Source organism: Gopherus evgoodei, chromosome 5, assembly GCF_007399415.2.
Source record: "Gopherus evgoodei ecotype Sinaloan lineage chromosome 5, rGopEvg1_v1.p, whole genome shotgun sequence".
NCBI lineage: Eukaryota > Metazoa > Chordata > Testudines > Testudinidae > Gopherus > Gopherus evgoodei.
This window is the reverse complement of record NC_044326.1, coordinates 126,987,883-127,276,240: the sequence shown is the minus strand read 5'-3', so window position 1 is coordinate 127,276,240 and position 288,358 is coordinate 126,987,883. Positions and strand designations below refer to the sequence as shown.

Below are 288,358 nucleotides of genomic sequence, written 5' to 3'. Positions count from 1 at the left end.
CGTTTCCTCAGCTCTCGTCCACTCACGCCCCTTCTCTACCTACGCTACATTGATGACATCTTCATCATCTGGACCCATGGGAAGGAGTCTCTGGAAAAATTCCACCATGATTTCAACAGCTTCCACCCCACCATCAACCTCAGCCTGGACCAATCTACACGGGAGGTCCACTTCCTAGACACCATGGTGCAAATAAGTGATGGTCACATTACCACTACCCTATACCGAAAACCTACCGACCGCTATGCCTACCTTCATGCCTCCAGCTTCCATCCCGGGCACATCACACGATCCATTGTCTACAGCCACGCACTGAGGTACAACCACATCTGCTCTAACCCCTCAGACAGAGACCAACACCTACAAAATTTCCACCAAGCATTCTCAAAACTACAATACCTGCATGAGGAAATAAGGAAACAGATCAACAGAGCCAGACGAGTACCCAGAAGCCTCCTACTGCAAGACAAACCCAAGAAAGAAACCAAAAGGACTCCACTGGCCGTCACTTACAGTCCCCAGCTAAAACCTCTCCAACGCATCATCAGGGATCTACAACCCATCCTGGACAATGATCCCACACTTTCATAGGCCTTGGGTGGCAGTCCAGTCCTCGCCCACAGGCAATCTGCCAACCTGAAACATATTCTCACCAGTAACTGCACACCGCACCATAACAACTCTAGCTCAGGAACCAATCCATGCAACAAACCTCGATGCCAACTCTGCCCACATATCTACCCCAGTGACACCATCACAGGACCTAACCGGATCAGCCACACCATCACCGGTTCATTCACCTGCATGTCCACCAATGTAATATACGCCATCATATGCCAGCAATGCCCCTCTGCTATGTACATCGGCCAAACTGGACAGTCACTACGGAAAAGGATAAACGGACACAAATCAGATATTAGGAATGGCAATATACAAAAACCTGTAGGAAAACACTTCAACCTCCCTGGCCACACTATAGCAGACCTTAAGGTGGCCATCCTGCATAAAAAAACTCCAGGACCAGACTTCAAAGAGAAACTGCTGAGCTTCAGTTCATCTGCAAATCTGACACCATCAGCTCAGGATTAGACAAAGACTGTGAATGGCTTGCCAATTACAGAACCAGTTTCTCCTCCCTTGGTTTTCACACCTCAACTGCTAGAACAGGGCCTCATCCTCTCTGATTGAACTAGCTCATTATCTCTAGCTTGCCTGCATATATATATACCTGCCCTTGGAAATTTCCACTACATGCATCTGACGAAGTGGGTATTCATCCACGAAAGCTCATGCTCCAAAACCTCTGTTAGTCTATAAGGTGCCACAGGACCCTTTGCTGCTTTTACAGATCCAGACTAACACGGCTACCCCTCTGATACTTGACACATGTAGGCAGTTAAGCACATTTTGTCTAATCAGGGCTGTCATAAACAGATAGCTAAGGGTTAAGGTTCTTTTACCTGTAAAGGGTTAACACAGGGAACCTGAAACACCTGACCAGAGGACCAATCAGGAAACAAGACTTTTTCAAATCTGGGTGGAGGGAAGTTTTGGGTGAGAGTTCTTTGTCTTGTGTCTGTGCCCTCTCGGCTATGAGAGTGATTTTTCTATCTCCTGGCTTTCTAATCTTCTGTTTCCAAGTTGTAAGTACAAAGATAGTAAGACAATAGGTTTATATTGTTTTCTTTTGTATTTACATGTGTGTAGTTGCTGGAGTGTTTTGAATTGTATTCTTTTTGGATAAGGCTGTTTATTCATTTTTTCCCTTTAAGCAATTGACCCTGTATATTGCCACCTTGATACAGAGACTATATATTATGTCCTTTTTCACTCTTTTTATATAAAGCTTTCTTTTTAAGACCTGTTGGAGTTTTTCTTTAGTGAGGACTCCAGGGAATTGGTGGGAGGAAGAAGTCAAGGGGAAAATCTCTTTGTGTTAGATTTACTAAGCCTGACTTTGCATACCCTCTGGGTGAGGAGGAGAGATTAATCTCTCGGTACTTGTGTTTCCAGGACTGGAAGCAGGGAATCTCCTAGGGTCGTCCAGGGAGGGGAGCCTGGGAGGAAGTACCAAGGAAACAAGGGGAAGGGGTTATTTCCCTTTGTTGTAAGACTCAAGGCATCTGAGTCTGGGGGTCCCCCAGGGAATTTTGGGGGGACCAGAGGGTATCAGGCCCTAAAAATTCCTGATTGGTGGCAGCGCTATCAGATCTAAGCTGGTAATTAAGCTTAGGGGAATTCATGCTAACACCCATATTTTGGACGCTAAGGTCCAGATCTGGGAAGAAATGTTATGACAAGGGCCTATAGGAGAACACAGCCCACTTTACCAGCTGACCAACAAAAATGTACTTGTGAACTAACTGCACTGATAGAAGAAACAATATTCACTGAGTCTGACCAGTCATCAAACATGTCACTAGATTATTTACATGTTCTCCATCCAAGCAAATGGGAACATGAGAGGCCGTGTGCAACAGGGGCACTTCCATCTTGCTGAAAGGGATGTGACAACATGGATCACGAGTGTGCGAACGAGGACCCATGTTGTCACTTGCCCACGATCAGCCTGACTACATATACTATAATCAAAGCCACAAGAGAGAAAATGAGACCAAAAGGCACTGGGTTTTCCAGGTCTGCTTCCATTTAAGTCTGGGGGCTCTTTGCCAGAATCGGGCCCTCAGTTTGTAACTATACGCTCAATCAAAAGCAAATGTAAGTTGGTTTCTCTCTCTGAGCAGAGCAGTAGGGCATGATCTAATTAAAATGCACCTTGATTGCCCATTCCTACCTGCCCTGTACAACACAATGTCCCTTTGGAATAGCGATGCAGTCATTGTATACCCCACAATGAATAGCAGTGTTCTCGTGCAGCACAAGCGACATTGCTCTGGAAGATGCAGAGTCTCTTCCCAACTGAATAAATTGGGCAAAACAACTCCGTGTGAGGTGGGTAAACACTTTGTTTTTAATGTTCAAATGTTAGCTCAACAGTGCTTGAAAAGAGCAATTTTATGAGTTGTACTGGGGCAAAGCACAATAGCCTAGTGTGCTAATTAATTACCAACTAGAACTCTGGAGGCAACTGAGTCAGCAGAGAATATATAATTAAGCCCAAGACTTTTATAGATGTATTTTAAATGTTCTTCTAGAATTCTCTCTCTGGAAAAATGCAGAGAAGCAGCAAGTACCTGTTAAAGAGAATGCAGGAAGGTTGCAGTACCCAGCCATCATGAAATCTCAGCACAGAACTGTAAAAAAAAGTTTCAAAAGTGAATTATATTGATTTTTCTTTTTTTTAAAATGTAGCAGTTGTGATCCCAGCAAGTGATCTTAAAATATTGTTCAAAGACCTAGGAGCTCATCGAGTGACAGAGAAAAGAATAGAGACAAGCAAAGACCCTGATCTAGCAAAGCACTTAAGCATGTGATTAACTTTAAGCACGTGAATAGTCTCCTTTACTTCAAATGTGTTAATGGAACCGTTTGTGTGCTTTCACCTTAAGCACACACTCAAGTGTTCTGCTGGATTGGGGTCTAAATTCCCCTTTGATGCACTGCATATTATGTATAAGATGACTTTAAAATGTTTAAAATGAATATTTTCCTTTGTTGGGAGGTTGAGTACAACTTCCATTCTGACTCCTCTGTGTCTGTTGCTCATAACATTTTCAAGCAAATAAGTTTGGAATTGAAATTTGCTCAGAAAAAATTGTTTTTTTTGTGAAAAGTCTGAGAGGAATTGATTTAGAGATTTTTGAATTATGATTGCATGGAAAAAAGTATCTGTTCTGATCAGTAATTCTGTGAAGAGATAACAGAATTGGCTGAACAGAAAAAACAAACAGCTTGCTTTGTAGCATTCACTAAGATCTAACAAAATTAGTAAGTGGGAAATTTTGTGCATGAATATTGGAATTATGCTCTCTGTTTTTCTTAATAACCTGGGCTTAGAGTATCTCAAAGATGAGAATGGCAGAGTTAAAAAGACACCCTGTCAAATACCTAATGTTCAGAGATATCACAAGCTCTAACAACAATTTTTATTGGATCAGGTCAGTGGTCGATCTAGCCAGTATCCTCTTTTTACCAGTGGCCAGAACAAATGTTTCAGAGAAAATTAAGATGTTTCTTGCACCTAACATTAATTAATTAACAATATTAACTACGGGATAACCAGTACTCAGTTTGTCCCTAACTCAAATAGTCAGAGTATGGCGTATGCCCTGAAGGTTCAGGGTTTATCCCGCTATCAAACTCTCTCTTTTATTAAAATGTTTACTATTCCAAAACTGGACAATCTTTTTATCTATATAAATGTCCAATTTTTTTAAAAAAACCCATCAAAAATCTGATAAGCTTTTGGCCTTAATGATATATTGTGGCAATGAGTTCCAGAGGGTAACTGAAAGAGAAATTAGAAAAAGCTAAAAGAGCATAGAACCTTAGAACTACCTAAAAAAGAGTGGACGATGAGTTAAGGTTGGAATCTCAACCTTAATATCTTGCGCTCACATATAGAATGTTACATGTTAAAACTGTTCTTTGTATCAATATATTATTTTCACAAATAATACAACATATAATGAAAAGCAACTTCACTTTAGTTCAATTCTAGGGCTTAGGCCTGCCCTAAAAGCCTAGGCCAGTCTGAAAGCTTGTCTTTTTCACTAAACACAAATGGTCCAATAAACAATATTACTTCACCAATCTTGTCTCTCTAATATCCTGGGACTGATAAAGCTACAACACTGCACAGTCTTGCACCAGTAAAGTTTTGTCACTGACTTCAGTGGAAGCAGAATCTCACTGCTATGGAGGGAAAGCAAGAGAGATGCAGTAATCATCCTATTTTAGCATTTAGGCTTGAATACGGTTTGCCCTTGCCTAACCTCTCTCTCTAATCGATGCTTAATGTGGTTTTGAATTGCTAATCTACATTAAATTTCTTTTATGCAGAGTCATCCAGGACCAACATATGGTTGAGGAGCAGGGAGGGGGAAAATAACTGATGGAGGAGGAACTGTTTTCCTGCTAAGTTCTAGCACAATGTCAACCAGACTAATCAAATGGAATCACCTTACCGCTTGGGTCATCTGAAGTGAGGCTCAAAGCCCTCAAGGGAGTGGAGACTTGCTAGACACATTTTTTTGACACATCCAAGGACTTTAGCAATCATCCAACTACCAGGAGCCCCTGAGCTGAGAAGGAAAGAAACTTGACTGCTCCACATTCTAGAACAGGATCAGGAGTACGCCACCACCAGGATTAAATGGTTCCTCTCCCCTTTTTTCTTCCAGTGGTCCAGGTTAGAATCTGTTCTTCTGACAGCAGGACCATTGTTACTAAGCAGCATGTAACAAAACCCACATTCCCAGTATGTACGTCAGGCTCTGTTATCCCAAAAGCACTGAATTTAATATCTTATATAAATAGTGCACAGGACGGAAAAGCCATCGTGATTAAAAGATGACCCAAAACATTCCTTTGTAGGCTAGTCTTAGAAATTCCCCAGGTAAAACATGGTAAACCCATGACAAGGATTTACAAGCAATAAATGTTTTTTGCTGAAGTATCCATTATTTCTATAGAACTGAAAAAGACTCGGAAGTAACCTCCACCTTGCAACTCTATCTGCTGCAAGGTGGTACTAGAAAATTCTTTTAAAACTGCACGTGCCATTGAATGTTTCCCTCCATATGTATATAAAGATTTCCCACTGGCTAGAGAACTCTCTTTTCTCCAGGATGGGCTCCTCTTCTTACAAGAGGCATCCAGCTATCATAGGACAAGACTCCTCTTGCCAAAGTTTAAATGTTTTATTATTTTTTTCCCACAGCCTCTGGGAATTATTCTGATCTGACCAGGCTGGTGTAAATCAGAAGTAACTCCAGTGATATCAGTGAGGTTCCACTGAAATCTGGTTTCAGTAAGAAACAGGCAGTGCATTATTGAATTCCTTACACAAAAATGGTCCTTAGTGTTTATAATGTCAGAGAGTGGTTTACTTGCTTGACATTCTTTGAAGATGTAACCAGAAGGTAACTGATCTATCACTATTTTGTTCCCAACTCTTCTCATTGATAAAGTAGCACATTTTCTCATTAAGTACATTTCTGTTCTATTTTTAGAAAGCTTGGGTCTCAGCTTTGAGATCTTGAGGACAGCCTAAGTAGAGGCAGGCTACTGACAAAACCAGGATAGCTGTGCTGCCGCTATGACGACAGGCTAGCAGTGTGATTTCACAACACCCACAACCACAACTACAGCCTAAGAAACAGAGCCTGTAAAATGGGCTAGCCAGACCGGATCTGTGAGACTGTTCCTCACAAGAGGAAATGCCACATGATGCTGACCAGGGACACATCTAATCAGTCCATTTACAGAGCCGATGGGAAATACTTACTAGACCATATGGTCCAAGAATCCATGAGTGCACTGCTGACAAGCTTATTTTTCTCACTGGGACATGAAGAAGGATTCCTCAACCTCATTACTCAGTTCTGGCAGTGCTGCCGTATTTCACCTTTCTGCCACTATTTAGCCAACATAATAGCCCACTACAGAAGAATAGGAGGATTATTTAGGTGCCTAGTTATGGATTTAGGAACCTAACTTTTATTGTCTATATTTAAAAAAGTCTCAGCATCTGGTGGAGTGAAACTGTTCTCACTACAGCGCCTCAAGAACAGTTTTGATAGCTCCTATGGGTCTATAGTCTCACAAACACAGGCTGTTGCAGGCAATATCTTTTAATGAGAGATTCCAATAATTATGGAATTGTCCTTACCACACTTATTTGACACTCATGACATGTTTTTCAAATTTTAAAAACTCAAGCACAACTTTAAACAAAGCAGAAAATGGCATCGGTAAATAACAAACACACAAGAAACGTACCTGACTCGGTATGGGGCCAGTGGCATGGTAGTGGTTATGTCATAGCATAGTGCACATTGGAGCACTACAAATATGAAAATGGCCACCTATAACTTCTATCTTCAGGGGAATGCAAGAAAAGGTTTGCCTTTGTTTATGTGCTGAATGCTCACCTCTCTCTACTGGTTGCCATAGCAACTTGTAATGATTTCAGATCTTTCAATGCTATGCTAAGCCCTTCCTTGACATGTGAACACCCTGATGTAAACTTGGAATAGAACTGTCTTAATCCCTATGTACCAGGACCTCCGCAGTGCGCTCAGCACTGAGAAAACACGTCCACGTCTCCCCAGAGTGATGGATAGCTCTCTCCCTGGCTCCATTTCAAATCTTCAAAGCTTCATGTCATACAGACACATTTTAATACATTAACCTTTATGGAAAAGATCACCTCAGCCTTTATTTTTCTTATTTGGCCCAGTGCAAAATTAAACTATTTAACATCTAATTGGAATAAACTGAAATGCAGGTAGCTTTAAAAATGAATGACAAAATACAATTAAAAAGAGGATCAGACACTTTAATCTGGTGGATATGGAGGAATGGGAGGGGAAGTGGAAAGACTGTTATAAGGTCTGTCTGATACACAACCTACCATCAGCTTTTCCCACACACTTCTGTATTAAAAACCACTCTTTCGTGTACAACATGCACTTAAAATTGACAACACGAGGTGTAATCCATTAAATATACTGTCTGTAGACAGGAATCATTAGGGATGATAAAAGATTAAAATAAAAAAGCACCAGGGCTCAAAGGCCATTCTAAGATGATGTATATCTGTAGGGATAGTGTCATGCCATTGATCAGAGATCTACTGCAACATGCTATAAGGTCTGGTATTTGGTCCCCTTCTTGCACACATTCTGCTGAATGTACTACTTTGGAAAAGTGACATCACAAGCTCTGGATGGGCGAGGGAGAGGGGTAACATCAGACCCCCAGCTTATTGGCTTGGGTGAGGACGACTTTCAGCACTGGCATGAAGGCAGACGTCTCGCTGAAGTTGCTGGTGCTGACTATGTGGGTGTGGATGTTCAGTCCCTCTGTGTAGTTGCGTGTTTCGATGCTTTTCGCAATGCTGTGCAAGCCGTTGATGATTGCTGGGGAGAGCTGAAATGAAGCCGAGGACACAGAAGGAAGTTCAGCAGAAGGAAATACATCCAGTATGCCAAAGCCAGAAGACTGAATAGCCCAGGTCAAGTATCAAACCACAGTGCTGCTGTGGCACCTGGGTCATCTCTTGAAAAGAGCTAAAGCATTTTGGACCTAAAATGTAGCCTAATGAACTCAGTGGCAGTCTCCTCATTGACATCAACTGACTTTGGTCAGGCCCTTTTATACCAGTGTTTACAGGCTGTTCAGAGGGGAATAATATTAACTGAATCATCAAAATACGAGAAGAAGAAAAAATGCCTGCAGAGCTCTTCTGGGATGGGATAGGGGCTCAAGGCAAGCCTGTATTCTGGGACATACAGACAATTGCACACATGACTTTACACCATTATTACACCAGCATCTCCCTGAGTTCAGAGCACCTGTTTTAGTGATGACTATGAACAAGACACATTAATGGTTTTATTGTTATTTATTTACTGACTTTAAGGTCTGTCTCCTCTTCTGTAAGCATGCCACGAGCAAGTGTCAACAATAAAAAGATTTACCACTAAGGAAAGAGGGTCTTGTGGTTATGCCACTGTGGATGGTACCAGGGGTGGCTCTAGCTTTTTTTGCCACCCCAAGCACTGGTGGCACGCCTGCGGGAGGTCCCCAATCCCGCGGATTCGGTGGCTTCCCTGCGGGAGGTCCCTGGTCCTGCAGATTCGGCGTACCCACCACCGAATTGCAGCCGAATCCGAGTGACCGGGGACCTCCCGCAGACAAGCTGCTGAAGGCTGCCTGACTGCCACCCTCACAGGGACTGCTTGGAGCGCTGATGCCTGGCGCCGCCGCTGGCTGGTCCTCAGCAGAGCTGAGTTCAGTAGTTGGCTATGCCACAAAACTTTCTGTGTGACCTTTGACCACTCACTTAGTTCCCCATTTGTAAAATGGGGATGATACTTCCTCTGTCTGATTTGTCTGTTTAGATGGTAAGCTCTTTGGACCAGGGACTCCTATTGTTTGCTTTTAGCACAATGGGACCCTGATCTCAGTCAGGGCCTCGAGGCACTACCACAATACAAATGCCATAACTCCACCACATGCATGAGAAGTCTGCACACGCTCACAGTGCCAATCGTTCTAGGTAATGCTTAATATGTGAGCATTAAACCTGGATCAATGCCATCTTTTCAAGAAAGTCTCAGAAATGCCTACAGCATAGGAACAAACCTGCGAAATGGTATTCTACTGAAATGTCATGCGTCTAACCAATGATATAATATATATAAATGCAACATCATATGGAAAAAATATTTAAAGACAAAGTAATAAAAGAATAAAACCACTTACTGTCTGTTCCCTAAGTTTGTCATACAGAAACTCCAGGCGTTTGTTGGCATCATCTAATTTCCTCTTCGTTTGCTGCAGGGGAAAAAAGGAAGTGGAGTGGTATTAAGAACACAGTTCTGATCTGATAGTGATACTATGATTTAGTCACAAAGGGAACCATATAACAAATGAACAGGAGCAACTGAGATTCCATGATTAGCACTGGACTCTAAGCTGTTTGCTGAGTACCTTTTACCACTGATTTTACTACGAAAGATGAAGACTAGATGATAGTAGAGAGTAGCCAACCCCCACACCTAAGGTTCTGTCCACCTACTGCACTGCAGTAGCACAGCACACGTGTAGTTTGTGAAACATCCTGCGATGTTTTTGGGATTTAAAAATGTGTGACAAACATATAGTTTACATTTTGTTTTGCAGCTAACTGGAAAAACATGAGTTCTGTTGAATAAAAATAACACTAAGATCAAAACAGCCAGCTGCTGAAGGAATTATTTTGTCCTGAGAATTCAAGGACTGACAGTAATAAAAGACAAAAACAAGAAATGAAATTCACTAGTTTAAAACCTATTCTGATTCTGTTTTAATGGCAAGGCTATTAAGAGTAAAAACAGGAACATGTAAATAAATTCTTACTGCAAGCAGGAAAAAAACAAAAACCCAGGCTACAAAACATCTTTTGTGCCCATTGAGGGTTCTGATTTTGCAGAGACAGAGTTTTATGGATGCAGTGCGATCTTTTCTGCCACAAAAATGATATTTCTCTTAGAATAGCAAGTTTTCAACTGTGATAGATTCATGATTCCTGCCCAGGGTGTGGGGTGGAATTTCACCATATTCCACCAAAAGTGCCACATTCATTAGTGACATGGTGAATTTTCATCCCATGTCATGTTTGTGAACCGCTGTGAACAGTAACTTTTGCACATGACTAATCAAAGTAAAAACAGAGTCCTCCAGCTGTAAATGGGACAGTGAAACATAGACTCATAGACTCTAGGACTGGAAGGGACCTCCAGAGGTCATCAAGTCCAGTCCTCTGCCCTCATGGCAGGACCAATTACTGTCTAGACCATCCTGGATAGACATTTATCTAACCTACTCTTAAATATCTCCAGAGATGGAGATTCCACAACCTCTCTAGGCAATTTATTCCAGTGCTTAACCACCCTGACAGTTAGGAACTTTTTCCTAATGTCCAACCTAAACCTCCCTCGCTGCAGTTTAAGCCCATTGCTTCTTGTTCTATCCTTAGAGGCTAAGATAAACAAGTTTTCTCCCTCCTTCTTATGACACCCTTTTAGATACCTGAAAACTGCTATCATGTCCCCTCTCAGTCTTCTCTTTTCCAAACTAAACAAACCCAATTCTTTCAGCCTTCCTTCATAGGTCATGTTCTCAAGACCTTTAATAATTCTTGCTGCTCTTCTCTGGATCTTCTCCAATTTCTCCACATCTTTCTTGAAATGTGGTACCCAGAACTGGACACAATACTCCAGCTGAGCCCTGACCAACGCAGGATACAGCGGAAGAATGACTTCTCGTGTCTTGCTTACAACACACCTGTTAATGCATCCCAGAATCATGTTTGCTTTTTTTGCAACAGTATCACACTGTTGACTCATATTTAGCTTGTGGTCCACTATAAACCCTAGATCCCTTTATGCCATACTCCTTCCTAGACAGTCTCTTCCCATTCTGTATGTGTGAAACTGATTGTTCCTTCCTAAGTGGAGCACTTTGCATTTGTCTTTAACAACTTCATCCTGTTTACCTCAGACCATTTCTCCAGATCATTTTGAATTATGACCCTATTTTCCAAAGCAGTTGCAATCCCTCCCAGTTTGGTATGACCTGCAAACTTAATAAGCGTACTTTCTATGCCAATATCTAAGTCATTGATGAAGATATTGAACAGAGCCGGTTCCAAAACAGACCCCTGCGGAACCCCACTTGTTATACCTTTCCAGCAGGATTGGGAGCCATTAATAACTACTGAGTACCGTTATCCAGCCAGTTATGCACCCACCTTATAGTAGCCCCATTTAAGTTGTATTTGCCTAGTTTGTTTATGAGAATATCATGCAAGACCATATCAAATTCCTTACTGAAGTCTAGGTATACCACATCCACTGCTTCTCCCTTATCCACAAGGCTCGTTATCCTATCAAAGAAAGCTATCAGATTGGTTTGACATGATTTATTCTTTACAAATCCATGCTGGCTATTCCCTATCACCTTACCAGCTTCCAAGTGTTCACAGATGATTTCCTTAATTACTTGCTCCATTATCTTCCTTGGCAGAGAAGTTAAACTAACTGGTCTGTAGTTTCCTGGGTTGTTTTTATTTTGCTCCCATCCCACTACAGAGAAAAGCACTGGGCAATCAACTGCTACTGACTAGTCACGGGATTCTTTCCCACCTCCCACAAAGACAACATGTACAAGAAATTGTTGGGATGAGAAACAAGGGGAGAAGGAAACAGCCTATGATACAAGTAGGTATCAAACCAAAACTACATCTCTAGTTTAAATGTTAGATAGCAGTGCAGTAAATATGACACAATGCCAATTTGTGAACAGTCCACTGAATGCTTACTGCATTGACAAAGCCATTATTGTATTCCAGCACCAACATGTCAGCTTACATTAATAATGGAAACCTGTGTCTCTGTCACTGGTTAAAAATATTCAGCATATAGGAGTCCAATAGCCAGTCAATCTCCCTTTCATAACCTACTTACTGTTAGCACAAGCTGAGGAGTAAAAATTATTCTTTACAGCTGCAGTGTTATTGACTCAATGTAAATCTCTCAGAGTCCCTCCGATATTTCCATTGTTTACTTAGAAATGTTTGATTTCTCTAGAACTGGAGTGACAACTCAGGAAATGCACTGAAGCAGATAAAAAGATAATGGACTTGCACTTACAGGAAATGAGCCAGGCACAGCTGTTGTACTTTACCAGTGATAACCCACAATAAAATGCTTCTGCAATAGTAGTAAGACTCTAGTCTAGTCTCTGTACGTTGCCACTAAAGGGCAGCATGATTAAACACTTGAGCAGATCTGAAATCCCATCCTTTAGAACAGGAGTTTTTTTTTTGCTGGGCCTCCCTTTGAAAATATTTCAGGCTGTGATGACTACCCCCATACCATGCCACCCTTACTTCTGCGCTGCTGCTGGCAGCGGCACTGCTTCAGAGCTGGGTGTCCAGACAGCAGCTGCTGCTCTCCAGCTGGCCAGCTCTGATGGTAGTGCAGAAGGTGGCAAATCGCAACCCCCTCCTTCAATAGGCTTGCAACCCCCTTTTGGGTCAGGACCCCCAGTTTGAGAAACACTGCTTTAGACAGCAGTGGTCACATGGTGTGGGAGGACGCAGGCACTACTACAGAGACAAGAGGCACTGAATAAACCCAGTTATTAAAAACTGGTTACCTAACCACTTAATACTTTCCCCCCTTCCCCTCCTTGTGAAGCCTGTTTGCTATCATGAAGCACATGTCACCTTGTGACACAGAGCCCATTGGTGCCAAAAGATAAAGGGTTCTCTACACTGGGTCAGGAACTCCTGACAAACTGACTACACCTAACACATTGCTGCTATATAGAATACCATATGAGATCTTAAATGAAAGCCAGGATCATGCTGGGCAAAAATATCATTGTGAAATGTGTGTACTCATTATATTTAAGAAGTGATGTCAATATACTGAAAATTTCTCCTTACAAGTTTGTGTCCAGATGTTACTCCCCAGCAAAGGTGAAAAACTGGTTTAGCCAGACAAAGGGATGTATATTTGCATGACTGCTTAGGTTCATCTATAGATTAAGCATGGTAAGCCAAACACAATGGGAGCTACGCCTGCATTTCAAGTCAACATATGGCTGTGAAACAAACAGGTGTATGGGAAGACACCTTGGAGCCAGTTCCGCAGGAAGGGAATCACTGGGGTCTCCCCATCTTTGGGAACAAAATCTTGAGTTTTTGGAAATATAAACAACAAAAAGACTTTGTCATCTATCGACCGAGGAAACCGCTTAAAGGACAGGGGTATTCATGAAAACAAGTATCTTAGCTATGACTAAAACAGCTCTGTTAAAGCCTGAATCCTTAGGAGAGAGCATATTATTTCAAACAGGAAAAGGTGACCATCCATAAGTGTAGACCTGGGATGGCATTTTATGTTTTGTTTTATTTGAAATTTACTCTTCTAATTATTCTTACTCACTAGCTCTTAAAATCTTAACTTTTGTTTTTAAGTTTGTATTTGTTTTCGCTATAAAGAGATTGCAGTGCTGTCTTGCTATAAAGGATCTGATCTCGAGTTGCTCCAGTCAAGCTGTCCCCTTCAGGGACAGCTTAGCTGGTAATGCCTGTGAGTGCCCAGTGACAAGGGCTGGATATTCCAGAGGAAGACGCTGGCAGATGGGACTCGGGGGCTGGGTGTGTGACTGTCACTAGCCCGCAGAGAGAGGGTGGGGTTGTGGACATCTGGAAGTCAGGGCTTGTCTGGGGCCACAGGCTGTTGCTTTCAGGGAGCTGAGTTACAGCAGGCATCAGAAAAAGCTGCTTCATGCTGTGGGCAGGTGGTGATGAGGCACCTTGCACCCTGAATCCCACTGGGGAGTGTCACACATCTATCAAAAATGGAGGCGTACAATGATCCGTCTGCCCTGTCTCTCAGCTCGGATGCACAATAGCCTCAGCTAATACTCAACTTGGCATATGAGATTTCTTACTCCAGTTAAAGGAATGGGCTAAACAGACAAACAATGACATGCCAAATCAGCTTAGCGTAGCTCCTACCTTAAGGGGGTGGGTTTGGTGTGAAGAGAGGCAGAGGAATCCCTTTTCTTCTAAACAGAAACACAGTGGAGATCCCATTGCTCTCCACTTCCCAACCCAGACCAGAGCTCCAGTTCTTCCAGCTGGAAGAGAGCCAGAAGGGAGCCCAACGATGCCACTAATACAATGGATGGACTTTGCCCTTGCGGACAGAAGGAATTCCTCCTGCCTTTCTCCCAGTGGCAGGGCTCTACCTAGGCCTACTTATCCAGAGACAAAGTGACCCAGACCTGGAGCCATGTCTCCCGCGTGGTGGGGCAGTTCATTAGCACTAGGCCACAGCACTAGTAAAGATCTGAGGTGGAATCCTGCTCCCACCGAAGTCAATGGGAGTTCTGCCATTAACATCAGTGCAGCCAGGATTTCACCACCCTTGATTCTTTGTTTCCCATTTGAAATGCCTGTGGTTCTTTGCTGCGCTGCTGCTGAATGGCTGCCATGTTCTGTCCCCAACGTGGCTGCCTCTCAGTGGTGAGTGGGTTTCCATCTACAGTCTGTGTCTGATTTATGTTTGTAAAGTGCTAGGGATCCTTTGGGCCAGAAAGAGTTAAAACGAATGAGATTTATATCACTGGTTAATGCAGTCACCACGGTGTATGTCTAATTAAAATACTTCTGCATCATAGAGTGCCGCTCCACTAATAATCACCCAATGCAAAGACCTACTGGATCTGTGGCAGATGACAGGCATCTCTGGATGAGAGCTTCAAATGTGGTCTTCAGAATAAGGTGCTCATCAGGAATAGGCTTCTTTGTAATCTTCTCCGCTGGCAACGACTGCACATGCTAAAGAAGAGAAGATGGGGTATTAAAGTCACTTTGGAAACTCCTCCGGAATTGTAGGTACTCTATCATTGTTTCTTAAACTCGTCCCAAGTTACTAACAATCTGAGCATGTTCACTTGCTCCTCCCCTCCATGTCTGTGGAGCTGAGATCACTGAAGAGGCAACATTAGCAGTGTCTCAGCTGGGGAGTGCATCCGATGTCTCCTCTTCAGCAGCAGCTGTGAAAAGCAGGGTAGTCGCAGGGAAAAGCTACTCGATTAGCCTGACTGCCTGGCTCAGGGTAGTAGCAAGTGCAAAGCAGCAGCGACTCGGTGGTTATGGTTATAAAGGGACAACTCTGAATGAAGATGGTGGATACAAACCCCACTGATGCTCTTTCAGCTGTGTAAGATCCTGCAACTCATAGTGGGATGAACACCTCCTGGTATTAGTCTTGTTCTGGTTGGGGGGGAAGGGGATGCATGCTCTGAGGTTGAGGTTGGTCGATATAAACAAAGGATGGGTGGGAGAAGGACACAGGAGATGCCTGTAATAACTGATATATAATCTATGTCCAATGGTTGCCATTACATTGTTTGTTATGATTATCGGGGTTAATTCCAGCAGGATTTCCTGGCATTTCTGCAGGAAAGGGGATGATAGCTTCAGGTTGCTCCATTCACAGATACCTAACGGGACAGGCATCGCTACCTATGACCAGGCTGAGACCAACCATCAGGAGGGGACCCAATATGGGAGGTACTAATCTGTAAGCCCATGGAGGGTCTGTCAGGCAGGAAGCTGGGGGGGGAGGAGGTATAGCTCAGGGGTTTGAGCATGGGCCTGCTAAACCCAGGGTTGAGAGTTCAATCCTTGAGGGGGCCACTTAGGGATCTGGGGCAAAAATTGGTCCTGCTAGTGAAGGCAGGGGGCTGGACTCAATGACCTTTCAAGGTCCCTTCCAGGTCTAGGAGACTGGTATATCTCAAATTATTATTATTATTTTTTTTATTAAGCTGGAAACACAGAACCTTGGGACTGACAAACAGAGAGAGTCTAAAGCGGTGGGAGGAGGGGGAGGGAAGACGGGGGGCACAGGGACCATGGAAAGCAAAGTAAACTCCGGCCCCCAGAAGTGGGGGTGCCCGGGAGAATCTAGGTCAGACAGATATGCCTGTAGATTGTTGTGTTAACCCTCCCGTTTCCTTGTTATGCTTGGTCATACTGTTAAAGTCACAAAGTACTTTGGTTTGTCAAAGCTGTACTGGGTCTCTACATTCACACTGGTCACAGCTGTGAAAGAAAGGCTGCTGGCAGTCAAATTTAGTCAGGCTGCTCAGCCATCACGGTTGGTGTACAGGAGGCTGCAGCCCACCCTCTTGGCTGAGAGTGGGAGAATCATGAGATTCTACCCTGGAGACGTAAAGCCTTGAGGCCTGAAGTCTGAACGGGGTGCATTCAGAGAGATCTCTGAAGGGGGCAGAGATGCTTTGAACCATGAGACGGTTTATTCGATTTTGCCTTTTCTCTCAGCCTCTCTCTGGATTTCTCTACATGAAAAAATTGTACTGGTTCACCTTAAATTGATTTTTATACCCATTTCAACTGTGCAAACTCCCACGTGGACATTCTTACCTCAGCTTAAGAGTGGCTTATTTCAATTTAACGGAAACCAATTCCCAATCGACTCATGCTAAACCAAAATAAGAGTGTGCACACAGACTTTTGAATCAGTTTAATTAAACTGGTGCCACTTTCTCAAGTAGTTGAGGCCTAAGATGAACAGAGAACGTTCTCATTCTGTGTCTGTTCTGTGACTAACACAATCAGTCCCCAATCCTGGATGGGGTGGTTAGGTACTACCAGAATACAAAACAACATCTTAATTACCGTTACCTGTATGGTATTGCCAATTGGAGCTCCTGGTGCCCCCTCTGTACTAGTTTTTGAGATAGCCGGAGGCATGACTGACTGCCCCAGGGGCTGCTGAATAGGCTGGAAAGGGTTTTGTAAAATGGGCTGCCCTGATGGAAGATGCGAGGGCTGAAATGTAGCCTGGGCTGCAGGTGGCAGTGAAGTTGGCGGCTGCTGCATCTGGGATTGTGGATCCAGGAGAGGATTCATTATTGGGGATGTGATGGGAGCAGGAGGCATGAAGTTATCAGGTATCTAAAGAAAATCAAACAAAAAGTTTACAATGCCCTCTCTGTTCATTATTTCCACAAAAAGGGCTGAATTGTACTAACCCTGTCTTTCAAACACGATGCACCTGTAATACAGAAATGTAGAAAACAATCCCTCTCTGCGAGCTCCTTGTACATTTTTACTTATGACATATAAATTGGCACTGTTGTACAAGTGATAGATAACCAGTACATAAAAGGTCTCTGTTCCAAAAATCTTGTAATCTAAAATCCCAGTCCAGCAAACACATACACACATGCTTAACTTCAAGCCAAAAGGCTAGTCACCAATTTAAAAAGCATGTGATTAAGCATTTATAGGATTGGGATCTACAGGCAGTAGTGGGTACAACGTAGTAGAATACACTATGAAACTCACAGAGTGGCACACAGTCATTAGAACACGGCATTTTTCTTTCAAGAAAATGAAAGTGTAAATGAGAATGAATCTCAGTTAATAACAGAAAATTAAGTCCCAAATATCCAGATTACTTAATGATAGCATTACTCAGATGGGAGATAGTCTACGAATACTTCATTTCTTATTGTTTTTTAATCTGTATTGATATTTTAAGATCTTCTTTGCAAGAACAGTTTTTTATTCTCATCTGTAAAGTGCCTAGCCCACAGCTGACACTATACAAACAATAGACTTTTCAAATGAGAGTCAAGCCTCTGGCAAACAGATTTCTATTAAGTCCAATTATTAGTGCCTTTCAGAACTAGTGCCTAAATGTTTGTATGTACATACTCACAAAAGGCCACAAAGGTGAGTGTGTTTTGGAGAGGAAAGAATCAATGACTAAATGGGATGCTGGTTTCTGTTACAACTACAGTAATGTGAAAAACAAACCCCAATTAGACTTTCCACACTTTTTAAGGGTATTAAAGGAAACAGCAAGAAAGTCCAAGATGCTAAGTATAGTTCTGGTTGAATGAAGCTGTAATTATGCCTGGTTGCTTGTCACGGCATGTTTTGGTCACGCAAAAACAGCAAAACTCGCAGCTTTAGCTATAAAAAAGAAAAATCATGGCCCTCAATGTTTTCAATAATAAATATTAAGTCATTAGTCATGGGAAATTGTTTTTAAAAAAGCCTTGTTGGGGGGAGGGGAGAAATGCAAAATATTCTTTATTTTACAATAAAAAAGTTTTAAAACTATTTTATAATATTTAATTGTTTAAAAACCATTATGAAACCCACACTCTATTATACTGAAAATACACAGTAAATAAATCAGTGCATAAATATTCATGATGGAAGCTTGGATGGTACCAATTAGGGCGAGGTGACAAAGATCATGACTTTTTATTGAAATAACTCCCCAAATCTAAAGATCAGGTTGTGTTATAGAAGCCATGGCTATATCCAAAACATTCCGCAACAACTAATCCAATTACAAAGTATTTTCTAACCATTTTTTAATTAATTTATTATCAAGGCATTATCCATACTAGTATGCTTCCTCCTCCTCTTTGAGAGTATTAACCCCTCTAAAGTTTCCCCAGACTGGCAGCTTTGGAGACCAAAGCCCTGAATTAGTCATGTATAGGAACAGTGCAAGCTTCCCCAACTCCATGCTGCCAGTGATGTATGGTAATCCTGACCTGGACAGACAGACAAACTCCACGGGTTACTAGTTACTGTTGTTTTGTCTCCGTGCACATTCACAATCTTATTGTGTGCGCTCAGGCTGCCATGAAGAAATGGACAGATCACCACTTTCTCATTTCACAAGGCCCAGTATGACAGCTGGCAGATGCAAGAATTTTGATCACTGCAAGATGTTCCACAATGAACCCAGACACTAGAACTGAAAGGCTCATTCTACCCTAACAGAAGTGTCATGAGCGCCTCACTCCCGCTATCTACGCTGGCCATGCTGCATTTTCCCACCCAGACTCTTTGATAAAGGTAAAGTTTTATATCATGATCTCTCATCGTGACACCTCTCACACCATTAGTAAATACCAGGGACCAGATCCTCACCTTGTGGACATTGCTGTAGCTGAGAGAAGTCAATGGAGCTATGACAACATACACTAACTCAGGATCTGGCCCTAGGCAAACACATTCACGATTCACCTGCTTTTCTGCAAATAACAATGGTCCACAGTATTTTTGCCCCAAAATGTGACCATATTGATTATTAACAACAATTTCCCCAAGAACTCAGTCTCCTTTGAATGCATATTTCAGGGTGTTTATGAATGTATTTCAGAATATATGCTGAAAATTTATATTTCTTCCTTCCCTTTAAATGCAACTTTTATTCATGATGCTATTAAATTGCTGTTTGATAACAACACTTCATTTTTCTTCTTCCAGCAATTGTTTTCATACCATTTAGTTAAGAGACTGCTTTTTAAAATGCATCATACAGTACCTTCTTCTTCTTCGTCATTCTGTTCAATGCAGGAGGATCGTTCCAACCATTTTGAGGTCCTATAACAAAAAAAGGCAACGTTAATCATGTGTTAGAATCCTAGAAGAGGGGAACAGACCTATTTGCCCCACTACACCTCCAAATTACTGCTCTACTAACATCTAAAACTCTTAAGCAAGGCTGGCTCTGCCAAAGTTGTAAAACTGGTGATTACGTGACCTGCTCACCAAAGTCTGGGTTCTCAAATCTGCTACTGCACCACTAATTGTGCTAAGCAGCAGGCCCTGCAGTTCATCACACCGAAAGCCTTTGTGTTCTATCTGCCTTAGAGAGGTTACTTTCTTTATAGCTAAGCTGGAGTTTTGACCTATTCATCTTGAGCTTCCCCTCCTGTACATCATACAAATCCCCTGAATGCACTAAATTAAACTCCTAGTGGTCAAAATAAAAAGCAAACTACCAACCTCCGATCTCCCAAGAGAGCAATGTTGCACTGCCAAACCCTCTAAATTTTGGCAGTGTTGCTGGCAGAAACACAGTTAGGACCGCACAGCCAAAATATGTTAACATAGTCTCTCAGTTATCAGTTTTGCTACATCTGTTTGTAACAAAACAAATCAGACCATTTGCTGGGCAATTTCGTTTGCACAACCACGTTAACGTTATGATAAAAGTTAATCAATAGTCGATACCTCAAAGAAGTTCGGAAAAAAGCACCAAATTCTGCTTAAGATATTTTCTGAATGTTGCTGCTTTGTGCTTTTGTGAAGCATGTTTACATAGCAACAAGATGTGTTCTCCAACAACAACAAAAGGAAAACAGAGAGGATACTCCAAGTGAAGAATAAACATCAGAAGGGCTCCTAAAATCCTAGGTCACACTCACCTGTGCACTCTAGAGAGAGAAGGCAGCTATAAACCAGGTTTACAGCTGTGTTGGGTCACAAAAGCAGAGTAGGGCTGTCTGAGCAGACTGGTGATTCTGACCCCTTGGCATTCAGGCCAATGTCAGTAGTAATGAGGACAGAGAAATACAGAATACAGGCTAACTGTTGCTAAATCATTTTTTCAGTGGTTTTCATGAGAAATCAGGTCATTAAAAGAAAGCGTTTTTTGGGTACTTGCAAAATTTGCAGTACAAAACTTAGATTAGTGAATTAAAAATTGTTCCAGTATTTCATTATGCATGTTTAATGGGGACCACTGTATTAAAACTCAACATTAATGCTGCTTAAACTGGGGTAATGAGGATTTATTGTACAAAGCCACAAAAAGCCAAAAGAAAAAAAATCAATGGACTTTTTTCACCACAGGGTTTTTCTGTTAATAAACTACGAATTTATGTTCACACAGTGCTCTGTGTTACTTCAGTACAGACTTAACTGGACTCTAAACTTAACAAGCATTTGAGAGTTTTGTTAAACAAGTTCCATAGCCATCATGCCCATAAGACCTTAAAGAGGCCTATTAAACAATTAATTGAAAATTTTTTATCTGACTTCTTGTTAACCAAAACTCAAGGTCACATCCCCTGACCAACAAGATCATCAGGTATTATTTCCTCTACCTATCTGACACATCAGTTTTCATAAGATTTCAGATATGGAGAGTCTGCCTTTTGTAGCACAGACTATGACATCAAATTTTTTTAGCATAACTAATACTGCTAATAATTGTATAGAATTCAGTTAAAATGCATCAACTCATTTCTGTGGTTAAAAATTCCAGTTCTGGTATTATTTATGTTCATTGGGGTATTATAAAATTGGATTCAATTAAAAATGTATTGACAAAGAGCATTGAATTTAGTGTACTATGAGGGTCACATGCATTCCATTAATTTCACATTGTGGCTTAATGATTTCCATTTTATTCTGTAGCTAGTTCACCTTGCAGGGTAGAGGCCTGGTCTTGAGAAGACTGATTTTCTGTAGATAAAATGCAAAAATAACTAAGGCGTTTTAAAAAAAGTAAACATAGCTTAACCTGTAATTATTTTTCTCATAAGCTATTTCATTTCAGCAAGTGTGCAAAGCTTGAATTTTTAATCACCTGACAAAAATATCTAATCTAATTAAATTGCCAGTTTAATGATAACATGAATTAGTGCTATATACTGCCCCGTCAACCCTGCAGAATGACTTTCCTCTGCCCTCCCAAAACATGAGTCTGACTCCTTTCCCATTTAGACTGTCATCATTTCAAGTGGCTCCTAATAATTGCTGCAGAATCCTGACTCGCTTTGTTATCAGGCCAACTGAACCAAGAGACTACTCAGAGACAAAATTCCCTCAACACAATGGCTTCCGCTCAGTAAAGCATTTAAGTATGTGCTCAAAGTGCTAGACTTCAGTAGGACTTAAGCACATGCTTAAGTGCTTTCGTGAATCAAGACCTATATGATTATTTTGTATTTATACTGTGTGTCAATATCATGTTTGTTATGATACGAGGTTCACACAGAAATATAAAACAAGTTCCCTGCCCTAACTGCGCTGACAATCCAAATAACATGACACAGCAAGACACTTTGCATCATCTAGAAGGGAAAAGGGGAGCACTAGACAGCTATTCTATTTGCTAGGCATATCTGTCATTAACCCTGGTTTTTAGAGATTTATAATCCTTGCACAAACTTCTCACCGGACTGAGACGTGCACTGTCATAACCCCAAAAAAGAAGGAATACTGTGCAACAACAAAAAAACCCCGACTTCATGCTTAAGATGGATGCCACAGATATGTTCCTTAAAAATCTGCCGTTGTAAAAGTCCAGATGGTTTAAAATGAAATTTGAAAGCACTTAGTTTCTAATATGATCTTATTCATATTGCTTAGCCTACTAATTTTTATATTTTTGTGTAAAAAAACCACAAACGGAAAAAACTGCCCACAGAGTTCTAGCTTTTACACCTCCATCTTTGAAGGATGCTGGTTTACTGCATATATCCTTTAATCCTAAAGCATTTGATTTTTATTTTTGAATGAATAAAGTTTAAAAAGAAAAACAAGCCACATCAAAATTGAATTAAGATCCTGCATTACAACATATGAACGCACAGAAATTCAAAGTCAAGGATCAGACCTCCATTACTAGGCATAACCATCCTGTTTGCCTAAATTCATAAACTGTGGTAGACACTAAACATCCTGGATTGAATACAGACACTGGATTAATGGTTTATTACAACAATCTATAATCCACTAACAACCCTCCACCTCACCTCTCTCCTCCTTTCCTCCCTATGACTGGAGGGGTGTTAACAGGCCACTTCGTCTTGAAATGTGTGTTAATTCCTTATGCTAAATGATCTGTTCCACCTTGTATTTAGCTGTGACACTGATAAAGGGCAGGTCTCCATACACATAAAATGCTGCATCGGTGCAGCTGCGCTGCTAAAATAAAGATGCTCTTTACTAGGCCAACGGGAGAGCTTTTCATGCAGTGCTGTATACAGGGAGTGGGGAGAGGGCTTAGGTCGGTGTAACTACGTCGCTCAGGACTGAAGAGCTCTGTGTAAACTTGTCTCTCTCACCAACATAATTTGGCCCCATAACAGATGTTACCCCATGCACCTCATCTCTCTGTTTGCACCTAGACATTTGGAGGTACAGCTATGAGCTTAACATTGGCTTTATGTTTTCATTTATTTAATATAATGGTCTCTTACTGAGTGGCCTTTTTCACTATGTAGCACATCTTCTGTGAATAAGGCACGGTAAGCAGAGTCTATTTATCAAGAGTACTCTGAGGGGATGGAGTTTGAAGAGAATATATATTGTACTTTCAGCATTAAAAACATTTTAAAAAGCAAGTTTCCCCTCTCTGGTTGGTACAGTTTTCTGAGAGAAATGATCTAACAACCTGAACAGAACCGTCTGCTGAAGGTTCCCTGAAACATCTTTTTTACAAAGTTCTCTCAATTGCAGCCACATGGTTCCAACTCGGCGGCCCAACCCTGTGCAAATGAGAAATTCAGCCCTGAAGATGCAGTGAGACTAAGCACGTGACTAAAGTTAAGCATGTGCTCAAACGCTCTGGTGAACAGGGATGGACTTAAACACATACTTAAAGGCTTTGCGGCACTGCGGTCTCAGTGCTGAAATCTGCTGATAATCAGTTAAAAGAATTTTCAATACCCAAGTTTAAACGTTTTAAACTTTACACCAGATCTCCCCCCCGGACCAATTCAGCCCATATTGCTCATGTTGACAGAACTTGATAAAAAATAGTGTAGGTCACCTTTGAGCAAAAAGTGGAAGTTGAAAGTGGCCTATATTACAGTGCTTGTTACTATGGTTGGGAGCTTCTACAGTGAGAGCTGTACCCTACTGCGAAAGAGCCATATGGACTATATTGTTTACACTTTTAACACAAGAAACTTAACAGGTGACAGATCTCTCAACTGCATTCTAGTGACCTATATCTAATAGTAAAATGAATTAGAGAGAAAACTGTTAAAGCGGTTTCCTGCTACCTGCATTTTTTGGAAGGTACAGGAGCAATGCTGTCTGCATTACAGTGTGCAGCTTTGCTTCTGCAAAGCTAGGAAACTTGGAAGCAACTCCCACTCCACCCGTTTTACTAATACCTCCTCCTCGTGGTGTACACAACCCTCACACAAAGATGGGGAAGGGTATCCAACTGCCTCATCATGAAGAGGAAAGGAGAAGGTATTCTGTCCATTTGTAGAACAGATAGGATATTAACAGTCTCAGTAAGATGCACCCTTTGGGAAGACACATCCCTACAATGTTAAACAATGCTGCCCAGGCTGACAGCCCTCCAAAACTGAGCCAACTCTTCCCTGGACAGAGTGGACACTTTCCTCCTCACGTGTGTGTGTAAATGTAATACCCATGTAAGGAACTGGCGCCAAAGCCTGGGAGACAGCAGTCCTGTTTATCCAGAGAACAGACACAGTCAGGGTAGGGGCAGAACCAGCTTCAGATAAATGCAAGTAACATCAGTGTGCCCCGAGCCATTCTTTGGAGCTCCTCCTGGTCAAGGGTGCCTCATTCCTGACCCAGATTGATTGCTCAGGTTGGTCAGAGAACACATCAGCTTCCACTCCCATTCAAGCCATGATATCTCTGATGAGAAGGACAATAATGTTGCCAATTAGTACCAAGTGGGTCTGGGCTTTTTGTGTTGGGGACGCTTGTTCATTGGGAATGGACCAACACCAAATACATTTCACATCGACCAACAAACAACATTAGCCTTTCAGTCACTACCAACCTGGGCCGGCTTCCAGCTGGCAACCTAGAAGCTCTATATCCCATTAGCAACGCCTTGAGCAAACCATTTCCCCACCAGAAAGGACATTTAAAAGAAAGTTCAATGGTTTGATCTCAGAGCCCATTAACAGGAAGCTGTCCCTTTAAACAATGGAATCCTTGCCCAAACACAGCCCTGTTTTCAGTCTGCTGCATTACTCTCTTATCCCCTTTGAGTTAACAGAGCAGATCTAAAACAATGTTTACATCAGAATTGCTCATGTATACATCAGGACTGGAAACGCTGTTTAAAAGTTAGCTGAGAAATAAGCGACATTAATAAAGAGATAGGTCAGTCATCATGCAAAGGTCACTAAAGCAGCTCAAACCGAAAACAACAGTGAAGGATGCTTGGGTCACTCTCCTATCAGACTCAAACATGCTCTTGTGCTCTAGCAACAGACACATGCTATTTTTGTTTTATTTGTTTATCTTACAGAAAAAACATGCCATTGAAGTGTTTCTAAATAATTTGTGACCCGCTTTCAGGGCATCATAAGCACAGTAATCCCATCACAGTTGATGATTAGGAAAACAGAGCTAATGACTGCATCTCTGTGAGGCTATTCAGTAGAAAGAGCTTCTTAAATTAAATTTGATCCAACACTGGGCTTGACCCTCCTTTCATTTATAGATGTTGAGACTTGGGGATGACACTACCGAGAAAGTATGCTAGTAAAAATGGTGTGAGTAAGAAGAGAACAAGGCTCACTGCATCCACAATGGTTTCATATTTGCTCATTTTTAGGTACGGGTTCACCAATCACGTAGCAATTTTGGCTCCGTCCGCACAATGGTTAAAAGTGTGCCAGCATCAATTGCATATGAACACTGTTCTAGCATGGTTCCTCTGACCAGGGCAGAGAGAGCTTCTTTTTCTATAGCACAGCGTGACTCTCAGAAGATCTCTGTACACACTGATCAGGGAATCAGAGCTATTATGCTAGCATGGTTTCAGCTGTGGTAGACAAGGTGTTAACAGCTATACTATGCACAGAGAGGATAATGCCATTTTTAGAAACACTGTGCATGAACCCTAAAACGCAGCCACGTTTTATATTAATAATTCACCAGAACACACAAACTACAACAACAAAAATCCACATAAGCAAAATAACTCCTTTCAAGCACAGACCTGTTCTTTGGGATGCAGGAAGCTCATTGGTTGCAGGCAGAGTACCTGTTGGTCCAGTAGACAGTGCATAAGCCACAGAAGTTGCTGGAGCTCCTGGTCTGCCATGCTGGAAGGATGCACCAGAAGGAGGGGCAGGGAAAGAAGAGCCAGGATTCAAGCTTGTTGGAGAGGGTTGAGGTTGTCCTGGGTATAACTGAGAGGGCGCAGAATGGGGAGAAGCAGAAGGCATATAGGGAGGGTTAGCGTAGGAGGCTGAAGTAGGAGGAGCAATAGGTTGTTGAGGCTGATAGAGTGCGGATCCCCCCGTTCCAAAAGAATACTGCTGTGGTGGCTGATAAGCTAGATAGGGGGAGAAAAGGGAGAGGTTTTGTTAGTAACATTATTAGACTAAGAGAAAGCTACTATCCTCTCCAATTTTGATGCCCCATTCCCTCTTCCTAGCTACCAAGGATCACAACTTTCCTCCTGGTTTCAGCTGAGCAGAACACTTACATTTTAGACTAGTTCGATGGCTTAATAAGTAGAAAAATGCACCGTCATGTAGGACACCTAACTTGAATAGCAAGCTCAGGTCTCAGACGTTGTGGGCCTTTCTCCAAAAGCCAGCTATGGGGGAGAGTCTTGCTACTGATTGGTAATGAGCTAATATCCTGCTAGCACAGGTTAAAGGTGCCAGCTTGTCCCTCTCTGTAGTGGAGGGTCAGATTTCACATCAGCTTCCCTTAGTGGCAATGCCCACCTCCTCCCTTCCTACCCACTTGAAATGGCTTCCTGGCTACCCAGTTCCCACTCCCACAATGTGGTGCCTGGACTCAGAGGGCCATGTCACCTCACCCTGTTGCTGGAGCCTGAGAGGGAGGCAATAGGAATTATGTCCTTTTTCACAAAGACCTTGATTATCGGCAGCTCTCTGCTTCTCTCCCAAAACTCATAAGTGTCAGGCTGTTACACAACCTATACACTCAAAATTAACAGGTGAGGAAAATTAGCAGGTTTTAGAAAGACTGGTGGCTACTTCTGTGGGAGCCTTCTAGATTTGGAAAGTTAGGAGCAACATCATCCACATGATAGCCCGGTCACGTAGGAAAGTAAGGTCCCCACTTGACAGACGGGGAAACCCATACAGAGGAGATAAATGACATGCACACAGTCACAGTTAGTAGCAGAACCAAGGCCAGGACTCAGGTCTCCTCACTGCAAGGCCCCGATCTCATCACTAGATGACAGAACTCAAACACTGTGCCTGGTCTAATTTTGGTGTTTGTCATTTTTCCTCAGCTCCCATAGGATCCTTTCTCCATATTCTCTCTCCCTCCCTCCCCCTAGTTACTCTTACACATCCCGTGTTTCTTTTGTTGTTATTTGTTTTAAACGGGTTACTGCAGCTTCCCCTTCCTCGTTAATCTCCATCTTTGCCCTTATCATGGTCTCTTCCCTGTCCCCTTTTTCTCTGTCTCTCTTTCACTTTGAGCTGACTCTGCAATAGTTGAATTAGGTTAAAATTCCTCCTCAACAAGTAGGCATGCTGCTTGAGAAATACCTGGCTCTGGAGTACTCGTAGGGATCTTTGGCTCTCTGACCTTTTAGGAAGGGCCAGTCTAGGCTTCAATCTAAGATTTGTTGGTAGCCACCCGCTTAATTATAATTTAGCTGTTCAATAGGCAGTGCCACATCATCCCTGACAAAATACCCCTTGGTATGGTGAGTGAACGGGAACAGTAGCAGGAGTTTTCTGTAGATTGTTCCCTCACCTAAAGAGTGGCACTGGTTTCCCCATTGGTCTGAACCTCCCAAACAAACTCACTCCTGCAAATGCTGTGTAAATAAGCCATTGCTACTTACTCTGCGGGTACGGCTGTCGTGCCCCCGCCGGTGAGTACATGTTGTAGCTGGGAGAGGCGGCCTGATGTGGCAACACATTCGGATGAGCAGCCCCTGGTGGCATAATAAAACCTGGGGGTGGAGGATTGTCTCCCTGGGAAACAAGAATGCAGTAAAGAGAGAAGAGATTACATGTAGTCAGTGCTGCTAACAAGTCGACAGCGGAGGAGTTGAATGGGATTTCACAATTTCATATTTAAAGGCCTTGAATTGACATGAACAGAAAATAGCCATTGCCACTGACATAACTGTGCTGATCATTTCATCACCTTCGTGAGCCAGGCTTTTTGAACAATATAAAGGTGAACTACAGCCACATTTACACAGGAAATGAAGAAGCAGACATCCTTAGAACACAAACCCTTCGATATAATGAAGAGATGATGTGTAGCAAGTCACAAAAAATTGCCATCTAGATATTTTAAGACACTTTTTAAAGGTTAAACCTGATATTTCCAACATTAGGCAGAAAGAGAGGGGGGGGAAAAAAAAGACTACTCTTGCAACACTTGCATGATTCCACCGCCAAAAGGAAGCTGTGGAAGTTCTCACTTAAACTTAAATTTTGATTAAAACACCAGCTAATGCTTTTTCAGGGCTAGCCGTCCGGGTAATATCTGGAAATGTAACAAGAGCTGAATGGAAACAAAAAAATCACATTGACCTGAACACCTGTTGCTGTCTCCCAAATGCACTGGAAAGCATCAAGCATACAAACTGTATACGGGGGTATTTATTTATAAGGAGCAGGATCTGCTCAAAGAGGAATAATGAATGTTATACCTGTGTGTCAGAGGGAGAGGCTGCAGGAGGATGGCTGGGAAGGGCAGTAGGAGTTTTGTTACTCCAGGTAGTGACAGTAGGGGCAATTCTAACCTGAATTGAACAAAGAAATACCAATCACAGAAAATAAAATTAAAAAAAACATAAAACAAAAACACCCTAAAGAGTATCACATTACCAGATGCAACGCAGGTTATAGGAACTTTGAACACACAAAATCAGGCATCCCAGTGCTTCAAAGCAGCCATGAAATCAAGATAATAAAATAAAAATAAAGACAGAGCCTAAATCATTGCACATTCAAAAGCAAACAGAGAAGACAAGTGGTCAAGAGTTTTGTTATCTAAAGGGAACTACAGCAGGAAGATGGACCATAGAGAAGGTACTAACAGTTAGAAAGCGGACTGGTGTTTGAACGACATTAAACATGCCCCTAAAGCCAGCTCTGTCAGAGTGTCATTATTACAAAGCTCCCTTTTGTCACATTTTTGTAACTGCTGCAAAAATTCACCCCATGCTGAGGGCTCACACCAAGCAGCACTTACACAATAGCCTGTAAGTGACAAGGCTTCAATGAAATGGAAGTTGACTGCCTTCACGTAAGTGGAGTTTGTTTAACTTGGGTTCAGATGACCCTCTCAGGTGTCTTATTTTAAAAAGACAAATTTGAAATCCAGCTGTAGCACATGCACAATAAGCTTCTTCCTCAGTGTTAGTCTCTTCCCATAACTGGGTCCTCAGAGTGCCCCCGGGATACCAGATATCGCCTATGCCCATGTTTTCCGTACTTTCCCAAGGCCTTAGCCCTACATTGTAATCACTATCTTCCTGACCAAGGATGAATGAGCAGGACTCTGTTGGCTTATCTATATCACATCTTTAACTGGCAAGAAATGGCGCTGTTGAGGAATGGAAGATACTGCCGTACACTGAATTCATAGCGCCTACGTTGCATGTCAGAGGAAGAAGACAGGAGGTGAGCCTTAAATCCAGGTCTTTGCATAGTTAGAGTAAAAGCAACAACATAGAGCCCACGTCCAGACTAACCCGCGGCATCGGCGGGTTAAAATCGATTGCTCGGGGATCGATATATCGCGTCTAGTCTGGACGCGATGTATCGATCCCCGAGCGCGCTTACATCGATTCCGGAACTCCATCAACCCGAACGGAGTTCCGGAATCGACATGGAGAGCCGTGGACATCGATGCCGCGCCGTCTGGATGGGTGAGTACCTCGATTTTAGAAATTCGACTTCAGCTACGTTATTCACGTAGCTGAAGTTGCGTATCTAAAATCGATTTTAATACCCTTGTCTGGATGCGGCCTAAGTTACCATCCCACTCAAGAATGACTTTAAAATACCTACTTCTAATAACAGTAGTGGTTTGTTTAGTCTGGAGAAGAGAAGACCGAGAGGGGAAATGATAACAGTTTTCAAGTACATAAAAGGTTGTTACAAGGAGGAGGGAGAAAAATTGTTCTTCTTAACCTCTCAGGACAGGACAAGAAGCAATGGGCTTACATTGCAGCAAGGGCGGTTTAGGTTGGACATTAAGAAAAACTTCCTAACTATCAGGGTGGCTAAGCACTGGAATAAATTGCCTTGGGAGGTTGTGGAATCTCCATCATTGGGGATTTTTAAAAGCAGGTTAGACAAACACCTGTCAGGGATGGTCTGGATAATACTTAGTCCTGCCACGAGTGCAGGGCACTGGACTAGACGACCTCTCGAGGTCCCTTCCAGTTCTATGTACTTTTTTATATAATGAGCCATTACAACAACAAATATGAACATTTTAATAACTTCCCAAATATGTATGTGCATGATTTGATCAAAAATCAGTTTGCACTTTTAAAAAGTTAATTAGATGCTTTTCGCCTACTGAAAAAAAGAGTATTATAATGAAACACAGATGGAGGCCCATAATTAAGCATATGCTTAAAGTTAATCACATGCTTAAGTGCTGGCCTGAACAGGAATGATGGACTTACACATGTGTTTAAGTGCTCTTCTAAGTTGGGGCCAATGGCAAGTAAACGAAAAGTGAAGGCTCAAATACTACGTTTTACTTTGCTCTGTCCAATCTACATACTGGTGCATGTCTGTTTGTAACACCCCATTCATAACAAATCCCTGCAGTACCTAAATGTAGAATTGTGTTTTTAACGCAAGGAACCTGCAAGTCAAAAATTTCTTTGCACAGTTCACTTGGAATGTACTTGTTGGTTTGTGTTTAAACCATAATTTTACCTGTATATAAGTTTTGTTGTTTTTTATTAAATAAGCACAGGCAGTTTTCCCATCCCCTTCCTAGTATTTAACCCTAACGGGTAGAAAACGTGAAACTTCAGTTTGTAGCATTACCAAGACCATCTCGGATCTAGGAAAGCTAACATTTTCCAAAACATAACATGAAAGTTATTGTGACTGCAGTATCACCTTTAAATACAATTCATTGGCTACAGGAAGGAAGGCGAGAGAGAAACAGAAAGGAAAAACTGGTTTAATTATTTGTAATAATGTATCTGAAAACAAGCACAGTGATATTGCATAAATCTAATGAAGTCTTTTGCCCACTCTGAAAGTTACTTTTTGTAAGTTCTATATCCAGGATATCATCTGGGGTTAACTCTGCAGTAAGGCATTCAAAGCCACCGATATACAAAGGAAGACAACAATGCAAAACATCCTGACCCTTCAGCCTTTCCTCTTCATTCTGCCCTCAAAAAGGCAAATAATTTTGTTTCCCTGACACGATGAGATGCAGCATAACCCCCTCCAGAATCCAAAAAAGCTGGGAGATGCAACTACTTGATTTACTTGAAGCATTAGATGCCTCAATGCCAGAAAGTGTGAACATTCTAGTAAATCCACATCATCAGCACCCAGGATGTGAAGGGAAACCCAAAGCGCAGACCTAGTTTCTCGTTTCCATTTTCTCCACTTAAAAACAGTTCCTATACCACTAATACATGCCTTCTGTTCTCAAGGAATTAGCTGAAAGCAGCTAGTGGCAAAAGGGCCAGCCAATCAACAATGGCTTGCTAAGGGATTGGCGATCACACTTAAACTAGGAGAACAGCTGAGATGGCGTGTCTCACACCGTTCCATGGCAGTAATGGCAAGTCTGTTTCCCCCCATTCTACTATGTAGTCTGGTTTGGTACAGCCTTGAGTCCAATCTAGCACAAAGGTCCCCACCTCCTTTATATCTCATTTGCCTTCCCACCTAATGCCCCCCAAAACAACTTCCTCTTCTACCCCAGATTCACTCACTCATTCTTCCAGCACATCTCACGCTCTGGTCTTCCAGGCCTCCCACACCAGCACTTCAACCCTGTCCAGGGTGCAGATGTTCTCCATACACAGCTCCTACTCCACCTGCCTCTTCCCCACACCCCAGGGAAGAGATTTTAAGCATGAGGCTGTACTGGCCACCCAATCTGTCCATCACTGGACTCATAGCATGGACCAGCAGAATCGGCATCACCTGCCATGAGTTTGCTATTGCAGCTGTGCAGCAATTTCTCTGGATGATTACACAGCAACGGGCTGCAGAGCGAATAGCCAGCCCGACCTTAGCTGAAGAGATGGTAACTGCATGACACGACTGCATCTAAAAAGCTGCATGTGGGAGGGGAAAATAAAAATTTAAAAAAAAAAAAAAATCCCTGAAGCTATAGTGCTTTGCGCTGAAATACATTTGAAATTAAGGAAAAAAGTATCTCCAACCCCAGGCTGCTTGATAAGATATGTGAGAGGTGTCTTCAAAAGCAGAGTAAAGGAAGCATCTACAGAGATGGCAAGAAAGCACAATGGAATTGTTGTCCAAAGGGCTTGTAGGCACATCACACACACTTTGGATTCATGAAAGAAAAAGTGCACAAGCCATCATCTTCAAACACCACGTAGTGCAAGCACTGCTTCAGCTTGACAGCTGTAAATCATTTACCTGCTGATAATACTGCTGGACCGGGCCTTGGGTCATCTGCATTTGTCCAGCCACAGGTCCAGCTCTTCCCTTAGGTACGGGTTCTCTCTCATACGGGGACTTTGGTGTCTCCTGTCCCACTGGAAGTTCTCCCTGAGCTCTGCAAAGTCTGTCCCGCAACAGCACGATCTTTGGCTACAAATAGTAAACCAAAGCAAACACATAATTACACCAAGTGGAATCTGTGGCCTTAAATCAGCAGATGGACGGCCACTTACTGATCAGTTAAACTTCAAAGGACTGTTCAGAAGAGGACAGGATACTCCACTGAACAGTGTTCTGGTTGGCTGAAGCAAATCTGTTTGTCAGCCAGAAAACAGGCATTCCAGCTGGATCTGGTGCAGGTGACTCTACTGGAAGTGTGGGTTGAATCCCAAGTTTGGTATTCTCATTCCCAGGCCGGCAGTGGTGGGAATGACAAAGAAATGTGGAGAGGGGAAAAATGGGGCATGGGGGGGGTGACTGCAGCTATGACCACTGGTGACTGGCTCTAGAGAGCTCTTCTCAAATCCGCACTGGCCAGGAGAATGGCATGCCATGAGCCAAGAAAGGAGAAGAATGAAATGCAATTCTCACAGCTCAGAGTGACAAGAAGAAGAACTTCAGTATATATACAGGAATTAACTGATAGTCCAATAGCCACCCTGCAAAACCTATGAAATTCACAGGAAGTGGTTAGCAGGAGAGGAATTAAAACATTCATTGTAAGAAAGCATTGTCACCTGGGGACCACAAAGCGAAGTCTTAGCTTCACCTTGATTTATTTTCCAGCCCCCTCCCCTCTTTAATTTCTGAGGCACCAGGAGACGATTATACTGAGACCATGTTCCATTCCAGTGACTTTTCCCACCTACGCACAATACTAATCCCTGTCATTGCCGTTCTGAGTGGGAAGCAGAACCCCAAACCACATTGGAACATGTCTTCAAGTGACAGTTTTATACACTGTTATGTGCCACGCAAAAGTCTTCAATTAAAGCTTGTTCATCTAGAAGGGGGCAGAAGGAAAGTTAAGGCCACTTACCTGGTTGGTGTCTGCAGGAAGGAAAGCCAATGCAGTAGCAATGCTCCCCTGTGCAGCCAACAGATTGGCATACTGACTCATCTTCTCAGCCAGAAGAGCCCCGACAGCATCAGCGTCCATAGATCGTGTAAACTGCACAGCCTTACGCAGGATTATTACTTTCTCAATGAGGTCCTGAAGGATTATGACAGCGGAAAAAACAGCAAGTTCATGGGATCAAGTGAGACAAAACAGCCACTAACTACAGCATGTCAGTAATAGACTGGAGATCAACCTTGCATACCACACAGTTCTCATTACATTATTTTAAACAGAGTGAAAATAAAGGTTTTCCCAACCATTATTAGTTCATTTTCTGTGTAACATTCAGAGAGAGCAAGATAATAGAACAGTAATCAGTGATCATCAATTTCAGTGCATTTTAAAATGTACTGACATTAAATAAACCAGTAGTAATCTGGTTACTCCATAAAGAAAAGCTTTTAAAAAATTTTATTTTATGAGATCTAAGGCACCTGTATATTATCTGCAGCCATTTTTTCTAGTATTAGTCAACAAAAGAATGTTATTTACTGTGGTTACAAATTTTTTCTAGAAACATAAAGCAGAGATGGGAAAGACCAGTTAGGTCATCTAATCCATTTTCTTGCAAATGCAGGATTGTTCCCTAACGTGCCATTAATAGTGTTTTGGCAACTCTAGTTTTAATCGTCTTAAGCAAAGAGGATTCAACTACTCCCTCTGGGAGACTATTCCACAGTCTAATAGTTCTTACTGACAAGAAATTGTTCTTGATATTCATCATAAATTTTCCCTTTCTTGATTCCATTCCATGACTCCTACTTAAACCCATGTACCATTCAAAATAATTCTCCTCGTCGCTTGCACCACCCTTTAACAACTGTGCCTCTGTATACGTAGCCCAAAACTACATTGGCCCTTTTTTTCAAAATTTTTAACTACCAAACAGCACTGCAAACTCCATGTTCAATGAAATGTCTACTATCGACCACTGCTCTCTTTCTGAAACCTATTCCCCAGTTTCCTCCTTCCCACAGAACTGCTGTGTTTTGGATTATTTTTCTCCTAGATGTCACTAGTACTTTTTTTCCCAGTTGCCTCTCACCTAGGATGACCAGATGTCTCTATTTTATAGGGACAGTCCCAATATTCAGGGCTTTGTCTTCTACAGTATAGGTGCCTATTATCCCCCACTACCCAGCCCCTGTCCCGATTTTTCATACTTGCTATCTGGTCATCCTAATCTCATCGTGTTATTTTCTGTTCACATTTCTTATTGTTCTCTTATTCCTCCACCTTCACTGGTGTTTGCAATAGCTCCCAGTTTAGTATAATTTGTTAATTTCATTCATGTACCGTTTACTCCCTCTTCTAGACCATTAATGAAGGCACAGTGTTTAAAAAATCCAGACCCACACATGAATCGCAATAGTAAACCACTAGTATTGTGTGTTTATTGGACCGTACTCTAGTTCAGTCATGTTTTTCCTCAGTAAGTGAATATCTTAATAAATAAGTAAGCTTTTATCCTCCCAGGATTAAAATAATAGTTTCTTGGATTTCCAGCTCTCCCATATCACAGTTCGCTTTCAAATCCAAAGCGATTTCATAGGACATCATAAAAAGAAAAAATGCAGGAATTCCCTTGTAGTGGGGAAATAGATATTGACTTTGCCTTAAAAGGAGCAAAACACACATATGTAAGTCCAAAAAATAAATATATCCATGTCCACCTTCAAAAACACCTGTGACTAACTATTCTAGGTTTTAATTTTAGGTACTTCGTCCCCAAAGTTTCTAAACCATCTATTCCAAAAGCAAGAATTACAAAACAAATCAAGGTCTCTAATGAACTTAAATGATGTATCAACCCTTGCAAAGAAAGTATATAAATTCAAAAATGCAACAGCCTTATTTTTATAAGCTGAGATAAAAATTGAACATGTTTTGCAATATAGTGTCAGCACAGGCCATTTATAAATAATCTTATTTTACTCTTAAAGTAACACATCACTTTCATGCTCAAGAATATGCAAGTATCAGACGGTCTGTCAAAATCCTTGTATAAAAATAAACTTATTTAAAAGTCAAACTCACATACTTACCAAAAATATACACCAAATTATTACAGCATGTCACTCAACACCTTTCTTCACAAAGACACTAACCTGAAGGGACAAGGGGCTGTTTCCATCTTGAGCTTTAGTCCAACACGCAACTAGTTTCTCTACATTCCCAGCACAAATATAACACAGACAAGCCTGTGTCTGCAGGAGATTGTCCCCTTCGTTTTCAAGTCTAGTACCCAACAGATCTAAGAATTATGAACAAAAAGCTTTTGAGTTATCTCATAAAATACTTGATAATTAAAACAAAAGTACCATTCAGGACGCTTGGACTAGCTCTGGGTAAGACAATGAAAATCCCAGTGATACTCAAATATATGCCCAAACTCTAAATTTAGCAAAACGTAGAAGAGAAACATTAAAATTGTCATTGTTTTGTGTGCACTCACTCGGTCACTTAGGGTGCTGTTGAAAATGTTACTCCCCCTTGCACAGAGGGAATGCAGACATTGTGACACATTCCTGATGCTGCTTGGCCAATGTGGCTCAGTGTTTATGTGCAAAATCATAGGAACCCAAAGTGTGGGAACCCTCTAAACAGACTAATTGTGCAACATGTTCACGTGTCCAAAGGGGACAAATGACGGGGGCTAGTCTGAGCTTGTCTCACATTTTGCTGTTATTTGCATATACCTGGCAATCTGATTTGCTAGCACAATATATTTTGTTTGTAGCTGTGACAGTATCCATCATGTGAGTAATGTTAATAAGGTTTAGAACATAAGGCTGGTGAAACCATGGTTAGCCATTGGTTTATTATGCTAATAAGTCGAGGTGAGACAGCGTGGTATGCAGGAGTGAACACATGGTATGGGTGACTGGATTTCCTCCACATTCATCCTGGATTTCCTACTGACTTGCTGTGTGGTCTTTGCTGAGTCTCAAGGATCTGTTCCTTCATCCACTGACTTCAATAGAAGCAAGAGCAAGCCTTTAACTCCTCTCTGCCTCGGTGTGGGCCACTGTGGAAAGGAGACACCACTTCCCTTCTCCGAGCCGTGATGGGAGAATTAATTTTTCCAAGGTGCTTTTACAACTTAAAGTGCTAACACGGTTGTACACAAAAACAGCTACACTCAGTCAGACCAATGTTCCATCAAGCCAGTATCCCGTCTTTTCACACTGACCACTGCCACATGTTTCAAAGGAAATGAACAGAATGGGGCAATTATCTAGTGATCAATCCCGTCATCCAGGCCCAGCCTCTGGCAGTCAGAGGTTTAGGGACACCCAGAGCATGGGGTTGCATACCTGGCCATCTTGGCTAACAGCAGTTGATGGACCTGTCCTTCAGGAATTTATCTGAGGGTATGGCTACACTTGCAGCCATACACTTGGAGCGTACCTGCGGCAGTGCTTTGAAGTGTGAGTGTGGTCACGGCGCCAGCACTGGGAGAGAGCTCTCCCAGCACTGCAGGTACTCCACCAACCTGTGGGCATTAGCTTATAGCGCTAGGAGCCGCGCTCCCAGTGCTGGACACTGTTTACACTGGTGCTTTACAGCTCTGTAACTTGCTGCACTCGGGGGGTGTTTTTTTACACCCTTGAGTGAGAAAGTTGCAGCGCTGTAAAGCACCAGTGTAGCCAAGGCCTGACTCTTTTTTGAACCTTGTTATAGTTTTGGCCTTCACAACATCCTCTGGCACCAAGTTCCACAGGCTGACTGTGCGTTCTGTGAAGAAGTACTTCCTTTTGTTTGTTTTAAACCTGTTGCCTATTAATTTCATTGGATGACCCTGGTTCTTCTGTAATGTGAAGGGGTAAATAACACTTCCATAACCCCCTTTAGTCATCTCTTTTCCAAGATGAACAGTCCCATACTTTTTAATCTCTCCTCAAATGGAAGCTGTTCCACACTCCTAAACATGTGTGTTGCCCTTCCCTGCACCTTTTCCAATTCTCATGCATCTTTTTTAAGATGGGGCAACCTGAACTGCATGCAGTATTCAAGATGTGGGGGCGTTCCATGGATTTATATGGAGACATTATATTAGTTTTTGTCTTATTATCTAACTCTTTCCTAATGGTTCTGAACAGTGTTAGATGTTTTGACTGCTGCTGCACATTAAGTAGATGTTTTCAGAGAACTGTTTTCATGATGACTCCAAGAACACTTTAAGTAGTAACAGTAACCTTAACATTCTGTATGTACAGTTGGGATTACATTTTCCAAAGTGCATTACTCAGATGAATTTCAATGTTGAAAAATGCAGTCATCTCAGTTTTGAGATCCCTTTGTAATCCTTCAAAGGCAGCTTTGGACTTAACTATCTTGAGTAATGTTGGATCATCAGCAAGCTTTGCCACCTCACTTTTTATCCCTTTTTCCAGATCATTTATTAATATGTTGAACTGCACTGGTCCCAGTACAGATCCTTGGGGGACCCTTTTATTTACCTCTCCACTGTGAAAACTGACCATTTATTCCTACCCCTTGTTTCCTCTTTTAACCAATTACTGATCCATAAAAAAAACTTTCCCCCTCTTGTCCCATGACTGCTTACTATGCTTAAGAGCCTTTGCTGAGGGACCCTGGCAAAGACTTTCTGAAAGCCCAACTACACTATGTACACTGGATCACCCTTGTCTACATGTTTGTTGATGCCCTCAAAGAATTCTAATAGCATGATTTCCCTTTACAAAAGCTATGTTGACTCTTCCCCAACAAATCCTGTTAATCTATCTAGTCATGTTTCTGAAACATTTGAATTGGCATCTCATAAGAAAAGAATATTATATACTGTTTTCTTAGCAGAGGCAGCTCTCATATTAAACAGTCATCACTGCTGGCTTATAGGAAAAGATAACAGTGGTTGCGGTTTGCTTTGGCCGTGAAGAGGCATACCTGTTCTTCCCAAGTACAAACACCCTTGAATTGTACAATGATTTAGGAATGGATCACCTTGAGGGGTATGTTTCTTTTATCACAAAAAATTAAAACAATGAATTTAATGCCTTCTGAAAAAAAGAACTGGATTGACATCCCTGGAGACTGAAGAGCTGTCTGTTCACAGAACAAATACAGTAGAGGGAGCTGCATGTTGAACCAGGAACAGACACAGATTTGGTTGGGTAGGAGATGAAAGACAATAGCGTATTGATTTCAAGTTGACTGCATTCCTTTAAAATTCCAATGAGTTCCCATAATCCAAAATAAAGGAATTATCCAATGAACGAACAAATTATGAATAAATTAATTAATTTGAAGGAAAATAACTTTGGAGTATTTAGAAGCATAGTTTCACTAAAGTTGAGTAAAATAAATTACATCCATTCTTAAGTTTTCTTACCACAGAGAGCTGCAAATTCATCTGGCCTAGCATAAGTCAACACAGCAGCCAGCGCCTCTCTCCAGTTCTGCAAATCACATGACTGAACTATCTCCTTCCAGTTCTTTGTCACAACGGCAGTGATGAGCTGGGAAGCAAAGAGAAAGACTGAATGATATCTTTATAGAATCCCCATTCCTGACACCACATCATTTATATCTATGCTGTGTGCCCAGCCCCAGGGTATTTGGGACAGACACTTCACCATGACTCAACTAATCTGAAAGATTATGTAAATTCATGTTTAGATGGATCCAATGAAACTTAGAAACCAGGGCAAAGGCAACAGAGGACAGCAAGTATCCTTATTATAAAATTCACACCACATAATGTGACAATCAGGGCAAGGATGCCAGGGTGGGGGGGAGTGGCAGCCCCGCAGGGGCCCCCACGAGAATATAGTATTCTATAGTATTGCAACTTCTTTTTAAATGGAAGGGGCCCCTGAAATTGCTTTGCCCCAGGCCCCCTGAATCCTCTGGGTGGCCCTGGATCAGGGTGCAGATGTCCCAGGGGGAAAAAAAGAGAGTCTGAACCACAAAGAACAAACAATTGAATCAACTTATTGAATACAATATTATTATACTATAAACATGTATTGAATAAGATGTTTTCTGAAAGTTGGTAACACAGTGGTGATTTGCGTTACTGAGTGAGATACGCATGGGTAGCATGAAAAGTGTTACGTGTGTGCTGGAAATACGTTCCTAAAATGTGTTCAGACAAAGCAATCTGAGTAGAGCAGATAAACAGGTTTGTCCTAGACAAAGGAGTGTGGATTCACCAGTCTGCCAGGGTCAAGCTTTGCAAGCAAAGTACAACAGAAGTACATTTGCATCGAAGGTAAATAAAGTGATCAAACTAATTAAAAAAGCAAATTGACCAGGGGGTGAAAAAAGGGGCTTGGCGCCTTCAGCCTGAAGAACAAGCAGCAGGGGAGAGGAACTTCTTCTGTGCTTACTCTTCAAATAATACGTTTCAGAGGTTATTGTCTATAACAAGAAAGGGAGAGAACTCCTTAGGTGCCCATCACTGAGAGGACACAGGTACAGCACGCTTTGAGCCCGTAAAAGTTGGATCCCCTAGTCTGAAACGCTATGAATGCTGGTAATTTGATGTACATACAAAAACTGCTTAGGCAAAGAAAGATTCAGTTTTAGTCACTTTTCTTTTATAGTATGTTTTCTTTTGTTTTATTTGTAACCATACCTGTCCTCTTTCTCTTGGTTAGTATCACTTCAGTGTCTGTTCTTTGTTCATAAACTTATTCTTGTTTTATTACAAAGTCATCTCAGTGCTGTTGTATGGAAGTGTGAGCCTTAGCTAACCTAACATGCTGGTGTGTGTATTGTCTCTCTGGAGGCAGGGAACTTAATTTCTGTGAGTGTCCAGTGAGAGGGACTGGACACTGCAGGGAGATCTCTCTGGGGAACTCGAAAACTGGGGTTCACTGATTGTCACCTACAAGGCAAAGTTTAGGCTGGCGGAGTCCTGAAGAATTTGCTGGCAAGGGAGACAGGCTGATGTGTCAGAAAGCTGACACATACCTTATCAGCAGCAACACACTTACTCTTGCTAAGGCAGAGTGGGAACATGGTGGCTCACAGCTCTGGGTATTCTGAGTGCAACATCACATGGGTACAGTAATCAGCAAATTAGGGACACTGCAGGTGCTTTACAAATTTATTTTACAGTACAAGGTTAGCTTTATTTGGTTAAGAATTTAGTTATAAAACTTATGCACAACACAGGGTAAAGTGAGGGGCATCACTGATTTTGTTCCTAAACTGCATGCCAGTCAAACCTTTTAATTCCATTGTATTAAACTCTACGCCCCTGGTAGCCTACTTCATTGCAGTTAAAAGAGATTGCCCTAAGCAGCGGCAACCCAGATTTGCATCAACAATACTCTGTCCACTAACTGAACAACCCCACCCTTTGTCCTGTGAGCCAAACTGCCAGGATCTTGATAGTATTCAGTTTTTTCTTCCTTGCCTGGCTCTGCCCTCCAGTTACTCATCCACTTCAGATGGAATACTGATTTACTCTGCAGCTGTGTTGATATTTAGTGAACAAGGGCCTTGTAAGTAACACAATTGGGCATAGCAAACAGTTTGTATGACTTTAGAAGAAAAACAAAGGCAAGTAACTAATAAAAAAAACATGCAATGACAAATGTATCACTTATTTGCTAACAGAATGCATAGGTAAGGGATTGGTGTTCCACCGAATTGTCTTTCCCCAACGGATGGATTGCCAAAAGGAGTATTAGAAATACCAGAATGTCTGTTCTTTAAGCCTACTAAAGATATCTAGAAAAGGTCTCGGAGAGATGGACAGGTTTTCCCTCTTTACTCTTTCCCCAGACAAAAGAAATTGGAACTGCCCTTGCCCCAATCGGATCATAGGGAATGGCCAGTAAAGGCCCACTTAGAGACTTCAGATGGTGTGTTAGTGCTGGTCATGCTTTTCAGCCTTACACCCTGAGCCAGAAAAACACTGAGCAACCTGCTCAACTTTAAGCACAGGAGCAGTCCCATTTGAAGCCACTGCTCCCTGTTAAGCATGTGATTAAGTGCTTTGCTAATTCATGACCTTAGCATGAAGATAAAAAACCTGCTCTTTTCAATTTTCCCTCCTCCTACCACACCGTTAAATGCCTTTCCCTGTCAAAGGAACAGTGAGAAGCAAGAACTGAAATCCACTGTCAGTTTCAAAATGCCAACTTTGGTAACAGTGTGTCTTGATGGCTGCTCCTCTCACCTTCTGCTGACACTCTGACACAAGTGAGCAGCAGGAGGCAAAGAACTGAAGGAGCATTGCCAGCAAGGCAGAAGCTGCAGAGCACAAATAGCCAGATGTCCATATCACACTGTCTCACAGACGTTATGTGATTAGATCTGCTATTCTTAGATAACCTTTGTACACAGTAAAGCAAAACATCAGCAAAAATCTCTCCTCCAACTGACTGGACAGAAATTAACATAGTAAGTGTTGCAGCTGGAGTAACTACAGTACTTGCTAAAGATGGACAGATAAGAGACTGCACATACACTAAACACTGTTCAAACTAAATATTTATCCTTGTTCATCAGCAAGGATTCTTTTTACTCAGTGTGATCAACAAATTTTAAAAGGATGAGGAGAGAGAGTAGAAATAGGAGTAAAAGCTGCTCTTCGTCCTAGCTAATAAGCCCGTTCTCTGCTTAACAATACACAAAACAGAAAAACACCCCTTCATTCACAGATCCAATGAATGAATTTACTCTACATTCAATTCTCCTAGAAACAAATGTATATAGATAGCAAGAACCTTAACCATTTCAGGACTCTGCTGAAAGCCTGTACGCACAGATTTTGTTTTAGTTTTCAGTTGTAAAGCTACATACCCTGGTAATTTTGCTTTGCATCTTAGCAAAGTACTTTTTCTGCGTCCTCGACAGCAGCTCTTGTCCACCTGCTATGGCCAATATGATGGCATCAGCCATGCGATTATCATGTAAGCAGAGATCAACCGCACTTTCGAAGCTACCAGTCAGCAAAGCCTGGGTAATCAAACCATCAACATCTGCAACAGGAGGAATAATTTAGTTTTAAAAATTTCACTGCTTCAAAATAAAATAAGCGTTAAACATACAGTTATATAGGTGAGTCAAGTAGCAGCTTCTCTCTCACTCTGTGATGCTGGGCTGTTTTCTTCTCAAAGACCTTGATTCAGGAAAAAAATTAAAATTAAAGCACATGTTTAAGCTCATTGCTATTCAAGACAACACTTTCGTGTATGCTTATGTACTGTCCTCAATAGGGTGGATTTCCTGAATCAAGGCCAAAGAGCCTGCAGCCTTATCACTTTGCGCTATGATCCCAAGAGATCTCAAACGCACTTGGCCAGGCCATACCAGTACTAGGATAAGAGATCTCCAAGAATCACGTACTTCAGTGTCATAGGAAGTCCTGCTAGTATTTCACTAAACAGCACTCTTTCTTCTGAGTCAGTACTGAAACTATGACCCAGTGTATTTTGTCAGGGCTTCTTGAAGTGTTATCTTGTGGATGAGACGTACAAGAAAGGCCTTGAACTTCAGTGGTCACTAAAGATCCCCTGGGAGTGTTGGTAAAAATGAGGTGTTAACACCCATCTCCTGACCAAATCTGAACTCTGCTAACAACAGTTTCTCTACTAAACCCTTCTTCTAGTTTCAGTGACAACTGGTACAGGATCCTTCCTAAAAATCTGTCTAAAAGTAGAGTTGCTATATACAGTTAAAAAGGTGTCAAACTACCCAGAGGTGGATGCATTTCAGTGATGGGGGACACAATCCCTGTGTAATTCCTTGCTTTTCCTAACACAGGTGTTGCAGTACTTTGAGATTGTTGAGTGAAAGCTAACACAGATGTGCAAATAATTGAAATGCGGGTAAACAACAGACTCTCTGACATTCCCTAGGCAGAAGGCTCCATATAAAGAGAATTTAGGTAATACTACAGTTGTATCTCAATAATTAAAAATATTTGCAATATAAACATCAATATAACATCAATATCAATATAAACATGTTTTTACCTCCACTGACAGAGATGTTAAATGTTTCTTTTCCAGATGTCAGATCTTCAGTCTCCTCTTTTGTTTTCTAACAGAGAGGAAAAGTGCAGTTTTTCAGTCTATGCAAAGAATTTGGCTACATAAATCCATGTTTGAAGACATACACCTTACATTGGAGGGCATAGCATGCTTTCTTCAAGCCGTTCCGCAAGGGGCCACTAACTTAGAGCAAAAGAGCATTGTTATGCTCAGTGTTTCTACTCAGTGTCATTAACTTCCCCTGGCACCTGTACAAAGCAAATCTCTGAGCACTGCGGAAAAGCCCTGAACATATCCAGGGGTCTACCAAACTATGGACATGTACAAACATAAAAGCACATTGCTGACAGATCACTGGTGAGCATTATTAAAATTAGATGCAATTAGGGAAAAACACTTCAAAAACGTCAGGGTTCACTTCACTGGGAAGACGTTCATTTAAATATGTGTGCGAGTATTTAGACATTGTGAGCAATTACTTGGACAACAAGGTACAGCCTTGGGATTTCCACGCATGAATGCACAGAATAATAGTAATAAAAAAACCCTCCAGAAAGTTTAGCTAATTAATCTTCACAGCCTGTGAGGAGTGCAGATGATAACATCCTCATTTTACAAAGGGGAACCAAAAAGTTAAGTCACCTGCTCAAGGTGTCAGGGTGAGTCAATGTCCAAGCATCTAATTGCTCCAGCAGGATGCATCAGATTGGTATGTACCGCTTTTTAAATAAGCATAGCCTTTTTGCGGGGAAAAATATATCTGTATGTTAATGCTACCCACCTAACACTTAACTTCACTGCACAGAGATCTGGGGCTTGATCCTGCAAGGTCCTGGGCACCCTGGCTCAATCCAGCAAAGCATTTAAGCATATGCTTAGCTTTGGACACTGAAATGAGACCACTCACATGCTGAAAATTAAGCACATGCTTAAAAATGCTTTACTGGATAAGTGCCAGAGCATTCAGCAGCCTCTACAATAGAACTGTGTATGATCTTTTAGTTAAAAAAAAACAAAACCCAAAAAACAACAACTATCTCAAATCCGATGTTAAAATCTACGCACAACATGTTAATTTTGGAATTTAAAATGAAATTCATATCGAAATGCATACTACCCAGTGGAAGCCTCCTTCACACATTAGTTTGCAACCTTTTCATAGCGTGGACCAAACCTGAACAGAGAAACTGCTTATTGACTGCGTCCCCTCTCATTTGCCATTGTGCAAATATGCACAGGTACAATACTCACAGAGAGAGAACATTAGAAAGACCCACTAGAAAGGAAATGAGCTGTTAAGGCAGTGGGTAAGCGCGTGATAACCAACATAGTTAATACAGAAGCCAACACTTACCTCTCCCAAGAATGGCTCTTCAGTAGATTGGCTATCTTCACCATTACTTTGTACTGATTGGTCAGATTCTTTAAGAGCCTTTTGCAGAAAAGGGAAGATGGCATTTGGAAAAAGTTTGCAGGGGAAAGTGAAAGAGAGAAAGATACTCAGCACTGAAGAACACAGATTAAAAGGAACATGAGCCAACAATATACAGAGCGAGTCTGTCAAGAGCAGAACTCCATTTGCAGAAATGTAAATGTCTTCACTTCCTCCGTTTTCCCCACTAACAAAAGCCATACTTAGGCCACATCTACGCTACAACAGCACAGCTACAGCACTGCAGGTTTGCCATTGTAGCTGCTGTAGTGTAGATGCTTCCTACGTCTACAGAAGCGATTTTTCCACCGATGTAGACAATCCACCTCTCTGAGAGATGGTAGCTATGCTGATGGAAGAACTGTGTCGATCAAATTACACTGCACAGGGCATGGAGTTTTTCACAGCCCTGAGCAATGTAGCTAGGTCAATATAATTTTTAGGTGCAGACCAGGCCACAGTTTTCCAATTAGCCATCTGAACACATGTAGCCACTTTTTTAAAATTTGACATTTATTGATGGTAGCCAAAAGAGCATGTGCACGATAATGATATGAAGGGTGTCTGTAACAGACTGACAAAGAAGAGAGTGTGAAGCAGAGAACGTATGGAGAGGGCATATTTCATTACCACTTTGGATCACTAAGAAAAAAAAGATGCATATTCAGTGCAAGCCATTCTTACAAGAAAGCTGCGGGAATCTCAGATTCAGTCCCACATGCTGAAAATTAAACCATTAGACCAAATCCTTCTCTGTAATGCAAACAGGTATCCTAGGGGAGAAAAGTGTGGCCAGGCACTGCAGGGAAAGCCCTAATTAGTTCCTGCCACCCCAGCCCCAATCAGAGGAAATGGGTTGGGGCTGGATCACTAGCTAGGCCTGTCCCGGAAAATGGCCACACCTGCCCACCTCATTAACAGGGGCTAAAAGCTTGCAGGGGAGGAGTACACTCAGAAGGAGCCTGTTGCCACTGAGGCCTGTGCTAGGCCAAACCTGTAAATAAGCTATTTACAGATAGTTGGGGCGGGGGGGGGGGGGGAAGAGGGGAGAGAATGGACATAGGAATAAAGAGCATGGATGTTGCACCAGCTTGAAGTGGTCCTGACTGGGAAGAGGGGCCAGGAGGCTGAACCCAGCGGGGCGCACTGAGCACCCCGTTACAAGAAGGGCCTAGCTTCAGGCCTGCTAATGCATCATATTCACTCTGGGAAGAGTAGGCAGCCAGGGCCGGTGCAACCATTTAGGCGATCTAGGCGGTCGCCTAGGGCACTGGCATTTGGGGGACGTCATTTTCTTCAGCAGCGACCACAGCAGCCAGATCTTCAGCCACCCCAGCCGTTGCCGGCATTTAGGCGGAGGGAGCTGGGGCAGGGGGGTGCGGGGAGGGCCACCTGCAGCAAGGGGAGGGAGTGGGGTGCAGCACGCAGGGGAACTCCCCGCCCCAGCTCACTGCTGCCCCACCTCCTCCCCGAGCACGCTATGGCCGCTTCACTTCTCCTGCTTCCCAGGATTGCAGCGCTTAAACTGATTGGCTTAGCGCCGCAAGCCTGGGAGGCGGGAGAAGTGAAGCAGCAACGGCGTGCTTGGGGTGCTCGTGCGTGGAGCAGGGGTGAGCTGGGGTGGGAGGGGGTGCCTCAAGGCAGAGGGTGGGGAGTTGCTGCGGGGGGGGGCACCTCAGGGCGGAGGGGGAGCTGCCGCAGCGGGGGGAGGGGGCGGCGCACCTCAGGGCGGAGGCGCAAGGAGAATGTTTCGCACTCTAGGCGAAACTTCCATGCACCAGCCCTGTAGGCAGCCCCCTCTATCAGTATCCTGCAATGTACAGCACACACTAGCCAGGGCCACAAACTGCTCTTCTTGACAGGAGCAAAGCACGCTGCCTAGCAGTGCATTCCCTGTCTTCTCCCACCCCTACAATCCTGGACCTGGACGGTCCCTAGATCATTGTTGTGGCGAGAGCTCCCTTCCCCAGCTCCCTCATTCCATATGATAAGGGCAGGATTCCCCCTACTGTCTGTCTCCAAAGTGATGAGCACTTAGATGCCACAGATTATATTTCCCTCTGCAACTCCTGTTAAGAGTTCACAACACTTGGTTTTAGCAGATGTTTAAGGGAAGATAGAAATTGCAATATAAGTAGTGATTGCCTACAACAACCATGACTTGCTGAGAATGTGGGTCTGCAGAGTGAAAGAGAGAAGAGGAGCTGTTTATTTCTGAGCTAGCTACTAAGGTTGTTATTTACTACTTGCTTTCCAGGGTGGTTCTTCCCCCAACACCTTGCAATTCTTTTTGTTAATGATCCGGAGGCTGCAGAGATTGCCTGACAACAGGAAGGATACGACACCTTTCTACACCCACAGACAACAAACATTGTAATGGACACTACAAAAGCATTAAAAAAGCAACCAATATGGAGGAGCAAAGAAACCCCACAAAACTCATGTCAAGATTAATTTCTCTCCCTGCAGACAGAGATCCTAAAACAAAAACGCACCAGTAACTGTTAACTGGGTGATAAGAAATAAAACTAACTAATGATATTCACACAGTTCTAGTGCCAGAGATTTCAGGGACTTTTTAAAATATGAACTTTCATATTTTATGTGGAAATTGTAAATTTACAACATGCTCATAATCTCAGTCATTCATATGTTCTGGTATAACTATTGAGTCAAAAGAGAAATGATTCTTACCTAGCACATTTTTGTTATATTAATGTGACAAAAAAGATTTTTGTTGTTTTTGTTTGCTTACCTCCTCTAGTTTGCCATCTACAAGATTCTCTTTATTCAGAGCTGAAGTAATCTACAAAACAAATAAGATTTATTAGAGAAGTAGTTTTCTCTCTTACTTTAGGGTATGTAGCAAGTGTTAACATTTCACAGGTCACCATAAATTGGAGATGAGATAAGGCCCTGATTGCATGAGAGTTGAAACCATGCTAGAACGTTTCCCTGATCATTGTGCAGAGGAATTTACTTTGAGACCCATGCTAACCAAACCGTGATGGAACTGACCGCTTCTAAAGGTTAAAATCTTCTTGGATTTTAGCTATCTGGGGCAGAGACTGTGTCTTCCCTTGTGCTGCACAATAGGGCCCCAATCCTGATTGGGACTTCTGAGTTCTACTGTAGTAATAAAATAATAAAAACAATATTATTACAGCTCTCAGGGGGAAAAAGATCCCTATCCTTAGTGATTAGGGAAACTGGATTTTGTTAGGATTATTTGAACCACCACACGACAATGCGTCAGGGTAGGATTTTCAAACAGGCGGAAGAGTTCAGACACCTACCTCTCATTGACTTTCAATGTGAAGTGGGTGTCTGACTCCTTTAGATCTCTTTGAAAATCCCAACCTAATGTATAAATAAAGAGTTAAAATACAGATTGGAAAAGCATTAGTCTAGCAGCTGGACAGGATGGCTTTTCTAATACCACTAATCTCATCTGATTACTTCTAGTTCTACAGGTTGAACAGTATCCATAGAGGCTGTGCTAGTCCGTAAATTTAGCTTAATGCACAAGTTTTTTTCTAGACTCATTTTTATTTACATTACTGTAAATACAGCAATGAAAAGTGATATTCCAGAAGTTCCCTTGGTTTGGCCAGAGTGCCAGACCAAAAAATAATAAAATAAAGCCACATGCTACTAGAAGTTCATTCTGGCAAACTGACACCAACTGCTCTTTTTATATTAGTGATAAAGTAAGGAACCTAAAAATATTAAAGAATAAGTTATTTTTTGTTGTCAAGACTAAGACTAGTCAGTCACTCTGTATTGTTTCAACTCACTAGATAACATGAATTCAGTTTACAGTGCAATTCTTGCTGAAAACTGGCTCTCTTTCAGACACACTTTTAAGTTTGGAGGTGCTACAGATTGCAAAATTGAGTCAAGTGTTTGTACCAACTTAGTTAAAATTAAAGAAAAGACAAACTGGAGATTTCAAGGAGGCAACACTGTTCTACTGCAAAAGGTGAAGAATGAAGCATTGAGAAATAAAGGTGATGGCTTGAAAAGCAGGCTCAGAAAAGCATGCCAGAAAACCGGAAACCTGATTGAAAAGTGAACCTGGTGGTTCCGGTCAGGACTGCTGCCTGAGCTGTTGACTGGTTGGTTGGTGGCGCCAGGGCTGGCAGGCTCCCTCTTAGCCTCCATGCCATCTGGTTCTCAGGAAGCAGCCAGCATGTCCCCCTTCCGGCTCCTACATGTAGGGGTCTCTCTCTGCACGCTGCTCCTGCCTGCAAGCACTGCTCCTGCAGCTCCCATTGGCCAGAAGAGCTGCGGGGGCGGTGCTTGCAGAGAGGGGCAAAGCGCGAAGCCACATGCCCACCCTCCCCCTGGGGCGCGTTGGCCTCTTCCGGGAGTGGTGTGGGGCCACGGTAGGCAGGGAAACTACCTTAGCCTCGCTGCACCGGCCACCAACCGGGAGCTGCCGGAGGTAAGTGCTGCCCAGCACGATGCCACACCCCAACCCCATCCCAGAGCCAGCGCCTCACACCCCCTCCTGCACCCCAAACCCCTGCCCCTCTTCCCAGAGCCAGCACCCTGTACTCCCTCCTGCCCCAGCCTGGAGCTCCCTCCTGTATCCAAACTCCCTCCTAAAGCTTGCACCCCCACCCCTCCTGCACCCCAACCCCTTGCCCCAGGCTCAGCCCAGAGCCCCCTCCCACATGGCCCCAGCTCAGAGCACGTACTCCCTCCCCAACCCCCTCCCCCAGTCCAGTGACAGTGAGTGACAGGGAGGAGGGTGTAGAGGGAGGGGGAGCGGAGCCTCGGGGAAGGGGCAGGGTAGATCCTGGATGGCCCTTAGATTAAAAAAAGTGATCCTGGGCGTAAAATGATTGGAGACCACTAGTTTATAGGATAGTAATTGTAATATAGTAGTTATCACAGGGTCATAACTGCATCCTGTGATAATACCGGTTTAACTGAATTATCAGGAAGCATACTACAGAAAAATGTTATGTCCTCTTACGTGCTCTGTTTTGTTACTGCCATTCCAACTTTCAATCCACATGCCAAATAATATAAGCACCTCAACTTCTGACCCTGTCTCTAATATTTTATATTTCAATATATTCCTCAGTATACATACTTAATACATACACAACTTTCAAGCAGATTTACCTTTTGCCCTAAGTCATCTTTCCTGTACCCCAAAAGTTCAAGGTATTTGCCACGAGAATCTTCTTCAAAATTCACCTTTAAAAAACCAAAAAACTATTAGTCAAAAGAAGCATGTTTTCATTTTCCCCATTGTAATTTCGACTGATGTGTAACCATGTATTGGAAATCAATGATTAAGCAAAATGTGTTAAAAAGAAAGAACTTAATTGTGGACTCTGAGGACCAGGCCTCTGAAGATAGCTATGTCTAGTAACTGGACCTCTTCAACTTCCATTCAGTTCTTATTCTGAAAACACAAAAAGTCATAACTAATAACAGGGAGTGTATTTTACCTTACCAAATACTAAACCTGAAATCTCTCATTACCTGACCTAGTATAAAGATGTACCAATACTAGGCTAGTGGTTAAATTATGTCAAACCGTCCCCAGAATCTGTAGCTCTTTGTTTCTGCTAGAGCATCTTTTAAAGAGCAGACCCGAAAGCATACCTATTTCAAATATTTCTTGTCCTGCCACCAGTCATCTCTTTTGATCAAGTATATGGATTATTTGATGCCATTTTCAGAATCTAATCTCATTCTACTGTACAAACTAGAAATTGCCTCATTATCTTTACACAGTGTTTTCTGTTTAAAATGTTTTACCATGCACTGAGAACCACTTTTAGTATTGGTTTTAAGAGGCTGGGGAATCCTTTAATATTCAGACACATCTGAAAAACATTACCTTTAAGAAAGACCACACATTCTTCTCAAAATCAGTCTGGGCAGCTTCTATTTTTTTCTGACAGTAGTTGATGAAGCCTTCGGACTGCACAGCTTCTTGCAGCTGATCTGAGCGGTTCAGAAACTCTCTCTCTGTGACAACTTGACTCACATACACGTGGTGCTGCAGCTGCTGCTGCTCAGGTCCTTGTTGATGAGACTTTATATTCTCAAATGTAACTAGCTTCCCTCCAAACTGTAATTTAATAAATAATGTACCAAATATTACAAGGTATTTATACAATGCACACACATTTATACACACACGTTATATATTACTTACACACACATTTTCTCTCGATTCGTTGCCCCAATCCTGCAAACACTTACACATGTGAGTGGTCCCATTGAACTCATTGTGACTACTAACAGTAGTGAAATTGCTCATTTGCATAAAAGTTTGTAGGAACACAGGCTCAGACCGATAGCTCTTAAGAACAGGGACAGTATATTTGCACATGTAACACAATGGGGCTCTAATCTTGACTGGGGCTTCTGATGCTGCTATAATTAATTGTTAAATAATAAAATTATGCATACACATATGGCATGATAAGTGCTACCTGAAAACAATCATAAAAATGTGCAATGCTACCTTAGACAGCACACAACTGGCAGATTAGAAAGACAGAAATAAAAGTGGCAGAGAAAGAACCAAGATTTGGATAGCAGGAAAAGAAGAAGAAATAGAAGAAGAAGAAAAATAAGTAACTGATTTGGCTTTAAATGACGTCACTATAATATAAAGCAAAAAACCCACATACATCCAAATTTCTCAGTTAGCTCATAGAGAACTAGGATGAGCTAATGGGAATCAACATCCCAAAGTACAGTTAGAAGGATATATTAATTGTTTCCAAAACAACATGAATTATACCCTAATGGAGATGTCAAATTTCACTTTAACCTATGAATCAGAGAACATTATGTTGAGACTAGATCAGTATTTTGGCAGATATCTGTTCTGAGTCAGGGTTCAACACTGAGAGAACAAACACCTAGTACATTCCAGTTATCAGTTAAAAAAACTCTGTAACTTAGAAGTAAGTGAAAAATGAAGTTATAGAACAGATGGCTCTGCTCTCAGTGGAACCTTGCTAAAACTCACTTGGCTAATCTATGACTTTGATTGATATATATATATATATATATATATATATATATATATATATATATATATATATATATATATAAACAACAAAACTTGGCAGTCTCACTCTTCTTCTCAGCAAAGACTTAACAGCAGAGAGGTCTCATACACTTCAAAGCTGTTACTAAACACAGAGTGTATTTACTATGCAGTGTAGTTCATAACTGAAAACTAAAGTACACATAGCAAAGTAAATTAACTAAGTGTATAGTGATGCAGCACCCATAAAAATTATTTTATAACATATTTATTCACTTGGCTGCCAAATGCAAAACGTAGTACTCCACAGTGGACTTCCCAGTCATTACTGCAAATGAGTGAAGCTGTCTTGTAATGCAATATGGCACCCCTTCTACACTGCCTGCAGAGAATATATCAGAAATGTTACCGCAAAGTCAATTTTGCCCACTCAGATGCCTACAAAGGGGCTCTCACTTACTGAAAACGATGCACCCACAGGCCGTCGGACCCATTTGGGGGGCTTCTTTAATGGTAGAACAGTGCTCTGAGGAGTTGTCTGCTGTGGAAGATGCAACGGAGGGAGGGGCTGCCCCGTGCCAAATGGATCAAGATTCCCAAAGGAGGATGAAAGCTTTAAAGAGAAAGAAATTGATTGCACATTTCCTGCAGTATTCAACGTTAAGATACATATTTGTACATGATAATTATTCAACAGTCTAGTGCACTACTTTGGCAGTCAATGCTACCGCCATTTTCAAATACTGTCACATGAAACAAACTATTTTCTTCTCCAACTTCACATTACGTTTTTCAATACCTTGTCTACCTGTTTCTGCCTCAAACCATCTGTGCTCCCTCCCATGATGGAGTAAATGCTGATCCGTCCATCAAAAGAAGCAGCTGAAAGGATAGCGGGGTTTCTGGGACACCACTGAACGTCAAAGCACCATTGGGTATTTGTGGGAAGTTCGTACAACACCTGTGCCAAAACAGAGTTTGATGAAACAGTATTAACATAATGAACGACATTGTAGACCCTAATGTGTCACTAAAGATCCTGTGTCAGTAGGATGGGTAACCACACTCTGAAACAGGATTATGGTCTCCTGCTTTAAAATCATCTCCACGGGACAAGAGAAAGGAGGGGCTAAAAACTGTAGCTGAAGGCTTTCAAGAGAAGAATGATGGCTCTGTGGTTAAGGTGCTGGAATGCTATTCAGGAGATCTGGCTTCTGTGCCCACCTCTGCCACAGACATCTTGCACAACCCTGGGCTAGTCACTTAGGGTAATTATTTCAAAACCTAAGGGATTCAGGAGCCTAAATCCCATTGAAAATGATGCTATGTTTCTCAGCTGAGAACTGTTGGCTTCCCACTTTGATTCAACAGAGCCATGACCTGCTGCTGATCAGGGCACAGCATAAGGCCAATTGCCTTGGAATGAGGTCATGATTGGAAGAATGAGGTATAGCTTAACCTTGGGAGAAGTCTGTTTACTTATGCTGACTTTCACCGATGTTCTATGCACAGTTTTGGGTCTTTTGGCATTATGACAACATCCATAGGAAGGTGTTAGGGCACATTTCAAATAGCCAGAGAAAATGTAGTCATATTTTAAAACTATGTTTCCATGACTCAATGAGTTTCTCTTGTATTATATAGTAACTATGGGAGCCCTCTGTTGGGCGAAAAACTACCTGCTTACTTCCCATAGATTTTAATCAAAGGTTCAAATCTACTGAATAAAGAATCCACATCGTTTTAAAAAGCTGTTCAGTTAAAAACCTGCAAGGAATGTAATTATTAAAGCTTCTATTAGTTTTCCATGAATACAATCAGATATTAATTCTTACCACTTCTACAGCAAATACAAAATAGTGTTTGGTTGAAAATGCTTTGTAGCGTTAAAAAAAAAAAGGGGGGGGGAGAGAAGAAATATGAATTCCCATCCAACAAAGCTGAAACATGCTTAACTTCAGTTGGACTACGCACCTGCTTAACATTAAGCATGTGCTTAAGTGCTTTGCCAAATCAGAGCCATAAAGATGTAGGTATAAAAACATCTGTATTAGAGTAGGGTACTGCCATTTAAATGGTGGAGTAAGAAATGACACAATCAATACTAATTTGATTTCTCCCCCAAATCAGAGTTCTCATGCATAGCTTTGAAGGGATGCAGTCAAGACAAAAACCCATGGCCAGGAAGCCCCAACACCTTCAAAACCTCCTTCCTCAGAGTAGGAGCAAAGAAAGCAGGTCCTTTCAAATACCCCACTTCATGGGGCCCAAAGCAGATAGTGAGCAGGTGTTTGGCCTACAAGGCTTTCACATGTGCAAGGAAAAGGGTTCAGGGTTCTCATATGCAGGGCTGAAAGTAGGCTGGTATGGTGTACTGGTAAGAAGCAGCCGCCGGTAGTGGCTCATAAAAGGCTGATATTACCATCGCTGCCCCTTTTGTGCCCCCTAAGGGCCACCGACGGTGGGGGGCAAAAGGGGCATCTGCCCTGTGGCCTGGCAGTTTAAAAGGGCCCAGGGCTTCTGGCCACCACTGTTGCTACCGCAGCAGTGGCCAGAGCCCCGGGCCCTTTAAATTGTCGCCAGAGACCCAAGTGGCGCTGGGCAGCACGGAAGGGCTGGCTGGGGAGGCTGACCCTCAGGCCCGACCCATCCCCCCGAGGCCCTGCCCCTTCTGGGGGCCTGGAGCTGAACCCCTGTACCAGTATTTTATCTTACTTTCACCCCGCCCATACAGATCCCAGATTTTTGGCTCATGGTTTCTTTGGATTGCAAAGAACAGCAGGTATGTCAAAAAACACACCTCAAGGAAACCATGGACAAAAAAAACAAGAGCCCATAGGCAGGTGCACTTCACAAAGTTACTTTTAGCAGAGGCAGATTAAATGGATAAAACTGAACTGACACTGTCCCTTCAGTGAACCATAAGAGCGAGCAGGGTACAAGTCTTGTTTTGTTCTGGTTTATAATATATATGGCTGACAGTAGCAGCTAACACTTCCAGGTTTTAAAGAGGTCACCTTTGTATAAGACTGACCCATTTTTTCTCAGTTGGGTTGTGTACACAAAATGTTTGGGGTCAAAGAACACAGCTTTGGTATGAAGGGCACAGTGTAAAACAAATATGAACTACTTTTAAAAAAATATTTTGCTCACAACACTGTATCATCTATGCACAAAGTCAATATGTTCTCCACTACTCTCCACAACAAATGTAATGCAAAGAATCTTTCTCTGTTTATGACCTTTAAAAGTGGTTTGCATACAATACCTCCCCTGTATTAGGGTTAGAGCAGAGAATCTTAGCATCCTTTCCACAGCTGAGTAACAGCTCAGAATCTGCCATACTCCAAGCAATGGTCAAAATACCCCTGTGTGAAAAGCCATAGTAAGAAAATATTAATATAAATGCATGATGATTAATGAGGCACCCTCATTAGCACACATCTAGATTACCTGGCCACTTCATCTTTAAATGCCAAGTCCCCTGCCACCCCAAATTATGTTGAGAGAGTAGAGAAGGTGCTGCCAACATTTGTTTTATTGAAATAGATTTTTTCCACTTTCTGCACAAGGAGGCATGACAGTATAGCCACAGGCTAAGGGCACAATCCAGAAAGGTACCTGAAAGCCAAAGACTATATCCATTGATAAAAGCAAGGATATCAAAGGTAGATTGTGTAATAAAATGTCACACTAATACCTGAGTCGGAAAATTGCAGGATAAGAACTGTGACTAATACTTGTGGCAATCTTCTTTTTAGTACCAAAGGGTCAACATTAGCACAGTCAACATCCGCATTTTCTGAGAGTGCTTGCAACACAGTTTTTTGCTGCCCTCCATCCTTGAAAGCAGTGAACTCCTGTCCACCATTTTCACACCACTGTACACCAGGTCAGCCAAGGTTTAGGGGAGAGTTAGTGAAAAGATTCATTAGAATACACCCCAAATTTCAGCAACTCATTTTGGATTAGAAAGTGCATAGGAGAGTTTGTATGGGTGCATAAAAGCAGCAAAGAATCCTGTGGCACCTTATAGACTAACAGACATTTTGGAGCATGAGCTTTCATGGGTGAATACCCACTTCGTCAGATGTATGACATTCACCCACGAAAGCTTATGCTCCAAAACGTCTGTTAGTCTATAAGGTGCCACAGGATTCTTTGCTGCTTTTACAGATCCAGACTAACACGGCTACACCTCTGTATGGGTGTGGGATCTTTAGATTACCCAACCCCTCATGCAGAAGTGGAGCGCAGCTGCTGCTTATTTTGCACCTTTGCAATCGGTTTACATACATTTATGTTTGAGACTTTCTTCTCAAAGGAAACAGCTAGAAATGTACTTTTTAAAATTAAAGCTGGGATCCTCCTTCACAGTTCTAGCTCCTTAAAACCAGCATGGCCCATTGGCACAGATTTGCTGTATCACTAAAAGTACAGATTAAGGATTACAGTAGCTGCTAAAGCATCTGCCTTGGAGCTTAAAATTGGGATGGCATTAATACCAACTGATAGAGAGTTGTGTACAAACCAAGATTAGAATGGGGAAAATGGCTAAACAATAAACAAAACTCCAGATTTACAGTCGACATAAATACCTTGTATGGTTTTCCAAAACACGAAGAGGAGAAGAAGCAAACCTAAGATCCCACATCTGAATTACAGGCAACCTGTCATCTTCAGAAGCCAGGACCATCTGTGTAGCCACATCAGGGTGCCAAGCCAAGTCTGAACAGTGCATCTGATAGAGAAAGTAGTGTTAGACCACAGGATAATTAAGCAGAGCTATAAAAAAAAGGAACCCTCTAAAACAGAAGCATGGAGAATGCTGGCTGGAGCGTGGCCCTGTTTATTCCCATTTTGACACTGTATTCTTCTGTAACTAGACCGGTGGCTCTCAACCTTTGCAGAGTACTGTATCCCTCTCAAGAGTCTGATTTGTCTTGCATAACCCCAAGCTTCACCTCACTTAAAAACTACTTGCTTACAAAATCAGACACAAAAATACAGAAGTGTTTCAGCATGTTATTACTGAAAAATTACTCTCTCATTTTACCATATAATTATAAAATAAATCAATTGGAATATAAATTACATGTCAGTGTACAGTATATAGAACAGTATAAACAAGTCATTGTCTATATGAAATTGTAGTTTGTACTGACTTCGCTAGTGGTTTTTATGTAGCCTGTTGTAAAACTAGGCAAATATCTAGATGAGTTGATGTACCTCTGCGTACCCTCACAGGCACACAGTCTAGTTTAGTGGTTCTTAACCAGGAGTATCAGCCAGGTTACACCATGATTAGATCAAAATTCTCTCCTCTTTTTCAAAACAAAGAACTGACAAATGGAATAAGCCCCCAACCCAGCTCCCAGAATGCTGATTTAATAACATCGGGAATGCTACTTGAGTTTAGCGTTTCAAAGGCTAGCTCAAAAGGACACTCATGTGGTTTGTGTCCAAAACATATGTTTTAATACAACAAATACAGCAAAACCCTTACATACATATTTTAATGAAATTAAAAATATATAGATTTTAATGAAAACCACTTGTTAGCATGCAACTAGTCCCTTGCAAACACTACAGCATTGTGCTGGAGTCCAAAGGTGAAACAAGCTATGCTGAGAAACTGGCAAAACACAGATTGTGAAAAGTAAATTAGATGAAGACTGGAGGTCTAAGATGTTATTAGTAACTCATATAAGCAACAACTTGTTTGTTAAGTATATTTTTAAACTGCTAGTTCCTCTTAAAAGTTTTAGAGGCTGTAAATCATTTATCAATATAAATATTTGCAATCACTGATTAATAATTTCCTTTAATAAATTTGTTCATAAATGTAAGATGCCTAACTATAAACACGAACAATTATTTAACCAGAGACTACAACTGTGACCCGTATGACCGAAGAAGAGCCCTGTGGCGCTAGAAAGCTTGTCTCTCTCACCAACAGGAATTGGTCCAATGAAAGATATTACCTCATTCCTCACCCCCTTGTTTTTCCTCATACCCTGGAACCAACATGGCTACAAAAACGCTGCAAACAACAAGGGGATAGTCAGCCTTATGTGGAATATTCACTTGTGCTACTGAGACACATCCCAAGCATTAGGGTGAGCCTGGAAGGAATTCTGCTTCGGGGAGCTCTCCATGGGACAAAGAGGATGTTCCCATTTCTACAACCCCAATATCATGCACCTTCCACAGCAAGGCAGCCTGATCTCCTGTTCAGTGCACCAGGGATGTGGACCATTGCCTTTGGAGTGTCTTGCCAGGGAGCAGTCCCAGCACCTGTGCCTGGCTGCTGTACAGAAGAGTAAGGGAGTTGGAGTTCTTTGCACTCTCCATCTGAGCTGCAAGGCACAAGGTCAACCTCAAGGAGTAGCTTCACTATGGAAGTAAAACTATTTAAACCTATTTGTAAATGCATCAGCTGCTTTATTCTCTTTCAGACACACACTGTTCCAGATGACAGCACTTCAGACTATTTTAATAAAATCTTCCCACTGCAGCCATGAATGGGTCAATACTGAATTTATAACCAGTCTGACTTCTCACTGCTGAGTAATACATAATGTCCCCTTCTCTTGCCTGAACCCTAAACTCCCTACCAAATTACTTCCCTGCCAAATATTAATTGAATCATTTGCAAAAAATAATTATTTAAAATAATAATCTATTTTTGGCATAAAATTATAGCCCTTTAAAAATTAACAAATCCTACAGCAGGTAGTATAAAATAGGGACATGTTCCTGTGCCACTTAAGAGTCTAATGAGAATCTGTGCAGTCACTTGTCTTACTATGGCAAGGATAAGTCTAATAGTTAATCATTCATGATTATTAATACAGGCTCTTGATAGTTTAACATCATAAATTACCCGGTTGCTGTGGTCGCTGACTTTGATGATAGGCTCATTCTTCCTCAGATCCCACACGGTAGCACGACCACTAGGACTCGCAGACGCCAAGATGTGCTGGACTTGCCTGTTCCATGCAATGCAGCTGATGTCTTCTGGAGGCTATTGCAAACAAAACATGTCCCAACAATCTCTTTTTTCCAACAGAGAGCTCAATTTTTGTGATTAGATAAGTTGGCTAAAAGAACAAGTTTTCAAAGCTAATCTTCATAGCCCACGTGTTCATTTTACCTTCCTGAATAAATAAAATTGACACTACGAAATTTTAAAACCCACGCATTTAAATATACAGTAGTTTTGTCTATGGGCTGGCTATCTGCACCCGCTTCCTTTCTGCCTGTGATAAATTTGCCAGCAATGGAGGAAGAAGGAGCAAGTTTGTTGTCTCCAAGAGCTTAATAGTGACATGCAAAAAAAGTATTTAAAAATTGGACTTGTGCCCTTCATTGGTCTTTTGTGATGTATAGAAAAATGAAAAGTGGTGGTTTTTTTTGGTTTTTGTTTGGAGGGGCAAGTTTTTTTCTGCTTACTTTTTTTTTACCTTATCGGGGGAGGGATAGCTCAGTGGCTTGAGCACTGGCCTGCTAAACCCAGGGTTGTGAGTTCAATCCTTCAGGGGCCATTTAGGAATCAGGGGCAAAAATCTGTCTGGGGATTGGTCCTGATTTGAGCAGGGGGTTGGCCTAGATGACCTCCTGAGGTCCCTTCCAACCCTGATATTCTATGATTACAGTCTGGGTCTTCCCTGATTATGTTAGAAATTCCTTGGGTGTCTCATAGCATCCACATTACAAGCTCTCACACCTTAACTCAAAGGGCATGAATCTTTAACATGTCTCCAAAATGTTCATTAGTCATTGGACTAATCTGATAACCTTACTGGGAGGTCTGGGTGTGCAAAAGAATTAAGAACTAGACACAAACTACACTACAGCCACAATTAACGTCATTATAAACAGAGTCATTGTTGGTTACTTGAAATGCAATTTAAGTCTCCAGTAAATTCAGATTCAATTTTCACAAAGGTGGTGTTCATTACAACCTGTCTGTATTGTTTTATAAAGGTTGAAGCTATTAATGGATCACATTCAAAACAAAACAGAGAAATCTCCACTTTTAGCCTTAACAGTCAATAAATTTACTATCAGAAAAACAAACATCCACTGGGGGTTATTTTATTGTTTGGGAGCAAAATATATACAATATATGTACTGTCAGAACATACTTGTACATAATTATTTTAAGGAATGTATCTCACAACAACAGATGTTTTTCGATGGCTTAACTACATTCAAGGTAATATTTGCAATATTTAAATTAAGTTTTTGAAACCAGAGATTGGTGCTTAGAACTGCTACAATACTGTATGAAATTTCAAATAAATTAAATAATCTGCATATTTTTCAGAGTTCTTTAAATCATTTGACAAACATAACTCCCGTACCTGGGTCTTAGCTCCTGGTGTCATTGGTGTGGCAAAGTTGTTCAAGTCCCAGATATAGATTTCAGACTCATTAGCACCTGATGCTACAAGGTTTGTCTGTAATAGAAAGATGCCAATAGACATTTAGAGTATTTCTGGCATCAGCCTTCACCTTCCCAAACACTGTGAGCCCAATCCATGGAGCTGTGCCAACTGACATTAGCTCAGAACGTAGCCCTTGTCACAACAAGAGCACTTCATAGAGGTACAAGAATCCTTAATGTTTCTAATACTATTTATTAGCCAAGACCCATATACTCTGCTGCAAGTTGAACCTCAATTCCCAGGTCAGTGTTCTTGATTTCTGCAGTACTCATATGCAGAAAATGGACACAAAGAATGGGGTTGCACAAAATGACTCCATTGTACTAATGCCCCAAACCTGTAAACAATTAAACTTGTGCTAACCTCTATCTGTATTACTAATCCCACTGACTTCAATGGGATCTCAAATGCGAGTAAAGTTAAACACATGAGTAAGCATTCACAAGATCAAGGCCTATAAGAACATTTCCTAGATTAAGAGAAGCATTTGAAGCAGTTTTTCAGGTGGAAGAGGAATGCCATGATAATAGCAATGGGATCTGAGGAGAATGAACTAGAGGGAAAACAACTATTATATCAATGCATTTTGCTCATACTCTAATGCTGGTTGCAAAACAAGTTCCAACGTCATAATAAACAAGGACAGAAACCATGCAATTTAAACACAGTTCACTGAACTAACTACTGCCTTAGTAAAAACATGTGCCAAAAGAAAAAATGCTACTTAGTAAATTAAAACAAACTGTGTTCTCAGAGAACAGTCATGAATGAGAAAAGATGCTATATCTTGAGGAGGTAAATCCTCATTAGTGATGGAATTAAATTAGCTCTGTGATTAGGTCCTTACTACTTTTAAGAATTGAGTCAAGCCAATGAATTTTAGGCCCCAACATTTTATCTTTATTTTGGAACAACATACAAAAATGGAAGAGTTACAAAACCTAAAAACTAATATTTAGTTGTTATTTTTTAAATTTCAGTGAAAACAGTTTTTGGAAGGAATTTCATCATCTGTCTGCAATCATGACAACACTGAGTAGTGCATGAGAACTGAAAAGTGAAACTGAATAGAAAACAAATAAAAAACAATTTTATTTCAATGTCTAAACAGAAAGATACACAAAGTAAATAGCCTAAATGGTGAAAAGCAGATCACATTTTTTAAATTATTTCAGGTCAAATAATGATTAGTATCAAAGATTTTTATCTTTTTTAAAATATGCAAAATTATATATACAACTTTCCCCAAAAAAATTACAAGAGAAGAACATTTCCTATAGCATTTTACTAATCCATGTTACTAATCCATGAGTGTATACTGAAGAAAAAAAATCTAACCTGGAAAATATTCACGTCCAAAGCTCTTACTGGCCCAGTGTGCTTGTCTTTCTGTGCAATTATAACTTCACTCTCTCCAGCTATAATTTTAGATGGATCATACAGAATAATATTTCCATTTTCACCACCTGCAATTAGAACTCCAGAAAGACTACCATCTGAAGCCATTGTATGAGGTCCCCATATCAATTTATGGTACCTACAAGATAAAAAATAAACAATATAAGAAAACCCACTGCCATATCATTGTAAGTGTCAGAACATCATAATGTTTTCCCTGATTAAAAAACACTAACACTTTATGGGAGGAAGTGCAGGCTGGTGGTAAGATCAAAGGCACGATGAGACTGAGAACTGCTAGGTTCTATTCCTGGCTCTCCCAATCTGTCAAAAGTGTGACAGTGGACAGGTCACAACCTATATGTGCCTCAGTTCAAGGCTCTAAAGTCAGAATACTTACTTATCTCATAGGATTTTTTGAGATAATGTTTGCAAAGGACTGAGAGATGATCCCTGAATGAGAATTATACACATAGCCAACTACAAGCGACCACATAAATCTCTGATATTGGTGTATACAGCTTGGTGAATCTGTAAGTATCCAGATTTCCTTTTTTTAAACAAATTGGTTTTATAACAGAACAATACTTCTGTATGTTCAGCCATGCAGAGTACATTTCTTCCGCATAACGACCCACACCCTCTTGTGGCATTGCTCTTACACAGTGGCCTTAACGCATTTGGAAAGCAAACTAACAAGTTTCTACAAAAAAACAAACCAAATCCAAGAGGTAGGGCTTTTAAAAAAAAATTACATCAGCACTAACAGTGCCACCATTAATCAGTATTATATGCTGAATGCTCCAATTAGCAAGAGGAGTATATGCAGCACAACTAACTTAAATTTTCTCTCTCTAACCTGGTGTTGAGCAGTTCCCAGTGATTACCTATATTAAGATAGCAACCGATACAGGGCCCCATCTTGTTAGATACTGTACAAGACATTGTTTCTGTTTTGTACAAATTACAATTTAATTAATTTATAATTTCTAAAAGTTCAGGCAACTGTGTTTGGTGTAAATCTTTGGAAGACAGTCTCAGACTTGTGCATCATTATTTAAAATGGACTGTAGAGAATGTAATGGAATTAACTTCCATCTACATAATGAGGTGATGTAAAACATGATCATCATCCCTCAGTGGATTTAGATGTTTATATATCTCAGTGTAGCCGAGCTACAATACACTGTCTTTCGAACATACATATATTTGATAAGAAGACATTAATGCTGACACTACAGCTTATTCACTGATGAACATTAACAATCTGTAAGTGTTGCACACACCTCCACAGAGTACTATGGGTCAGTGGAAGGACTAATGTTTGCGCTGACATTGTATCTGGTATGAAAGATTAATGGACCTAATCCAGTGTCAATGGAAAGTTTTCAGATTCTTCTCTATCTCCAAGAAGAGCATCTCACGTTTTCATTGACATTGTTATGGCCAATGTACGAAGAACAGAAGCCACTACAATGCTACTGCAAGTGCCACTAAGATGTCAATTGGATGGCTTTTTGGATTTTTAATGTTAATTATATACGTTATAGCTAAATCCCCAGCATGAAGAAAGAATTAATATGGGTCTAAATGAAGCAAAACAACCAGGAACGTTTTTTCCCAATAGCTAGGTGTAAGTATTGAACTACATATGGAATGCAAAAATAAAACACGGAGGTACATCAAATGAGTCCCCCGCAATACCTAAACACAATAGGATGACACAACATGTGGAAGCTATAACAGCCTTTTCATATTTTTAAGAGCACACTTAACACTTTCCCTCTGCTCTCTGGAAATTCTTCAGGGCTCTGACCGTTATCTTCCTTTATATCAAAAACAGAACAAATCATATCAAACCAACCTAATATCCTTCTTTGACAGGGTAACAAGCCTTGTGGATTGGGGGAAGAAGTAGACGTGATATAGCTCAGCTTTAGTGAGGCTTTTGATACTGTCTCACATGCCTCATAAACAAACTAGAAAAATACAGACAAACCTGCAACAAAGTGGGTGCACAACTGGCGGGAAAATGGTACTCAGAGAGTAGTTATCTGTGGTTCACAATCAACCTGGAAGTGTATATTGTGTGGGGTCCTGCAAGGATGTGTCCTGGGTCCAGTCCTATTCAATATCTTTATACATGATTTAGACAATGGCATAGAGAGTACACTAAAGATCATGCAAATCTTGGATTGGATTATTTAGTCACATAAGACATTGCAAACCATCTACATTATAGGCTGCAATTCCCACTGTCTCTCACAGATGAAAGGATGCTTGCAAAAAAGAGCACACACAAATTTTGTGAACAATACCAAGCTAGGAGGGGTTGCAAGGACTCTAGAGGTCAGGATTAGAATTATGCACAATGATCTTGACAAACTGGAAAAATGGTCTGAATTACATAGGATGAAATTCAATAAGGACAAATGCAAAGTATCACACTTAGGAAGGAATGACCAACTGCACAAATGAAAAATGGGAAACGACTGTCTAGGAAGGAGAACTGAAGAAAAGGATTGCGGGTAGTAGTGGATCACAATCTAAGTACGAGTCAACAATATAATACTGTTGCAAAAGATATAAATATAATTCTGGGATGTATTAGCAGGAACACTGTAAGCAAGACACGAGAAGTAATTATTCCACTCTACTCAGAACTGATAAGGCCTCAACTGGAGTATTGTGTCCAGTTCTCGGTGCCACACTTTGGGAAACATGAACAAATTGGAGCCAGACCACAGATCAACAAAAAAAAGTCTAGGAAACATGACCTATGAGGAAAGATGGGGAAAAAATCAGTTTGTTTAGTCTGGAGAAGAGAAAACGGGGGGGTGGGGTGGGGGGGGAGAATGTGATAATCTTCAAATATGTAAAGTGTTGTTATAAAGAGGAGGATGATAAATTCTTCTTCTTAACCACTGAGGACAGGACAAGTAGTAATGGACTAAAATTGCAGCAAAGAAGATTTAAGCTAGACATTAGAAAAAAAACTTTCTAACTATAAGGTAGTTAAGCACAAGAACAAATTACTGAAAGAGACTGTGGAATCTCCATCACTGGGAGTTTTTAAGAACAGGCTAGACAAACACCTGTTAGGTCCAGATAATACTTAGTCCTGCCATGAGTGCAGGAGACTGGACTAAATGATCTATCAAATTCCTTTCCAGTTCCACGTTTCTATGACTATCACCCAACGGGTAACAGCCCAAGATATTTGTGACAGAACAGGAACTGAAATCAGGTCTCCAGAATCCAAGTCTACAACTTTAACCACAAGCCCAACCTTCTTACCTTTCCCAATAAGACTGACACAGGGCTAAAGCTTCATACACAGTCCTTGAAGCCCATATCATGGACTGAAGTTGCCACCAAAAATGCATTTTTATAAAGCAGTCCATGAATTTGGAACCCTAATTCATACCTGTGCGAGGAGGAGAAAGTTGCACAGGATTTCATATCCAATGAAGGATCAGACAAGTCCAGTTCAAATATTTCCAGAGAAGCATTGGTACTGAAAGTTGCATCCAACTGTTGAGCAGATGTACCTACGCAGAAAAATACTATTGTATCAGAATGACATAATACAAAACATGGAATTTCAGATTACTAAAGCATCAAATCATACAAAGGAAATAAAATCTTCAGTGTCTCAGAGATACACTGAACACAAAACATTACACATTTTTCAAAAAGGGAGCTGAAAGTAATTTCAGATATTTCACCTGCCCCTAAATCCCCTTCCTGGTTTTACAACCAAAATTTCCCATTAAAATAAAATTGAAAAAAAAAAAAGTGTGTGATTTTTCCTCTCCCCTGCTGCTGTGTAAAAACCCCATACAAATAAAAGAAGAAACTCAGAAATTGACTGAAAGGCAATAGTTCTGGCAGCCAAAATTACTGAAAAACTGCAAGCCATTGGTAAAGACTGGGTCATGAAATCCTATGATTTAGGAGACAGAAGCCTTGAAATTAAGTTACCAACGCTGCCGTACACTTAGGGCAAACATGCACATTTACAAGCAATATGTGAGCTGGGGTTTTGATTTCTAACGAAAGCTGATACTCCAGAGGTTGAAAAGTGATTTCAAGTGGGTACTGCATTGCATTCTCAATTACTATTTCAGCCTTCAGGACATTAATTTTCTATTATAAAATACAAGTATAGTGAGTATATTATAATCTACACCATATGCATACAAAGCCCCATGTGTAGGGACCATACCCTTCAACAAGTTACCTGTAGCCAGGTAAATGGGATGTTGTTGGGCAGGGCTCCATGCCTGCATAGCAGTACGATCAATCTCCTTTAACTTCATCCTGCTAAAAGAAGATAACTTTTGTAATACAGAAAATCTGGAGGAAATGGCACCAGTACAACAGAGGGGAGATGGGCTGTACATGGAACTGTGGGAATGATGTGGCGTTTGTAGGGAGGAGGGCAATGGGGAAATATTATTGAAGTTTACAGGAAATTAATACTTGCTAAACATGTTAACTGAAACTAAATAAACCTGGGGAACACAGCAACTGTTGTGAGATTCTGTTCTTAGACCAAATGCCTTTGATAATAAGAGTTTACATGATATAACTTGATATCTTCCAGAAGCTATTACATTTCAATTAAAATACTGCCCATGTTTCTAAATGTCCAAACTGACATTCATAAACTGTCATCAGAACTGAAACTACTGAAACTTACCACAAAAAGTCACTACTGAAAACCACCACATTGGTTTCTAAAACCATGTCAAAGAATTTCCTAATCCTGTTCCTTAGTGATATTTTAGGGACATAGTTAACTTGCATTCTAGCAATCTCAAGAAATTAATGTAAAAGAGTTTCAGGTTCATTACCTATCCTTGAGTCTGTCTGTCAATTTTTGTGGTCTTACAACATTTTCCTATTTTTAAACATTGTGCAAAACCCACACAAACAACAATCTCGACTGATTATACAGAGAAAACAATGAAATTGACTCTATACAAAAGCTTATCAAATGTACAAAGCAGGCAAGCAAGCAAAACAGATAAAAATATGCTTTTTCTAATCTCCTTAAATTCTAGTAACTTTAGGTGTTACTTTCAACAATAGTAAGTACAAAGAAATTTAAAAGTATCCCTTTAGGTATGGCCCTCTTCCCAATACAGGCTGAGGAAGCATGTGTATATAAAAAGATAAGTAACACAAAATACTCATTTCAGACATTAACAGTTTTTCAGTCACCATCTTCTACCTATCACCCATGAAAAGGTTATATGGTCCTCATAATAATGACATTCTGAAATGCCAAGAATTTTCTCCTAATTGTGGCTTCGTTAATGGTTTAAAAGGAAGTGAAAGTTTAAGTGAAAGCCTGAAATGCTCAACAACTTTGAGACACACAGTCCTCACAAATTGATTTATGCAGCTTTTGTGCATGAACAAAAAGTTGTGTGAAGAAGTGCAAAGGTTAATCATCATGTGATGCAAGATAATTCAGAAAAAAAAAAGCAACTGATAAAACTGGTCTTCCAGCTAAAAGTTTTCTGAAAAATGCTCAGTTTTTTCATCAAATGCCTCCTAAGCAGAGCCCAGCACATAGTAATCTAAAAGACTTTGCAACACACAGACGTTTTAAACAAAATATAATAATTCAGGCTTGCAAAAATTTACTTACTCAAGGCAGGGATGACATGGTAATTACCAGAGCTGGTTGTTACCAAGTAAAATCAAGGTTTTTACCACCCCGGATGAAACTAGTTAGTCCCAGTTTAAGGCATTTGCTATTTTAAAAATTGTTTCAAATTCATGCACATCACATTATACTAGTTTAAGTTGCATATTCAAACTGTGGTTACACAAGGCAGTAGCTACAAAGATTAATTTAGGATTGTACAAATAAAAAGTAGAACTGCATTGGGATGTAATAATAATATAGTCATTATGATGCTGAACGTGGGAATGTCTGTATATATCTGAGTTTGTATTTTCTCAAGGAAGTTATATACGTCATAACTCATATTTCCATATTTACATAAAAACAACAATGTACAGTTGCATTAAGCAATCAAAAGTATGAAGAGTTGCAGACGACCAGTTGTACTATTACTATAACTACAACAGCTAAAACAATGACCGTAACCCATTTGGCCTACAACATTCTGTAGCAGAAGACCAATTTTGATGTAGTGGATAGATTGAGCCTATTCCCTAGTTCTGAATGGATGTATCCAGAGTTTGAAAAGATTTGTCTTATGCTTGCTGAACACTGAAGCAAATATTTTCCCCACTTTCCTGGTTTAAACCGTATTTAGCAGTGCTCCATCCTACACTTATTTTTTCTGGAAAACTGCCAGACCTGACCAAAGGGTGTATAAAATATAACTTTTTGAACTAGCTGGATTAGTGAGTTTTGCAAGGTTGCAATGGTAATTTGAAAATTACTTCCAACAGAAAAAAAAGAGTTTGTTCAACCTTTGCAAAATGCTTATTATAATTAATCTGTTACACTGACCCAAAAATAGACTTTAATATCGTAGGGTAAATTAACATTAAAGAACAACATATCTTGTCCTCTGATTTTTATTTAATGAGGAACATATTCTTAGAGAAGGGAGTAGCGGGAATACTCAAAATTTAAATGTCTTTATTGGCCACACTTACTCTGTGATAATAGGAAGGTTTCAATTAATTCTTTCCTGTACTTGATTTCAATCTTGACACTACAGAAGTTCATTCTGACAACACTTACCCAGATAATTATACCATGAATAGGGCCTACCAAATTCACGTCCATTTCGGTCAATTTCATGATCATAGGATTTTCAAAATCATAATTTTCTTGTTTTCAGCTATTTAAATCTGAAATTTCACAGTGCTGTAATTGTAAGGGTCCTGACCCAAAAAGGAGTTGTGGAGGGGTTGCAAGGTTATTGTGTGTGGGGGCGGTTGCAATACTGCTACCCTTACTTCTGCGCTGCTGCTGGTGGTGGCACTGCCTTCAGACCTGGGCACGTGGAGAACGGTGGCTGCTGGCCAGGAACCCAGCTCTGCGGGCAGAGCCACCGCCAGCAGCAGCAAGGATAGCATGGTACAGTATTGTCACCCTTACTTTTGCTCTGCTGCTGGCAGAGTTGGGCCCCCCTCAAGCCGCCAAGCTCTGACGGCAGCAGCGCAGAAGTAAGGGTGGTATGGTATGGGGTTGCCACCCTTACTTCTGCGCTGCTTGCTGCTGGCAGGGTGCTGACTTCATCGGCCACCCCTCTCCGGCCACCAGCTCTGAAGGCAGCACAGAAGCAAGGGTAGCAATACTGCAACCCCTTAAAATAACCTTGTGACCACCCTGCAACTCCCTTTTGGGTTAGGACCCCCAGTTTGAGAAAGGCTGGTCTCTCCCCAAGCGTATATGGTAAATGCACACAAAAGACCAGATTTCATGATCCATGATGCGTTTTTCATAGCAGTGAATTTGGTAGGGCCCTAACTGTGAACCCTGCATTTTACATCAAATATGCACATCATAATCAATATCAGGAGTTCTTAGACTGTTGCTAGACAAAGGTCTTTTCAACAGAGCTCTTGATAATTTAACAGGAAACACACAGTTTGTCTTACTCATATGAATTTTGTATCCTTTAGGGGGATATTTTACAAAGTTAGTTTGTAGCAGACCTCAAAAATCGTTTCAAAAATTAGATCTCTTTATATAACTGAATTAAAAACCATTGTAGAAGGGCACCTCACACTGAAAGTACCATGTGTATCCTCATTCTACTTTTAAAACTAAGGAACAGTTTCAAATATCTGTCCCAGAAATGCTTTTCCCAAACTTGAGTGAGGTTTAGTTGAGATTCGGCTCTAAGCCAAGTAGGTGTGTGCTCCACTGGGCTGAAGAACGCTGTTGTATGGAAAGATCCTGACTGGACTTCAAACCCTTAAGTAAAAAAGGGCAATTGCACAATCCCTCTCTGAAACTGCTCACGGAACAGATATTACTAGGTGTCCTCATCAAGTGTGCAGACACTCATGAAGCACCTGGGAAATCACAAAGATGCACATTACTGTGTCTAGTTCAATTTTAGATAAGGAATCTCTTGCATTTGCTCATAACAAGGCTTGCTTTTCCAGAGTTTTTTCTGGATATTAAAAGTGATTTCTACAGTGGATGTACACATAAATCCTACTCTTGTTTTCACATAGCCTATACTTTTACTGTTAAAAACACCAATATATACAGGGCACTCTGCTGCCCACTGTCTGCCACGACCAACTGGGACCCCTCCCTCATAGGAGAGATCACTGCCAGGTGGACACTGAGTGACATTATTTAAATGACTTTGATGAACCAAACACCATTTTAAAAGAGAACATAAAACAGACAGGCTCCCCTCCTCTTTATAACATAACAGTAAATTTCATAAATTCTTTACCACCACAAGATTGGTTGGACCTCAGTCTAAGGAATACATCTGTTTGGTAGAGTCTATTTTATACCATAGTAATGACATAGCTTCTCTTTGAGTCAAAAGGGTACTGGCAAAAGAAAATTTGTATGTTGGAAGTCTTGCTGTTGCCATGTTGGCACTACAGCCCCATCTATACTGTCCAGGAAAAACATGTTACTGCACTTTTCTAGTGAACCACTCAAATATAGTTCATTAGAGAAGTTCTAGCATGTGGCCTGATGTCCTGAGTGATTCAGCACCTTTGAGGCTCATGGTTTTTCCAGATATTTTCTTATACTTTTTACTTATAGTATGGTATGGTCAATATATTACAGTACAGAAAGGCTATAAAAGACACACATATTTTACAAATGAAAATAAAAATTCTCACTAACAATACTAAATTCACTGACTAAAACAGTGAAGAAACATTTTCTTGTACGCACGTTTATAATTACAAGTATTTTTACAATATCCATTAACAACACCTGGGAGCTGCAAATCAAAGATTCAGGATTATATTTGGGCTGGTCACTCCATGTAACTGTGGTAGAGTAATATTTACACATCTACTAACTTGGATAATACAAGCAAGACGAAAATCTCAAAATGGTTATTAATACGTGATCCTCACAGCAATCGTGCAATCTTTCTAGAATCCCTTTTCCTAAAGAGCTTTAAGGCTCCATTTACACTCTGGTTTCCCCTGCGGTTGGATACTGTGTTTAAAGATGGCTTATACAGAAGGTTTTTGCAAACATGGTGTAGATGGGGCATAACATTTTTTTAATTAAGATTAGGTTATAAACCCTAGAAGTACCAAACCCATATTACGTGTATTTTGGAATAAGTTATGAAACAGAGATTAGTAAAATATATTAAACAACCTCAGAGGCTACTATGACAAACCAAGGTCTAATCACTTTTCCCACAATACTGATATCCACAGGACCCTGCCACTGCTCCGGGTAGAGGGGCTGGGGGGAGAGTCTGTCACTTCTCAGCTGACAGCAAGGCAGCTTTCAGCAGTGGTTAATTTGTAATGAAAGAGGAGCCAGGACACAAGTAATGCTGCTACTTTAGCCGCTGCCAAGGCAAGCCCAGCGGTGCCGGGGCTATTAAGCGCCAAGTCTAGGGCTGGCGGGGCTTAGCCCTGGCACGAATTAAGCCCTGGCTTTTAGGGACTGGCCCTGCAGCAGGGAAAACGCCCGATCCCAGTCCCAGAGCAGCAGAGTTAGAAGCAAAGGCCGGTCCGGCCACGCCAGCGAGCAGGAAGCCCCGGGGAAGCGAGGCTGCTCTGCCCGGGGGGAACCCTGCGAGACAGGGCCGCTCTGCCCCCAGAGACCCCAGGCCCCAGCTGGCAACCCCGCGCTCTAGGAACGGAGAAACCCGGCCGCGCCCGGCCCGGCCCGCTCCCCCGGGGCCCCGCTTCTCCTCACCTGGCGGAGCCGCGCTCTCCGCTGCGCCGGCTCAGCTGCCTGCTCCCGCCCCGAGGCTCCTCCGCGTCCCGCTTCAACGTGGCAGCCGCAGCGCCGCCCTCGTCAGCCCCGGCTTCCGGCACCAAGACCCCGCCCGGCCGGCCGCGCCTTCCGGGCCGCGCAGCTCCCAGCGAGAGGGGCCTAGGCCGTGCCGGTCCGGGCCGCCTGCTGCGCTTCCACAACAGGCCGGCCAGGGCAGGCGGGACAGACGCTACTGCGGCGGCTCGCCGGGGAGTCTTCAGGGAGCTCTAATGGCGGAGCAGCGGGATGGCTGCCCCCCCACCGGTACAGGGTTACTTGGCAGCATTGCCCTGATTCACCGGTGCTGGAAGGAGGGGGGCGCCACGTCCGTCATACCGAGGGTTTAGTTTGGTTCAGTGGCTCTCAGTACCATTGTCCAATGGCTCTAGCACCCCTGCCCAGCCTCTAAGAGTCCTGAAGGAATGAGACATTTGTCCCTTCTCCTTTCCTTGGTAAGGCCCCCAAAACATTGTAGAGGAGGTTCCAACGTACTTACCCAGTACAGTTCTGCACCCTCGCCTTTGTTTCTGATCTGTAACCAAATCCCACTGCCAAACTGTTCTGCTATTCAGTACAAGATGCAAGAGCCTAGCCCTGAAGGCAAAAAGGAAGCTGTGGGCAGCTGGCCCCCTTCACCATAGTTTGCCACTCCCAAGCAGGGTGGCCCAAGGGCTAGACAAGCCCCCCCAAGTGTAAAACATTTTGATCACCTTTACTGGGATGAATGATTGGGATTTTCCATTTTCATGGAAAAGGTCACATTTCTCCCTCCCTGCTGAATATTATGAGAGACTGCTACGAGTCTAATTCCCAGGGTGAAAATAGGGATGGTTTCCTAACTAACTAACAGCAGTGTTATGAGGCTTAGATCTCATACATGTTTAAGGTACTTATTCTACAGCAGTGAGAACAGAGAATTAAAAGAAATAAAGCCAAGACACCACATAATTAAATCAAGGGCAGCATATCATGTTTATTACCAATACAAATGAAGAGGATTTTACAACAGTCTCCAAAAAGCAATCGCCCAAGATTCACAGATTGTATTAGAAACAAATGCATTGAGACATTTCTTGCCTTCACTACTACTTTTTCCACTATAAAAAGCATTGCATCAGCAACTAGATTCCTCTTTTTCATTGAGGGGGTTAAGGTAAAGAAACAATTTTCAAGGATCTTCCTTAAAGATGAAAGAAGAAATTCAGATGGAACATAGAAATTCTTCACAATTACCTGAAAAGTATAAAAGCATATTAAATTTTTGGAAATATAGATACGGGTCTAATTTAGTACAGATTTAATTTCTACTTCTCAACATTCTTAGGAGTCTTTGCTCAATAAGCCCACAATTTCAGTAAATGTTCCTAAGTTCCCCAGACCTGAAGAAGAGCTCTGTGTAAGCTCTTCTTTCCCCAACAGTAATTGGTTGAATAAAAATGTTACCTCACCCATCTTGTCTCTGCATGTTACCAAGCTCAGTAACAGTTCAGTAAAGCCCACAGTCTATTACCACCACAATTAGGATGTCCTCCCAGTAGTGTTTAAACAATTTTTTTGTATTTCTAGAAACAGACTTATTCAATTTTTACACGTTTATTTTAGAAAGAATGGTCATTACTCTGTCGTTCAGCTTATTTTAAAATTATCCCCATGTCATCTCCAAGACCTGTCGTGTGAATATACGAAATAAACAGCTAACAAACATGATGGTCAGACCCATTGCACTAAGCTACTGTAGTACACACTAATAGGCTGTAATACACTGTTCTGACATACAATAACAGGCACAAACTTAATCAGCAAACAAATTAACAAAAGCGTTAATGCTTACCCACATGTCAACAAGTGCAACCAAAAAGTCTTAGTTCACCTTTCACAAGTAGACAGCAATAGTTGAATGCTGGGGAGGGAAAGGAGAAGTTCTTTTGTTATATATTCAAACCGAATGAATTCCAGAAGGGTATTTTATGTTTTTCTTAATCTGCAAACTGGACTACCAATGTTTTTAGATCCAGTTTTGAATTTTTTACCCCATGTCCTCATCCAGTCAAACACTAATCACAGTGAGTCATGATGTGAACAGCAGTGAAAGATTTTAATCATTGGACATTAGGCAAAACAAATTAACACAATATATTAAAAAAAACTTACCACGTTCATCTTGCAAATCTTTAAGCCTAGCTTATCATACATGGTTTGCCAATTCCCAATCAAGTTCTAAAGTTGATAAAAATTAACTTAGTTTTCTCTTCAAAAAAGTGTATTATTCTCTAACCACCTTTAAAATTTGGAAGGGTCTCTAAACCTAAGGTTATTTGAGGCTTTTATTTCAATAGTTTTAAATATTCTACTTTCACCTTTTATTCACTTTTCTTCTCCTGCCCCCCAAGAACTTGCTGAACCATGATGTAAGCAACTTTATCTGCTCAGGACAGGAAACAGGCCAGCAAGGGACACAGGCCTGGGAGGAAGATACTTTTCAGGTAGGACACAAGGGATTCTACTACTGCAGCTACTGTTACAGGGCAAAAGAAATAAAAAAACAGAGGTCCCCTTTTCTTTGATATTTGGTACTTGATCTACACTTAAGTTATTTTGCCAGTCAGGGTGTGAAAAAAACAAAACCACATCAGAGAAGGGGACTACTTACACCTAACATTGGCAAGTTACAATTCATTGCTAAGTTGCCAAACCCTCCTCTCTTCTACAGTCAGTTTAGACTTTTATGGGAAATGATGCTCCTTCCTAAAGGATGTAGGTAAAATAAAATATTTAGTTCCCATTTTTGAACATCCTTAAATTATTGTTGGATTCCCCAATTAGGGAAATCAGCTATACTTCAAAGTCACTTAATTAAACCCTCACCTGAACAATAGTTAAGTAATATGAACTTCCAGATTCCAAGCTTGCCTTGCAGATCTTGTCAGTAGAAAAATCCCTGAAGGAGTAAGAATATACATTTAAAAAGCGATTTTTCTTCCCAAAATTACATCAGTGCAAAAAGTATCAAACATTAGCAGCAACAGTTATTTGCATTAGTAATATTTAATGGCTTTTACCCAGCCTTCCACTTAAGTTATGTCAGCACATTATGTCAGTTTTTAAACCACATATCCTCATCCAAACAGATACTAATCACAGCACATCATGATGTGAACAGCAGTGAAAAGGTTTTAATCATTGGACATGTGTCAAGTAAATATTAAGTGAACAGTAGCACTCAACCATCCCTTGAACTAACACTTCACTTGGCTCTAAGAAGAAAGTAGTAGATGGCTGTCACGTGATAAAGGTTTCACTATCTGATAGCTAATTGATTGCTTTAGTCCATCTTCTAGTGGGCAGTTTATCTACATTACAAAAGCCAGCACAATAAAACATTGAGTATTCTTCTAGTGTTAAGTGTGGGCTACAAGTTAATTCTCCTGGCAACTCAGTTACACTTGCACACAGAAAGGTTCCTCCAGTCAAGGCTAAGGCATGCCAATGGTGGAATGAATCTTGCACCACCATTGCCTGCAACGTATCTGTTCTGTGGAATTTCAAGTTGGATTAGTTCATCCACAGTTGAGTATTGAGAGCCATCAATACGATATTCCATCTCTCACCTCCTTTCATCCCCTCATGCTTCAGGTAGATCAATCAACTGCTACTTTAGTTTAGAATAGCTGTCCAGGTTCCCTACTTATCACAAGGGGATCTTAAATTCCAGAAAGTTTTAAATTCTTATACCTGAGCATGTCAATAATACTGCACATGCTCACGCCAACATTAACCCTTACGTGAGATCAGTAAAACGGCAGTGCCCATGGGCCCAGCTGGCTACTGGAGCTACACAGAACAGAGCTGGTACAGCACAGAAGTTAGCCATCCACGGGTTTGTTCCAGTAAAGCACGTAAGGGTTAGTTTAATTACTGCTGGTGCACTAATCAAGTTACCTTGGGCCTCTTTCCCGTAAAGCAGGTAAGATAAAGAGCCTCACGCTGAAGTGCTGGAGACTGCTGCGCAAGGCCTGAGCGGGAAGCCGTGTCTCTGGACACAACGTGAACCACTGGGCTCTCTGCCCAGCCCAGTCAAGTCAAGCACCTGGACAGGCCAGGGCTAACCACGACTCACTTACCCCGGATCTGGGGGACGCGCCATGCAGGCGGTGGGGGAGGCGGAGCGATCGCAGGCCCCGGCTGTTCCTGCTGCTACGTACCCGACTACACAGTACGTAAACTCGGACTCGGGTTCAAGCCCCAGGCCCCTTCCGTCCACAGGGGAATGAGCCTATGACCCCAACAGCTCGGCCCCCCTCAGGCAGAGCCCGGCCCCGGCTGAGCCCTAGGCGGCGGGCGCACAAGCGCCACGTGGCGCCCCGACTGCCTCAGGGCCTCCCCGCCTGAGGCCCATGGTGCTGGCTGGGGACTGGGCAGCGTCCCCTCGAGCAGCTTCTCCCCCATCGAGAAGCCTGAGTCCCCCGCTCCGCGCCAGCCCCACACGCTCCGCAGCAGCCAGAGACGAAAGGGAAAGGGAAAGGGGGGGGGAAAGAGGTATGCGTAACCCGGCTCCAACCTCCCCCCAGAGAGCGCTGCTTCCATTGGATCCAAGTACGCTGGGTTTGATTGGCTGCCTCCTCCTGTGCCGTTTCTGATTGGTTCAACTCTCCTTTCTCTTCCCTGCCTATTTCCTGCTTCCGCGGAGCTATGTGGGGTGGGGTCGCAGACAGTCCCTGCGCTGAGAAGGTGTGGTCACAGGAACGCCGGGAGGTCAGCGACCAATGAAAGCCTCGCTTCCATAGCGAAGGGGCTAGCTGAACGCGAGAACCAATCGGAAAGGGCAAAGAAGAGGCGCTCACCAATCTGAGGGCGCGTTCCATCAGCGCTGGCAGTGGTTGGACTACTCTCTAGTGCCGGGAGTGGGGGGCTCTTGACTTGTCCGCGCGCGACAGCGGGACGTGGCCGAGGGTGCGTGGGGCGGCAGGGTGCCGTGCAGCGCGAGAACACCCAGGGCCTTGCCCTACCTGCGCGCGGACCATGACCCGCAGCTGCTCCGCTCTGGGCTGCACCACGCGCGACACCGGGCTGAGCCGGAAGCGGGGCATCTCCTTCCACCAGTGAGTGGGCGGGCGGCCCCTCAGCCGCGATGGTTAGCGCTGAGAGGGGACAGTGGGGGCTCCCCTCAGCCCTGCGCGCACAAGTCAAACCGCCACGCGTGGGCTTCAGCAGGGCCGCACCCACGCGATCAGAATCACGAGTTATCACCCCCCTTAAACATGGGGGGGGAGTGACCTGAGCCGGGCTGGAGGGGGCCGCCTTCCCCCGCAGCTCCCTTCAGTGGATACCTGGAAGGTATTTTTATAATGGAAAAAAGCGAGATTTTCTCCTCATCCTTAGACTCCAGGAGTTGGGACTTGAAGAGAAAACAACCACCACCACCACCAGCGTTGGCGTGAGGCGACCAGCCCAGGGGCAATATTTTGAGAACCATGGAGTGGGGAGGGAAGGCTGGAGCCTTAGGACATGGTCTAAAGAGCTGGAACCCTGCTGGCCAATGCTGAAGGGATGTGGGTGTTCAGCCACACCTGAGTTTTAAAGAGTTAAACATTCTTGGGGTCTACACCTTCCCCAATGAAATCCCCATAAATGATTGTGGCTTCACAATTGTCCTTCCCTCCGTTTTTCCTCCCCTCTGCTGCAAAGTGAAAGATGCCACCCTCAACATCACAGAAAATGACAATAAGCATAAATCAGTGGTCCCCAAACTTTTTCGTGTGGTGGGTGCCAGATGACGAGCCACGGAGGACCGTGGCAGTGGATGAGCATCCATCGAAATTCCGCCGACAAGTGGCAACATCAGTGGGCGTCATGGCCGATATGCCGCATCATCCAGAGGCGTTGCCGCCAAAATACCACCGAAAATCAGCGGCAACGCCTCTGGATGACGCAGCTTGTCGGCGGCATTTCGGCGAATGCTTATCCGCCGGCCAGTACATGGGTGCATGTAGATGCCCCAGCAGACGTCATGGCGCCCGCAGACACCGCATTGGGGACCCCTGGCATAAATGCTGAAATTGACTCTTAGACCTGCCAAAATAATTATAAAACATTCCTTTGTCTTTGGCACATTTAAAAAAAAAAATTGTACCAGCTCAATCGGTTGAAAAACAGGGTGAGGATATATGTTCATAAACATTTCGCCCTGTTTTTCAAATTTTGCCATTTTAACCATTTCACAAGCTCTACTGACATTCAGTGTTCTCAAATGCACAAAATAAAATTGAAAAAAAACAAACCACAACCAAAAAAATTCTCTTTCTTTTATAGTAATATTAGAGGATACCTGTAATAATAGAAGATTAAGTATTTTTCAGACAGATTTTGTTTTTTAAAATTGTGAGTAGCCTTTTCAATTTCAAACTGAGATTTTATAATTTGACCCAGACTATTGAGTAATATTTCAGGCACCCAGAACGTCTGTAAAATCTCAGAACTTTCAACTACAGATGCAACAGGCACAGGACTTACCTATGAAAATTATTATGCTGAAGAGAATTAAAGGGAAATAGAGAGTCCTAGCAGGGCCTTGATCCTGAAAATATTGTAGCTTTACTCAAGTGAGTAGCCCCATTTCAGTGGACTGTTATACTTACACATGTTTAAGCATTTGCAGGATTGGAGCCATAAATCCTGAACTACTGATCCCTACAATTATCTGCCCTTACTTAAAATGAAGGATGAATCCTTATATTTGAGTTTAAATAAAATTGAAATTAATTTTTATTTCAGATGTCGGGGGAGGGGGAAACAGGAGAGCACATGGGTCTGCTAAGAAAAAGATCTTAGGCTTTTCAATTCTCCATCATAGGCAGGTATGATTTTGAGGCCTTGATCTCACACGTTAACATTGCATTATTGTTTTTCTTATCTCCAATGCAGAAACATTAAAGTCCCGGTTTACTAACTGTTTAGTGTCACTTACTAATCAACATAAGAATGGCCATACTGGGTCAGACCAAAGCCCCATCAAGTCGAGTGTCCTGTCTGACAGTGGCCAAATGGCAGGTGCCCCAAAGGGAATGAACAGACAGGTTATCATCAAGTGATCCATGCCCTGTCACTCATTCCCAGCTTCTGAGAAACAGAGGCTAGGGACGCCATTCCTGCCCATCCTGGCTAATAGCCATTGATTGACCTGTCTTCCATGAATCTATCTAGTTCCCTTTTGAACCCCATTATAGTATTGGCCTTCACATCACCCTCTAGCAAGGAATTCCAGAGACTGACAATGTGTTGCATGAAAAAATAATTTCTTGTATTTGTTTTAAACCTGCTACCTCTTGATTTCATTTGGTGGCCCCTTGTTCTTGTGTTATGAGGAGTAAATAACACTTCCTTATTTACTTTCTCTATACCACTCATGATTTTATAGACCTCTGTCATATCCCCCCCTTAGTCTCCTCTTTTCCAAACTGAAAAGTCCCAGTCTTATTAATCTCTCATCATCCAGAAGTCATTCTCTACCCCAAAACTTGTTTGTTGCCCTTTTCTGAACCTTTTCCAATTCCAATATATCTTTTTTGAGATGGGGCAACCACATCTGCATGCAGTAGTCCAGGTGTGGGCGTACCATGGATTTATATAGAGGCAATATGATATTTTCTGTCTTATTATCTATCCCTTTCTTGATGATTCCCAACATTCTGTTTGCTTTTTTGATGGCCGCTGCACATTGAATGGGTGATTTCAGAGAGCTATCCACAGCGACTCCAAGATCTCTTTCTTGAGTGGTAACAGCTAATTTAGACCCCATCATTGTATATGTATAGTTAGGATTATGTTTTCCAATGTGCATTATTTTGCATTTATCAACATTAAATTTCACCTGCCATTTTGTTGCCCAGTCACCAAAAGGGCAGATGAAATTTAATCATGAGTAACAGTACACATACACCCTGATTCATCCCCACTTACTTGTGTCGAGTTGTATCTTATTCTATGAATAAATTGCCCCTTACTTATGTACACATATATGTCCATTCTGATCCTTTAATTCCTACTGACTGCAGTGGTGCAAGATCAGACCCTATTACTGTGCACTTTTATGCCAAAGCTTGATCCTGCAGCTACTCTATGGATGAAACCCTCATTAACTTCAGTGAGCAAGGACTCAGATTTTTTTTTGTTTTTTACATTCCCAACTGTATTTGCAAATGATCATAGTTTTGTGATTTTAAAAATAAAGTAATTCATCAGTAATTTGATTTCTCTGTGGATATTGACTGTTGATTCACATCCCAAAAATAAGGAATGTAATATTTTTCAGATCTAGCAAACGTACTTAATTCAGGACTCTTTCCATGCTCAGTCCTTAACCCTGCAATTAGATGTGTGCAGGTTGACAATTCCCACGTCTGCTTGTACCTGGCAGTTTAGACTCTTAAGTTTGAACTTTCAGAATTCAGCTTTTATGATTTATCTCCATGGGAAAAATCACTGTTGTATAACCCTAGAACAAAGTTTTCCCAAATTTCATTGCTCTCTTCTTCCTCTACCCTCCCACACCCCAAAAAATTACATTTGGGCAGTACCAAGTATATATCATTTCAGCCCGAATGCTGAATTTTTCTGAAAGTGAAAGTGTGCAGGTGAAAAATAGCATCTTTTATAACTGCTATATTTTGAAAAGGGTAGCATGTATGTTTGAAAGTGACCCAGTCAAAACAGACAGAGGTCCAGGTGGATAGACCAGAGAAGGGAAGACGTCTTGCAGGCCTCCCTCCAAGCATGGATCTCCATTTGAATCCCTAATATTTCAGGGTAGATTAATATTGCATTTGCAGAGTACATGCTGGGGCATCTCACAGAGTGGGATTAAGCAATCCTAACTGCACAGGTAAGACCTGCCTGATCTCAGAAGTGTTCTGAAGTGCTCCTTAATCAGTTTAACTGGGGAATTTGTAACTGTAAAATTGCAACTTTTCAAAACCAAAGTATTTGAATATTAAGTACACTTTTTGTGCTTTTTTATGCCTTTTATCAGTTTGGAATGATTCCAGCGCCTTCAATGGAATTACTCAGGATTTACAGCAGTTTAACAGAGTAGAATTTTACTCTGACTGTATTATGAGAGAGCTCTGCTCATATTTCAGGTTTCCCATTGATGACATACAGCGTACAAAATGGATCCATGCTGTTAATCGAGCAGACCCCAAAAGCAAAAAGGTTTGGATTCCAGGACCTGGTGCCATATTGTGTTCCAGACATTTTGCAGAAGCAGACTTTGAATCATATGGCATGAGAAGAAAACTAAGGAAAGGAGCTGTACCTTCTGTTTTTCTATACAAGGTAGTTAAAAAGAACTTTTCATGCAATTACCATTTTTAATAGGTTGAAAACACTTTAGAAACCTTAAAGACAAATACTAAAATTACTTGAAAAATTGAGGTTGCAACTCATGTTATAAGGCTACAGCAACACAAGTTAAAATGTCTGAGTTTATTTTATGCTATGTCACAAATACACTCTAAAGAGGGATGAGGGAAGGAAAACATTATTTATAAAAGCCATTTTGAATAATTTTAAATACATTACTGGCATTAGTGCTCTTTCAGTTTAACTTAAATAACCCTCATCCTGCTAACAGCTCTTCTGAAACTACTATTGCTTAGAAATAACCTTGTCTTTTCCTAGTAACTAAATCTAAGACAATTTTGTTCTGATCTGTCAAATCTAGGCAACTTGATTCCTGCCATGCCCATGAAAAATACAGTAAAAATACAACCCTCTTGTTACTGTACATGTGTATTTTTACTCATTTATATTTAAATATTTATTCTGGAGGCTTTCATGCCTACTGAGGGTGGCCATTGTTTGAAGGATGAGGCTATAATCAGGGGAAGGGTGATCTTTTGGCTAAAGCACAGACACAGGGGTGTTGTGAGATTTCATTCATGATTATTTGGAAAGCACTTTGAAATCCGCAGATTGAAGGCATTTATACATATATATGCAATGTGTGGTATAATATTCTAATATCTGTTTAATCGATTGTGGAAATAATATAGCGCTCTGCACTTACTTGAAGCTTTTTATAACAAGCCTTTCTGATAATTAATGATAGGAAGAATCTGACAGTTGAATTTTTGAATTGCATTGCACATACCTGTCTCCTTTTCCATCACACCGGCAGTGTCTATATTCTATAGGCTTGTTACACCTTTTTTTTCCCACATTCCAGATATCTTCCCAAATTTTAGATCACATCTCCATTTTTCTGAATTCTTCCCTAGTGTATTCATCCCTTTCAGAATTTGAAAAGCCTCTCTTTTATAGTATTAACAAGACAGGTTCTCTTACCCTTTCCTTGTAATTTAGTTCGATGTTTTTCAAACAAACAGTGAGTTCCAACTCACCATGGGATGTTTCTAGATGGGTTGCAGGTCCCTAGGCAAACATACACTTCTTCCAGGCTGGAGCAGAAGGCCATAGGGGAAAGGGATTTGGAGAACAAACCTGCCTTGCACAAACCCCACATCAGCAGCTCCTGTTCTGCAGGGCTGGTCCCAGTTCCCTATTCTGGGCATTGCAACCTGGCACATGGGATCACAGTGCTACTTATGTTTGGTCTGGGTGCTCCTCCATCATAAGGGAGGGGTGGCTGGGCCAAATTTGAGTGAGTGGTATTGTGGCCTGGCACATGGGATTGCAACGCTGGGCCAAACCTGAGTAGCATTGTGATCCCATGTGCCAGGTTGCAACGCCTGGATTGGGGAGCTGGGTCCAGCCCTGTGGCACAGGAGCTGCCACTACAGAGTAAATGTGGGGCAGACTCGCTCTCTAACCACCACGTGGGGCCTTCCCTTTGTATCCAGTCAAGACCAGGGTGAGGTTCAAGGTGGAGGGTGCATGTATCTAACGGTGGGTCACAGGTGTTGCTTACTAAGAGTCTGGGAACCACTGATTTGATTGTTGAGATCTGATGGCAACTTTTTTTGTTCTGTGTAGTATCTTGAGACAATAATATCTGTATGTCAAAAAAACGTGTACAGTATCCAGCATTCAGATATGCGGGGAGTAAGTCCAAAAAAGACCTTTCTTAGAAATATCAGCACTTCCTGTTTTTCTGTTAATACAACCAGGAATCTGGCTTGTATTGTTTCACTCTAGCTGTGCACTTGTTTTAAGTATTTCCCCCCATAATTAGCCCCATATTCTTTTCTGTATTGTAGGATCCTCTGAGTACATATCTTAAAAATAGAAGATCCCAGAAAGCATTAAAGCAGCCACTCTTACATAATTCTCCTGATGAGGAGGTCATTACTGCAGATCACAACTATAGCTTAAAGAATCCTGCAACGGCTGCTGAGCAACAGACAGAAATGAAAGAAATAATACAGTTGCCTAAAAAGAAACTTGTTGCAGCAGGAAGGTGTCTCTCATACCGAGAACGAAATGTATTTAGTTTAATCAATGAGCTTGCAAAGAAGAACCTGCTCTCTGAAGAAGCTGTAAACCTGCTGCAGGCCCAGTTTTCAGGTATTAAGGACATTGTTTAGACAGTAAACTCTTCACTGCAGAAACTGTACATTATTTTCCATTGCCTACCACACTGGGGCCTTGATTTCAGTTGGGGGCCTGTAGGCACTAATGTAATATAAAAATAAGAACCACAACCAAAGGCTTTTTCTTGAAGATTCTGTATCTCTAATTGGTTACTAGAAGTTACACAATATTGGCCTGTCCTCCAAGGTATTTAGCTCCCTCAACTTATACTGAGATGAAGATGAGGGGTGGCCACGCCTCATATGTGGGCCCTAGAACAGTGTGTGATGTGAGATACTAGGCTTTATTGAATAAACATATTCAGCTTTAAGAGAGTCAAGCTTGAATCTAAATTCTATTTAAGTAAGAGAACCTTATATTCCTCTCTCACTTAGAAAGTGTTTAGAAAATTGGCTCTGTTCATTTGATAATATGAGAGAAAAACCATTTAAATTGCTTTAGTCCTGAGTCATGAATAATAATACTTAGCACTTATATAGAACTTTTCATCTGTAGATCTCAAAGCAACTTTTTCCAGCTAATTCAGGAACAGCATTGACCCTCTCTGAATGGAGCCACATTTCATCCTTCTCCTTTAGAAGGATGTTGGCTGTGACATGGGTCCTTAAAGGCAGTGAAGCGTTAGGGTCTGAGGAAAATGGGGATATCTGGATTGTTAGTAATGTTAAATATTAAGTGCCACCCCTGTCTAGAAGGCAAACAAGTCGGGATAAGACAGAATCCACTGCAACACACAGAAAAAGGCTAGCATAAGCGAGAGAGTTTTGGCAGGGGCATGGAGGATTTCATCCCCTTTCCCCTTTCTGTAGGGGAGGGAACTCAGCAATCAGTCTGAATTTTGCTTTATTGCGACAAAAGTACTTGAGTGATAGCACTTGGGTATTAGGCTTGTGCCTTGTTAAACACAACATTCTTTTTTCTTGCCTTGTGTCTCATGCCCTGCAATGTAGAGGCATTTTTCATCTGAACCAAATGATCAAACTGTTCACGCTTCTTACCATAGCTGACCTATATTTTTTAAAACAGATTTGCAGTGGGAGCCATACAGCTGGAGACAGATGACTGAATACTCCACCGAAATGAGGCAGTTTGCCTGTACTCTTCACCTCTATAGTAGTAAAGCCTATGATTATGTAAGAAAGAATTGTCCCCTGCCTCATCCTTCCAGCCTGACAAAGTGAGTATTCATTCTCGTTATCTCAAGTTATTTTTCCAGGTTGTCCTACAATAAGTAAGAGATGGAGTGTTCAAAGTAGAGATTTCATACAAACAATTGAACGTGACACCTACACTATTGTCTTACATTTTAATTATTTGTACAAAGATGCTAAACAGAAGAGGCTGCGATTGTTACCGGAATATTAACTCATGTCCTCAGAGCATGTTGCTGGAGGGAGAGAGAGGGAGGCTGTGCAGAACAGTTGCACCATCAGAAAATAACACATCCAAAGATTAAATTTACAGTAGCAGAGGTAGTCAGAAGCATGCTGCATTCTTCCAAGTGAGTGATCAGTGGAGAAAGACACATCAAGTGCTTGACTTTGATATCTGTATTCATTTCAGCATATAATAGAAAGGGAACAAATACTAAAATGCGATGACTACTTTAATCACTACTATTTATATAGTGCCAAAGGTATACATGGTACTTTCCAAACACAAAGCATGACCATGTCCCTGACATGAGGAGTTTACAGTCTAAGATCCAGATCCATTGACTTCAGTGAGAGGATGACTGGGCGAAATATTAGATAGAGAACAAACTATAAAGATCAGTCCTGGGAGAGGAAGCCGATGTCACTAGAAGAGATCAGTACCACATTTAGAGCACTGTGTGCTGGTCACCCAGAAGATATTGAAGAGTTAGACTGGGTTCAGAGAAGGGAGATGAGAATGATTACAGGCATGGGAAAACGCAACAACAAAACCACTTTCCTGTAAGGAGAGTTTGAAAAGATTGGGATTGTTTGCCTTAGAAGGAAGAAGAGTAAGAGAGGACATGCTTAAAAGCATATAAAATAATGAATGTTAGAGAGAAGGTAGATTAGTGTGTCATGTAACACAAGGGGACACTCAATGAAGGTACAAATTCAAAATTTATAGAAGGAAATACATTTTATGTAAAAAATAATAATAGATTGTAGGACTCGTTACCACAGGAAGTCGTTGAGAATTTAGTAAGATTCAAAGAGCTATTGACATTTATATGGAGAACAAGAATATCCAGAATTATAACAGTTAATGCAAAAAAGCTTTGGATAGGATAAAAATCTCATGCTTTAGGATTTAACCAGTCTCTACTTATTCGAGGTCAGAACGAGACCTTCATATGGGACAGAATCTCACATCTGCCTACTGTGGGTTTCTTTCTGGTCATCATCAGATACGTTATTGAACTAGATGGACCACAGGTCTGATTCAGTATAGCAATTCTTATCTTATGACAGGAGGCCAAGAAAATGTACTAAGTGTGAAGGGGAAATAGGGTAGGAGCTGTTCCAAGCATGCAGGACAGCATGAAAAAAATATATGAAAGTATGTGAGGCTATAAAGGAACCATTGGAGAGAATGCCAGAGCAGGCAGGTGGAGGAGAGGATGAAAATTGAACTGTAGGAAAATACTGTTATGTTTCAGGCTGCAAAATGTATCATCCAGGTAAGCCTTATTACTTTATAAATGGATGCTGCGTATATTAATTTGCATTAAAAATCTGTCAGCACTTTACTAAGTCCTAAAGCCTGTTAGCGGGTTTTTTTTCCCCCCTTAGATTATAGCTCCTAATTATTTCTATCCTCTGTCTTCCAGCTGGTTGTCTAATGATGAAGGTAGTCCAGGCTTCAGCAACAGTATTTTCTTTCACCTTCAGCAGAGAGTCGAGCAAGGAGAACAGGCATACCAGTACTGCTCACTGATGATCGAGGGTATGGCTCTCAAGAAACAGCTGGAGTGGGACCCTGTGACTCAACGTCTGGTTGGGTTTGTAGACCTAGGTGCAGGAGCACTTGATGCTGATGAAGCACCTCTGGCCTCAGAAGCTATAGTCCTAATGGCAGTAGGTGTTCTTGGTCACTGGAGTGCTCCCCTGGGTTATTTCTTTGTAAATGGAACCACTGGCCATTTACTAGCTCAACTGCTTTATCAGACCATCAGTAAGCTGACTAACGTAGGTATCAGAGTTCTCTCCGTGACGTCTGCGGCCACTGCTCGTGGTGTTGAGTTGGCAAAGGCGTTGGGCATACGTATTGATGCCAACAACATGCAGTGCACTTTTCAGCATCCTCACAGTGCCACTCATTGGATCACATACTTCTTTGATGCTTGCCATATGCTCCAGTTAATAAGGAACGTGTTTCAGTGCTTTCATAGGATACAGTCCATTTATGAAACAGCACACTGGCAGCACATAGTGGACCTAGTGACTCTGCAGGAGACGGAATTACTGCATATTAGTGACAGATTGTCAGGAAGACCCAGAAATAGTGAAAGCTGTCACTTGAGGGTGAACTATGCAGCACAGCTGTTCAGTGAGAGTGTCGCTGGCACGCTGGAATGTCTCCAATTGTTGGGCCTGCCTTCTTTTCAGAACTGCAGTGGGACCATCAAATTTGTGCGCTTGGTGAGCTATCTGTTTGACATTTTTCACGGAAGAAGCTGTTACGGAACGGGATTGAAAGGGCCTGTGTGCTCTGAAAATTATGCCAGGATACATCGCCTTTTAACTGAAGCTAAAAGTGTCTTTGTTGCATTAACTGACACTTTGGGGAGACACTTCCTGAAAGGTAAACATAAATTAGGATTTCTAGGTTTTTTGCTTAATGCTGAGAGCTTAAAATGGCTTTACACAAACTATGTATTTCCAAAGAGCATGCCCTTCCGCTACCTCCTGACTTACACATTCAGCCTAGATCATCTGGAATTATTTCTCAGCACCCTCAGACAAGCATGTGCTAGCTGTGATAACCCTACATGCATAATGTTCTGGACTGCTTATTCTAAACTGCTGACCAAGTATAATTTGACACCAGGATTACATCAGAATCTTATTTTCCGTGACATGAACACCTTAGATATATCTATTCTTCGTAGGACAGATTTGGCCCTGGATACCATTCATTCTCAGTACAATCAGGGTTGTGTGGCAATTCCATCAACAGACTACATTTACCGTACAGGCCATATTTCATTTAACTCTACACTGAGTTATGCACTGACAGATCTGTCACTATATGCAGAAAGTGTCACATATACCGCTGGCTGTGTTGCTGAGAAATTAGCAGCTGCCATAAGATGTGAAGCCTGTGTCACTTCTCTCTTTCTGTCAGAAGACAAAATCCTAAAATGTGGTTCACTGTTGTGCATTAAAAAGATTGGGAGCTGGAGTTTGCCATCAGAGAGCGTGCGCCAGGTTGTGAGTATTTCTGAGCAAGTCCTAAAAATGCATGCAAGAGTGAAAGACTATAACCTAAACCTCAAGCAACAGGATATGTATTTAGAACAGAAAATTTTATATGAGTTATCTGAACAGAGTCATCTTTTCTCTGAGTTAAATAATCACCTATTTGATGGGGAGTTGTGTGTCACCAATCACTACACAATGCTGTTAAGGAACATAGTGCAATGTTACTTAAACGTCAGAGCTGAACATGCAAAAAATGGGGTTTGGAATACTGTTCTGGAAGTCATGGATCGAAGAAGTTGACTAGGAAACATCCATTTTCATCATCATTAAAGACTTATAAATCTATCCAAATCTTAGCTGTGCCATAATTTCTTACTAATTTGTTAAATGATGGATCTTCCCTTGAGTAGTGTTTAGATAAGGTCTGATCTAGGCAACACAGGTGTTGGAGAACTGAGATGGTGTATTTCACTTGACCTCTTGGCAATACTGTGTCCAGCAGTGGCTAATAAAGGAGAGTCCTAGGAGGATTAACTGGTCTAGGTTCCAGTCATGCCTGGGATTCGAAGTGGAAAATGAGTTTGATCTCATCCTAAATTCTCATTTATGCAGATTGCACAACCACAACCTATTTTAGAACAACAATATCTATGGAAGGAGTAGATTACGGAAGCTACTGGAAATCCATATTGAGGTTCATTGGCAGTCATGTGGGGAAGCTTGATGAATATCCATCTGTGCTATGCCTAGCTCTGGGTAGGGCAGTTAGCCCCTGACTATGATGAATACCAAGTTTACTCATACATGTTTAGAACAGGGGCTGGTGGGAAAGAACTGATGGAGTACTATAGCAGCAGATAACTCCTTAGAGCTGCAGAAAAAATACTAAGAAGCAAAACAGCTTAGACAAAGCTATTAAAAAAATAAAATAAAGATTTGTCCTAGAAACACGTTTTACTTGTACTGACTGATTACGTAATCACTCCGCCTTTCGCCCTTTAATTCCACTGGCAGCTTATTAGAAAAATAAAGGATTCCAAACTGCTTCCTTTAAGTGCTTAAATCTGAACACGAATTAGGATAACATGAAGTGAAGAAAAGACCTTGATTTTGGCTACCCCAACTGGAAAAAAGTCAGTCAGGTAAGAAATAAAACTGACGGACTAGGGTCAGATGCAGGGGATCTGTCACAGAATGGAATTGATAGAAAAAACAAGACTTGTTTCTCAATACAGGATTCTACAAAATACTATATACAGGGTGGGGCCAGGTAATCCTTGAAAATATTTAATATCTGCAGATGTGCTTGCCAATGTAGGAGGTCTCCTGCCTTGGGGAGCTTGCAATCTAAAGACAGAAGAACTCAGGACCCAGTAGGAGACCTAGTGCAAAGTGTTGGCGAGAAAGTTTTGGTTTGCTTGTTTCCTCCTCTTAATAAAGTAGGGAAGCCAGTACAGGTGTGGGGAAGCCAATATTTGACTGACGAGGATTAGTCTGTGCAGAGCTCCTTGGAGAAGTGAAGGATTTGGGTGAAGGCCTAACCTATTGTAGTTGACCATGCAGAAGGGAGGGAGAAAGAAATGAAAGTGGGGGGAAGGCTAATATTGGTGGGTAAAGAGAGTGAGGAAGAGCATAATGAGGTCCAAGCTGTACCATCAGCTGATTATACAAGGCCTCAAGGGCAAGGAAGAGATGTTAACATTTGATTCAGTGGGGAAGGTGGAAAAGTCCATTTGAAAGAAGTTGTACACCACCACCCTGGGACTTTGGGGGAAACAGAAGACAAAAGATTTAACATAACTGCAACGTATGGTGTAATAGCCTCCTGCTGTGAATCCGACAGATGTTCTTCAGGTTGTGTGTATATTATATTGTTTTCAAATACACAAACTAACAAAAGCACAGGTTACTGTTTCTCTTTTTTTGCATTGTTATTCCTTACTCCCTCTTTCCAGGACCTTTCTGTATGTAGCTGGTTGATTTCCTCCATTCTGCACTGTTTTGTACTAAACAATTAACAGTTTAAAATTCATCTGCTTATTTCAAGCTACTGGGTTCTCATTTCTTCAGTATAATTTTGTTTTAGGATTACTTAATTTCCTCTTTGTGGGAAATTATAATGTGCACTTACTAGGCCCAGTCCTGTGAGATATAGAGTACTTTGTAGTCCGGTTGACTTCAATAGTTTAGGGTGCTCAAGACCTTCCAGGAACAACCCCCCTTAATAGCATTGTAGGCTCATGGTCCTAATCACCGGCTGGGGACAAATAGCCATGCCTCGCTTAGTTCCTGTCGCTTTCTGCAGGGCTCTCTTATTTCTTTGTGAAGATAATAAAGAAGATGTAAAAGTAACACAAACACCCATTTGGTGAAGAGTAGTTACTGAGCAGGCCCTTTCCCCAACTTGGGGAGTGGTAGTGGTGAATCCACAAGGCCTGCCTACGGCTTCCTGCTCCCTAATTTACCCCACCGTCCCATGGAGCTGGGTCCTCCTTTATATTGTTCAGCTGAGAGCATGGGCCATTCATGAAGTACTGCTCAGCTCCATCAGCTGATTCCCAGCACCATGCCCTGTACTAACCTGTGGTCCCGGACATCCCAAGCTAGTAGCTGAAGCCTGAATTACTGCTGTTTCTGTTAGAACAGGTGCTGCTGTATTTGTAGCTGCTGAAGTTGCTGTTGCTGCTGCTATGGCAGGATCTGCTGCTGTTGCTTTTGCTTTCCCATCCATTTCACGAGAGCTTCAGGAGCCATGCTTCTCTGTGAGCAATGGCAAGCTATGCCTGCATTGTTCACCACATATAGGCTGGTGGGTCCTGATCATCAGCTGGGGACAAAGGGCCACACCCAGCTTTCCTTGGGGCTCTGTTTATTCTCCTTACAAAGAAAGAAAGAAAAAAGCAAAAGTAATACAGACAACCATCTGGTGAAGGGTTCAGACTGGGGGCCTCTGGTAGCTACGAAACAGACCCTGCCTACAGTCAGCTGCTCTGATTACAGGAGAACAGGGAAACCAAAGGAAGAGAGTGCACCTTCCCAGGGAGCTGGGCCCTCCTTTATATTGCTCAGCTGACAGCCTGGGCCCATCGAGGTACCGGTCAGCTGCAGCCACAGATTCCCAACACCTGCCTGGTGGGCTTCTCTCTGGAGCAGGGTCAGCTGCTTCTTGTCCCTGCTTTCTTCAGACACTTAAAGGGCAGATGGTTCTGTTAGAAGCATCATGAAAGAAAACAACGGAATTCCTGTTGACTGGATGATGGAAACAGAAAACCCAAGAACTTTCTATGTTCACTAAGGAATGAGTAAGGCCTTCAGACGTCACGGTGATGGGTGGTGTATGAAACAGAAAGATTTCAGCTGGGGACCTCAAAATGCTTTACAAACTTTAATTATCCCTCCCCATAGCTTTGTGAAGTAAGGAAGAAACTGATTATTTCACTCACCTCTGATATGAAAAGCTGGGGCTGAACATAACTGTTTAGCAGCACATGGTAATGTCACATTCACAATAGTTTAGGGCTGAAGGTGAAAAATTCACTTCCCCTTTTAGTACTCATGGGTACCCAAACAATCCCAAAAAGTGTTGGAGAAGTCTAGATATGTAAAATACACTTACCCCAGCTAGAAGCCAGTCAGACACCATTAAAGTGTCTCCTCGCTCTTGCCTAAAGATGCCCCTAGGTGTCTTTAATGATTGTAAGCAGGTACGACCTCAGTTTTACATATCATCCAAAATAGAGCCTGGCCACCCACACAGTCTTCTTAAACTGTCCTGGGGCACTGATTTCAAGACAGAGTCTAAGAAAGAGAAACATTTACTGAATCACCAGCATAGTTTCCTGTTATGTGTTTTTTGGAGGTTTACCCAGCCAAACCAATGTAGTTTGTGAGAGATGATAGGGTCACACTACAAGGCAGTGTGAGTGCAGGCCAAATATTAAGTAAGGCCTGAATTAAAGTTTTGTTTTCCAGAACACAAAAGGAAGGTGTCCAAAGATACGTAGCTGTGATTTTATGCATGTTATTGAAAACACTAAGTTGACCTTGAGGTATAACAATGTGTTTTCCAGTTCAATTACTCCTTGCTTTATTTTAGCTGATTGTAAAATATCAGAACCATTAGGAAAGGGATAGATAATAGGACACAAAATATCATAATGCCACTATATAAATCCATGGTACGCCCATACCTTGAACACTGTGTGAAGTTCTGGTCATCCCATCTCAAAAAAAGACATTAGAATTAGGAAAAGTACAGAGGGCAACAAAAATGATTAGGAGTATGGAACAGCTTCCATATGAAGAAAGATTAAAAAGACTGGGACTTGTCAGCTTGGAAAAGATGACTGAAGGGGGATATGATAGAGGTCTACACAATCATGAATGTTGTGGATAACGTGAATAAGGAAGTGTAATTTACCCCTTTACATAATACATGAACCAGGGGATAACTAATGAAATGAATAGGCAGCAGCTTTAAAAAAAAACCAAAGGAAGTATTTCTTCACACAACGCACAGTCAATCTGTGAACCTCATTGCCGGAGGAGGTTCAAAGGCCAAAAGCATAACTGGGTTAAAAGAAGAATTAGGTAAGTTCATGAAGGATAGGTTAATCAATTACTATTAGCCAAGATGATCAGGGATGCGACCCCATGCTCTGGGTGCCCCTAAACCTTTGACTGTGAGGCACTAGGACTGGAAGACAGGGTGTGGAGCACTCCATAAATTGCCCTGCTCTGTTCATTCCCTCTGAAACATCTGGCACTGAGCACTGTCAGAAGACAGGATACTGGGCTAGATGGACTATGGCCGTTCTTGTGTTCTTACCAACTGTTATGTATAAATGGGAGAGTTGTAGCCTAAAAATCATTGTGTATAAAACAGTTATATTGGTACATTCTTCTACCTTACAACAGAGAAATAGCCTGTGCAGTTTAAAAGCTAAGTTGAGGACAGTCTCCCCTGGATGATGTGAACAGTGCTATGGAAATTTACAAATCTTTACACTGCTGAGGGTACACAACTTTTGAGACAGTAAATTTTTTTGCCTTTCCATGACTCAATACTAGATGGCAGTGCTGAGGCACTTAAAATGCTGCAGGTCCCTTGAAGTACACCAGATTATGCTCAAAAAGGCTCTTTTAGCTTTCTATGCTGGAAAGGCATGTGGTTCTGTTGCTGGTTCCACTGAGTGGTATAGACAGAGCACTATTGTGCTGAACTGTTTGTTGAACTCTGGTGGTCATATGGCCCTATTAAATGATCCATGCAACAGGACTCCCCACTACTATCACATCAGATTGATTTATCCAACAGTACAGTTCACAAAGCAGCCTATTTATTCTACAGTCGTTTTTACAAAGTGAAGAACAGTATTGGCTCTGATTTCATGCCAAGAGGCATAGTGGTTGCATGGACTTCCATGACTCCTCATTCAGTTAGTTGTTGCGGTGAAGCTGCCCTTGCATATGATGCTTTATATAAAACAGTAATGCCCCGTTTAACTGCTGTTTAGTACTTAGTTTGCTAAGCAGGGCGATGGTGTGTACGTTAACAGGATTAATCTGTTTGTCAAAGCACCTCATCTACTCTCAGGTTATTTCCATGCTACATGCAGGAGCAGATAGAATCATTCAGCCCATTTTTCAAGGCAGGGTGCAACTCTGCTAGACAGTGATTATTCCTATGTATGACAAGGACATTGTTAAGTCTTTTGTTGCAAATTTTTGCCCTGCTAATGAAGTGTTTGAGTGGAGCACTGTATTTAATACCTAGTGCTCTATTAAGCAGTGGCGGAACAGACCTGAAATGGCTCTCAGTGCTTTTTTCTAGACTTGAAGTAACAAAACCACCCAAATTTCAACTCTACCCTGCCGAAATATTTCAATAATCTTCTCTCATACTTTCATAGCATGCGACATCAGTTTGAGTGATAACTAGCACACAGTGTAATATCTCCTTTATGTTTCAAACTGGGCATCACAAAGCTTTCACGCCATTCATCAGGTATCTTCTCTTAAGAATATCACTGAACAGAACTGTAAAATATTTGATGCCTTCCCTTTGCAGTGCATCCACTCATACCTCTTCTGGTTCAGGTGCTTTCTCCTTTTTCATTTTTCTAAGTAACTCTACAACCTCATCCTCCTGTCATGCCTCAGTTCATCTTACATGGTCCTCTGCTGGGTTCTCCTCATTCATCACTCATTCAAAATATTCTCGTTTAAAGATTTTTTTCATTCCCATCTCTAAGTTTCCACCACTGAGGCCTTTCCAGTGCTGGGGGTTCAGATGTTTCTGAGGTCTCTGCATTCAAAAGTCCATAAGAAGTCTGTGCTGGTTCACAATGCTATTGCCAGGTGTTACCTTACAATTGATTATTTGTGATCTATTGGTTCTTCTCATTAAGCAGAAATCAATTTGGGATTTGTATCCTCCACTGGCATAAGTTATGAGGTGGAAAGCCCTCTTCTGAAAGTGTGTGTTTGCAATGACCACATCCAATGCCAGACAAGGTGGAGGGCTATTTCTCCCTCGGAATTTCTGATTCCAGTGTCATGGATGGTTTCATATCTAATCTTCACAGTTCTAGCACTTGCATTTAGATCTGCTCTGATTATTTCTCATGTTTCCAATATGGCACAACAACGCCAAAAAAAGTCCTTTTACCTTTTGAGCCTCTCCTAATTGGTGCATACCCACTTACTATATGGATAGTTTCCTCTTCCCAACACAGTTGGACACTCATCAGTTGTTCCGACCTTCTGGTAACTTCTGTCAGATACCTTTGCATGGTTTCATCCAGAATAACTCCAACACCATTTCAGATGGTTGAACTCCCTGAATGGTAGATTTTGTGACCTTCCACTAGCATCTTAACTTTAACTTTCCAATTAACTTTTTGTACATATGCCCCATCTTCTCTGGGTATTCTCATATTCCATCTTGGATATCTCAGTTTACTCCACTTACTCACTCGCTTCTTTAACTTTAGCGGCTCTTGCCCCATTACAACAGTCAGGCCAGGCTGTTGTACATCACTTGTGTGGAATGCCCTACCCCCAGACTTTACATGTTGGCTGTCCAAGCCTGATACCCCTGGTTTAGCCTTGAGCCTTTTATAGTTTGTGGTTGTCTTGGATTTGACAAGTGAGATTATATAGAGAGGCACCCTGGAGTATGCTATATGCGGATGTTTAATGCTGTGTGTCGAAGATTGTGAGATGCTGCAAACCAACTTGGAACAGTGCAGAGATTTGAGCAGGTGGGAGTTTGAGTGTAAGACTGAGGCTATGACAACTAAGAGATGGACCCACTATAAAGGATACTCTAGGCAGAAAGCTTAGATATGTGCAAGAATTTAAATACCTAGGATTAATGACAGGTTTCAGAGTAGCAGCTGTGTTAGTCTGTATCTGCAAAATGAACAGGAGTACTTGTGACACCTTAGAGACTAAGGGCTGGTCTACACTACGGGGGAAAATCGATCTTAGATACGCAACTTCAGCTACGTGAATAACATAGCTGAAGTCAAAGTATCTAAGATCGAATTACTCACTGTCCTCACGGCACGGGATCGATGTCCGCGGCTCCCCCTGTCGATTCCGCAACTCCGTTCAGGTTGGTGGAGTTACGGAATCGATATAAGCGTGTTCGGGGATTGATATATCGCGTCTAGATGAGATGCGATATATCGATCCCCGAGCAATTGATTGCTACCCCCCGATACGGTGGGTAGTGAAGACATACCCTAACACATTTATTTGAGCATAGGATTAATGGTTGCTGACAATGGTGCCCTCCTGAATGATGCCCAGCATCATACCAAAGCTGTTTGGCACAAATGGCAGGAGCTGAGGCCAGTTCTCTGTGATAAAAAGATGCCAATAAAGTTAAAAGGTGTATAAAACTAATTTGACCCATCCTAACCTGCAGGGCAGAGACTTGGCCAACCACAAGCAAATAAATCAGTATGCTCTCTCCTACCGAAATGAAAATGTTGAGATGGCAAAATGGTTGGACACTCCATGATAGGAAATGAAATGAGGTTGTGAGGGGCCTAATGCAGGTTGCCTCAATTGAAGACAAGTTGCGGAAGGCTGGGCTAAATTGATATGGATGTCCAATGGAAACGTGAGAGTTATATGGGTAGAATGGTCCTTGCAATCCTCATGGATGAAAGATGACCGAGAGGCCAAATACTCGTATATAGACCGTGTATCAGCAGACATGAGAGAGGACAGCCAGACATATAATCATGACTTTTGGAAGAAGGCTATAAAAGTCAGAGCCTTAAATGGGAAGTAGCAAGAAAGAGGGAGCAAAAGCAGCTAGTTATTTAATAAATATTCTGAAAGAGCAATTTATTTATATGCTGCATCTTTTCCTTGCCCGTTGTTGTAGACTGTAATCTTCTTTTGTTTGTAAAGCATCTAGCACACTGCAGTCTCTCCTAGACCACCACCACGACACATGAGCTGGTTCTGGAATCAGGTCCCAAATGTGTTTAGTGGCCTCATTCTAATCCGGAGTGATCAACTGTCCAAAACGCATTCATTGCACAATTTAGTATGTTTGACTGTCTGCTCAGAAATGGAATAGCAGGCATGTACTACTACTACTTATTGCAGGCCATGACTGAGATGCGGATTAATCCTTCACTTCCATGAGCACTGATTTAACTCTAAATAAATATATAGATAAATAGAAAATAGCTCAAGAGGAAATAGCCAGGGAAGCTTAAATAAAATACAAGTTTTATTTTGTAGAAGAAAGCAGTTTTGTCTTTAAAACTCACCGTTTTTATGCAGCGCAGGAACCGTTACAGGATATACTTAGAAACCTACCTGCTCCTCAATAACTTTTTTTTTTTCATTATTAAACCAATAAAATGCCTAGGGCCAATTTTTCAAAGGCTGTGGCCAAAGTTGCCCCTGAACATTTCACCCTTGATCCTGCAATCAGATTTGTATGGAGAGACTCATGTACTTGTATGGAGTCCCACTAACTTCAATAGGATCTTGACAGGGCACGAGGGTCCATCCATATGGATCTGTTTGTTGGATCAAGGACTACATCTGTTCACTCTCCACAGGGGTAGAACCTGGATTTGCTCATGCAGGAGAGCTAACTAAATACAAAAATACCCCTTTGGGCCCAATTACCTGGTTGTGCATGTATATATTTTGGCCCCATTTCAAAGTACTCAAGCACATACTTAAGTCAATCCCTATTCAAAAAAACATATAGGCACATACATGCTTTGAGAATGTGCTCCAGTCCTATTGAAGTCAGTGGTATTTAATCACATGCTTAATGACACGGAAGTGCTTTGCTGATTTGGGGCCTTACTAAATGCAACTTCGGTGACAACCTGGCCCCTAATTAATAAATCAGGTACTTTAATAAAACTGTTAATGTTCTTGCTAGTTCTAAAGGAACAGAATTCAAAAATCATGTTTACAGAATAATATAAATGTTTATTTTTCTTTGTGATTTAGCCAACTTTTTACAATATAGAAAAGTGTATTTTCTGAATTGGCCTAGTAAATATAAATTTAATCTTTCTACTTTCAGGTGTAAATAGAACTAGAAAATGAACCTTTAACCCCACCCCAGATCTGTTTAAAATAACTGGATGAACTTGACTGTAAATCTCATTCAGCAGTTTGTTGCAAATGGCTAAGGAAGTACAAAAATGATTTAGTACATACTAAGCGGGGGTGGGCAGGGGGGTGGGTAGGGGAAACAAGCTCAATGAACGCTTGTTCAAAACAAGTAGAACTAAGAGTATTTGATTGCACCTTCAAAATCTTTACAAGCAATGCCATCATACATCATCTACAACTGTAATCCAAAGTTTCACAAACATTTTCTCCACACTGTATATAAATACACATCACAAAAGGTGCAATTTAGAATAGGACACAAAATATATACAAAATTAACATGGATTTAGTTCTAGACAAAAGAAGGTGTATTGCAATCTGTTTGAAAAATAACTTGATTAGGTCTTACTTTATCCACTTACACTAATTTACATTTATACAAATCTTACTGGACATACTATATTGAGTCACTAAAAAGTAAGATGAATGGCTGAACTATCTACATTTAAAGTTATCGCACTGACATTTTAGAAATCCAGATCCTAATTATTAAAAAAAACATACTTTTTAATGAATGGTGGATTCCCTTTTCACAGGTGTGTGTATGTGTATTTGCTACATATACACAAACATATGTTAAAGAATATATACACACCATTACATGGCAAGAATATAAAATCCCTTTTGGAAAATAAAGTATCAATCTTGTTCTGATAATTACAGAGAGGATTAAGATATCTAACTAAATAAATGCCTGTGAATTTAAACATGGTTATTTCCTTTCATTAAATTTATAGCTACACTACCAAAAATGTGATTTGGGACTGTTTGTAGTAAATACTAGAAAAAGTTCCCATCCTTAAGTGTCTTCTATGCACAATTGTATTTGACCTGATTTGATTCCTTTCCTGTTCCCCACACAACAAAAGGTCAGCTGTATCTGTTTTTGATGGCGACCTTGAATCCGTATCAGTGTACTTGCATGTCATGGCTCAAACTGCAATCCTAAATAACAATTTTTTAAAAATAAGCCAAATGAGTCCCAAAGATTAAAAAAGTGATATCAAAAAGTTCCACAGTTTTACAGGGAGTCTGATCTTCACACAAGTTCTCTGATTAACTTGGATGCAGCTAGTTTGGAATCCATCTCACACGAAACCTGTGCTAACAGGAAAACACAAGGGTTGGTTCCCTCACACCCAGTAATCTCAGTTTCTGTGTAAATGTACACAACAATAATCTCATTTTCTGCCAGTTTAAGGGCTATATCCTACGAGGTGTTAAGGGCTGCAAATGCTCTCTGGCTTCAATGAGAAGCGAGAATGCTCAGGAACTTGCAGGATTGAGCCCTAGATGCACAATAGCATCTCCCTGCTTGATGCTTATCTAATGATAAAAGTTGGATGGACAACTTGCTTTTACAGCATTGCTTTTAATGCTTTCTGAATGTATGTACTATCATGTGTCCTTCAACTTCCATTTTAGACAATTCAGCAAGGCAGTAATGACATTTCTGTCACCATTTAAGGAAAAAGTTAAATACTTTCCATTTTAAAGGTTGTGCCCTGAGGCCCAGATTCAGCAAGGTTTTTAAGAACATATGCAATGCTAAACGGGTAAGTTGTCCCAAGAAGTCAACTGCCCACGTGCTTAACATTATTTGTGCTTAAGGACCTTGCTGAATTGGGTCTTTAACACTGATCCGTTGCCTTCCAGGGTTGCAGCGTGATGTTCTTTTATCTAATTTGGTATTGTCAGTATTGTGAAGATGCTCATTTCTATATATGTCCTTTCAGAATTAATTCCTCCACAGATATACTGTTTTCATGGTCTACTGCCAAAAATATTTTCTTCCAGTGTCTGATTCTTCCATGTGAACAAAGTGATGCAACTCTATACACTGTAAATAATATATATTATAATAATAATTTATAAAGACTCTCTGGACAGTTTTCTTAGAGAAAGGGGGAGGAAGAAAACATCTAACTCTTACCAAACCCAAGATAGTTAAAAGCTGTACAACAAGAAGAAAAATTCACCTTCAGGCATCGTCATAAGTAGAAGAGAATTTAGCTAAAATTTAAAAGACTCTACTCCTAATTATAAAAGATTTTCTTGTTTCAACATTATGCAAGTCAATTTAAAACAAGCACCAAATTAACAATAAAATAGTATTAAATCCTCTGCTGTGAACCAAAGTGTCCCTGTGCCTTAAGTGTCATGTTCAGTCCAATTTACCATAGCTCCTATGTAAGAGTCAGCAGTTCATGGCACAGGGGTCACTTTTGGATTTTCCTGCTGAATTAATGACTCTCATCAAACAACGTCCAAATTCTTCCAGGATCATGCGCTCCGCTGCTGCTTTTGACTTGCCCATCTTTTCAGCCTGCTCACCCTGCGCAAGCAGGCAATCACAGGTCGCGTCAGCCACCTCCTTGGTTACAAACGTAAATGGCAATCTGAAATGGAAATAAAAACTTAACTGTTGTCATCAATAAGCTACACCACGTGCACTAGCTACAAAACTCTCTCTGAAGCACTGAGAAGTCAGAAGTTGAAGGAAGCCCTCTAGACAGTCCCTACAGCAATACTAATATATACTTGAACATGTTGTCAAACAAGGAAAATTTTGCTTACCTCTCCATTTTCCCTGTACTACAGTCCATGAATCCAATTCATTAACTTTAAGATTACGCCCTTTCAAACAGAAATAGAGCACATTCAAAGTTTTCAATCAGGGCTGATCTGACCAGGATGAATCTGCTCCACAGTTTCTGGGTTACATCTGAGGTTGCCCCAAACTGAAAATACTGAACAAGCCCTACAGCTAAGCAGGAAGATCACTCCTCAGAGGCAATGCTGACAGTTTTGTGGCTGCTTCCATCTCTGTACATTTTGAGACAGACTGCAGAATACCATGAAGACAGATAGAGAATGCATAATTTTCCATATAATTTTTTGCTGTAGGAAAACTGCGAGCTAACTGATTTAACATTAGGATTTCACCTGTATTGATGCTAAAAACTGCATTAAGAGAATGTTAACGTTACATGGTTAGACACACAGAAGTGTGGCAAATTTGACCGTACACATGTAAATTTAACTCCGTCGCCTTCTCTGTATACATTTTGGTACAGGTTTTTTATTAGTATTTCTCAAATGCTACAATGTAACACAAACCAGTTTTTCCATACCACAGATGTATGTATACAGGATCTTGCAATTGTTTTTTTGTAAATTGCATGTTACTTGCACTCATTTCAAAGTCATAATGATCCAGTATATCTTGACTGACAAACTTGTTATATAAATTCTCTTCTCTGTAAGGGATGTATTTGAATAGTTTAGGCAGCAGCCATGCACTATACATCTTTCGACCAACAGCACTTAAATGCATTCAGGGGATGAAATTAGCTCAACTGCAAATTTTGGTGGCTTATATATTCCAGAAAGGTTTCACTACTACTCAGGACAGAGAGTAATATGCATTTGTACAGCATGTAGCTCAAAAGTGCCCTGAGTCTGATTGAAGGCTCTTGAGTTCTATGGTAATACAAATATTAAATAACAGCCACCAAAACCTACAGCATGAATACAAATGTCAATGACTGAAGTAATCTTAGCTTGCTAAAATCCACCCCAGCAGAGCAGCAAGATATGAAAACAGTGTTAAAGCCAAGTCCAGAGGATGGAACGTGTTAACTTACTTCCCCCCTCCACAAGTCAGTACTGGGGCTGGCCTCGTTAACAGGTCTGAGATTTGTGAGGATAACTTTGTCTTTGCAGCTGTTTGTTGCTGGACTCTTACTTCTGCTGCATCTGCTAAGTGCATCAGAGTCTTTCGTTCTGGGCTTTCTTCAAAGTTTTTACAGCCAATGCATTTACATATTGAGGAACACATGATTTTTGCCTAAAAAGAACAAAAGAAAGGGTGATTGGCCTAAAATATTATTTTATTCTCCATTGCTGGCTCATAAACTTAGTATGCACCGGAGAAATTATACATAGTTACAAATTTTAATTACAGACAGTGCAATGGGCAAGAGTGACATTTAGAAAGGAGAAAAAGCCAATGTATTTCTTCAAGACAAGAAACCCGTCTTACCTCATAGCATTCACAATAGTTTTTGAGACATCCTGATCGTTTGCAGTTGCAGCCTTTGCTGTGCCGTCGGTCTGATTCCCCTTCCTTTCCTTTCCCTATTTTGGGCTTGAAGGCTTCAGGGTTTCTATCAAGGCAGGCCTATCAATGCAGATCCAAAAGGTGTGTCACAGTTCATGCAGGGAGCAAGATCTAGAGGACCAGTGCAGTAAGGAGAAACCCAAGATTGTGCTGGAGTAAGTAAATCACATTCTCCTCCCAACCCAACAGAAAAAGGTGACTACTTTCATCCCAGCTGGAGATGTAAAACAAGAAGCAAACTGTCCAGTTTCAATAGCAGGATTGAGTATGTTGAAATAGATACATTGTGACAGGTTTTTCTGTTTTGCAAACTTTAAAGGAGAGAAACAAAACACCCCTTACCTTTATTGCTTTTTGCCTATCATTTTCATGGTCCAGGTTGTTATAACAATTGGTACAGTTGCAGTTATTGCAGAATTCACCATTTGCAAAACAATCACAATACCTGAAATTGGAGACCCAGAAGGGATTTACAAACATGGTATGCAGGCATCACACTAGCTGTGGTAGTAGCCACAGTAAACATTTCTATGATAGTAACTCCTAAAAGCCCCAGTTGGGATTGGGACTCCATTGGGCCAAGTACTATATAGACATGAATGAGAGAATTTCTGGCCGGAGGGCATACAGCATCAGACCCTAAAGTAAAGTAAGTGACAGGGGTATAATCTACAAGTAATGTGGCCCAGGATCGGCACCACTTTGGTAGTGGCAAGTTTTGTTGGTTTTGTGCTTGTTAATTTTTTTACTGGGGTAGTGTGAGGAATGGCAGGAATGGAGTCAGGGAACAGGAAAAGGAAGGAAGAGGGGAATCCACAGTTCATCATCTGATCAGTCATGAGCAATTGCCAGGGTATTGCAGGCTTTGCAGCAGAGGTGAGTCTAAAAAAGGGATTTGAAGGAATAGGGCTGTATGGATTATATCAGGGATTTTTCCTATGCACTGCGGTAGGAAAAAGAAATCACAAAGGTGCTTAAGGGAGGAGCTGATTGAATAGCTGTCTACCTTAGGTACTTCTGTGAACTCCATTACTGTAGTGTCTCAGCACCTCACAAACTTTACAGCACCCCTGTGAGGTAGGGAAGGTACTATAGCCTCCCCCCGCCCCCCCCACATCCCGTTCTTTAAAATGGGAATCTGAGACATAGAGAGAGTAAGGGTCAGATTTTCAAAGGTACACCTTTACCCTGATATAACGCTGCCCTCGGGAGCCAAAAAATCTTACCGCATTATAGGTGAAACCGCATTATAACGAACTTGCTTTGATCCGCCGGAGCGCGCAGTCGTCCCCCCCCCTCCCCCCCGGAGTGCTGCTTTACCGCGTTATATACGAATTCTTGTTATATCGGGTTGCGTTATATTGGGGTAGAGGTGTATTTGAAATTCACTGATAAATAAATTGAAACCTGTGGGAATTAGGTGCCTAACCTGCCTCACAGGTGTATTGTGAGGACTACCCCATGTGCAAGCAGGGGAAAGTTCCCCTGGAGCAAATGGCAGTTTACATTAGCGGATTACACCACACTGCACCGGTGTCTGGGCACAGATGGCTGTACCTGGAGCAAATCATGTGGCGGACAAGGCCTCAGTTAATTTCTGTACAGTGTTATGTAAATGCAAAGTATATCAGCATCAGCATCTTTTCTCCCCTTTAGATTTCACAGAACATTTGGGAAAAGCTGACATCCAGGAGGAAACCTCATGTCTGGCACACATTTGGCTCTCTATAAATAACAATCATGCAGGCTGTGAGATGTCTGAGGGAAAACTAAACGTACATGATTAGTTCTGTTCTAGTGTGATGAAAAATTTCTAAGCTCAAAAGTATGTGCATGCCCACATTATGAACATGACATGCATTACATTAAAAATAACCTAAAATTGGCAGATGCCAGACAGATTTCCTAACTTGGACTCAGATGGCTGTTATATAAGCTTCTCTAACAGTAGCACAACCACTCTGAATGCCTTCTTTGTCATCCAAGCATTAGGGAGCCACAAAACAATCTCCTGACATTGTACTATGTGGGAAGGTGTGGCATCATCTCAACTGAACTGATGAAATGCATCCTAGAATACTCAAGGAGTTAATAGAGGAGGTATCTGAGCTTCTAGTTATTATCTTTGGAAAGTCATGGGAGACGGGAGAGATTCCAGAAGACTGGAAAAGGGCAAATATAGTGCCCAGCTATAAAAAGGGAAATAAAAACAACCCAGGAAACTACAGACCAGTTAGTTTAACTTCTGTGCCAGGGAAGATAATGGAGCAAGTAATTAAAGAAATCATCTGCAAACACTTGGAAGGTGGTAAGGTGATAGAGAATAGCCAGTATGGATTTGTAAAGAACAAATCGTGTCAAACCAATCTGATAGCTTTCTTTGATAGGATAACGAGCCTTGTGGATAAGGGAGAAGCAGTGGATGTGATATACCTAGACTTTAGTATGGCATTTGATATGGTCTCGCATGATATCCTTATCGATAAACTAGGCAAATACAATTTAGATGGGGCTACTATAAGGTGGGTGCATAACTGGCTGGATAACCGTACTCAGAGAGTAGTTATTAATGGCTCCCAATCCTGCTGGAAAGGTATAACAAGTGGGGTTCCGCAGGGGTCTGTTTTGGGACCGGCTCTGTTCAATATCTTCATCAACGACTTAGATGTTGGCATAGAAAGTACGCTTATTAAGTTTGCAGACGATACCAAACTGGGAGGGATTGCAACTGCTTTGGAGGACAGGGTCAAAATTCAAAATGATCTGGACAAATTGGAGAAATGGTCTGAGGTAAACAGGATGAAGTTCAATAAAGACAAATGCAAAGTGCTCCACTTAGGAAGGAACAATCCGTGTCACACATACAGAATGGGAAGAGACTGTCTAGGAAGGAGTATGGCAGAAAGAGATCTAGGAGTCATAGCGGATCACAAGCTAAATATGAGTCAACAGTGTGATACTGTTGCAAAAAAAGCAAACGTGTTTCTGGGATGCATTAGCAGGTGTGTTGTAAACAAGACACAAGAAGTCATTCTTCTGCTCTACTCTGCGCTGGTTAGGCCTCAACTGGAGTATTGTGTCCAGTTCTGGGCACCGCATTTCAAGAAAGATGTGGAGAAATTGGAGAGGGTCCAGAGAAGAGCAACAAGAATGATTAAAGGTCTTGAGAACATGACCTATGAAGGAAGGCTGAAAGAATTGGGTTTGTTTAGTTTGGAAAAGAGAAGACTGAGAGGGGACATGATAGCAGTTTTCAGGTATCTAAAAGGGTGTCATCAGGAGAAGGGAGAAAACTTGTTCACCTTAGCCTCCAATGATAGAACAAGAAGCAATGGGCTTACACTGCAGCAAGAGAGATTTAGGTTGGACATCAGGAAAAAGTTCCTAACTGTCAGGGTAGTTAAACACTGGAATAAATTGCCTAGGGAGGTTGTGGAATCTCCATCTCTGGAGATATTTAAGAGTAGGTTAGATAAATGTCTATCAGGGCTGGTCTAGACAGTATTTGGTCCTGCCATGAAGGCAGGGGACTGGACTCGATGACCTCTGGAGGTCCCTTCCAGTCCTAGAGTCTATGAATCTATGAATGTCCTCACATAATCACACCAGATACTGATGCAGGCATTGGAGTGGAATGGCAGAAAATGGGACACTAGACGGGAAGGGCTCTGAGTTACCACAGAGAATTCTTCGCCAGGTGTCTTGCTGGTGGGCCTTGCCCACATGCTCAGGGTCTAACTGATCACCCTATTTGGAGTCAGAAAGGAATTTTCCCCCAGGTCCAATTGGCAGAGGCCCTGGGGGTTTTCACCTTTCTTTGTGGCATGAAGCATGGATCACTTGCAGGTTTAAGCTAGTGTAAATGGTGAGTTCCCTGCAACTTGAAGTCTTTGAACTATGGTTTGAGGACTTCAGTAAATCAGCCAGAGTTTAGGAGTCTATTACAGGAGTGGGTGGGTGAGATTCTGTGGCCTGCAATATACAGGAGATCAGACTAGATAATCACAATGGCCCCTCTGACTTTAAAGTCTATGAGACATCTCACATGATGTAAGGAGCCTCACAATTCCATGGGTAAGTTTCTTTTTTCACTAAATGACATTTTAAGGCTTTGTCTACCAGACTATTGTACTTAGTCTCCCACGAACGGAAAAACGGATTCAACTCCAGTGGTGGTAGCAACAGGAGGAGCCTTCATGCAGACAGGGTTCAGGTGACCACTGGTAGCTCTGTCATCCAGCTGAAATGCCAAAGGGCAATCTACCCCAGCGTTCCCATGATACTCTCACCAGTGATACCACAAGGTTCAGAAACTTAGAAAATTGCTAGGATAGCCTAAAGTGTGTCTCATTAAGTATCATATGCACTTATGGCAGGATGATTTGTGGATGGATTGAGAGCCTTACATTGGAATCCTTTTTATATACAGAACTCACCCTTTAGAGTTACTTTAATATTTCTATTTAATGTTGGCAATATACTAAAATATTTGTTAAAGAGAAAATACTTAAAACCACATACACTTACAGTTTCAAACACAGCGACTTCGTACAATTGCACGGCTTCCTGGGGCGGTTTGCAGGTTCGGATGGCATAATTCTGGAAAAGAACCATTTTATTACTGGCGTCACTCTTCTTTAAGTTCAGAATGTTGATCCACTGAAATCCCATAAGCCAAACTAGATTTGTCTCCTACAATGTGAGCTTTAAAATGTCTATGACACTGATTACAAAATACAATTAGTAGGTAAAAAGTCAAGGAAGAGGTAGGCGATTGCCATGACCCCGGCTGCACGCTATGCTTAAAGAACAGAAAGAAAGGAAACAAGGCTAAGAGAGGACCACATGAGAGGAAAGTGCAACTGAGTGCGCTGCAGCCATTACCCTGAATGAAGACCACTCTCCATGGGGACTGTATCTACATCTGGAGCAGGGGTTTGTGATGCTGTTGTGAATCTAACCAAATCCAGTAATATAGAGAAGAAATAAATTCAGACTATGCCTCTCCCTTCATCTGAGTTATGTGTGAATTAAAAATGATAATGAAATGACAAAGTGACAGTCCTAGGCAAGCAGACAGAGACCTGAGCAAGGGGCAAGCAGCATATGAACCTAGCCATTTAGTTTAACATAAAGAGCATTCTGTGTCAGAGATCAGCCTTAAAAACCACTGAAAGCTAGGATTTTTCAATTATCCTACCTGGCCAGCTATATTCTGACCATATGTGGTAACCCTCTGATCCTGACATTCTCCCAGAAGCTGAAAACAAAGCCATTTATTGGGGAGGGGAGAGGGTGTCAGGCAGGTATTCAGAATTAGCTCAGACAATTTTTTTTTTAATTTGGTTTGTATTTTTTAAATCACAGCAAACACTTTTAAATGTAAGACTTCCAGAAAAAGGCAGGCTCAGCAGAACAGGGTAGAATTTCTAAGCCTGCGTGGGAGGAGGGGGAGGCATCTCAATTTGAAAAGTTTCCACTTTCAATGTGTTACCTTGGAACTAAGCCAAGATTAAAAAAAAAAAGGGGGCCCTGAAGTTAGATTCTCAAGTTATATTCAGGTATCTACATAAATGGCTGGGTTTTCAAAAGTACCCAGCTGCTCCAATCAGCTTCAAGGGAAAGTCCATGACCAGGGCTCCTATGTGCTACTGCCAATACATATAATAAATAACCACAGCCCAGCTCTCTGTTAAACGCCTACTATGGGATTGGGGAAAAAAATACAAGATTTTACTTTGACCGAGTTTAGTGATGGTAAAAGGCGCTGGATTGACAGCCAGAGAAAGAGATGTTCTTTATTTAGCCACAGAACAAGAATAGCACAGACCGCAGCCTCCCCACCCCACCATGCTAATTTTTCCTAAAAAACTCTTCAAACAAGGATAGTCTGTCCTGATTAAATACATCACCTTACCATCTTTTGGGGAGATGTTGTGGCAAGCTTTTAAAAGTATTTTCAAAATACTCACCCATTGAATGGTAGCCTTGCTTGTGTCTGGATATTAGATGTCCCAGTAAAACCAGTGTTGCTTGCTATAGATACGTATGATGACTGTTGTAGCTAACAAAACACGAAGTATAAATGTATATTCTGTAGCTTCTACAATTTTATACAACAAGCTTTGTAGTACACAGTTTCTAGTTAGCATTTCTGAAACTGCTGTATGCATCATGTACTCTCCTAATCCATGTTTGTGAATGGTTTGAAGGTTTCACAAACTCACAAGACCTAAGCACTCTAAGGGTTACTCTATATTCAGCAGAAATGTCCTGGTCTATTTTACTTTATGTTTTTATCCATTTTATCTTGGAACCTTTGGATTGCATTAGTTTTAAGCTACTTATGTAATAACTTTTAGTCAGATGGATGCTAAAATGCTTTACCAATAGCTTGCATATCAGCTATCTACAGGAATACCTGCACCCACCAGGTGAAAGCTTGGAGTTACAAACGGTTCTCACCCCTTTAATCAGATCCCTTTTCTTTCTTTGCAGAGTGGATCTTGGTGCCTGATCACTGCACCTGTGCTACAAGGGGTGAATCTGAGCAAAGTCACACGAGTCACTGAAGCAACCTCCATTCAGATTTTACTTTAACAGAAATAAGAAACCATGGCTGATTTGCATTCCCTTTGACTGTGGTTTACCTGCATACCTTCTTGTTTCATGCCACGATGAGTTAGGTGCAAGAAATATGAGCAAAAAGACCTAGGCACCCAGGACCTTCTCCTAGGAAGCACATACTACAGGAGCATTCCTCATGCATCGCTCATCAGAATCCCCTGCAGGTGGCTCGGCTTTGTATTTTTTTACTCATTGCTTTCTCAGTGTAAATTTATTTTTCTGCACGAGGCCAGATTTTCAAGAGCGCTCTGCCTTTAACAGCCCCCTTTTAGGCATCTAGATGAAGTGGTCACATTTTCCCAAGTGCTTGGCTGCCAGCACTTCAATATGAGCTATTTGGGTGCTGAGCACTTATAAAAATCTGGCCACTTCATTCAGATGCCAAAAAATAGGAGGAGGAGCCCTTTTAAAAAAATCTGGCCCCAACTGTGAGTGCTGGACACTTCAGAAATTCTGGCCTATTGTCTTTCTTCCATTGCTTCTTTGTACCAAGGACAAAGATCTTGCTGCGTCATTTCCCTCCTGCCATTCACGTCCTGTGTTGTTCCAGATCCTTTTTACCTACATAAGGAAGGTTGCTGCAGGAAGAACTGTACAACAAGGTCTCTACCAATTATACGCAGCATGCCAACAAAAATCCCTGTACATGCTGCTGGACCTTTTCAATCTTAAATCATGCATTTAATTCCCATTCCTTTTCATTCTGATTCTGGACCACATTTTGGCAAAGGGCAAGCCAAAGCCCTAAATTGAAGGAAGGGATCAAAACCATTTCATCATTTTGCCCTGTGCTAACACCATACCTGAGTGACGTATTGAGCTGGAAGAACTGCATAGCCTACATTTCCTGTGCCAGGTGCTGGCGCCAGCACAGTGCCCGGCGGGAGGTTAGTGAGGTTTGGCTGTATCTGTGGCAATGGAGTAGCTGGCATAATAAGTCTTTGTTGTGGCTGACTAGTAGTAACTATCTGTGAAGTTGGGTTGATTGGTTTGGGCACAACCTGGAAGAGAAGAAATCTTTATGACATTGTCAACACATCATTTTTTATCTGCTGCAGAAAACTACACTGTACGTTTTTTTAAAAAGTCATTCTGAAGACAAGAATCCATGCAGAACAATATAAATCATCTTATTTTACCTCCAGAGTCAGAATTTTGACATCTGTTTGCCAGCTGAAATGAAACTACAATATGGATTTCATGTTGAACTCACCTGTTTGACAGTCTGAGCTGGTACTATTGGGACAGACATCCGCACTGGAGTTGCATTCACCACCACTGGCTTAGCTGCTTAAAAGAAACATATCCCATGTCACACTATATGTGCACATTTATAAAGAGTCTCTAGAATTTAATCCTGAAGCATTTATCACTTTCACATACATAGAATAAACAGTTACTTTTGTATGTAAGATGGTGGCGTTTATTGCCTTTTTAAAATGTATTTTGATTATGCTTCTAACATTTTATTTGGGTTACATCCTGTTTATTTCAGTTTATTTACTGTTGTTCTACTTGTTTTTACATTTTAACTTGTGCACTGAGAGTGGACTTAATTTATAAAGTGATTATTTTATTACAGTTTTTCCCAGTAGCTCTTTGAAAACAGAGCTAAACCTGTTATTTGCAGGAAACATAGTACTGCAAGCAATTGCCAGCTGATTCTCTAGAGCTCTCTCACTTAGGCCCCAGTCAAGCACTGACACACATGAGAAGCACCAATGAATGAACGATGGTTACTCAAGCACATAAAGAGAAGTGTGTGTTTTCAGGATCAGGCCCTGGTAGAATACTGCTAGATCAAAGAAACCTAACTTTTTTTTAAAACCAGTGTTACTATAAGGAACAAAAGGTTTTTAAAACTGGATTAACTCTTCACTATTTATGCTGGTTGTCCAAGTGGAAAGAAAGAAATGCAAAAACTAACAGTTTCGCTCTAATCTATTTCACTTTCCGTTTACTATAGTATTAGTGCTATGCTGCAATGTCTGCACTAAAACATTACAGGATTTTATTTTCTAATGGAATGTATACAATATAAGGGAACAGTTCAAAATAAATGTATGGCAACTGTTCAAAACAATTGTCTTAAAGTCTGGTCACAGTTTGTTTTCACAAAACCTAAATTTAGGGTCAAATTGGATCTTACATTTTCCCCTTAAACAAGACTCTCTATGGAGCCTTTTCTCCCCCAATTTTGCTCACCAATGTATTCCCCTTGCCCTTTAATTTATGCCAACATAACATATTTACTAAATATTCAATACTGCCACCTAGCAAACTGCATACATTTAAGACCAACACTTCTCATCAGTCTATGTGCAGAGCTCCTCTTGGCATTAATGGGAGTGGTATGTAAATCTGCAAAGGGGAGAACAGGTGTGAAATCTTCTGGCTGCTACTGTCCATTCCATCACCATCACCAGAAAATGCATGGTAAAAACAAGGGGTACTGTGCAGTTCTAAATCACAGTCTGTCAAAGGATCTCAACAGGCTGGGCAAACATTAATTAATCCTCACAACATCCCAGTGAGGCATATATGGCATTGCTCAGATTTCACATTTGGGCATACCAAGACAGGGACAGAGTATCAGACTTGCAACAATCACCCAACAAGCAGATGAGTGGCTGACATTCTTCCCTCGGAACAACAGCATATCGGGCACCTCAGGAGCCAGTCTCTAGGGAATGAGGAGTTGAACATCACAGCATTTCCAAACGCATCCTGGAGTTGGTAATGGGATACAGAGCCTTTCAAAGCCAGGGGCCTGGTACAAAAGTAGCACAGCTGGCCAGGGCCACAGATTTATATCATTTGACATTTTATTTACCCTTTGTGTGTGTGGGGGGGGGGAGATATTTGTTAGTGCTTAATAAACCTAAATTAGACAAATAAAATAGGGTATGAATGGACACCACTGACCTTGCTGAAGAGGTTGTGTGTTGGTACTAGGATTCTGACTGGCTGACTGGGTTGAACTGTTGGCTGTTGTGGCCGTAACAAGTCTGACATAGTGGAATTTGCTTCCAGGTACCTGAATCTGCTGAACATTGGGGGCCGTTGCCAAGGGAATTATGGTCTTAAATTGAGATGTACTCACTCCTCCCACAGTGATGGTCTGTACTGCTGACTTCACAGCCTGTTAAACAACACAGGCAGCACAAAGTTACCTGACAGCGGTAGGGAGGTTTCACCGTTTCTATCCCTACATTTGCTAGGGAACAATTCATTAACCCGCGCAGTACCTCTGTGAAGCACATCACTATTATCCACTGAAAACCCGAGGCACAGCAAGGTTAAGTTCCCAGGACACAGAGGGAGTCGGTAGCAAGACCAAGGGAGCTCGGTCCCATTCTCAAACCATTATACCAGACCCCCAAATCACCAGAATCATCTATATAAGCAAAACCAACTGTCACTCAATCAAGAGCCAATGTCAAATAAACACGAACTATACAGCAGACACTTTGAGAAAGAGCTTTCCCCCAAACTATTGTGAATAAAAACAAATTCAATTTTTTGATTTTTCAGTCTGTGTGGAAGTGGATGTTCCACTCTGGCATTGTCGCTCCAACACTCAGCTCTGCCTATGTACAGCATCCCCTTCCACAGCTCAGTATAGGAAGCCTACATGTCACCATGCAGCCTCCGACTGGAAATGGAACTGAGGCTATGAACCCTGAGGCTTTGAAGCAGTGGGCAATAGTGTATAGTGTATGGGCTGGCTAAGGACAAAAAGGAAGTAATGGGAAGTACTGAGAACATGGTAAACAAGTTTAAATCCATGAAATCAGGAGCAGAAGCCAGAGCAAAAAGCATTTGAGAAAGGGGAGAGGAAGCAGGAAAGGAATTTGGTAGGCAGCATGCATGTGAAATCGCAGTTGAGGATAGCAGAACATTAACAACGTGTGAGATTTCATTATTTCAGGCTTTTTTCAACCTACACACTGAGTGGAGAGCATGTATTTATTTTAAATATACACATTTGCTGCTCACCTGACTTTCTCCATCACTGCTAACCACTTTTCCATCCTCCTCATCTCTCAAGCTCCAAACCCTGACTCCCTTGTTTACTTTCTCTCCTCGCATCCAGGCTCTTACAAAATTTGTTCCTTCTTCCCCTGTAACATTTCTAAAATCTGCTCTTTTCTCTTCAGTCCCACTGCCAAAATTTTGATTCATGCCATGAAACTGTCTTGTCTAGATGGGCTATTTCAATTTCTTTTCCAGCCTAGCTGCCTACTCCCTCTTCATCTTCCAAATTTCACCAGCTACAGTTCTGGGCAGAAGCAAAGACCAGATCTACTTATATTCCATTGAAAGCATAAACCCACTCAGATTTTATGAGCAAGTTGTTTCTTGGGTATTTTTAAAATCTTTTTGTGCTGTAACCTTAATTATCAACAGCAATTCAGAGTAAACATCATCTATAATCACAGCTATAGCTAACGTGCCGTTTCCATAGACAGACCAATGAGGGAACAGAATTTCCACTCCTCCTTTAAGGGCTGACCAGTGTCAGAGAACAACTTCACTACTATATGAAATGTAACGTGTGTTCTTTAAAGGGCCTGATCCAAATCTCATGGAAGACAGTGGAACGCCTTTCATTGTTTCCATGAACTTTGGATCAGACCCTGAAAGTTATAAGATTCAGGTGACTTAAATATGGTCCATTGATTGCTTGTATCCAAGCATTATCCAACAGTTCATTAAACAAAGATTTAAAAAGGGAGCAGGATTTGATCTGAGAATGAGATCTAGAGTGTATTTAAGCCCTTAAACCATAGTTCATATTATCAAATATACACATAATGGAGAGACAAAACAGTCAAGACCAGGCTGCATCACTGGTATTGCAGTTTCTCAGGGAGCCCAGAACTATGGGTGAACTTGTTACCCCACTGCCTGAGCAAAAGACACTTGTTGGAACTAAACCAGGTGACACCTCCCTGTCTGTTAGCCGACCAAACAATCTCCTCCAGCCCGTCACTGGATGCTCACAGAAATTACCAAGTAGCTCACCTGAGAATTCACCCTTTAGTATTACAACACTGAGAAGAATTTACAAGTAAAACCAAGAATAAGTTTATTGACAAAGAACAGAGAATTAAGTGATATTAAGCAAAGCTAATAGAAACAGACATGGTTACAAATAAAACAAAAAATAGAACATGCTTCTACAAGAATAGAACTTAACTTTAGCAAGTTAAGCTTATCTAAAACAGTCTCTCACCTAAAACTTTTCCTGGAGAGTTTGCTAGTATTCAGTTATACCAGGAGCCAGATTTTCAAGTCACCTGCACCCTACAAGAGGTTTCCTCAGCAAATGGATAAACATCATGTCTTTTCCCACTCTTCTCTTATAGGCCAGTTCACCTTTGAAATGTATCTTTCGAAGCATACCTCCTGACAAAGTCTCTCTCCCCCCACTGTTTGTTCTTTGGGGTGTAGACGCCATGCTGACATGCTGTCTATGTTGATCTTCAGTTAATTTGCTTTTCCTATTGACTCAGTATGCAAATATAATCCCCATTGTCTTGGGCTAAACCTGCTTAATTTACATCAGAGACAGGGGGAGATAACTATCTTGCCCTCCTGTCTGGAAGAAAACACGTTTTTTTCTTTGATTACAGACTTAACTTAAAGCATAGTATCAGGAAGTATCCAGACATACATTTAACTTTTAATACATTGGTAATAAAATATCATTGTTTTCATATGATACCTTACACAACATTATTTATAGATAAATGCCATGGCAGTAATGCTTTGGTGTAATGAGCTTTCAGGTCTGGTAGGAGTTGCTGTTACATTACAATGAACCCTTTGCTAATTGACCGTAGGAAACCCTCAGCGTCTCAAGCATATTCAACACATAAGCTCACATACAAAGTGAAAAGCTCCTCTCTCTGACTAACAGAAGCTGATCCATTAAAAAATATTACGTGATCCACGTTGTCTCTCTAATATCCTGGGACCCACACAGCTACAACAACACTGCATACAACATGTTTCTGGACAGTTACAAGACACCTTTGAAAGGGATGATAGGTAGATGGCTGAATAAAGTGCAATTTCATGTCACGTTAATTGCAACAAAATTAACAGACTATTAACAAATAAAATTAACAAAGCTATTACTGATATGAAAGAAATCTATACAAGCAAGGATGAGAGACTTGAGAATTTACTAGCCATTACAAAATGTACTAGTACCTGAAAGCCCATGCAATCGCATGGGTGTCAATGACAAAGCCACATGTCTAAAAAAGCCAGCAATGGCTGGGAACTTAAAAACTGGAGAGTACCAGACAGCAAATCCCAGTGATGACTGAACCCAGTGATATTTTTAACAAAAAAAGCTCTAAGCCATACTTTTACCTGTTTCCATCACCTCACACTGACTCAGACTTTCCAAGCTTCAAAGTAACACACTGACAGAGCGACAATCCTGGAATTTTATTATACAGATACTTCATTCACAGAAAGTCATTAGCATTCAACTGCCACTCCAGAATAACATTCAAAGTAGTTAATGATATGATCTTTAATAAAGTCAAGCCATTTTGTTTCCGTAAGCAAAACATTTGCTGGTCAGCTACTAATGACACAACTGCAGAAGATCAGTACTCTGAGGTCAGGCATAGAATCTCCGGGTTGGAAAGAACCTCTAGAGGTCATCTAGTCCAACTCCCTGCTCAAAGCAGGACCAATCCCCAACTAAATCATCCCAGCCAGGGCTTTGTCAAGGCTGACCTTAAAAACCTCTAAGGAAGGAGATTCCACCACCTCCCTAAGTAACCCATTCCAATACTTCACCACTCTCCTAGTGAAAAAGTTTTTTCTAATATCCAACCTCCCGCACTGCAACTTGAGACCATTACTCCTTGTTCTGTCATCTTCTACCACTGAGAATAGTCTAGATCCATCCTCTTTGGAACCCCCTTTTAGGTAGTTGAAGGCAGCTATCAAATCCCCACCCGTTCTTCTCTTCTGCAGACTAAACTATCCCAGTTCTCTCAGCCTCTCCTCATAAGTCATGTGCTCCAGGCCCCTAATCATTTTTGTTGCCCTCTGCTATACTCTTTCCAATTTTACCACATCCTTCTTGTAGCTTGGGGCCCAAAACTGGACAGAGTTCTCCAGATGAGGCCTCACCAATGCCAAATAGAGAGGAATCATCATGTCCCTTGATCTGCTGGCAACGCCCCTACTTATACAGGCAATTAGAACATATGGACCTACACTAGTCCTTTTTAATAAGCAGCCTGCAAACTTTGCTAGGCTGAAATACAGTGAGAGCCTCATATGGGATGCTCCTAAGCAGACAATTTTCTGCAAGTCAGCAACCAAGTTTACTAATGTAACTCATCAGAGGTGGAAGTCATCAGGTTCAGCATATATTGCCGTTTTGTATTTTAGCAACACAGCCTTACTGGCAAATTTAAACACCAACAGGAAAAGGCTATTTTCAGAGCAAAGAGAAGCAAAAATAGAGACTCAGTTCTTACACATAAACAGGAGACCCCTTTGGAAATCTAACAGCTCCCCCCCCTTAATGAGAAGCCCATTTCTTCTGCTTTAGAGCTAACTAAAAATATTCCCTTAAGTGCCTAGAAGTCACATTTTCTACATTGCACAGCTGCGTGGCTATTTTCAGAAGAGGCTGATTTTCCTGCACTAAGGTTTGTCCCGGTGATAAAAGACTAAGTTAATATTTTGGCTCTTGATGAGACCTGAAGGAAGTTCCCTCCCCAGAAAGAACCAGCATGACATCCAATATACCTAATATCACACTACGTAAGTTTTGCTGGGAATTGTGAACCACAAGACAATGCCAGAACATGCATCCTGTTGTGGCCAGACCACAACCATCCCTCCAACATCGAAAAGCCCCCGCCTACACTATTCAGTCAACATATGGTGTGAAATTAAGTCTTTGGAAGACAGTCTATAAACGGATGTCTTAGTCTGACATGAAAACCACAGTCCTTCCTGAACAGAATACAGAAAAGCATCAACGAGTCCTTGAAAAGAAAGATTGGAGCTTTAGTTCATGCTTCCGTAACAACTTCATTAGGCATGGTATTTGGAAGAAGTATGTAACCATAGCTGTTTGTGGATACTTTGGTTCATCTTGGGCAAAGCATCATTGCTGCATTAGATTTTCTTCTGATGTACTGTGTGATTGGAATATATAGCCACTAGGCTGGGCTGAAGAGGCTGTCTGTCTTAACCCGTTTGCATTGTTGTTGTAGCCATGTTGTAGCCTAGGATATTAGAGAGACTAGATGGTTGAGGTAGTACCTTTTACTGGACCAATTTCTGTTGATGAGAGAGACAAGCTTTCAAGCTACACAGTGCTCTTACTGGAAACGGTACTTGGCGATTCACAACTAAATACAAGGTGGAACAGTTTGTTTAGCATAAGTAATTAACAGGGGAGCATGGATCAGCATTCATGTTGTGCTCCAAGTCTGTACCCGCCTGGGTCTGGGCAGCTAATGATCCAACCAACGGACCAAATTCGGTGATGAATCCTGGTCATGTGCCAGAGGAGGCACATCACACATACTCTAAAAAGAAGTAGTTAACATATTTTAAGGGAGCATTCAAGGTGACAACTCTGAAGTCATAGGACGGAAAAGCAGGCGTCAGTGGGTTACAGATTTACAGTGATTTGTAACCACCTAAGCCCCCATTTTTGTCCTATAACTGCAGAGATGTTTACGGGCCACTTCACCTTGAATGATCTCTTAGAATGTGTGTTAACTACTTAAACAATCTGTTTCATCTTGTATTTAGCTATGACACTCTAAGTACCTTGCCCAGACCTGAAGAAGAGTTTGTTTGGCTCAAAAGTGTGTCTCTTTCATCAACAGAACCTAGTTTAATAAGACATTCTCACTCACCTTGTTTTTTTAACCTGGTCAGACACACTGGTCACTCTTGGCATGCATCTGATGAAGTGGCTTTTAGCCCACGAAAGCTTATGCCTAAATAAATTTGCTAGTCTCTAAGGTGCCACAAGTACTCCCTGTTATTTTTGCTGATACAGACTAACACGGCGACCACTCTGAAATGTTGGTAGTGAGACAACCTTGAGAAAGAGCTGTTTCACAAAAAGAAACAATTATTTTTAAGCTGAGCTAGACTGTTTTTTGGGGTTGTACTGTCCCATTGTCCTGTCAATCTTCAGCACTGCATGGTGCTTCTTACTATAAGGATAATTATGGAGTGTCTGAGATGAAATTTAAAAGAGAAAAAATGAGACAAAGAGGAAACCACCTAACAGAGGTGCTAGTGATGTCTTGTTATACCACACAACAAGCCAACAGCCAGCTCTCAAGATAGACAAGCTGAGCCACACAGTGTTAGTTCCAGATGTCCAGAAGTTAAAGTCTCTATTATGCATCAGAAGCTTGTATTATCTCTAGCTTTTAGAGCTACCAAACAAATAGATGCTGTTTGGAAATCCCTTATTTTACCATATATAGTACAACAGAGTATCATCTGGCAAATGTATAGCAGTTTGGGGAAATACTTGATTCTTTTCTACAGCATACTCTGCAAGCACAAACGGTGGACAGCTTTCTCTATTGTCAGCTCTGATTCTTTCTGTGAGTGAGATATTTGTTCATCCTAAAAAGGGTGCGGGACCAGATGCTGGATGAAGCAAAAAAGGTTAAGAGTTTGATTTCACTAGATGTTAGACTCCAGTTCTGGTTTTAAATCAGCTTTTGCACTAGTTTCATGAGTGCCTTCGAGATCAAGGCTCCATGTCCACTGTTCCCTGGTACTTGGGGATTCCAATATGGCAAAATGAGAGACCTGCAGTATTTCGAACAAGTGTTCTCAGTGAAAACAGAGTAGTAGCCTTAGCTCTTTCCTTACTTGTGTGTGCTTGTCCCTTATTACTTACACATTGATCAAGGTATCCGGCTGCTAAAGTTCAATTTACTCAACCACAATCCACGCTTCTTTCTAGTCCTTAATAAAATAAGAAGATGCAAACCAGATAATATCATCTGCCTAATAAGGCTCAAGTAGCACAATGATGAGAGTAACACGTATCTACAGAGATAAATGAGTGATCTTTGGCAGAAGTGCTGTGTACTGAAGCTATAGGCTCCTGCAATACACAGCCTAAAACTTGGTATGAGCTAATCTTCACTATGGACCCAGTTCTGCAGGCTCTTTAGGCACAGAACTCCCATTGATTTCTACAGGAGTTCATGTGCGTAGCAGCTGTACAATCAGGACCTGCAGTGGGGCAACTTGATAGTGTGTTAGTACCAAGTAAAATAAAAGAAAAAATAAACAGAGAAGATATGAAATAGGCAATGAATCAGTTTGCAAAGTTATGAGGGAAAACCTCCATTCCCCAAAAGGCTCAAACGGGCTCACTCTGCACCTTCTTCAGCTGATTTTGAACACATTATTCCTTTTCCACTTGCAACAAATTGTGGAAGTAGCGGGTTTTCAAAACCAGCCTTTGCTATCACATTGTATTCAACAGCCTGAAAACCCTGAGTTCACTGTCACTGGATTGGCTTGCTCAAAGACTTCTATATTTGTGGAAGACACCACAGTTTGAAAGAAGAAACAATTCTGTATAAAGAAATGGTACAACCTTACAGATTAGGGCTTGATTTGTGGAGAGCAGAGTGCCCCAGTCTCCCAGGAGGTATGCAAAACCTCTGAGATTCAAACCAAACAGAGAGAGAGGCTTTCTACAGATAACCAGTAAAACAAGTTTCAAGTCCTTTTGACATACTTATGGATTCAGCTTTTGTTCTTCTATTTAAAAAGCAGCTGATGGACCATTCAATTCCCCAGCTTTGATAAGTCATTGTCCAACTGCTTGACTTCCCTCTGCACGCCTAGTGATCTCAGATTTAATAGCATTCATTTTGGCTCTGGGTAGTAAGCCTGCCTGCTCCACAGGGTGATGCTTCTGGTGGCTGACAGTCCCCATGAACAAGAACACCCCTGTGACAGCTGAGTGCTCTCAGACAGAGAGTGGAAAATGAAGCTGACTCATGGAAGATAAAACCGTATAGTACAAGGAAAGCCAATATATACCTGAGCAGTTGTATGGTTGACTATGGCCTTGCCAGGGGAAGAGGGTGCTGACTGCTGCACTGTGAGGATCTGCTGTCCTAAGGCTACATTCAGAGGAACACCCACCGTCTTCTGAGGGGAGTTAGGAGGCTGCGAGGCCACCGACACCATTGTCAGCTGCTGAGCAAAATGAAGAAGCTGGTTAAATTCATTCTGCAGTGAACAATTCCATACTACTGAAGTTCTTCAGTGCACTGCATACATACACACCACACTGACACAAAAGGCAAGGTGTTTTACCTTATTAGGGGACTTCAGCGGGGAGATAGCTATTTTATTCGGTGTCTGTTGCGTTGTAGAACCTAAAGAAGGCCCAATAACTCCACTCTCAGAGATCGTTATGGTCTTTGGTGGCGTTCCCGGAGCAGTCTGTGAAAGAACCCTACCTGTAAACAAGAGGCACAAGGTCACCCTAATCACTTATAAGTTTGTTTATGACAGCCTTACAAGTAAAAGGTTTATTTCCATATCATGGGTGCTAACAGAATGCCTATGCATCTCGGCACCACCTCAAAGGGAAAGTTACCTTGATATCAGTGGAACGACACCAATGTTATTTAGATCATGTTTAATGGGCAAGGAAATAGTCAAACTGCCTTAGAAGCAAACACATTGCTTTTGGGAGTTTTCCAGATAAACCTCATGTCTAAAAATACCTTGAAAAGTTAAATTTACATTGATATTTTCAATATGTTTCACTGATTATTCCTTACTCTCAGAGCTGAGTTTTAGCTCAATCTTCTCTGCACTACTCTGACATCATGGTGCCCTACACAAATAGCTAGTTCTGGCATGAGACTTACTATCATCCTGCCCCAGCCCTCTTGATAAATGCCTGCTGCGCGAACACCCAGTGACCTTCCCATTTTTCAGGAAGACCAGCACACTCAAAAGATGATTCTGAGTATTCAAGACAACCCACTGAAGGATTAAAAAGCCAACCAGCAGAAATGAGCTATTTTAGGATGGTAAGGGGAGTTTTGGTTAGTTTATCTGTAAACATTAGTTGTAAGTTTGTTCCTTCGGGATTAGTTTCTTGTATTTTATGTGTCACTGAGCAATGTAAATGTGCTATCCCCAGATCAAAGTGCAACCTGAACAAACATCTGCTCCGATATGACAGGCAAAGGTAACAAGCTTAAACAAGTGGCACCACTATCTGATCTCTATTTTATTAGAAAACATGGAGGGTCACATACAGTTTGATGCTGGCAAGTGCACTGCTGATTTAGCCCTGCTGCCATATCAACAGAACACAAAGGATGGCAGCAGAGCAGATGTGGTGGGAAGCAGGAGCTGACGCTCATATGGGACTGACTTTATATTGGTAAGAAATATTTTGTAAAATAGGGATACAAGTATCCAACCTAATTATTAATTTTAGAAAGATTTTTTTCCATTTGCATTCACCTTAGGAGGGATATAATTAAGGAGTTTAGGCCCCAAAACTGGCAGCCTGCATTAGGTAATAGTCCATTTTTCTTAGCTTGCTTTTAGAAAAAAAATATCCAAAGTTAATTATCTACACACGCCTCTGTGCTTGTGATAGCTGGCTCCTTAAAAGCCTTCTCACTCTGCTCCTACAGCAGCCCCTGGGAACAGGGTATGTGTATAAGGAGCAGCTCACTAGCCCAACCTTCTCTTCTCCCAGCAGGTAGCCCAGGTTGACACAGCAACCACTGGATGCCCACACTGAGTAGCTTATGGCTATTGTGGCCCCAATCTACCTTCCAATGAAGTCGCTGGATACACATCCATTAATTTATTTCAATAGGAGTTAAATCCGGCCCTGAGGCAATGGGGGGGAAATTGGTGAGAGACAGAACAAAAAATGAAATAAAACAAAGTAATTAAAATGGAAATAAAAGGCGAAATGGTGGAAATTGGAGTCAGCATGCAGAGCAAGAAACTATGACACTGGGAACACTGGTGTGACACCAGTCCACCAGCCTATTACAAATGGGTGCTCCAGCAGGAATGGGAACTACTGAGATCAACTGCTCCCCTGTGCTCACATCTTCCATGTACAATAGCACCAAATATTTAAAAAGCCATGTTACTTTCCCCTGACTTTTTGATTAAGATGAAAGTATTTGCTCTACAGGCAAGGGACAAAGACAAGAGAAAGAGTTGAGCAGTAAGATGACAGACACGTGTCAACAGGGTTCCATGAGCCCCCTGAAACAGCATTATTTTAGTGAAAAATCCCCTACCCCAGGGAGTCTATACACAAGATTAAAAAATGATCCTATCTATAAGTTTAGTAAAAATGTACAATGAAAAAAATATAACTCCACTGTTACTAATAGCCCTTAAATGAAGAAACATGATGTTCTTACAAATCTGATATGAAAACCTCACCTTCAATACTTTTCAGTGTTTCCAGTTTGTTTTTCTGAAGATATCAGCTTTCCCCTTCTCTGTCTATTCCAAGTACCACTCTTGTTTCTCCTTCCTTCCTAATTGGAAGGCTCACCGTTTACATTTACTTTAAACTTTAAGAAGCTAAAAGCTAGAAGCTGTAAGATCCTCCCAGTCAGCTTAAAAATATCAGCAAGCACAGATGCCACACCCTCCCTGTGAGTGAAGGCCAGAGACTCTCAGCTGGCAAGCTTGGTGAACACATCTTTAAAAACATTTTTCCCCTTTTCAGAAAAGGAGTTCTACCTATCAGTGACACTTATCTTGTATGGACTGAGAGAAAGAAGTCCTGATTCTCTAGCACACTGGGTTAAAAGAAAAATGAAGTTGAAATACAAATCTTTTAAAATACTGAATTAATTGTCGATTTTGTGTTTCTGTTCCAATGCAAGCGCTTCCAAGAACCGCAGTGGAAAGACTTAACAGAAATTATAAAATGGCATGTACTTACATGTAAATTTCTTGCTATAGTCCTAGCTAATTTCCACTCTTTCATATATTACTAGTGAAAATTTAATATGGTTTTGTGCAAAGTTTTTTGTTTGTTTGTTTGTTTTGAGGTTTTTTTTTTAAACAAAGTTACCATTAATAAAGTTCCCATCTAGAAGTTTAAGACCAAATTTTAGGAGAGCGGAGAAAGAAAAGCATAAGCTACTTTCTTTCAGAAAAGCATGGAAACCACGAAAAGAAAAGAAATACTACTTAAACTGATGATCAGGTGCAGGAGTAAGGAACAGGAAGCAAAGCCAGATAAGAAAAAGGTTGTAATTCATATTACATGCAGCTTATATGGATAAAAAGTTAAAAGGAACCTTGCAGAGATAGTTGTGTCTTTTCATGGGCCACTTATGCATAAAGTTCAGTAAGTCATCAGACTGCACAGGACTGCTGCCTAAGAGGCTCTGTCAGTCTGGTAGAAGTTGAACAGCAGCCTATTTCCAAGCTCTTGTGGACTCCTTATCTTTCATATTTGTTTTAAGAGATAATTTACAGCATCTCCTAGATCTTACTTTTATATTTATGTAGGCAATGGAACTGAACACTGAATGTACATTGTTTCAGTGGTTCTCAACCTTTTTTTATTTGCAGGACCCTAACGAATTTCGAATGGTGTTGCGGACCCCTTTGGAAATCTGCTCTCTGTATTATATATAGTTGAATTCTGTTCAGTCAGTTTTCAGTCTAAGTCTTTCATGGACCCCTTAGACATGGTCTGCAGACCACAGCCTGAGAACCACCGGTCTAGAAGAGCTGAAAGTACAAAATGGAGAGGGCAAAACCAAGCTGATTATTTCCCAAAGTAGAAAATCATTTCTCGTCATGTTTGTTTATATTTATAGACATTTCTATTAAAGTAAGCACCTATATATGGACACACCATACAATTTCATTAAAGTGGCACTGTAAGCTTTGAAGTCACATTTCTGTCTGAGAATACTGTCTGCAATAAGTAACATTTACAATTACAATACATGGAAAATATTAGAGGAAAACATAATTTGCTTTCTTTTTTCAGTTCGTTCACTTCACACATTTGCTAGCGCTTTCTGCATAGTGAATCAGTCAGTCCATTTTCTCTGTGAGGATTTTTTCAACATAGCATCAGGGAAAAGAAAAGCATCTTAAGAAAATATAGAAGGTGAACTTGTACAACCATAAAAACTGGCAACCGTACTCCAAGACAGGCATAAGACTTTAAGCTACTTTTTAAACTCTAAGGCTTCAAGTTCGCTGTGTCCCTGCAACTGCTATACCGTATAGGATCTTCACAGCTAGCAATCTGAATGACTGAAGTCTGATATAAAAATAAAAACATGCAGATGTGGTGTACCATCTTAAGCAGCTACATATTAGCTATAAGTTCTTTTAAACTTCTAAAATTCTGAAATGTGATGCACTTCACATAGCATCAAAAGCTACAATAAGTGAACTGCAAGATTTTTATTCAGGATCACCATTTCATTCCACAGCCCTTGAAAAACAGCACAGCAAAACAAGTCATAAAGAAGTACAACCTGCAATGACTGGCGACACTTGAGTTGTCTGTCCTGTAACCGCTTTGCTATTAATTGGTTTAGCAAAGATCAGCTTGGTGATTACTGGGCCAGAAGTTGGTGTTCGGGTCTTCTTAGCAATCTGAAAGAGGGACAGAGAGAGAGAGAGAAAAGAATTTTAAAATAACCTCATAGAGTAGGGATTTGAAATACAGTTTTGCTAGGTTCATAATAAAGGGGAGGGACAACACTCATATAATTGAGAAGAAGTGATTCATCCATAATATTCTGCTGTTGTTTCCCTCCCACTCACACCTCAATTTTTCCCTAGGGAGAGAATTAGCTTGTCATTAGTGCCATTTGGTCAGCCAGTGAAGTAAACAAAGGTGCAGCATAGCCACAGTATTTCTTTTCCAGATAGAGTGAATCTCTTCCAAAATATGTCTGGTCACAACAAGACCCTCGGGCAGAAGTCCTAAAATTGTTTCCACGCTCACCCAGTTTTATTTAAGAAGTTGGAGCATATTCGCGGATACAGAAGTGCGTGATTTTTAAAAAGTTACAAAATTTCAAACAAGGTATTTATTCCAAGTCTGAGTCATTGAAAGAAACTGTGTTTTGGAAGTGTTAGTCCATCTATCCCAACCTGGAAGCACATTTCTACCGCACAGTTGGTGATGGGGAAACCATGTTCAGCATCTGTTGTAAGAAAACGCTATCAATCTCTGGGAAATTTTGATACTTATTTTTAAATTGCTGCAAATGATCTGTACACAGAAACGAAGGGTATTTTTTTTCTGCAGTGAACCTTCCATACCTGTGAAGACTGATCCAAGTCTTCCAAAATACGGCTTGATAAGAGACAGGTACTTTTAGCTGGTTGAGGGAATTCAGGTAGAATTGAAGATTTATAAACAAGCCTTTCATCTCCCCATCCAATCTATGGAAATCAAAACCTGATCTCCTCAACAGAACACTAGATTGTGTTTGTCACAGTGATCAAATCTGATACTGGTAGTCAGCTGGCAAAGAGTTGTGGGTTACTGATTTAGAATTAAGATACTTTCCTCCAGTCACTAGGATATATTTTAATTTGCTGGCCACAAAAGCTCCCTGCAGCTATCTGTTACCAGTCAGCAGGTATAAATTGAGGTCCATGGCCTCAGTATTCTAGATATGGCAAGTAGGGATGGTTCTACCTTTAGCTTCTGGGCACTGTGTGGGAGCAAGGGTCAGGAGGGCATATACTCTAAATGAACAGAAGGGGAATTGGGGGGGCATAAGAGGACCTTTTGCAGGAAGAATGGCCTGGTTGCTGGTCCCCAAATACCGACAGACAGATTGGGTGACAGTGGGACAGCAGAGCGCATCTCTATCCAGTTGTCCCTTAAGTTACAAGGTCATGGTCTAGTTCCTCTTTAGCCTCCCCTCCTCCCCCATTTCTGCCAATGGGATAAAAGAATCCTACAATCTCCCCCATCCCTCACATCTCATCTTGGGATGAGAAAACATATAAATAGGATGTTCAAAGCCCCTGGGATTTTTCAGCCCACCCCCAAATAGTCATGTGGTGGAAAGAGGTATTGAAGCTGGAGTGTGTCAGTGGTGAAACACCTTGCGGTAAGAATGCCATTTCCAGCTTTCAGAACATCCCCTCCTAATTATATGGTTTTGGAAGTGAGCCAAGTTGATCGAAGAAAAATTTTGGCTCCCCTATTAGGCACTCTGACCAAAAGTCAGCCCTGACAATTACCAGTGTGGTAGATTAGAAGTTTATTTTTCCCACTCACCACCACCAGATTTACACAAGTGTAATTCCAGTGACTTGAATGGAGTTGCCACATCATAAAACTGATAGTAGAGTAGAGAATCAGGCCCTAAAACTTGGGATCAAAACCACAATTGCATTTCACTCTAGAGTAACCTACAGAGAATAAAATCTATAAACACTGCAAGGATTTGGATATGTAAATTATGATTTTATATGGCCACAGTAAAGAGACCGTTCAGAGGAAGTTATTGCCAAATGGGCTAATTTCTGTGATCTCCTACAGAAAACCCTAGTTATAGTAATCACTGACTAAAGGCACCCATAGTGTTTTGTTTTTAAGAAGTGCTGCCGTTTTAAAATTGATCTGCATCAGCACACCATCAGCTCCAAGACCTTCAAACAAGAACTAGCAGTTGGGTCATTTCAGATCACAGCAGTGTACTCTGTGATAGGAGTTATACAGACAGCACCACTAGGGGAGTCAGTGCTCACATCTAGCAATGGCTGTGGGAGGCATTAGGCCTGTAACTGTCTGGAGAATCATCCTAGCACATTGGCTGCTGTCCTTTTCAAGGAATTTAGTCTTACTGTCTTGACAATGAAACCTCCCTAGTAAAACAAACCGTGCCTCTGTCCTCCCTCAGCGGTACTCAGCCAATAGCAGCTAAGGGAAGATGGTTTTAAAACCAGACACAGCTAGAAAACGGATCTCATTTAACAGAAACCATGCACTCCTTTGCGCTGCAGTGCAAAATTATTCCAGAGAGAAAAGCTCTACCTTATTCAGTCCGTGGATCAAGTCCAGCTGTGGCCTGGAGATTTATTCTCCTCACATATACTGTACATACTACTCTATGTCTTGGCACTGATTTTCTCTTCAGTTTCAGAAAGAACAGAACCAAAAGATCGAAATATCTTTAAAAAATGTGGAAAGAAAATATAGACTATAATACAGTATGCAACTCATATCATTTTAGAGCCTTAAAATGAGGTAAAATTTACTATTAGCCCAAATGAAAGTTTGTTAGAACATAAGGGAGACAGAAATTAGTCAACAGAAGTTTGAGAGAAAAAAATATTATTAGTACATTGTATTTAATTGTTTGGAAAGAGCAGATCTCATCTACATTGCATCGTATAATTGTGTAGCATGTAGATTTAATGAAAGTTAAGACTTAGCTCTAATAATAGATACTACAATAGGTATGTTTAAAATCATAAAATACATTTGTTTTAAAGAGATTTTTCAGTAAAATTGCTTGTACAATTTAAAAAAGTATCATAAATGCGCACACACCTGTAACAGTAAATATCTGTCTACTAATACACCCCCTGAAATTGTCTCTGCCCTTTGAGAAATCAGTCACACTTGCTCTGGACTATTACAATAATTCAGTCACTTTTACTCTCTGAAGTGACAAGTGATGTCAAAAAGTCAAGCTAGTCCAGCATACAATCCACATCTAGCAGGAACACCTTTGTTTGAGATGACATTAGGTATTACTAATAAATAGTGATTCATCTTGTTTTAAAGCACTGCCATATATCAGGCTGCTGCTCATGTGAAATATTTTAGGAACACTCGAACCAGAGTTTTGGTGGTGGTTGTTTTTCTTTGCGAAGCAAGGGGTTGCAAGCCTGGGTAGTGGGGAGATCAGGGATAGAGTGGGGAGCAGTAGGGGATAATTGCAGCAGAAACAGAGTGCAACTAATTCTATTTACTTGTGTCTGACAAGAATGTCCATTTTACTCAGCAACTACCCAGGGCTCCCAGGTTCTGCAGCTGTATAGCAGCCTTGCCATGTGGGCTGCCCCAGACCAGGAACCAAAGAGCTTCCAGGGCATCCCAAATACCCAGCCGGCCCGGCAGTCTGGAAGTCCTGTGGTCTCCAGTCTGGAGCATCCAGCATGGGGGGTTGCCCTGGAGCTGCAGACCCTGCAAGCCCATCCCAGGACTTCCATATTCCCTGAGGCGGAGCTGGGAATTGAACCCTGGTCAGAACTAAGGCTTCCAGGGTCTCCAGCTCCACAGCAGGCAGGGAACCAGGTAGGTTTCTGACAGAATCCTGCCTCTGATTCAGCTAAAGTTCATCAAACCCAACTTGCTTTCACAAGAAATTTCAAGTTTGATGAACTAGTAGAGGGATAGGCAAACTATGGCACGCGTGCCAAAGGCGACACACAAGCTGATTTTCAGTGGCACTCACACTGCCCGGGTCCTGGCCACCAGTCCGGGAGGCTCTGCATTTTAATTTATTTTTAAATGAAGCTTCTTAAACATTTTAAAAACCTTATTTACTTTACATACAACAAAAGTTTAGTTCAGGGCTCGGCAACCTTTCAGAAGTGGTGTGCCAAGTCTTCATTTATTCACTCTAATTTAAGGTTTCGCGTGCCAGTAATACATTTCAACGTTTTTAGAAAGTCTCTTTGTATAAGTCTACAATATATAACTAAACTCTTGTTGTATGTAAAGTAAATAAGGTTTTTCAAATGTTTAAGATGCTTCTTTTAAAATTAAATTAAAATGCAGAGACCCCAGGACTGGTGGCCAGGACTTGGACAACGTGAGTGCCACTGAAAATCAGCTTATGTGCCACCTTCGGCATGCATACCATAGGTTGCCTACTCCTGGTTTAGTTATATATTATAGACTTATAGAAAGAGACCTTCTAAAAACGTTAAAATGTATTACTGGCACATGAAACCTTAGAGAGAATAAATGAAGACTTGGCGCACCACTTCTGAAAGGTTGCCGACCCCTGAACTAGTATTTTCCAGTGAAGTTTCTGACCAGTCCTACTAGTTTCTTTGAATTGGAGTGTGAAGAATCTTCCCTGCAAGCAGCTCTCCCCTAAGGAAATGTGATGTGGCAATATCACAAGAGAAATACATACAGCTCTCTGCTCCTGAGAGAATACAAACAGGTTGCTTTGCAAGTGTCTTTATTTACAGTAAGGGTCAAATTCTGCCCTGGGATGTGCACTCACAGCTCAGTGGGAACAGCATGCATGTATCTAAAGGCAGGTTTTGCCCTTATCTGTTAGATTAGAATATGCTTATGCAAGAATATGCTAGATGATTCTGACCTATACATGCAAATACAGCTAACCTATACACAGTATTCTGTCATATCAAATCTGGAGATGTGATAGAGCAAAGGTGAAGAGAAGTACCACAGCCATTTTTCAGGAAAGATGACTGAACTTGAAGAAACAGGTTCAGGGAGCAGGGTTTGCAGCAGGGATGGGGAGGAGACAAGGGTGGGTTTTAATTTGAACAGAAGATACCATTGAGGTGGCTGAAAAGATTTGCTTTGCCAAAATAGCCCTGGCCCAGGAGACTGAAATCTCTATTGCAAGCTATTGGCTCTGCCAGTTATCACAGCAAGACAAATTCATTTAGGCTAACTTAGCAATTGGAGTGGAGATGGGGCTGGGCATGAGATTAGAAAGAGGCATGAGTAAAGCCAGATCTACACTCAAAATTTTGCTGGTATAGTAATGGGGGTTGAGGTGTGATTTTTTTATTATATTTTTATGCTGGCAAAAGCCCTGGAATAGATGCATTTATCACATCATAAGAGTCCTTTTGCTCGTATTGTTTATTTCAGCTGCAGAACTGGTATAAATTATATCGCCAAAAGCTCTCTTTTGCCAGTATAGGTTCCTTCTACACTAGGAATTTTTGCTGGTATAGCAAACCTTTCCTAGCATAGAAGAGGTCCAAGTTTATAATGCATTTTACTCTCAATAGCATTGCAGATTCAACATAGCACTAAGAGAGGGACCCGGATTCTATAGAATGTTTTACTAAATTCCAATTAGTTTTGCCTTTTTCAAAGTAATGGGATTGTATTATTTACATAAGGTCCAAACTGGAAGACAATGGGGCTGTACAGGTGCAACTGAAGGTCTAACATGACCTGAACAACTTTTAATACCAGTGATGATCTATGTTAAGAACACAGCTAGATTCTCAGATCCCAGGCTGATTTTAATCAATTCACTTTTCAGAGTCAAACGGCATTTTAAATAAATAAATAAGATAAATTATTAGCACTTTACACAGCCTTCCATTGGTGGATCTCAAATGGTTTTACCAATCAATTAATTAAGCCTCACAAAATCCTTGAGGTAGGGGAGTAGCATCACCATTTCACACACAGGGGAACTGAAAAGTTAATCAGAGCCAGAAAGAGAATCTGGATCTCCTGACTCCCTCTGTCACAATTCATCTCCTAGATCAGGATTCTCAAACTTTGTAAGTGTGGACAAAATCTTAATAGTGAGATTATCTTTCTCTCACAGAACACTTTCCCTCACATGCATGATCTTGTGGATCATGGATTTCTCTCCCATTTGCAATGACATAATATCCCTGTGTTATATTATTTCTTATAACGAAAAAGCAGAATGAGGGAGGTGTTTATATATTTCTGTCTTTGTTGTAGTAAGTACTTTGTTGTTTTTAAAACAGTCAGTCACACTGTTGACTCTTGGTCTGCATTTTTTTCTGCGCAATCCCATCCATTCCACTCCTCTATACCCCTTGCTTCTCTGCACTTGCTTGTTTGCCACTTGGTCCTCTTCTTCTCCAGAATGATTCCCCTACCACTGGCCCACCTTTGACACTACTACATAAATTTTTCTGCAGAAGCAGCTGAAAAAAAGACCCGGCGTCATATGATCAGCCTGTTTCACTGAGAAACTAATGCAGTAGACCACAGTCCCCACACTAAGCCCTAATTTACCCTTATGGATCTCTTACATATTAAACATGCATGCAGATGGCATAGCTTTATGGGGGTGGGCAGTGGGTTTAATCACAAACATTAATAGTAGCTTTTGAAAAGCCAAATGCAAACAGTTACATCTATTTTACAAAAGGAACCAAAAGGGAAGAGCAAGTTGGTCTTGCAGAGCAGTGATTCTTAAGGCTTTGCAATTGGACATGAATCAATTAATCAGGAAAACCTTCAGGATTCCTAAAGGCAAGAAAATAGCGGAGGACAATCAGGAAGAATTGCAGCCTTTCAAGTCTGAGATACCACGGGCAAGAGGAAAATCATAAACGCTACAACCTGAGAGTGCAACACAGCTTATGCATTTTTAACTTTAGCTTTCTTTTAACTGCCAGCATCAGCTCTACAACTCAAGCCAAATGGCAGGAACTGATCCATTCTTAAATGTTCCTGTGCTGAGCTGCTGAGTCAGGAGGCACAGCCTCTTTTAAAGATATTCTGCCAACCTTAACATTAACAGTGGAAGTAAAAAAGAAATCGGTAGGGAACAGTCAAACACTAAAAATCAACATTAGTCAGGGATTTGATCTTCAGCTTTGAGCACTGAGCAATATGAGAAAAGACTGCACTGGAAAATAACACTGAGATTGCATGGTGCTTTAAAATACATAGTCTCAAATGTTCTGCATGATATAGTTTGTGTTTGCTTGCTGTGAAATATCCATTTGGGAGTTTAGTGCTCTAATTTGTTTGCTTATGGCTCCACCATTTTACATGCACAGCAAATATTCTGTTTTTTATATAGACTGAGTTTTATTTTCCCATCCCCACCTAATGTTTGTGGGAAAATCTTTTTTCCAAATTCAGCCTGGTGTGCTTTAGAAATGTAAACAGCAATCGGAAAGAAAGAAAGAAAGAAAGAAAGAAAGAAAGAAAGAAAGAAAGAAAGAAAGAAAGAAAGAAAAAGATTTAGAAGAAATAAACAATATCCCTGCAGAGTTCAATCTTCCTAAAGGTATATGGGATTAACTGGAACAGTGAAGAATTCTCTCCACTGCAATACATTCTGATGGCATAGACACATACTCTGCGATAAACCTTAATCTTCCAAAAGGTAGTTGGATGTAAAGAACTTACAATTTAAATACATTCACATATGACTGAATACACTAGAAGCAATATTCTATATATACTCATGGTGAATTCTGAGGGTTGCGTGTGTACACACTTGCAAACACATTTCTATCAACAAAAACGAATCTTCAGTATGGGAACAGTTTTAGTTTTAAGACAAAAAAGGTTTATTTTTAAAAAAGTTTCATTAGTACAACCCCTTTTACCTGTACTGTTTTTAACTGCTGGGTCTGTAATACAGAAGACTGGGCTGCAGTATTTATCAGCTGACTTCCCGGCGTCAAAGAGGAGACACCAACGACAGGCTTCATCTCTGGCCTCCCTCCAATAGTAACTACTTTGATCTGCTGGGCAGGTACCTTGGAGTCTCCTGCCTGAGCCTGAATTGTGGCCTTCTGAGTCTGGGGTAGCTGGTTGTGGGGTAGTGCTAAGACAATTGGCTGGCCAGCCTTTCCCAGAGTTGTCACAATTAGCTTTTGCCCTTCTTGTTTAATAGTTTGGTTGCCAAGTTTAAGATCAGTGGCCTTGTTCAGAATAATCTGATTGGCTGAGATAGTGACAGGAGTCTGAGCACCAAGTTTATGGAGGCCACTTTGCAAGGTAGATTTTACTGTTGCATTAGTGTCAGTTTTTGTAATTGTGGTATTCACTGTAACTTGGCTTGAGTGATTGCTGGGCACAGTAGCTGGCTCTGTGGTGGCTGTGATTGTAGTTGCAGAGTCACTGGCTGAGCTTATGTTCACTATTTCTTCCAGTTCTGTTTCCATAGGAATAGCATCTCCCATAGGTGACGCCACAATAACAGCCTCAATGCTATCATCTTCCATCAGAGTTATACCAGTGTCCATTATTTCCTCGGGGAGTAAGCTGTTCACCTCTGCTGATACCACCTCCATCGTAGATGTTCTGGTAGTAAGACAATGGCCAGGCACTGCAACTGTATTTAAAAAAAAAAAAAGGTCAATTAGTAGGTCATAAATTATTAAACTCCATGATAACATACATTTCTGCAAAGCTTCATGAATAGTATTACCAGAGAGGAACATAAGTGCACAAATACTGGAGGTGCGGGAATTTAGCAGAACTATATTTTCATGTGAAATTTATCCTTGATTCTTTAATACTTTTACTTGAATTTCCTTTCAATCTTAATTTAGATCAGACCTCCTCCAGTAGCACTGCAATACACCCATGTCTCCTTAGGCCACAGAAAGCCAGGAATTAAAACATAAGAGTTCATGAATGGTTTTAGTGGTCACACATGCCAACATTCATTACCAAGCTGTCATTCTGTGGAGTTATTTGAAGTAGTGAATGTGCTAATAGTTCACTTGTTTACGAGTATTAATTTCAGTGATCTCAGCAACAGCACATGGGAAAGCAGAGCTATTTTAGTGACAAACTTAGTTACCTATTGAACTTGATCACCAACTCATTTGAGAACCAAGCCAATAGTACTGCTTTTCAAAGCCGTGGGTGATTTCATGCTTCGGTTGTCCCACGGGGTGGGGGGAAAAGCACAGCTCACTTGTTCTATACTTATTAGAAAAGAAAGAGCCTTAAATTGTGACTGTAATATAAAACATCCAGTGAATAAATGAACTAATCTGCAGGACACAGCAGGGTGTGCTGAATTGATTAGAAAGAAAAGCAAGCTTAAAAAAACAGAATTAGCAGTGGGTTCTATACATGTGAGTCTCAACTTGAAAAACCTTGAAGGGGGGGAAATGAAAATGGCAGAATCTCCTGTAAATATGATACAGAAGCATGAATATTGGACTTTCCATTAAAAAAGTAACATATTGTCAGACAACAATGACCAGCATTTGCTTCCTTCCATCAGCTTACTTCTTTCACCTTACAGTGGATGGGCACACTATGTACCCGCTTATCATTTACAACATTTACGCTGAACCTCAGGGTGTAACAACCGTAACACCTGGCCCTCACAAACCTGGGTTTGCACATTGCACAGCCAAGGACAGGGGTGCCATTTTTACAGCACTCCCATTCATAATTAATGGATTATTATTGTGGATGCTTTAAAATGCATGGATTAAATGCTGAGGTTGCCTTACTGATTACAGTGCCATTCTGCACCTGAATTTGCACCATTTTATGATAATAGCCAAACTGACCATAGAATAACTGTAGATTGTTCACCCATGAAGTACAGAAGCTAGGGAAAAACTGCAGTATGTTATCTAGTTTATATGCTGACCGGCTGGTGATGAAAGCAATTAACAGAGTCAGGGGTTCCCACTAGCTTCTGTTTATTTTTGTTCATTAAAATGTTGTAAGAAAACTATACAAGAAAAAGACGATCAACAAAACATTTTTATGGTGCAGCTCGGAACTTACAGGTCCTTAACAAAGAGTTTCGCACCAAATACACTTTAAGAACTGAGAATCTTGGGGCAGGTCTACACTACAGATTTACAGCGCCACAGGTGCAGGTGTGCACCTGTAGTGCTTCTGGTGAAGACATGCTAAACCGACAGGAGAGTTCTCTCCTGTCAGCTTAATAATTCCACCTCTGTGAGAGGTGGTTGCTATGTTGGTGGGAGAAGCTCTCCAACCAACATAGCACTGTCTACACCAGCGCTTAGGTCGGTATAACTACATCACTCAGGAGTGTGAACAATCCACAACCTTGAGCGATGTAGTTATAGCGCAGTAATTTTGTAGTGTAGACCGGAGCTTGATATTAATGACTTTAGCCAAGTTTGTTTTCTATAATAAACTTGATGGGAAATTTGGGATCTTTTCATAACAATACTTAGCATTAGAACTTTATTCTTTGCCTGTTTTGGGGAAAAGCTAATTTTTTAACATACCAGTATTTAAACCAAACTCCCTTCTTTATTTTTTTAGCAACAGTGTAGGAATTTTTTTGTATGGCATCACAAACACAGCTTGTTATGAACAAAAGTAGGCTTTGTAGGAATTCTATGGCCCTTTAAAACAAAAAATCAACGTTTTTGTTGCCATCAGGGATCGGAAACTTTTCTATAGCTAATTTAAGACCTACCAGTTCCCTAGGCTAGTAACAAAAGATCATAGAATCTAGTGGATAAAATGCTAGTTTCACATTTCAAAGGTTGCAAGTTCAAAATTTGTTCCTTCAAATATTTTTTCTACTCTTTTAAAGCAAGGAAGTAATGTATGTGATGACAAATATTTCAATGTTAAAAAAAGCCAAGCTAAAAAGTGACTGGTTGTTTAAATGGTTAAACGAACAAGTCTCTAGTACTAAAAGCCATTTAAAATGACAAACCCTTTTGCAACATGGTTGATTTAGTAGCTACCATATAGTTATCTAGCTGCACTGTTCCTTTTCTAAACAGGCTTTATTTTTAATACATGAAATGTTATGCATTATGCCTCATGTAGGCAAAACTCTCACTCGTCTAAGAGAAGCTCGGTCCACAGAGCATCACAACACAAATGCACAAACATGCCTATACTTAGTGGCACTTAAGTAACCGCTCAACTGCAGCCACTAACCCTATTTTATTTTAAGTGGATTTTCTTTTAAATGGATCTCAGAACATGATAAAATAATGCACTGACATTAACATCACTAATAAATTATGCTGCCTTTATTTCTCACATTATACCAAGCTTCAGCTACTAGTGTGAGATAACCCAAATTATCAGACAAGACTTACCATAGAATAGGAAAATACAAAATCAGCTGGCAATGATTCAGCATTGGTGTGCCAAGACCACTATCTATCATGCTGACCAACATGGTCTCATCATTTCCTTGTGCTCTCCCATCTGTCTGTATCCACCTGCAGTCTCTTATCTTATACTTTGATTGTAAACTCCTAGGGGCAGGGCCTAACTTTCTGTTCTGTGTTTATACAGCACCTAACACAATGGGGGCCTGGTCCAGGACTAGGGCTCCTCGGTGCTACCCCAATACAATAAAATATACTTCCATATTTGGAGGTACCCATCTTTGGCTGCAATGACTTTTTAGGAGAAAGAAAGAGAGAGGAATAGGAGAAAAAGGATACATGCAGTGAGCCTTGTGGATGTGGAAAAATTGGAAAGAGTCTAGCGGAGAGCAACAAAAATTATTATGCGGCTGAAGCACATGACTTATGATGAGAGGCTGAGGGAACTGGGATTATTTAGTCTGCAAAAGAGAAGAATGAGAGGGGATTTGATAGCTGCTTTCAACTGCCTGAAAGGAGGTTCTAAAGAGGATGTATCTAGACTGTTTTCAGTGGTGGCAGATGACAGAACATGGAGTAATGGTCTCAAGTTGCAGTGGGGGAGGTTTAGGTTGGATATTAGAAAAAACTTTTTCACAAGGAGGGTGGTGAAGCACTGGAATGGGTTACCTAGGGAGGTGGTGGAATCTCCTTCCTTAGGAGTTTTTAAGCCCTAGCTAGGATGATTTAGTTGGGGATTGGTCCTGCACTGAGCAGGGGGTTGGACTAGATGACCTCCTGAGGTCCCTTCCAATCCTGATATTCTATGATATGCAAAAAACAAGGTGATGACCCACCTTCTTGTAGGGATAGCTCAGTGGTTTGAGCATTGGCTTACTAAACCCAGGGTTGTGAGTTCAATCCTTGAGGGGGGCCACTTAGGGATCTGGGGCAAAAATTGGTCCTGCTAGTAAAGGCAAGGGGCTGGACTCGATGTCCTTTCCAGTTCTAGGAGATTGGGCTATCTCCAATTATTACCTTTATTACATGTGGCTATAAGAACCTCTCAGTAAATTTAAATCCTGATCCCTATTCACTACTTATATATGATGAATTTCTAACAAACTGTTATAGCATTACAATAATTTGGTATATATTAACATTTTCACTGGTAAAAATGCAAACCAATAAAGGTAGATAGGATTCTTTTGATGAAAATTACAGAATTAATAGAATAAGCTGTGTAGCACAAGTTAAATGTTAAAAAAAATCAGAATTTTTAAAATACCAAAGTTAATTACATCTACGATCCTTTCCCATTCCCTGTGACCTTGCCAAAGTAATTTCAAACTAATTTACTGAATGCAATTTTCACCGGTAAATAATTTTCCTCACATCAGTCCAAAGGCAGTTGGTTAATTTCAGGCATGTAACTAGTTTTTATAAATCTAAAAGTAGCTACATAAAGTATACATCAAACTTTCAACATAATCCCCAGAATGAGTGACATTCTCTTGTGACCAGCAGAGCCATTGCCTTGTGCCAAATAAAATGAAACAGCTTTGCCAGATACAACAGCTGGTAGATCCTTAACGCTGAAAAAAAACCTACTTCAACGCAGTGTGCAAATCCTATAGAAGCACTATTTAGAACTGTGTGGGCTCAGAGAATAATGTCACCATATTGAGAAAAGTACCAAGAAAGCCCTTACAGAAGTAAGAGTTTCAGAATCCAAGCCCCAAACCAAGAAAATCTCAGCAAGATCTTTCCACACTAGGATATAACTAGGATATAACACTACCACAACCCCTCAAGAGTAAAAAACCAACCCAGATGCATTGGGCCACATTTGCTACTCACGTTCAGAGCAATATGATTCTCCTAGGTTTTACACTAGCCATAAGCAATGGGACAATACAATACAAGATTACTTAGAAAAATAATCTTCTTGCAGGATGAGAAGAAAAGATTGTTAAAATCTTTCAGCTCCCACGAGACAGAAATAGAGAATGAACTGTTCAGAAGTGCTACAACAACTCAAATGTGCAGAGATCTCTGCATGTTGTTTGTAGGGGGACCAGACAGCAAATGTGAAAAATCGGGACAGGCCGTGGGAGGTGATAGGAGCTCATGTAAGAAAAAGACCCAAAAATCAGGATTGTCCCTATAAAATCAGGACATCTGGTCACCCTATGTTGTTTGTGCCCCGTAAATCCAAGTCTTCCACAACTCAATGAAATTAATGGGAGACTTTCTGTTAACTTCAATGGACTTAAGATGGTCTCTACTGAGGAGGACTATCCAAGATTTCCTCTGTAGTGTTTTGCTTTTTGGACTGATAGTGGAGAACCTCACAGATATAGTTGTTCCCTGAAAGCTTAATAGTCTCTAAATACGTCTCTGGAAAATATGTCTCTGGAAAATATTTGTGTCCACTATCAATGAAAGAAATAGAGCAGTATGTGGAACTCTCCTTACAGACAGATAATGGTAGCATGTCATCCTTTTTTGTAAATGAAAAAACAGAAGAAAAATTAAAAACACTAAAATTTCAGCTGTCTTAAAAGCCCTACCAATTATAGGCTGTGGTCAGGTTTGGTGGATTGTTTGGTTTTTTTTTTTGCAAAATTGTGCACAATAATTTAGAGCAAACAAAAGAAGCATGTAGAATTTTAATATGGTTAGAAGCATAAAACATGATTCTTTGTAAATAATTAGCTGAGATAACAAAACTGCACAGCAGTTAATTAATTTCTGAGAAGTGAAGAGAGGCTGTAGCTCCAAAATCAATGTTGGTGAGGTAAGGTGGGAAGGAGAGGGTAAGAGAAAAAAAATAAAGTCTCCTCCATGAGTTATGGTCTGCAGAACTATTTTTTAAAGCTACTAATCTGGGCAGTGTGTGGTACTTAACTATTGAACCGATTGTGGCTGAAAAAAATCTACTGCAGAAGCATAGACAGGTTATTTTCTTTACCAAAATAGTAAACCCATACCCAAATGTAAAAATAATAAGATCCATGCAGGAAACAATAATAGCATTTATAAACTTACGTCCTGCTTTTGTTTTGAACAATATACCAACAAAAAATACAAAACTAACAAAAAAAACCACAAAACAAAAATGGGATTTCTCAGAATACAATTCAAATTCTAGTCAACGTCCATGAAGGTTATAGTGGTACATCTAGAAAGGGTACGAAAAAGTAAGCAGCCTAAATTCCTAACTTTGACCTACAAAGGAAAAAAAATTGGAATATTATTTTTTGTTTCCTTGTTATGTATAACAGAGGTCCTAATGGAAATGATTTTCATATGTTTAAGCTGTTTTATATTAGAAATTCAGATCTTGTATACCCGTGAAGAGTTAATAGGGGAATTGAGAAATACTAAGTTATGACATTAGAGATACCAAGGAAGTAGATTGTTTAAAACTCTATTTCTCTTAATACCTTTCTAACAAGCAAGAGAAAGAAAAATCTCTTTTTGTTAAGGATACAACATAGCAATCCCTTCAGTTAAGGGCTGCGGAAGCTCTGACTTCACTTGAATCACTCAAGGAATTTGTCATCAAAAACAGGGAAAACAATTTACTTGGCATTCCTGATATTTTTAAGGCAAACAAGGAGAATATAGAGCAAGGTAAGATAAGAACAAGCCTGGTTTTCAAGCCAAAAAAGAAACTTAAAAAGATGAATAATGAGTAAGGGTGTTCAGACCCTTCTTTCACAAATCATAAAGGAACAAGTAAAAACACAAATCCTTTTTCCTCTAAGAGGGGATTAAGAGACAATAGACCAGTGGAATAAATATGTAACAAACACAAATTAAAAACAGACCTGCAAGGCAGCTGGATTTTATGACCGGTTCTGTTGAACATATAATGCAAGAACAGAAAATAACCCATTCAGATGTCACACTTTACCAAAGTTATTAAGAAGTTAATCACTGCTACAAGATCAAAGTATCAAAGTTTTAGATTCCAAAATAATAATTAGGATTACATTATGCTTCACTAACAAAACAATGTCTCAACACAAACCATATAAAAATTGCATTTACACAAAGTACTGGGAAGCACCAATAACATGAACCCAAGATACTATACTATCACTCTGTTCTTGCACTGTCTTAAGGATCAAAAATTCCACCTCCATTTTTTAAAAATTCTTGAAACTATATTAATAGTAAACAATTAGGCCCAAGACAAAAGTAATAGTCAAACTAAAGCAGTGTCTGGCCAATGATTACACCATCGAAACTACGGACTACTGTCTCCTCGAGGCACGGCTTAAAACCCGAGATCTTGAATATTACAATGAGCTGCATACGCAAACTGAAAAATACTTCCCAAAATCTACTCATTAGTAGCAAGTGGGAACCACTGCCTGGCAAGTATTGCTAAGGCATCAATTTCTCCCTTAACGTAAAGTTTAATTAAAAACTGAAGTTTTTAGCCCTTCCATACATGAAGTGAATGTAATCTTATGAGATGTGAGTCTGTAGACAGCCAGCTCCCAGGCATCTATTACAGCTTTGTGCTTTGCAAGGCAGTAACTGAGTGAGATGAAGAAGAACTGGGCAGTTTCACTGTTGTGATTCAGAACCCTATGGGGCGGCAGTGACACTGTCAAGAATTATACCAATTCCATAGTGCTGCCACTGCAGACTGGGAAAGCTGTGAGCAGCAGCAGAAACAGGCACTGGATTTATTCCTGGGGACAGAGGATAAAAACCAAATAGAGGCTGGGGAAGAGGTAGAATAATGAAGACCTGTCCCCATGAGGCCCTCCAACTCTACCCCTGTAGCACCACATAGGAGGCTCTGTTGAAGCACTGGCCCCCTCTAAACACAGGGGGTACTGGAGGCATAAGCCTACCCCTTAGAGTAGCTACTGGAAGAGGGTTATAAATGTTTTCAAAGAGAATTACTGGTACAGGTTAGCCTCCAAATCCGTACAGAGTACGACCCTGGCGCTTCAACGCATAAACAACGTTCATAGCAGTCACAGTCTTCCGCTTCGCATGCTCAGTGTAAGTAACGGCTCTTGGATCACTTTCTCCAGGAACACCTTCAGCACCCCGCGAGTCTCCTCGTAAAAGAGACCTGAAATAGGCTTCACTCCCTCTCGACAAGCCAAATGGCGAATAGCGGGTTTCATAATACCCTGGATATTATCCCTCAACACCCCCTATGGCACTTAGCGCCTCCTTTTCCGAGACCCTTGCCTCCCTTACCACGACCAGACATATTCGCTAGAGTTACAGACAGAGCTGGAAAGGGGGAAAGGGAGTTTCTTCTCCCTTCCTGCATCTAGAATGGGTGGAGCTACCTACTAGTCAGAGACTAAAGAGGAGGACCCAAGAGGGATTCAGGGACAACACCCTTGTAGAAATCTAACCACACTCTCCCCCTGCAGCAGTTGGGAATGGAAAAAAGGCCAAGCACTTCAACAGGACTCAGCCAATCAATGTTCTGTACATTTTTTGTGTCCTGCTCATGATATAGAACATTACAGGAAGGTGGAACAGCACATCTAGAACCCTGATAAAATAAAAAAGATCGACAGGAATGATACAAGCATATTTTCATCAGCCTTCCTTCCATAGCATCTATCTGATTAAAGTAGGTCTATATGGAATATTCCATAACTGATTTTCATTTCATCAAGTTTTAGATATGCTGTGTCCCCTTACTGTCACATTCTAAGGGTATGGCTACACTTGCAGACGTAGAGCGCTTTGAGGTAAACCAGCCTTCGTAGAGCGCAGTAAGGAAAGCGCTGCAGTCTGTCCACACTGACAGCTTCAAGCGCACTGGCACGGCCATATTACCAGCTCTTGCAACAGCCACAGAGAGCAGCGCATTGAGGTAGCTATCCCAGCATCCAAGTGACTGCAACATGCTTTTCAAATGGGAAGTGACAAGGAGTGTCTTGTGTGTATGTGGGAGGAGAGAGAGTGGGCTTGGGGGGGCTGAGAGCATGTCAGCATGCTGTCTTGTAAGTTCAGGCAGCAGCAGATCTTGCCCTCCGCCTCCCCTCCCCTCTCTCTCTCACACACAGCATTCCACAGTAAAGGTTGCTTTGTCTCGAAGCAGATAAGCAACCAGCTGTCAAACGGAGCTTTCAAAGGGCATATCCAAAACAACGACAAGAGTGGCCACGTGACTTAAAGGGATTATGGGACATTTCGGGAGGCTGATCAGAGCTCAGTAATGCAACACCTCGTTCACACTGAGGTGGAGTACCAGGAGCACTCTAGCCGTGGAGTCTGAGCGCTCTACATGCCTTGCCAATGTGGACGGGGAATGAGCTAGCGTACCCGGCGCTGTAACTCACAAGTGTAGCCAAGTCCTAAAACACAGACACAAGTTGTTCCTGCTTTGTTCTTTTCTTCCCACTCAACTCTTTTTCTGGGGAAGAAAGGACAGCAATAATAAATTGTACAACTGTCAGCAGTCCTATGAAATGCCCTACACTTCCAGGCTACTGAACAGTTTTCTACAAAGCAGCATCCTAAAATGCATGGTTATTTAAAAGATTATAAAACATGGATTACAGAGTTATACACTGTAATCCACATAAAAGAAAAATCTCATAATTCCCCAAGTGTGACCTCAAATAGTAAATAACATTTGGAGGGGGCGTAACCTATGTGTGGCATGAATGAAAAATATGGAGATGTATTTAATAACATTTTAAAAAAAAATCTTGAGTTATGGGGATCTAGTGAACTAAGTTGATTTGTAAGATCACCTGACCTTTTCAACAGAAAACAAAGCCCCACGGTTGTTACCTAATTCTTCTGTACTAGCTGAATGTGCATAATGAGGAGAGATGTGATCAATACATCACATAACAGCTGTGATTCTTCTGCAATTCAAGCCATAGCTACATTTCATCATCCTGACTTTCAAGAATGTGTATGTATTTTTGTTGTAGCACCTGCCAAACTTCTCAGAGCTGACTAAATTGTTATTTATGCCTCATTGCAAATTCAGGAAAGTCAAATTCCATCTGGTTCTGCTAATTCCAGACATGGAGTGAGAGAATCAATGGGAAACTCCACTTGCTGAGTAACAGTGACTGCCCTTTAATAATACTTAACACTAAGGCTAGGTCTACACTACAGACCTTACAGCAACACGTCTCCCATGTAGCTGCACTATGCCAGCAGGAGAGAGAACTCATACACCACCCTCAGTGAGCAGCGGCAGCTATGACTCCCACCTACATAGCACTGTCCAAACTGGCACTTTTGTTGGTGAAACTTACGTCAGTCAGGAGTGTGGTTTTTCACACTCCTGATCGACAATTGTTTTACCAACAAAAGTGCTAGTTCAGACATAGCCATAGTTAAGGCTAAGAGTTTGTCATGGATATTTTTAGTAAAAGTCATGGACACGTCATTGGCAATAAAGAAAAATTCACGGAAGCCTATCTGTAACTTTTACTAAAAATATGCATGACAAAATGGGGAGCTGCAGGCTCCCCACACCAGCCGGGGGGGCTGGCTCGGAGCTCTGGGGCACCCCAGCCGCCTGCACTGGTTCTGTGCTCCGGGGTACCCCAGCTGCCTGCTAGAGGTGGCGGGGAACCCAACAGCTCCCAGGAGGTAGGGGCTCAAGTCACAGAGGTCTCTGGAAGTTGTGGATTCCGTGACTTCCTTGATCTTAGTGACAAAATCGTAGCCCTACCCACAGTTACTGTTTGTAGATAGCTTTACAGATATAAAGTACTGTTTACCAAGCTGGTTAATTAACACTTCACAGATCTGAAGAAGAAAAATGCCCCTGACACACATGGCTTTTGGCTAATGTATGGCTTGTCCTGCTTAGGAAGGCAGCAACAAGTTGTCAGTGGGCAACTCGATAAATAAGATAACGCTGGGGTTACCAAGAAAACAAAGTTACAAATTAGCTTAAATACCCGTTTCTTTTGTTCTCTCCCTCCCCCACTTTTAATTACAAGAAATGGTTTTAGGCTGCGCAATTACGTTAACATGAAAACCTTAAAAACATTTGCCATTTATTACACAAATATTAAATATTACATTCAGCAGAAAGGAATTGGATGCATGCACCATTCACTCCAATAAAACACTGTAAGAATAGTTAGAAGGTTTAATTTTAAATTGGAAACCATATTCCAATTTCACAACAGGCTCCTGTGTAAAAGTAAAGGAAAAGCTGTTAGTCTTTGACCCCTCTTTTGGTTTCATGCCAGCTTCTGTCGATTTCATGCAGTTTCACAGAAACTGAAAAAAAGACCCAGCAATGATGGGCAATATCAATAAACACATGTTGAAAATGTCCATATAGTCAGCCTTATGCTTCTCTACACTCAAATCATCCAATCAAATACATATTGGATTTCATTACGGATTCTCACCTTAAATTTGACCCAACATTCACATGTAAATGGTGAGAACCCACAGAAATAGCCGCACAACTAAAATAACTGTGAAAACAGCTTTTAGATACACAACATTCCTCTGCAGCTTTTGAAACCCAAACATTATATCACTAAGAACTTTACGCTAAGAAAGTGAAAAACTATAATCGTGACTCCATCTTCACTGATTTTCATTATCCAAAATGAGAGAACTGTAAAAATGAAGAACATAAATGGGGTAAAGTAGATATAAAAATTGTTTCATTTTTAATTACCTCAAGGGTAACCAAGGCAAAGAAGTTTATTTAGAATATGATGCTTAAGTTTACAGTGCCCCTTTAGTGCCAAACAGTGGAAGATTTCAGAACGGATGACAATATCACATTAAACACACACTTTGGAACAAGAAATGTTTCAGCTGCCATTCTGGGCCTGATACCGAGTGGCAGGGAGGACACACAATTCACACTGATTTCAGATGGGAATTGCTACACTCAGCACCTCTCAAGATCAAGCCCTACACAGTAATTTCAGCAGGAGTGCATCTAAGCATTATTGTTACTGTACAAAGGTCCATTGCAATAAACATAATACTTAAGCTACAAATTTTAGTAGGACTTTATATAGCATGTTGTGTAATAATTACATAGTATGTTATTGGTGTATCTTAAGAGCGCTGATCCATAAGCAGTTAAACTGCATTTTATAGTTTACTTTGCAGAGTCTTACTTCAGGGAATAGAATACGTACAACACAGATTTTAATGGGGCACTGTATTGCCAAAAAACAGATGATAATATTGCATGGAAAAGTACCTCCCAGTAAAAAGATAATTCCGGATGCGTCTTATGCAACATATTGTTATTCCATCATTAGCTGAATCCTGGTCTTAAAAACAGAGGAAACTAAACAAAAATAATTGCAACACATTCACATTTGGGGGCGGGGGGCAATTTCCAAAAGGCATGAATGGCAATTAGGTACTGTTAAGGCTGTCACTTGAATTTAACTAATCTATTATATCTAGGAAACTCAGGTTCTATCCTACTATTCCCAGATCCTCAACAGAGCTCAGGACAAGCAGAAGAATCTCAGTACAACACAGGTGAGATGAAAATAAGAATTTAATAACTGCAGTAATTTGCAAATAAAAAGGCTCTTTTAGCTGAGGATCGAAATGTGCTCTACCAAATATGACAACATCCTCAGGAGTAATGTAAATATTATACCCATTTTACACATGGATTAAACTGAGGCATTAAAGATAGATAAAATGCCTGCAATCACATTGCACATGATTCACAAAGCCTGACTCCCAATCCCCTGCTCTAGTCACTAGGACAAGTTGTCTCCCCTTTATCCTTCATGATGAAATAAAAACAATCTAATATTACCCACAAAGACATTAAACAGCTGGTGCCTAAATAACCTGGTGACAGTAATATTACAAATACCTAAAGGATTATATTTAAGTTCCCTAACTGGTGCTTGACATGAGTAACAGAATCTTCCCTTAACCATAGGAGTATTTTTAATACACAGTAAAATGTGCCCCAACAATTCAGTACACTAAATAACAGCAGGTATAGGTTTAAAAACAAAATACAAGTAAGATGCCTGCCCATCCCCACATTACTTATGGAATTCACATCAGATTACACGTGAAGGCAAATAGATCATAAGAAAATAAATGACTAATTACACTTCACTAGCAACTCACTGGCCTCATTGATTTATATAATGTAATTTTTAAATTAACCTGATTTTAATTAGGAGTTTGTGGTCTTTTATTTTTGTCTGTGACATGTATGTGTGTAAATACTTCAAGCACAACAGCATTCCAAATCTAAGAATTTTATTTCTGTGATTTTTGAATAGTGTGGAGGTCACATTTAAGCATTTATTTAAAAAAAGTCAAGGAGCCTTCATATGTCAGAAATGGAACACCACATATTAATTTTTTTAAAAGAATTTTCTAACATCTATCACACATCAGTTATCTTTCTATCATTAGCAATAAACTGCTAAGCATTTTGAAAATTCACTTTTATCACCAAAAACTGTGCTACTTCCATAAAGAGATAGATAATTATTGCTGGATTCATAATTATTTATTGCACTGCATATCTCTCTTCTAGTTATTATGCAACTGCAAGCGGTAACACTGAAAATATGTGAAATAAGGGAAGATAATGTGCTATGTCTTCCCTTTATAATGCTGTAAGACACATTTATCAGGAAGATCACAAGCAATTTTAATTGCTTTATTGCTTCTGGTGAAATATTTACAGCTTATGATTTTCGGCATCAGGCAAGTAGCAGATGTAATTTCTTATTTACAGGAAATTTGAAACTGACTTTCAATTTCACAAGGTCCACTACTCCTCCTTCTCCCTATTCCTCTTGTGAAATGGACCAATACAGGAACAAAGGAACCTAAAACTCAGAGCTACAAAGCTTTGAAGCTGTTGTAAAAATGACTTTTGTTCCCTTTTCTTTTTGGGAAACAAATAGCGCATGCAACATTTTCTAATGCTTAGACCAGGGAGCTGGGCATCAGGAGACTTGAGCTTTGTTTCCACCCAGCACTGATTCACTATGTAACCTTGGACAAGTCACTTAGGAGGACATTGTGGGGTCCCATTTACCCTCAAATACAGGTTTTATAAAAGTGAAGACTAATAGCAAATTTTTATTCCAATGGAATTGTTCAAACAAAACACCAAACCCTTTGCAGTGCTTGTAACCCAAGCCTTTGCTTTTGAATTAAAACCTAAGTGATGCTGACTGAAAACAAGACCAATACTGGTATGAGAGACCAGTTTATTTCTAGTGGCTATACTCAGAACCAAATTAGCTATGCTGTTAGATTTATTTATTTATTGTAATTCTCACTTCATTATGTAAGAAGTCGCAGGTCCACACTTCATACTGTCCCTTTAGCAATCACTCTGTGATTCTGTTTCCCTATCTAAAAAAATTACATACCATCTATGTAAAATGCTTTGAGATTCTCAGGATACTGTCCTTTGCTTTTCCATCTCATTTCTATAAATTCATTTTCTAGGTTTATGAGATTTGTATAGGCACTACCACAATGTGCTGCTGGCATGTGAAGTGTTGGATTAATAGAGTGAATGATGGCTACTGGCATGCTATTTAACACTATGAGCTAAGATGTGAAAAAAATTTCTATTAATTGTTACCTGTGGGTTGAATTTGCAGAACAACTGCATAACCAAAAATAAAGTAGTCTCGTGTTGATGGACACCAATCACTGAAACTTTCTTATGGATGGACAAAGTTGTCTCTGATTGTTTTTAAATGTTATGCTTGGACCATAATACATGGACAGACAAGCTTGCTTTGTTGGATGGTTTGCTTGTAACTGTGTTGAACGGGACAAATAAATATTGCGCTTAGTATATCTTATTGTTGATTGGTTGTTGTGTGTGTGATAGCTTAGTGGCAGAATTCCTAGGTTTTAATGTCAACTATTACTAGCCCAAACTTGAGCAACTGTGACCGTTACACACCACAGCATTTTTGTGTCAGAATAAATTTTGGATTACAATGCAAGACAAAGTTGTCCCTATGGAATACAATAGAGAGAATTAAAACCTGCCACTCACTCTGCTCAGAGATGAAACTCTGATTATAAAGGCTGTCTTTTCTAACAGGTGGAATAAAGAGCATACTTCCAAGGGCTCAAATGGTGAGTCCACCAAACATGTCAGCACAGGGTTAAGATCTCTTACTAGAGGGGAACTGTTCACTACACCTTTCAGGAATGTTTTGATAGTGAGAGGGCTGAATGCAATAGAACTGTCCACTGGCAGATGCTACGCTGAGATGGCAGACACATATCTTTATAAAAGACAAGGATAGACTGAGAGATTCTAGGTAGAATAGGTAGCCCAAAATAGATTACATATACCCAGAATGTAGAAATGGATTATTATCTACTATAATACCAAGTAAAAACATTTTCCACTAAAAACTCCCCTCGCACAGAGCATATGATGACAGAATTATTCTATGTCTTGTTATCCAAGCTGTGGCACAGTGCAATTCCAGACTGAAATGCAACCCAAGACTGAGTTCCTGCGACAGCAGGGCCATTGATATCACTAGAAGAAACAAAAACCCCAATGACAAATCTAGGAGATCTGTGTTCTAATACTATCTGGGCCCATGCTGGAACAAACACTCTGCACCATGGTCTCGTTTGGTTAATTTAGTTATTTATATTTAAATCGCTAACAGAATCAAATAAAGCACTTTTTTCCTCCAGTTTAACAGAAATGCATTTGTGATCCAAATCTGTCCTCACTTGTTCTGGAACAGAACTGAGGACAATTAAAATTGCTGTCTGTCATGAAGAGATCTAGGAAAGGACAGCTCCACTACTTGAACAGCAGGTTCCCCACTGTTTCAAGTACTACTCAGGTCATTCCTGCAGCCTGTGAACCATTTACTAACACCAATAAAGTTCAGCAGGGGAAGGTTCACTTCTCAGAGCGGAAATTCTTACTGCTGATGAGGCCTTAGGCACTACGGACAGGGCCCTCAAGCTATCTGACACCAATTTTTTCAGCAGGGGTCATCCCTGTCTTTGAAGACAACATCAGCCCTGCTTTGTTCCTTCACAAGGGAAACCAAGAGTTCCTTCCTTGTTTGTGATCTATGCCCTCCTTCATCAGGTGTCCTTGGTGAGAAAGGCATAGACCTTCTGTTGCCTATTGGTGGCAGGTGGTCAAGTGTAAAGGCACCACACAACAAGTGTTGATTGTAGGAATGGACTTCTGCTAGGCAGCAAAAACAATGTGAGCGCATGTTTTCCTCTGGAAACGTGAAGGGGCAGGAGCACACTGCTAAAATCCATGCTTCGTATCCATTCTTCTTGGATCTTTGGCGGTCCAATCACCCATGACCAAAAAGGATGTTTTTAGCCAAAAGTCCCCTAAAATAGCTTCAGGCACATAACTAGCTGAACAGAACTAGGAACTGAGGTGACTGGGGGCACACAGCACTTTCATAACCCCTGCACTTAACATTCAATGCAGCTGTCCCAACAGGCACTGCTTTCCAGAAAGTTTCCAAAGCTCAGCAGTACAACCCTCAAGAGGGAATATGCAGAGGTATTCCTTAAAGCAGTAGTCCTTTTAAATAATATTCTGTGTGTTGTATAGACACAAACCTTTTTTCAGTAAAAATCTAGTAAAACAAAAGATGAACCTGTAACCTAGTCCTGGCCAATAGAAATAAGTGGAAAATGTAATGCCACAAAAAATCTGCAGATTTTATATATGTATTATCCCCATTGTTACACTTTCACTTTCAAAGAAATAGATTTTAAAAAAAAAGTGATCATGTGAAACAAATGAGAAAGAATCATTTTATTTCCACAAACCACCACCCAAATAAAAATATGAGACACTTTGTTACAAGTAGAAAAATGTTTCTATTGTCCCAGAGAAGGGGTTCTCAACCTTTTTATTTCTGAGGCCCCACCCAACATGCTATAAAAATTCTATGGCCCACCTGTGCTACAACTGTTTTTTTTGCATATGAAAGGTAGGGCCAGCATTAGGGGGTAGCAAGCAGGGCAACATGCCACAGGGGGCTCAGTGAAGCTAAGTTGCTCAGGCTTCAGCCCCAGGTGGAGACGGGGGAGTTGGGCTTTCTGCCCTGGACCCCAGTGACTCTAATGCTGGTCCTGCTTGGCAGTCCCCCGAGACCTGCTCACAGCGCCCCAGGGGGCCTCGGACCCCTGGCTGAGAACTGCTGTCCTAGAAGACTTTGTTCTTCACAGTGACATGAGAGAAATTAAGATCTATCAAATATCAATGCCAAAGCAGGCTATTTCAGGACAAAAACAATCCCTGCTCCCTATCCTATCCAGTTGCAATACACAATGAGCAAGGAACCAGTTTTTTTTCCTTTAATTATTCCCAGGAACTACTAAACTAAAATGAAACAGACGTTTTGCCAAAAGACACCCCTTACATTCTCAGACATATGTTAAACAAATGCGACCAGACGAGAATCAGAAAATTCAAAGTTATGGTTCTCTCATGGCAATTTCAGCTCCTCTCCCTCACACTTATCTATCATTCTGTACTTCTCAGTGTTATTAAATGTATGCCTTTATGTGTAACAGAACTTATACTGAAGTAAGGGACTGCATCTATACAAGACGGGTAAGGTATGCAACTGTGGGAGTCATGACAATTTCATTAGTTTTGTGCATTTAAGTTATCCACTATAAAATGTCACCAATATAGGCTATATTAGGCAATATAGGTCTCATATACTTCATTTCTAAAGATGAGAAAACTAGTAAGTCATGTCAGCATTAGTGAGGTTCATTACAGGGGGGTCAGGTGGTTCTCTTCCTCAAAAGCATCGCTTGAAAAATCAATTTGCTCACATACCAGTAGGAATCTTTCCCTACTCAGCCATTGCTGCACAATTAAAGATTTCATTTTTAAAAAAGATTAAAGAGACAAGACTTAAAATCATGTCTGTCTGAAATTTTTTTTTACCTACTGTTACAAATAACACCTCTAATTAGTGTAAGTGAAAGATTACAGGCAAGAGCTTTTTTCTATTTTTTCAACTTGCTTACCTTGAGCATTTGACCACTTTAGCATGCTTTGTGTGTGATCAGTGTCACTTCCTCCCTTATTTAATCAGTTACCCTCTTTCTCCTAGTCTTTCACACAAATGAGAGAGAAAATGTTTCATAGTAAAATTTGATATTAAAACCATAAAGACTGGCAGTAGGAATTTAGGGGGTAGGTGTAAGACTGAAACTTCTAAAACTCTTTTTGAAAACTGACTAGATATCAAGCAGACTGTGATCAGGTGAATCCCCATCACCTGCTAGAGGAGGAGGAGGTGGAACCCAATTAGCGACAGGCTCCAAACCTATTGGGTGAATGCTTTATTGCCTCCTGACCAAAACTAGATATGTGCTGTTAGTCACACAGATCTTATAAGCAGACTCTGAGAATGACTGCAGAAAAGGTAGGACACTTTTCCAGGGAAAAAACCTGATAGAAGTTTCTTGGGGGTGTGAACCCTAAAGCAAGGCTTAGAAAGAGCACAACAGAGGCCATGGGGAAGCTGCTAGAGTTCCCAGGAAGATGAAGCAGTAGGAGAAAACCCTTCTAAACAAGAAACAACAGCGGAGAAATTCTGCATGAATAGCTTAGGTGCCTGTGGGAGGGAAGTCCAAAAGTAGGGCAAGTATGAGCACTTCAGTGAAGTCTCCGTGGGTGGAAGACTCATTAGTTTAGAGGTTTACTTGGATTTTTCAGTAGACTTTTGTTATCCCAGAAGAGGTTTAGAACTTATGTGACTTGCCCAGAAGACCTTGGAAGTCAGGGATGTGTGAAGATAGGTGGCCTGCAAAGGGTGCCAGAGAAAAAACTATAACACCCTGACTCCAGGGGGTGCCTATGTGGTGAGTATGCTATATAATGTAGATGTATCCCTTTTAGCAAAGCTGGTCTTAAAACTACATTACCTTTGCATTAGGAAGTTAAGTCATATTTGAGTTAGGAAAGAATTTACCCCTTGATTAGGTTGTCAAGAGACCATGTGGATTTTTTGCCTTCCTCTGCAGCCTAGGGTATGGGTCACTTGCAGGTTTAAACTAGTGCAAATGGTGGATTCTATGTGACTTGAAATCTTTAAACCACCATTTGAGGACTTCAGTAACTCAGCCAGAGGTTAGAAGTCTGTTACATAGTGGGTGGGTGAGGCTCTGTGGCCTGCAATGGGTAGGAAGTCGGACTGGATCAGTGGTTCTCAAACTGTGAGTCATGACCCCATTTCAATGGGATTGTCAGGGCTGGCTTAGATTTTCTGGGGCTTGGGGCCAAAGCCCAAGGGATTGAGCCCTGGCCAGTGGGGCTCTGGCCCTCCTGGCTGGGACAGAAGCCCTTGGGCTTCAGCTTTGACCCCCTTCCCCACCTGGGGAAGTGGTGCTCAGGATTTGGCTCCCCCACCCTGTGCGATGGGACTTGGGTGGGCTCAAGCTTTGGTCCCCCCTGCTGGGGTTGTATAGTAATTTTTGCTGTCAGAAGGGGGTTGCGATGCAATCAAGTTTGCGAACCCTTGAACTAGATCATGAGGGTCCCTTCTGATCTTGAAGGGTATGAGTCTATGCAGACTTAATCTGTTGCTGTCCATAGCTTTAATAAGCAGCACTGTCAGATTAACAAGATTCTAGTCATTTTCACTGCTGCTATTCAGAATCCTGTGGACAACAGTGCAAGCAAGAATCACATCAGTTTTACAGTGCTGATTTGGAAACCTTTGAACAGTGCTAGATGGAAGTTATTCACAAGGGAGGACCACCCAAAATACTGTTAGTGGAGGAAATCATTTTTTCTTACTTCTCTCGGGAGCTTTTGAGCAGAGAAAGCAGCAACAAGATGTTCCTGTAGGTAGGTGCTCATACGGTGCCCAATACTGTAGAATCTCAGCACCTCAAATATCACTAAATGTATCCTCCCTGAGAAGAAGTAGGAGAGTTAATGTCCCATTTACTGCAGAAGGGGGAATAGAAACACATGGAGAATAAGTATCAGAGGGGTAGCCGTGTTAGTCTGGATCTGTAAAAGCAGCAAAGAATCCTGTGGCACCTTATAGACTAACAGACGTTTTGGAGCATGAGCTTTCGTGGGTGAATACCCACTTCCTCAGATGGAGAATAAGTGACTAGCCTGGGTTCACACATCATATCTGAAGGCAGAGCAAAGAACTGAACATTCTCCTCCTGAGTCCCTTAGCCATGAGCTCATCTTTCCAACAGCTAGAGGAAGTGGCATTTGTTATCTACCATTCAGCAGTTAAAACAAAAGATGGAGCATCTAATCAGGCTCTAGGCCCATCTCCATAGAAGTCCCAAAACCTTCTCTATTCTAAACCTTTTTCTACCCCTGGCTATCAAAAGGTGGTGAAATATTCAAGCTCTGCTCTGAAGCATCAGGTGGTGACCCTTGTTAGTTGTTTGATCTGGTATGGCAAACCTATACCATGCACTAATATAGGGTATTTTAAGTGTTAGGTATAATGCAAGAAACAAATCCAAAACAACTTAAAGTACTAGGTGCTCTCAAACCTTAACAAGCAATGTATGCATACCCAGAAAAATGTTACATACACAAAGTGTTGTGAATGTGCTAGTATATTAAATTTAGCAGAAAAAAGAATTTAGCAGTTCAGTGGCCTGTAAGCATCACAAAGGCTATCAGACTCATAGCGCACCTCTTGGTCTGGTTATTAATCTGGACAAAACTAAGTGCAGGGCCATTATCAAAGGCCAGCTCTAATGCTATCTTAAATCCAGAGGAGGAAAAGTCAAACATGAAGAGAGTCAGGCCATGTCTGTGCTACCTCCTATGTCAGCAAAACATATGTCACTTGGAGGTGTCGGGGGCAAACATCCCTGTGAGCGACTGGATTCCACTGGCATAACGGTGTGCACACTACCACTCAGCAATAGAGCTGTCGCTTGTGGAGGTGGTTTTATTATGTCAATGGGAGAGCCCTCTTCTGTTGGCATAGAGCGGCTACATGAGTGATCTTACAGCAGTATAGCTGTGCTGCTGTAAGCTAGCTAGTGTAGACATGGCCTTTAAGTGATGGGGGAAGAAGCCTCAAACCTCTAACAGCCTTTCTCCTCCTCTTATGGCATTCCACTAATCCTTCATGTTCACATGCACTGTATGGAGCAATAGCTTCTGAAACCTAAGCCTCAGAATATGTACAGTACAATCAGTTTAAACTCATTCAGAGTTACTAAGGACAAACCCTTCTAAATAATACTATGCTGTTGCACCATGAGTGGGGAGGAGGGATGATAGTTAAGACTGAAGAAGGCTCAGAGAATTCAAAACAAGTCTAATTGGTTCCTTTTAACCAGTTGACACTGCATTTCAATGTACAGCATTCCAGATACACCTGTGCACACGTTTCAGTGGGTTTAAAAACAAGTGGTAAATCCATATACTGAATGTTACGGGATTTTAGAATAAAGTACTTAACATTTCTAAGCCAATGTTTTCCAACATGTGAAAGGCACTTGGCATCACTGAGCAGAGTTCACAGCAAGTACAGTAGAACCACAAAGTTCTGAACTGACTGGTCAACCACACACCTCATTTTGAACGGGAAGTATGCAATCAGGCAGCAGAGAACAAAAAATAAATACTGTACTGTGTTAAATGTAAACAACTTTAAAAAAAAAAAAGGAAAATTTCAAAAAATTAAAGTAGGGAAACTTCTCCGCTGTTTGTTTCATTTAAATTAAGATGGCTAAAAGCAGCACTTTCCTTCTGCATAGTAAAGTTTCAACACTGTATTAAGTCAATTATAGTTGTAAACTTTCAAAAGCACAACCATAGTATTTTGTACAGAACTGTGAACATTTCAGAGTGACAAACAAACTTCATTCCTGAAGTGTTTGTAACTGAGGTTCTACTGTATGAGATTTTAGAAAAATAGGATGAATTCTATTTAATAATGCACAAGAACCTTTAAGCTAAAAGATTTTTTAGAAAGTTATAAAAAGAGGTAATTAAAAAGGTCTAAGAGCCTAGCTGAACTATCAAGTGTACTCTTATAAAAACACCCCAAGCATTTAACTACCCAGTTAGGGCTGTAGTCTGGGGCATGCCCCTCATAACTTCTAAGAAATAGGAATTATAGGCGTTCAGCACCTCTCAGGATCTCTGCCATAGCTTGGAAGGGTGGCTCTAACCCAGCCAGGTACCACCTACATAAGCAAAATGAAACAATGCTACAACACAATCCCTAACTGTAAATTTGGCAATGTGATAAGATCTTGACCAAAAATGCCTTTACAGAAAAATGCCATATGCTATCCATATGCAGGGTTGGTAGCTGTACTAGTCCCATGATATTAGAGACAAAAAATATTATCACTCACCTTGTCTCTCTCTGTTATCAGAGATGATATGTTGATGTTGGCCAGAAATTTCTGTTGAACCTAAGCATAAACTTGTAGTGACTAAACACTAGTTTATAACCCTGAAGGTTACATTGTATCATTAACATCTATTAAAGTTATGAATGAGGTTATTCTTTCAGAACAGTTAAACATCAACAAAACCATTGGGTTTAAAAAACAAACAAACCTTGACAAATTCTGATACCAACAAGATGGTGCAATAATACTATCTCATTGGCCTTTTACACCTGTCAAAGGGTAAAGAGGATGCAGGTTGCTAGTGCTTGCCTAGGGCTTTAAAGATCAACTGCACTACATAAATATTATTTGATGATCACCGCACTCCAGGAGTAGCCATACTTTATAAAAGGATTTCAGTCTCTATCACAGCCCACCCAGGATGAATATCAGTAGCCATACCTTCATGAGAAAGCTATCGCTTATTATTTTTAAAGCCATAATATCCCTGCACATACTTTAAAATCCTTTTTTATATATATAAAAATTGAAAACAAAAAAGGTGACAGATTTCTCTCTGCATAAGGCCGCATGTTGTGTCAATGCAAGTTCTAGAGGATGACACACTGAGTCATTTGTTAGTACCACCTTAGATCCCCCTGCACAGGTCAAGCAGAAGCTAAGTCCTTGGAAGGTGGGTTAGGCCTTAGCAGCAGCTCCCAATTCCCTCTCCTCTGCACAGCCCGAGCCCCTGCTGTTATTACCTTTCCGGCCAGGCCAGCCCCGTCCCCGGGGCACAAGCCCGAGCCGCTGCGTGGGGGGGGTCTCGCGGCTCAGGCGAAGCAGCAGCAGCCGCAGGGTCGGTAGCAGGAACCCAGGCTCCGGCGGGGCAGGGGCAGGGAGGGGTTCGCGGCTGCAGGGCGGCTGGTCCCGGAGCAAGAGGGGCCGGGGGCGGCCGGCCTCTGGCAGCGGTAGGCGGAGGAGGGGGGATCCGCTGGGGCTGTTTTGCTGCCGATGCTGGTATGTCAGGGGCCGGGATTGGATTTCGAAAGATCCGCCATTTTCACCTCGTCATCACCATCGCATCCCAGCTCGGCGACAAGCGCAGCCCCCGCCCACGGGCCCGGCCAGACCCACCCACCCCGGGGAGCCCCGCCCGCCCGGCCGCCCTCCGAGCCACACAGCGGGCCGGGCTGCGTGAGGGGTCGCGACAGCCCGGGGGCTAGGGCGAGGACAGGGCGCTCTCTTGCCTGCACGTGTGCGGGGGGGGGGGAGGGGGTTCGCCGGGCACCCATCCCTCTAACCCCCCCAATATCCCGCCCCCCTCCCAGGGAGAAGGGAGGAGAGTTGCTCATGAGTGACAAGGAAGTGAGTGACAGACACCAAAAGGGGGAAGGGGAAGAGGCAGGAGTTTCAGAAATACAAGTTATTACACGGATGCGACCCCTGCAACTAGCACAAAAGCAAGAACACAAGCCGCTGTCCACGCAGACCGCGAGACAGCTGCATGCCTTGCTGCTGTCAGCTACATGAGTTCCTAAACAACAAGCTTCAACCTGAACCTTTTGTAGCACCTGTGACTCAGAGAACCAAGCTGGTGTCACCTTGGCCAACATATACACTCATACCTTATGACAAAAATACAAAGATGGCAGGAAAAGAGAAGAGCTCAGGCAAATATTTTGACACTTAGGGAAAGGGGAAATATTTTACTGCAGGTTATATTTGAGGGGGGTTTTTTCATTTTGAAAACTTCACAGCAGATTAAATTAAGATCCCTCCCCAAAAGTTACATTCTAGATGACTGTAAGGAAGTACAAAGTAACAGAAAGTGGCCCTTCTGACACTAGGCTACTGTACCATGGCATCCAACTACCTGTTTTGTTTTTTCCATTCAACATTTCTAAAACATCAGCGCCAAGGCCATTTTATAAAATGTATCAGGAAATATCAGTCTTATGAAAAAAAAGCCTATAAAATATTATTGTAATAAAGCAAATGTTAGAGCACAAGAAGTATGAAAATAAAAACAAAAAATTAATTACTCTCAGGCCAAGAATCCTAGGACTGCCCCTAAAGGTATTTCAGACTAGTCACCAACATACAAGATCCTTCAAAGTCATAGAGTTTAAGCCCATAAGGAACCATCAAATCACCTAGTCTAACCTTTATATCATAGGCTACCCACACATTAAACCAGGTGTTGGCAACCTTTCGGAAGTGGTGTGCAGAGTCTTCATTTATCCACCCTAATTTAAGGTTTTGCGTGCCAGTAATACATTTTAACATTTTTAGATGGTCTCTTTCTATAAGTCTATAATATATAACTAAACTACTGTTGTACGTAAAGTAAATAAGGTTTTTAAAATGTTTAAGAAGCTTCATTTAAAACTAAATTAAAATGCAGAGCTCCCCGGACCAGGGGACCAGAGCAGTGTGAGTGCCACTGAAAATCAGCTCGCGTGCTGCCTTCGGCACCCATGCCATAGGTTGTCTACTCCTGCACTAAACCAAACAACCCAAATTAGACCAAAATATTACAGCGTACAGTAGAGCTTAGATCGATGCAGGTAGGGCAACACAGTTTCTGTGTAGACGTTACATTACTTTCATTGCCTGTTAGCTCTCAGCCAGGGGTTGAGGGCTCTAGCAATGCCCCACAAAGTTGTCAGTGGAAGTGCTCCTGGTGAGGATGCACACCACTGACAGAGGGGGCATACTCTGGACAGGAACCACCACAGTAATTACTGTTGTTGCTGTATTTTGACCTTAGGTTGACTTAATTCTGTAGTGTAGACAAAGCCTAAATGTATGTAACACAGGCACAGAATAAGAGGGATTGCGGTGCACCACTGCTCAAGGCACCTACAATGGCAGGGAACTGATTAAGTGAGATATAGCCAGATAATTTGGATCAAGTGACCTGTACCTCATACTTTAGCAGAAGGTGAAAGATCTACAAGGTCACTGATAATCTGAGTCAGGAAAATTTCCTTCACAACCCAACATATGGTAGTCATGGAGCATGAGAAGCGACACAAGTACTGTTGCATCTGATTCCAACTGGTTTATATTTTCTTCTTTTAGGGGTATGGGGAGGAGAATGCCAGAAACTATAAAACTGGCACAGAACTCCTAGACAAAGTTACAACTCAAAGGAAAACTAAACAGCCAAATTATCAATACTTCAGAAATTAAGGCAAATATAATGGTACTATGGGGAAGAATACTCAACCCCAAAGAAGGAATGCTCCGTTATTCCCCCTCTGCAAAGGGTCCCCAAACCATACAAAGGTGAAGGAATATTATCAGGGCTTCAACACTGAATGAGCAGAGAACCTCCTCCCCTCTTCGGTAGGAGGGTGTTGTCAGATACACCGGTTTCAGGCAGGCCCCTGAATTTACCTATTTAATTTCCACTTATAAATCTGACCTACTTTCAGCCATTATCTAAAAAACAAGTCTATAGATTCACCTTCCCATATAGTGTTGCCATTGGTTTTACTATACTCAAATTAGAAAAAAACTAGCATAATAAAGGAGCTGGCAATTTTGAGATGTAGCATACCATTGTGCACTTCAGAGATGCATATCTAAAATGAACTTTTGCAATGATTCATTATTCATTTCTACTCTACACTGCCCCATGTATAAACATCCTTATTTATACATTGAGATACCCAGGGGAAGTGAAAATCCCATGTACATTTATGGATTTGATTATTTTTCTTTAAGAAGAGATTGATGTAATAAAGCCCCAAACTGTTAGTCCTGCTTATCTCTCCTTTTGATCTTTGCTCCAAAAAACCATGCCACAGTGAATCTCAGGTCTTTTGAACTCCTGAATCCCTTAACATTTTCTGTGGTTAACAGAGCCACATAAAGAAAGCTATTAGTTATTATACAAGTTACTATAAAATGCCAAGATATTTGTCATAACAATTAAACAGTCACACATCAAATGATTTTATTTGTCGCTTTCAGAACCTGCTGTGTCTCTGGATACTGTTTATTTACACAGACAAAAGGACAAAGAGTAAATAAACCCACACCACGGCACACGCCACAAAAGCCCCAGTGGCCACCAACCCGCCGAAGGGGGCCAGCAGCCTCCCCTGCCAACGCAGCCGGGTCAGAGGCGGGCAGCGGGGGAGCGGTGACCCCGCCAGCCTCTCGGTGTCGCTTCGCCCCGATCCCCGCAAGGAAGCAGCCCATCGAGCCCAGGCAGGGGCCGGGGGGCTGCACCAGCCGCTGCCCGCTGGCAGGTGCCGGGCCCGAGGCGCTGAGGTGCCAGGAGAGGCGGCGCAGGGCTGGGCGGTGGCGCTGACCGGGCCTGGGCCGCCCGCTGACAGGGGGCTGCCCGCACCGCGCTGCCGTCCGGGGATCGGCCCCGGCGCTGCGGCGGGGAGCCCCCCGGCCTGTCCCTGCTGGTGCCCGGCAGCCCGCGGGGTGGGTGGCCCCGGGGATGCGGCCGAGGGCGCATGGGCGGCGCTAGGAAGGGCGACACGCTGGGCTCCCCCTCCGGCTGGTGCTCCCTCCCTTCTCCCCCCACCCCGCAGGGGCCCCCCGCGCTCACACTCACCGGGCTCGCGCTCCCCCCTCCCCCGGGCTCGCGCCGCGGCTGCCCCCTCCTCCCCACTGGGCTCGCGCTCCGCTCTCAGCAGCGGCAGCACCAGGGACAGGTTCCGTGTTTGTTCAAAATCACGCGCCCAGCGCCATTCCACCGCCACATCCCATAATAATGCGGAGCGACACCCTGGCAACCGACTTCGCGTCACCCAGCGAGCGCGCGAGCGCAACTCCTCCTCCTCCCCTCCGCATGCCTGGCGCTTCCTTCCTGCCGCGGCACAGGGCGCTTCCGGGTGCGTGACCACAGCACGTCCCGCTGCACCCCAAAGCGGGGCTTGCGACCGCGCAGCGCGGGAGGGGAGCAAGGGGCAGAGCAGGGCCGGGCTGGGAGGAGCTTGGCTGTGCGTGTGGATAGTGCCGCAACTTGTGCAGCCGGCGTCTCACTGAGTTGAAGAACAGCTGGGAGAGGCCTGGCAGTGATGACGCATTGTAGGGCAAGCTCTCCGGTCACCTCTGCTCCTGGCAGGCTGCTGGGCACTGCTGAACCGCACCCCTCCGCCCTGCTATACTGCTGTCATCGCTGATACCATAGTTAGGAAGAGGAGCTGTTTAAGTCAAGTATCAGGGCGTACCTGTGTTAGTCTGTATCCACAAAAACAACAAGGATCTGAAGAAGTGGGTTTTTTACCTATGAAAGGTTATGCCCAAATAAATCTGTTAGTCTTTAAGATGCCACCAGACTCCTTGTTGTTTAAGACATTGTTCAAAAAAAAAAGTAGTTCTGCACCTATAAAATGGGGCAACAGCTTTGAAAGCACTTTGTAAGATGATACTCCTTGGATGAAAGGTGTTAGGCAAGTGCGAGGTACCCTATTGCTATGCCATTTTTTTCATGGGCCTACACCCTCTTGCAGGGGAAATGTACTTATTCTGCCCAGCTTCTGTATCACAGATACTCTCCACTTAATGTATTTGTAGGGTGTGGGCAAACAAGGGAATTTTCCTCACCACTCTAAACATTCAATAACTTATAACACAGTGGATGCATTTTTCTCTCCTCCTCTGTTTACTTCTCTGTCATTTGCATTGTGATTTGCTAAATATGCTATAGCACAATTTACCTTGCTCCACAGCTTTGAGACGAGTGGCTTTCCACCTCCACACCCTAGAAATTTCCACAGTAAAGCACGAGTGAGAAAATTGGAGAGTTAATTGAGAAGACTGGAACCAGGAGCAATACTTTTTCATGCTCATATGATCTGCATTTAACTGACAAAGAGACCATGAAACTATATGTACATACACACCCAGGGGAAAATGTGAAATGGCTGCTGTGGAGCATCTTTCACTGTACACCACACAAAATACACATTAAAGGTTACAGAGGAAAGTACGATATATTATTTTATAAATTGTATATGACCATGTCATTATTGTACTGGAGAGGGAAATGGTTAAGATTGTGCAACCTTGACATTTCCTCAGTTTTAAGTGTCTAACTGTATACATTTAAAATGTAATGAAATCCTAACTGAAATGATTTAACCTAATTGACATATTGTTTTTGTCTTCATTGAAACATTTCTCTGCAGTGTTTGCAACTCAAATGTCAGTGTTAGCGCATGAATAAAAAAAAAAAACTTCCTTATCTATTTTCGTGATCCTAGCTGAAGTCCAACCCTGAAAACAACTATCCGTGGCCAGCCCCCGGCATAAGTGTTGCCACCCATTTAAGTAAATGGAGCACCCAGCACTCCACTTCTCTTAAAATAAGTGGAGAGGTGGGTGCTTAGCTCTTCTGACATACACATCACTGAACCTCAATTATACATTGGTAAAATAGGTAGAGTGACTAGATGTCCTGTTTTTAAAGGGACAGACCCATTTTTGGGGACTTTTTCTTATATAGGCCCCTATTACCTCCCACCCCCTGCCCTGTTTTTTCACAGTTGCTATCTGGTAATCATAAAAATAGGGAAAGTATGATTGTCTGCTTTTCCATCTATCATAAACTCTATACAAAAAAATAGAAAAGGAAAATAAATACTGCACTGTCTGAAATCTTCTGATAACATTTGTATGATAGACAGGTTATTAACACCGTTGAAATAGAGCTGACCAGCAAAACAGTTTGGAAGGAAACAGAGCTACTATACACGTTCCATTAATCAGTCCCTAGCCCTGCGTCCTTCCTTTTCTGGCAGAGCGACCCCATGGGAACGAGACAACTCACTCCCTCGCCCCTTCCCCCCCCGGTCCATATGAGTGCATCAGACAGGAGACCCTGCTTTTCCAGGCCCAGCGTCTGAACCAGGGAGTGCAAGTCTCGGACTGGCCCCCTCGCCAAATGGGTTGGGGCCGGGGGGGAAATAACAGCTCAGAACCAGCAGTCGTGGACCCGGAGAGAGAGAACGGGGCTGACGGTCCCCTCCCAGGTAGCGGCTCTGCTGCCTCCTCTGGTGTAGTCAGTGTGCAAACCCACTCCCGCCTCAGCGGCAGGCCCCGCCATTGACGTCCCCCACCCCCCAGAGAGGCTGCATCTGGCTGGAAGCAGGCAGCGTTCGGGAGAAGGGAAGGGGTCATGTGACCCTTTTCCCAGGCCAGGGGCCATTCTAGCCGTTGCTCCTCTATGATACAAAGGGAAGAGGTGGGTTCCCTCTCGCCGGTAGCTGGAGGACTGCGTCTCCTCCTTGTCTGTCGGGGTGGAGGAAGATGGCGGCTGTGGTGAGGCAGGAGCTGGCCCAGCTAATGAATTCCAGCGGCTCTCACAAGGACCTGGCGGGGAAGTGAGTGACGGCCGGCCGGCCCGTGGCCGAGGCCAAATCGCGGGGGGCGGGGCTGGGGCTGAGCGGGGCAGGAGAGGCACTGGGGCTGTGGGAGAGGAAATCGGGACTGGGGAGGGCGGCTGCCGGTACAGGAGGTGGGGAGAGGGGATTGGGAGGGGCTGTGAGGAGAGGGGATCGGGAGGCGGGGGGTAGAGGAGGAGGGGAAAGGGGATCAGGAGGGGCTGTGAGGAGAGGGAGGTGGAGGGGAAAGGGGATCAGGAGGGGCTGTGAGGAGAAGGGATCGGGAGGCGGGGGGTAGAGGAGGTGGGGAAAGGGGATCAGGAGGGGTGTGAGGTTCAGGAGAGGGACACAGAGTAGAGGAGGCTGCACTGACAGCTGAGGTGGGAGGGGAAGGAGGTTTAAACAGGTGCTTAAGGACAAGGATGAGTGTCTTGCTTCGGCCTTTACCCACAATCTGTAACTGACAAACTGGAGAAGCCCCGGGGCTATCTTGTGCATTTTTGGCTGCAATTTGTGCACAGTCTGTCAAACCGTTTTCCCTGCTCAGTCACTTTGCATGTTCTTCTTCTGGGTCTACAGTTATGGAAACATGAATATTAAATCACAATAATTTGTAAGGAGGATTAAGGGGCAGGTGAGAACTTGGGACTACTTTTAACTCCCTTTGTAAAATGGCCAAAAAAAGTGCTGTCAAGACTTCCGGGGTCAGTGCAAACAAGACCTCAGCTCTGTGTTAAAGATCTTATTAATGTTACAGCTTTGGGCTCATATTAAAATTTCAAGCACTGTATGTCAGACTGGTTTGGGGTTTCAGGCAATCAAACTCCTGATCTGTCCTTGATACTTGAATTTGACCTGGAAAACACATGATTGGACTGTGCAGAAACTTTATTTAGTAAAAATATGTGATTTTAAACTGCTGTTACTTGAATGACAGTGCAAAGTGAAAACTCTGATAGTGAGACTATACAAAAATATACTAGTGCTAAAACACAGTACAGCTTCTGTTTTGGTTGCTGACATGTCAAATCACATAAGTTTAAATATCTCCCATAATTTATTTCCCATAAGATCTGTTCTTCCTAACTATAATCAACTGTTCGGGTTTGTGTTGATGTACATTGTCAAATTAGTTAATTTCAGAAAATTCAGTGTTTAAAAATAGTTTTCTGATAGTCTTAGACTTTAAAGTCTTCTTCACACAGCACAGTCAACTTGTGGAACTCCTTGCCCGAGGAGATTGTGAAGGCTAGGACTATAACAGGGTTTAAAAGAGAACTGGATAAATTAAGAGAGGTTAGGTCCATTAAGGGCTATTAGCCAGGATGGGTAAGGAATGGTGTCCCTATAGCCTCTGTTTGTCAGAGGGTGGTGATGGATGGCAGGAGAGAGATCACTTGATCATTATCTATTAGGTTCACTCCCTCTGCGGCACCTGGTATTGGCCACTATCGGTAGACAGGATACTGGGCTAGATGGACCTTTGGTCTGACCAAGTTACGGCCATTCTTGAAGACAAAAGGAACCATATGATCACGTAGTCTGACCTGAATAACATAGGCCATCAAATTTCACTAAGTAATTCCTGTATGACGCTCATAGCTTTCTGTTGAACTAGAGCATATGTATCAAAAAGGCATCCAATCTTGATTTAAGAATGTCTTTTAAATAATATATCATCCTTTAAATCATGTCCTGACTCTTCTTTTTAATTCCTTTTTTAAAAAATCATGTATTTTCTGCACCGCTGCTTCTGTGCAGCAGACTATCTTAGGAAAGCCTCAGTACACTACCACCAAATATTCTACACATGCCTGCCAGATACCTCTTAAATTTCAAGTTTCAGCATTGTTGCTGCTAAATATCCACGTGCAGAGCCAGGGAAGCACATAGAGAAGAGTTCCCTCTGAAGCAGTGCATGAGAGAGGAAACATAACTAACTGATCATCAAAAAAAACAGTAAATCTGACTATGCATGGATTGCTGTCAAATGCACAAAACTGAAAAATGTGGGTGGTTCTGATCTCTTTTTAAATCTTTATTATTATATGGGTTTGGGTTTTTTGTATCACTGTAGAGCCCACCAGTCCAAACCAGAATGGGAGACCCATTGTGCTACCATGATGGTTTTCATCCTGTGGTTCATGGACCTCTGGGTGTCTGCAGACTAAGATTTCCAAAGGGATCTGTGCCTTCATTCAAAATTTGTAGGGGTCCACAAATGTAAAAAAGGTTGAAACCTCTGTACTAGAATGCTGCACAAATCCATTGTAAGATACTGGCCCTATCCCAAAGAGCTTACAATATAAATAGACAAAAAAAACAGGAGGAGGAGAAACAGAGGCACAGAAAGATTAAGTGACTCACCCAATGTTAGAGGACAGGTAAAGTAACAGAACACAGGGCACTGGACCAGGAAGCAGGAGCTCTATATACTGGACAACATTGCCTCAATCTTGCATCCAACGAAGTGGGTATTCACCCACAAAAGCTCATGCTCCAATACGTCTATTAGTCTATAAGGTGCCACAGGACTCTTTGCTGCTTTTACAGATCCAGACTAGCATGGCTACCCCTCTGATACTTGTAACAATAGTAGTCTTAAAAAATTAACATGGAAAAGGGACTTTAAAGTGATGGTATCTCTTTATATATTACTGTACCACTAAGGCTATGGTTCTACTTATGGGTATAATGACCACTTAAGCCATGAGATCAAAGCTGCAGTAGTTATTGTTTGTTGATAAAACCTACAATATTTTGATGCTTACTATGTAATACATGTTTGAAACAAACAAAATTTTCTCTCCTGGTCTTTGGTGGTGTCATTTCAATCTCCATTCTGTAATGCTTCCTCCTCCCACCAGTATCTCTTGTCCTCCCTGAATCCAGCATTTTTGATCCTCTGGCCCCAGAGCATGACAGACTTAACATAAGCAGCAAAGAATCCTGTGGCACCTTATAGACTAACAGACGTTTTGGAGCATGAGCTTTCATGGGTGAATACCCACTTCCTCAGATGCATGTAATGGAAATATCCAGGGGCAGGTATATATATGTGTGCTAGCAAGCAAGCTAGAGATAACGAGGTCAGTTCAATCAGGGAGGATGAGACTTAACATATGTAATCTCATTTTGTGTACTCTTCTGGTACCCCTTCCCTATGACAATACTAAGGCATTATGCCTGTTTATCAGACTTAAGGAGGGGTGCTCTAACCTGCACACAACTACATACGTTACAGTTCACAGTATGTAAATACAAATCTTGGAGGATTTGGGCTGGGGTTTTCAAAGGAACCAGGCACTGAACCTCACTGGGCTTTGGGCACCTAGCCTTTAGGCTTTCTTGAAAACCCCAACCTAAAGAAATATAGCAACTTTAATAGAGAGTATAAGAGAAACAATCTAAACTAAAGGGTAGGCATCAAAATAAACAAATAATAATAATAAAATGAAAAATAATAATAAAAATAAACAAAATTAACAAAATATTAATTGTGAACGTTTTGGACAGATATCGTCAGATATTGGAAAAAGCAATTCAGCTATCAGGGGTGGAACAACTAGAAGCCTTGAAAGCTTTTGTAGAAGCAAGTAAGTGTGTCTGGAATAGTACTTGTTTTGTTTATGCATTGTTGACTGAAGACTTGATGCATGTGGGATTGCACATTCAGATAAATATAGATTAGGCTATGTGAATGTTTGATGCTCTCTGCATATTCAGTCATGCGTCTGAGTCTGCTTGGAGCACCAATCATCACATGTTAAAACATTAATAGAAAACAGACTTTAAAATGACTGTAACCTTGTTTTGTAAAGTAGATTTTTTTCCCCTCCCCCAAACCTGCCAGTCGTACTGCTCTTGAATACACTCATGGACACTATATAAAAACCTAAAATAGATGGTCTTTGCTGAGGACTAAAGTGATTATTAGTTTAAAAAAAAAGGTAAGTTTTTGAGTTAACATGTAAAAAGTAAAGTATCAGGGAAAAAATGCTCAAGACCTTTATTTGGATATCGTAGAACTGACAAATTTTACTAAAATTTCCCCTCATCAATTGTCCAGACTGAGAACAGGCATGATAAAACTTAGCATGAAGTCTTAATTTGTCCAAGATGATGTTATAACTAAGGCTATGTTTTAGTCACGGGTGTCTTTAGTAAAAGTCACAGACAGGTCAGGGGCAGTAAACAAAAATTCATGGCCCGTGACCTGTCCATGGCTTTTACTAAAAATACACGTAACTAAACTTGTGGGGAAAGGGACCTCCTGGGGACCCTGGGGGTGCTGGAGGAGGATGGCTCAGGTGCTGGTGACGGGAGGCGCGGGTGGCAGTTCACAGCCCAGGACCCCCTCTTCTGCTTCGGGGTGGGGGAGGTGTTGGTGGGGCCAGTAGGCTCCTGTCATAAACAGATAGCTAAGGGTTAATGTCTCTTTCACCTGAAGCCCCTGACCAGAGGACCAATCAGGAAACCGGATTTTTTCAACTCTGGGTAGAGGGAAGTTTGTGTCTAAGTCTTTTTTTTCTGGCTGCCTGCTTTCTCTGAGCTTTGGAGAAGTAGTTCTGTTTTCTAATCTTCTGTTTCTAAGTGTAAGGACAAAGAGATCAGATAGTAAGTTATATGGTTTCTTTTCTTTGGTATTTGCATGAATATAAGTGCTGGAGTGCTTTGATTTGTATTCTTTTTGAATAAGGCTGTTTATTCAATATTCTTTTAAGCAATTGACCCTGTATTCGTCATCTTAATACAGAGAGACCATTTGTATTTTTTCTTTCTTTTTTATATAAAGCTTTCTTTTAAGACCTGTTGGAGTTTTTCTTTACTTCAGGGAAATTGAGTCTGTACTCACCAGGGAATTGGTGGGAGGAAGAAATCAGGGGAGATCGGTGTGTGTTGAATTGGCTAGCCTGATTTTGCATTCCCTCTGGGGGAATAGGAAAGTCCTTTTTGTTTCCAGGACCGGGAACGGAGAGGGGGAGTCACTCTGTTTGGATTCACAGAGCTTGTGTCTGTGTATCTCTCCAGGAGCACCTGGAGGGGGGGAAGGGAAAAAGGATTATTTCCCTTTGTTGTGAGACTCAAGGGATTTGGGTCTTGGGGTCCCCAGGGAAGGTTTTTCAGGGGGACCAGAGTGCCCCAAAACACTCTAATTTTTTGGGTGGTGGCAGCAAGTACCAGGTCCAAGCTGGTAACTAAGCTTGGAGGTTTTCATGCTAACCCCCATATTTTGGACGCTAAGGTCCAAATCTGGGACTAAAGTTATGACAGCTCCTTACCTGGCTCCGCACCTCCCCGCCCCCGAGCAGCAGAGTTTTGGCTCAGCTGCTAGGTGGAGGCGGAGCTACGTAGCCTAGGAGCTGAGCAAAGGGGATGTTGCTGTTTCTGGGGTGCCCCCTCCCACATCCAAACTCTGATGCTGGGGGGAAGGGTAGGAATGGCAGTGGCCTGAGCCTGCCCCAGCAGTGGATGGTGGGACTGGCGCAGGGGCTACCTGAACTGCCCCTGCGCGGAGCGCACCAACCACTGCATAAATCATGGAGGTCAGTGAATCTGTGACTTCCGTGACCAACTCACAGCCTTAGTTATAACATACACACCTGAAAATAGGAGTTTAGAATGAAAGTTCTTTCTAAATCATAGAAAGACATCATACGTTAGCCTTTGTCATACCTGAGAACTGTTGTGAGCTATGTAGCAAACAAACAGTGTAGCTTTCTTGGAGAGTAGAATCTAGTTTTCTTAAAATTAAGATTGTTGTTAATGACTTAAAAGACAGGAATATTCAAAATTACCATTAAAGCTGCTGATTAACTATGGATTGGTGATATCGAAAGCATTGACCTATATTTCTTCCTTCTATTGTGTCTTTGAACTAGTGGTAAATGAGAATGTCAGTCTAGTGATCTCACGTCAATTGCTGACAGATTTCTGTACGCATCTCCCAAATCTTCCCGATAGCACGGCCAAAGAAATCTATCACTTTACCTTGGAAAAGATACAGCCTAGAGTAATTTCATTTGAAGAACAGGTAAGAGAGAATTGAGTGGTTGAGATTCTGTGTCCTGCAACATGCAGGAGGTCAGATTAAATTATCATAATGATCCCTTCTGGTCTTAAAGTCAATAAAATTAATGATGAGTATATTTGTCTTAAAGTTCAAAACAGAGTGTTTAATCCTAAATATTGTGTTTTAATGTTTTTCAGTAAAAAAATGGACACTGATACTCATGGTCCAATTTTACATTCTTGTGTACCCAGAACTCCTGCTGAATTTGATGAGGATTTTGGGTGTGCAAATAATTCCATATTTGTCCCATAATCAGGATGTTAAGTATTTAGTTCCTGCACTACTAAAAATGGCTTTCTAGAGCAAGGTAATAATCTGGCTATTAGAGAAACAACTGAGATGCAGCCTGGAACTCATTGTGCTGCATTTTATAACAGTAACACACTGGGCAGGATATGTGAAGAGACAGTATTTGGTTTTTTATATATGTATATTTATTAAAAAGTGAGTTCTAAACTTATTTAGAGAACAGTTTATCAGGGAAAATGTTTCCTTGAAATACCAGCTCATCAGTCAGCTACAGAGTTTAGTTCAGTATGTGTTGTCAAGCCTGCCCATTTTTTTTCTTTCTAGATACCCAGCAGCATTAGCTGGTAGTATGTGTGTGTGTAGAAAAGCAGCATTTATTTAAATATTATAAAATCTAATATTTGAATTGGAAAAAACAGACATTCACTTGCTTTGTTTTACATTTCCATCTGTTTCCTTCTTATTATTTTAATCAGCTTTCATCTCAATGCTTATCTCACCGTTTCTCCCTTGGCCCGCGCCACTTCCAGCAGCTCCCATTGGCCCGGAGTAGTGATCCGTGGCCAGTGGGAGCCGCGATCGGCCATACCTGCGGACGGGGCAGGTAAACACACTGGCCCCGCTCACCAAGGGCTTTCCCTGCACAAGTGGCGACCCCGTTTGAGGAAACCCTGGCTTATCTAAACATGCCTAACCATGTTACAATGGTTGTACATGGATTAAGCCTATCACACCAAGCAAATGTGTCAATTAATTGTCACAATTCCTCTGTGAAGCCTTGATCCCACATTGTAAATCTCAAGATTGGGAACAAGTTATATGAGTGCATTCCTACCTCATGGGGGGGTTATGTAAAGGTTAATTTTTTAGGCCCAGACCTTCACAAATGGCTAGTAATTTGGGGTGCCTCAATTTTGGAGAGCGTAACTTAGCACCTGTAAAAGGGTCCAATTATTCAGAGGGTGGATGCTGAGTTCTTTCCAAAAATCAGGTCCCTTTTTAGTGTCTCAACTTGGGAATGCCAAATTGAAGCACTCAAAACCATTAGTCATTTTTTAAAACTCTGGTCTGTGTTTGATAAAGATTTTTAGGTGAAAGGAGTCTACTGATCATGAAGCTACTGTATCACGTGTCAGGAAAAATACTATTGATAAATGAGAAGCAGCAGATGGTATGATTGTTAATGGAATATGGATCAGTTTTTATAGTATGCTTTTGTTTTTTCCAGGTTGCTTCTATAAGGCAGCATCTTGCATCAATTTATGAGAAAGAAGAAGACTGGAGAAATGCAGCACAAGTGTTGGTGGGGATTCCTTTGGAAACAGGACAAAAGTAAATACTGTAGTTAGACACTTTTGTCCTGCTGAGTATCCTGCTGTGTTTTTTTTAAAATGCTTCCCTAGAGTTAAGTATGTCTGGTTTTTCTCTGCTTATTTCCTTGGATCTTCAGTATTGTCGCATGGTGACAATTGTGTAGGTAAATTCAAAATAATCTCTGCAGTATCAAAATACTCCTTGGCTTTCAAAGCACTAACGTATATGGAATACCTAGTCATTAGCATCCTTCTAGCAAATGTGATTAATAAAGCTTCACTTCAAAACACTCTCTACCCCTTTTCCCTGTACATCCCTTTCCTCCTCCATGTACACAAAGGAGTTACTATAGGCTTTGCCCAGATTAATGTCTCTTGTGATTGGAAGATTGAAATGCTCACACAACTGGATTTCTACATTATATATTTTTCTGCTCCTTCACAGACAATACAATGTGGATTATAAACTGGAGACTTACCTGAAAATTGCCAGACTGTATCTGGAAGATGATGACCCAGTTCAGGCAGAGGCTTATATTAACCGAGCTTCGCTGCTTCAGAATGAATCAACCAATGAACAGCTACAGATCCATTATAAGGTGGTGTAACTTATTTTAGTTTTTCCTTCTACGAGGGAAAGAATACCATATTGAATTATAGTAGGGTGTATGGGGTTTTTGTTGTGGGGGTTTTTTGGGTTTTTTTGGTAGCTTTATATAAGCTTTTGATAAATAGATTTAGGATAGAGTGATAAAGATTTTTCAAAATGGACTTGTCTCATTGAAAGTCAATGTGAGCCTAAGCTCCCAAATGTCTAAGTCACTTTAGACTTCTAGGCTACATAAGCAGTTTTGAAAATGTTATTCCTAGCTTACATCTGAAGAATCAAGATAACAGAAAGGACAAAGAATAACTCACTTGAATAAACATCCAGGAAAAAATAAATTTATGATGATCACTGAAACCAAACGAGAAGTAATAAAATGAATTATTTTAAGAAATCATATACTCCTAGAGCAATTTGTCCTCTAGCAAATGTTAGTCTCCTAAATATTACTCTGCTATGGGGTAAAAGCATTAGGGTCAGACTGACAGTACCAAATAGGTGCAGAAAAGCATATAGTTCTAGAACATTACAAGTACAATTTTTTAATATACTAGTCTTGAACTACACAGCTATGAAATTACAGAGTGAGTATAAGCATTATAAAAGAAATTGGAGAGGGAAGACTGAAAAAGCAAAGAAATGCTAAACTCTGAAGAAGAGACACCAAGGAAAAATTAATTTCTGTGTGCATCCTGTAAGTGCAAAAGTGTCATTGTTTAGTAGTAAAAGGGAGACTTGGGGTTATGAAACATTTGTACTACATTTTATGTACCACTGGTTTATATTCAGTTTCATTTTTAGTAGTTAGGCTGTAGCACAATGCTGCAGTGTTTGAGATCCAGACACTGAAGGGAAATGTTTCTCTCTTTGTAAACTTATCCCAGCCCACAAAGAAGTTTTATATAAAAATATTTAATAGGTTTTGCAAAATCTAACACTTGAGCTTATACTATCTGACAGTTTTAAATTAATGAAGTGACTGTATTTACATATTAACTGCTGGTATTCCCTATCTGTTGGATGAAATATAAAACCAAGGTCCTGATCACTTTGGCCCATTAAAGGTACATGATACTTAAGAGTTAGTGTTACTCGGATGTCCTGACCAAATTACAAGATGGATAATTACTTGGCTCTGTCTAAATCCCTGCTGCATCTTTTATTGGATATATATTAATCTTCACTTCCTGTCTGTACTGTTGTGTGATATTGCATTGCCCTGTGGCGGTAGAAATTTCATTTTCGAATTAGCTGCACCTCTACTGTGAGGCAGGTATTAGTATGTGTATATATAGAATTCCATATTTGTTTAAATTGGTAATGCACTGTGGAATCCTATATGAAAATTTATGTAAATAATTATGCTCAGTAATCACTCATGAATTTGACTTTCAGATTAAGATTCTGCAGTTTCTGTAGAGATCTCACAACAGGCTTTGGAGGACAGATTGCCAGCATATCAAGTCTCTAACTGCAGAAGAATAGTTATTTGAGCTCTTGCAGAACTTTCCCAAGATGATGATGATGTTCTCAGCAGACTTAAGTGATGCTTATGGAGCCATGCTCTCACTTTGTAATACAGCAGCTAATGTATGTCTCCACTGTACGGTCACTTTCCTACTTAGCTTTTTTCTTACTGAAACATTCTCTCTTTAGGTGTGCTACGCTCGTGTTCTTGATTACAGAAGGAAGTTCATTGAAGCTGCCCAAAGGTACAATGAGCTCTCTTACAAGAGCATAGTCCATGAAAGTGAGAGACTAGAGGCACTGAAGCATGCTTTGCATTGTACTATCCTAGCATCAGCAGGTAAAATGAATGTCACAGATTACTGTGTATTTCTGGCCTTTTATATTCCATATAAAAAGATTGTTAATCTTTAATTGATCCCCATAAAGCATAACCTTTTGTGTAGCTCTCATCATTGTAAGATGTAGTAGCGAGGAATCTAGAAGTATGAAAACAGGTAAGAAATTGAGGGTTTGATAGCAGGCCAATAACTATGAGTTTTGAGTATCTTTCTCTCTGCATGCCTAAGTTACAGTCATCTTAGGCCATGTCTACATCTAAAATTTTGCAGCGCTGGTTGTTACAGCTGTATTAGTACAGCTGTATAGGGCCAGCGCTGCAGAGTGGCCACACTTACAGCAACCAGCGCTGCAAGTGGTGTTAGATGTGGCCACACTGCAGCGCTGTTGGGCGGCTTCAAGGGGGGTTCCGGGACCGAGAGAGCAAACCGGGAAAGGAAACCAGCTTCGCCGCGGTTTGCTCTCTCGGTCCCGGAGCCAGCCAGCAAACCGCAGGGAAGGAGACCTGCTTGCTCGGGGTTCCGGGACCGAGAGAGCAAACCGGGAACGCCGCGGTTTGCTCTCTCGGTCCCGGAGCCAGCCAGCAAACCGCGGGGAAGGAGACCTGCTTGCTCGGGGTTCCGGGACCGAGAGAGCAAACCGCGGCGAAGCTGGTTTCCTTTCCCGGTTTGCTCTCTCGGTCCCGGAACCCCGAGCAAGCAGGTCTCCTTCCCCGCGGTTTGCTGGCTGGCTCCGGGACCGAGAGAGCAAACCGCGGCGTTCCCGGTTTGCTCTCTCGGTCCCGGAACCCCGAGCAAGCAGGTCTCCTTCCCCGCGGTTTGCTGGCTGGCTCCGGGACCGAGAGAGCAAACCGGGAAAGGAAACCAGCTTGATTACCAGAGGCTTCCTCCTTCCACGGAGGTCAAGAAAAGCGCTGGTGAGTGTCTACATTGCATTACCAGCGCTGGATCACCAGCGCTGGATCCTCTACACCCGAGACAAAACGGGAGTACGGCCAGCGCTGCAAACAGGGAGTTGCAGCGCTGGTGATGCCCTGCAGATGTGGACACTCTCAAAGTTGCAGCGCTGTAACTCCCTCACCAGCGCTGCAACTTTCTGATGTAGACAAGCCCTTAACCTGGATGCACAAAAGAACGAGCAAGTGGGGAAAGCTTAGGCAGTTTAAAAAAAATACTTTGGAAAAGGTTGCAGTAGTTATTATCTAAGGAAATTTTTTCTGTCACTGATCGTAAAGTATACCTGGAGACAAACTAAGGGGGAAATGCAGGAAGGATTTTTAGAAAAAGGAACCATTGGCTCATTTCTTAAGGCCTTTATTTAAACTAGGCATGTATTCTGCATGAGGAGACCTACCCATCCTTTGTTTCCAATGAAATACTAGGTGTCTAGACACCACGAGGGGCACATTAGAGGCCTTGACAGTTTTCTATTATAGAAAATATCTATGTGATACACTCCTATCCTTGCAAACGGTATAGGAGTGAACATAACAGTTTCAAAGCATTGTTCCCTCATGAGCACTGTTTTAGTAAAGTGATATTTACAGAATTTATTAAGGAGATCATTTTGTGGGATTCTTATTTCTCCTAGGACAGCAGCGCTCTCGCATGTTAGCCACTCTTTTCAAGGATGAAAGGTGTCAGCAGCTTGCAGCCTACGGGATCTTGGAGAAAATGTATCTGGACAGGATTATCCGAGGGAATCAGCTGCAAGAGTTTGCTGCCATGCTCATGCCACACCAGAAGGCAACTACAGCTGATGGTACAGACTTCTTTAAAGCACTGTAATGCTGTATTTCAATATCCACACAATTTATCCAGTATAGATTTGCCTAGTATATGCATAGAAATGTGTATGTACTCCAAGTGGCTGGCTTTGGAACTCTACCCTCCTTAAATGTATTTATGTTCAATCTTAGATTCAGTTCCTATCTGTTTTAACCTGTTGATCTCTTAAGAGCTATCTAAAATCCAGCTTTTCCATACGTCATTAGATTATACTCCTCAGTACATTTGTACTTTAATGTCTTCCCTTCTAATGAATATAAAACTCATTTTTCTAATCTTGCTTCATTTTCTGAGACCTTCTCCTCTCAGCTTTTCCAGTTCTTCAGTATATTTGTAAAATGGTGCCCATCAGGTTTTTTTTTTTTTTTTCACAGTATGATCTATTTTCTACAGATCTATACAAATCTCTTGTTTTCTGAGTTTGATAGATCTCAGTGTTCGTTTTCCTAACTGCTACCAGATAATATGGATCTAAAAACCATCAGGTTCGTACCTCCCAAATCCACTCTCTGATCACTGCGGCTTTTGGTAAAACAGTTCAGGCTAGAATTTACTAAATTATGTTACATAAACTAAATGACATCATTTGAGCCTTACATTCAAATTAGCGTGTTCTCTAGATTAGAGTGGGTAAGTGCAAAGTCAGTGAAGAGTATGAAATACTTCATGTGCCAGGCAAGCCTTACCTTTATGGACACCTCTTGCCCTACAGCAAGGAAGAAGTACTTTGGAAAAAAAATCAAACTGAAAAGTTAGAAAACATTCCTCTTTCCAGATAAGCTGTATGCATCTTTTGAACCCCAAACTCCTGTTTGGCTACATTCTATGCGTATGCTGTCTGGTCCAAAACTGAAAAAAATCCTTGTTAATTAAGATGTTCATTTAACTGTTGCAGTCTCTCTCCCTCTCTGGATCATAGCTGATTCTATCACCTATTTGTATTATGGTAGAGCAAGATCAGGTGCTAGGTACTGCAAAACAGGAAAAGGCCGTCTCTACCCTAAAGAGTTAAAATATTGAGACAAAAGGCAGAAGAAAGGAGAGCAGCAGTATCCCCATTTCTCAGATAGTGAGAACTGAGGCACAGATTAACTCACGTTAAGGTCATACATGAAAACTGTATCAGAGTCAGAAAATGAATTCCGTGCTCCAGAGTTCTAGTCCAGTACCTTAACCACAAGACTACCTCCACTTAGGGCTGGTCCACACTACGGGGGGGGGAAAAATCGATCTTAGATACGCAACTTCAGCTACGTGAATAACGTAGCCGAAGTCGAATATCTAAGATCGGATTACTCACCCGTCCACACCGCGTGGGATCGATGTTCGTGGCTCTCCCTGTCGATTCTGGAACTCCGTTAGGGTTGATGGAGTTCCGGAATCAATATAAGCGCGCTCGGGGATCGATATATTGCATCTAGATTAGACACGATATATCGATCCCCGAACAATCGATTTTAACCCGCCGATACGGCGGGTAGTCTGGACGTAGCCTTGGATGTCCTAGAACTGAGCTAGAGAGACTAAAGCCGTTCTTCTAAGTTGTTTACTTTGAACAGATATGTAAATTGTTAGGGTCTTACTGCTCATTTACTTTTGTATGGAGTAATAGTTCTGGAAAGAAACCAGATATGGTTAAATGCTCTGTACATATACATTTACCAAAATTATTTTTCTTACTCACAGTGCAAGAAAAAGTCCATTGAGAACTCTAACCATGAAGTGTCATTTTATCCCGTCTCTAAGGGTCCAGTATCTTGGACAGAGCTGTTATTGAACACAACTTGTTATCTGCAAGCAAACTATACAACAATATTACTTTTGAAGAACTTGGAGCACTATTAGAGATCCCTGCAGCCAAGGTATCTTATTTGTTTCCCATGTGATAATTTTTGAATGTAAGACCTGAATTCCATTGGGCAAACAGTGATGTTAACAAGTATTCTTGGTTATAACTTTAAACAGTTCAGCTTTTCAAGTTTCAGTGCTAAAGTACTCTGCACTGCCTCTAGTCTTTCAATCACAGGGCCAATGTGTCCAAAATGCAAAACATTTAACCCATTTTGAGGGATGGGGAGAGTACTTAACTTGGCTCAGCAACAAGAAGTGGATTAAGCAGTAGCATTGCCTGGTGCCAAAGGGAGTCCATCTGGTTCTCTTTGAGCCAGAGGTTGGGCGGCAATAGTGCATAGTCTTAAACAATAAATTAGCGGGGATGATGTGTAAAGGTCAGGCATTCTTTTGCAGTGTCATAAATATGTTGGAAACAAAATTTAATATAATTCTCAGATCTGTCTCTCTAATTTCTATTTTGCAGGCAGAAAAGATAGCTTCTCAGATGATAACAGAAGGTCGGATGAATGGATTCATCGATCAAATTGATGGAATAGTTCATTTTGAAAGTAAGGTTTTTTCCTTTTTCATGGTGCAATTCAAAATACATTGGTTGAGCTGTTCTCTGCAACACGAGCAAGTTGTATTTTATAATTGAGGATCTACTGCTGTACAAGCAAGTATGCTCAGACTTGCTACTGCCAGCAGATGGCAGAGTCTGTATTGTAAACAACAGTTCAGCTTGTCTTACTTACAAAGTCATATTTTACTCTTTTCTAATGTTTAAGAGAATGTGTGATGGACTCTATACAAAAGTTGTATCAGACTGCAAAATAATTTCATCATGTTAGTCTTGTAAATACATGATGAGTAGGAAGTTCTCCACTTCCACTTTGTGGTGCAATACCTAATTATTTACTCTTTTAAATTTAGAAATAACTATATTGTAGACCTGGTGAATAGACAATACTTTTTTTTGTCACATGAGTAAGTGAAACAACAATAAAAATGCTTTTAGTTGAAATAACAGAATTGGAAAGAATCAGTCTGCTTTTGCAAAAAAAATTTTTTTCCCCCCCCAGCGCGTGAAGCTCTGCCAACGTGGGACAAACAGATTCAGTCACTATGTTTCCAAGTTAACAACCTTCTGGAGAAGATTAGTCAGACAGTACCAGAATGGACAGCTCAGGCAATGGAAGCTCAGATGGCTCAGTAAACCTATACTTAGTCATTTGACTGTAATCTTCTGTGCTGTACAGATGAAATCTACTAGGACTATGAAACGATCACCTGAAAATTATAGTATATACAGTCTTATATAAAACCCTGAAGTTTTGTCAGAATACTCAATATGGTATCACTGCATGAGAAATATGCTTTGCTGTTTTGAAAGTTGTGGTTTAAAAATACAGGAAGAAGTAAAATCTTAACAAGATGATTTGTGCTGCACATACTGTTTACTAAATTGTGGACTCACATTTCCATTGGTTGTTGTGAAAATATAAGTGCCATGTTCCTGTGAGTTATGGTTATTCCAATAAAGGCAGGAATGAGCCAATTAGAATCAACCTATCCTTTGAGGCCTTTGTTTTAACAATCACTTGTATTTCACTCACTAGCAGTTCGAGTATGAAAATGCAATATAATTCTAGCCTTCCAAGTTTTCTGTATTGGATTTGCAATTTAGATATCTACTACATCCAGGAAAAGAAATATCCTCATACAATTCAGGGAGCAGGAAAATAAGTTATCAATCAGCATTTATTCTCTCATGTTCTGGCAGGCTGGCAGAAGAACCAAGTGAAATGAGCATACCATGGACGAACTAGCATTAGGTAGTTATTAAGAACAGGAGAATACTCTTTCCAAGACAGTTTAGTACGTACAATAAAACTTAGATTTCATTACTGCTTCTTAACTATGATTCTAAGTGAGACAAAGACAAATTTGAGGTTGTTGCTTTACTTTATTGATTTATTTCAGATAAGTCGTGCTTTGCAACAATCAAATTACAATGCATACAGCACTTTCTTGAACAGTAAGTACAGCAGGAGAGGAGAAGACTCTTGCTTATGGAGATTCTAGGCCTCACAACTAACGAGTACAGGAACATCTAAAATATGGGAGAAAAGAATTACATTCCTGGCTGAGATTAAAAATACCATTAGTTTTGTTAATACACTACCTTGAAATTTACTTAAGCAATAAGACTCATTATTGTATATATACAGTGCATAGTTGTGTATTTTAATGAATCTGCCTCAAATCAAGGAGGCTGGAAAGGTATATAAGGACAGGATTTGACTCTGAGTATTGATGGGAAAAAAGATTTAGCTCAGCACTGAGTGCTTTTGAAAATGCCACCCAGGAACTACATTTGCTCCGTAAGTAACACTATTTGTCTCTGCACAAAGCTAATCACAATCACGTAAAGTTCTGCTACATGGTAATATCCCACAAAACTACATCAAAAGCCTAATCCTGGACAAGTGAGTAAGGTCCTAGCAAACAAATCCCATTTACAGGTGTGAGACTACATGGTGGAGATGAAGGAATGGCTATTCACCCCACCTATTGCAATGCAAGGGCACTGCTAGAGCAGGTCTAGCTGCCTAATTCTTGGAAGGGAGACTAGCTTCCTGCCACGGTCCACTCAACCGTTGACCTATGTTGGTCCCCTGTAGCACACACCCACCTATTCCTATTTGTGTCTGTTTTGTTTTGCATTCCTGTGTGGAATTGCAAGTGCCACCTAGTGTGGAATGCCCGCCACCTGTGGTGTACTAACAGGGCTCTCCCCCAGTAATAGATGGTCCTTGCTGCCTGTGGTCTTGCATTCCCAGCCAGGCACTTTGCCCCTAGTAAATGATTATATATTTCCTTTTAAATTGGCTTGGTAACTTGCACTTCACTTACTACCATGCCTCCTCTTAACACAGAGTCAAGTAAAGGGCTTATCTGCTGCTTACGTAAAACCATTATAGATGGCCAGCTGGGGCCCAACGTGACTTCAGTTAGATACAGAAGGGGCGGGTAGAGCAGGTATCCTCTCTATTGGATAGAAATCTGTTCATTGATTGCATATCATTTTGGTTCTACACTAACTTTTCCATCACCACTACCATTTGTCCTAGAACTAATTGAAATACTGCATCAGAGAAGCTTCTTGATTTATCAAACACTTACAAATATGTATTAAACAAGTGACAAACCTTACTAGAATATCCCCATTTCCTTCCTTCGGTTAATATCTCTCTTTAGTTGACAAAGAGAACATAAACCACACCAGAGGGTAGTACAGAAATCAGAACAGATGGATCCCTGTTGAAACAGAAAAAATATTAAAGGCTGAAACTTTAAGAAGTACATCTAACTTTTTGTTCACTTTATCACATTGGATTTAAAGTCAGACTAGCATATGGGCTTTCTGTGCTGCCTTTGAGTGGGATGACAGGGCCATTATGGGGAAAATACATTTTAAGCATCCTATTTGGCCTAAATTCATAGAAACTAAAAGATACCAAACCCTACTTGGTTATCCATAGCTCTGCTTTTTACTGCAGTGAGCAAAAAAGAAAAAAAAGGTTGCCTTCTGTAGGAGGCAGAGACACTGGGGGCTGGTAGCAAGTTACCACTTAAAAGGGCTGGTTTAGGTACCAAATAAGTTATTTACAAAAAGTAGGAAGCAGAATTATCTAATGGGTGGAATTTACCCAATAACAACCAGACTTTAGCAGATGGATACTAGACTGAGAATAGACTGGAAGCTCCACTAGATCATCTCAGACCACCTGTGCAGGATTGTTCCTTATAGAATAACCTCGGGGGTTCTGTCCAGTTTCCATTTTACAGTTTTACCAGGGGTGGGATTTTTCAACTTGTAAACTGGGTGTCTAGTGTCCAGTTTTTTGCATTTAGGGTTAGGATGTATTCTCATATTCAGCCAAACTATTCCTTTTCTTAACTTCATCCACTTGCTAGTCCTCGCACCACTCCTTACCACACTGCTCTACACCTTTCAGATCTTTGCAGTTATAGCCTCCACTATTATGAACTGTCTAAAACTATAAATATTGAGCTCTGAATTTTCCTTTACGGTCAATGCCCGCAGGCTCCAAATTAGTTTCACTGCTCTTACCCAATTTCCTTCCAATTCAACTGCATCTTTCAGGTATTGAAGATCCAGCAGGGAAAAAATATGTTCTAGATAGAGAAACTTTTGCCTTCCTGCTCTGATATGAGCTAAAATCTTTAAAAAACTTGGACCTCTCTATTCAGGCTCCTAAGTGAAGCGGCCAGGTTTTGAAGCTACTGTTGAGCCCTTTAGAAAATCATTTAGGTGCCTAAATAGAGGTTGAGGTTTGGGGGAGGTTTAATTAGCCTGTAAAATTTCTTAATAGATCTTCTAAACCTCCTTAGCTTTGTGTTATTATTGCTTTATTGAATGTCATAGCCATATTTCTAAACTTCCTAAGTTGCTTCATATTATTCCTCTCGTGTTCATAACACATCCCAATTCACTGTGATCATTCATTTAATTTTCATATATTATCCAATCTTATTTTTTCATTTCTTAGGCTTTTCTGTTATTTGTACTATGGTACACAAGGAGTTAACTCCAGAAACTACAACACTGTAGCGTGAAAAAACACATACATAACCACCTGGTTGACTGAACCACATTTTTAGAATTCTGTCTACATTCTGCAACACTTTTCAGCTAATCAGGAGAATATATGGCTAAGAGATTCATGCTGAGGGGGTAAGAGTCAAGATTTAGATAATCAACCACCATTTAGACCAAACTTCTTATCAGGTTGGTATTATGTGCAATGTCTGCATTAGAAATTATCCAATATACATTTAATTTAGATGGATATTTAAACATAACCAATGCCTCATCAGAGAGGGTTCTCTCTATCTCAGGTACATAGCAAAACACTTTAAAGGGACATCAGTTAATAATGGATTATTGCACTTATACTTTTCATGAAATTATCTCAAAGCCCTTTACAACAGTGCCAAGGAATGATCTATTTCACAGATGGGGAGAACAAAGGAAAGAAGAGCCAAGGGACTTGCGCAAGGTTACACGGTGAGTCAGTGGCAGTTGCAAGTAGAACCGAAGTCTTCAGATGCCCAATCCTCTGCTAATTTCTAGACCACAGTGCCCTCAGCATAAGGGGAGAGTCCTAGCAGCCATGTTCAGATGGGGGAGGAATCACACTGGGTGGAACCTGGCTAATGAAAATGTAGCCAACTGATCTGCTTAGATCAATGACATGTTGCTTTAAGGGCTGTTCTTTGAACATGAGCAAAACAAAATATTAAATAGTAACTAACAGGGATTCCGTATCTTGTCCGGTAGAGAGTCCTCATGGCAACGCTTCCGGCACATAAGCAGCATTCATTCATGTCGCTTGCTACTTGACATCCAAGACAACAGAAACAGAATACTCCACATAGGCCTGGATAAAGACAAACAAATGAGGCTCACTCAGTGTTCTCCCCTTCATTCATGGAGGCAGTTAACTTTCACCACCACTTTTAGGAGAGATGTAGAAATGCCTAGAAAATTGGAAGGAGAAAGTTGGGGAGTGCCAATGGGCCAGAGCTAGTGCAAAGGAGGGCAAGATCTTTGAAAGACTTTTGAACGATTAGTGATGTTATATGAGGGTGTAACCTCAACAGCAGCTCGCACCCCATAATGACTTAAGGCCATTTCTTCACTGCCATAAATAGTGTGGGTTGACAGTAGGATAACACAGGTTTTAGCTGTGTCAGTGGAAGTGAGGCATTGTAGTTTTTACCGTGATGTAACTAAGCGAGGTGAACCAGAGGTGGGGGAGATGTAGCTACACAAGTTCAACTCTATTGCTAAAAGCTACACGAGCACTTTGCCTCCACTCGGATTTTACAGCAAGATGGCTAACCCAGGTTAGTTATCCTGCTGTAAACACACTCCTTTTTCGGTCTGTGACCTTCAACGGATCCGGATGAACTTGGCCTTAGGGAAGGAGTACAAGTACTTGCTGTAGTAGAGAGGGGGCCTGGTGCAAGATCTGAGGCCTGAATCAGAGGCTGTGAACCAAAGTCAGGCCATGCATTAGGGCAGATGCTTACAAGTTCACTGTAACTTGGCAAAGTTGTTGCAAGTGCACTAGGCACTAGATATTTACATAAATATATTCCAGCTACTACAGATACATCCCAATGTAGTACAAGATAATTAATAGGGATGTTTTGCCCAAGGTATCAGGAACAAGGGGAAATAACAGAGGTCATGAAAAACATAAGGTGGTAGGTAAGTCATTTATCCCAGTCTATAAACGGCAAGGTACCTCGCCTTAGCCTTTTGTGTGGCCAAGGGGACGGCAGAAATTCCCACTGCTGACTGAGCCGCTCCTTACCACTGGGCACTCACGTTAACATATCTGTAGCTCCTATGGGATGCTAGTATTGTACCTTGAAAGCATTAAACCTGGCCAAGTGCCTTTGTCACCAAACCAAACCCGTGGTCTTTATGAGAAGCATTGAGGCCTGCTGAATTAGCAGGCTGCACTGCTAGTATTGATAACACTGGAGCTCCCAGGACAAGCACTGAGCAGCCCGAATGATGTTACCAACGCAATGACATTCCAGCCTTCTACACTTATCCACACCTTGCTTTGTGTGTGAGTGGGTGATGTAGCCATCTAGTGACTGGCTCTCAGAGTGGCTATGGGAAATACAACTACAAGCCACTCCTTTAAATAAACATAAAACAGGCAAATGGGATTCTCCCTATTTAAAGTCATTCCCACTAAAAAACTGGAGATATGATTAATCCCAAACATCAAGACACCTCAAACCAAAACAAAAATACAATATTTGACTATCCACTTACAGACTCCACAGTCACTGCAGCAGTCCATCAACCCGGTCTGCCAGACATTACTTCGTGCAGTAGCCACAGAAAATTGGGGCTGTACAAAGACGACAGGCGGAGGATTCATTTTTAATTTCACAAGACGAGTTCAGAAGTTTAATTTCTGAAAGGAGAACGATAAAAGGAATGGTTTGAAAAAGTCTGTTAGGGACTAGCTGTGTCACAAAGGTCAGGTTGTCTAATGTCATTGTGGTGATGTAATTAGAGGAATGTTACCCACATCTTTTTGTGAAATGGCACGTTTCTCACTTCATTGGAAGCAATGCTATCCACTGGATAGTTTTGGTGGACACATTAGGCCAAATTATTGTCTACAGAGATAGATCACAAATTAATTTGACCCAGTTTCTTCTGTCCAGATTATGAATAGGTGTAAATTTTCATCCAAAAATCCCCTCTCTCCCGAACATCACATTGGGGTATAGTTCATTCCTAATTCAAAGGAAAGGGTGCCACTAACTAATGGCCAACATATCTTCCAGCAACACCTGACAGTTCCCTGGTCATCACCAGGTGAGTCCTGGCCTACTCTGATCAGCCATTCCCTGTGTGATCCAAGACCATCACAACACAATTACTATGGAGGTTATTGCAGAAATGGAATTCTTGCTCTTCCTGCTGTTCGCCAAGAGACAGATTAGCCCTAAAATCAGGATTTTCCTGCTGCAGCTAACAAAATTCTGAGATGTCACTCAGTCCTTTACTCGGGCAAACGTCCTTTGAGTTCAGTGGTGGGCTGACTAAAATCAGGAATTATTCTGGCACCAAACAGGTTTCAGACATTTTCAAACAGTCTACATTAGTACATATTGAAAATATAGCCATCAAAGGCACCCATTAACTTAAAAAAAAATCGTTAAAGTTTGAAAATGTTTCAGCTACTATTGTTACACATAACATCTAAGATTATCATCAGTGAAAGATTAAACAAAACATTTCTGATTTTTCAATTTGTTTACTTCGTACATTTAACTACAGTCAGTTTTACTGTTTCCCCTGTACAGTCACTCACTTTCCCTTGTTATTTTCTGAATTTTTCAGTCCGCAACAGGGGAGAGAAGCACATAAGAATGGCCATACTGGGTCAGATCAAAGGTTCATCTAGGCCAGTATCCTGTCCTCCAACAGTGGCCAATGCCAGGTGCCCCAGACGGAATGAACAGAACAGGTAATCATCAAGTGATCCATCCCCTGTCGTCCATTACCAGCTTCTGGCAAACAGAGGCTAGCAACACCATCCCCGCCCATCCTGGCTAATAGCCACTGATGGATCTATCCTCCATGAATTTATCTAGTTTTTTTTTTAACTCCGTTAAAGTCTTGGTCTTCACAACATCCTCTGGCAAAGAGTTCTACAGGTTGACTGTGTTTTGTGTGAAGAAAAACCTCCTTTTGTTTGTTTTAAACCTGCTGCCTATTAATTTCATTTGGTGACTCCCTAGTTCTTGTGCAATGAGGAGGAGTAAGTAACACTTCCTTATTTACTTTCTCCACACCAGTCATGATTTTATAGACCTCTATCATATCCCCCCTTAGTCGTCTTTTTTCCAAGCTGAAAAGTTCCAGTCTTATTAATCTCTCTTCATATGGAAGCTGTTCCATACCCCTAATATTTTTGTTGCCCTTTTCTGAACCCTTTCCAGTTCCAATATATCTTTTTTGAGATGAGGTGACCACATCTGCATGCAGTATTCCAGTGTAGATGTATCCTGAGCATTATGGTACTGATGTGATACAAACATATTAAATAATAATAATAGGATTGGGATGAAGGTACATTTATATTACTCTGCTTTTATTTTTCCCTTGCACAACTGTAATTTGCTTGGCAACACCCTTAGCCTGTTGATAACATGATTCCTGGTTTTTGAACCCACATCAGATAAAAGAATACTTTGTTTCCATTAAGTTTTAAAAGAGAAGCATCTTAATCATACCATAATGAAAGAGGTGTTATGAGAACAGGGCGGTAAACTGTGATTGTGTTCAAGGTTCATTTTCAGTAAGCAGCAGATATATGACTGTGAAACCCTTATTTAGTCAGTCATCTTTTTATAGGTTATGATTCACAGATGTTGGGGACATTGAAATATCAACAGAAACTCATTGATTGCCTCGCTAATCTGCAGGTGCTAAAGGTTAAAAGCAAGCCTGTGTGTTTCTTGTTTCTAAAATAAATAGTTATCAAGCTGTAAAACAAAACCTTTAATATTCCCTCACTTTCTTACCGATAATTGAACAATAGGTCTTTGAAGAACAAAGGGCCTCCAGTCTGACTACGATTTTAATAATATTGCTTCCTTCTTGCAAATCAGAAACATAACAGACCACTTCCAGGGAAACACTGTGGGCTAAATTTGGACCTATTGTTACACATATTAACTGATGTTAACATGACTGCATGGGTAGAAAATGATAAAAGTTACAAGCACACACTATAAACATAAAATCAGACCTTCATTATGCTGACGCTTACAAGATGCGTATAGTAGTCCATATATAGTTTCCATGTCAGTTAAGCCATAGGTCCATTCACATGCCTTCTCCTCTGTTCACTAAGAGATGTTGCAAAGTTGGCACTCTGCTGTCACTAATACTATACACATCTCAGTGACCGAACAAGATTGTGGGTGAAGGGATCATTGCATCTTTCAAGAGGGCAGAAAATAGGTGAAAGGAGGATAGAGCACCCTGAAGACAGCAACCGACATATGCCTTCTCTTAAAACATGGATAATATCAAAGCACATAGGATAGAAAGTACCTTGAATCTTTCTGAAAAAGTTTCATAACCCCAATGCCATTAATAAGATGCATTTTGTCTCCATTGGTAATTTTGAAATATAGGCAGTCAAATTTAAACTGTAACAAGGTTATTTTTCAGTAAAATCAGCCTCCAACTGCTTGAGAAATATCTTCTTTGATACATTCATACAGTCTGAACAGTGGCAGGCAAAACAAAAACAAAAAACAACCAAACAAAAATGACTTTCTGCTACCCACTTTGGTTACATAATTTTGTCAAATACCCATTCGTAGGATTTAGAGCATATTTTGTTTTGCCTTAATCGGTTTGTTGAGTGGAAAACAAAACATTCTCACTTTTTACTAACTTTCCTTCCCAGAAATAGCCAACTAAGTAGCTCTTGAAAGTTTTAATATACTAAGCTTTGCCAAACTCAAAGAAATATGCACATACCACTTGCAGAGTGGTCTTGAAGAGAGAGTTCCCTTTTCCTGGTTGAACTTCAGTCTAGTCACTTATATATATTCCATGCGCTATACAAATTGCCAATGTAAACTAATCATGTGGCTTTCCAAGATTGCCATCATTGGCTACTTGTAATCAAGCAGTTTGATTACAGGGTATCTTTAAAGAACGGTCAGCTGTTTTTCCATTATAAAATGATACACATCAAATACGAAATAAATCTGTTATGCAACACCAATGATCAAATTTTAATCTTGCAAAATTAAAAAGGCATAGTTGAAGTGGAAGAGGGGCTGATTTAAGACGAGATTTTAAGAAAATGGGGGAGATCTGTGGCTCAGGGGTACTTTAGGTATATGGGTGGTGGGCCGCTGTTTTTAGCAGTTTCTCAGGTCTGTCATCTACTGCCTTGTCGTATCTACCACCATAAAGTATCTGTGGTTACAGTCTGTGTAAAAGTGTTATACAAGAACAGGAAAATTAATTCTTCAAGGCCCCTTCCATGTGACGATAAAAGAAACAAAGTAATTGTTGCTTTGCAGGTACTGCCACAGAACATCACCAAGTATATAATCCTCCTAATGCTTTTGTTAATGTTATTTACTATTTCTGAGGCCATCCTGAAAAAATATTAGAAAGTTAGACAAAACAATGTGTGGGGGGGGGATTATGCCTTATAAAACTGGGAGAGTTTGTTTGACAAACTCTTGGCCATACTAAAGCATGAGAGATAAAAAAGAATGGACACAAAGCTGTTTCACTAGATGAAGATTTATCAGTTGTTAAAGTTTGCACTAAAATTCAGGCCAGAGCTTATTTCTATGCCTTTTTTTTTCCATGTTAAAAATGTTGATGTTTATTTTTTTTAATTTTATTTGATGTCCTTTCCTATTTCATTGCATCTTTGAGTAAGAGGACATGGAGAAGATGGCAGTTTTAGAAAAACAAGTCAGGAAAAGAGGGGAGTGATATATGGAGTGAATGTAGGAGGACATCTTCTTCAGATAACACTGCTGGCCACAACAGCCTCCCTCTCTCCCTACATGAAGTTGCAAAGCTATGGCTTCTCTGTTAAATGTTTTTTTATTGTAAAATCCCTCTGTAAATGAGATGCTTGCATCTTGTTTCCTGCTTGCGTGTATTATTCATTACCTCATTAGATTTCCTTTAGGTTAGGCTGTGTGTGCGCATGCGTTTGTGTTTTACATAACTTAATACTGAAAAAGAGATATGCATGTGCTTGTGTGGGTGACATCTACAAAATAATATAAAACTAGTTTGAATGTATGTTTCGGGGGGGGTTGTCTTTAAAACAGTATACAATTTGGTTTCAATGTATGCTTAATTGTTCTGGGAAGGAGGAGAAGGAAGGGGATGGATACATATGTACATAATGTGTGTGTGTGTGTGTGTGTGTGTGTGTGTGTGTGTGTGTGTGTGTTCTTGCAAGTCTTGCATGCATAGCCTTGCTATGTGTCCTTTAGAACAGAATTAATACTTTTCTGAATTTTATACAAGTTATATATCTGTGTTACCTAGTGTCATAACTGACATAGCTACCCTGAAGAGTTCAGAAAACAAACCAACAAAAACAAGTTACTTACCTCTCCAGTAACTGCTGTTCTTCAAGATGTATTGTGGACATACATACATATATATACATATACATACATATATTTCATTCCACTGCAGGTGTCCGTGCGCCCAGTGCACTCGAGTAGGAGAATTTTGACAGGGTGGGGCATGCACCTTCCACGTCTTTGTCCTTGTAGCTGAGGGCATAAAGGGCAGGGCTCCCTCTCATTTCCTTCACACCAGAAAGATGACGACACTTCCAAAGTAGAGATGAAAAAGAGAGGGTCATGGGAATGTTTATGTACACAACACCTCAAAATACAACAGTTACTGTAAAGGCAATGAACCATTTTTTCCTTCTAAGAGTGATTGTGCAAATATACATTTAACTGTAGGTGGTTCACTAGTGGAATTCTTGCAGGAAGTGGGAACAGGGAAAGAAGTGCAGACTTGCTGAAGTCCGCACTGGCTGGTTGTAGTAGTCCCTCACTCTCGAATAGGGAGGGAAGCCACTCTGCCTCACTACTGGCAGAGCGCAAGTATCAGTCTATCAGGGAGCTCTGTCCCTCTGGGCAGGGGAGAGCACAAACAGTCTTTAGCTGACAGCCACCTGGCTGGGGCAGACAGTTACAAACAGTCTGTAGATGGGTTCTGGCTACCTTTGGGCAGGGAAGAGCTGCAAACAGTTAGGGATCTGGCCTGTATTTAAGGCAGAGCTGTAGCACTCTAAGCCCAGGCCCTCAAGCAGGGTGGGACGGCAAACAGTTAGGGCTTTTGCAGGGCTGAGCACCAAAGCAGTCTAGGGGCACAGGCAGTGGGTGAGCACCAATACAGACCTCCTGGCCTATGGTGGGGAGGCTACTACCCTAGGGGTGAGGTGGCAGGGATAGGGGGCGCGGTCCCACCCAACTCCACCATGTGCCAGCCCAGGGCCCTAACAGTGGGAGAGTGATCTGCCACTGAGTAAGCAGGGAATGTATCTGCAACACACTGACTCACACTCTGGCAGCAGAACCAGACTAAAGTCTGGTTCCCCTGGGCTATTTCCTACCACAGTTTGGGTGTAGAGTCCCGTAGTCCAAAGATCCCCAGTCTCCTCAGGGTATTTGGCCACTGGTAGCTCCAGCAGCTCCTCAGAGTCCTCGTCTGCCTCCCCTGACGGTCCATTGGACCATTGGAGTCTGGGCCGAGCTCTTGCAGAGGTGTCTGCTCCCTAGAAGAGATGTCCGCTTTCTCTTGTAGCTCAGCAGCAACTGAGCTCCAGGGTTCTCTTCTGTTTCCTGTCCTGCCCTGGTACTTCTGATGAGGGGGGCAAGGCAGGTTTGGCTCCTCCCACTCCAGTTCGGAGGGAGGCCATTCTGCCCCACTACACTCGTGAAGATGGAGCGATGGCAGAGCGCTGGAGAAGTTGTGAACACATGACCATATAGCCGTCTTTCAGATGTCCACAGTCAGAATGTTGCTTAGAAGGGCTCTCAAGATGGCCTGAATCCTTATTTTATTTGGAGGAGTTATGAACTGACAGATGTAATAGGATCTTATGCAAGATATCCAATGCAATAATCTCGGTACTGAGAATGTTCACTCATTTAGTTTTTTGTGGGATAGCCACAAGGGATCTAGGAGAGACTCTAAGTGGTTTGGTTCTATGGATATAGAAATAGTGTAGACTCTCCCTCACCTGTGTTAGCATGAAGCTAAAAACCAAACAAAAACAGCAGCAAATGAACAGTGTGGTTCATATGAAAGTCTGAAACTAGTTTTGACATAAATTTGGCATATAAATTAGTCTGATCAACTCAGTGTAGCTTTAATCTCTGCCAAATAAAGGAACCTAACTGACAAGACTGCAGTTGAACTGAGTTCTTGAGGAACCAAGGGGAAGTAGTCTTGGGGAAACCCCAACAATCAGCAGTGACCAAAAGGCTCTGGGAGCAAGGATAAAAGCATCAGGGGGCACAAGTTGTGTGCTCATTCATCCTCCCAGTTGAAGATAAGGGCTCTGGCAGGGATACGTGCATCCTGAAGATGAATGCATGGCTGTGCAGATGGCGTTGATGGGAGGACTTCAGCTTCCTCGACCATGGGATGCTGTGCCAGGAAAGAGGACTGCTAGGAAAAGATGGAGTCCAAGGTCTCAATTCTGCCTTCTTCCTGTTCTACTCCTTTCACGGTACTGTTCTGCTACCTACCCCAATAAAAGAGAACTAACAACTTAAAATGCCTTGTCCAAAAATTTTAAATAAACACTTAACTTTCAAATGCCTGAACAGCAAATGTAACTTTTCTTGTCTGCACAGTAAACATTGCCATTTTTATCTGTTTGAGTAATCAAAGAGGTGCTTTCTGTGCCTTCTTGATTGCAAAGATTTGAACTGCTTGAAGGTTCACAATCTGGGCCAGCTCATGCTCTATTGAGATGGTTGCAAGGCCGACCAGCCTCTCCTGTGTCATTGTGGAGCGTAGATGTGTTTTTATTAACTTCAGCTTGGTTCCCTCCTTCCACCTCCCTCCCAGGCTTGCCGCGCAAAAGCGCTGGGAGGGAGTGAGGGAGACGCAAGTAGCGGCGCGCTCGGAGGAGGTGGAGCAGAGGTGAGCTGAGGCCTGCGGATGCGGGGAGTAACTCGGGGGGGGGGCGGGAACTGCTCCCTGCCCCATCTCACCTCTGCTCCATGGCCACCATCCCCTGAGCGTGCCACAACTCCCCTTCTCCCCACTCCCTCCCAGGCTTACTGCAGGGGAGCGAAGGTGAGCTGGGGGGGGGAGGTGGCGGCATTTTTTTTGAGGGCCTAGGGGTGGCAAATTTGTTAACCGCCACTGCTCTCCTGCATCATGAACCCCTCATCCCCAGCCCCAGACAGAGCCCTCATCCCCCACAGCCTAATCCTCTGCCCCAGCCCTGAGCCTCCTTCTGCATCATGAATCCCTCATCCTCAGCCCCCCAGCCCTTACCTCACACTCCAACCCTCTGCCCTAGCTCTGAGCCCCCTCCCATACCCCAAACCCCTCATCCTCAGTCCCACAGCCCTCACCCCTGCACCCCTCCTATCCCCAAACTCCCTCCCAGAGCATGCACTCCTCCCCCTTCCCACACACCCTCTCCTGCCCCCAAACTCCCTCCCAGAGCCTGCACCCCTCACCCCCTCCTACGTCCTCACCCTCAGCCCCAGCCTGGAGCCTGCGCGCAGCACCCAAACTCCATTCCAGAGCCTGCACCCCAGATCCCCACCCAAACTCCATCCCAGAGCCTGCACCCTGCACCCCTCTTGCATCCTAATCCCCAGCCCAGGACCTGCACCCTAGACCTCCTCCCCCAACCCAAACTCTGTCCCAGAGCCTTTTTGTTAGGTGGAGTGCTTGGTTTCCATTGCTATTAGTCATTAAACTACCCTAATTATCTAAGGATACAGGATTATTTATTCTAATCCAGTGTGTTCAAATATATTAAAAAAATCTGGTAGAAGGTTGTAAATAAGGATTAAGAACAAATCAATACTCAGACTATTTTTCCCTTAAGCTTGAGGACATGCTATACATTGTACATTTTAAGTTCATCTACTGCTGCTTATCTTCAACATATCACCACTGTTTATGACATTAGAAACAACTTGCTATGGAAGTTATGAGGTCACAGAAAAGGGAAGATTATGGTATGCAAATACCCTGAGCAATAAAATGAGGCAAGAAACACAGAACACATGGGGCAAAATGGTGCCACCTCTCAAAGCTCAAATATCTGGCTTTGGGTGGACTATTTTGCCCCTTAGCCTGCTGGGTTGGCATGGAATAGCTGCAATGGTGCTCTCGTGGTATAGACAAATGGGGTTCCTGTACACCTCATACATTGGTTGTCACCAACTGCAGCACAGACTTGTCTAGTGGCTACACCCACAGCCCTCCATTCTGTTGCAGAGAAAGGCACGACAAGAGTCCAAGGGGCATAGAGACTTCCCAGCATACACCCTGCTCTCAGCACAGTACAGCTATTCTGCTTGTATTCTGGTCTGGTATATAAACAGAGGGTAGGGCAGCATGTGTGACTTAATATAGTGGCTGAATAGTTTCTAAAATGTTTGGGAGGTTTTCTACATATGTTTTAGACCATTCACCTTTTTACGTTGTAGAGACAGTCTCCCTTTGTACAGCTTATAGCCGGTCTAGAGTATTTTATATCCTGAGATGCAGGACTGCAGGAGATAGGCCGGGGAAATACTTCTGTAACTACAACACATTTTCAGTGTACATATTTTCCTCACATAATGTGCCTGAACTATTTTAAGCATTTTGCCCAATTTTACATAAGGTGGTTACATCTTTCCAAAAGGAAATAGAGCCATAACTGAGTACCACATGTATATATTTATGATAACATTGTATTTATACGTAAGATCATAAGAGTGGGAGGGAGAGCTGCACTGCCTGAGTGGTGGAGATACAGAAGGACATACCATGAAAATGTGGCATTTCTTCTGGCAGGATTAGACCCTCAATAGCTGAACACGTCTTTAGGAAACAGGCCATCGGTGGGCCGGCCCCCCTCTGGCTTTGCACAGTTGGAAAAGAATGCTGGCTCTAAGGAGCCAGTTCCTGAGGCAGCTGGGGCCACGAGAAAGGCTGGGAGTAGCCAGGCAGCCCATCTACCTGACCAGCAGGGGTGAAGCGAGACAGTTGGAGCTGGAAAAGGGACAGAAACAGAAAGAGCTGGAGGACCATGAGAAGGAACAGCAGGACCATGAGAAGGAACGGGAAGACCATGAGAGACAGAGGCAGCGTGAACTGGCAATGGCAGAACTGAGAAGCAGAGAGACGTCTACCGTGGTGAGTGCGGATGGGCCCACGCTGGCTAAGACTATAGGCAACTCAGATATAAAAGTGCTGCCTCAGTTTAAGGAAGGGGATAATACAGATGCCTTCTTCACTGCCCTTGAGAAGGCCTACAATGCGCACCAGGTTGACTCGCCACACATCTTTGACATCTCACCCCCTTACTGGGTCCCAAACCCATACAAATGTTCAGCCAGATGGATGAGGTGGAAGCAGGTGACTATGAACTGTTCAAACAAGCCCTAAAGTACAAATTTGAGCTGGCCCCTGAGGCGTACAGGAAAATGTTCCTGAGTGTGCAGAAGACCCAGGGGATGACCTATCTGGAACTGGTCATGCTGATGGGGGAAAATACACCCGAGGGCTTCCCTGAAGGGAGTGTCTGATAAATCCCTCCAGAGAGATACAGCCAATACCAGAGATGACCTACCGGCCCCTGGGGACCAACAAGACCTGAGGTATAATTACTGTGGGCAGGGGGGCCACAGATGGGCCCCATGCCAAAAGCTCAGGGACAGAATGAGCAAACTGAGCCCACAAAGAGTTAACTGGGTGGGAACGCAGCCGGTGGAGGGGCTGGATCCCCAGGCTGGTGGGGCTGGCAGTTTAGCAATGGCTCAAGAGGGAGGAGTCTCCCAGGCTAGCTCCTCAGGGAGGCTTGATGCTCAGTCTACAGGGTGGGTATGGGGCAGCCCCTGAGAAGCGAGTGCCTCATCACCCTGGAGATGGATGGGATGCAGGTCACTGGGATGTGAGGTGATGCTGACCTGGCCTGAGGTGGTGGCCCCAAACCAGAGTGCCCTAGTCATCACCCATAGCCAGAGCCAGCGAAGGGCATTCTGCCCTGACACCAGGGCAGTGCCCTGCCAGGGGTACAGGTTCCTACCCCGGTGGGAAAGGAGTCACTGGGGACAGGACTTGGTGGGGCTGAGAGGGAGCAGGTCCCCATCCCTTCCCCAGCTGTTGAATTCCAGGCTGAGTTGCAGAAAGATCCCTCCTTAGAGAAGCTAAGGGAACTTTCTGGCCACAGCATGGCAAACCCCGTGGGGGAAGGCCGTCGGGAAAGCTTCCTGTGGGAGATGCATTCCTGTATCGGGAATGGGCCTCCCAAGGGGAAGTGGAACCGTGGTGGTGGGGAGATCAGAAGACAGTTAGTGGTCCCCCTGAAGTACAACCGCAGGCTACTGTGTCTGGCCCATGATCTCTCTCTCTCAGAGCACCAGGACCGGCATGCCAGGCAGAGGCTGCTACAGAACTTTTACTGGCCCAGGATCTTTGATGCTGTCCAGCAGTATTGCAGGCCCTGCGACCCCTGTGAGAGGGTGGAGAAGGCCCAGGACAAGGGGAAAGCAGCTTTGAGGCCCCTGCCCATCATAGAGGAGCTTTCCAGAAGGTGGCCGTGGACATAGTGGGACCCCTCAGCAAGGCAACTCGGACAGGGAAAAAATACATTCTGACGGTGGTAGATTTTGCTACTCCCTATCCTGAGGAGGTAGCCTTGTCCTTTATCAAGGCAGACACACTGCTGACTATTTTCAGCAGAGTGTGGTTCCCCAAGGAGGTCCTTAGAGACCAGGGCTTCAATTTCATGTCTGCTCTGCTCTGGTACTTGTGGGAGAAGTGTGGGGTCTGACGAACCTGGGCCTCAGTGTATCACCTTCAATGCAACGGGCTGGTGAAGAGGTTCAATGAGACCCTAAAGATGATGCTGAAAACCTTTATGAACCAGCACCCATGGGACTGGGCCAAGTTGTGATGTTATTGATATAATTTGGGACCATATAGATCATTGTTGCAAGGTTCTGTAGTGGCACCAAGTCTGGTATAGAGGAGGTCAAATAAGGTCTCTAAGACAAGGTTATGGTTTGCTGGTTATGATTATGCTATCTGGCTGCATATATCATTGTTGTATTTAAAGTTATAAATATTGGCTCTATACTCTCTGCATTTCAAAATTATGCTGTGCTTCTGGGTGACACCCCAGACAAGTTGGTGTCAGCTCTGCCGAGCCTGCTTGATGGCCCATTAAGGACCATCGGCTATACAACTGACCCATTGAAAAAAGGCAAATACACCTTGTAACTCAGCAAAGCATGCAGGGACTTGCCCATGTGACTCCAGATTCCATTTTGCTGTAATTTTCCGCAGTAAGGACAAAGAAGTGTTCTTATACCTGGAAAAGATGATAAAAGACTTATGCCTCATTGCCATCTTGTCTTCAGTTCTGCTGCTTCCCTCTGGAGGGACTTTGCTACAAACAGAAGCTATACACAAAGGACTGATGACCCATCCCAGCTGGGGATGTACTCCAGAGACTTGATTTGAACCTGCAGTTTATTCCATCACTGCTACAAACCTGAACCAAGAACTTTGCCATGACTGTATGTCATTGATTCCATTTAACCAGTTCTATCTCTCCTCTATATCTTTTTCCTTTTATGAATAAACCTTTAGATTCTAAAGGATTGGCAACAGCGTGATTTGTGGGTAAGATCTGATTTGTATATTGGTCTGAGGCTTGGTCTTTTGGGATCAAGAGAACCTTTTTTCTTTTACTGGGGTATTGGTTTTCATAACCATTTGTCCCCAAAACGAGTGGCACTGGTGGTGATACTGGGAAACTGGAGCGTCTAAGGGAACTGCTTGTATGACCTGTGGTTAGCTAGTGAGGTGAGACCAAAATCCTCTTTGTCTGGCTCGTTTGGTTTTCCTTAGAGGTGGAAAAACCCCAGCCTTGGGCTGTTACTGCCCTGGTTTAAGCAATTTGTCCTGAATTGGCACTCTCAGTTGTGTCCTGCCAGAACCAGCATCGTTACAGTGGCGTAGTCTTGCTAGGATCCACAGAACCAGGTCAATTAAGCTTTGAGTCAGAACTCCACACTATCCAAATTTGAATTTTGGGATTGAGAGTTTGGGTGGTTAAAGAGCTTTTGCAATGGATGAATAAAGAGCATATGAGGGCCTTGGCAAAAAAGCCCTGGAAGATTTGTGTTCAGAAAAGGAGATAAGCTTTAGAAAGAAAGCTACAAATCAAGACCTGAGAGATCTGTTAATGGCCAGTGATCGGGGGCAATAGTGCAGCCCTTACCTGAGGCTACAGAAGATGCAGAAAAAATTAGTGTGCAGAAGGCAACAAATAAACTGCAACTTGAGCATGAAAGGTATCTAGCAAATCTTCAATTGCTGGAAAAGCAAAAAATAGCTGAATTAGAAAGAGAAGCTGATGAGAGAGAAGAAAGAGCTCGTAAGGGGCATCTGGAGCTGCTGGCTGCAGAGGAGAAAGCTCAACAGATGGAACAGGAGATGGCCAAACTTCAGCTCCAAGTAATGGAGGAGCGGAGAAAGTTATCAGCACCTGGTGCTCCACTTCCCCACCGCCATGAGAAACACTGGGGAATCCAGTCCCAACCTCAATTCTGGGTTACAGCCCAGGGCCCTGTACTGCACAGCTAAGTCAAATCTTCTACCCATATTGCAGTTTTCCCAGTGCCATTTCCTTCCTCACCTCTTTACTTTTCTTCTTGGTCTCCCAGTCTGTCCCCTGGGTGCTCATTCAACAGCCTGCAGGCAACTTTTGACTCCCTGCATTCTCTTTCCTCCAGCCCTTCCTCAGCTAGGCCCACTCAGTAGTTGAACCTGAAATCACTTAATTTATCTCAGGTGGGGCCCATTCTGTAATCAGGGCTGGTTTCCTCAGAGACTCTCTATTATTATCATAGAGCTCTGGATGAGCTCTGATGAGGGTTGATCTGTCTCTCTCTCTTTCCATATATATATATATATATATATATATATAAAAATGAATTTTATTGTCAGGCTTTGCCTCTGACCCTCTTACACCAATCACTGTAACTGACTTCTATTCTGGGTTATTTGTTTGCTTTTAATGATATTGGGCCAGCCAATGGTGCTATGCTGCAGTCCGTGAGCTGAGGACCTGGCCCATTGTTCTCATGCTGGGCCAGATTCTGCCACCCTTATGTTGACTAGTACAATACCCCACAAGCAAGCTCCATTGAAATCAGTGTTAGTATAGCAAGGTATTACTCAGCATGAGTAGAGGTGGCAGAATCTTCCCTGTTATGTCTAACTGTTCTTTCTACATGTAGCAATGTAAATTAAAGGCTGTTTTCTAAAGACTACACTTTTAAAAGTTGATTTTTCTCCCTGCCTAATGCAGCTGCTATCTTGTCCTTAAAATGCAGCATGTTATACAGTCACTGTGTTTTCTCGGTCATGGAAAATTTCTCTTTGTTCAGTCTTTAAGCCCAATTCTGAGAAGTGCTGAGCACCCACCCGTTCAGTGGAAGTTCAGGGTGTTCAGTATTTGGCAGGAAGCAGTTAGTGCCTCTTAGGGTTAAGCCCTTTCTTTAATGTTTTTCCTTGACCTGTGTCAAAGTTAGACTCAGGACTCACAGTTTGTCAGACCACTCTATTTTATTAGCACAGCGCTCTGCTAATAACATCCAGATAATGTGAGCGGCCATGCAAGTCCCAAACAATCTTATTTATACAGATAAAAGAGCAGGAATTGGACAAAGAAAGCAAAACAGTAAAATTCACCTGGGGCACAGCATGCATATCCTACTTCCTTACTAACTCTTATCGATCTAAGGCTAATACTTCACCAATTGCTCTTAAACGGTGCAATTGTTCTATGTTAATGTCTGTATTCCTGACACCTGGACTGCAGCATTCCAACAGTTTTGCTTAAAGGTACAAACAGCATTTCTTTAATCCTTTCTATTTTCACAGTATAATTCATTCTACTTTCACACCTGAAATGAAAACCAATCTAGACTGACGAGTATGTTTTACTCCAAGTATGAGCATGAAAAACATCATTCCTGTGACTTGGACTCACCTTTGCCATAGGTCACGGATGTTCTTCATCTTGTGTACGATTTTGTGTTTAGGTAATAACTACAGCACCTCTGTCTTGCCTATTTAGGTCCTTCTGCTTGTACGTCAGTCTGTGTTGTGATCCTGTGTGTCATATCAGCGCACTTACACTTCTTTGTATAATGTATGAGGAAATATTTGATAGATGCTCAAGGAGCAGATTTATACCACACAGATTTATACATGGGGAGAATTGGTGCATTCTGACTTACATATTTAGTATATGTTTTTGAAAGTCATAAAATTTCAACGCAGAAGATAGTTTAACATTTTATTATTTTGCAAATGTCAGTTGCATACCTGCTGCAATTATCTGTGCATTTGACCATCAACAGAATGAACACACAGTCAAGTAACTGAAAAATAATCACCTCACTAGATATGAAATTGGTCTTTTGTTAAAGGAGTTGTGCTGAAGGGTTGCCATGTCAGAAGTTCAGACAAATATAGGTCAAGATGAGCTTTCCTTTTAGCCAAAAAAGTTCCCCGGGGTTGGAAATCCCCTCAAGGGAAATTAGGATTAAAGGGGTTTAGTTGATGGCCCTTACTGGTTATCTAGCACAGTTTTGGTCTAACAGGGAGATGAAGCTGCCCATAAAAGGAAAAGTACAGGCAAGCTTGACACAGACCAAGAGAGGAAAAGGAGGAGAAATGATGTGGGAAATATGCCACGAATTTTGTTGTGGTGCCGTAATTGTTAGATGAACAGTAAGAGTAAGGGAAATACAGAAGATAATTATTTAGAACTAGTGGGAAGATCTGTTTTTTTCCTAAAAGGTATTTATGGATTGGAAAGTCCAACAGCAATTGGCATTTTATAAAACCTCTAGCTTTGTGAAACAGTTTTCATGATGGTGACAGGACAATGAACATAACAGTGTCTAGTAGAATGGAGAAAACATCCTCCCCAAAACAAAACTGGGTGCCTTGTATAAATATACAGGGATGAACATGAAGGAAAGACACTAAAATTGTAAAAAGAAACCACCACAGGAAAAATATGCATCTCACTTTGTGTTTTTTGACAAGTGGGATATGAATTTGCTCCATGGTTAAGAATCGAAAACAGATCCAAAAATCAGTAGGTGTGCATCTACCAGATCCAGTTACAAAGTAGCCAACATCTCATGAGCAAGTCTAAAAACGGGATTTTCTCTTCATGAAAAGAGTCGGTGCTGGCCCAGGCCTTGCTGACTTTCTTGGTTTCCTATAGATGCCAACAGACTTGGCAACAAGACACTGTTTTTTTCTATCCTATGCTTTTCCCAGGTTAGTCATTATTGATGAGCAGTTTACATAAAGCCTCTGAAGACAGTATGTAAAAGTGAAGAGTTAAAATGGCCTGCTTGAAGAAGCAGCAACTTGATGTAACCATGCTTTGGATGGGACAATATTTTTCTTGCCCATTCTGTCAAAGTAAAGTGTCTACACTTTATATGCTAACCTCTAGTGTTTTTATTAGAGCAATTTTCCCCCTCAGCAGGTCATCCAAGTTTGGGAAATATAGAAAAATCATGATACTACTTGTTTATGTTATAGTGTAATATACCACCATTTTCAATTCTGTGTGTCATGTTACCGAATGCAAAGAAGTATGGGATCGTACCAGGGTTAGCCTCACTCCATATTGGTTTTGCAATTTTGATATCAAACTGATTTACCTTGGTGCTTCAGAACAGCTAGCGTGCACTCTGCTTGATCTTGGCTTTAGAATTTGGCTAGGAAAAGTGGTCAGACAAAAGGATACAATAAGATGGCATGGATATGGAATTGACAGTTTTGCCATTAGTCAAAGAAGCACCATTTTGTTCATGGCTATGCACGCACATTGTGCTTCTGTGCAGAAGATGACAACTATGTATTAGCAATTTGGAATGCACTAGCTGGTGCATAGCTTTTCCCCCTTGTTGGTGAACCACATTTCCTTGGGCAACGTAGTAGCGTGGGATACCTGGACTGCACCTTTTAACATTATCTTGAGCACTAGATAGATACCCTGTACTTGGGAGAAGGATCACTACACCTTATTCTGGCCCTGTATCTGTCTAGTCCTGAGAACTCCCAAGTTATTGCTTTTTATTAGGTGGAGCACTTGGTTTCCATTGCTATTAGTCATTAAACTACACTAATTATCTAAGGATACAGGATTGTTCATTCTAATCCAATGTGTTCAAATAAATTTGAAAAATTTTTTGGTAGACTGTCATAAATAAAGATTAAGAACAAATCAATACTCAGGCTTTTTTTCCCCTTAAGCTTGAGGACATGCTATACATTATACATCTTAAGGTCATCTACTGCTGCTTATCTACCACACATCATCACTGCTTATGACATTAGAAACAACTTGCTATGGAAGTTATGAGGTCACAGAAAAGGGAAGATTATGGTATGCAAATATCATGAGCAATAAAATGAGGCAAGAAACACAGAACACATGGCACCAAATGGTGCCACCTCTCCTCAAAACTCAAAAATCTGGCTTTGGGTGGACTATTTTGCTCCTTAGCCTGCTGGGTTGGCATGGAATAACTGCCCTGGTGCTCTCGCAGTAGAAACAAACGGGGTTCCTATACACCTCATACATTGGTTGTGACCAACTGCAGCATAGACCTGTCTAGTGGCTACACCCACAGCCCTCCATTCTGTTGCAAAGAAAGACACGACAGAGTCCAAGGGCCATAGAGACTTCCCAGCATACACCCTGCTCTCAGCACAGTACAGCTGTTCTGCTTATATTCTGGTCTGGTATATAAACAGAGGGTAGGGCAGTATGTGTGACTTAATATGTTGGCCGATTAGTTTCTAAAATGTCTGGGAGCTTTTCTACTCTAGGAGGTGCCGGCTTTCATTCTTTTACACAGCAAAAGTGAGCAAAATTGAAGGACATGTCATCTGATCTTATGAGGTCTTGCACAAGAAAAGCAAGTATGTCTTAGACCACTTCACTTATTTACATTGTAGAGACAGTCTCCCGTTGTACAGCTTATAGCCTGTCTAGAGTATTTTACATCCTGAGATGCAGAACTGCAGGAGATAGGCCTGGGAAATACTTCTGTAACCACAACACATTTTCAGTGTGTATATTTTCCTCACATAATGTGCCTGAACTGTTTTAAGCATTTTGCCCAATTTTACGTAAGATGGTTATACCTTCCCAAAAGGAAATATGATCTTATAGTCCTAATGTAGCATGTACAATACAGAGTAAGTGACGCTTGATTTTGGCAGGGGTGAAAGTAACTGAAAGGACTTACTGGTATGCTGCAGTCCTGAGTGGAAGAGGTGTGGCCTCAACCGGAAGAAGTGTGGTCTTTAAAGATTTAAAGGCCCTAGGGCTCTGGCTGTGGCTGGGAGCCCCAGGGCCTTTAAATCACCCCACAGCTACCAGCTGCAGAGGTGATTTAAAGGGCCCGGGGCTCTTCACAGCAGCCGGAGCACTGGGCGCTTTACATTCCCGCCCAAGCCTGGCAGCCAGGCTCCTAGGGTGACCAGATGTCCCAATTTTATAGGGACAGTCCCAATATTTGGGGCTTTTTCTTACATGGGTGCCTATTACCCCCCACCCTCTGTCCCAATTTTTCACATTTGGTATCTGGTCACCCTATGGGCTCCGAGGTGATTTAAAGGGCCCAGGGCTCCCCACAGTGGCAGGAGCACCGAGCCCTTTACATTCCCGCCTGAGCCTGGCGGCCGAGCTCAGGTGGGGATTTAAAGGACCAGAGGCTCCAGCCGCTGTAGGGAGCCCCAGGCCCTTTAAGGTGCTGCCCAAGTCCCACTGCCGGAGCTCCAGCAGTGGTGCTTTAAAGGGTCTGGGGCTTCCCGCAGTGGCCAGAGTTCCGAGCTCCTTAAATCCCCACCTGAGCCCGGCTGCTGGAGCTCCAGCAGTGATTTAAAGGGCCCAGGGCTCCCCACCACGGCTGGAGCCCTGGGCCCTTTAAATCACTGCCAGGGAAGCTGGTCCAGTCCAGCAAGGCATACTAGCTCTTGCCAGTACGCCATACGGGACCGTACCAGCTTACTTTCACCTCTGCTTCATGGCCAATGCAATGTTATAACACATACATAACATGCAGGACTCAGTTATGGCCCTAAGAGTGGACAAGGAACTGCACTGCCTGAGTGGTGGAGGCTAAAGGTATTACTAGTCTTGGGAGCATACTCTCACAGTGCCCTTCAAGTGGCAATTGCTGCATCTACAGACCAACAATAATACATGCTCTCTTTGGTGCAGGCCTACGCACACTTGCCTGGAGGGTTATAGCCACCACACCCATCACCACCATATGTGCATATCAGGGGTGTGTCTATGGTCATGCTCTTCACCCATGGCCATACATGACCCCACATTTGGGGCTGATGGATACCAACAGTATCTTCCTAGCACTCAGGCCATGTCTACACTATGGGCACTACAGCAGCATAGTGACGGTGGTGTAGCTATGCTGCTGTAAGTGTGTAATGTAGACAGATGACAGCAACAGAATGGCTTTTTTTTTTCCCCCCTATTGCTGTAGGAACTCCATCTCTGAGCAATGGTAGCTAGGTGGACATAAGCATTCTTCGATTGAACTAGCTGAAGCTACACTGGGGGTTAAGTTGGCATAGCTACAGTGGTCAGGGATGTAGCTCTTTCACACCTCAGTGCCATAGCTATGTTGACCTATATTTTTAGTGTAGGCCAAGCCTCAGTTAGCGCATGCAGACATATTATGGCTGCTCCCTCTACAGAAACCAAGAAGAGGTTGCTTTCACTCCATTCACCACTGCTATTGTTACATAAGGATGAGGATGTAACTGCAGAGACAGGAGGTCATCCTGCATCTTGAGAGCTGAAACAGCAGACCATAACTACAAGCCCTGGTTACTGTGTTCCACTACGTTTAAATACAAGTAGTTTGTTAAATACAAACTCTCCCTACCTTACTGTGACATATCCCACAAGCAAAGATTACCATATTTGGACTAATTATTATTATTTATTATTATTTGGACTAATTATACTTCCATATTAATTAAATAGCATTTCACCAATGGAGTTGTGTATACTATTGGGTGAAAACATGTCACAATCACAATGAGAGTCCATGAAAATGTTACATATCCTCTGGGAGGATTAAATCCTCAATAGCTAAACACATCTTTATGGAAGTTGCGGCCAGAATTGTCACCGACACAAGGAGAGTATGTGTGTGACATTCCCCTCTGGTGTTATGTGGGCTGGTAATCTGCTAGGTCACTCCAGCCTTGCCTTTGGGAGCCAGCTTACCCTGCTCTGCTGTGAGAACCACCCAGGAGTGGGAGTTCACACACAGCCTTTGGCATGTAAGCTGCTCCTTGGATTGTGCAACCGAATGACACTAGTCAATATATCTGATCCCAGACACAACCCTAGGAATCTCCGTCTTGCAGTGTCCATTTATGCTAGCTGGACCCTACAAGCTTATAGGAGTCTGTCAATTTAACAAAGAAATTGATATGTACCCAGCATGTTATCTCAAGGAGAGTCTGACACGCTTCAAACCAACTGCACTGCTTCAGGTAGAACATACAGATTTATTAGCTATAAAGATACATTTTAAATGATTATAAGTCAAAACATAAGTAAATTTGCTCAGATGAAAGAAAAGTAAAACGTTCTAAGCTGAGCGTAACACCTTCAATGCTCTTACAAACTTAGAAGCTTCTCACCACAGGCTGGCTGGTTGCTCTTAGCCAGGCTCTCCCCTTTGATCAGTGCTTCAGTCACTTGGTGTGGTGGGGTCTGTAGATGCAGAGAAAGGAAGAGCCTGGCAAACGTCTCTCCTTTTTATCATGCTCTTTCTTCCCCCTTGGCTCTCCTCACCCACCACCACTTCAGAGTCAGATGAGCATTACCTCCTCGCAGTCCCAAACTGTCCAAAGGAAAACGGGGTGACTCAATTCAGAGTCCAACAGATTCTTTTGTTGCTGCCTAGGCCAGCATCCTTTGTTCCTGTGAGGCTGGCCTGGGTTTGTCCCCTACATGCCCTGATGAGGTGTGAACTGCCTCTGCTCTGGGAAAGTTTGTGCTTGGGCTTATATTAAGCCATGAAAACACATTTTCAGCCTCACAACTATAGACATGAAATTATAACCTAACACATTACTGTATCAACAGTTACGATAACATCACTATGACCACAATGCTCAGTGCATCATGAGCCTTCCGAAGACACCCGACATGACAAACTTCGCATTAGCCACCACACAATCATATTATAAGGATGGACATGGGGGTGTAGGGTGTTCCCACAAGGTACAGAACGTCACACCTCCCCCCTTCGTTTACTGCAGAGGGTTAGTTTGTGTTATAGTTCTCTTGGCATCCAGCCATTAAGGCCATGAGGCAATGTGCCACAGCTTCCCTATTCACACACAGCAAACCAGCTTTAAACCTGTTTACAGGTATTAATTGAAAAGTAGCATTATCATAAGGTTTAACACCTGCGTCAAAATTCTTATCCCAGAACTTAATATTAATACTAAAATGTTTATCACAGATGGGTGTTTACAAGTATCTTTATGATACCACGCCCTCTGTTCCGATAGTGTAGTTTGAGGTTAGTTTGTTCATTATCCATGGTGTCCTTTGAGTCTTTCCCATGTAATCAGTCACTGGCTTCTCTTTCCCTCCAGTGTTTCCTTCTGTGTGGGCTCTTCATTTAATCATGTTTCTGGCATTTTGATATCTCAGGGTCTGGCAAGATAAAGTTTCAGGGGGATCCTGCACATTGGTTGGCCCTTTGGGGAGCAGTTGCCCAACCCCAGGACTGTACATATGCAGAAAATCCATCTCTCCTTTTGTGGCTACCCTGTGTTTCCTCCTCCCACCACTGAGTTCTTCCCCACCCCCTAGAGGGCTGTGATCTGTGCTCTCTGGGCTGGGTGTGTTTACCCTTCGATCAGATTCACCTTTTCCCAGCAGCTTCCCCATAACTGCTTTTTGTGTCTCACCAGCCTGGGGGAAAAATACCTCCATCTCTGTCAGTTGCGTCATTTGTGTTTTCACAAGCCACCACCTGGCAATTTCCTGCTCTCAACTCCTCTGCTGTCACAGGCTTTGGAGCTGCATCTTGATGTAAAGAGACAGTTACTTTCCCAAAACTTATCAGAAATAGCATCCTGAAAAACTGAGACCAAGATTGGGGTATCCTCACTTGACCAAGAAAAGGAAGTGCATCTTTGCTCACTGACTTGACAACCTAGTGAGGACAGCTTTAAACTAGGTTCAAAGGGGGCAGGTGACAAAAGTCCCAGGTAACCATAAAAAAAGGGTGACCTTAACAGAAGGCTACATGTTGGAGAGCGGACATGGCAAATTACATAGGAGGAACAAGAGGGAAATCTGATGACTAGTGCTTTTTACATAACTTGTAAAATTAGGCAAATATCTGGATGTGTTGATACATCTCCTGGAAGATCTCTGCTTACCCCCAGGAGTATGCATACCCCTGGTTGAGAGCCACTGTAGTAGGATCCTGGTCAGGTACTATTCAGTGATCAAGACAATGGAATGGAGCATGGCACCAAGCAGGGAGGAGAGGATTAGAAATCAAAATGACTGTGGCAAACTGGAGAATTGGTTTGAAATCAACAAGATGAAATTTGTTAAAGATAAGTGCAAAGTACTTCACTTCGGAAGGAAAAACCAAATGCACAACTATCAAATGGAGAATAACTAGCTAGGTGGTAGTACTGCTGAAAAGGATCTAGGGGTCTTAGTGGATCACAAATAAAATATGAGTTAACAACGTGCTGCAGTGGCAAAAAAGGCTATCATTGAGGGTGTATTAACAGAATTGCCATACGTTTACAGTCTAACAAACAGACTCACCCCTGCGGCGCCTCCTGCTGGTCGCTTTAGGAATTAGCTCAGGTTCCAGCCTGGAGCACCCTCTGCAGGCCGGTGATCCGCCTTGTTTCCTGCTATAGGCCCCATGTCCCTTCCTGGACCCTGGTGCCCCTTTTAAGTGGGGTTCTGCCCCCTGGCAGCAACCCCTTTTCCTTAGGGTTTTCCCCTCCCTGGGAACTCCCTACCCTCTATCCCCACTTTGCTTCAGTGTAGGCTACTGCCAGTCATTGTCTAGCCCCATGCCCTGGGGCAGACTGCAGTATCAGCCACTCATCATCAGCAAAGGGGTTTGGACCTGCTGCCTTGGCCTAGCCCCTGGGTCGCACCCTACAACCCCAGTACCTCCTGGCCTAATTCTAGGCCACAGCCTGGGGCTTTCCAGGCAGGAGCTCCCCAGCTCCTCTGCCTTTCCCCAGCACTGCTTCATCCTAGGTACCTGCTCTGGTTCTCAGCACCCAGGCCCTTCTCCCTCTACAGGCAGAGGGAGACTGTCTGCCCTTGGCTTCCCTGGCCTTCTTATTAGGCCCGGTCGCTCAGTTTGGGGCATGGCTCCCAGCTGCGGCCACTTCCCCAATCAGCCCAGCCTAAAAGGGCTTTCTCCAGCCGCAGCCCCTTTCCCCGGGCTGTTTTTAACCCCTTCAGGGCAGGAGCAGCGATCCACTCTGCTACAAAGACATGGAAGTTATTTTTCCCCACTCTACTCAGCCCTTGATGAGGCCTCAGCAGGAGTAGCATGTCCCATTCTGGGAGCCACGCTTTAGGAAAGAGGTGGACAAACCGGGAAGAGCAACAAAAATGATGATAGGATTAGAAAGCGTGGCCTTGGAGAAAAGTGTAACCAATGGCAAGAAACATGAGGGAGTTGGTATTGATTAGAGCTGCAACACAAGGCCTGTAAGATATTCTGCTAAGCCAAACAAGTCCTTAAACCTAAAGAACAGTTAGCATAAGTAACTGATGAGTGACCCTATGTCAGTTACTGTAACACGCAAGTTTTCTTGTATATAGATTTTCTAGATGTTGTGCAAGACACCAGTTAGCGCCTGCTATTAATATTTCAGGTTGCTCTTCAGATTTTTGGGGTCAGCAAAACTATCACACGCTTAACCATAATAATGCAATACCAACTGATTTACATAAATGCTAATGATTATGAAGTAAATGCATAAGTAACCTATTAAAAATGAGACACTAAAATTAATGGAGTGTGGCAGTTCAAATAAGGATAAGGGATTGAAACAGCTATGCAAAGGTATAAACCCCAATGGGTGTCAACAAACAAATTATAAAAGATGTTATCCAGTCTAAGAGCTGTGGGAGACACCAGTATGACACCCGCTCGTGAGGGTGACGATGAGGAGAATGCAGATGGTGAGAGTAATGACTAATGCTTTGGATTTCCCCATCACAGATGGTCTGAGAGGTGCAAATAGGGAGAGAAAACAATACAAATGTCTGCCCTTTGTAGGCTGCACATGTGCATATTGTTGTGTGGCTAGTGAATAAAATTAAGCATTGCAGAAAGAGCAGGGTATTGTCGCTGTTATGCACCATGAGGTCCCCCGCTAGTGATAATCTCTCTACTGTAACCAGTCTCAGGGCTGAACCCTCACAGATTATTGTAGTGTAGACCCTCACCTTGAGGTAGGTAATTAGTTAAAGTGATCCTTAACTACATGCTGATTTTTTTTTTAACCTTCTGTAGCTTTGCATGTTTTATCTTGAGAAAAAGACGACTGAGGGGGGACAATCTTCACATATGTTAAGAGCAGTTATAAAAAGAGGGCTGTAATCAGTTGTTCACCATGTCCACTGAAGGTAGGACAAGAAATAAGGGTTCAATCTTCAGCAAGGAAGATTTAGGTTAGATATTAGGAAAATATTTCTAACTATAAAAGGTAGTTAAGCTCTGGAACAGGCTTCCAAGGGAGGCTGTGGAATCCCTGTCATGTCATGGGAGGTTTTTAAGAACAAGTAGGACAAACGGTAGGCATGGAATCCGGGTCCACTACTTCTGTCTGGGTCTCTGGTAACACAGACGGGGCGTCTGTGGACGGCTCAGGAACAGGAATGGGTCTGGAAGCTTGCCTGGTTTGGCTACGGGTAACCATTCCCACTCTCTTGGCCCGCCTCACCTGGTTGGCCAAGTCTTCCCCCAGTAGCATGGGGATAGGATAATTGTCATAGACGGCAAAAGTCCACATTTCTGACCAGCCTTTGTACTGGACAGGCAGTTCAGCTGTAGGCAAGTCTACAGCTTGTGACATGAAGGGGTAAATTGTAACTTTGGCCTTTGGGTTGATGAATTTGGGGTCTACGAAGGATTGGTGGATAGCTGAGACTTGTGCCCCCGTGTCTCTCCACGCAGTAACCTTCTTTCCGCCCACTCTCAACTTTTCCCTTCGCTCCAAGGGTATTTGAGAGGCATCTGGGCCTGGGGATCTTTGGTGTGATGGAGGTGTAATGAATTGCACTCGCATGGTGTTCTTTGGACAGTTAGCCTTGATATGTCCCAGTTCATTACACTTAAAGCATCTTCCATCTGATGGGTCACTGGGCCGAGGTGAGTTACTGGAGACTGGTGAGGTGTAAGGGTAGGGTGTCTGTGGCTTTACTTGGGTGGTATGTGGGGTCTTTGGCTGTCCTCGGTTGTAGGGTTTATGGTCTGTGTGCCCCCTGGGGTAATCGTTTCCCTTGACAGTAGCTTTCTTGCTTTCTGCCAGTTCCATCCATTTGGCTCCAATCTCCCCCACCTCAGCGAGATCTTTGGGTTTTCCATCTTGTATGTACCGTGTGATGTCTTCAGGAACACCATCCAAGAACTGCTCCATTTGTATGAGGAGGTTCAGTTCTTCCAAGGTTTGAATGTTGTTTCCTGTTATCCAGGCCTCATAGTTTTTTTGCAATGTAGTAGGTGTGTTTGGGAAATGACACCTCTGGTTTCCACTTTTGGGTTCTGAAGCGCCGACGGGCATGATCTGGGGTTATCCCCATCCTGTATCTGGCCTTGGTTTGAAAAAGTTTATAGTCATTCATTTGCTGCTTAGGCATTTCAGCTGCCACCTCTGCTAAAGGTCCACTGAGTTGTGGCCTTAATTCTACCATGTACTGGTCTTCGGGGATGCTGTACCCAAGACAGGCTCTTTCAAAATTTTCCAAGAAGGCCTCGGTGTCATCACCTGCCTTGTAGATGGGAAATTTCCTGTGCTGTGGAGCAATAGTTGGCGCCGGGTTGTTAGGGTTGGCTGGCACATGCAGCCCCGCTTTTGCCAAGTCCAGTTCATGTTTTCTCTGTTTTTCCTTCTCTTCATACTCTTTTTGTTGTTTTTCCATTTCCTTTTGTTGTTTTTCCATTTCTGTTTGATGTTTTTCCATGTCTCGGCGGTGGGCCGCCTCTTCTTCTTCTTGCTTCCTTCTGTGGGCCAACTCTTCTTCTTCTTCTAGTTTTCTTTTGTAGGCTGCCTGTTCTCTTCGGTAGGCTGCCTCTCTTTCTCTCTCTCTTATTTCCATCTCTGTTTGTTTTATTTCCAGTTGTCGCCTGTGTTCAGCTTCTCTGAATTGGTCTTCGGCCTCAATTTTTGCCTTGGTAGACATGGTTCCTGTTTTCTTGTGTTGGGGTGCCCTCCGGTGTTTCTCTTCTGAACTGCAGGCTCTCTGTTGCCTCCTGAAGTCTGCCTAGCAACAGTGCCTTTAGCTAATCTTCAATGTTAAGTAAACCTGAAAAACCACTTTATTTGCATTTATATAGTGCTGGTGTGACTCTCAATGGGAGTGCTATTGTGTGACAAAAGACTCGTGATAGCACCTTAACGACTTCTTGCTTAACATGCAAGCCACAAACTGCCAGAGAGAGCAGAGAAAAAAAAATTTCTCTCTGGTTCCCTTTTAAAACCAAACTGTTTCTCTCTGCTAAAAAGCCCTTAGCAGAGAAAAGAAAAATATAATATTCCTACTGGCTTCTGGATTCTGTCTATCTCTCACCCGCTGCCACCATGTTATAACCTTAGTCCCAGATTTGGACCTTAGCGTCCAAAATATGGGGGTTAGCATGAAAACCTCCAAGCTTAGCTACCAGCTTGGACCTGGTACTTGCTGCCATCACCCAAAAAATTAGAGTGTTTTGGGGCACTCTGGTCCCCCTGAAAAACCTTCCCTGGGGACCCCAAGACCCAAATCCCTTGAGTCTCACAACAAAGGGAAATAATCCTTTTTCCCTTCCCCCCTCCAGGTGCTCCTGGAGAGATACCCAGACACAAGCTCTGTGAAACTACACAGAGTGACCCCCCCCCTCTCTGTTCCCAATCCTGGAAACAAAAGAACTTTCTTATTCCCCCAGAGGGAATGCAAAATCAGGCTAGCCAATTCAACACACACCGATCTCCCCTGATTTCTTCCTCCCACCAATTCCCTGGTGAGTACAGACTCAATTTCCCTGAAGTAAAGAAAAACTCCAACAGGTCTTAAAAGAAAGCTTTATATAAAAAAGAAAGAAAAAATGCATACAAATGTTCTCTCTGTATTAAGGTGACACAACACAGGGTCGATTGCTTAAAAGAATATTGAATAAACAGCCTTATTCAAAAAGAATACAAATCAAAGCACTCCAGCACTTATATTCATGCAAATACCAAAAAAAAGAAACCATATAACTTACTATCTGATCTCTTTGTCCTTACACTTAGAAACAGAAGATTAGAAAACAGAACTACTTCTCCAAAGCTCAGAGAAAGCAGGCAGCCAGAAAACAAAGACCTCAGACACACAATTCCCTCCACCCAAAGTTGAAAAAATCCGGTTTCCTGATTGGTCCTCTGGTCAGGTGCTTCAGGTGAAAGAGACATTAACCCTTAGCTATCTGTTTATGACAAGTGTAGACCCTCACCTTGAGGTAGGTAATTAATTAAAGTGATCCTTAACTACATGCTGATTTTTTTTTAACCTTCTGTAGCTTTGCATGTTTTATCTTGAGAAAAAGACGACTGAGGGGGGACAATCTTCACATATGTTAAGAGCAGTTATAAAAAGAGGGCTGTAATCAGTTGTTCACCATGTCCACTGAAGGTAGGACAAGAAATAAGGGTTCAATCTTCAGCAAGGAAGATTTAGGTTAGATATTAGGAAAATATTTCTAACTATAAAGGTAGTTAAGCTCTGGAACAGGCTTCCAAGGGAGGCTGTGGAATCCCTGTCATGTCATGGGAGGTTTTTAAGAACAAGTAGGACAAACACCTCTCAGGGATTATCTGTGTTTACTTGGTCCTGCCTCAGCGCAGAGGACTGGACATGATAGCTTCTTGAGGTCCCTTCCAGCCCTATATGTCTATAATTCTATGAAGACTATAGATTGTGAAGTAGAATGTGTCCCTGATTCTAGGACAATAATCTCTTGATCAATGGCCTGGTTATTGGAGGTTGTTTCAAGAGGTCTTGGAGCTCTGTATAGCAACAGTATCTTGGCCAAGCTGAGACTATCAGTATTAATGTTGCCTGGTCCTGTTTTAGCTTTCTGATCAACTTTGGGATCAAGAGAATTGGAGTAAAGGTGTAGAGAAAACCCTCTGACCAGGCAAAGAGATGTACCCCATTTATGAAATGTGAGGTTCAGCATTTCTGTCTTCAAAGAGTACTCATGGTGGTGGCATCTGTGACAAGAGTCATTGTTGGTTCTGGATTGGAGAAGAGAACTCAGGCACAGACATTTTCTGGATCCATCCACCAATCCAGGGAGGAAAGCACTCACTGAGATTCACAAAGCAGTATGTCCAGAGAGTGCCTGAACAGAGAGGAACCAGTATAAGCAGTGGAGGTAAAGGCTGCCATGTGGGCGCATGTACATTCGTGAGCCAAATGACCTAGAAGTCATAGGCAGGAATGGACCTTTGTCCTGGGTTCATTTTGAGGCTCTTGCAAATATTGGCAATGGACAGAAACTTGTCCTGAGGTCAGTAAGCAGTCACTGTAGGAGCACTGAGGACTGCTCCCATCAAGTTGATCTTCTGAACTGGACTAAAGTAGATTTTTCTGCATGTATTCTGAGTCCCAGATGAATGAATAGTGACTGGATTCTAAGAATACTCACCTTACTTGCTCCTTTGTCTGGCCTCAGGCCACCCAGTCATCCACACAAGGAAAGAACAAAAAAAGTGGAGAAGGGAAGCTACCACTACATACATCTGGTAAAAACTCTCAGTGCCAGTGAAGTGCCAAAGAGAAATACCCTGCATTGGTAGTGAGTCTCTGACCATTAATCTCAGATACTTCTTATGGCCACATTGAAATAAATATCCTGTAAATCAAGGGCAGAAAACCAGTTTCCAAAGTCCAGGGAAAGCATCATGGAAGAAAGTGAAAGCATTCTGAACTTTAGCTTCCTGGTTAATTTAGTTAGCTTTCTCAAGTCCTGGAGGAGTGTTAGCCAACCCTCTTTCCCTCTTGTGAAAGAAGGTAGAATTAGTAGGAATAAAATCCTTTGCCTTCATATTGTGGAGATACTTCCTCTATGGCTCCCAAATGGAGAACAGATTGCACTTCCTGAGGCAGTGCAATTTTTAAAAAAAGGCTCCAGAGGCAATTCTGGCAATTACCAGGTGGTAAGCCTAACTTCTGTAGCAGGCAGATTGGTTGAAACTATAGCAAAGAACAGAATTAGACACATATAGATTAACACAATATATTGAGGAAGAGTCAACAAGGCTTTTCTAAAGAGAAATCATGTCTCACCAATCTATTAGAATTCTTTGGTGGGGCGGGGGGCAACAAATATGCAGACAAGAATGATCCAGTAGATATAGTCTACTTGGACTTTCAGAAAGCTTTTGGCAAGGTACCTCACCAAAGGCTATTAAGCAAAGTAAGCAGTCATGGGATAAGAGGGAATGTTCTCTCATGGATTGGTAACTGGTTAAAAGATAGGAAACAAAGGGTAGGAATAAATGGTCAGTTTTTCCAATGGAGAGAGGTAAATAGCAGGGGCCCCACGGATCTGTACTGCAATTGCTATTCAACATACTCATAAAGGTTCTGGGACAAGGGGTAAACAGTGAGGTGGAAGAGTCTGTAGATGATACAAAATCACTCAAGATAACTAAGTCTAACGCAGACTGCAAAGAGTTACAAAGGGATCTCACAAAACTGGGTGACTGGGCAACAAAATGGCAGATGAAGTTCAAAATGTTGATAAATACAAAGTAATGCACATTGGAAAATGTAGTTCCAATTACACATACAAAAAGATGGGGTCTAAATTAGCTATTATCATTCAAGAAAGATCTTGGAGTCATCATGGATAGTTCTCTGAAAACATCTGCTCAATGTGCAGTGGCAGTCAAAAAAGCCAACAGAATGTTAGGAACCATTTGGTAAGGGATAGATAAAACAGAAAATATCATAATGCCACATATATTTGCAGGACACCCACACCTTGAATACTGGGTGCAGTTCAGATCACTCCATCTCAGAAAAGATATATTACATACACACACATATATAAATATAATATACATACTGTGACAAAGTTCCTCCTCTACCTTGGGTCCTGCACTTATTGGCAGATTTGCTCACCTCAATAATCTTCCCTACAGTCTGGGTGAACTCCTGTGTATGATCAGGAGTTGGGAGGTTTGGGAGGAACCGAGGCCCACCCTCTACTCCAGGTTCCAGCCCAGGGCCCTGTGGATTGCAGCTGTCTATAGTGCCTCCTGCACCAGCTGCATGACAGCTACAACTCCCTGGGCTACTTCCCCATGGCCTCCTCCAAACCACCTTCTTTATCCTCACCACAGGACCTTCCTCCTGGTGTCTGATTGATAACACATATGCTCCTCAGTCCTCGATCAGCACACCCTCTCAGTCTCAGTTCCTTGTGCCTCTTGCTCCCAGCCCCTCTCACACACTTCCTCTCCTCTGGCTCCCCCCTCCCTGACTGGAGTGAGCTCCTTTTTAAACCCAGGTGCCCTGATTAGCCTGCCTTGATTGGCTGCAGGTGTTCTAATCAGCCTGTCTGCCTTAATTGGTTCTAGCAGTTCCTGATTACTCTAGTGCAGCCCCTGCTCTGGTCCCTCAGAGAACAGAAGCCTGCTTCTCCTGGGGCCAGAAATCTCTCTTCTGCCACTCTGCTGTAGAGGAAGGAGGGAGAGGGCTGCTGCTGCTGCTGCTGCTGTTCCTGCTGGGCGCTGGGCCCTCGCTGCTGCTGTTTCTGCTGCTGTTCCTGCTCCTGCTGCTTCCCTGGCTGGGCTAGACACCACCACCTACCCCTCTCTCTGCTGTCTGTTTGCTGGCTGGCTGGTGGTTCCCCCCCCCACCTCAGTTACTGCTGTTATTCCACCTACAGCCCCTTGGGGGGGGGGCTGCTGGCCTGCTTCCCAGAGAAGAGGGGAGTAAGGGACCCCAGCTCTTGTTGCTGAGACCACCACCCTCTGAGCGGGGTCCCTCCTGCCTGGACGCCAGACCACCACCACCTGGAGCTGCTGGGCCTACTGTGGCTGTTGCTGGGGAGCTGTTGGTGCCCGGAGGAGGAGAGGAAGGAGAAGAGGACCACCCGCTGCTGGAGACAGTATGAAGACCACTGTGGAGGGGGCTTTTCTGGACTGAGTCTTTTTCAAACTGTGCTCTTGTGGTGGGGGTTTGGACTGTGTCCTGCTGGGGCACCGGGGGTGTGGCGTGGAGCCTGTCCCCAGTCCATCCGTGTCCCCCTTCGCCCCCACCACCATCGTTGCCCCCTCCACCACCCCCGCTGGCTGTTTTCCTTCTGCTTTGGACTCCTGCCTCTGGGTACTGAGCTGCTCGCCTGGCTCACCACGCCCACTTCCACCATTTGGGCCTGCAGCAGCAGCAGCCAACCATTGACTTTTTGGCACAAGTGCCTGTGGGTGCACCACCTCCCCCCTCATACTTGACTGACCCCCTCCCCTCTGCCACGTTTGTCCACCCCACCTATTTCCCTCTGCTGCCTGATAGTTCTGCCCCGGCCCTGTAGCTGTCCCCGTGTTCCCTCTACCCCAATCTCAGCTCGCCCTTTCCCCTCACCCTGTGCTCCCCCAGCCCTGATCGGTTCCCCCCAATGCGCCCACGCCCCCCCTCAGGCGCTTGTGCCCTTCCCCATTTGGTTTCCCCTTGTTGACTGCACTCCCCCCTCTGCCGTTGCCCCCCCGCTCCCCTAGTGCAACTGGAGGAGCCGGAACCCCCCTCTGCGTTGGTGCCCTGCACCAATCCCACCCGTAGTCCTTGCTTGCTCCCTACGCCCCTTTAGCCTTCCCCTTCTGGCGCCCTCCTCCCCTGCCTGTAGCCTAGCGGGGAGGGGTGGCCGCCTCCTCTCCTTCCCCTCCCCTCGCTGTTTGTCCCCCTCCCCGCTCTCGTTATGGCGGGGGACGCGGCGGGGGAGACCCCTCGCGATGCTCCCACTACCCCTCCTCCACCTGCCCCCGTGTACACTGCCCAAGCCTCTACCTCGACCGCCGCTGCCGATCCACCTACCACCGCCCCTGCTGGGGCACCGGCGGCGGCGAGTACTGGGGAGACCTCCGTTGCTGCCACGTCTCTCGCCCCTTCTGATTCGGGGGGAGCCCCCCCAGCCGGTGGGAAGGGTCGGGGTGGGAAGAAGGGTAAGGGCCCCGCTAGAAAGGCCAGGCCCTCCATGGCGGAGACTGCCCCCGTTGCCGCAGCCCCACTACCGGCTGCGGCGTCCCTCCCCGCTGTTCCCTCCACCAGCTCTGCAGGTGTCCCTCCCCCGGCCCCCAGGGCTTACGCCCAGGTGGCGGCGGCCCCCCCGCCTGCCGCTGCTCCTCCGCCCGCTGCTTCTGCCACCATCTACAGCGGCCGGGGCCCCTTTCCCACTTTGACCAGGAAGCACGGCGTCCGTTGCCTCCTGGTGCCCGCCTCGCCCCACGTGGAGACCTACGTGCGGGCGTTGGCCAGGGTAGTGGGGCCCACGGCCATCGTGGCGGCCTCCAAAATGTACGGGAAGGTGGTCTTCTTCCTGGCATCGGAGGCTGCCGCCCAGGAGGCGGTAGAGACGGGCCTGGCGGTGGGGGGCGTGTTCGTCCCCCTGGAGCCGTTAGAAGACCTGGGGGTCCGCTTGATCTTGACCTCCGTCCCTCCCTTCCTGCCCAATGCCGCCCTGCTGCCCGCCCTTTCTGCCCTGGGACGCCCCATCTCTGTCATCAGCCCTCTCCCCTTGGGCTGCAAGGACCCCGCCCTCCGTCATGTTCTCTCGTTCCGCCGGCAAGTGCAGCTTCAACTGCCGCCGGCGGCGCGTGGCGGAGAGGCGCTCGAGGGGTCCTTTCTGGTCCCTTACCAGGGAGCCCACTACCGGGTGCATTACTCGACGGGGGAGGCCCGGTGCTACCTCTGCCGGGCGATGGGGCACGTCCGGAGGGACTGTCCCTTGGCCCAGCACGGAGGAGCGTCCGGGACCCCCGAGCCCCGGCAAGGCGCCGGCCCTGTCATCGCCGGTGCCCCTGGCTGCCTAGCACCCGAAGCTGCCCCTCCTCCTTCTTCTCGGTCCACCTCTGTGGAGGAGGGTGTGGCGGGGCTATCGCCGGCCGTGGGAGAGGGCTCGTCCCAGGGGGAATCCTCCCCGGTTTCTGCTGTCCCACCACTGCCTCCTCGAGTCCCCGAGCCATTGCCCTTGCCCCCCGAGCCGACCCCTGTTAGCCAGCCCCCGGATGATGCCATGGAGGGCTGGTCCTTAGTGGAGGGGAAGCGGGGCAAGCGGAAGGCTCGAGTTTCTTTCCATGCTTCGGATTCGGAGGCCCCCCGGAAGAGCAGGAAGGGGGGCGCCGATGTCGAGTCTTCCGCCTTGTCCCCTGATGACTCCCAGTTTGTGGTGCCGGCTGGGGATGCCGTGGCAGCACCGGAAGGTGACACCGCCCCTCCTCCGGGGTCCCTTCCCGTGGAAGCCCCCGAGGGAGCCTCTCTCGCCCCCTTCTCACTTGGCGCCTCTGAGAGCGCCGCGGTGGGTATCGCCTCGGGTGCTGGCAGGGAGGGCCCTGGGGTGGTGGACTGTGATCTCCCTCCCATCTACGCAGAAATCGAGGCCCTGGGTTTGACCCCGGTCACGCAGGGGGAGGACGACCCTCTGCCGGCGGGCCTCGATCTGGGTGACCTCACTACATCCCCCCTGTCCCTGGGTTCCCTTCCCCTACCCGCTGTTTCTGCTCCCACCTCTGAGGGTCCCCTGGACTCTTCCCTCGACTCGGCTGTGGGTGGCACTCTGTTGGCAGCTGCCGAGCCCCTCGGGGCGACGGCCAGTGCCCCGCTGCCGAGACCTGCTTCCCAGGGGGTGTCCCTCTTTGGTGTGGAGGACCCGCCCTCCTTCCCCAGCGGGGACCCCATTGACCACCATCTCTCTCTGGGTGCCGAGGCTGCCGCACGTGCCACAGTGGCTGAGCCCGGCATCGTTAGGGGTCCCCTGCCAGCTTCCCAGATCCTTGACCCTGGCCAGGAGGAGCCACCTTCTGGCGTCTCACCTGTGGAGGCTCCGGATCCTGCCTCTACCTCCTTCCCGGATTCTCTCCCTGATCCCCGCCCTACTCCTGTCGGCCCTGTCCTTGTCCCCCCCGCTTCCTGTGATGCCAGTGCCGCCCCTGGCAGTACCTCCCAGGGAGCGGGTTCACTAGCTCTTTCCTGTCCCGACCCCCCAGGGGCTGCTGTTCTCCTTCCACCACCCCTTCTTGACTCTGAGAGCAGGGCGGGTCGTGTGGCGTCGGTCCATCTGCTGCCACGTTGGGGATCTGCCCCCTGCCTGCCCGCCTTGGTGGGCCACGGGGCTGTGACGGGGGCCCCACTGGGGGCCAGTCCTCGATCAGTGACCCCACCCCCCCATGTGCTGAGGGAGGAGCTGCGGGAGTTCCTTGAGGACGTCCGTGGCTCCCGGAACAAAGTCCATCTTGCGCTCCAGCGGTGGGGGGATTTCCATCAGGTCCTCCGGGCCGCAAGGGCCCTCATGGGGGAGGGTAGGAGGACCGGGAAGCAGGCCGCCGTGGTCTACCGGCGGGTCCGTGCCTTCCGTGACTCCTTGCTTACCTTCGGGGTTGGTCACGGATTGCTGCGCGGCCTGCCGGAAGCCGTGGGCGTGTCTGCCAGCGAGGATCCCCCCCAGCCCTCCTCATGGCGCCGATCGTCCTTGCCACCTTGAACACCCGAGGCTGTAGGATGGGTCTCCGCAGGAGCCAGGTGCTCTCCTTCCTCCGGGAGGGGGGGTACTCTGTGGTTTTCCTGCAGGAGACCCATACGGATCCGGCCGCTGAAGCTAGCTGGCGGCTGGAGTGGGGGGATGGGGCCTACTTTAGCCATTTCTCTGTCTGCGCGGCTGGAGTGGCGACCCTGTTCTCCCCCGACCTACGGCACGAGGTGCTAGGGGTCGCCGAGGCTGTGCCGGGTCGCCTGCTGCACCTCCGGGTCCGCATGGAGGGGCTTGTGGTTCATCTCGTCAACGTTTACGCCCCGACATCGGGCCCGGAGAGACTACGTTTTTATCAGCAGGCATCCGCCTTCCTTGGCTCCCTGGACCCTCGTGAGTGCCTGGTCCTGGGAGGGGATTTTAACACCACCCTCGAGGAACGGGACCGCTCGGGGACCGAGCAGTGCCCGGCAGCTGCGGACGTCCTCCGGGAGATTGTCGACCGCCACTCCCTGGTGGACGTCTGGCGCGACCACCACCCAGACGACGTCTCGACGTTCACCTTCGTCCGGGTGGAGGCCCATCGGTCGTGCCACTCCCGGCTGGACCGTATTTACCTGTCACGTTTCCACCTTTCACGGGCCCACTCCTCCAGCGTTCGGCCGGCCCCCTTTTCGGATCACCATCTTGCCACCGTGACGGCCTCTCTCTGCGCGGAGAGGCCGGGGCCGGCCTATTGGCACTTTAATAATAGTTTGCTGGAGGATGTGGGCTTTGTGGCGTCCTTCCGGGAGTTCTGGCTGGCCTGGCGAGGGCAGAGGCGCGCCTTTTCCTCGGCGCGGCGGTGGTGGGATCTGGGGAAGGTGCGCGCCCGGCTCTTCTGCCGTGACTACACTCGGGGTGCCAGCCGACGGAGGGATGCGGCGATAGGGCAGTTGGAGCGGGAGGTCTTGGAGCTGGAGAGGCGTCTGGCCGCCAGCCCCGAGGATCCATCCCTCTGCGGAGCGTGCCGGGAGAAGCGGGAGGAGCTCCGGGCTCTCGAAGACCATCGGGCCCGGGGTGCTTTTGTTCGATCCCGCATCCACCTCCTTCGGAAGATGGATCGCGGCTCCCGCTTCTTCTACGCCCTGGAGAAAAGGAGGGGGGCCGAGAAGCACGTCACCTGCCTCCTGGCGGAGGACGGCACCCCCCTCACGGATCCGGCGGAGATGTGCCAGAGGGCCAGGGCCTTCTACGCCACTCTTTTCTCCCCGGATCCGACCGATCCTAACGCTTGCAGAGTGCTCTGGGACGGGCTCCCGACGGTCAGCACGGGCGACCGGGACCGGCTAGAGCTGCCTCTCACTCTGGCCGAGTTCTCGGAGGCCCTCCGTCGCATGCCCACCAATAAATCTCCGGGCTTGGACGGGCTGACCGTGGAGTTCTACCGCGTGTTCTGGGACGTCCTCGGCCCAGATCTGGTCACTGTCTGGGCCGAGGCTTTGCAGAGCGGGGTCCTCCCTCTCTCGTGCAGGCGAGCCGTGCTGGCCTTATTGCCAAAGAGGGGAGACCTCCGCGACTTACGGAATTGGCGTCCCGTCTCGCTCCTCAGCACGGACTACAAAATTGTTGCGAAGGCCATCTCGATGCGGCTAGGGTCCGTGCTGGCGGACGTGGTCCATCCAGACCAGACCTACACCGTCCCGGGCCGCACCATCTTTGATAACTTGTATCTAATCCGGGACCTTCTGGAATTGGGGTGTAGGGATGGTCTGTCGTTCGCCCTCCTGTCCCTGGATCAGGAGAAGGCGTTCGACCGGATGGATCACGGGTATCTCCTGGGCACTCTGCGAGCGTTCGGCTTCGGACCCCTGTTTGTGGGTTTTCTGCAGGTGCTGTACGCTTCCGCGGAGTGTCTGGTCAGGCTCAACTGGACCCTGACCGAGCCGGTCAGCTTCGGGCGGGGAGTGCGGCAGGGGTGCCCCCTCTCGGGCCAGCTGTACGCTCTGGCGATCGAGCCCTTCCTCTGTCTCCTCCGCAAGAGGTTGACGGGGTTGGTGCTTCGGGAGCTGGGGCTGCGGCTGGTCCTGTCGGCATACGCCGACGATGTGCTCCTCGTGGTCCAGGACCCGGGCGACTTGGCGCGGGTGGAGGCTTGCCAGGCTGTGTACTCGGCGGCCTCCTCTGCCCGGGTCAACTGGGTCAAGAGCTCTGGCCTGGTGGTCGGGGACGGGTGGCAGGCGAGCTCCCTCCCACCTGCGCTTCAGGCCATCAGGTGGAGCGCGGGTCCGCTGCTCTATCTCGGCGTTTACCTTTCTGCCACGCATCCGTCTCCGCCGGAGAACTGGCAGGATTTGCAGGGCAGGGTGACGGAGCGGCTCCGGAAATGGACAGGACTACTCCGGTGCCTCTCCCTTCGGGGGAGGGCACTGGTGCTTAATCAACTGGTCCTGTCCATGCTCTGGTACCGACTCAACACCCTGGTCCCGGCCCCGGGTTTCCTGGCCAACCTCCGGACTGTGATTCTGGAGTTCTTTTGGCCAGGGACGCACTGGGTCTCTGCAGGGGTCCTCCACCTGCCCCTGGAGGAGGGGGGGCAGGGCCTGAAGTGCTTACGCGCTCAGGTCCATGTCTTCCGCCTCCAGGCCCTGCAGCGGCTCCTGTTTGGTGCGGGTAGTCCGGCGTGGAGCGTATTGGCGCACGCCTTCCTCCGCCGCTTTCGAGGGCTCCGATACGACCGGCAGCTCTTTTACCTCCATCCGAGAGGTCTTCCGCGAGACCTCTCCGGGCTGCCGGTCTTCTACCAAGACCTCCTCCGGACCTGGAAGCTCTTTTCAACGACCAGGTCCGTGGCGGCCACCGTGGGGGTCGACCTCCTCGCGGAGCCCCTGCTACACAATCCCCAGCTTCGTGTGCAGGTGGCGGAGTCCCCCACGGTGTGCCAGAGGTTGGTCTCGGCGGGAGTCACCAGGGTCGGAGACCTCCTGGACTACGACCGGGGAGACTGGCTGGATCCCCTGACGCTCGCTCAGCGCATGGGGCTCTCCAGACCTCGTACTCCCCAGCGCGTACTTCAGGAGGTGAAGGCCGCTTTACTGCCCGCTGCTCGGGCTTACCTCGACCGGGTCCTGCGAGAGGGCACGCCCCGCCCACCCTCCACCCCAGGCCCCGTGGACATTTTTATCGGGCCCCTGCCCCGTGGACCCAATCGGCCCCCTCACCCTTTCACTGCCAGCCGGCTGCATGATCTGCAGCCGGTTTTGTTCCAGACCGCGCCACGGAAACATCTGTACTCGCTCGTGCTCCATACCCTTCACTACCTCACCCTCGCATCCCGCCCCGATACCAAATGGCGGGACCTCCTGCCGCCTCTCGAGGGTGAGGAGCCCCGGTGGGCCAGCTTGTACTCTGCCCTGGTCCCGAGGCCCGCCGGGGATATCAGTTGGAGGCTCCTTCACGGAGCCGTGAGCACGGGCGTGTACCTGGCGCGGTTCACATCTGTCCCTAGCACCTGCCCTTTCTGTGGTGAGAAGGAGACCTTGGCGCACGTTTATTTGGAGTGCGCCAGGTTGCAGCCCCTGTTCCGGCTCCTCCTGAATATTTTCCTGCGTTTTTGGTTGCACTTTTCCCCTCACCTTTTTATCTACACGCTCCCCATCCGTGGCCCCACGAAGTCGCGGGATCTCCTTCTCAACCTCCTCTTGGCCCTGGCCAAACTGGCCATTTACAACACCAGGGAGAGGAGGTTGGCCGACGGGATTTCCTGCGACTGTGGGGCGTATTTCCGTTCCTCCGTCTGCTCACGCATCCGGGCAGAGTTCCTCTGGGCGGCGTCCACTGGCTCCCTTGACGCCTTCGAGGAGCAGTGGGCGTTGTCCGGGGTTCTCTGCTCGGTGTCCCCATCGGGTTCCCTTCGTTTAGCCCTATGACCTCACTCCCGATCCTGTTTTTTTCATTAGTTGTCCCCCGTAATTATTTGGTGTCCCAGACCTGTGGGTCCTCCCCTTAGGCTAGGGGGAGGCCCTTTAGAAGTGGGCGGGCTTTGCCCGCCCACCCCACTGGATGCCAATAGGCCAGTACTGACTCTCCTTCTACCGCTCTGCTGTAGAGGAAGGAGAGGGCTGCTGCTGCTGCTGCTGCTGTTCCTGCTGGGCGCTGGGCCCTCGCTGCTGCTGTTTCTGCTGCTGTTCCTGCTCCTGCTGCTTCCCTGGCTGGGCTAGACACCACCACCTACCCCTCTCTCTGCTGTCTGTTTGCTGGCTGGCTGGTGGTTCCCCCCCCCACCTCAGTTACTGCTGTTATTCCACCTACAGCCCCTTGGGGGGGGGCTGCTGGCCTGCTTCCCAGAGAAGAGGGGAGTAAGGGACCCCAGCTCTTGTTGCTGAGACCACCACCCTCTGAGCGGGGTCCCTCCTGCCTGGACGCCAGACCACCACCACCTGGAGCTGCTGGGCCTACTGTGGCTGTTGCTGGGGAGCTGTTGGTGCCCGGAGGAGGAGAGGAAGGAGAAGAGGACCACCCGCTGCTGGAGACAGTATGCAGACCACTGTGGAGGGGGCTTTTCTGGACTGAGTCTTTTTCAAACTGTGCTCTTGTGGTGGGGGTTTGGACTGTGTCCGCTGGGGCACCGGGGGTGTGGCGTGGAGCCTGCCCCTGGTCCATCCGTGTCCCCCTTCGCCCCCACCACCATCGTTGCCCCCTCCACCACCCCCGCTGGCTGTTTTCCTTCTGCTTTGGACTCCTGCCTCTGGGTCTGAGCTGCTCGCCTGGCTCACCACGCCCACTTCCACCATTTGGGCCTGCAGCAGCAGCAGCCAACCATTGACTTTTTGGCACAAGTGCCTGTGGGTGCACCACCTCCCCCCTCATACTTGACTGACCCCCTCCCCTCTGCCACGTTTGTCCACCCCACCTATTTCCCTCTGCTGCCTGATAGTTCTGCCCCGGCCCTGTAGCTGTCCCCGTGTTCCCTCTACCCCAATCTCAGCTCGCCCTTTCCCCTCACCCTGTGCTCCCCCAGCCCTGATCGGTTCCCCCCAATGCGCCCACGCCCCCCTCAGGCGCTTGTGCCCTTCCCCATTTGGTTTCCCCTTGTTGACTGCACTCCCCCCTCTGCCGTTGCCCCCCCGCTCCCCTAGTGCAACTGGAGGAGCCGGAACCCCCCTCTGCGTTGGTGCCCTGCACCAATCCCACCCGTAGTCCTTGCTTGCTCCCTACGCCCCTTTAGCCTTCCCCTTCTGGCGCCCTCCTCCCCTGCCTGTAGCCTAGCGGGGAAGGGTGGCCGCCTCCTCTCCTTCCCCTCCCCTCGCTGTTTGTCCCCCTCCCCGCTCTCGTTATGGCGGGGGACGCGGCGGGGGAGACCCCTCGCGATGCTCCCACTACCCCTCCTCCACCTGCCCCCGTGTCCACTGCCCAAGCCTCTACCTCGACCGCCGCTGCCGATCCACCTACCACCGCCCCTGCTGGGGCACCGGCGGCGGCGAGTACTGGGGAGACCTCCGTTGCTGCCACGTCTCTCGCCCCTTCTGATTCGGGGGGAGCCCCCCCAGCCGGTGGGAAGGGTCGGGGTGGGAAGAAGGGTAAGGGCCCCGCTAGAAAGGCCAGGCCCTCCATGGCGGAGACTGCCCCCGTTGCCGCAGCCCCACTACCGGCTGCGGCGTCCCTCCCCGCTGTTCCCTCCACCAGCTCTGCAGGTGTCCCTCCCCCGGCCCCCAGGGCTTACGCCCAGGTGGCGGCGGCCCCCCCGCCTGCCGCTGCTCCTCCGCCCGCTGCTTCTGCCACCATCTACAGCGGCCGGGGCCCCTTTCCCACTTTGACCAGGAAGCACGGCGTCCGTTGCCTCCTGGTGCCCGCCTCGCCCCACGTGGAGACCTACGTGCGGGCGTTGGCCAGGGTAGTGGGGCCCACGGCCATCGTGGCGGCCTCCAAAATGTACGGGAAGGTGGTCTTCTTCCTGGCATCGGAGGCTGCCGCCCAGGAGGCGGTAGAGACGGGCCTGGCGGTGGGGGGCGTGTTCGTCCCCCTGGAGCCGTTAGAAGACCTGGGGGTCCGCTTGATCTTGACCTCCGTCCCTCCCTTCCTGCCCAATGCCGCCCTGCTGCCCGCCCTTTCTGCCCTGGGACGCCCCATCTCTGTCATCAGCCCTCTCCCCTTGGGCTGCAAGGACCCCGCCCTCCGTCATGTTCTCTCGTTCCGCCGGCAAGTGCAGCTTCAACTGCCGCCGGCGGCGCGTGGCGGAGAGGCGCTCGAGGGGTCCTTTCTGGTCCCTTACCAGGGAGCCCACTACCGGGTGCATTACTCGACGGGGGAGGCCCGGTGCTACCTCTGCCGGGCGATGGGGCACGTCCGGAGGGACTGTCCCTTGGCCCAGCACGGAGGAGCGTCCGGGACCCCCGAGCCCCGGCAAGGCGCCGGCCCTGTCATCGCCGGTGCCCCTGGCTGCCTAGCACCCGAAGCTGCCCCTCCTCCTTCTTCTCGGTCCACCTCTGTGGAGGAGGGTGTGGCGGGGCTATCGCCGGCCGTGGGAGAGGGCTCGTCCCAGGGGGAATCCTCCCCGGTTTCTGCTGTCCCACCACTGCCTCCTCGAGTCCCCGAGCCATTGCCCTTGCCCCCCGAGCCGACCCCTGTTAGCCAGCCCCCGGATGATGCCATGGAGGGCTGGTCCTTAGTGGAGGGGAAGCGGGGCAAGCGGAAGGCTCGAGTTTCTTTCCATGCTTCGGATTCGGAGGCCCCCCGGAAGAGCAGGAAGGGGGGCGCCGATGTCGAGTCTTCCGCCTTGTCCCCTGATGACTCCCAGTTTGTGGTGCCGGCTGGGGATGCCGTGGCAGCACCGGAAGGTGACACCGCCCCTCCTCCGGGGTCCCTTCCCGTGGAAGCCCCCGAGGGAGCCTCTCTCGCCCCCTTCTCACTTGGCGCCTCTGCGAGCGCCGCGGTGGGTATCGCCTCGGGTGCTGGCAGGGAGGGCCCTGGGGTGGTGGACTGTGATCTCCCTCCCATCTACGCAGAAATCGAGGCCCTGGGTTTGACCCCGGTCACGCAGGGGGAGGACGACCCTCTGCCGGCGGGCCTCGATCTGGGTGACCTCACTACATCCCCCCTGTCCCTGGGTTCCCTTCCCCTACCCGCTGTTTCTGCTCCCACCTCTGAGGGTCCCCTGGACTCTTCCCTCGACTCGGCTGTGGGTGGCACTCTGTTGGCAGCTGCCGAGCCCCTCGGGGCGACGGCCAGTGCCCCGCTGCCGAGACCTGCTTCCCAGGGGGTGTCCCTCTTTGGTGTGGAGGACCCGCCCTCCTTCCCCAGCGGGGACCCCATTGACCACCATCTCTCTCTGGGTGCCGAGGCTGCCGCACGTGCCACAGTGGCTGAGCCCGGCATCGTTAGGGGTCCCCTGCCAGCTTCCCAGATCCTTGAGCCTGGCCAGGAGGAGCCACCTTCTGGCGTCTCACCTGTGGAGGCTCCGGATCCTGCCTCTACCTCCTTCCCGGATTCTCTCCCTGATCCCCGCCCTACTCCTGTCGGCCCTGTCCTTGTCCCCCCCGCTTCCTGTGATGCCAGTGCCGCCCCTGGCAGTACCTCCCAGGGAGCGGGTTCACTAGCTCTTTCCTGTCCCGACCCCCCAGGGGCTGCTGTTCTCCTTCCACCACCCCTTCTTGACTCTGAGAGCGGGGCGGGTCGTGTGGCGTCGGTCCATCTGCTGCCACGTTGGGGATCTGCCCCCTGCCTGCCCGCCTTGGTGGGCCACGGGGCTGTGACGGGGGCCCCACTGGGGGCCAGTCCTCGATCAGTGACCCCACCCCCCCATGTGCTGAGGGAGGAGCTGCGGGAGTTCCTTGAGGACGTCCGTGGCTCCCGGAACAAAGTCCATCTTGCGCTCCAGCGGTGGGGGGATTTCCATCAGGTCCTCCGGGCCGCACGGGCCCTCATGGGGGAGGGTAGGAGGACCGGGAAGCAGGCCGCCGTGGTCTACCGGCGGGTCCGTGCCTTCCGTGACTCCTTGCTTACCTTCGGGGTTGGTCACGGATTGCTGCGCGGCCTGCCGGAAGCCGTGGGCGTGTCTGCCAGCGAGGATCCCCCCCAGCCCTCCTCATGGCGCCGATCGTCCTTGCCACCTTGAACACCCGAGGCTGTAGGATGGGTCTCCGCAGGAGCCAGGTGCTCTCCTTCCTCCGGGAGGGGGGGTACTCTGTGGTTTTCCTGCAGGAGACCCATACGGATCCGGCCGCTGAAGCTAGCTGGCGGCTGGAGTGGGGGGATGGGGCCTACTTTAGCCATTTCTCTGTCTGCGCGGCTGGAGTGGCGACCCTGTTCTCCCCCGACCTACGGCACGAGGTGCTAGGGGTCGCCGAGGCTGTGCCGGGTCGCCTGCTGCACCTCCGGGTCCGCATGGAGGGGCTTGTGGTTCATCTCGTCAACGTTTACGCCCCGACATCGGGCCCGGAGAGACTACGTTTTTATCAGCAGGCATCCGCCTTCCTTGGCTCCCTGGACCCTCGTGAGTGCCTGGTCCTGGGAGGGGATTTTAACACCACCCTCGAGGAACGGGACCGCTCGGGGACCGAGCAGTGCCCGGCAGCTGCGGACGTCCTCCGGGAGATTGTCGACCGCCACTCCCTGGTGGACGTCTGGCGCGACCACCACCCAGACGACGTCTCGACGTTCACCTTCGTCCGGGTGGAGGCCCATCGGTCGTGCCACTCCCGGCTGGACCGTATTTACCTGTCACGTTTCCACCTTTCACGGGCCCACTCCTCCAGCGTTCGGCCGGCCCCCTTTTCGGATCACCATCTTGCCACCGTGACGGCCTCTCTCTGCGCGGAGAGGCCGGGGCCGGCCTATTGGCACTTTAATAATAGTTTGCTGGAGGATGTGGGCTTTGTGGCGTCCTTCCGGGAGTTCTGGCTGGCCTGGCGAGGGCAGAGGCGCGCCTTTTCCTCGGCGCGGCGGTGGTGGGATCTGGGGAAGGTGCGCGCCCGGCTCTTCTGCCGTGACTACACTCGGGGTGCCAGCCGACGGAGGGATGCGGCGATAGGGCAGTTGGAGCGGGAGGTCTTGGAGCTGGAGAGGCGTCTGGCCGCCAGCCCCGAGGATCCATCCCTCTGCGGAGCGTGCCGGGAGAAGCGGGAGGAGCTCCGGGCTCTCGAAGACCATCGGGCCCGGGGTGCTTTTGTTCGATCCCGCATCCACCTCCTTCGGAAGATGGATCGCGGCTCCCGCTTCTTCTACGCCCTGGAGAAAAGGAGGGGGGCCGAGAAGCACGTCACCTGCCTCCTGGCGGAGGACGGCACCCCCCTCACGGATCCGGCGGAGATGTGCCAGAGGGCCAGGGCCTTCTACGCCACTCTTTTCTCCCCGGATCCGACCGATCCTAACGCTTGCAGAGTGCTCTGGGACGGGCTCCCGACGGTCAGCACGGGCGACCGGGACCGGCTAGAGCTGCCTCTCACTCTGGCCGAGTTCTCGGAGGCCCTCCGTCGCATGCCCACCAATAAATCTCCGGGCTTGGACGGGCTGACCGTGGAGTTCTACCGCGTGTTCTGGGACGTCCTCGGCCCAGATCTGGTCACTGTCTGGGCCGAGGCTTTGCAGAGCGGGGTCCTCCCTCTCTCGTGCAGGCGAGCCGTGCTGGCCTTATTGCCAAAGAGGGGAGACCTCCGCGACTTACGGAATTGGCGTCCCGTCTCGCTCCTCAGCACGGACTACAAAATTGTTGCGAAGGCCATCTCGATGCGGCTAGGGTCCGTGCTGGCGGACGTGGTCCATCCAGACCAGACCTACACCGTCCCGGGCCGCACCATCTTTGATAACTTGTATCTGGTCCGGGACCTTCTGGAATTGGGGTGTAGGGATGGTCTGTCGTTCGCCCTCCTGTCCCTGGATCAGGAGAAGGCGTTCGACCGGATGGATCACGGGTATCTCCTGGGCACTCTGCGAGCGTTCGGCTTCGGACCCCTGTTTGTGGGTTTTCTGCAGGTGCTGTACGCTTCCGCGGAGTGTCTGGTCAGGCTCAACTGGACCCTGACCGAGCCGGTCAGCTTCGGGCGGGGAGTGCGGCAGGGGTGCCCCCTCTCGGGCCAGCTGTACGCTCTGGCGATCGAGCCCTTCCTCTGTCTCCTCCGCAAGAGGTTGACGGGGTTGGTGCTTCGGGAGCTGGGGCTGCGGCTGGTCCTGTCGGCATACGCCGACGATGTGCTCCTCGTGGTCCAGGACCCGGGCGACTTGGCGCGGGTGGAGGCTTGCCAGGCTGTGTACTCGGCGGCCTCCTCTGCCCGGGTCAACTGGGTCAAGAGCTCTGGCCTGGTGGTCGGGGACGGGTGGCAGGCGAGCTCCCTCCCACCTGCGCTTCAGGCCATCAGGTGGAGCGCGGGTCCGCTGCTCTATCTCGGCGTTTACCTTTCTGCCACGCATCCGTCTCCGCCGGAGAACTGGCAGGATTTGCAGGGCAGGGTGACGGAGCGGCTCCGGAAATGGACAGGACTACTCCGGTGCCTCTCCCTTCGGGGGAGGGCACTGGTGCTTAATCAACTGGTCCTGTCCATGCTCTGGTACCGACTCAACACCCTGGTCCCGGCCCCGGGTTTCCTGGCCAACCTCCGGACTGTGATTCTGGAGTTCTTTTGGCCAGGGACGCACTGGGTCTCTGCAGGGGTCCTCCACCTGCCCCTGGAGGAGGGGGGGCAGGGCCTGAAGTGCTTACGCGCTCAGGTCCATGTCTTCCGCCTCCAGGCCCTGCAGCGGCTCCTGTTTGGTGCGGGTAGTCCGGCGTGGAGCGTATTGGCGCACGCCTTCCTCCGCCGCTTTCGAGGGCTCCGATACGACCGGCAGCTCTTTTACCTCCATCCGAGAGGTCTTCCGCGAGACCTCTCCGGGCTGCCGGTCTTCTACCAAGACCTCCTCCGGACCTGGAAGCTCTTTTCAACGACCAGGTCCGTGGCGGCCACCGTGGGGGTCGGCCTCCTCGCGGAGCCCCTGCTACACAATCCCCAGCTTCGTGTGCAGGTGGCGGAGTCCCCCACGGTGTGCCAGAGGTTGGTCTCGGCGGGAGTCACCAGGGTCGGAGACCTCCTGGACTACGACCGGGGAGACTGGCTGGATCCCCTGACGCTCGCTCAGCGCATGGGGCTCTCCAGACCTCGTACTCCCCAGCGCGTACTTCAGGAGGTGAAGGCCGCTTTACTGCCCGCTGCTCGGGCTTACCTCGACCGGGTCCTGCGAGAGGGCACGCCCCGCCCACCCTCCACCCCAGGCCCCGTGGACATTTTTATCAGGCCCCTGCCCCGTGGACCCAATCGGCCCCCTCACCCTTTCACTGCCAGCCGGCTGCATGATCTGCAGCCGGTTTTGTTCCAGACCGCGCCACGAAAACATCTGTACTCGCTCGTGCTCCATACCCTTCACTACCTCACCCTCGCATCCCGCCCCGATACCAAATGGCGGGACCTCCTGCCGCCTCTCGAGGGTGAGGAGCCCCGGTGGGCCAGCTTGTACTCTGCCCTGGTCCCGAGGCCCGCCGGGGATATCAGTTGGAGGCTCCTTCACGGAGCCGTGAGCACGGGCGTGTACCTGGCGCGGTTCACATCTGTCCCTAGCACCTGCCCTTTCTGTGGGGAGAAGGAGACCTTGGCGCACGTTTATTTGGAGTGCGCCAGGTTGCAGCCCCTGTTCCGGCTCCTCCTGAATATTTTCCTGCGTTTTTGGTTGCACTTTTCCCCTCACCTTTTTATCTACACGCTCCCCATCCGTGGCCCCACGAAGTCGCGGGATCTCCTTCTCAACCTCCTCTTGGCCCTGGCCAAACTGGCCATTTACAACACCAGGGAGAGGAGGTTGGCCGACGGGATTTCCTGCGACTGTAGGGCGTATTTCCGTTCCTCCGTCTGCTCACGCATCCGGGCAGAGTTCCTCTGGGCGGCGTCCACTGGCTCCCTTGACGCCTTCGAGGAGCAGTGGGCGTTGTCCGGGGTTCTCTGCTCGGTGTCCCCATCGGGTTCCCTTCGTTTAGCCCTATGACCTCACTCCCGATCCTGTTTTTTTTCATTAGTTGTCCCCCGTAATTATTTGGTGTCCCAGACCTGTGGGTCCTCCCCTTAGGCTAGGGGGAGGCCCTTTAGAAGTGGGCGCGCTTTGCCCGCCCACCCCCACTGGATGCCAATAGGCCAGTAGTGGATCTCTGCTGTTGAGGAAGGAGGGAGAGGGCTGCTGCTGCTCCCCGCCTTGGCTGGGCTAGACACCACCACCCACCCCACCATCTGCTTACTGGCTGGCTAGTAGATTCCCCACCCCCCCTCGGTTGCTGCTGTTACTCCACCTACAGCCCGGGGGGGGGGGGCTGCTGGCCTGCTTCCCAGAGAGAAGGGGAGTGAGGGACCCCAGCTCTTGTTGCTGAGGATGCCATCTGAGCGGGATCCCTCCTGCCTGGACACCAGGCCACCACCACCTGGAGCTGCTGGGGCTACTGTGGCTGTTTCTGGGGAGCTGTTGGTGCCCGGAGGAGGAGGAGGAGTAGAAGAGGACCACCCGCTACTGGAGACCATGTGAAGACCACTGTGGAGGTGGCATTCCTGGACTGAGTCTTTTTCGAACTGTGCTCTTGTAGTGGGGTTTTGGACTGTGTCTGTTGGGACACCGGGGGTGTGGCGTGGAGCCTGCCCCCGGTCCATCTGTGTTCCCTTTCGCCCCCACCACCATTGTTGCCTCCTCCTCCACCCCTGCTGGCTGTTTTCCTTCTGCTTTGGACTCCTGTCTCTGGGACTGAGCTGCTCGCCTGGCTCACCACACCCACTTCCATCATTTGGGCCTGCAGCAGCAGCAGCCAACCATTGACTTTTGCACAAGTGCCTGTGGGTGCACCACCTCCCCCTGGACTGACCCCTTTCCTTTGCCACGTTTTTCCACCCCACATATTTCCCTCTGCGGCCCTGATAGTCCTGCCCCAGCCCTGCAGCTATCCCTGTGGTCCCTCTACCCCATTTCCAGCTCGCCCTTTTCCCCCCCCACTCTGTGACCCCCCCCAGCCCTGATTGGTCCCTTCCCTCATGCGCCCACGCCCCCCCATGCGCTTGTGCCCTTCCCCCATTTGAGTTTGCCCTTGTTCACTGCACCCCCCTATGCCGTTGTCCCCCCTGATCCCCTAGTGCAACTAGAGGAGCCAGAATTCCCCTCTGAGTCGGTGACCTGACGCCCTCCCACCCCTAGGTCCTTGGTTGCTCCCTACACCCCTTTAGCCTTCCCTTTTTGGCACCCTCCTCCCCTGCCTGCAGCCTACCAGGAAGGGGTGGTTGCCTCCTCTCTTTCCCCTCCCTTCGCTGTTTGTCCCCCTCCCCGCCGTGGCGGGGGACACGGCGGGGGAGACCCCTCGCGATGCTCCCACTGCCCCTCCTCCACTTGCCCCTGTGTCCACTGCCCAAGCCTCTACCTCGACCGTCGCTGCCGGTCCACCTACCACCGCCCCTACTGGGGCACTGGCGGCAGCGAGTATCGGGGAGACCTCCGCTGCTGCCACGTCCCTCACCCCTTCTGATTTGGGGGAGCCCCCCCAGCCAGTGGGAAGGGTCGGGGTGGGAAGAAGGGTAAGCCCCGCTAGAAAGGCCAGGCTCTCCATGGCGGAGACTACCCCCGCTGCTGTGGCCCCGCTACTGGCCGCGGCATCCCTCCCAGCTATTCCCTCCACCAGCTCGGTGGGTGTCCCTCACCTGGGCCCCAGGGTGTACGCGTGGGTGGCGGCAGTCCCCCCTGCCTACCGCCGCTCCTCTGACTGCTGCTTCCACTACCATCTACAGTGGCCAGGGCCCCTTTCCCACCTTGACCAGGAAGCATGGCGTCTGTTGCCTCCTGGTGCCTGCCTCGCCCCATGTGTGGGTGTTGGCGAGGGTGGTGGGGCCCATGGCCATCGTGGCGGCCTCCAAAATGTATGGGAGGGTGGTCTTCTTCCTGGCATCGGAGGCCACTGCACAGGAGGCGGTTGAGATGGGCCTGGCGGTGGGGGGCGTGTTCGTCCCCCTAGAGCCGTTGAAAGACCTGGGGGTCTACTTAATCCTGACCTCCGTCCCTCCCTTCCTGCCCAATGCCATCCTGTTGCCCGCCCTTTCTGCCCTGGGGCGCCCCATCACCGTCATCAGCCCTCTCCCCTTGGGCTGCAAGGACCCCGCCCTCCGTCATGTTCTCTCGTTCCGCCAGCAAGTGCAGCTTCAACTGCCTCCGGCGGCGCGTGGCAGAGAGGCGCTTGAGGGGTCCTTTCTGGTCCCCTACCAGGGAGCCCACTACCGGGTGCATTATTCAACGGGGGAGGCCCGGTTCTACCTCTGCCAGGTGATGGGGCACGTCCGGAGGGACTGCCCCTTGGCCCAACACGGAGGAGCGTCCGGGACCCCCGACCCCCGGCAAGGCGCCGGCCCTGTCATCACCGGTACCCCTGGCTGCCCGGCACCCGAAGCTGCCCCTCCTCCTCTTTCTCGGTCCACCACTGTGGAGGAGGGTGCGGCGGAGATACCTGGCTTGGGAGAGGGCTTGCCCCAGGGGGAATCCTCCCTTGTTTCTGCTATCCCACCACAGCCTCCCTGAGTCCCTGAGCCATTGCCCTTGCCCTTGCCCCACGACCCGACCCCTGTTAACCAGCCCCCGGATGGTGCCATGGAGGGCTGGTCCTTAGTGCAGGGGAAGCAGGGCAAGTGGAAGGCTCGAGCCTCCTTACATCCTTCAGATTTGGAGGCCCCCCGGAAGAGCAGGAAGGAGGGCACCGATGACGAGTCTTCCGCCTTGCCCCCGATGACTTCCGTTCTGTGGTGCCGGCTGGGGACACCGTGGCAGCACCGGAAGGTGACACCGCCCCTCCTCCGGGGTCCCTTCCCGTGGAAGCCCCCAAGGGAGCCTCTCTCGCCTCCTTCCCACTTGAAGCATCTGCGAGCGCCGACGTGGGTGTCGCCTCAGGTGCTGGCGGGGAGGGCCCTGGGGTGGCGGACGGTGCTCTCCTTTCCATCTACGAGGAGATGGAGGCCCTGGGTCTGACCCCGGTCACGCAGGGGGAGGACGACCCTCTGCCAGCGGACCTCGATCTGGGCGACCTCACCATGGTCCCCCTGTCCCCAAGTTCCCTTCCCCTAACCACTGCTTCTGCTCCCGCCTCTGAGGGTCCCTGGTATCTTCCATCGACCTGGCTGCAGGTGGCTCCCTGTTGACGGCCGCCGAGCCCATTGGGGCGACGGCCACTGCCCCGCTGCCGAGACCCAGTTCCCAAGGGGTGTCCCTCTTGGGTGTGGAGGACCCGCCCTCCTTCCTAGGCAGGGACCCTGTTGATGAACATCTATCTCTGGATGCCGGGGCTGCCGCATGTACCACAGTGGCTGAGCCCGGCATCATTAGGGGTCCCCTTCCCACTTCCCAGATCCCTGAGCCTGGCCAGGAGGATCCACCATCCAGTGGCTCAACTATAGAGGCTCAGGATCCTACCTCTACCCCCTTCCCCGATTCTCTCCCTGATCCCCACCCTACTCCTGTCAGCCCTGTCTTTGTCCCCCCCACCTCCTGTGATGCTAGTGCTGCCCCTGGGAATATCCCCCAGGGAGTGGCTTCAGTAGTTTTTCCTTGTCCCGACCCACCAGGAGCTGCTGTTCTCTTTCCGCCGCCCCTTGTTGAACCGGGGAGCGGGGCAGGTCGCATGGCGTGAGCCCATTGGATGCCACGTCGAGGGTCTGCCCCCTGCCTGCCCGCCTCGGTGGGCCACGGGGCTGTGACGGGGGCCTCACTGGGGGACAGTCATTGATCAGTGACCCCGCCCCCTCATGCACTGAGGGAGGAGCTGCGGGAGTTCCTTGAGGATGTACGTGGCTCCCATAACAAAGTCCAGTTTGCACTCCAGCGGTGGGGGGATTTCCATCAGATCCTCCGGGCCGCGAGGGCCCTCATGGGAGAGGGTAAGAGGACCGGGAAGCAGGCCGCCATGGCCTACCGGCGGGTCCACCTCTTCCATGACTCTTTACTCACCTACGGGGTAGGTCACAGATTGCTGCGCGGCCTGCTGGAGGCCATGGGCGTGTCTGCCGGTGAGGATCCCCACCAGCCCTCCTCATGGCGCCGATCATCTTTGCCACTTTAAACACCTGGGGCTGTAGGATGGGTCTCTGCAGGAGCCAGGTGCTCTCCTTCCTCCGGGAGGGGGGTACTCTGTGGTTTTCCTGCAGGAGACCCATACGGATCTGGTAGCTGAAGCTAGCTGGCGGCTGGAGTGAGGGGCCGGGGCCTACTTTAGCCACTTCTCGGTTTGCGTGGCTGGAGTGGCGACCCTGTTCTCCCCTGACCTACAGCCCGAGGTGCTGGGGGTCGCCAGGGCTGTGCCGGGCTGCCTGCTGCACCTCCGGGTCTGCATGGAGGGGCTTGTGGTTAATCTCGTCAACATTTACGCCCCGACATTGGGCCCAGAGAGGTTGCGTTTTTATCAGCAGGTGTCCGTCTTCCTCGGCTCCCTGGATCCACGTGAGTGCCTGGTCCTGGGAGGGGACTTTAACACCATCCTCGAGGAACAGGACCGCTCGGGGACTGAGCAGTGCCCGGCCGCTGTGGACGTCCTCCGGGAGATCGTTGAACGCCACTCCCTGGTGGACGTCTGGCTTGACCACCACCCAGATGGTGTCTCGACGTTCACCTTCGTTTGGGTGGAGGCCCATCGGTCGCACCACTCCCGGCTGGACCATATTTACCTGTCGCGTTTCCACCTTTCATGGGCCCACTCCTCCAGCGTTCTGCTGGCCCCCTTTTCGGATCACCACCTTGCCACTGTGACAGCCTCTCTCTGCGTGGAGAGGCCAGGGCCGGCCTATTGGCACTTTAATAATAGTTTTCTGGAGGATGCGGGCTTCGTGGCATCTTTCTGGGAGTGCTGGCTGGCCTAGCGAGGGCAGAGGCACGCCTTTTCCTTGGCGTGGCGGTGGTGGGATCTGGGGAAGGTGCGTGCCCAGCTCTTCTGCAGTGACTACAGCTGGGGCGCCAGCTGACGGAGGGATGCGGTGATAGGGCAGTTGGAGCAGGAGGTCTTGGAGCTGGAGAGGCGTCTGGCCGCCAGCCCCAAGGATCCATCCCTCTGCGGAGCTTGCTGGGAGAAGTGGGAGGAGCTCTGGGCCCTTGAAGACCATCGAGCCCAGGGTGCTTTTGTTCGATACCGCATCCACCTCCTTCGGGAGATGGATCGCGGCTCCCGCTTCTTCTATGCCCTGGAGAAAAGGAGGGGGGCCAAGAAGCACATTACCTGCCTCCTGGCGGAGGACGGAACCTCCCTCACGGATCCGGCGGAGACGTCCGAGAGGGCCAGGGCCTTCTATGCAACTCTTTTCTCCCCGGATCCGACTGATCCTAACACTTGCAGAGTGCTCTGGGATGGACTCCCGACGGTCAGCACGGGCAACCGGGACCGGCGAGAGCTGCCTCTCACTCTGTCCGAGTTCTCGGAAGCCCTTCGTCGCATGCCCACCAATAAATCTCCGGGCATGGACGTGCTGACCCTGGAGTTCTACTGCGTGTTCTGGGATGTCCTCAGCCCAGACCTGGTCACTGTCTGAGCCGAGTCTTTGCAGAGTGGGGTCCTTCCTCTCTCGTGCAGGCGAGCCGTGCTTGCCTTATTGCCGAAGAGGGGGAACCTCTGCGACTTACGGAATTGGCGTCCCGTCTTGCTCCTCAGCACGGACTACAAAATCGTTGCGAAGGCCATCTCAATGCGGCTAGGGTCCGTGCTGGTGGACATGGTCCATCCAGACCAGACCTACACCGTCCCGGGCCGCATGATCTTTGATAACTTGTATCTGGTCCGGGACCTTCTGGAATTAGGGTGTAGGGATGGTCTGTCGTTCGCCCTCTTGTCCCTGGATCAGGAGAAGGCGTTCGACAGGGTGGATCATGGGTATCTCCTGAGCACTCTGTGAGCGTTTGGCTTCGGACCCCAGTTTGTGGGTTTTCTCCAGGTGCTGTATGCTTCTGCGGAGTGTCTGCTCAGGCTCAACTGGACCCTGACCGAGCCGGTCAGCTTCTGGTGGGGAGTGCAGCAGGGGTGCCCCCTCTCGGGCCAGCTGTACGCTCTGGAGATCGAGCCCTTCCTCTGTCTGCTCCGCAAGAGGTTGACGGGGTTGGTGCTTCAGGAGCTGAAGCTGCGGCTGGTCCTGTTGGCGTATGCTGATGATATGCTCCTCGTGGTCCAGGACCCGGGCGACTTGGCGCGGGTGGAGGCTTGCCAGGCTGTGTACTTGGCGGCCTCCTCCGCACGGGTCAGCTGGGTCAAGAGCTCTGGCCTGGTGGTCGGGGACGGGTGGCAGGCAAGCTCCCTCCCACCCACGCTTCAGGCCATCCGGTGGAGCGCGGGTCCACTGCTCTATCTCGGCGTTTACCTTTCTGCCACGCATCCGTCTCCGCCGGAGAACTGGCAAGGTTTGGAGGGCAGGGTGACGGAGTGGCTCCGGAAATGGACAGGACTACTCTGGTGCCTCTCCCTTCGGGGGAGGGCACTGGTGCTTAATCAACTGGTCCTGTCCATGCTCTGGTACCGGCTCAACACCCTGGTCCTGGCCCCGGATTTCCTGGCCAACCTCTGGATGGCGATTCTGGAGTTCTTTTGGCCAGGGATGCACTGGGTCTCTGCAGGGGTCCTCAACCTGCCCCTGGAGGAGGGGGGGCAGGGCCTGAAGTGCCTATGCACTCAGGTCCATGACTTCCGCCTCCAGGCCCTGCAGAGGCTCCTGTATGGTGCAAGTAGACCGGCGTGGAGCATATTGGCGCACGCCTTCCTCCGCCGCTTCCGAGGGCTCCGTTATGACCGGCAGCTCTTTTACCTCCATCCGAGAGGTCTTCCGCGAGACCTCTCCGGACTGCCGGTCTTCTACCAAGACCTCCTCCAGACCTGGAAGCTCTTTTCAACGACCAGGTCCGTGGGGGCCAACCTCCTTGCGGAGCCCCTGCTACACGATCCCCAGCTTTTGTGCAGGTGGCAGAGTCCCACGCGGTGCGCCAGAGGCTGGTCTTGGCGGAAGTCACCAGGGTTGGAGACCTCCTGGACTATGACTGGGGAGACTGGCTGGATCCCCTGACGCTCACTCAGCGCAGGGGCTCTCCAGCCCTCGTACTCCCCGGCACGTACTTCAGGAGGTGAAGGCCACATTACAGCCCTCTGTTCGGGCCTACCTCGACCGGGTCCTGCTAGAGGTCACACCCTGTCCACCCTCCAACCCTGGCCCCGTGGACATTTTTATCGGGCCTCTGCCCCGTGGATCCAATTGGCCCCCCCGCCCTTTCACTGTGACCTGGCTGCACAATCTGCAGCCGGTTCTGTTCCAGACAGCTCCAAGGAAACATCTGTACATGCTCGTGCTCCACATTCTTCACTACCTCACCCTCGCATCCCGCCCCGAAAAGGGTGGGACCTCCTGCCACCTCTCGAGGGTGAGAAGCCCCAGTGGGCCAGCTTATACTCTGCCCTGGTCCCGAGGCCTGCCAGGGATGTCAGTTGGCGGCTCCTTCACAGGGCTGTGAGCACAGGCGTGTACTTGGCGCAGTTTACCCCTGTCCCCAACACCTGCCCTTTTTGTGGTGTGAAGGAGACCCTGGCGCACATTTATTTAGAGTGCACCAGATTGCAGCCCCTTTTCCGGCTCCTCTTGACTATCTTATTGCGTTTTTGGTTGCACTTTTCCCCTCACCTTTTTATCTATGCACTCCCCATCTGTGGCCCCACAAAGTTGCGGGATCTCCTTATCAACCTCCTCTCGGCCCTGGCCAAACTAGCCATCTATAAAACCAGGGAGAGGAGGTTGGCAGACGGGATTTCCTGTGACTGTGGGTCCTATTTCTGCTCCTCCGTCCGTTCACGCATCCGGGCAGAGTTCCTCTGGGTGGCGTCCACTGGGTCCCTTGATGCCTTCGAGGAGCAGTGAGCACTGTCCAGGGTTCTCTGCTTGGCATCCCCATTAGGTTCCCTTCATTTAGCCCTATGACCTCACTCCTGATCCTGTTTTTTCGTTAGTTGTCCCATGAAATCATTTGGTGTCACAGACCTGTGGATCCTCCCCTTAGGCTGGGGGGGGAGATCCTTTAGCCCGCCCACCTCCTGGATGCCAATAGGACCAGACTCCTGTATCCCACTGGCCTGGGTCTGTCACAATACACATAATATAGAAAAAACTATATTAGATATATCTGCTATATTGCATACAGATTTTTGCAAATCTCTTGTTTTATGATCTTGCTAGACAGCAGTCCTTATTTTCCGAGTTGCTGCTACATAACATAGATCTAATTACTAAAAACATCAGCTTCCTACCTCCCAAATCCATTATCTGAGCAGTGCAGTGCAGCTTTTGGTCACATACAGTTTAGGCTACAATTTATTAAACGATCTTCTGTAAACTAAAAGATAAAAGTAGAGCCTTCAAGTCAAATTAGTGTAGTCTCAAGATTAGATTGCTTATGTTCAGTAGCCATGAAGCATATGAAAAGTTTCAGATGCCAAGCACACCTTATCTTTATGAACATTCTTGCCATACAGTAAGAAAGAAATGCATTTAAAAAAGATCAAAATGAAAAAAAAGTTAGGAAATTTTCCTCTTACCAAATATACTGTATGCATCTTTTGAATCCAATTGCCTAATGGCTACAAACTATGCTGTCTGGTCCCAAACTGACAAAAATAAAAATAAAAAGCTTGTTAATTAGTAGGTGTTTTGAACTGTTATGGCCTTTCTCCTTCTCTGGCTGGATAGCTATCATCTATTTGTATTATAATAGTGCTCAGAGATGCTAAGATCAGAGTTTCCTGTGCAAGGCACTGTATGTACAAACATAGTGAGAGGCAGTCCCTACCCTGAACGGCTAAAAAATAATGACACAAAAGGCAGGAGGAAAGAGAGTAGCAGTAACCCGTATCTCAGATGGGAAGAATGGAATTACAGATTAACTCTCTTTTCTAAGGTCATACATGAAACATGTAGCAGAGTCAGAAAATGAACTCAGATCTAGCGCAGTACCTTAACCACAAGACCATCTCCACTTGGATGTCTTAGAAGGGAATTGAAGAGACTAAAGACTTCCTTCTAGGGCCATGTCTACATCTAAAATTTTGCAGCGCTGGTTGTTACAGCTGTATTAGTACAGCTGTATAGGGCCAGCGCTGCAGAGTGGCCACACTTACAGCAACCAGCGCTGCAAGTGGTGTTAGATGTGGCCACACTGCAGCGCTGTTGGGCGGCTTCAAGGGGGATTCCGGGACCGAGAGAGCAAACCGGGAAAGGAAACCAGCTTCGCCGCGGTTTGCTCTCGCGTTCCCGGAGCCAGCCAGCAAACCGCAGGGAAGGAGACCTGCTTGCTCGGGGTTCCGGGACCGAGAGAGCAAACCGGGAACGCCGCGGTTTGCTCTCTCGGTCCCGGAGCCAGCCAGCAAACCGCGGGGAAGGAGACCTGCTTGCTCGGGGTTCCGGGACCGAGAGAGCAAACCGGGAACGCCGCGGTTTGCTCTCTCGGTCCCGGAGCCAGCCAGCAAACCGCGGGGAAGGAGACCTGCTTGCTCGGGGTTCCGGGACCGAGAGAGCAAACCGCGGCGAAGCTGGTTTCCTTTCCCGGTTTGCTCTCTCGGTCCCGGAGCCAGCCAGCAAACCGCGGGGAAGGAGACCTGCTTGCTCGGGGTTCCGGGACCGAGAGAGCAAACCGCGGCGAAGCTGGTTTCCTTTCCCGGTTTGCTCTCTCGGTCCCGGTCCCGGAACCCCGAGCAAGCAGGTCTCCTTCCCCGCGGTTTGCTGGCTGGCTCCGGGACCGAGAGAGCAAACCGCGGCGTTCCCGGTTTGCTCTCTCGGTCCCGGAACCCCGAGCAAGCAGGTCTCCTTCCCCGCGGTTTGCTGGCTGGCTCCGGGACCGAGAGAGCAAACCGCGGCGTTCCCGGTTTGCTCTCTCGGTCCCGGAACCCCGAGCAAGTTTGCTGGCTGGCTCCGGGACCGAGAGAGCAAACCGCGGCGTTCCCGGTTTGCTCTCTCGGTCCCGGAACCCCGAGCAAGCAGGTCTCCTTCCCTGCGGTTTGCTGGCTGGCTCCGGGACCGAGAGAGCAAACCGGGAAAGGAAACCAGCTTGATTACCAGAGGCTTCCTCCTTCCACGGAGGTCAAGAAAAGCGCTGGTGAGTGTCTACATTGCATTACCAGCGCTGGATCACCAGCGCTGGATCCTCTACACCCGAGACAAAACGGGAGTACGGCCAGCGCTGCAAACAGGGAGTTGCAGCGCTGGTGATGCCCTGCAGATGTGGACACTCTCAAAGTTGCAGCGCTGTAACTCCCTCACCAGCGCTGCAACTTTCTGATGTAGACAAGCCCTAGGTTATCTACTTTGACCAGTTACCTATATTTAAGTCAGTTTCTTATTGCTTGTTCTCACCTATAAGGAGTAATAGTGCTGGAAGGAAACCAAATATGGTTAAACGCTCTGCGCATATACAATTTTAGCAAAGTATATTTCTTACTCACAGTGCAAGAAAAAGTCTATTGAAAACTCCTAACAATGAAGTGTCATTTTATTCCATCTCTATTTTAATACTCCAGTATCTTGGCCAGAGTTGTTATTGAACACAACTTGCTATCTGCAAGCAAACTACATAACAATATTACTTTTAAAGAGTTTGGAGCACTATTAGAGATCCCTGCAGCCACAGTATCTTATTTGTTTCCTACGTGATAATTTTTGAATTGGAAAAACAAATTCCATTGGCAAACAGTGATATTAACAAACATTTTTGGCTATAACTTTAGCGGTTCAGCGTTTCATGTTTCAGTGCTTGAGCAAGTATATTGATATAGTGTATTTAATTGGCACTGTTGGGCAGTTATTTAATATATATTTATTATAAGGAACACCTTAGGCATGGAAGTTGTTCGTAACTCTGAAATATTTGTAATGCTGAACAAAACATTATGCTTGTTCTTTCAAAAGTTTACAACTGAACATTGACTTAATACAGCTTTGAAACTTTACTATGCAGAAGAAAAATGCTGCTTCCTTCCCTCCCATTTTTTTAGTAGTTTATGTTTAACACAGTACTGTACTGTAGTTGCTTTCTTTCTTTCTTTTTTTAAATACCTGCTGCTGCCTGCCTGTGTACTTCCAGTTCCAAATGAGGTGTTTGGTTGACGGGTCAGTTCGTAACGCTGGTGTTCTTAACACTGAGGTTCTACTACATCAGTTGTTTCATACTACAGCACAGTTCTCAAAGACTAGAGGGTCTTGTTCTAGGGGCTATACCGCAAGTGAGCTATCTGTAGGAGACTGAAAGACTATCACAAGTTCAACATGTTCAGAAGGCAAAACACTGAGCCCATTTTGATGGGCAGGAAGGAAGGGAGGGAGGGAGGGGTAGCGCTTATCTTCACGCAGCAGCAGCAACAAGAAGTGGATTAAGCAGTAGCATCAACTGATGCCAAAGGCGGTCCATCTGGTTATCTTTGACCTAGAGCTTTGGCGGCAATAATATGCAGAGTCTTAAACAATAAATTAGCGGGGAAGTGTGTGAGGGTTGGGGATACTTTGACAGCTTCATAAATATATTGAAAACAAAAGGAGTAAAATTTCTCAGATCTGTCTCTCTAATTCCTGGTTTGTAGACAGACCACATAGCTTCTCAGATAATAACGGAGGGTCACATGAATGGATTTATCGATCCAATTGATGGAACAGTGCATTTAGAAAATAAAGGCTGTCCCTCATTTTTTCATAGTGCAATTCAAAATGAATTGGTTGAGCTGTTCTCTATAGCATGAATAAGTTATATTTTAAAATGAGGCTCTACTACTGGGGAGCGTTAAGGAACCAGCAGGCGCGGTGACCTCAAAGCAACTCTTAGAGACATATCAACATGATATTGAAATGGTAAACAGGGCCATTCCTAGGCTTGCCAGGTGTCCGGTTTTTGTTAAAAGTCCAGTCGGTGGCACAGCAGGGGCTCAGAGCTATGGCAAGCTCCCTGCCTGCCCTAGCTCCATGTGGCTTCTGGAAGTGGCCGCCAGGTCTTCATGGCTTCCTAGGCGCATGGGTAGCCAGGAGGCTCCACATGCTGCCCCTGCTCCAGTACCAGCTCTGCAGCTCCCATTGGCCATGAACCAAGACCAATGGGAGCTGCGGGGGGGGCGGCGGCATCTATGGGCATAAGGGCAGCACATGGAGCCACCCATGTGCCTAGGGGCTGCCGAGACTTGGTGGCTGCTTCCTGGGAGCCACCATAAAGTGCCAGCGGGACCCCACAGCCTGAAACCCCTCCTGCACACCAAATCCCTGGCCCAACCCATAGTCCCTTCCTGAACCCAACCCGCCTCCTGGAGCCTGCACCCTGCACCCCACGAAGACTCCAACCCCCTGCCAAGAGCCACCTCCTTCACCCCCAAATCCCTCATCCCTGGCCCCACCCAGAGCCCACATCCCCCACACCTCACACCCCTGCCCCAGCCTAGAGCCCCCTCCTTCACCAGAAACCCATCATCCCTGGCCCCATCCCGGAGCCAACACCCCCAGCCAGAGCACACACCCCCTGCACTCCAAACCCCTTGGCCCCAGCCTGGAGCCCCCTTCTACACCCCAAATCGCTGCCCCAGCACAATGAAAGTGAGTGAGGCTGGGGGAGAGCAAGAGATGGGGCGTGGGGGCGGGGACTCAGAGAAGGGGCAGGGCCTTGGGAAATGGACAGGGCAGGGGTGTTCGGTTTTGTGCTGTTAGGAAGTTGGCAACCCTGGCCATTCCTTGTAGGTAGTTATCAAAGCCATGTTTAGTAGACTTGAATCTTTAATGTTTGCCTGTATTGTTAGAGAATTAAGAATAAATGTTAAGTGAATTTGTCTCTGTTTTCATGTCTCTTGTTAGAAGTTTAACAATGTGATCTAATTAGCCTGTAGATGCTATAATTCTGTTCCTGTCTCATAATGCTTCATTAATGTATTCTGTTAAGATGGGATTTGTGGTATAATAATATTATTGTCCTCCTTTCTCTTTGAAACTTGTAATTCCACATAGTGAACTACCCGCGAACTATTTTAGTAATTTGAATGGCTATTGTTTAATGTATTGTCTGAGAAAGGACCCATTGAATGGAGCTCAAACAGCTAGCTTGGTTTCATCAGAGACCACTTGGTGGAATTACCTGTCACCACCTCGCCTGCTTCAACTATAAAAGAAGCTTCAAAGGCCTGATCCTTTTCATCTTAGAGCTGCTTAAACTTTGATAGGAAAGGTCTAAAGCCACAAGACTGAGGGCTCCAGATTTACTCTGGATTTACCCTGGAATTTTCATGAAAGAATGTGAACAAACTCTGCACCTGTGCTACCTATTGAACTATAATCTTTTAAACTGATCCCAGAAAGATTTTTACAAATCAGCAGCCTCACCATCTCTGCTATGATTATACACACATTTGTATGTATATTGAGCTTTTAACTTTTTTCTTTTATTAATAATTTTTATATTTAATAAATATGGACTGGCCGTAAGTGTGAATTTGGGTGAGATCTGAAATATTCATTGATCTGATGGGCAATGGGTCTGGTCCTCTGGGATTGGTAGAACTGTAAGTATGGTGAATAAGCTTTTCAATAACCCCTCATTAGATTGCCTAAAGGGGCCTGTATTTGACTTCTGGTTACCCAGTGTGGTATTTGAGAAGTTATTTTGTTACTGGCTTGGGGAATCTAATTATAGAATACATCAACAATCTTGGGGATAGTTTGTCCCCATTCTTGCAGTCTGCCTTGTGCTGGCATTCTCAGCGTGGCCCGTCTGGGCACCAGAGTCATAACTACATAAACCAAATACTGATTTGATTAATCGGTCACTTGTCAGAATACTCAGCATGGTATCACTGCTTTGCTGTTTTGAAAATTGTGGTTTAAAAAGTACAGGAAGAAGTAAAACCTGTTACTAAGAGGGATTTTTCTGCACATCCTGTTTACTAAACTGCTTTGTGGACTTGTCGCTTTCCCCTGGTGGCTGTGAAAATGTTTCATGTTCCTGTGAGTTGTGATTATTACAATAAAAGAAAGAATGAGCCAATTAGATTCAATCCTATGATGCCTTTGTTTAAACAGTCACTTGTAGTACTTTACTTGCTAGCAGTTTGAGTTTCAGTGTATGAAAACTGCAGTATAATTCTAACCTTCCAAGTTTCCTGTAATGGATTTACAGTTTAGACATCTACTATATTGGGGGGGAGATGGTCTCCGTTGTCTGATGGTTCAAGGAACAGACAAATAAGTTAACGATCAGCATTTATTCTGTCTTATGTTCTTATAGGATGGCAGCAGAAATAGTCAGGAGAGAATACAGCAGACCTAGAGTAGACTGGCATTAGCAAGATATTAAGAACGAGAATACTCTTTCCAAGACAGCTTAGTACATATAGTGTACTTGAGAAGCAATAGTGAAAGTTAATACATGTGCATGCAGACAAACTTGAGGTTGTTTCTTTCCTTTGTTGACTTTTTTCAGATAAGTCATGCTTTGCAACGATCAAATTAAAATGCACACAGCACTTTCTTGAACTGTAAGCACAGCAGGTCATGGGAAGACTCTTGTATACAGAGGCTCTACGACACACGATCAGGAAGTACAGGAACACCTGAAATAGTGTAGAAAAGAGTTTTACTCAAAGCTGAGATCCAGAATAACAGTGGTTTGGTTAATACACTACCTTGAAATTTACTTAAGTCTAACGGTGCTTGATGGCTTATCATTGCTTCTAGTACAGACCTGTATATTTTAAATGAATCTGCCTCAAATCAAGGAGGCTGGAGAGGGATGAGGACAGGATTTGGCTCTGAGTATTAATGGAAAAAAGAATAAATCAAATACAAGAGCTAAGCCTTTCCCTTTTGTTACACGAAGAACTTCACTACGCGTCTGAAATTCAGACCCTCCTTCATATATGTTTTCTTTTTCCAGGAAAAGGTGAAAGTATTTGCCTACAGTTTGGGAGAGATTTTTAAAAGCTCCCAGCATTGGCTTGACTCCTTTCACTGAAGTCAAGGGAGTTTTTGCACTGACACAGGTTTAGCTCAGCACTGAGTACTTTTGAAAATGCCACCCAGGAACTACACTTTCTCTATAATCGACACTATTTAGCTTTTTGCAAACACAAGAATCACAATCATGTAAAGTTCTGCTACGTGGTAATATCCCACAAAGCTACATCAGAAGCCTAATCCTGAACACGTGAGTCAAGTCCTAGCAAACAAATTCCTTTTACAGGTGTGAGACTGCAGGGTGGAGATGAAGGAATGACTACTCACCCCACCTATTGCAAGGGCACTGATCAAAGGGAGACTAGCCGAAGGGGCAGTTGCTTTCCTCTGCAGCTCACTCAACAGTAGAGCCATGTGGGTTCCCTGTAGCAAACACCCACTGGCTCCATTCCTGTTTGCATTTGACATGCTCTGTTCCTTTTGCCAGAGCCGGCCTTATGGGTGGGTGATGTGGGTGACTGCCCAGGATGCCATGGTCAGGGGGTGTTGTGGTCAAGAGGCAAGGAACGGGGCAGGCCTTGGTGCAAGACCATGGAAGGGAGCTTGGGGCAATGGGGCATCTGCGCAACAGCATCCCGCAACTGCAGGGGTGGGGAGGGGAAAGAGGAGCAGCTTATCGAGCTCATGCCAAACATTCCATCTTCCTGGATGCACTCTGTTCCAGAGGCCACACTGATTGACAATCTCATTGTCTAATCAGTGCTCATCCCCACCCTAAAGTGGTAAAATATGCACTTCTAGTGGCTGATCCAGGAGTGAAGGGAGGGAGGAGAGATGGGGGTATGGTGGGGGCCGGGAGAGGCAGCAGGGCCTGGAGGTGATGGGGGAGTGGGGAGCCCAGGGAGCAGTGGAGATGGGTGTGGAGCAAGAGAAGGCAGCGGGGGTTAGGGGCACTGAAATACAAGTTTGCCAGGGTTTGCCATTTCACCTTAGGCCAGCTCTGCCCTTCACATTTCTGTCTCACTGCAGAATTTCAAGTGCCACCTAATGTGGAATGCCCACATGCTACCTGTGGTTTACCAACAGAGCTCTCCCCCACTAACAGATGTCCTTGCTGCTTTTCGGTCTTCCATTCCCTGTCAGGCACTTTGCCCATACTAATGAGGATACTTTTTCTTTTAAATTGGCTTGTGTCACTAAGGTAACTCTCACTCATTATTACTAGGGCCTCACCAAATTCACTGCCATGAAAAATGCATCATGGACCATGACATCTGGTCTCCCCCCCCATGAAAGCTGGTCTTTTGTGTGCTTTTAACCTATACTCATAGAATAGAATGTCAGGGTTGGAAGGGACCAGGAGGTCATCTAGTCCAACCCGCTGCTCAAAGCAGGGCCAATCCCTAGGCACATTTTTGCCCCAGATCTCTAAATGGCCCCCTCAAGGATTGAACTCACAACCCTGGGTTTAGCAGGCCAATGCTCACACCACTGAGCTAGCCCTCCCCCATTCTATACCTATTGGACTGGGAGACCAGCATTTCTCAAACTGGGGGTTCTGACTCAAAAGGGAGCTTTGCGGGGTAGGGGGGTCACCAGGTTATTTAAGGGGGATGTCATGGTATTGCCACCCTTCTGCACTGCCTTCAGAGCTGGGCAGCCAGAGGGTGGTGGCTGCTGACTGAGGGGCCTAGCTCTGCAGGCAGCAGTGCAGAAGTAAGGGTGGCAATACCATACCAGGCCATCCTTCCTTCTACACTGCTGCTGGCGGTGGCCCTGCCTTCAGAGCTGGGATCCTGGGAAGCAGCCGCTAGTCTCCAGATGCCCAGCTCTGAAGGCAGTGCTGCAGCCAGCACCAGTGTAGAAGTAAGGGTAGCAGTATCGCAACCCCACCCTACAATAACCTTCTGACACCGCACCCCCACCCCGACAGCTCCTTTTTTGGGTTAGGACCCCTATAATTACAACAGTGTGCAATTTCAGATTTAAATAGCTGAAATAATGAAATTTACTATTTTTTAAATCCTATGACTGTGAAATTGTCCAAAATGGACCATGAATTTGGTAGGGCCCCACTTACTGCTGTGGTTCTCTAACACAGAGTCAAGTAAAAAGCTTATCTGCTGCTTCCCAAAATGCATATTATAGATGGCCAGCTTAGGCCCAAGACCACGTCAATTAGTTACATAAAGGGTGGGTAAAGCAGGATCTCCCTTCTATATTAGATACAAATCTGTTCACTGATTGCATTTTCTCCATCACCTCTACCATTTTTCCTAGACCTCATTGATACATCACATCAGAGAGGCTTCTTGATTTATCAAACACTTACAAATATGTATTAAGTGACAAACCTCATTAGAATATCCCCATTTTCTTCCTTTTGTTAATATCTCTCTTTATTTGACAAACAGAACACACAGGACACCACAGGACAGTGCAGAAATCAGAGCAGATGGATCCCTGTTTAAAAAGAACACATATTAAAGTCTGTAAACTTAAGATTTATATCTAACTTTTCATTGACTATCACATTGAATGGATTTAAACTCAGACTAGAATATGGGCTTTCAATGCTACCTTTGACTGGGATGACAGGGTCATTTTGGGGAAAAGGGGGCAGGGGAGATACATTTTAGGATTTTTGTTCCAAATTCATAGAAATTAAAAGATATCAAACCCTACTTGGTTATCTAGTCCATAGCTCTGCTTTTTACCCCCGTAAATCCCTCCCTTTCCTGTCTTCCCCACCCCCTCCAAAAAAAAAAAAAAGTATGCCCAATTGCTTGCTGTAGAAGGCAGAGAAACTGGTGCTAGTAGCAAGTTAACTCTTAAGGGGGCGGGTTTAGGCATCAAAGACTTTATTTACACAAATTAGGAAGCAAAGTCAGCTAATGGGTGGTATTTACCCAATAACCACCACACTTTAGCAGACGGATACCAGACTGAGAATAGAGATTGGAAGCTCTGCCAGATCAAGTCAGCCCATCTACCTACCTGTGCAGGATTGTTCCTTGTAGAGCAGGGGTCGGCAACCTTTCAGAAGTGGTGTGCCGAGTCTTCATTTAGTCACTCTGATTTAAGGTTTCATGTGCCAGTAATACATTTTAACGTTTTTAGAAGGTCTCTTTCTATAAGTCTATAATATATAACTCAACTATTGTTGTATGTGAAGTAAATAAGGTTTTTAAAATGTTTAAGAAGCTTCATTTAAAATTAAATTAAAATGCAGAGCCCCTCAGACTGGTGGCCTGGACCCAGGCAGTGTGAGTGCCACTGAAAATCAGCTCGCGTGCCATAGGTTGCCTACCCTAGTTGTAATGTAACCTCTGGGGTTCTGTCCAGTTTCCATTTTAAAATTTCCAGTGGTGGGATATTTCAACCAGTAAACTGGGAGTCTAGTGTCCAGTTTTTTGCATTTAGGGTTAGGATGTATTTTCTGATATTCAGCCAAACTATTCCTTTTCTTAACTTCATCCACTTGCTAGTCCTCGCACCACTCCTTACCACACTGCTCTACACCTTTCAGATCTTTGCAGTTATAGCCTCCACTATTATGAACTGTCTAAAACTATAAATATTGAGCTCTGAATTTTCCTTTACGGTCAATGCCCGCAGGCTTCAAATTAGTTTCACTGCTCTTACCCAATTTCCTTCCAATTCAACTGCATCTTTCAGGTATTGAAGATCCAGCAGGGAAAAAATATGTTCTAGATAGAGAAACTTTTGCCTTCCTGCTCTGATATGAGCTAAAATCTTTAAAAAATTTGGAGCTCTCTATTCGGGCTCCTAAGTGAAGTGGCCAGGTTTTGAAGCTAGTGTTGAGCCCTTTAGAAAATCATTTAGGTGCCTAAATAGAAGCTGAGGTTTTGGGGGGGGCGTTAATATTTCTTCATAGATCTCCTAAACCTCCTTACTTTTGTGTTATTATTGCTCTATTGAATTTGTAATCATATATGTAATTTCTTGGCCAATATCACCCTGAAATATTTCAGTGATAGTCCTTTCCATGTCTTTCACAGAACATTAGGGAAATTAGGCTGAATCTCATTTTATAATTTCATGGCCATATTTCTAACCTTCCTCAGTCCCTTCATATTATTCCTCTCTTGTGTTCATAACACATCCCAATTCAGTGTGATCTATTCATTTAATTTTCATATATTATCTAATCTTATTTTTTCATTTCTTAGGCTTTTCCGTTATTTGTACCATAGTACACAAGGAGTTAATGCTGGAAACTACAGTACTATAGCTTGAAAAAAAACACAAACACAACAACCTTGTTGACTGAACCTCATTTTTAGAATTCTGTCTACATTCTGCAACAACTTTTCAGCTAATCAGGAGAACATTTGGCTAAGAGATTCATGCTGAGGGAGTAAGAGCTAAGATTTAGATAAGTAGTTTGGCTAAATGGCAGTTGATTATCAGGTTAGTATTATGTACAATGGCTGCATTAGAAATTATCCAATATACATTTAATTTAGATGGATATTTAACTGTAATGTTGCAGTCTATATGATTTTATTAAAATATGCTAATGAGTGAATATAATATAACAAATATGCTTCATGCAAAAGGTCTCTTGTAAGGTATCATTACAAAGTTTATAAACTATTGAGTGTGATCATCCTACTTGTATAAATGTATCACTCTTGTATCTGAAACTAGAAATATGAAATATAACTCTGAGAGCCTATTGTAATTATGGAAAGAGTGGGCCATTAATGGTGGTCTGGAATCTTGATGACACCCATTAACCAGGACAATTGACTGTGGATGGCTCTGTTTGCAGGCAAACCTTCCTGTGAGTCAGGCTGGGAGGAATGAAGGCTTGAGGTCTTACTGTGACAAGTGGTCATGTCACCTGAACTGGAATTCATCTTTAACCTGGTGCTTTTCCAGTGAGGAGGTGTGGGAACCCAGAGGGACAAAGGATTCCAGCCTTATGCAAAAGATATATTAATGGGTGGCACAGAACAGAGGGGGAGAGCCACCTGAGCTGGAACAAGGGCTGTACCAGAGGAAACTATTGTGCCCAGACTAGGAAGGCACCCAGTCTGAGAAAAGAAATTTATTGAAACATCTTTCAGGGTGAGCTATTATCTGTACTCAATTGTATTACTGTGTTAGGCTTATATTAGCAGGTTTTATTTTGCTTAGTAACTCATTTTGTTCTGTCTGTTACTACCTGGAACCACTTAAATCCTACTTTCTGTATTTAATAAAGTCACTTTTTACTTATTAATTAATTCAGAGTATGTATTAATACCTGGTGGGCAAACAGCCATGCATCTCTCTCTATCAGTATTATAGAGGGTGAACAATTTATGAGTTTACCCTGTATACGCTTTATCCAGGGTAAAACAGATTTATTTGGGTTTTAGACCCCATTAGGTGTTGGGCATCTGAGGGCTTGTCTACATCAGAAAGTTGCTGCGCTGGTGAGGGAGTTACAGCGCTGCAACTTTGAAGGTGTACACATCTGCAGGGCACCACCAGCGCTGCAACTCCCTGTTTGCAGCGCTGGCCGTACTCCCGTTTTGTCTCGGGTGTAGAGGATCCAGCGCTGGTGATCCAGCGCTGGTAATCCAATGTAAACACTTACCAGCGCTTTTCTTGACCTCCGTGGAAGGAGGAAGCCTCTGGTAATCAAGCTGGTTTCCTTCCCCAGCTTGCTCTCGCATTCCCGGAACCCCGAGCAAGCAGGTCTCCTTCCCTGCGGTTTGCAGGGTGGTTCGGGGAACGCGAGAGCAAACCGGGAAAGGAGACCAGCTTCGCCACGGTTTGCTCTCGCGTTCCCCGAGCAAGCAGGTCTCCTTCCCTGCGGTTTGCAGAGGGGTTCCGGGAACGCGAGAGCAAACCGCGGCGAAGCTGGTCTCCTTTCCCGGTTTGCTCTCGCGTTCCCCGAACCCCCGAGCAAGCAGGTCTCCTTCCCTGCGGTTTGCAGGGGGGTTCGGGAACGCGAGAGCAAACCGTGGCGAAGCTGGTCTCCTTTCCCGGTTTGCTCTCGCGTTCCCCGAACCCCGAGCAAGCAGGTCTCCTTCCCTGCGGTTTGCAGGTGGGTTCGGGAACGCGAGAGCAAACCGCGGCGAAGCTGGTCTCCTTTCCCGGTTTGCTCTCGCGTTCCCCGAACCCCGAGCAAGCAGGTCTCCTTCCCTGCGGTTTGCAGGGGGGTTCGGGAACGCGAGAGCAAACCGCGGCGAAGCTGGTCTCCTTTCCCGGTTTGCTCTCGCGTTCCCCGAACCCCCGAGCAAGCAGGTCTCCTTCCCTGCGGTTTGCAGGGGGGTTCGGGAACGCGAGAGCAAACCGCGGCGAAGCTGGTCTCCTTTCCCGGTTTGCTCTCGCGTTCCCCGAACCCCCGAGCAAGCAGGTCTCCTTCCCTGCGGTTTGCAGGGGGGTTCGGGAACGCGAGAGCAAACCGCGGCGAAGCTGGTCTCCTTTCCCGGTTTGCTCTCGCGTTCCCCGAACCCCCGAGCAAGCAGGTCTCCTTCCCTGCGGTTTGCAGGGGGGTTCGGGAACGCGAGAGCAAACCGCGGCGAAGCTGGTCTCCTTTCCCGGTTTGCTCTCGCGTTCCCCGAACCCCCGAGCAAGCAGGTCTCCTTCCCTGCGGTTTGCAGGGGGGTTCGGGAACGCGAGAGCAAACCGCGGCGAAGCTGGTCTCCTTTCCCGGTTTGCTCTCGCGTTCCCCGAACCCCCCCTTGAAGCCGCCCAACAGCGCTGCAGTGTGGCCACATCTAACACCACTTGCAGCGCTGGTTGCTGTAAGTGTGGCCACTCTGCAGCGCTGGCCCTATACAGCTGTACTAATACAGCTGTAACAACCAGCGCTGCAAAATTTTAGATGTAGACATGGCCTGAGTGTTAAAGACAGGAACACTTCTGTAAGCTGCTTTCAGGTTAAGCCTGCAGCTGTGGGGCAAGTAATTCAGACCTGGGTCTGGGTTTGCAGCAGGCTAGCGAGTCTGGCTCAAACTGGGCACTGAAGTCCTAAGCTGACAGGGCAGGAAAGCAGGGGCAGAAGTAGTCTTGACACATCAGGTGGCAGCTCCCAAGGAGGGTTCTGTGATCAGTGACCAATGCCTCATCAGAGAGGGGTCTCTATCTCAGATACGCAGCAAAACTCTACTTTAAAGGGGTATCAATTAATAATAGATAATTGCACTTATACTTTTCATGAAATTATCTCAAAGCCCTTTACAACAATGCCAAGGAATGATCTATTTCACAGACGGGAAGAACAAAGGAAAGCAGAGCCAAGAGACTCGTGCAAGGTTACACGGCGAGTCGGTGGCAGCTGCAAGTAGAACCCAAGTCTTCAGATGCCCAATCCTCTGCTAACTTCTAGACCACAGTGCCCTCAAATCATAAGGGGAGACTCCTAGCAGCCATGTTCATATGGGGAGGAATCACACTGGGTGGAGGCTGGTTAATGAAAACGTAGCCAACTGATCTGCTTAGATCAATGACATGTTGCTTTAAGGACTGTTCTTTAAGCATGAGCAAAACAAAATATTAAATAGTAACTAACAGGGATTCCGTATTTTGTCCGGTAGAGAGTCCTCATGGCAACGCTTCCGCCGCACAAGCAGCATTCATTCATGTCACTTGCTACTTCACATTCAAGACACCAGAAACAGAATATTCCACATAGGCCTGGATAAAGACAAAAGAACAAATGAGGCTCACTCATTGTTCTCCCCTTCATTCACACTATCATAACCTAGTCCCAGATTTGGACCTTAGCATCCAAAATATGGGGGATAGCGTGAAAAGCTCCAAGCTTAGTTACCAGCTTGGACCTTGTAAAGCTGCCACCACCCAAAAAATTAGAGTGTTTTGGGGCACTCTGGTCCCCCCAAACCTTCCCTGGGGACCCCAAGACCCAAATACCTTGAGTCTCACAACAAAGGGAAATAAACCTTTTCCCTTCCCCCCTCCAGGTGTTCCTGGAGAGATACACAAAAGCAAGCTCCGTGAATCTAAACAGAGGGATTCCACCCTCCCCGTTTCCAGCCTTGGAAAACAGAAGTACTGAGAGCTAATCTCTCTTCCCCCCTCACCCAGAGGGAATGCAAAGTCAGGCTAGTAAATCTAACACACACAGATTTCCCCCGACTTCTTCCTCCCACCAATTCCCTGGTGAGCACAGACTCAATTCCCTGGAGTTCCCCACTAAAGAAAAACTCCAACAGGTCTTAAAAAGAAAGCTTTATGTAAAAAGAAAGAAAAATACATAAAAAATGGTCTCTCTGTATTAAGATGACAAATACAGGGTCAATTGCTTAAAAGAAATATGAATAAACAGCCTTATTCAAAAAGAATACAATTCAAAACACTCCAGCAACTACACCATGTAAATACAAAAGAAAAAAAAAACAATAACCCTTATTGTTTTATGATCTCTGTACTCACAACTTGGAAACAGAAGATTAGAAAGCAGGAAACAGAAATCCTCCCCATAGCCGAAAGGGACAGATACAAGACAAAGAACTCAGACACAAAACTCCCTCCACCCAGATTTGAAAAAGTCTTGTTTCCTGATTGGTCCTCTGGTCAGGTGTTTCAGGTTTCTTCTTTCCAAGTGTAAGAGACATTAACCCTTAGCTATCTGTTTATGACACACACAGGCAGTTAACATTCACCATCACTTTTACGAGAGATGTAAGAATGCCTAGAAAATTGGAAGGAGAAAGTTAGGGATGTATGTGCCAATGGGTCAGAGCTAGTGCAAAGGAGGACAAGATCAATGAAAGACCTTTACAGTGATGTCATGTGGCAATTCTTCTCTCTTCCCCCTCATAATGAATGAAGCCCATTTTTTCTCGGCCAAAAAAAGGTGTGTTTTTATAGCAGATTAGCTCACACACACTTTAGTTGTCTCTCTGTAAAATTCTAGTGGAGACAAGGGATTTTAGTTTTGACCATGATGAAACTAAGTGAGGTGAACCGCAGGAGAGGGAGATAGAGTTGAACTTGTGTAGATACACCGCTAAAAGCTACACGAGCACTTTGCCTCCATGCGGATTTTACAGCAAGATGGCTAACCCAGGTTAGTTATCTGGCTGTAAAAACACAACTTTCTGGAGCTGTGACCCTCAGCAGATCCAGATGAACTTTCTTTAAGTGGGGCTGGAGTACAAGCAGTTGCTTTGTGTGCGAACGAGTGGGTGATGTAGCCGTCTAGTGACTGGCTCTCAGAATGGATATGGGAGATACAACTACAAGCCACTCCTTTAAATAAATATAAAATAGACAAACAGGATTCCTCCATCCCCCATTTAAAGTCATACCCATTAAAGACTGGAGATATAATATAATATTAAGCCAAACATCAAGACACCTGAAGCCAAAACAAAAATACAATATTTGACTATCAACTTACAGACTCCACAGTCACTGCAGCAGTCCATCAACCCGGTCTGCCACAAGGTGCTCGATGCACTGGCCACAGTAAGTTGGGGCTGTACAACGATGACAGAGGGAGAGGCCATGTCTAGTTCCACCAGCTGAGTTCAGAAGATAACACTCTGAAAGGAAAACAAGAAACGAAACCATTTTGCAAGTCTGTTAGGGACTAGCTGTAGTCAGGGTGTCTTGTGTCATTGTAGTGACCCAAATGGAGGAATGTTACTCACATCTCTTTGTAAAATGGCATCATGTTTCTCATTTCATTGGAAGCAATGCTGTCCATTTGATAATTGGATAGTTTTGGTGGACACAGAGGCCAAATTGTTGTCAATGGAGTTGGACCAGGAATGAATTTGGCCCATTTTCTTAAATCCAGGTTATGAGTGGGTGTAAATTTTCACTCAAAAGCACATTTCTCCCTAACATCACATTGGGGCCATAGGTCATTCCTGATTCAAAGGAAAGGGTGCCACTAACTGGATGGCAACAACATATCTTCCAGCAACACCAAATGGTTCCTTGGTCCTCTCCCAGGTAAGTTCTGACCCACTCTGAGCCTACTTAGCTTGTATGATCTGACAACATCACAACACAACACACTATGGATGTTATCACAGAAAAGGAAATCTCTCCGATGCTGCTGTTCTCCAAGAGACTACCTTGAGACCAGAGATTAGCCCCCAAATCAGGATTTTCCCGCTGCAGCTAACCCTCAGCCCAATTCCGAGATTTCACCGAGTCCTTCCCTCAGGCAAACTTCCTTGGTCAAAGTCAAGAATTATTCTGGCAATAGTAAACAGCTTTTCAGACATTTTCAGACAACAATGGGCAAGGTTCATGAGGGGAACTTTGGTGCTGCTACATGCATTGTTGCAATGCCTAACGTTCAGGCATCCTGTTGCTTCCGGGAATTCACAACCCAGGTACCCAGATCCTATAAAGTGCAGAGGGAGAGTTAGGTGCCTAGAAAAGCAAATTCACAAAAGGAAGCTTGCTAATTTTTAAAATGGTATGACATTAACCTTCAATGGAAGCATTAAACATAACATAAATATAAAATGAATTTTCCTCATTTGAAGAAGGATTTGCGGAGTTAGTATATTTTAAAATAAAGTCATTAAATGATTGTACAAGGTCTTAAAGACAGAAAAACTGCGTGAGTGTATTTCATGCTTTTCTCATTTTTAGGGGAAAATATTTTTAGGCAGTTAGTCCCAAATCCTCAAATGTATCTAGGCGCCTAACTCCTGCCGATTTCAGGAATAAAGGACAATATTGAATAATTTATGCACGGTGAATGACTACAACAGGAGAGAGCAACCTGCCTGAGAATACCCCATAGCCCAGTGGTTAGAGTACTCTTCTGGAAAGAGGAAGGTTCAAGTCCCTGTTCCACATGGGGGGAGAGGGGAAAATTGAATCCAGGTGTCTCATATCTTGGCTAAGTTCTCTAACCCAGTGGTTCTCAATCTTTCCAGACCACTCCCCCCCCTCCTTCAGGAGTCTGATTTGTCTCGTGTACCCCACATTTCATCTCACTTAAAAACTACTTGCTTACAAAATCAGACACAAAAAATGCAAAAAATGTCACAGCGCACTATGACTGAAACATGGCCAACTTGCTCATTTTTACCATATCATTATAAAATAAATCAATGTGTGTATAAATATTCGGTGTGATACTTCAGCCTGTCTTTCACTTGTGAGCCTTGTCTGAAGCCCAAGTCCTAGGCAGCGGGGCTGAAGCACGTAACTTAGCTTCACGGGGCTCCCTGTGTCATGGAACCCTGGGCAACTGCCCTGCTTGCCACCCCGTAATGCCAGCCCTGCACTTGCGACCCCCCTAAACCGGTCCCTTGACACCCCACCTCGGGGTGCAACCCCCAGGTTGAGAAATACTGATCTAGATGATTTAAGTACTCCCTGCAAGACCTCTGAGTATCCCCAGGTACACGTTGAGAACCACTGCCCTAGCCAATGGGCTACAAGTTCCTGGGGGGGGGGGGGCACTACCAACTCCTTTTCTTCTCAGAAATGGGTTAGGCACCTAATTCCAAGGGATGGTTCATGGCTGTGAATCCAGAACAAATGGAACGGTCTCTGTCCAGCCTGGACTTAAGCCCCACTCCTCAAGGGGATCTAAGAGCCTAGGCCACCCCCTCTTCTCAGTATTTCCCATTACCTAGATTAGGCAGCTCCCCACTCAGCATTCTGGCTTTCGTGGATCCCATTCTTAGGTGCCTAACTCTCCCTATGCATTGTATAGGGAGCCCAGGCATCTAATTCAGGGCAGTGGATTCCACGGGGTACCTAGGTGCCTAAAGGTAAGTCATTGCAAGGCTCAGTGTTACAACGCCTGAATCCCTCTAGTACATTTCTAAACAAAAAACAAAAAAAACCAAAGGCATTAAATAACCATAAAATGTATTAACAATGGAGGAATAAAGATGAGTTGTTATACATTTTCCCCCATTTTAAGAAGGAAATATGCTTGATATGCTGTTAATACACTTCTAAAGTCTGTTAAACAGATATGCAAAGTATTAATGACAGAAGAATAAAGGAGAAGTGTTATTAAATTTCTATAATAATCATGCATTTCCTCGTTTTTAGAGAAAATTAGGTTTTATGCAGGTAGTACATTTCTAAATAAGGCTATTAAATAACTGCACAAAGGCTGCTAAGTATTAGTGATAAAGAGAGAAAATATAACCTTAAATTAATTTCATTTTGCAAGGAAGGTGCTGGCGTATAGCCATTTTTCAGGGATCTCCAAGAAAGTTTTTTAAAAGAACAGAAAGTAAAAAAGGGCAAAGTGAAGAGAAAAGAGGCTCACCACACAGTGTCACCAGTCACCACACCAGTCAAATGGCAAAAACCTCTCTTCTGGGAACTTAATATAAAGCAGGCAAAATCACCTGAGCCAATCAGAGGGTATTCTTTAACCATGTGACTTTTTGCAGACTCATATCTCACATTAAATTTCAGCATGTTTTCCTTATAGAATCTGAAGGTTTTTCTAACCTCATGGTCTTTTATGGAATTATTAATTGTCACATATTAAAACAAATTAAAGACAACAAAATTAAAAGGAACAAGTAAGTGATTTCTTTCTCAAACTCCTTTTTTCTTTTTAGCATTAATTTTCTTTGTTTTTAATTCTGGACCATGATTAAAGTTTCCTCTTTACACAAAACTTCTTCAGCAACTGCCTTTTAAAATTCCTAATAAACACTGTTTGAATTATGTGCCTAACCTTTATTCCGATTTCTCTTATTGTATTATTTAAAAGTAACTTATTTACATGGTTTGATATTATGAATATAGAAAAACAGGGCCCTATACACATCCCAGGAGCGTAGTGTCCCCTCACCTTGGTTATCATGAGGCTTTGGAAAAAACAGCTGCAAATGAACAGTTTGATTCCAATGAAATTACTTTTGACATAAAATTTGGGATGCGACTTCCAAAAGACTTTCTTCATGTGAAAAATTGCAAATAGAGGTTCTGCCAATAGTGCCTGCATCTCAGACACTATCCTGGCAGATATAATAGCTATTAAAAATGCAGTCTTTGTAGAACGGTCCCATGTAGAACAAATTGCCATAGGATCAAAAGGAAGACTCCGTAGGTGTGATATAAAACTGAGTTTAGATTCCAAGATGGAACCAGATCTCTGATAGGAGAGTTGTAGCTCATAGGGCTAGCTTGCCTTTATTATATTCACTGCCTTGCCTTCATTGTATTCTGCCTTTCTTATATTGAGCAGTAATGCAAGAAACCAACCGGCCTGTATCCAGGGCCAGATTAATCTTTTGTGGGCCCTGGTGCCTGAACCGTGGCCCTGCCCCCTGCTCAGCCTGTGCTCCACCCCACTCAACCTCTTCCCCCAAGGCCCTGCCCACACTCCACACTGATGCCCCGCCCCTGCTTGGCCTCTTCATCCCGAGGCCCCGCCCGACACTTGCACAGGTGAGGGAGGGTGCAGAGAGGGAGTAAGCAGGGGGAAAGGTAGGAGGGGTCGAAGAGGAGTCAGTGACAGGCAGAACCTCCAGGGGAAGAAGCTGAGTGAGTGTTTGGCCTCGGGATAGGTGCTGGGGTCCCTTCTCAGTGTGGGCCCAGTGCCACAGCTCCACTGGCACCTTTGTAAACCCAAGTACTGTCTGTAACCTGTAAGACATTAACTTCATCAGACAGCATAAGGCTTGAGGTCTTTAAACAAACAACAGAAACTTTGAACAAACAAAGAGCCGAGCGGAAAACCTCAAGTGATGGGGAATTGAAAGTAGAGAGTGTTTAAAAGTAATTTCTGACAATAGGAACATGAGCCCAACCACAAGAGTGTCATGGCAACAAATTTTTATATCTAACAGGTGCATGGGTTACATTTGCAGATACCTAACCACAAGAGGGGCATGAGAAAACACTGACATATGATAATAAGTTAAGATCATTTATATACTAACCTATAGGACAGATATTCTCAAACTGGGGGTTACAACCTTCGGGGAGAATCGTGAGGTTATCACATGTGGGGGGGGGGGTCACAAGTACCTCCATGAAGCAGACAGCAACTGCCATAAGTAGAGCCCTACCAAATTCATGGTCCTTTTTGGTCAATTTCATGGTCATAGGATTTTAAAAATTGTAAATTTACTGATTTCAGATATTAAATCTGAAATTTTATGTTGTTATAACTATAGGGTCATGATCCAAAAAGGAGTTGTATGTGGGGAGGGGGAGTCGCAAGGTTATTGTATGGGGTGTTGACACTGCTACCCTTACTTCTGCACTGCTGCTGGCTATGCGACTGCCTTCAGAGCTGGGCAACTGGACAGCGGCAGCTGCTGGCCAGAAGTGATTTCAGCCCCTGGGGATCACCCCTGAGAGAAGATTTGACCAACCAGGGGAGTCAGGGGCGGGGTCACCCCTCTTAGAATTCCTCCCACCACCCTCTGCCAATCAGAGCGTAGCATCATCACCTCATAAGTTCCAGCGCCGGACAAAAGAGGCCATCTCTTACCAAGAATGTGTGTTTTAGAAGTCATGGAAAAGCTTAGAGGAAAGACTGGGTTGCATATGCCTGATTATGGGGAAAATATATTTTACAAAACTTAACGTTACCATCTTTTTCACCCATGCCTATGTATTTACTTAAAATACAAAACCTCATAGAATAACCAAACCAATAAGCAAAATATATTTACTGGGCTTCTCTCCATCAGCTGTTGATGCTGGTGAATTTTCCTCTTCAGTTGTCTATTTCCTTTTTCTTTTGCGGCTGTTTACCCTCTGGTCTAAGGATCTCTCATGTTTTGACCATACTGTGGAGCAGACAACATTATTATTATAAAACACATGAAACTGTCCTGTAAATTTAAAAAATAAAATACTCATTAGGCTGTTTTTCTATTTAAAAAGTCATAGCTTTAAAACAAAATAATCCATTTCAGACTGTACAACAAACACAGGTTTTGAGTTTATTTCTACCATTTAAAAAAAACCCAAAGCCCACAAAAAATTTTTAAAAACACATCTCATTTTGCAGAATAAAACCAAACCGCTTTAAAAACCAACTTTTAAAATCCATTTTTGAACACATTTTCCACAGAACCTCGTTAGTTTGAAACACACCATACCATCAGTTTGCAGCCATAAACTTTTTTTTAAAAACCAGCACTGTACTTTTTAAAAAACCCACACATGTTTTGCACAAACTCAGATACACACACACACCCCAGCAGTTTAACACACCAAACCAAGAGTTTGCAACAAAATGGTTTTTTAAACACCCACACGTAATTTAAATATTAAAGCCAACTCTTTTAAGATGGCAAACAACCCCATTTAAAAAAAAACACACCTCTTTTTTTTCAGAATGTTAGCCAAATAGGCTCGTTTCCCCCTGGAGCTACTCAATTACCCCAAGGAGGCACGGAAGACAGGAACCAAACTTTTATTCTCGGTCAGCTGATCGGGTGTTTCTCCTCGGCTAGTGCCAGAGAAGAAGACATACCTTACTGGCTTAGAACACCCTTTATATAATAGGTTACAAACATCTTTACGTGTGGAACTTCTGTTAGTCCATACATTTCGTGAATTCCTTTTGCAGATAAGTTGGATCTGTTTAACATCTTCCTCCTAGGTATTTTGCCTACGTGCATTTAAGAAGGGTTACATAGGTGCCAAGATTAACTGGGATGGTACTGGGATGATAAGCAGAGGATTGCCATAAGCAAAGAGTTAACAAATTCCTTTTGCTCTAACAAGAATAAAAACCAAACTGGTTTAAAAACCAACTTTTAAAGTACCATTTTGCACAGTAACCCCTATTAGTTTGAGACACACCATACCATCAGTTTGCAGCCATATAACCCCAGCAGTTTAAAAACAACAGTTTGCAATAAAATACCTTTCAATAAACCCACATGCACTTAAAAGCCAATTGCAGAAAGTAACCTATCACAGGATAAAGGGTTGCTGGCACATGGCATGGTTGTTCTGTTTCCCCCCAGATATGTTTGGGACTTTGGGTTCAAGAACAAGCAAAAATGTTAGTGTTGGGTCTAAACTTTTGGTGAACTTTGGAACCAAAAAACACCCAGACTGGCCGTCTCTGCATAATCCTTTCTGAACCTTTTTTTGAACAAAGCACTGACCTGCAAACTACTCATGACACCCCCTTCCTCAAGTAGCCATTAGCCTTTTATCTCTATGCATTTACTTCTTAAACTTGCTCTTCCTGTAAAATCTTGATTGATTATGCATGACCATTATCTTTTGTTAATCACTTTGTTTACTTCTGTGTATAAATATTGATGCCCACCCCTAATAAAGGGGCCACACTTATTCTAAAGCTTTTGGGGTAGTGTGTGCCCGTTGATCAACGCATTTGTGTCTGGTCTCTGACAGAATTGTGGGCCCATATTCCAACTCCGCACAACCTCGGGTGTTGGAGAGGTGAGTGAGGACTTGCTTTATTACCTAACAATTTGGGGGCTCGTCCGGGATTCCTTCTGGTGCGGTACCTCTGTCCAGTGGTCAGACCACTCATATATGAATTGGCAAGGCGCCACAGGAGATTTCTCCTAGCCAATTCAATATTGAGGGGTCGTGTATTGGACAGCAGGGTAAACGCCAGTTGGAGGGCTCCTGTCAGACACCATGGGTCAAGGGACTAGCGTGCCTCTTGAGAGTCCGTTGGGGATTGTAAATAAGTTATGGAATGAAGGGAAACTCCCAGTACAGACAGGAATGTCTAGGAAGAAGTTGTACACACTATGTGTAAGGAATTGGACTGGGTATACCGCGGTATTGGCCGACTCGGAGATGAGGTGGCCTTCGTATGGCTCTTTCGAGCAGGCTGCCTTAAGAGGAGTAAAGAGCCAGATCGAAAAAGACCATCCGGGACAGTTATGTTACTGGTTTTGTTGGGACACAGCAGCAGAGCTGTGGAAATCTTTAAAAATTATGGCAGTCAGGTACTCTCCCGAGAGTGAACCCCCTCCAGGTTATTTCGATGAAGGGTGTAGACCACGGCGTGTTTTGACTCGTCAGCTGGTCCCCTCTGCACCTGCCCCTATTCCTCCGCAGGGGAACTCTCTCCTTGTAGCAGAGGGGAATCTGCAGGATCCCAGATTGGAATTTGTGCAGAAGGATGAGGAGGAATTGGAGGGGCCAACCTTGGGAGGAGTAGTTACTAGGCTTAGGTCCAAGCAGGTACAGCAGGGTGCATGCCCCCCCCCTGAGGATAGCCTAGAGGATGTCTCTGTCAAATCTCTTGCGAATAATAAAAGTATGGTTATAGAGATGCCTTTACAGGTGCACGATCAACCTTATATGAGCAATGATGGACGATTGCAACATGCTAGTATTGTGGAATATAAAGGATGGCTAGAATGGGATTTGAAAGAGTGGGGACAGTTGTCAGGGTCTTTTGGGGAAAATCCCCAAAAGATCATAGAACTTCTAAAAAGATTGTTTTTAAGTTATAATCCTACTTATACGGATGTGAATCAGTTGTTAAGTAGAGTTTTGACTGGAGAAGAACGTAGTAGATTGTGGATGGCAGAAAGGACATGGGGAGATAGCAATGCAGCTAATGTTACTTGGATGGATAGGCGGGATCTGGCCGCTGGCTGGAATCCCCTAGACTGGACTCAGCTAAGGCTGACTCAGCTGCGAACAAATAGAGAGCGATTGTTAGAGAGACTCAAGGAAATGGCTCGCCGCTCGCCTAATCAGGCTAAGTTCATGCAGATTCGGCAGGAATCTGATGAGCCGCCCAAAAAGTTCTGGTCGAGGCTATTGGAGGGGGCCCGAATGTTCACTCAGATGGATCCTGAGAGAGAAGCAGACCACCCTACTCTTATTTCATTTTTTGTGAATCAGTCGGTGCCCCCTGTAAGGGATTACTTCTTAAAGTTTCGCCCTGGTTGGGGAGGTGAGTCAGTCACTTCAGTGTTGGAAGTAGCTGATTTTGCCTGGGAGAAAGAAAGGGAAAGTAGTAAAAAGAAAGAGAAAAAGGAAGAATATAAGCTGATGGCTTTAGCTTTTCACGGTGGTGTTCGAGGCAAAGGCCGTGGCCGTGGCAGGGGATTCCAGGGTGCCCGGGGAAGAGGGTCCTGGCGACCCCAGCCATCAGGAAATTGTTTTCAGTGCGGACAGCCTGGTCACTTTAAACGTGAATGCCCCTGGGGACGCCCAGAAGGTCTGGCTGCATCCTTAGATGCTTACACAAGTGAGGAATACACCCCTGCACCACCAGCTCAGCCCATCCCCCAGGCCTGGATCAACTATGGAAAACAGCAGCAGCCGCAGCAAACTCAGCCTCCTCAATGACGGTACCCCGGGGGCGAAGGCAAACAATGTGATGGTCTTATTTCCTTAATGTCTTTAGCCGGCTCCTTTCTCACTTTCTCTCCTCCCAGCGAAGAGCCTCGTTTAACCCTTTCAGTCCAGGGACTGCCTGTCTCTTTCCTCATTGATACTGGGGCTACTTTCTCTCTTTTAAATCATGCCCCCTCTCCCTGGCTATCCTCTGAGGTTAAAACTGCGACTGGGGTGGAGGGCAACCCACAGTCTCTGGGACTCACTTTGCCTTTGAATGTTATTTATGCTGATAAATGTTTTTCTCACCGTTTTCTTTTTTCCCCAGCTTGTCCGATCCCTTTGATGGGCCGGGATTTACTCTGTAAGCTTGAGGCTACTTTAACCTGCACTCCTGAAGGGGTAGGATTATTGATGACAGTGTTAGGAGATTCGGCCCCTACTCAGGGTAATTGGGAAACACCCCCCTCTCTCTCCCCTGACCTCACTGACTTGCCTTCAACCCTCTGGGGAATTTCTGACACTGATGTTGGCCTGCTCCTTTCGGCAGAGCCTGTAAGGATTCAGGTAAAGCCTTCCTTAACCCCTCCGTCAGTCCCTCAATACCCCCTGTCGCTGGAAGCCCGGGAGGGCATCCGCCCCATTATTGAGGGATTCATTGCACAAAAGCTAGTCCGCCCTCAGCGCACTCCCTGTAACACCCCTATACTGCCTGTCAAAAAGCCTCCTAAAAAGGACGGAGACCCTGTTCGTTGGCGCTTTGTACAGGATCTACGAGTTGTTAATCAGTATGTGGTCCCTCTTCATGCAGTAGTTCCTGACCCAGCTACTATCATCAGCCAAATCCCCTGGGATGCTGAATGGTTCACTGTTATTGACTTAAAATCAGCTTTTTCAGCATTCCTGTGCACCCAGACTCTCAGTATCTCTTTGGTTTCACCTGGAAGGGACAAAGTTATGTCTGGCAACGACTTCCTCAAGGCTACAGAGACAGCCCCACGATTTTCAGCCAGTGCCTCCGCCACGACTTGGAAGGTTTCACCAGTCCGCAGGGATCCACATTGGTCCTATACGTAGATGACATCCTATTAGGTAATCGCGAAGAAGCTGCCCTCCGCATCGATGGTAAGGCACTTTTATTATACCTACACACCAGAGGCCACAAGGTAGACCCTAAAAAGATTCAGTGGGTCTCACAGAAGGTCCGATATCTGGGCTTCCTGTTAACCCCAGAAGGAAGACAGATGGACCCAGCCCGCATAAAGACTATTCAAAACTGCCCTCTACCGAACACCAAGAAACAACTTCGAGGTTTCTTAGGATTAATTGGCTTCTGTCGCCCCTGGTTGCCGTCCTGCGGGGAGTTAAGCAAACCGCTCCACCGACTCACTGCTAACCTTGCTCCTGACCCTTTGCAGTGGTCCCCGGACACTATTCAAGCCTTTCAGTTACTCAAGGACAGTGTGGCCTCCTCCATGTCTCTCCGCCCCCCCAATTACAGCAAACCCTTTCACCTTTTTGTCCACGAGAGGGGCGGAATTGCTAGTGGTGTCCTTACCCAGCTGAGCGGGCCCCACCATTTCCCGCTTGCTTTTTACTCTCAGCAAATCGACCCTGTCGCTCAGGGAACCCCATCCTGCACCCGGACTCTGGCAGCAGCTGCCCTGCTGATCACAAAGGCAAAGAGCCTAACCCTGGGTCATTTTACCACGGTTTGGACCTCTCATGCCTTGTCAGCCCTTCTGCGTAGGGGCACAACCCAAGTCTTTTCGGCCCATCGTCAGCAACAGCTAGAGGCCGAACTCTTAGAAGACACTAACCTAATTTTTGAAAGGTGTGGACCCCTTAATCCAGCTACCTTGCTTCCTGACCTGCCAGTCCCCCAGGACCAGCACGACTGTGTGGAAGTAGTTTCCAGCATCTTACAGATAAGAGACAACCTGTTTGACGTGCCACTGGACAACCCCGATTGCATCCTCTTCTCGGACGGAAGCTCCTTCTATGTTGATGGCAAGCGTTTCACTGGTTATGCTGTCACCTCTGAATGGGACATTCAAGAGGCCGCCTCACTGCCAGGCAACTGGGGAGCCCAAGCCGCTGAACTCTATGCCCTGGCCCGAGCTTGCCAGTTGGCCGCTGGTAAGACCGTTACCATTTTTACTAATAGCAAATATGCTTTTGGAGTTGTGCATTGTCATATCCACCTCTGGAAGTTTCGAGGTTTCCAGACAGCTGCCGGTAAACCCATTCAGCACCTCCCCCTCATCCACAAGCTTTTGGACGCCCTCCAAAAACCCTCCGTCCTGGCTGTAGTTCACTGCCGGGCCCATACTAAAGATAGCAGCCCCGTTACCCATGGGAATGCCCTGGCTGACGCCTCCGCCAAGAAGGCTGCCACCTTACCTTTAGCCATGCCCACATTGGCTATTGCAACCTCCTCCTTTACTCCACCGCACCCCGTACCAGTACCCGCTGCTGAACTAAAATCATGGAAAAGCCTCGGGGCCACTCTGGTCAAAGGGACCTGGCTTATGCCAGATGGCCGAGCCTGCCTCCCTCGCTCCACATACCCTGTGGCAGTTCGCTGGCACCATGATAAAGGGGGTCACTACGGCACGCACGCCCTCGTGGACACTATCGCTCGCTTTTGGTATGCTCCAGGCATTCAACCCTATTGCCTATCAATAGTGAAAGCATGCAGCACATGTCAGCGTAATGGACCTGCTCCACCTCTTAACAAAATTAAGGGTGGAAGACCTCCGCCTGCTGCTCCATTTCAACATCTTCAAATTGATTTTGCACATATGCCAAAGGCTTTTGGAAAAAAGCACCTCCTTGTTTTGGTTTGCCCTCTGACTTCCTGGGTCGAAGCTTTTCCTACTGCTAATTGTACTGCTGCCACAGTGGCGAAGATTCTCCTTAGACATATTGTACCCCGTTTTGGCATCCCTCTTGTGCTCGACTCAGATCGCGGACCTCACTTTACTGGTCATGTCCTTGGCCATTTAGAACAAGGACTGGGCATTTCACACTCCTTTCATACACCCTACCACCCCCAGTCTAGCGGGAAAGTTGAGCGTATGAATAGGGAACTTAAGTTTACATTGGCTAAATACTGTCAGGAAACAGGATTAAAGTGGCCTCAGGTACTTCCCTTGGTCCTGTTTCACCTTCGTACTCGCCCAACCCGCGCATTGGGATTATCCCCCTTTGAACTGCTCTATGGACACCCCCCTTTCAAAGGCGGGGCGCTACCACGTGCTGATGTTTCACTATTGGGAGGGGATCATATGACTGCGTGTCAGTTTCTCTCCCTACAGGCTCGCCTCCGTACCCTTTGGAAAGCCTCGCAGTTTTCCCAGACCGTGCCGCTGGAGGAACAAATCCACCCGTTCCAACCAGGGGACTTCGTCTGGGCCAAAAAGTTCGTTCGTGACGACACCCTCCAGCCAAGGTTTACTGGACCCCACCAGGTTCTTTTGACAACCCAGACTGCAGTGTTCCTGGAAGGACGCAAATCTTGGATCCACCACTCCCACGTCAAGCCAGCCGTAGTGGACCACAGTGACGGACCAGCAGCTCTTGTCACCACTGAGGACACTGCCTTCGACCAGTGGACCAGCTTACCTCTCTCAGACATTAGACTTAAATTAACTCGAAAAAAATGAGAGGACCCTTTATTCTGACAACTGTATGTTTTTTATGCTTTTTCAGTTTATTTTCTGCTTATGAAGATAATGCTTTTATTAGATATTCCCATGAGGTTAAAACTCGTATTTTAGGAAATAGAAGTGATTGCTGGGTATGTACTCAATTTCCAGTAAATGCAGCACAGGGACTCCCCTTCACACCCATTCCCCTAACCACTGCTAATATGACTTGGATGCCACCGACTAGAATAAAAGATCCAGTCCAACCCAATCTTACATGGGACAAAACAGAAGTGCCAATTAACAAATATCTCAGGGTAACCAATCAAACAGGATCACTGTGTTTTGTTAAAGAAAAAGGGTCAACTTTTGTGGGAACAAGTAAATGCAACATATATTTTAATGGCACCGCCTTTAGTAAAAATCTTGGCTTCAAGCCTTGCGCATCCCACTTATCCCATATGTGGATCCCTCACCCCGATCCAACCTTTTCAACTTTTTCATGGAGGGGCAGGTTTTCAGAGTCAGTTTTTAAAAAGCCCTGCTCAGAGCTCGAGGGTGTCCAACTAATTGTTAAAGAATACACAATTGCCTTCTACAACTGCTCAAGCAGTACTACACTGCCCTTTGAGGACAACACTACCAAATTGTGCCTCTGCAGTTCACACAACGACCCCTCTGCGTTACCAGGGGAACAGTGGTACAACGGGCGGTGGGTTACCTCCTACTTTGAGAAATGGAATACCCAAAACGCATTATATGGAACATACTGGGTGTGCGGGCCCAAGGCTTATTATTTCCTCTCCCCTGATTGGGCAGGGTCATGTTATTTGGCATGGCTAGCACCGCCTTCTCGGATCTCCCTCACCCCCCCTCATTTTCCCCACGTTCGTAACATCCGTGAAACTGACAGAGATATTAATCTCCGTGATGGTTTGTCCTGGCAGCGGTGGGCTGGTCACACTAGCTTGAAGGGTGCTATCATCCGTCTACAGGGACTATTAGAATCTTTGACCAATGAAACTGCAACCCTATTTGAGAACCAGGCCGGGGAAATGTCCCAGCTGCGCCAGTTGGCTTTGCAAAACAGAATGGCTTTAGATATGATGTTAGCAGCCCAGGGAGGAACTTGCGCCCTCATAAATGAAGAATGCTGTGTTTTTGTAAATGACACCTACTCTGACACTTTTCAACGTACCAAACACCTAAGGGAAATGGCTAAAAACTACTCCTCTGGCCAGCCACCTTATGATTGGTGGGGAGCCTTATGGAATTGGCTGCCCGGATTTGGGTGGGTTAAAACCCTCTTGGTGGGTGTTGTTGGGGCCATGGTAGTCCTTATAATACTGTGTTGCTGTATTCAGTGTGTCCCCTCCCTCATAAACTCATGTAAGTCAGTTTATTCTTTTCCCACTTCAGCTAAAAGCCTTACTCTCTTCGAATTGGCCCAGGCTGAAATTGCCAAGCGGCCCTTGAGATCTTGAAATAGGGTGTAGCTTTTTGATTAATAGTTATCTCAAAGCTACAAATGGAGGAATGTTGGGTCTAAACTTTTGGTGAACTTTGGAACCAAAAAACACCCAGACTGGCCGTCTCTGCATAATCCTTTCTGAACCTTTTTTTGAACAAAGCACTGACCTGCAAACTACTCATGACACCCCCTTCCTCAAGTAGCCATTAGCCTTTTATCTCTATGCATTTACTTCTTAAACTTGCTCTTCCTGTAAAATCTTGATTGATTATGCATGACCATTATCTTTTGTTAATCACTTTGTTTACTTCTGTGTATAAATATTGATGCCCACCCCTAATAAAGGGGCCACACTTATTCTAAAGCTTTTGGGGTAGTGTGTGCCCGTTGATCAACGCATTTGTGTCTGGTCTCTGACAGAATTGTGGGCCCATATTCCAACTCCGCACAACCTCGGGTGTTGGAGAGGTGAGTGAGGACTTGCTTTATTACCTAACATTAGTATTATTCCCCAAATACATCAAACCCCTATAAACAACCCATTTTAAAAACATCACATTTTGCAGAGTAAAAAACCATTAGTTTGAAACAAACCAAACCAACAGTTTGCAACCACATACTTTAAAAAAACAAAAACACCACATCTATGTCTTGCACAGACCTCATCTCTCGCACACAAAAACCTGCAGCTTTAAGCACACCAAACCAACAGCTTGCAACCAAATACTTTAAAAAACCTCACACTTATCTCTAGCTTAGGCCCCTGAATCACTAACAATTTAAACATTAAAGACAACTCTTTTAAGATGACAAACAACCCAATTTAAAAAAAAAAAAGCAACTTTTTTTTGCAGAGTAAAAACCTTAAAAACCAAACTTTTAAAAACACATTTTGCACAGAAACCCATTAGTTTGAAACACGCTATACCATCAGTTTGCAGCCATATACTTAAAAAAAAAAAAAAAAAAAAAAAAAAAAAGCCAAGGTACTTTTTTTAAAAAACCCACACCTATGTTTTGCACAAACTCAGATGCACCCCTCCCCCCAGCTGTTTAAAATAACAAACCCACAGTTTGCAACAAAATACCTTTCAATAAACCCACATGCATTTAAAAGCCAATTGCAGAAAGTTACCTTCTATCACAAGACAAAGGGTTGCTGGCACATGGTTGTTCTGTTCCCCGCCCCCCTGGTGTGGTTTGGCCTTTGGGTTAAAAAACAAATAAAAATGTTAGTTAGTATTACCCCCAAATCCCTATGGAACCTGTGTAATATCTGAATTTTTTTTTATTTAACACTATTAAGCACAAGTATTGTTAAAAATGGTTTTTACCTTGACCTGAAATGCAGCTTAAAGCTACTGGTTCCACGCTAAACAGATCACACTACAATAAAGATAGGTACCATTATTTAGCAAGGACTGCATGGCCAAAGAGTGACATTATATAATATATATTTTCAGACTTAGAAGCAGGTGCATACCTCCTCTTGCAGTCCAGCAGCAATTCAATTCAAGATAGTTTCTGCTGGAAGAGGACAGTCTCCAAAAAAACAGGTTTTTATACCATCCTAACTCTTTGTTTCAAACAGACTTCAAAAGTCTGTAGTTAGCAGGTTGATTCAATCACCACTGCTCTGAATCAATAGATACTTAAGGACTTTAGGCATCCCTCCCCTAACATTCTCTTTTGTGATCTGGGTGGGGGAATTAAGTTATCTGCACAACTGGGCTGCTTTCGGCTAACTTTTTTTTCCTTTTAGTTACAATACATTTTTCTTTAGGGCCTTCTTACAGTATTAAACAGTAAATCACCATACACATCAACCCTAAATGTTACTGTACCCATTCCTAAGTGGGGGCCCCTTGCAGATATCAATGAATGTCTTAGGGCTTGTTTGTTTGTTTTTTAAACATGTTTCTTTCATGATTCTACAACATACATTTCAGCTTTTTGCTGTCAATGGGTCTCTTTTACACAAAGACACAAGAGCTAGGTTCTCACAAACGATATATTTTTTAAATTTAAAAAAGACACACTGCTCCTTAAAAACAAACCAAGATGCTCCATTAACACTTTTATCTTTCTTAAAGGCCGTCTAACAGAAACACAAATTGTCACAAAGCCCTTTTCAATAGATTTTTAATTTATTTATTTACAGCTACCAAGTTTTATATCGCATGTTTGTCCCCTCACCATTCTCTAACTTAATCCTTTTACATTTCTTACAAAGAGTCTTTTTCTTAAGCAGGGTTCTATAACTTTTTGTGTGGACCAGACGGTGAATATATCGCTGTAAGCCGGCATCTTCTGGTTTGGTCATTTTCTCTAAAACACAGTCAGGGTCTCCACTGAATTGCACAGCATTTATCGAGGCCACCCCTTGCTTTAAATGTTCTTGGGTTAGGCACAGACATTGCACAGCATAACCTATGGTAATAACAGTGTTCAATAAGCTTTCCAAATACAGCTCAGGACACAGGCCCCGGAGCTTGCAGTTTATATGCTTCGAAGTCCAAGTCACACAGTGCTGCTGGCCTGACGCATCTATGACACAGCCCTCACAATCTTCAAAAAGCTTTTCCCTAAGACAGGGATTAAGGACAGCATAAACAGCAACACGTACAATAGTCCACATGACCTTTTTACGCTCACAACATGGCACTGGCTCAGTTAGTTCCATGCCATGCTTCCTCCTAAACTCCTCATAGCCGTCACCCTCGGAATCCTCCTTCAGCAATTTGTATCGGCGTTGAGCAAAACCAAGGCGGGCCCGGTTCATCTTTGCTGCTTGATGCAATGCTTTCCATGGCCTCCAGGTCCTCCAGAAAGGCATCATCGGGCTGTTGAGAGATTTTCAGAAAACAAACAAGTGTAAGTTCCCACTGCTTGTTTTTAGATTTACACAACCCCAGTTCCTAACCCCATTACACACAAATCCTCTAACATTACTTCTAAATCATTCATTTACCTGAGTGATGTCTTTTCTGTTCACCTTGTTGGCCGGTGACTCCCCCGGGCTGCAGTCGCTTTCCTCCTCCAGGGGGGTAGATGACAAGAGACCACCACACTCTTCAGGTGTCTCACAAGCACTTGGGATTTGGGTTTGGGTTCCAGTGTATCCATCAATGGCATATCCATCGACAGCTGGGCCACTCTCTCCTTCTCAGAACTGTCGCTGATGTAGCGCTTTCTCCATGGATGGTCAAAGGCTCTCAGGGCTAAAACAAAGTCTGAAGTTCTCACGGGGGAGGTGAAGGAGTCCATGTTTCCTCTCAGCCTTTCCATGATTTCTAAAACACGCATTCTTGGTAAGAGATGGCCTCTTCTGTCTGGCTCTGGGACTTACAGGCTGACGGTGATGCACTCTGATTGGCAGAGGGGGGTGGGAGGAATTCTTAGAGGGGTCACATGACCCTCCTCTTGGCAGTTCATCCTACCCAAGAACCTGCTCTCAGGGTGGTCCTTTGCGGCCAAAACCCATCCCAATTGGTAGAAGGAGGTGGGAGGAGTTCTTAGGGGGTCACATGACACGCCTTGCTTCCTGTCATGTGTCTGGCTTGACCCCAGAAGTAATACCCTCCAAGTGTGGGACTTCCTGTAACAGGTGGTCAGGGCTTAAGAGGTCAAGGGGTGGTACTAACATTTGAGTGAGGGTAGGGCCCTTATACTACTTGCATGCACTGGGTTACTTACCTCTCCAGTAACTGATGTATTGTGGACGTATGCATTTCACTGAAGGTGTTTGTGCACCCAGTGCACTCAAGTTGGAGACTGACAACAGCAGTACCACCGGGGTGGTGTATGCACCCTGCATGTCTTCAGGCTGAAAGTTACTGCAGAGGGCATAATGGGTAAGGCTACCCTATCTCCTTCTCATTTTCCTTGCACCAGAAAGATGACAACACTTCCAAAGTGGAAGGTAAAGAGGGCGGGTCATGGGGATGTTTATGTACATAACATCTCAAAACACAACAGTTACTGTGCAGGTAACTAACCATTTTTTCTTCTTCTAGTGATAATGCAAATATACATTCTACTGTAATTTACTCACCAGCGGGTTCCTTGCAGGCAGTGCCTGAGAAACTTCAGAGCCATTTGAACAGGGAGCAAAGAACAGATTTGCCAAAGTCTGCATTGGCTTGTGAAGTTAATGCAATGGCATAGTGTCTGGAGAAGATAACTACAGATGACCACATAACTTACAGCTGTCCACCATCGTTACATTCCTTAGAAAGGTTTGCAAAGTAGCCTGGGTCCTTTTCTTATTTGGAGAAGTTACAGTTGTCAGTTTTATCATGATATTATGCAAGACATCTAATGTGATCAATCTCAGTACAGAAATTGTTTACGCATTTAGTCTTTCTGTGATGGCCACAAAAAGAGTCGAAGAGAAACTCTCCATGGTTTGATATTACGAATACAGAAAAATAGGGCCCCATACACATCCCAGGAGCGTAGTGTCCCCTTCACCATGGTTATCATGAGGCAACTTTGGAAAAAACACCTGCAAATGAACAGTTTGATTCCAATGATATTACTTTTAACATAAATTTGGGATGCGGCTTCCAAAAGACTTTCTTCATGTGAAAAATTGCAAATGGAGGTTCCACCAATAGTGCCTGCATCTCAGACACTATCCTGGCAGATATAATAGCTATTAAAAATGCAGTCTTTGTAGAACGGTCCCATGTAGAACAAATTGCCATAGGATCAAAAGGAAGACTCCATAGGTGTGATAAAACTAAGTTTAGATTCCAAGATGGAACCAGATCTCTGATAGGAGAGTTGTAGCTCATAGGGCTAGCTTGCCTTTATTATATTCACTGCCTTGCCTTCATTGTATTCTGCCTTTCTTATATTGAGCAGTAATGCAAGAAACCTACTGGCCTGTATCCAGGGCCGGATTAATCTTTTGTGGGCCGTGGTGCCTGAACCGTGCCCCTGCCCCCTGCTTGGCCTGCGCTCCACCCCCACTCAACCTCTTCCCCCAAGGCCCTGCCCACACTCCATGCTGATGCCCCCGCCCCTGCTTGGCCTCTTCGCCCCGAGGCCCCGCCCAACACTTGCACAGGGGAGGGAGGGCGCAGAGAGGGAGTAAGCAGGGGGAAAGGTAGGAGGGGCGAAGAGGAGTCAGTGACAGGCAGACCCTCCAAGGGAAGAAGCTGAGTGAGGGTTTGGCCTCAGGGCAGAGCATGGGTGGAGGTGGGGGGCAGGGCCTCGGGGTAGGTGCTGGGGTCCCTTCTCAGTGTGGGCCCAGCACCACAGCTCCACTGGTACCTTTGTAAACCCAGTACTGTCTGTAATCTGTAAGACATTAACTTCATCAGTCAGCATAAGGCTTGAGGTCTTTGAACAAACAACAGAAACTTTGAACAAACAAAGAGCCGAGCGGAAAACCTCAAGTGTTGGGGAATTGAAAGTAAGAGTTTTTAAAAGTAATTTCTGACAATAAGGAACATGAGTCCAACCACAAGAGTGTCATGGCAACAATTTTTTATATCTAACAGGTGCATGGGTTACATCCGCAGATACCTAACCACAAGAGGGGCATGAGAAAACATTGACATATATGATAATAAGTTAAGATCATTTATATACTAACCTATAGGACAGATACTCTCAAACTGGGGGTTACAACATGGGGGGGGGTCATGAGGTTATCACGTGGAGCATCAAGAGTACATGCACAAAGCAGACAGTAACTGCCATAAGTAGAGCCCTACCAAATTCAGGGTCCATTTTGGTCAATTTCACGGTCATAGAATTTAAAAAATTCCAAATTTACTGATTTTAGATATTTAAATCTGAAATTTCACATGGTTGTAACCGTAGGGTCCTGATCCAAAAAGGCATTGTGGCGGGGGGGAGGGGTGTCACAAGGTTATAGGAGGGGTTGGTACTTCTACCCTTGCCTCTGCCCTGCTGCTGGCTATGGCACTGCCTTCAGAGCTGGGCACCTGGAGAGTGGTGGCTGCTGGCCTGGATCCCAGCTCTGAAGGCAGAGTTGTGGCCAGCAGCAGTGCAGAAGTACGGATGGCATGGTATGGTATTGCCACCCTTGCTTCTGTGTTACTGCTGGTGGGGCGCTGCCTTCAGAGATGGGTGCCCAGCCAACAGCCGTCACTCTCCAGCTGCCCAGCTCTGAAGGCAGAGCAGAATTAAGGGTGGCAAAATCACAGTACCCCTTGCAATAACCTTGCAATCCCTACTCCCCTGCAACTCAGGACCCCCAGTTTGAGAAACACTGGTCTCCCAGTGCACTAGGTATAGTATAGGGTAAAAGCACACAAAAGAGCAAATATCATGGGGGGAGACCAGATTTCAGGGTATGTGATACATTTTTCAGGGTCATGAATTTGATAAGGGCCTAGCTATAAGATATATAATTTAAATCTAGTGTTTTAGAAAATTACACACCTTTCCGTCACAATTTAGTGTATTTATTTCAAAAAGTATTGTAAACCTATAATGCAGAGATCGTTGTTCCTAAACAAAATATATATTTGTATTATCACCACTTTAAGGAAACTGGACTCTGGGGATTGTGTTGTGCATGCAGGTTTGTTGTCTTGAAACTAACAAGGGGAACTGAGACAATGTTAGAGGGCTTGATTGTTCCGCAGCTGAAGAGCTGCATTGAACTACAGACCAATCAGAACACTGAGATTGACAAAAAAAAGTAATTTATCATTTAACAAACAGACACGGGCAGGGGCGGTGCTGGGAGGGGGGGGGGGGGCTTGCACGGAATCTTGTTTAAAATGATACATTTTCAATGTGCCGCCTTCAGACCTGATCCAAGAGGTGAATATAGCTGAACCGCTCAGTAATAGTGACCAAAATATAGTTAAATTTAACATCTTTGTAGGGGAAAAAATACCAAAGAAGCCCACCACAGCAGCATTTAGCTTCCAAAAGGAGAACTACAGAAAAATGAGGAAGGTAATTAAATGAAAATTTAAAGGAACAAGAATGAAATGCCTGCAAGCTACATGGAAACTTTTTAAAAACACCATAACAGAGGGTCAAATTAAATGTATACCCTAAATAAAATAAAAAAAATCCAACAAAAAATAAAATGACCACCAAAAAATGCCATCATGGCCAAATAACAGAGTAAAAGAGGTGATTAGAGGCAAGAAGGCACCCTTTAAAAATTGGAAGTCAAATCCTACTGAAGAAACTACAAAGGAGCATGAACTCTGGCAAGTCAAGGGTAAAGTATAATTAGACATGCCAAAAAAGAATTTGAAGTGCAACTAGCGAAAGACACAAAAACTAACAGCATTTTTTTTTAAAGCATCAAGCCTGCTGAATGATCAGTGGAGCCATGGGATGATTGAGGTATTGAAGGAGCATTCAAGGAAGACAAGGCATTGCAGAGAAGCGAAATGAATTATTTGCACTGGTCTTCATTGCAGAAGATGTGAGGAAGATTCTCACACGTAACAAGTCCGAGGAACTATCCCAGATTGAAATGTCATTAGGGCAGATTTTGGAACAAATTGATAAAATAAACAGCAATGTCACCCAAACCAGATGGTGTTCACCGAAGAGTTCTGAAGGAACTCAAATATGAAATTGCAGAACTACTAACTGTGGTATATAACCTATCACTTGAACCAGCCTCTGTACCAGATAACTGGAGAATAGCTAACTTAACACTGAGTGTTTTAAAAAGGCTCCATAGCCGATCCTGGCAATTACAGGATCATAAGCTTACCTTCCATGCCAGGCAGATTGTCGTCCTTTGCCTCAGTTTCAACCAAAGAGTCCTGTGGCACCTTATAGACTAAAAGACGTATTGGAGCATAAGCTTTTGTGGGTGAATACCCACTTCGTCAGACGCATGAGGCAAAGAACAAACTTATCAGCCATAGATTAACACAATTTAAGAGGGGAAGAGTCAACATGACTTTTGTAAATGGAAATTATGTCTTATCAATTTCTTAGAATTCTTTGAGGGGATCAACAAACGAATGGACAAGGATGATCCAGTGTATATAGTGTGCTTGGACTTTCAGAAATCCTCTAACAAGGTCCTTCACCAAAGGCGCTAAATCAAAGTCAGCAGTCATGTGATAAGAGGGAAGGTTAAAAGACGGCAAACAAAAGGAATAAATGGCCAGTTTTCACAATGGAGAGAGGTGAACAGCGAGGTCCCCCCAAGGATCTGTACTGGGACAAGTGCTGTTCAACATATTCAGAAATGATCTGGAAAAAGGGGTAAACAGTCAGGTGGCAAAGTTCGGAGACAATACAAAATTTCTCAAGATAGTTAAGTCCAAAGCCGACTGCGAAGCATTACGAAGGATCTCACAAAAAAGACGGTTACTCACCTTTGTAACTGTTGTTCTTCGAGATGTGTTGCTCACATCCATTCCAGTTAGGTGTGCGCGCCGCGCGTGCACGTTCGTCGGAAACTTTTTACCCTAGCAACTCCAGTGGGCCGGCAGGTCGCCCCCTGGAGTGGCGCCGCCATGGCGCCCAATATATATCCCTGCCGGCCCGCCCGCTCCTCAGTTCCTTCTTGCCGGCTACTCCGACAGTGGGGAAGGAGGGCGGGTGTGGAATGGATGTGAGCAACACATCTCGAAGAACAACAGTTACAAAGGTGAGTAACCGTCTTTTCTTCTTCGAGTGATTGCTCACATCCATTCCAGTTAGGTGACTCCCAAGCCATACCTAGGCGGTGGGGTCGGAGTGAGAAGTCGCGGCATGGAGCACTGCAGTTCCGAAGGCCGCATCCTCTCTCGACTGCTGTACCAGGGCGTAGTGGGAAGCAAAGGTGTGGACCGATGACCAGGTCGCTGCCCGACAGATTTCCTGGATGGGCACACGGGCAAGGAAAGCCAGCGACGACGCCTGCGCCCTGGTAGAATGCGCAGTCACACGGCCCGTAGGGACATGGGCCAAGTCATAACAGGTCCTGATACAGGACGTAACCCAAGAGGATAACCTCTGGGAGGAGATAGGAAGCCCTTTCATACGGTCCGCTACCGCCACGAAAAGCTGGGGGGATTTGCGGAAGGGTTTGGTCCTCTCTATGTAGAACGCGAGAGCTCTACGGACATCCAGCGAGTGGAGCTGCTGCTCCCTGCCTGAGGAGTGAGGTTTCGGGAAAAAAACCGGGAGGAAAATCTCTTGGTTGACGTGGAAGGCTGAGACCACCTCGGGTAGAAAGGCAGGGTGTGGTCTAAGCTGCACCTTGTCTTTGTGGAAGACCGTATATGGGGGGTCTACCACAAGGGCTCGGAGTTCCGACACCCGTCTAGCTGAGGTGATAGCTACTAGAAAGGCAGCCTTCCAAGAGAGGTAAAGCAGGGAGCAAGTAGCTAACGGCTCAAAGGGGGGCCCCATGAGCCGGGACAACACCAGGTTAAGATCCCAGGTTGGAGCAGGGGGACGGACGTTAGGGAATAAACGTTCCAGCCCTTTAAGGAATCTCGACACCGTCGGGTGAGAAAAAACGGAGCGACCGTCCGCACCCGGGTGAAAGGTGGAGATAGCTGCTAAATGGACTCGCAACGACGATAAGGCCAGACCTTGCTCTTTGAGGAACCAAACATAGCCTAAGATTTCGGTTACCGAAACTTCCATAGGGCGGAGATTTCTCTCTACGCACCAACAGGAGAAGCGTTTCCATTTCGCCGAATACGTGGCTCTTGTGGACGGTTTCCTGCTGCTCAAGAGCACCTCTCTCACAGGCGTGGAGCAGCGCAGCTCGGAACCAGTTAGCCACGCAGGAGCCACGCCGCTAGGTGCAGCGACTGCAGGTCTGGGTGACAGAGAGACCCGTGGTCCTGGGTAATCAGGTCCGGATGAAGGGGCAGGGGAACTGGGTCGGCTACGGCCAAGTCCAGCAGCATGGTGTACCAGTGCTGCCTGGGCCATGCCGGGGCCACCATGATCACACGAGCCCTGTCTCTGCGCACCTTCCGGAGGACCTTGTGAACCAGAGGGAACGGAGGAAACGCATAGTACAGGTGGGTCGACCACTGGATGAGGAAGGCATCCGCTATCGACCCCGGCTCCCTGCCCTGAAAGGAGCAGAACGCTTGGCACTTCCTGTTCCCCTTGGACGCGAAGAGGTCCACCCGGGGATAACCCCACCTCCGGAAAATGGAGAGAGCGACGTCCGGGCGAAGGGACCACTCGTGTGACAGGAAGGATCTGCTCAATCGATCCGCCAGCGTGTTCCGTACTCCGGGAAGGAAGGAAGCCCTGAGGTGAATGGAGTGGGCTACGCAAAAGTCCCAGAGTCGTATCGCCTCGAGGCACAGGGAGGAGGACCTGGTGCCGCCCTGCTTGTTGATATAGTACATGGTCGTCGTGTTGTCCGTGAACACGGCGACACAACGACCCTGAAGCTGATGACAAAACGTTTGGCAAGCAAGGCGGACCGCTCTCAACTCCCTCATGTTGATGTGTAGCCCCACCTCCTCCTGGGACCACAGGCCCTGCGTCCGCAGGGTCCCTAGGTGGGCCCCCCAGCCTAGATCTGAGGCATCCGTTGTCAGGGATACCGAGGGCTGAGACGGGTGAAAGGGAAGACCCGCACACAATACGGATTGGTCCAACCACCAGCCGAGAGAATCTAAGACCTTCTGGGGGATTGTGATTAACATGTCTAACGGTTGCCTTGCCGGCCTGTAATGACTGATAAGCCACAGCTGGAGAGGCCTCATGCGGAGCCGAGCGTAGTCGGTCACAAAGGTGCACGCCGCCATGTGACCTAACAGGGTTAGACATGTCCTCACTGACGTCAACGGGGCTGACCGCAAACGTTGAACGATCGCCGCCATGGTCTGGAACCGCTGCAGAGGCAGCGAGGCCCTGCCCACAGTGGCGTCCAGGACGGCCCCGATAAATTCCACCTTCTGAGTGGGCCTCAGGGTGGACTTGTCTGTGTTTATCAAGAGGCCCAGACTCGCAAACATGCCGGTGATCACGCGGACATGGCTGTTCACCCGCTGTTCCGACGTGCCCCGAATCAACCAGTCGTCCAGATAAGGGAACACGTGGACACGGTTGCGCCGAAGATGCGCCACGACAACTGCCATGCATTTTGTAAACACCCTCGGGGCCGTGGACAGGCCGAACGGGAGGACTGCAAATTGATAATGAAGAGCCCCCACAACGAAGCGGAGAAAGCGTCTGTGGCGCGGCCAAATGGCAATGTGGAAATACGCGTCCTGCATGTCGAGGGCGGCGTACCAGTCTCCCGGATCCAGGGATGGAATAATGGTCCCCAGGGATACCATGCGGAACTTCAACTTCACGAGATATTTGTTGAGCTCTCGCAGGTCGAGGATAGGCCTGAGGCCCCCCTTGGCCTTGGGGATCAGAAAGTAGCGGGAATAAAACCCCTTGCCTTTCTCGTTTTCCGGAACCGCCTCTATAGCTCCTTTGCTGAGGAGCGTCTGCACCTCCTGCCGAAGGAATTGCTCGTGAGAGGGGTCCCTGAAGAGGGACGAGGAAGGAGGGCGGGAAGGAGGAAATGAAACAAACTGCAGGCGGTATCCCGTCTGCACCACGCTTAAGACCCAGCGGTCCGATGTTATTTGGGACCACGCCGGGAGGAAAAACGAAAGGCGGTTGGAAAACGGGGGGGAAGGATCCATAGGGGAAACTGTTACTGCGCCCTCGAGCGCACCTTCAAAATGAAGGCTTAGGACCAGGCGGGGGTTTTGAGGAGCCTTGGTTCTGCCCCCCTTGGTTCCCCGACTGCCTGCGCCTCCCGTTCCTGCCGCGGCGCCTGTAAAGGTCCTGCCGCTGGCGGAACTGGGAAACCGGCCTGCGTTGTTGTTGTTGTTGTTGTGGCCGGAAGGGTCTGCGCTGCGTCACGGGAGTGTGCATCCCGAGGGACCGCATAACGACTCGGTTATCTTTCAGACTCTTGAGTCTGGGGTCTGTTTTGTCAGAAAACAGGCCCTGGCCTTCGAAAGGAAGGTCCTGTATAGTATGCTGGAGCTCCGGCGGAAGGCCGGAAACCTGCAGCCAGGAGATGCGACGCATCGTAACTCCTGACGCGAGGGTACGGGCAGCCGAGTCCGCAGCGTCCAAGGAGGCTTGCAAGGCCGTGCGTGCGACCTTCTTGCCTTCGTCCAAGATGGCCGTAAACTCTTGGCGAGCATCCTGTGGCAGCAGCTCCTTAAATTTGTCCACTGCCACCCAGGAATCAAAGGCATATCTGCTCAGCAGGGCCTGCTGGTTGGAGACCCTGAGCTGCAGCGCCCCAGCCGAATACACCTTACGGCCAAGGAGGTCCATCCGCCTGGCCTCTCTTGATTTGGGGGCTGGAGCCTCCTGGCCATGACGCTCCCTATCGTTCACTGATTGAACCACCAGTGAACACGGAGTCGGGTGGACATGGAGATATTCGTATCCCCTAGAAGGGGCCATGTACTTCCTCTCGACGCCTTTCGCTGTCGGAGGGATGGAGGCCGGAGACTGCCAGATGGTGTTGGCGTTAGCCTGGATGGTTCGTATAAAGGGCAGGGCGACCCTGGTGGGAGCATCAGAAGAGAGGATGGTTACAATTGGATCCTCTATCTCCGAGACCTCCTCTGCCTGCAGACTCAGATTTTGAGCCAATCGTCTGAGGAGGTCTTGGTGAGCCCTGAGATCCAGCGGGGGGGGACTGCTGGAGGAGGTACCCGCCACCGCCTCATCCGGGGAGGAGGATGATGAGACCCCAGGCACAAGAGTGTCTAACTGAGGGTCTTCCTCAGCCGTCGCCTCTGCCTCCGGAGCCACAGCGGAGTCCTGCTGCTTGGACCCTTCCTCCCCTTCCGGGGAGGGAGGGGGGCGAGACAATGAGGCTTCAGGGGCTCTACGCTCCGCAGTCGCCGGCCTTGCAGGGAGCTGCTGGGGGCCCTGGGCCTGATGGTACGCCCAGGGTGTCCAGAATCCCCACTGTTGTGGGCCTTGGTCCTGCAGCGGCGGATCACCGAACAGCGCCGCCTGCCGGTCGGTGCCCAGCGCATAGCCGCTGTCCGTCTGGGAGGATACGGACGGCTGTCTCGAGGGCCACGGTGGGGCCGACCCTGGATGGTAAGGGTCTGCGCGGGCCGGCACGGAGGGTCGTCTCGGTGCCGGGGACCGGTGCCGGGAGTCATATCGGTGCCGGGATCGGGATCGGGATCGGGACCGGGATCTGTCACGGTGCCGGGATCCTGATCGGTGCCGGGCGCCGCTTCGGTGCCGGGACCTGCCACCAGCTCGGTGCCGGGAGGTCGACCGGGACCTGCCACCAGCTCGGTGCCGGGAGGTCGACCGAGACCGGGACCTGCCACCAGCTCGGTGCCGGGAGGTCGACCGGTGCGGTGAGTAGCGTCGGGACCTGCTCCTGGAGTCGCGGTGCCGGTGTCGACTGGAGCCTGACCGCGACCGTCTCGATGCCGACCGGTGCCGCGAGTGCGACCGGTACCGCTGAGGGGAGCGGTGCCGGGACTGCGAGCGGCGTCGGGATCTGGAGCGCCCAAGACGTCGGGACCTGGATCGCGAACGACTGTCTCTGGGCGGTGCCGACATCATGGGCTTGCCTCTGGACACGACCCGCACCGGAGGTACCGGGGGTGGCAGCCGAGTGGGCTCAGTCAGGGCAATAAGGTCCCGAGCCGAGGCGAAGGTCTCCGGTGTGGATGGGACCACTATCTCAACCCCAGATCTCATGGGGGAGCTCGGCGGCACCGGACTCAACGGACCCGCCGGGCCCGGAGTCAACGGTGCTGACGGTGCCGGCAGCGCCGCGGCCGATGTCGAGGCCGGGCGCTCTAGCCGGGTCTGCCTGGCCGGAGTATTAGACTTCAACGGCCTTGGCTCTGACTCCAGTGCCGGAGAGGGTCGGTGCCGAGGAGTCTTCTCGGTGCCGGAGCGATCCGGTGCCGGTGCCGCTACCACGGCCTGCGAAGCCGTCGGGTCAAGTGCCGCCTCCATTAGGAGAGTTCGGAGCCTTTGATCCCTCTCCTTCTTTGTCCTCGGCTTAAAGGCCTTACAGATGCGGCACTTGTCGGATCTGTGCGATTCCCCGAGGCACTTCAGGCACGCTTCATGGGGATCGCTGGTAGGCATGGGCTTCTTGCAGGCCGCACACTGCTTGAAGCCCGGCGAACCAGGCATGAGCCCGGTGCCGGGTGCCGGGAAGGGCTAAGCCCCCGGCGAAGAACTACTTTACAACTAATTAACTTAACTATCAACTTAAACTAATTAACAACTACAATGGAACTAGAGATAAACGATAGATAACGATAGATAACTAGGAGAGCTAGGGACGTGGAGGACAGCTATGCCGCGCTCCACAGTTCCAACGACCGACACGGCGGTAAGAAGGAACTGAGGAGCGGGCGGGCCGGCAGGGATATATATTGGGCGCCATGGCGGCGCCACTCCAGGGGGCGACCTGCCGGCCCACTGGAGTTGCTAGGGTAAAAAGTTTCTGACGAACGTGCACGCACGGCGCGCACACCTAACTGGAATGGATGTGAGCAATCACTCGAAGAAGAACTGGGCGATTGGGTAACAAAATGGCAGATGAAATTCAATGTTGATAAATGCAAAGTAATGCACTTTGGAAAACGTAATCCCAACTTTACTTCCAAAATGATGGGGACAAAATTAGCTGTTACCACTCAAGAAAGAGATCTTGGAGTCATCATGGATAGTTCTCTCAAAACATCAGCTCAATGTGCTGCGACTGTCAAAAAAGATAACAATGTTAGGACCCATTAGGGAAGGGGTAGAAAATAAAACAGAAAATATCATAATGCCACTCTATAAATCCATGGACCCCCCACAGGTTGAATACTGTGTGCAATTCTGGTCATCTCATCTAAAAAAAAAGATATATTAGAATTGGGAAAAGTACAGAGAAGGGCAACAAAAATGAGTAAGGGTATGGAACAGCTTCTGTATGAAGAGAGGTTAAAATGACTGGGACTGTTCAGCTTAGAAAAGAGATGACTGAGGGGAGATATGAAAGAAGTCTATAAAATCATGAGTGGTGTGGAGAAAGTGAATCAGGAAGTGTTATTAATCCCTTCACTTAACACAAGAACTAGGGGTCACCAACATGAATAGGCAGCAGGTTTAAAACAAACAAGAGGAAGTATTTCTTCACACAATGCACAGTCAACCTTTGCAACTTGTGGCCAGGGGACACTGTGATGGCCAAAAGTACAACTGGGGTAAAAAAGGACCACATAAGTTGAGAGGATAGGTCTATCGATAGCTATTAGCCAAGATGGTCAGGGGCACAACGCGAGGCTCTGGGTGTCCCTAAACCTCTGAGTGCCAGAAGCTGGAACTGAATAACAGGGGATGGATCATTCGCTAACCGCCCTGTTCTGTTCATTCCCTCTGAAGCATCTAGCACTGGCCACTGTCAGAAGACAGGATACTGGGCTAGATGGACCATTGGTCTGACCCAATATGGCCATTCTTATGTATATTTGTAATATGATGCCCGTTTAATACAGTGTGATCTATTTGACCCAGATTTTTACACATCTCTTGTTTTGTGAGTTTGACAGATCTCAGTGTTTGTTTTCCTAGCTGCTGCCAGACAACATGGATCTAAAAATTAAAGACCATCAGCTTTGTACCTCCCAAATTCATTCTCTGATCAGTGCAGCGCAGCTTTTGGTAACACGGTTCAGGCTAGAATTTACTAAAGGATATTATGTAAACAAAATGACAAGAATAGAGCCTTCCAGTCAAACGAGTGTGTTCTGTAGATTAGAGCAGTTAAATTCAGAGGCCATGAAGAATATGAAATGTTTCATAGGCCAGGCATGCCTTACCTTTCTGAACACGTGCCATACAGCAAGGAAGAAATGCATGAACAAGAAGATCAAAATGAAAAAAAAAGTTCCTCTTATCAAATAAACTGTATCCATCTTTTGAACTCCAAACTCTTGTTGGTTGTAATCTATGCTGTCTCGTCCAAAACTGAAAAAAATCCTCATTAATTAGTAGGCCTGTGTAACTGCTGCAGTGTTTCTCCCTCTCTGGCAGATAGCTATCTCCTGTTTGTATTACAATAGTGCTCAGAGGCTCTAAAATCAGAGTTCCATGTGCTAGATGCTGCACAAATATAGTAAGAGGCAGTCCCTACCCTAAAGAACTAAAATAATGAGACAAAAGGTGGTAGAAAGAAGAGTAACAGTATCCCCAGTTTCTCAGATTGGGAGAACTGAGGCACAGATTAACTCTCTTTTCTAAAAAGTCAGACATGATACCTGTAGCAGAGTCAGAAAATGAACGTGGATCTCCAGAGTCCTAGTCCAGTACCTTAACCACAAGACCATCTCCGCTTGGATAACCTAGAACTGAGCTATAGAGACTAAAGACATTCTTCTAAGTTTCTTACTTTGAACCATTATCTATATTAAGTCAGTTTCTTATTGCTCGTTCACTCCACAAGGAGTAACGGTGTTGTAAGGATACCAGATATGGCTAGATGCTGTATATAAATTTTTAGCAAAGAATTTTTCTTACAGTGCAAGAAAGTCCACTGAAATGTCTTAGAATAAAATGACTGTTCATTGTTATTGCTAAGGTTCCAATCTCTTGACCAGAGCTGTTATTGAACACAACTTATTATCTGTGAACAATAATATTACCGAGAAGGGTTTGGAGCATCATCAGAGATCCCTGCAGCTACCATATTATGCGTTTCCCACATGATAATTTTTGAATGCCAGAAACAAGTTCCAAAAACTTGGCAAACAGTGATATTATCAAATATTTTGGGCTATAACTTTAAGCAGTTCAGCTTTTCAAGTTACATTGCTTGAGCAACAGTGTTGATACAGTGTATTTAAATGGCACTGTAAGGGCAGTTATTTAATACTAATTGTTTCATACTATAACACAGTTTTCAGAAGCTAGAGGTTCTTGTTCAAGGTTCCGTACTCCAAATGAGACTTCTGAAGTTGTGATTAAGTGCAAATGTGAAATCTCTTTGGTCCAGAGTCTTAAAAACAAATTGGAGGGGGGGGGAAACATCTAAAGGTAGCAGCTTCATAAATATGTTGGAAACAAAATGAACACACTTTCTCAGATCTGTCTCTCTAATTCCTGCTTTAAAGGAGAAAAGATAGCTTCTCAGATGACAACCGAGAGTTGCCTGAATGGATTTATTGATCAAATTGATGGAATAGTTCATTCTGAAGTAAGGTTGTCCCTTTTCTGGTGGTGCAATTCAAAATTAATTGGTTGTGATGTTCCATATAGCCCAAGCAAGTTATATTTTAAAATGAGGATCTGCTACAGCAGAGGTTCTCAACCTTTTTCTTTCTGAGCCCCCTCCCACCCCGAACATGCTACAAAAACTCCACTGCCCACCTGTGCCACAACTGGTTTTCTACATACAAAAGATAGAGCAGTGTTAAGGGGTACCAAGCATGGCAATTGCATGGGGCTCCATGACACAGATGTTCCTGAGAAACTACATTGCTCAGGTTTTGGTTTCAGCCCCGGATGGTGGGGCTCAGGGCCCCAGGCTTCAGCCCCATGTAGGGGACCCCAGCGAATCTAACGCTGGCCCTGCTTGATGGACCCCTTGAAACTTGCTCCTGGGGGCCTCAGACACCTGGTTGAAAACCACCGTGCTACATGAACCAAATAAAACTTACACCAAAAGTGACCGTGTGGGGTCTTGCTATAGCCAGCAGATGGCAGAGTCTGTACTGTAAGTAGCAGTTTAGCAGGTTGACTTGTGACTTACGAAACTGTGTTTAGCAGCTTTTTAAATTTTAAGAGAACTTGTGTGATTGACACTACACAAAATAGTTATACCAGAGTGCAAAAAAAAAAAAAAAAAAAATCATCCTATTAGTCTTGTAAATACATGTTCAGTAGGAAATTTCCCACTCCCATTTTGTGCTGCAATACATAATCATGTAATGTACAGGCAATCCATTTAATCTTCCTAAATTTAGAAATAATTATACTATACATTTAGTAAATAGACATACTTTTTTGTCACACGTGAAATACCAGTAGAACTGCTTACAGCTGAAATAAAGTAGAATGGCAAAGACTAAGTCTGCTTTTGCAAATTCATTTTTCTCTTAGCTCCTGAAGCTTTACCAACATGAGACAAACAGATTCAATTACTATGTTCCCAAATTTACAAGCAGGACAGCACAGGCTATAGAAGCTGATGCCTATACTTAAAATTTTCTATTGTAATGCATTTCATTCCAGGCTATACAGATGAAATCAACTAGGACTATGAAAAAACTACAGTGAAACCCCACTATAACGCGATGTTTGGGGTCCAAAAAATTCCATCGCGATAAATATGGAGTCGTAGTATAGAGGGGTTTCAAGCCGATCAGTTTAAGTCAGTGGTCCCCAATGCGGTGCATTGATGTGTGCCACCTAGTGCCAAGCAAGGGAGAGAAGCCGCGGCCCCGCGCCTGCCGGGGACAGAGAACACCGGCGCCCACAGCCTTGGAGTTCTCTGTCCCCAGCAGGCGCGGGGCCACAGCTTCTCTCCCCTGCCATGGTATTGGGGACCACTGGTATTATGCCTTAAAGGGGAACCAACTTATGATCGCGTTATATGCAATTTCGCGTTATGGCGGGGTGCGTTATTGCAAGGTTTGACTGTACTTGAAAAAATTCACCCTTTGCTTCTACTCATTTTCTTCTAAAACCCTAATTGATACAAGTCATAAGGAGTATACAGTATTTTATTTAAAACTCATGAAGTTGATTCAGTGTACCAACTATGGTGCTTTAGCTGCTTTGAAAGCTGAGGTTTAACAGTACAGAAAGAAGTAAAATTTCTGCAGCAAATATTCTTATTTTGGAATAGCACTTACTGTTTACTAAACTGCTTTGTTATCTGGTCCCTTTCCATTTGAAACTGTCATGTGGTTATTCCAATAAAGGAATGAGCCAATTAGATCAACCTATCCTGTGTTGCCTTGTAATACTTTGCTCTGACAGTTTGAGTTTCAGTGTGACAACTGTAATATAATTGTAACCTTCCAAGCTTCCCATGTTGGATTTGCAATTTAAATATCTAGAACATCCTTCTCTTACAAGTCAGGTAGCAGGAAAATAAGTTAACTATCAGAGCTTATTCTGCCTTACGTCCTTGTAGGAGGGGAGCAGAAATATTGTGGGGAGAGTATTCAACAGACCTAGAGTAGGTTAGTATTAGCAAGATATTGGGAACAGAATACTCTTTCCAAGACAGTTTTGTATGGTAAAACTCAAGCAGCAGTAGTAATGATAAAATTAACACACATCTGTTCACAATAAGTGAAGCAAAGACAAATTTTGAGGTTTTTTCCCTTTATTGACGTTTTCCTACAAATAGTGCTTGGTAGCAATTACATTAAAATTCCTACAATAGCGCTTTGGTGAACAGTAAATACAGCAGGAGATGGGAAGACTTTTGCATATGGAACTCTAGGACACACAAATGAATACAGGAACACCTGAAATAGGTAAGAAAAGACAATTATACACAAGGCTGAGATTAATATTATTGGTGTTGTTAAGTAAATTACAAGGTAGAGTATTAAGTTTTACATTGCTTGAATGCTCACTGTATACATCTGCCTCAAAGCAAGGATACTGCAGGGGTGAAAAAAATGAACAAATACAAGAGCTTACCCTTTTCCTTGGTTTACATGGAGATCTTCAGTGTGCCTGAAAATCAGACCCTCTGTGGTAGAGTTTTGTTTTTTCAGTGCAAGGTGAACAAATCTTTGTCTACATTTTGGGTGAGGTTTTTAAAAGCTCTTAGCATTTGCTGAACTTTTCACTGAAGTTAATGAGTTTTCCCATTGATATCAAGAGGAGCAGTTAGCTCAGTGCTGAGAGATTTGAAAATCCCACCTGTGAGACATACCTTGACTAGAAGGTGAATAGAACGCTCACATTATTGACATGACTGTGATTCTTGTTTTACACAGAGCTGAAGTTCGGTTAAATGGTAAAATTACTAGGGGCTAATCCTGAACAAGGGAGTGAAGTCCTTCTAAACAAACCGCTTTTACTTGTGGACAACATCGCAGTGGAGTGCAGCTGAGGGAATGGCTGCTCACTCCACACATTGCTATGCAAGGGCACAGCTTGAGCGGGTGTGCCTGCTTCTTGGAATGAAGCACAGTAGAAACGTGGCAGTTGCTTTCTTCTGCAACACACCCAACAGTTGAGCTACATAGGTTCTTGGCAGAATACACCCATTGGCTCCATTCTTTTTTGTGCTTGACATGGTCTATTCCTTTGTGGCGTCCCACTGCAGATGCCACCTAGTGTGGAATACTCTGCGCCTTTGGTTTACCAATGAGGCTCTCCCCAAGTAATAGCTGGCTCTTGCCACCTCATGGCCTTGCATTCCCCTGCCAGGCATTTTGTTCAGAAAAACAATACACTTTGCCTTTCAAATTGGCTTGAGTCATTAAGGTAACACTCAATCCTTGTTGCTGTGGTATCTCTAACATATGTCAAGTACCTGCTGATTTTCAAAAGCCGTATTACAGATGGGTGGCCATCTTGGGCCCAGGAAGACTTCAGTTAAATATACACAGGATGAGCACAGCAGAATATTCCTTCTCTATCCTAATCAGACCTGTTCACTAACTGCATATCATTTTAATTGTATACCAACTTTTTTATCACATGAACCATTTGTTCTACAACTAACTTTAAACAAGACATTGCATTAGAGAAGCCTCTTGATTTATCAAACACGCTTACAAATACACATTAAATAAGCGACAAACCTTGCTAGAATATCCCCATCTCTTTCCTTATGTTAATATCTCTCTTCAGTTGACAAAGAGAACATGGAGCACAACACACAGCGGTGCAGCAATCACAGAGGAGGGTTCCCTAGTTAAAAAGAATTAAAATATTACCAGCTGTAGACTTCAGAAGATGTACATCTAACTTTTCAGTGACTTTAGTACATTGAATGGACCTAAAAATCAGGTCCACATGGGCTTTCAATGCTGCGTTTGAATGACAGGGGCATTATGGGAACAAAAATTAGTTAAACAACTTTTACCAAAGGATTTTTGCCACAATCACAAATTAAAAAAAAAAAAAAAAA

The 288,358-nt window shown here is 44.5% G+C and overlaps 6 protein-coding genes, 1 long non-coding RNA gene and 1 pseudogene across 36 annotated transcripts; 3 read left to right on the top strand and 5 right to left on the bottom strand.

The window, feature by feature from the left end:
- Positions 1–6,743: 6,743 nt before the first annotated feature.
- Positions 6,744–72,013, bottom strand: SEC31A (SEC31 homolog A, COPII coat complex component). 11 transcript variants are annotated; one of them, XM_030565030.1, is made up of 29 exons: positions 71,910–72,013; positions 66,285–66,367; positions 65,469–65,592; positions 61,982–62,180; positions 60,560–60,655; positions 59,077–59,217; positions 56,789–56,931; positions 55,459–55,558; positions 52,990–53,151; positions 52,651–52,803; positions 51,024–51,257; positions 50,297–50,371; positions 47,916–47,966; positions 45,083–45,160; positions 43,711–43,777; positions 42,536–42,714; positions 39,108–39,234; positions 35,860–36,005; positions 33,671–33,844; positions 32,608–32,781; positions 28,656–28,748; positions 27,834–27,966; positions 25,992–26,330; positions 21,467–21,505; positions 19,578–19,636; positions 16,904–17,176; positions 14,909–15,028; positions 9,394–9,465; positions 6,744–8,055 (listed from the first exon to the last, which is right to left on the bottom strand). In XM_030565030.1, exons 2-29 carry the CDS (start codon positions 66,361–66,363, stop codon positions 7,876–7,878), a joined length of 3,810 nt encoding a protein of 1,269 aa, XP_030420890.1. In that variant the 5' UTR covers positions 66,364–66,367; positions 71,910–72,013; the 3' UTR covers positions 6,744–7,875. The 11 variants fall into 11 exon arrangements, with proteins under 11 accessions (XP_030420890.1, XP_030420893.1, XP_030420891.1 ...); XM_030565033.1 differs by having other exon boundaries at positions 26,037–26,330; XM_030565031.1 differs by having other exon boundaries at positions 66,285–66,364.
- Positions 72,014–76,644: 4,631 nt separating this feature from the next.
- THAP9 (THAP domain containing 9) lies at positions 76,645–88,864 on the top strand. Of its 4 annotated transcripts, XM_030565027.1 has the most exons (6): positions 76,989–77,068; positions 78,741–78,823; positions 81,104–81,299; positions 83,183–83,489; positions 84,543–84,693; positions 86,323–88,864. In XM_030565027.1, the coding sequence occupies exons 3-6, from the start codon at positions 81,249–81,251 to the stop codon at positions 88,214–88,216; spliced, it is 2,403 nt and encodes an 800-aa protein (XP_030420887.1). In that variant the 5' UTR covers positions 76,989–77,068; positions 78,741–78,823; positions 81,104–81,248; the 3' UTR covers positions 88,217–88,864. The 4 variants fall into 4 exon arrangements, with proteins under 4 accessions (XP_030420888.1, XP_030420885.1, XP_030420886.1 ...); XM_030565028.1 differs by lacking the exons at positions 76,989–77,068; positions 78,741–78,823 and adding an exon at positions 76,645–76,919; XM_030565025.1 differs by lacking the exon at positions 78,741–78,823 and having other exon boundaries at positions 76,645–77,068.
- Positions 88,865–97,374: 8,510 nt separating this feature from the next.
- Positions 97,375–159,147, bottom strand: LIN54 (lin-54 DREAM MuvB core complex component). Of its 5 annotated transcripts, none has more exons than XM_030565022.1 (14): positions 159,115–159,147; positions 131,736–132,466; positions 123,902–124,022; positions 119,706–119,851; positions 119,427–119,585; positions 111,261–111,477; positions 109,549–109,625; positions 109,139–109,336; positions 107,681–107,772; positions 106,236–106,307; positions 102,051–102,153; positions 101,631–101,768; positions 101,233–101,435; positions 97,375–99,984 (listed from the first exon to the last, which is right to left on the bottom strand). In XM_030565022.1, the coding sequence occupies exons 2-14, from the start codon at positions 132,423–132,425 to the stop codon at positions 99,783–99,785; spliced, it is 2,418 nt and encodes an 805-aa protein (XP_030420882.1). In that variant the 5' UTR covers positions 132,426–132,466; positions 159,115–159,147; the 3' UTR covers positions 97,375–99,782. The 5 variants fall into 5 exon arrangements, with proteins under 5 accessions (XP_030420882.1, XP_030420880.1, XP_030420883.1 ...); XM_030565020.1 differs by lacking the exon at positions 159,115–159,147 and adding an exon at positions 155,297–155,617; XM_030565023.1 differs by lacking the exon at positions 159,115–159,147 and adding an exon at positions 155,297–155,616 and having other exon boundaries at positions 109,549–109,622.
- Positions 119,862–123,773, top strand: LOC115652653. Its single transcript, XR_004000707.1, has 3 exons — positions 119,862–120,433; positions 120,644–120,792; positions 122,976–123,773. It is a non-coding gene; the product is annotated as an uncharacterized LOC115652653 (long non-coding RNA).
- LOC115652651 lies at positions 140,093–140,442 on the bottom strand (annotated as a pseudogene).
- Positions 159,148–161,577: 2,430 nt separating the features above from the next.
- COPS4 (COP9 signalosome subunit 4) lies at positions 161,578–177,126 on the top strand. Of its 2 annotated transcripts, XM_030565001.1 has the most exons (10): positions 161,578–161,887; positions 165,404–165,483; positions 167,770–167,921; positions 169,438–169,541; positions 169,968–170,121; positions 171,786–171,936; positions 173,526–173,696; positions 175,469–175,584; positions 176,040–176,124; positions 176,638–177,126. In XM_030565001.1, exons 1-10 carry the CDS (start codon positions 161,814–161,816, stop codon positions 176,769–176,771), a joined length of 1,221 nt encoding a protein of 406 aa, XP_030420861.1. In that variant the 5' UTR covers positions 161,578–161,813; the 3' UTR covers positions 176,772–177,126. The 2 variants fall into 2 exon arrangements, with proteins under 2 accessions (XP_030420861.1, XP_030420862.1); XM_030565002.1 differs by lacking the exon at positions 165,404–165,483 and having other exon boundaries at positions 161,800–161,887.
- A 398-nt stretch (positions 177,127–177,524) lies between these two features.
- PLAC8 (placenta associated 8) lies at positions 177,525–241,101 on the bottom strand. Of its 12 annotated transcripts, none has more exons than XM_030565010.1 (7): positions 240,049–241,101; positions 237,540–237,608; positions 187,298–187,524; positions 182,442–182,586; positions 180,899–181,023; positions 178,768–178,876; positions 177,525–177,668 (listed from the first exon to the last, which is right to left on the bottom strand). In XM_030565010.1, exons 4-6 carry the CDS (start codon positions 182,548–182,550, stop codon positions 178,772–178,774), a joined length of 339 nt encoding a protein of 112 aa, XP_030420870.1. In that variant the 5' UTR covers positions 182,551–182,586; positions 187,298–187,524; positions 237,540–237,608; positions 240,049–241,101; the 3' UTR covers positions 177,525–177,668; positions 178,768–178,771. The 12 variants fall into 12 exon arrangements, with proteins under 12 accessions (XP_030420870.1, XP_030420866.1, XP_030420868.1 ...); XM_030565006.1 differs by lacking the exons at positions 237,540–237,608; positions 240,049–241,101 and adding exons at positions 184,712–184,846; positions 188,320–188,945; XM_030565008.1 differs by lacking the exons at positions 237,540–237,608; positions 240,049–241,101 and adding exons at positions 184,712–184,834; positions 188,320–188,945 and having other exon boundaries at positions 187,365–187,524.
- Positions 241,102–243,203: 2,102 nt separating this feature from the next.
- LOC115652649 (placenta-specific gene 8 protein-like) lies at positions 243,204–256,259 on the bottom strand. Its single transcript, XM_030565019.1, has 5 exons — positions 256,160–256,259; positions 253,298–253,442; positions 251,444–251,568; positions 246,264–246,372; positions 243,204–243,566 (listed from the first exon to the last, which is right to left on the bottom strand). Exons 2-4 carry the CDS (start codon positions 253,404–253,406, stop codon positions 246,268–246,270), a joined length of 339 nt encoding a protein of 112 aa, XP_030420879.1. The 5' UTR covers positions 253,407–253,442; positions 256,160–256,259; the 3' UTR covers positions 243,204–243,566; positions 246,264–246,267.
- Between the last annotated feature and the right edge of the window lie 32,099 nt (positions 256,260–288,358).

What these genes read in the sequence shown, in the direction of transcription:
- SEC31A (XM_030565030.1), bottom strand. Translation starts at nt 66,363, where the DNA reads ATGAAGTTAAAGGAGATTGATCGTACTGCTATGCAGGCATGGAGCCCT. An exon ending in CTGTGGGTGCATCGTTTTCA is followed by an intron (nt 51,258 to 52,650) that starts GTAAGTGAGAGC and finishes ATTAAATTACAG; the next exon opens with TTTGGAGGGAAGCTAGTTAC. An exon ending in TCCAGCAGTATTATCAGCAG is followed by an intron (nt 28,749 to 32,607) that starts GTAAATGATTTA and finishes TGTTCAATTCAG; the next exon opens with GTTAGAATTGCCCCTACTGT.
- THAP9 (XM_030565025.1), top strand. Translation starts at nt 76,989, where the DNA reads ATGACCCGCAGCTGCTCCGCTCTGGGCTGCACCACGCGCGACACCGGG. An exon ending in CTTCTGTTTTTCTATACAAG is followed by an intron (nt 81,300 to 83,182) that starts GTAGTTAAAAAG and finishes TCTGTATTGTAG; the next exon opens with GATCCTCTGAGTACATATCT. An exon ending in CATCCTTCCAGCCTGACAAA is followed by an intron (nt 84,694 to 86,322) that starts GTGAGTATTCAT and finishes TCTGTCTTCCAG; the next exon opens with CTGGTTGTCTAATGATGAAG.
- LIN54 (XM_030565022.1), bottom strand. Translation starts at nt 132,425, where the DNA reads ATGGAGGTGGTATCAGCAGAGGTGAACAGCTTACTCCCCGAGGAAATA. An exon ending in AGCAGTTAAAAACAGTACAG is followed by an intron (nt 124,023 to 131,735) that starts GTAAAAGGGGTT and finishes TCCCTCTTTCAG; the next exon opens with ATTGCTAAGAAGACCCGAAC. An exon ending in ATAGGCAAAAAGCAATAAAG is followed by an intron (nt 101,769 to 102,050) that starts GTAAGGGGTGTT and finishes CTGCATTGATAG; the next exon opens with GCCTGCCTTGATAGAAACCC.
- COPS4 (XM_030565001.1), top strand. Translation starts at nt 161,814, where the DNA reads ATGGCGGCTGTGGTGAGGCAGGAGCTGGCCCAGCTAATGAATTCCAGC. An exon ending in TAATTTCATTTGAAGAACAG is followed by an intron (nt 167,922 to 169,437) that starts GTAAGAGAGAAT and finishes TGTTTTTTCCAG; the next exon opens with GTTGCTTCTATAAGGCAGCA. An exon ending in TACTATCCTAGCATCAGCAG is followed by an intron (nt 171,937 to 173,525) that starts GTAAAATGAATG and finishes TATTTCTCCTAG; the next exon opens with GACAGCAGCGCTCTCGCATG.
- PLAC8 (XM_030565010.1), bottom strand. Translation starts at nt 182,550, where the DNA reads ATGAATCCTCCGCCTGTCGTCTTTGTACAGCCCCAATTTTCTGTGGCT. An exon ending in CTGCAGTGACTGTGGAGTCT is followed by an intron (nt 181,024 to 182,441) that starts GTAAGTGGATAG and finishes GTCTTTATCCAG; the next exon opens with GCCTATGTGGAGTATTCTGT. An exon ending in GGACAAGATACGGAATCCCT is followed by an intron (nt 178,877 to 180,898) that starts GTTAGTTACTAT and finishes CTGTTTCAACAG; the next exon opens with GGATCCATCTGTTCTGATTT.
- LOC115652649 (XM_030565019.1), bottom strand. Translation starts at nt 253,406, where the DNA reads ATGGCCTCTCCCTCTGTCATCGTTGTACAGCCCCAACTTACTGTGGCC. An exon ending in CTGCAGTGACTGTGGAGTCT is followed by an intron (nt 251,569 to 253,297) that starts GTAAGTTGATAG and finishes GTCTTTATCCAG; the next exon opens with GCCTATGTGGAATATTCTGT. An exon ending in GGACAAAATACGGAATCCCT is followed by an intron (nt 246,373 to 251,443) that starts GTTAGTTACTAT and finishes CTTTTTAAACAG; the next exon opens with GGATCCATCTGCTCTGATTT.